Below are 253,379 nucleotides of genomic sequence, written 5' to 3' on the forward strand. Positions count from 1 at the left end.
CTTTAATGGAGTTTGGTTTGACAAAATGTGCCTGTATACTGCATGCTTTTGGTATGCATAAAACTCATTCCTCATTCTACATAGGCATGATAGGCATAAAATATTTTAAAAACACATTCGGTAAATCCCAATCAAATTTCGTATTCATTGCTTCTTCCATTAGTCTAATAATCAAGTGGTTACTGCATTACTGTATTAATGACTAAGCCACGAATCCTCCAAGATAGCCAAAATGAGAACCTTACAATGCATTAATGAGAGCCATGGTGGTGCAGTGGTTAGAGTGCAGTACTGCAGGCTACTTCTGCTGACTGCTGGCTGCCAGCAGTTCGGCAGTTCGAATCTCATCAGCTCAAGGTTGACTCAGCCTTCATCCTTCCGAGGTAGGTAAAATGAGGACCCAGATTGTTGGGGGCAATATGCTAACTCTGTAAACTGCTTAGAGAGGGCTGTAAAGCACTGTGAAGTGGTATATAAGTCCTAAGTGCTATTGCTATTGCTAAAGTAAAGGCCCTTTTTAATTTTGAGAGATATATTGGATAAATGATGCCACCAGTATTACTGTATACCTGAGATTGCCAGCAACAGGCAGAACAGAAATGCTATTTTGATCAGTTTTGAAATTCACTGGTTAAAAAGGCCATTTCCTGCTTATACTCCAGGGAAAGTTAAGTATCATCTCCTTTGTATATATCATGGAGGCAGGAAATAACAAAACATTGATTTGGAATGAGCACACAGAATAAAGATCTAATTCTTGACCTTGTGTTTCTTTGGCCATTTGTTTACATACCTGGTAAAGATTTTCCTAAATAATTAATCTACAGAACTTTAGAAGTTAATGGAAGTCAAGACAGGGGTTTATGTTAAATGTAAATGAGATTTGTTTCACTGTGTACATAACTAACAGTACTAAATTACAGAAACATCTTGACAATGTTTCTGCATTATGGCTAGAGGAAAAAACAGAAAATTACACTAAACCAACAATTTCAGATACTCCCCCAAAACATTTATCCTTCCTCAAAATTGCTATTCCCCCCTTCCATTGAGCAGCTAAAGTTGGACGAGAAGAATGCTTTGCCATTTGTCTTCCTTCTGCTGCTTTTTCGGCAGGAGAAATGTCACAACACAAGTAGAGAAGGAAATGGTTATATTCAATTGCATTGGGAGAAAACCAGTCACCTCCTGAAAGGATTGCTGCCCTGCACTTGGAACTGCAACTGAAGAGCATCTGGAATTTAAGGTGGGTGCAAAATACAGTAAACTTCTTGATTGGTGCATATCTGGTCTGTGAACTGCATTGGTTGTCACTGTATTTCTGGGTTCAATTCAGGGTCCTCATAGTTACCTGCAAAGTGTTTCATGGCAGGAATTGGCTTACTTACTCTTTTTTTTTTTCAATTTTGTCTATTTACCATATCAGATGTGGTAGGTGAAGCATCCTACCATTCTGCCACCTGGCAGAACCTAGAAAGAAAATCTTTTTGTCATGGCACCTGCTGTTTGGAATATAGTTTCTCCAGAGATTAAATTTAGTGACTTTTCATTTGGCTTTGAAGACTTGATTATGCCACTGGGCATGGGGAGGGGAGCATATAACAGAGCTGTATTGATGTTGATCCCATGGTGGTGCAGTGGTTAGAATGTAGTATTACAGGCTAAGTCTGCCCACAGTGACGAGTTTGATCCTAACCGGCTCAGGTTGACTCAGCCTTCCATCTTTCTGAGTCAGTAAAATGAGGACCCAAATTATTGGGAGCAATAAGCTGATATTTGTGTTATATAAGTCTAAGTGCTACTGCTATTTCTATTGCTGTTACCTTTGACCCCAATAAAATATAGTCAATGCAGAGGTGGATTCCTACCAGTTTGGCCAAACCGGTAGTCATAGAACTTGCAGCGACCCAAGCTGGCCACACCCCTGAACTGGTTCCTCGTTGCCGCCACCATCTTTTTTTGGAGTTCTGGAGTTTTGGAGTTCTGCATGTAGATAATAAATATACTTGCCACATGAATACATTTTACAGTCAGAAATGTGAGATCCAATGCAAGTTAAGTGCATAAGACTGCTTTGAAACACTATTAAATTCTCCTTCAGATTTATATTAGGGAACTCATAAAATGAAACAATTATATATATTTTTTGATAAATCTGGTCTGCTTTGAATAAATACTGTAATTCCTTTAGGTTGGAAGAACAAACATTTCATTATGTCCTTTTTTATGAGACAAGTTAAAATGTTGAACTGTATAATTTCCAAAAACTCCTGGGTAATAAATTGATTTAACTGCTGTTTCTTGCTGATTTAATCTTTTATCTTCCTTTTGTTGTTTAACTGTTTCATTTATTTTTATTATTTTTAGTAGTTATAGTTTGATTTCCTAAGCTCTTTTATGGGCCTTTATTTTTTATTATTTTTAGTGGTTATAGTTTGATTTCCTAAGCTCTTTTATGGGCCTTATCGAGATGGAAATGTGGAATATTAAATAAATGAATAAATATAAGCATTTTAAAAACAAAAGAAAACTTCTCATTATCATTAACATTTGCTACTGTTTGGAAGAAAGAGAGGAAATATTTATTTTCACTACTCAAGGTGTTTTAGGAAGACCTTGATAGTAAGTATCACATATGTAAGAAAGAGAGGACGCTCTACTTATTTTAGCTCACTAAAATTATTTCTACATGATAGAGATGGTTGGGAAACACACAGTGCTCACATAAGCATCTGTACTTTTAAAAACAAGCAAATAAACCAATTAATTTTTCAAAGATCTCTCACCGTTACTACTGGTGTCTTTATGTATCAGCTCAAATGAATAAATAAAAACTATTTTTGAAAACATGGGTTAAGGTTGACTATTTTGGAAAGAAAATAAAAATAAAAATCATTTATTAATCAAATTAAGCCAGGAGACAGAGGAATTTGGGAATAGTTTTATAGATTGTACTAAGATGGAGAGAAGAGCGCGACAGAGTTTATTTGTTCCATCAGTCTTCCTTCCTTCCTTCCTTCCTTCCTTCCCTTCCTCTCTCCCTCCCTCCCTTCTCAAATTTAGATATTGCTTATCCTATTTACTGAATGACTTTGGGCAGATGTTGGAAGGAAAAGGAAGGATAATAATAATAATAATATTAAAATATCACATGGCTGTCAAGTAACTGGCTAATCTAATCCAATTTCCAGTTTCAAATGGAGATATAAACATCTGCATATTGGTTAAAATAAAACCCTCTTAACAGGATTTTGAGAGGACAAAGTGATTGGGAGAATTAATGAATCCTGTTATTTTAACAGAACATTTGGGAGAGAGAAAAATATGGGAACTTTTGTATCAAGTTGATGGGAAAACTTAACTCTTTTAATTTGGACTATTGCAAGCCTCCTAGTCAAACCAGATTCACTTTGAAATGAAAAGATTTCCCACTTACAAGTCAGAGAGGAGAGGAACAAATGAGATTAAAAGTGGACCATTCCCAAAGCTTCTCCTAGGGGACACCCAGCATTTAGGAGTGCCCTCCTCCCAGCTGAAATTTGAAAAAAAAATGTGGTAGGTCACCACTTTTAAGGGTGATGATGAAAAGGGACCAGCATGTGCTGCCACTGCCCACTCCAACTCATTTCAGCACTTTTGAGGTGAAGCAGCTGTAGACTGCTATCAGTGATTTGGCATTTTTAGAGCTGAGAAGGCAGCTGCAGTGGAAACACCCCTGGAAAAACACATCAATTTGCCCACTTAACTTCAGCACTTAAGCCATCAGCCATCAGTTGGGTCGGCCTCAAGAGAAATGAATGACATCAGTCAAAACAATAGGATATGCCTATCTCTCTGCAGTGATTATTCCCATGTAGTACAAAAACTTAAAATAATTTGTGCTTTGAAAAAATGTGATGATTGATTGGCCTCCATTAAGCTGGGATTTTTAAAGCATTCCATGAACTCTTAGATAAAATGTCACTAAAATGTTAATGCAATAACCAAATTAATCCAATCTGGCTAGAGTGTGCACAAGTAGTTTAAAACATTAAAAGGAAAAACCACTGTGTATAATAAAAAAGATAATAAAAGAATGTAATCAGTGGACGATGTTTACAGAGGGTAGATCTTACTCCCCCCCCACAAATCTCCATTCTTACTGTAAAATTTCTGAATTTTCTCTTTTACAAAAACATATTTAAAACACAGGTTTTAAAACAATTGTATTTAAAATTTTAAAATACTTATAAACAAAGTGTTGGAAGAAATGTCCTTCTGGGTTCGGCTCCAAGTGGGGAAAAAGACACTGGAGGCATGGAGTCTGCTTAGAAAGATGGTTTAATGTTTTAATGGTGGAAAGGACTGCATGGCTGGAAGTCCTGGGGGAAAAAGGTGATCACATGCTTCCAGATGTTGGATGATGAAGAAGAAGAAGGGTCGAGGGAGGGGCTTATTTCAGGATATTTCATTTTTCTGGGAGAGGACTGGGTGATAACTTCCTACAAAAGTTAAGCTGCTTTAACATATGTATGTTAGGTTACTTAAATTAGAAATATTAGTGTTGTGCAGACAATACTTTTCCTTGTGATTCTCTAAGGAAGCAGAAGTTGGACTTTGAATAAGAAGGATACAAAGAATATTGATACCTTTGAAGTTCTATGTGGGAGAAAATTCTAGAGAACACAATGGACAGCTGAGAACAAAAGCCAATGGGAATAAATCAACCCAAAATTCTCACTTGAGGACAGTGACCACAAATGACCAGACATACGGTAAATTACCCTACTTCAGACCCATTATGGAATGACTCAGCAGTGAGGTGGTGTGGACCCAAAGACCAGGTTAAGAAAGAAACTTTGCTCCTGAAGAAAATCTATCTTTGAGGTTGCTAAGAATTGACAGAAAACTTAATGGCAAATAAACACATTAATAATTTCATTGTGTGACAATCATGCAATAGTTCAGTGGTTTAAGGTTCAATTTAAGGAAGATTCAGGTTCAATCTACATTTATTATGGGCATTCATTGTGTGGCTTTGAGCCAATCACTCTCTCTCCATACACTTCACTCATAAGATTGCGGCTGTGGGATAAAATGAAAGTTATCCCCATGTAAGCTATCATGAACTCTTAGAAGAAAGATGGGATATAAATTTAACAAACATTTCTCTGACTGGATTATTGTCAGTCATGTGAAATTCACAGCTTCCTTAAATGACTCATCCAGGAAGCCTGTTTTTTTTTTCTTCTTCTTATAATGCATTTATATAATGACCCACATTTTTGGAAAGTGTTTCTGTTATTCTTGTAAACCAAAATAAGTGCAAATCCCACTGATTTCAAAAGGCCAAAAGGTCATATCACACTGGATTTTGACAACAGTCTTGTGTATGATTGTTTCAAATCAAAATCAAGTTATGCGTGCATTTATTGAGATTGATTCTTACAGTCTATTTACAATATTTATTTCCTCTGCCCCCTCATTTTTGTGTGTGCATGTACTGTGTGTGTTATGGTTTCTCCCCAATCAGCTTTCCAACTGTACATCATTGGGGAAAAGGATCTTTGGTTTTTGCTTGTAAAACCCAGATGTTCTAAGGAATCTTCCTTATATGTCTGCTTCTTCCATGAACCCACTGCCTTTGGCAAAAGACTCATGGAAAAAAAGAACCAAATACAAGGACTGGCATAGATTGATCCTCTGAGATACCTCAGTGCATGCATGTCATTGGCTCACACGCTTTGGCTTGCCGGCTGTGATGGAACAGGCTAGGTTCTGAATGAGTGACATTGCACTGTTACTGTTGTCTTGCACTAGTAGGAAAAAATGTTTTACTTGTGAAATTATTTCCTTTGGAAAGAAGCAAGCTGTGTTATGTATTACTTGAGAGGTTATTGGTTACAAATTAAGTAGAACACACTGTTTTCTGTTCAGTTTAAATTTGCCATGACTTTACATTTATGGCAGCTATTGGGTTTTTTCAGGGGAAAAAATTGTTGAACATGGAGTTACAAGATATGGACAATTTCATGGGATATTATTCCTATTAATAAAACAAGTCAAATATTCAGACCACACACTCTGTCTTCCTCTCTTTCTCCTGACTCAAGAGAGTAAGAAACTGCAGGCTGTTTGAAAGAAACATCACCATAAAATGAAATGCCACAGTGCAAACCAATATAGACTCATACATACAGGGTTGACATGAACACCAGCTTCTCAGGAATTGCCACAATCCAAGATTCCTGGCTATATCCACACCTGACACATTTAACCTCCTAAGACAGGAGTGTCAAACTTGCAGCCCGCAGCTCAGATGCCTCAGGGCCAGCCCATCTCCGTTTTAGCAGTGAGGGTGAGTTGCGATATGTCACATGGTTACAATGTGCCATTGCGAGTTTGACACCTCTGTCCTAAAAGGTGCATTTCCAATGAGGCATTTCCAATGAGGTATTGCCAAGGAAATAAATAGTGATCTCCAGGAGCTATTAGTGCTATGCAATCCAGCAGAACAGATTCAAGGATGGAGGTGCTAATTGGAGAAAAAGTTATCAAGAGCCTATTTCTGAGGATCTGACCTCTCTGTAGCAATGATCTACAGGAATATAGAAAGTTGCATTTTTGTCTAATGACTAAATGCCCTTATTTACTTTATAAAACAACTAAAATTAATTAATTAATTTGTTTCTGCACTTGTATTAGAAGTGATTGATCTTTCGGATTAACAGATACACATAATGTTTTGTAGAATGTGTTGTGATTACTAAAAATGCCCATAATGGCAGATGGTGATGTTCCATAAAATAGTAACCATCAGTATGAATATAAGCAGTTATAAAACAGTACCGTGCTAAAAGACACAGCGATGTAATTGTTCCTTGCCACCTTTTCTAATTTCTAACTAACTTATTTTATCTTTATCATTTTTCTTTCCTTTTTATCCTAAACATTTGTATAACCAGAACATTTGGCTGCAGCTATTCATCATTCTTATTTTCTAAGGAATATCTAAGAGCTAAATGTAGAAACCAAGACAATTTCTGTAAATATATGGAGGTGAAGACAGGGGACTTGATAGAACTATAGACGCATTTGATGTTCAGACTTAATCTAATTATATGTTCAGAATAACAGCCTTTCTTATTGCTCAATTAAAAATGGGTAGATTCATATAGCAGCATATACTATATAGGATAGTGCAATCTTGTCTTGATAAGGTTTGACTGAAATATTCCCTAGAAACCACTTTGTAACAAGTGTGATTTTGGTGTTTCTAAGAGTGAACTGCACAGCTTCGCTTCACTCTACTTTGCTCTCTTCTGCCATCTCCTGTAGCTCTTGCGATAGCCAGGCCAAACTTCAATTTCTGTAGATTTTGTAAGGATCACAGTAGAGGCTGGGGGTGGGGGTTGTTGTTGACGCAAAGTACTTTTTTCAAAGCAAATTTTGCCTCTACGAAGCATCAAGCAATACATCATCAAGACAAATTATGTTTCCATTTTGCTTTTATAAGATGAATTGCCTTACGTTAGCTGCATGAAAAACCTTGACAAGCCAAATCAAAGTTGCCACATATGGGCCTAATATAAATGTTACCATGGTGGGTCAACAGCCAAAGAATGCTGTTGAATACACACATACCAGGGTATGTACATTAGGTTTCCTTCTGCCCTATAAACAAGCAATTTGTGGATGTTTTGTTGGATATAGTAGTCTAACAAACAACTAATTAGAATATCTAGTTAGCTGTTTGTTCGATGCACAGGATGACTTGCTGGATGTGAAGTCTGCATATTATGTTTTTTTATCTTTGATTTAATCTCCAGAATATTGGAGTTTGGGATCCGCATAATTTTGAATTGTTCTTTCCAACATCTGTTTCAGTTATAAGGATCTATGGCCATTGCAATATTTCCTTGGCTTTTTATTAAATTTTATGCTTTATGCTTATAATCACAAATGTCAATAGAAAATTATTATAATTTACACATTTAATTAATAAAATAATTTTCTATTGGCATATGGGATGATGTACAATAAAAGTACTAATTACAACTTGCCATAAAATGAAAAACAAAAACCAATATAATGAATGAATAAATATAATTGGTCAATAGGTATAAGAGGTCATGTTAAAATTACAATGCAACAAATCCCAATTTTATATAGCCTTATGACCTTGATTGTGCAGAATAATCTTTCACGTTATTTTACAGCATTAAATTGACAATTCGGTACTGGAAAATAATCATTTTGTCAAGATTTTACCATATTTTTTTTAGCAAAACCAATTCAACATTTCTTTTCAATCTCCTTCCTTGAGAGCCTGGATCCAAGCAGCATGTGGCTGTCATCATCCTGTTTCAATTACATATTATACATCTCTTGATGTTTCTTGGTTGTCGCAAGAAAAGATATATTTGATCATGAATTAACAGGTCTTCATTTTAACATGTTATGCTGTACACAAGAGAAACAAACTTGTATGGAAACAAATACATTATAACTATCAACCTTTTAGAACCAGAAGAGCTGCATGGATAATGATGGTGGCACAGTGGATAAATGCAGTATTGCAGGCTAATTCTGCTGATTGCCAGCAGTTAGATCCTGATGGGCTCAAGGTTGACTCAGCTTTCCATCCTTCTGAAATTGGAAAAATGAGGACTCAGATTGTTGGGGACAATATGTTGACTCTGTCTATAAAGCACTGTGAAGTGGTATATTAGTCTATTGCTATTGCAATGTGCTATTGCACTTTTCCCCTTTTGCCATTAAAGTGATAATTTTTGAATCTACAGTTGCCTAGTAACTTAGTCTCACTGTTTGCACACATGATGGCAATGCTAAGCAGTCCTTACACATTCATAGTCCATAGTACTATCTACATAGTACTGTAAAGTTTTATATGTTAAATTAAGTTTTTAACTTAGAGGTTTTTTTCCCAACTGCACAAACTTATTGCAGGGGAAAAAAGAGTCAAACTACTTTTCTATTCTACCTACTAAAATATGTACATACAAGTGTTTCCATGTCCTTGCAGACATGTTACCAATCAACACACCAAACTTACATTTTTCTGATCTAGCAACTAAGTAACACAAACTCCCTGGCATCAAAAATAAATAGTTATGAGTTATGCACGAATACTATAGGTTTGCTATGGAAGATTAAATTAATTTGCCTGTAATTTATATAATTAGTATTCATTTATTAAGTGAATGTGTCTGTTCATCTTAACCAAATAATTCTGGCCACATAACAAAACATGCATATGAAATAAACAGTATAAAAGCTATAGGTAACTCATGACTTATCTTTTAACAAACTATTTTCTTCAGGGTGAGTTTAGGATTCAGGATTTTTCTTCCCCACCATATAGATTTTTTTTTGTCATTTCCAAGCAGAATTTCCTCCCATTCCAAGAAAAGCTATACAGACACACTCGTTTATAGTATAAAGTATAGCAAAAATGAATTTGTTTTTTTTACTAATACTGTTGGAACACCTTAACATCAGATTATGGAGAGATTGTCATGGAGAAAATTTATCTATATGGTTGCCAACAATTAACACAGGCCTGACATAAATAAGTACTATTAATATTTATAATTTACATTTCTGTATGAAGTTAAAGTTAAAAGAAAACACAATAGCTACAACATTCTGTCCAACTAAATCAATTCCTAACCATAACTAACCCATATATATGTATATGTGTATGTGTGTACATGTATATATGTAGGGAGAAATAAGGGCAGACAGATATCCATGTGTGGGGGATTTATTTTATTCATTTATTACAAATACTTTTACATGGCTTTAACAATGAATCAAACCAGCTTAAAAAGCAGCAGTATATAATAAGCTACACAAAATGATCATAAATGACCATCTTAAGAAAATCAGAACAAAATTAGCACTGCCTACATGCAGTGCTACTGCAGAAAGACTTTGCTTCTCCTTGTTAGATACATCATCTCTATCTTCTGTTTGATGGCGCAGAAGAACAGAGGATCAGCTCATGTTGTATTTTCAATATCAAGCCTGCTGCTGCTACATATATAAATAGGTTAAAGCTGGAACACCAAAGGCTCCCCATTTGGGGGCTGCCCATGCTAATTACCCACAGGTTTGTTTCCAGTGCTCAACTACCCTCTTCTTCTTTGGATCCAAACGTTCACCAAGGCCAGGTTGCCTGACTTAATGCAGTGGACTTTGCCACTCATTGTCGACCCCTAAAGAGGTGGGGTGGCTCAGTGGCTTAATGGCATTGGAGAAGGTCTTTGGTTTAGCACCCCAACCTGGTAGAGTAAACTCTCATCACTTGTCTCAGTTTCTGCCCACCCACCCACCCACTCACCCAGAAAGTATCTTATATGCAAGTAGATAAATAGGTACCACTTTTGTGGAAAGACAAGCTAGTGCTTTGTCAGATCCCTGCCAATGCTGGACCTTTCCAAATGCAACACTCATTCCAGAGGTGGTATTCAGCAGGTTCTGACCAGTTCTTGAGAACCGATAGCAGAAATTTTGAGTATTTCAGAGAACCGGTAAATACCACCTCTGACTGGCCCTGTCCCCATCTATTATCTGCCTCCCGAGTCCCAGCTGATCGGAAGGAAATGAGAATTTTCCAGTAACCTTCCCCTGGAGTGGGGGGGGGGAATGGAGATTTTACAGTATCCTTCTCCTGCCACACCCACCAAGCCACAGAACCGGTAGTAAAAAAATTTGAATCCCACCATTGACCATTTGCAAGCTGTTTTTGATGGCACTGCAGGATGCTGTTCATTTTTCTTTCTAGCTCTCCCCCTGTGGTATATCATGGATACCACACAAGTGTGAAGTGAGCGAACTAGCAGTCTTACGGCAGCCAAATAACTATTCTGTATTAGCATTGTAGTCTCCTGGCTAATGTAACACCGCTATACAATAAATAAATAATAAGTGTCAACCCCCAGTAGCTGGCTGCACAATCCTCTCAGCATGCTCTATATTAACACCTTCTCATCCCGCTCACTCAGCAAGTGTAAAGAGAGAACAGATACAATTTGCTCCCAGCAAAAAAGTTGCACGCACAACCCGACTTCAGATTCTTCAGAAAATGAAAGCAATTGCTGGGACCCCTTCTGTAGTGGCAGTAACACACACCCATGACAGCCATGGACTTGACCCAAGTAATTTGGGGTTCAACTCATTCAGCGGGTCACACGCTTGACCTCGTATTCCTTTCGGAGCACTGGAGATCTGATCTAGAGTTGAAGGGCATTAAAACCTTGCCCTTGTCATGGTCTGATCACTTCCTACTGAGGCTTGACTTTCGGAAACCAATCCCCCACTGTAGGGAGGGGGAACCGATTAGGTGGTTCCGCCCCAGGCGCCTGATGGACACTATGGGATTTCAGACGGCGCTTGGAGAAATACCTGACACTATCGTCCACAATCCGGTGGAGTCCTTAGTCGCTGCCTGGAGTACAGCGGCGGTGGGGGCTCTAAATCGGATTGCACCTTTGCGACCTCTCCGAGGCAGTGGATCCAGGAGGGCCCCTTGGTTTACTGAGGAACTCCAGGAGATGAAGTGCCAAAAGAGACACCTAGAGCGCCGCTGGAGGGCCAGTAAATTTGAGTCAGACCGAGCATTGATGAGAGCCTTTATCAGAGCCTATCTCATGGCAATACGGGCGGCGAAATGTTCACATTTTGCCACCCTTATTGCATCTGCTGAATCACGCCCAGCTGCCTTGTTTAGAATAACCCGCTCCCTCTTGAAAGGGAGGGATGCGGATGACCCTTTACAAGGTAGAGCTGAGGAATTTGTCCAGTATTTAATGGATAAAGTCGCTCGGATTCGGACAGAGCTGGACTCCAATTGCACGGTACCAGCCGAGGTACCGGGGGAAGGTCTTGAGCATACTTTATGGATTGAGTTTCAACTTGCTTCTCCTGAGAAAGTGGACAAGGCCATGGGAGCGGTGAGTGCCTCCACTTGTATACTGGACCCGTGCCCCTCCTGGCTGGTCTCGACCAGCAGGGAGGTGACACGCAGCTGGATCCGGACGATAGTTAACACCTCTCTCCGGGAGGGAATTTTCCCGCCTCTCCTAAAGGATGCGGTGGTGAGACCCCTCCTGAAGAAACCATTTCTGGACCCAGCCATTTTGAGCAACTATCGTCCAGTCTCCAACCTGCCCTTTGTTGGGAATGTTGTTGAGAAAGTGGTGGCCTCTCAATTCCGACGGTCCTTGGATGAAACCGATTACCTAGATTCCTTTCAGTCGGGTTTCAGGCCTGGTTACAGCACGAAAACTGCTTTGGTCGCGCTGATCAATGATCTCTGGCGAGCCATGGATAGGGGTCACCCCTCTATCCTTGTGCTCCTTGACCTCTCAGCGGCCTTCGATACCATCGACCATGGTATCCTTCTGCGACGGTTGCGAGAGGTGGGAGTGGGAGGCACCGTCCTTTGGTGGTTCTCCTCCTACCTCTCGGACAGGTCGCAGTCGGTGTTGGTCAGAGGGCAGAAGTCGACCCCAAGGCCCCTCAACTATGGGGTGCCACAGGGTTTGGTCCTGTCCCCCCTCCTATTTAACATCTACATGAAGCCACTGGGTGAGATCATACGCCGGCACGGGATTAAGTACCACCAATACGCGGACGATACGCAGTTGTATCTGTCCGCCCCATGCCAACTCAGCGAAGCAGTAGAAGTGATGTCCCAGTGCCTGGAGGCTGTTAGGGTCTGGATGGGAGCAAACAAGTTGGCACTCAATCCAGACAAGACCGAGTGGCTTCTGATGTTCCCTCCCAAAGATTGGCCAATTATTCCATCTCTCAGGCTGGGGGTAAAATTATACGCCCCTCAGAGAGGGTCCGCAATTTGGGAGTCCTCCTGGATCCCCAGCTGACTTTAGAACACCATTTGTCGGCTGTGACCAGGGGGACCTTTGCCCAGGTTTGCCTGGTGCACCAATTGCGACCCTACCTGGATCGGGAGGCTCTTCAGACAGTCACTCATGCACTTGTGACCTCAAGACTGGATTACTGTAATGCGCTCTACATGGGGCTGCCCTTGAAGAGTGTTCGAAGACTTCAGTTAGTCCAGAACGCAGCCGCGCAAGCGATTGTGGGTGCACCTAGGTACACCCACGTCACACCTATTCTCCGCGAGCTGCACTGGCTACCCATTAGTCTCCAGACCCGCTTCAAGGTGCTGGTCATTACCTATAAAGCCCTACATGGCATCGGACCTGGGTACCTGAGAGACCGCCTCCTGCCGATTACCTCCCATAGACCGATTAGATCACACAGGTTAGGTCTCCTCCAGATTCCATCTGCCAGCCAATGTCGGCTGGCGACTCCCCGGGGGAGAGCCTTCTCTGTTGCAGCTCCAGCCCTCTGGAATGACCTCCCCGTGGAGATCCGGACCCTTACTACCCTCCCAGCCTTCCGCAAAGCCACCAAGTCCTGGCTGCTCAGCATGCCGGGGTCTTGTGAAACATCCAGCCCCATGGAAACTGTGAATGTTGCGTATTTTAAAGTGTTGTTTTTGTCTATTTATCCCCCTTCCCTTGTTTATTGTGAGCCGCCCGGAATCCTTCGGGAGTGGGCGGCACACAAGACAAATAAACTAAACTAAACTAAACTAAACTAATTTTCTTCCTCGTCAGGAATGAGGTTTTTTCTCTGCATGAAGGTTGGCTAACATTTGATCCAGAGAAGAGGAGGGAAGATAATTTGTATTTCCTCATTTCTGGAGAATCCAGGATGGGTTTTCTCTGTAGAATACCATCTCCACACACACACACACACACACACTTTTTCCAAGCCACAATCACCTCAGCCATCTGCATCAACTAAGAGATTTAATACACAGCTCAGTTACATAATTGTTGTGGGAGGAAGAAGCCGAGCCAGCAACTGGCCAGGGTTACAAATAATGGGAATATCATAATTCACGAAATGTAGGTTATTACTGATAGTTAGTGCTATTTCACCATTGTCAGGAATTTCATTCTGGGAGCTAAGTTGTCATTCCTCCCCCTATTACAACCCCAATTCATATGACTAAGCCTTCTTAGCAGACTAAATGTGTGGCCAAAAAAATATTGCCTTCCTGTAAAAAGAATAAAAGCACTTGAACAAACATTTTGTCTCTCTTAATATTCATCCTCTTTGGGATCTGCAAATACTGGATGTTTGCTGCTGCAGGCTAAAACTTACTCCTGCACAATAAACCACTTCTGCTTGGAATTAGCCAAATAGGCCCATAGTTATCCCCAATAGCATTATAGGGAGTGATTATCAACCCCAGTTGTCTGCCAAATGGTATTAGCCTTAACATTTCCATCCACCTCATCATTAAGCACATGTCAAACTCAAAGTAACAACGGTAATTTTTTGCAATTAAGGTCCCCATTATTATTTCCTTTACTTAAAGAGGGATCCAAAATTGCAGGTTTTAAACGTAACCACAAGTTGCTCCCCACACATTAAGTGCCTTATTTTGTAGTAGGAACTTTTTCTGTACACTTAATTGACTATACATTATGTTTGCTACTGAAAGGCTTTTAATATACAAAGAAATAGTTTCTAGAAGTTTTCACTTTTTAGAAAACGTTATGGGGTTGTTGTTTTTTTAGAAAGCTTAGAGATTCTGGAGTGTTTTTTCTTTTTAAATCTTTCTTAAGAGGCTTGGAAAACATAAGCAAAAATCCTTTTAGTTAAACGAACATAATTATTTGGTACTGTATTACAAATTAATATTTGTTTATTCATTATGTGGCAACACCAAGGGCAAAAAAAGTCAAGATGGAAGCTGCAACTACATGATCAAATTTATGCCCCTTTTTTAATATGCAAAACATGCATAGCGCACATTAAAAGGGGTGGGGCTTTGGTCACATCACAAAAGCCATTTTGACTTTTTTGACATCTTAGAATGCCTCTAGGCAACACTTGGTTGGTTTGGGGCTTGAAAACTAAGCAAGCTTGGTAATGTTGTACTGGGATGAAGGGACCATGAGATAATGCAAACATGATAGGTTTGATTGGCAAGCTAAACAATTCCTGGAGGAAGGAAATGGCAAACTATTTCAGTACTGTTGTTATGAAAATGAGTTAGCTTATTGAGGAAGTCACCAGGGATCAAGCTTTAGCTTTCAAGAGCTCTAGCTCTTAAAACTAACTGCCTAGAACAACAATCCAGCATAGGGGAGGGCAATGATGAGCAGAAATGACAAAATGGCATTATAATATTATGGTACCAGATATACCCTTTCCATACTTTTTAATGCAATATGAAAGACATCATGATGCACATTTCCTCATTCCTCATTGCGACTGGGTGTGGACACTTATAGGACTCAGTTTTTCCATATTTCCATAAATACGTCTTCTATAAATGTTCTCTTCTTCTCCCATGAGGAAGAAGATACCCTCAGCCATACAATAGACAGAAAGTACAGCTATTATATTGGAATGCGGAGTAGCAATAACATGTCAGGGGAGACTTACATATGCCATGCTGGCTGCTCTTATTGATGAAATCCCATAAACATCTGAAAGTGGAGGAAAGGAATGACCTCTTCTTCTGTATATCTAGCAATAAAATATTTTGCACTCACCTTCCAGAATATGTAGGACAAACCTGCAGAGGACATCTCTTGCATGTCCTCTCTCCTTTGCAGTTCTGTGCTGAATTTTCCAAAATCGTATTTTTGTACATAAAATTCAGGATGTTTTACTATTATTTGGTTCATGTTTGTATTCGTAGCCAAATTGGTGGCTTAAGACATCAAGTCAGGATGGCATACAAATGAGGACTCACACATTGTGTCATTATCAGGCAAATCTGCCCTCACATAATTGTTTCTCCCTGTGGATGTGTGACAAGGGGAGCAATTACCAAAATGTGCTGCGTTGCAGCCTCTTTGCGTATCTGCCTCTTGAGGTTCTCTTCCTGCGATGAAATGGCAAAGCTTGCCTTCTGCCTTCTAAATTTTCTCCAGTTTGATTAAATTTGGCCTCCTTTGCCTGAAGACTTTCCCGCCAATTTCACCAGCCGGCTGAGGATGTAGGGAGTATCCTCTGTTATCTTAACCTTATCCTAAAATAAGCAAAATTACTCCAATCACATTTTCTGTAATTATCTTGCAGCATGTATCATTTCCCAACTGTTGCACGGAAGTATTTTAACACATAGTTGGCCCTGGTGTAGGCCAGCTAACAACTGTAGCACCACACACCATACATATTTAACTGCTTTGTTTCTCGAATGAGATTTCCTATTCAGAACAATGAAAGCAGATTGATCAACCAGTTTGAATGTGAGCATCAACTAAACAGAAGGCTTCACTCTCCAAAAGTCAAATTATGTAATGCCTTTTGGAACTGCCCAGCATCTTGACTCATCCAATGCAATTGCACAGTTAACTAGAGACTAATAAATGGACTAAGAAAAGTAGGATAGGAGGTCAATACATGAAGGAATCCAAAGCCTGACAAAATGCAGACCTCTCAGGCCCTTGTTACAAGCACATAAATACTTCCTATATCAAGATACAAGGCCAGGTCCTGCTGAAAATGGGCGGCATCAAATGTCCAATGAGGCTGTTATTTATCAATTCCTAATTAAGCTGTTAATTTTCTGACTGGTTTTGGGGTTCAGGCAGGACTCTGATTTATTACAGGTCATAGTGACAGTGTCAAATCTAAAGCATACTCTGGGCAGCACTTTAACCAGACAGTATTGTCATTAAGAATGAAGAATTAAAAAAAAAACATTTTTCTTTGAAAATCTCATTGCTTGTTCAAGCAGGGAGATAACACAAACTTTATGTCAACAAAGAAAACATGGCACTTCAATGTGCTATATGCGGTAACTCCCTCTGAACATCCGGCATTCAAGTTAGTTTTTTGTATTTCTTTCTCCCATCACTCTACATGGGGCAGCCCTTGAAGAGCATTCGGAGACTTCAGCTTGTCCAGAATGCAGCCGCGCCGCGCGAGCGATCGTGGGTGCACCTCAGTTCACCCACGTAACACCTATCCTCCGCAAGCTGCACTGGCTGCCTATTGGTCTTCGGATACGCTTCAAGGCGCTAGTCGTCACTTATAAAGCCCTTCATGGTATTGGACCTGGGTACTTGAGAGACTGCCTGCTGCCAATTACCTCCAATAGACCAATTAGATCCCACAGATTAGGCCTCCTCCGAATTCCATCCGCCGGCCAATGCCGACTGGCGACTACCCGGAGGAGAGCCTTCTCTGTGGCTGCTCCGACTCTCTGGAACGAGCTCCCCGTGGAGATTCGAACCCTCACCACCCTCCAGGCCTTCCGCATAGTCCTTAAAACCTGGCTGTTCCGACAGGCCTGGGGCTAAAGAGCTTTTGCCCCCCCCTCGAATGGTATGGTTGTTGTGTGCTTTTAAATTGTGTATTGTTTTGTTCATCTTTTTTATCCCTTATCTGTACCCCCTTCCCTGGCTTGGATTGTGAGCCGCCCTGAGTCCTCTTCGGGGAAAAGGGCGGCATATAAATGCAATAAATTCAATTCAATTCAATTCAATCACATCAAGCAGTCTGTTCCTGGGTGTTCAGATTCAGGTTTCTTCTAAGTTACATAGTCAAATAAAGCAAAGTGCACAACTAAAATGGTGGAGAATGTTTTATAAAGCCATCTGACCTCCATGGAATGTTGCTCACTAGAAACATGTCCGGTAACAGTGGTGGGTTCCAGATCTCGTTGTGACCAGTACGGTGCAATGGGGCCCAGCATCCATCACATGAATGCGGGCAGCACACACACATGCGCGCAGCATGCACATGCATCCTTACTTCCCGTGATGCTCCGTGACGCCTCCACGATGCTCTAGCTGCTTGGCAGAGTGTCACGCAGGCACCATATGCTCCGTGATGCTCCAGCTGCTCGGCAGAGTGTCACACAGGCGGTGTATGCTCCAGTGCATGTGTGCGGATGCTCAAATACCAGAGCTCAAATACCAGTAAGGAGCACAGGCGAGTAGGCCTTCCGGAGCACTGTACCGGAACAGTACCCATATCGAGGCGTACCAGTCGCAACCCACCACTGTCCGGTAACATTATATGTGTTCCAGTTACCAAGTGAATTCACAGTCTTGCATTAAACCAGAAATACTTAGGCCACAAACATGAGACAAAAACCACATACTTCTAAAAGGCATCATAAATAAGAGGTAAGACTTTGATTTATTTAATTTATTTATTCATTTATTGATATCCCACCTTTATTATTTTCATAAATCTCGGGACTGTGAACATATCCATTGCACTTTGCTCATCCTATTTTCCCATAACACAACCCTGTGAGGTGAACTGGGCTGAGAGAGAGTGACTGGTCCAAGGTCATCCAACCAGCTTTCATGGTTAAGGCAGAACTTGAAGTCAATGCCTTAACCAGTAACCCAAACTGGTTCTTGATTGCATGATTAGGGCCACCATCTTGACTTTTTTTTTACTCCCGCTCTGTAAATAACAAGACTCCCAATGTAAAAGTTTCCATTGGCTGGTCTGTCCCTCATCTTCACAGCATCTTTGCTGCCCATCCAGAACCCCATCTGCCATTTGCCTGCTTTTAACTCCACCAAACCACTTCTGCCCACAACATCTGGGCTTTGGCCTATCAGCCCCATTTTGCTCTGCATATACATTTTCAGTTTTTATCCCTAATTCTGAACCAGTCAACCTATGCATGGAACAGCTCATGCATTAGAACATTCCTAGTGATAAATGTCAGTGTGAGTAGTTTAGTTATATTTCTCATCTTAGGCCTTTAATTACAATGGCTTAGTATTTCTTACTCTTGCTTATTCCAGAAGGAAAGAGCATGACTAAGTAGATAGCTATGTAATTTCTTTCCCTTTAGTAAACAGACAATGTTAGTGTTACTAGAGAATATGTGCATAGATTATTTATTTATTGTTATTATTTATTGGCATGCTTGGCCCTAACCAAATAACCAAACAATAAACACATCCTTGTTGTTTAATTTTTATACAGACATCTAAATAGTTTATTTTCTTACAAAATTAAATCAAAATAGGACTCCAACATTCAATAAAGGTATGAAGTGTATTTGTTATACACCCTACAATTTTTGCATGTAAACTATTATAGGCAAAAAAAAAGTATAGGAATATTCTTTAAAGGGAGACTCATCAAAGTGGAAAATAGTCTTAATGTAATATATTATTATATGTGTTTCCCATCTTATTAATTAAATAATAAACCTATTAATAAAAAGCAACATAATCACCTTGGTCATGATTGGTAAGACTTATTTATGTTTAAATCAGTTTGCACTTCTTGAAAATAATATTTTTTGCGGGGAGCGGAGGATTGTGCATCAAATATTTTTTGTGGAGGATAAGTTTCTCCAAGGCTTTATAAGCTTTAATAACATAAAATCATTTTATTATTTGAATGCCACTGGAATGGCAGCAATTTTTAATTTAAGTCTAGGGACTTTCAAGACCAGGGTATCTGGTTTATGGAGATCATAATCACTCCTTTTTCTCCATTAGTTCAGTAAAATGCTGCAGCTGCTAAGGAACTACCAAATCCAATGTTTACTTTTTCACATATTATTTGGTTTTGCAAGAAATGTGATAAATTCAGTAGTCTGCAGCTGAGTCATATCTTTGTAATGGCTCAGAACTGAATTCAGATACTATCCCTGAGCGGAGATCCTTTCACTTATAGTATAAAATGTAGTGTTAATGTTTTGACTCTGTAAATTAGATAAAATATTATTATTATCCGTTCACGACAATGTGAAGTTACAGCTGTCAGCTCTTTAACTAGTTTTGGCCTTCATACATACCAATTTCTTTCTAGGAACCTAGGATATCATGATGTGTTTTTATTTTATTTTATTTAGTTTGTTAAACATGTACAAGATAACAGATGTAAGTATAAACATAGACATGAACAAAGGAAATGAGTACAAATAAATGGGCACAATAGGACAGGGATGGAAGGCACACTGGTGTGCTTATGCTCACCCCCTTTATGGATCTCTTAGGAATCGGGTGAGGTCCATGGTAGACAGTTTAAGGTTGAAGCTGTGGGGGTTTGAGGATGTAACAACAGAGTCAGGTAGAGCATTCCAGGCATTGACCACTTTGTTGCTGAAGTCATATTTTCTACAATCTAGGTTGGAGAGGTTTACCTTGAGTTTGTATCGATTTTTTGCCCATCTGAAATCTTGCCAAGAAAACTGCAGGGATTATCACAGGAAATCACCAAGATTCAACTCTGTCTTGAAGCACACACCCAAAGAAAACAACCCCACAACAACCATTAGGGTATCTTAAATCAAGTTTATGTGTGTCAGCCACATTTGGAAGTATGACTTCCAAGAAATCATTCCAAGGTATCACGTTGACAAAGTTAATTCATCCCAACATCTACCTAAGATACTAATTTAGGTCTATTTTTTATCCATTTCATATGTGGCACTTAGGTGACACATTCATTGGACCTGCTAGCAAGAAGCTTCACCTGCATGAATATGAGGAAAGACATCACACACACACATACGTTTTGTGAATAGATGATTGTTGTAAAATTTTTCTATGTGAAACATACTATAGCTACATGAATGTAGTTCCTGTCAAGTATATGTGAACGGGAAGGTCCCATTGCCTTCCATACTTTGAGAAAACTATACTCTTGAAAATACTGCAAATAACTGTAAAGAATCATGGCAGAAAAGTGAGGGCACTTTTGAAGGCTAGGTTGAAAATTTGGGTTGTTTTTTTTAATGGAAGATAGATTTATAACTAGAATATGTTAATTTACGGAAAGATTTGAAAGTAATCGTTCATTTAATTGATTTAAATTTAGATGTTTGATGCAACCCATCCTTGTGAGAAGTTTGGCAAAAATGTATCTATGTGTGTATGTGTGTATGTGTCTCTGTGTGAAATATGAGTAATCTGATAGTTAATGAGAGCCATGATAACTAACTGTAAAAAATTATGGAACTCTTGAATCAGTTGCCTCATTTGTCTTTTGTATTTAGCTGATCTTGTTAACAAGTACTGGTGAACTTGTTGCAATCTGTTGAAAAGAATGAATAAATCAGAAATGAAAGAAAAACAGGGATTACAGAATCAAGGAAATGACAGGAAATGGAAGACTGACAAGGAAATCTTAGCAGGGGTGACCTTTTTGTGTCATAAATGATTCTATAAACCTATCCTCAGGGGAGGCAGACTGAAGAAAGGGCATCAGTGCTTTTATTCTTTCATGTTTGTTGAAAATTTTGTTCTCTGCTTTTTATTGACCTTCTGCATAGAACATCCTGTCACATCAGGGAATGTGTAAAGGGAAAGAGAAGCTCTGAGATGAGATTAACTGTTGGGCTGCCTCTAAAATAACTATGAGTCCCACTGTGTGACATTTCATGCCATTTTCTTCTCATTTGTTCATTAAATTGTTTTCTTTTTGGTACATGGTTATGGTTACAAATATAAGAAGATAGAAAGGTTAGTACATGGTCATATTCATTCCTAGAAAATGCATGCCTCAATCATTTGGAACCATTCATCTCTGTGATGCAATTAAATTTAAACTCTGGTCTTACTATATAACATATAATAATTGGAATAATTTTACTTATTTGTGAAATGTAATAAAACAATATGGCTCCATATTTCTTCCCATCATGGCCCATAAGATGCACAGATGGATGGATGGATGGATGGATGGATGGATAGATGATAGATAGATAGATATTTTGTTTCCCCAAAAATAAGACCTCTCCAAATAATAAGCCCAATCAGGCTTTTGAGTGCATGCCCTAAAAAAAGCCCTCCCTTGAAAATATAACCTCTCCAAAAGTATAGCAACACAGCAGCAACCATGAGGTGACCACACTCGGACCTCCTGCACCTCAAAGATAATAAGACCTCCCCAAAAATAAGGCTGTGTTTATTTTAGGGGGCAAAAGAAAATAAGACCCTGTCTTATTTTGGGGAAAACACTGTAGGTAGGTAGGTAGGTAGGTAGGTAGGTAGGTAGGTAGGTAGATGATAGATAGATAGATAGATAGATAGATAGATAGATAGATAGATAGATAGATAGATAGATAGATAGATAGCTCTTACACATGTAAGTTATATATGTTAATATAAGTTATATTATAAAATGTGGGAAAGTTTTGTACTTGATATTTTTGTATTCCATATTGCCCTTATTTTGCTGTTACCTTAAGGCATATATGAAAAATTATTATTGAATAGCTATTAGGTCATATCAGAATATAAAATATAGAAAAATAAGACCACGTGTCACAAAATAGAGAAAAAAATAAGGCATTTACAAATAGAAAAAAAAGGAAATGCAGATCATTTTTTTTTGTTCCACTATTACAATTTAGCCCAATCAGAGCCACATATGACTTTTCAATTTTAGGGGATATTTCTATCCAACTCTTGTCATGGTTGGATCATTTCCTCATCAGGCTTGACTTCCATATTGCTACCCCTCACTGCAGGGAGGCGGAACTGACTAGATGGTAGCGCCCCAGGTGCCTGATGGACCCTGAAAGGTTGCTGATGGAGCTTGGGACTTTTCTTGAATCCCTTGCTCACAACTCGACCGAAGCCCTAGTGGAAGCCTGGGATAGGGCGGCCATGGGGGCCTTGGATTGTGTTGTGCCTTTGTGGCCTCTGACCCAGTGTCAATCCCAGGTGGCTCCCTGGTTTACTGAGGAGCTCCGCGAGATGAAACACCAGAAAAGATGGCTAGAGAGTGTTTGGAGGGCCAGCTGGTCTGAATCTGATCAAACACTAGTAAGAATTCATATTAAATCCTACTTAGTGGCGATAAAAGTGGCAAAATGGCAACATTTTTCCGCTCTTATCACATCCGCAGATAACTGCCCAGCTGCCCTGTTTAGGGTGCCCCGCTCCTTACTCAACCAAGGAACTGGGAAAGACCCCTTGCACGATAGGGCTGAAGAATTTGTTCAGTATCTGCAGGATAAAATCGCTCAGATCCGGACAGGCTTGGACTCTGACTGGGTAGATTCATACGAGTCGACAGGAATGAATCTTGTGGAGACCATCTGGGATGAATTTGACCCTGTGACCCCTGAGGGCATGGACAGGATTATTGGGAGACTCAGTGCTGCCACTTGTGTGCTGGACCCGTGTCCCTCTTGGTTAGTCTCAGCTTCCCGGGAGGTGACACGAGGCTGGCTCCAGGCGATTACCAAAGCTTCGTTGAGAGAGGGGTTCTTTCCCACCGCTTTGAAGGAGGCGGTGGTGAGGCCCATCCTTAAGAAGCCTTCCCTGGACCCAGCTTCTTTAGCCAACTATCGTCCGATCTCCAACCTTTGCTTTGTAGTAAAGGTTGCCGAGAGTGTGGTAGCACATTAGCTTCTCCAGTACCTGGATGAAGCTGTCTACCTGGATCCGTTTCAGTCGGGTTTCAGGCCCAGATACAGCACGGAGACGGCATTGATTGCATTGGTCGATGGTCTCTGGCGGGACAGGGACAGGGGCTGCTCCTTTGTCCTGGTCCTATTAGACCTCCCGGTGGCTTTTGATACCATCGACCATGGTATCCTACTGTGACGACTCGGAGGGTTGGGAGTGTGGGGCACCATTTTACAGTGGTTCTCCTCCTACTTCTCAGATCGGTCACAGATTGTGTTGACTGGAGGGCAGGGATCAACCCTGAGGCACATTACTTGTGGGGTGCCCCAGGGGCCAGTTCTCTTACCCCTCCTGTTGAATATATATATATGAAACCACTGGGTGAGATCATCCGTGGTTTTGGGGTACAGTATCCTCAATATGCTGATGATACCCAACTTTTCATCTCTACCCCAAACCACCCAAATGAGGCCCTCGACATGATGTCCCGATGCCTGGAGGCTGTGCAGATCTGGATGGGGAGGAACAGGCTCAGGCTCAATCCCTCCAAGACTAAGTGGCTGTGGTTTCCATCATCCCGATTTGTGCATCTTGTTTCATCTTTGATGATAGGGGCGAACTTTTAGCCCCCTCAGAGAGGGCCTGCAATCTGGGAGTCCTCCTGGATACGTGGCTTAATTTAGAAGAACACCTGATGGCCGTGGCCTGGTACATCAGTTGCGCCCCTTCCTGGATCGGGATGCTCTGTGCACAGTCACTCATGCCCTCGTCCTTTCTCGCCTGGACTACTGTAATGCTCTCTACATGGGGCTGCCCTTGAAGAGCACCCAGAGGCTTCAACTGGTCCAGAATGCGGCTGTGTGGGTTATCATGGGGGTACCTAGGTGCTCCCATATTGCACCCCTTTTAGGCAGCCTGCACTGGTTGCCGGTTGTCTTCCGGGTGCGATTCAAGGTACTAATTATGACCTTTAAAGCGCTCCATGGCTTAGGCCCAGGATACCTGCAAGACCACCTACAGCCACCGGTAGCCTCCTACTGTCCAGTGCGATCCCACAGCATTGGCTTCCTCAGGGTGCCGTCTGCAAGACAGTGTTGGCTAGCGACCCCCAGGGGGAGAGCCTTCTCTGTGGGAGCACCTTCTCTCTGGAATGAGCTGCCCCCAGAGCTTCGCATAATCCCCGACCTCCGGTCCTTCCGACGCACCTTAAAAAGGTGGCTTTTCCAGCAAGCCGGCCTGGCCCGAACAAAATAAAATAAATGATTGATTATTGTTAATTTTAATCGAATTTTAAATGTTATTGTTAATCTTAATTGGGTTTGGTTTTTGAATACTATCTAATTTTTTTTTACTTTTGTAATATGTTTTTTTTATGTTGTATGCCTCCCTGAGTCCTTGGGAGGCATATAAATCCAACAAACAAACAAACAAACAAACAATTGTAAAGTTCAGTCCAGATAAAGAACTGTGTAATATTCAGGTTGTGGTTGCATATGAAATAAATTGTTTTAATGTAAGAATCCCAACTAACTCATCCATTAGTCTTCTGGCAAATTTGTGTTTTTAGATCAGCCTTACCCATTGTGTCAACTGCCTTTTTAAAGACATACTAACTGATGATTGTGAAAGTCATAGCCAAATGTATCTGGAAAAGGCTGTTCTAGTCAAGGAAGGATATATATATTATCATGTTTGCTCCTACTTTAAATGCTTTTCCACTGCTGAGACACTTGATTTACAATTAAACCCAAAATGACAAGTAATATCCCTTGCAGCAATGACAGAGCTTAATAGCCACAAGTGTACTATTTCCACAGCGTGCTTTCCATTAATGTGCTAGGCTGACAATGAGCTACAGACAGAATGTGAAAGCCAGCTATGTTCAGATAAACTTCTTAGTAACTCATCTGTTGACAGGAGCTGTCACCTTAAGTGGCCCAGCCAAACTAAAATGAAACTGTTGACAGTCATGTACTTATGATCATGGAAAGAACAATGGTCCTCCCTCTCCTGTACCTCTTTTGTTGAGGAAAGCATCACTTACCTGTTTTTCCAGCTTTTCCGTGTTCACTTAACTACTTTCTTCCATATTTCAACAGGGCATACAGGAAAAAGGAACTGATTAATTAGTTATTATGTCTTCTGAGAAATACTGTTGAACCTTCCCTAAATATTCTTAAGATACTTCTGAAAATGATGTAATAAAAGCCACAAACCTTTAATATTTTGGTTCTGAAAAGGTTCCATTCCCTTTGGCTTCTCCATTCAAAGGCAGCTCTATGGATTGCAGGCTGAAAAGTGGCAGAGGGTTTTAAGTGCTGGCCCGGGAACAGGAACACTAGGATTCAGGTCCCAACAGCAAGTAAAATAATTAGATGACTAAGTATTCCCCCCACAGTGCATGGAGACTTTCAAGCAGTTTAGAATCAGCTTCAGACTTGTTTGATTTTACAACCCTACCTGGGAGATGAGATAAGCTGCATGTATGAAAATTTAGGAAAAGTGGTTGAAACTCTGCAGAATTTATAGATGGGCTATTTTCTTATTAGGAAGCATTCCTGCCTCCTTCTGGATCCTGTCCCATTCAGTCTTTTCAATGCAATAGAAGAATTATAGCTTCTCTTCATTGCAATTGCTCAAGCACACACTCACTGTCTCTTGTTGGGAGTTCATAATAACTCCCAAATGTACACAGATGCTTTATAATTTTGTATCCTTTGTGGATGCACACAAGGGGCTTTTGTTTTTATTTTTTACTGCAAGACAGGCAGCAGCTTAGAAGAGGGAACTGATTGAATATCATTCTGTGTGCTCTTTTATTGATCAGCTTTGTGGCGCATTGAAGAGCCCCTGCCTGCTGTTGGCATTATGAGGCTAACAAAGTGAAGATGAATGCAGAGAGGTTTTAAAAAACACCAGGAAGCAGAAATAGTATTAATACAAAAGTTTCTACACTTAATCTACATACATGATTCTGAACTTTCAGAATAAGGATCAGACAAAATTTAACTAAAGTATCTTTTTGAAACTAAAACAAGTGGCATCTTAAAAACGTTTCCCCCCAAATAGCCCAATTATTACATAAGTTTTACTATTTCATAGTAAAATTCATCAAACCTATGGAGTGCTAGTCTGGGAAATGAGTGTCGTATATACCTAACCATAATTACAGAAATGGGAGACAGTAAAAGGAAAGATTGGGAACAGTGAGAATTACATCCATGTAGTGCCATCAACAAAATTGTTGTGGCATTCAAGATGTTCTTGCTCTGTTGACCTAATATGTGTAGTATGAAAAGAAACCATTTGATTCAACATTGTATTAGTTAGGCAATGTAGAGATCTGTGGATATCAATATTTTGAATCTGCCATGTATACTTTCTCCAAGAAATACATTTTCTCCCAAAGTACAAGATACAGATCTATTTCTCTTGCATAATTTTTTTTTAAATTGGAAGTAGAAAAATTGGCTATGCTTATTTACATTGGATTCATAAAATGCATTTAAAAGTATTTTCTCACAAAGACTTTCAACAAGGCAGTGCCTAAGTATTTAATGCTGCTGTCATGAAGATGGTTTGCTAAAGTGAGATGGGTATTAAGTTGAATAGAGTGCACTATTACTAAATCTATGACTAAAGCAACTTTTATAGAATTGTATAAAGGCATACATTCAGCCAACAATGTTGCTGAAAGTAAGCAGCAGAATTCAGGATTAAAGGCAACATTCCATTAGATCCCTTTTCTCAAACACAGATTAAGGTGGAAATTATCTCAAACTAAACAATTATTCCTAGGCAATTTCAAGCAAATCTTCATATAATTTCACTTGTATCTCAATATTTGAGGTATGACATTTCTACAGTGTAGTCTATTTCTGCACATGTTTAAAACATCATTTCTTACAGTTCTGTCTGTAGGAAGTACGTAGGTTTGTAGGGGCAACAGTACCTTATGTCTAGATGCTATCATACCACCAATATTCCAAATAAACACTGTCTTGAGTTCCCATCTCCCAAAGGAAGGTGACTCTCCTTTAATTTCTTTTTCTCTTTTTCTCTTTTTTGCTGTTCCTGTTGTTGTTGAACTTAATCAAAAGTGAATGTAAATAACACTTTGCAATTATGAGTGTTTAAATTCCAAATTTTTCGGACTAATCACTTTCAGAAACAAACAAGAGATTGAATTTATATCGCCTGCAGTTGTTATTGGAAAGGTATGGCCCAAGATTGCTAAATGAAGTCAGTCCCCCTGCAATTATGACCACTCAAGCGTGCTTTCAGCGTATTGTGCCAAATTAGGTAGATTTGAGCAATTTGACTTCCTGTAACAAATCTCCAGGGCACCTTTGAGAAAGTACAGACTGTTTACTAACACTCTCGGATTTCATGAGTAACTCTGGGCAAGAGCTGTTTCAGCAGCACCCGAGCACACACCTGTCAAACTGTGACAGCATGTGCTTTTTATGCCACATATGGTACAGAGAGCACACTACCCCCCTCCCCTTGCTTTTTCCAATGTTAGTTGGATTTAATTCTATTGGACCAAAGCAAAACAAAACAAAAATACAAATAGAAACCTCGAAGAACTGCAATCAACAAAGTATAAATTGCGGAAACTTATAGCATTATACTTTTTAATCATTACATTAATTCTCACTGTTCTGCAATTCCAGCCACTTTTGAAGTTACCCTAAATGAAAGTTTATCCTTTTGGAAAATCCAATGCCATTTAGAATCAAATCTACCCCTACACATATACATTTTTAATGGAAAGAGAAGCACAATTTAAGCTATGGTTCACAAACATCTTCAAGTCTCATTGACAGGACTTAATTTCAGTGGAGGAAAATAAGCACATATTTTTATCTTTAAATTAATGTTCCATTAATTCTGGTGGGGTCATAGCACAGCTGAAACCTGCTGCTTGGATTTTTAGACAGGACTTCTACGATAAAAGTTCTCAGGATTTAATTCTTGGAAGGCAGAAGAAATGCCTGAAACCTGCATTGGATTTGTTGTGGCCCAGCAGGAGCTGTTGGAGCTGCAAACAGACTCCAACAGCGAGGGGCCTTATGAGTCGGCTCTGGAAGATGTGGAGGACCCTGGACAGGGTTCCGACTCCGAGCAGGGATCAGAGAGGCTGGTTGGCCACCAGGAGGCACCTTGCATGGAGCAGCAGTGAAAGCCAAAGGAAGTGTGCTCCTGATGTCAGGCCTTGGAGCAGTGGGGAGGAGACAAGGGAGTTGGTCCTGGACACCCGGCAATGGCGGGCAGAACGACGCAGGTGGTTGTAATTAGGCTCCTCTCAAGATAGTATTTAAGGAGAGGCTCTGGGAGGAGTCTGGTTGCAGGATTCAACTTAATTATCTGTATCTGTCGGAGTCTGGGTTGCTGCCAAGGTTCTTTATCTGTTCGTTGTGTTTGGGCTTTCAGCCACCAAGATTTACATTTCCTGCTAATAAAGTGTTGTGGCATTCCAGCTAAGCTTGTCTCAGCATTCGTTACTGGACGGAGGAGGGGGTCAGAACAGGATTATATGTAGAAATTGAAGAAAATTTGCATTAAATGAGCTGCATACAAATAATTTGCTCCAGGAAGGGCTTGATAGCATCCAATATTGTAACTCAAAATAAGTATAGTATTCTGTATAAAAGAATATGGGAACGTCTGACACAAGCTTAGGGGCAAAAACAATAAAGAATACAATAAGAGCTATACAACTCTTCTGGTTTGAAGGCCAAAAGTGCCCTGGGATGCAAGGGGAACTCAGATAACATCCTGAAAATAGCTGCATCTTTCCCAGTGTTTAATGGAAGTCACTCTATTTAAGGGAGGACTCTGAATATGAGGAAAAATCTGAATCCTCGTGAAAATGCCAAGATTGGTGGAAATGCAAAAAATTATGATAGAAAAAGACACTGAGATGTAACACAGGTGACATTCCAAATTCCAAAATATCATTCCAAAGACGTTATGGTTGAATGTTTGGGCATGTGGGGAACAGAAGCAGGGATACACAAAAAGGGCAATGACATGATATGAAACACTGCTAGCTAGTTGCAATCTGAAAAACATCACTCGATATTGCAGTATTTGTACATTTTAGGTCAAGTTGGCCACTTGTCATTGAACAAAATTGTATGTTACAGAAACAATGCTTTCATAATCATCTGAATTCATCCAAAACAATTGCTTAGTTTTTAGATTTTAGATTACAGTTAGAATTATGGAAATCATCATAATTGAATTTTATCTGATTTTCCTTCTTCCTCTTTACAGAGGAATGGAGTCCATCTGCGAGCAAATCAGTTATCCAGATGAAATGTCTCAACCAGCCTACATAAATAGAGAATGTGAACTCTCTACATTCTACTCTACCAAGAAAAATAACTAAATAAAAGGAAATCATTGATTTCCTAAGAGATTTTCATGGCTTACCATGGTGTGGTATGGAAAAACGAAAATACGCTGAAACACAAAAGGAGCAGGTTGCAGAGCCTTTCATAGTGTTTCTGGCTGGGGAATTCTGGAATTGAAGTCCAAACATCTGCACCCGGAATACTATAGGGAGACAGTGAAGCCCACAAAATACCATCTTTACAGGGGTTTTCATGGTGCACCCATAACTATTCATGCTACTATAGTCTGGACCAATTGCCTTCTTTTATATGGTCTTCCTTTATCACATTTGGAACATTCTGCCTTACGGCAAATTGTAAGTAATCAAGGCATGAATCATCATAAGCAGTTGCTCCCAATCCTGGAAGGGGCACAATTGTTGCACAGGATAGATTTCAGCAAAGTCCCTCTAAATCATGGCTACACCTGCACTTCCACTACAAGCCACAAGAACCCAAATGAAGAAAATGTTCTCTCACCTAGAACTAAAGATGGAAAGTCCTCCAAGCAGGAATCTCTGAAACCTACAGCCTCTTCATCTTGGTAAGCTGAAGTCATTTTCTCCCATTCAGATTCATACAGAATCCAGATACTAGGAAAGAACATGACATATTGATGACACCCAACTCTATACTGATATGTAACCTCACAACGAGTCAGGATACACAAGGATCGAATATATAGGTGACCATATTCATCGCCATGAAGACTCTGTCCAATTCCTCAGGTCCAACAGGCCTGAACTCTCCCCAGAAAACCAGGGACTTCAAGACTTCAAGGAATGTGTACCTCCAGAATCAAATCTAAGAGGATCCAAATGAATTTATCTGAAGATGTCTATAGTAAATGGAACCAGAAGGTAATAGCTTTGGTCTCAGTCATAGAGAACTCAGCTTTGTTTCTTCTTTGTATCTAAACTATTTCTAGGCTTGGCTACCAACACCAGCTTATTATAATTCTTCCTCTGCAATTTCACTTTGGGAGTATAAAGTGTTTTGTATGTCTGCATCAGAGGTCAGTAATTAAGAAAGGATGAAATACTGTCATTCACTAATGGTCATTTCCCATAATGCCCACATTATATTTAAGGTATGCCAAATTCTTTTTTTTCCTAATTTTTTCCCCCTAATTCTCTTACCTGCTACATAACACAATCACATTCCAGCAATCACACACAAATAAATTATTTTGTGGTACTAGCAGCAAATAGCATTACCAGGCAGGGCACCTAGAAGAATGGCTCCACCTAGTTGCCATATCCATAATAATATCTGAAGCTTTAATCCATCTAGGTAACTAGCTCTCCTGTGCTTTAAGCAGTTTCATGAGTAAGAACAGTGGGACATCTCTTTACATTCTTCTTACCACTGAATGCAACTTAATAATTATCATTGGGCAAGTATTAGCATACTGAAAAGACTAATTTTAAACTATTTTTAAAATTACACACATACAGTCAAATCATGGTTTTGTTCAAATTAAATTCACACTGTTTCATGCACCCTTACCAAAAATAGCACTAAACATAAAGGCATGGTGAAGATGAGTCACAACAGAGCTCAATCATCTGCCACCCTCAATGATCATAATGATTAGTTGGTAGAAAGTGTAGTACTAAGATGATTAAAAGTGAAGAAAATGCATTGTTATTATCTGTTCACAACAATGTGAAGTCATAGCTGCCAGTCCTTTAGCTGGTGTTGGCCTTCATACATATCGAGTTCTTACCAAAAAGAACAACGGCACTTAGACTTATATACCGCTTGGTAGTGCTTTATGCAGTCTCTAAGAGGTTTAGAGAGTCAGCATATTGACAATCATCAATATGACAATCAAACCCCAAAAATCTGGGTCCTCATTTTACCTACCTCAGAAGGATGAGTCAACCTTGAAGCCAGTGAGAATCGAACTCCTGGCAATGGGCAGAGTTAGCCTGCAATACTTCATTCTAACCACTGCACCATCCTGGTTAAGGATATACAAGAGCCTAGGATGTCATAATGTATCGGCATAATATGTGTGTGAATTCAAGCAATGTGGGTTACTTGTCAATGCACAGATATTCTAATGCCATCCATTGTTATTATTTTAAAGTAGATGATGTAAATTCTCTACAGAGATGTTCTATATCTCTTTGTTGCCATCTTGTGATTATCTAGATTTTTGCAGTCTAGCCCAAAGGAATATGCATTTTGGCAGACATTTGTGAATACAGGTCAGTAAACAAATCACATCCTTGCAAAATTCCAAATCCCTGACTCCCCATGATTGCCTGCATATTTTGTACCTCCACAGAAAGTGTTACAGTAATCATAGACTCATAATCCTTGAAGTGAGGATTTGAAAATTCATCCAGATGGTGCTCGTCATATGTTTGCAATACAGCTTTGAATCAATATAAATATATCGATACATTTACAGAAGGAGTCCTAGCTTAAAAGCACGGGGCGGGGGGGATAGAATGAACCGATATCCTAATAGATCAGAACAGTACCTACACAATTGGTTAAAAGTTTAAGTGTTGGTAACTTTTTAGTGAAGCTATACATTTTGCCAAGCACCCAAAATACTCCTATCTGTGACATAAGAGGCAAGCTGAAAATATTTTACTGTGAATTAATGAACTAATGTATGGATTAAACTCACAGCTGTTACTGGCGATGCTGGTTTAGGTCATTGTAATATATTCTGATAGACCCTATAGCTAGGGGTAAGGGAACTTCATAAACTACAAAGAGTTCAAAGCTTTTGATTACAAGCAGGTCCTTGAAGCTTCCAATCAACTGTTTTCTTGCATGCATGAACTCAATTGTGAAAGAGCACCCAAATGACAGAAGGCTAACTCCAGACTTGCGAGAAAGGCTGCTCCAACAATTCTTTCAAGATGTCTCTAATCAACTAACAGCAGACGTCGACTCAGCCTCGTGCAGCTATTCTGAACAGGTTTCAGATCTGGTATGTTTTTTTAAAGGAACCATTATAGTTAATCTCAATACTTTGGAATATGAAACCTTCCAAAAAGGAGATCCAGACTTTCTACACATCCTAGTTCTATTTCAAATAATGACTATTTTATTTCAGTTTCTCAGGGGGTATCTTAAATATCTCCTCAGTTTTGAGGGTCCTATGATTTGTTGCCCGTTAACCCTCAGACCTCATTCAAAGCCCCAATATATTTTCTTACCATTTATCCATAACTGACATTGTGAAGGCCTAAAAATGTTCAAGCTTTGCTCTTTCTAACAGAGGATCACCAAGGCAACTTATATCATGCAATGGTCTCTATCAGCCTTGTTCTCCCTCAGTTCCCCCTTTCCTGGTGGTATAATGTAGAAAAATCTGTTGCCAGGTTTATAACATTTTTGTAGTCATACTTTTGAATTTTATTTGATCATTGTTTCTATCTTGCATTTTTAAATGCTCCGGTATGATTTGTGTGTACATTTTCTCGTTCTTTTTTAAATATTTTTTTTAATTTTTAATTTAAAACAAATACAGCATCCTTATTTACATGCTATAGAAAGTGTATCAGTTGGTTACAAAAAAAACCTTCCGTGCATCTCTTCCACAGTCAACAAACATAGTTCATATTAACTTAAGTATTTTAACTCAAATATTTATACATGACATTATATCTCGATTTTCATTTGACTATAATTGTTTAAGCGTCCTTCATCATAAAATATACCAAAATTTAATACATAACCACATACTGGCCTTTCAATTCCTATTTCTAAAATCCTCTACTAACACTAAATCCTTATGACCTGTTCTAGCTAAACATCCATAATATTTAATAACAAGGTTTTCTAATCCTCCTTTCCAAATCACTGTTTAAAGTTTACATCCAGTTTCCTTATGTTATACCCATATCTATATATACATTGTTATTCTTATCCCTCCTTTTTTTGACTATATCCTATATCATAACATTTTCCCTCTAATATTCAAAACTTTGATTGTATCTAACTTAGTTCTATTGTTGTTGTTGTTGTTGTTGTTGTTGTTATCCTTTATGTATAATCCAAAGGGATTGATAATCTTCCTTACATGGGTACCATTCAATATTCATATTCAATTATACTCATCATAACACTACACATTGTATACATTAGTAACATTATCAGTTATTTATTTAAGCTATATCTATTATCAATAAATTTCACTAAATTTAACCAGTTTTAAATTATATTCTTCCATCTATCAACCTGTATCTTTCCAATAACAAAACAGTCGCATATCTTCTGTCATTTGTGGTGCCAATCCTCTAATCATTTTCTTGATCAACTTTGTATAGATTTCTCTTAGCAATTCCTTGCTTGTAAGATCTCTCATATAATCTTGATCCCCTCTTTCTGTTTCCTTATTCAGCTTATCTTTGATTGTCAGAAGTGTTATCAATGCTTTTGCTAATAGAATTTCTTTCTTTAAGTCCATAGTTTCTTTAGTTTTTTTCTTCTTCTGTATCTTGCCCTCTGGAATAGATTTCCTCTCCATTTAATTCCTCTTTCAGTATCCCATTCTTTCCATTTTCAGGAACAAACCAATTACCATAAATATCAGCAGGTTTAATTTTCCATTTTCATTTTCTACTTTGGTTTTTTGAGTTTCAATCACCCCATTTTGCATTTGATAAACATCCTCAGTTTTTTCATTATATTTTATTGTTATATGCTCTAAGTATTCTAGTTTTTTCTCTATTCTTTTATATATATTTGATAATTTCTGTATTTCTGAAAGTATCTTTTGCAAATTTGAAACTTCTATTTTCTTTTGAAGTTGTGCAATTCTAACAAACACAACTGCTATAGCTTGGAAGGTTAATAAAATTAAAGCATAGATTCACAAAGAATTTTTTTTCTACTTTTTTCTGATTAGAAATATACTTCAAAGTGACATATGTGTGCTTCCCTTCTTATCACTCTCTGTAGCTAAGCAGTAAAACCTTGTGGTGCCAAGTCAAAACAATCTGTGAAGAAAAAAAAGTGTTCCATTTTCAATACACAAAGCTCAGATCAAAACCTCCCAGCTCCGAGCACCAGTAACACTGTTGAAGATCGGGTTTCCTTTTGTATCTTTTTTGTATTTCAAGTTAGAAAAAAGAGTCCAATCTTTATTAGAATTAGAAAAATACCCACAGTAATGAAAGTGGAAAACTTTAGTCTATAGGTTACAGAGAATAATAAAGAAAAAGTAGAAAACTTAATCCATCCGTTTCAAAAGGCTTGCATAAATTCCATCCATGAAGATAGCATTTAAAAAGTAAGATAACCACTGTCCAAAACCATTCCAAATTTAATTTTGCCACTTGATTCTTTTATTCTTTAATTTAGATTAATTTTTAAGTTTTTATAGGCAGTCTATTTTTAAAACAGCCATGGGTGGATTTTTGTCGCTGGCCTGAAGAACTTCTCTTGCTTCTTTCAGGGATTTTGTGATATCCCTGAGATCAGCAGGACGTATTCTTCCTGTTCACCATCTCTTTGGGATGGTTTAGGTCCGTTTGGACCACCCAGTGGCAAAAGTATTGGCCGTGGTCTCAGAGCATCAGGACCGCATGACCATATCGTCGTGATATTGGCTCCTCCTCTACATTTTCTCATTCTTTTTTTTTTTGAACAGAACTTTTTTATTTTTCTTTAAAAAAAAAAACAAATATGTCATCATTTGTCAATCATTAAGACATTGAAGTACAATTTTTTTTTGTTGTGTGTACCCCTCCCTCCCTCCACCCCCCCACCCCCCCTCCTCCTTCCCCCCCCCGACTTCCCAGAACCCGTACACGGTATGGATTTTTAACTAACACAGTCTAAAATCTATTGAGAAAAAAGAAATAAAGAAATTAATGACATTCTAGATTGACCTTAGCTTCTTCTTACTGAACTGACTTTTAACAGTTTAAATCATTTCTGATCTTAAGCATAGGCTAACTGGAATTTCTTAGTCCCGTATTTATTTTGTATATAGTCAATCCATTTTTTCCAGTCTCGTTTATATATCTCATTTGAATGATCTTTGAGATATGCCGATATTTTAGCCATTTCAGCTAAGTTTGTTACTTTCAATGTCCATTCTTGGATTGTAGGCAAGTCTTCCTTCTTCCAATATTGCGCCACCAACAGTCTTGCTGCAGTTATCAGGTGCAGAATCAAATTGGTCTCTACCACTGTAAAGTCAGTACATATACCTAGTAAAAATAACTGAGGACTAAACTTTATCCTTCTTTTAAAAACATTTTGCATGACCCACCATATTTTTATCCAAAATGCCTTAACCTTTTGGCAGGTCCACCATATATGATAATATGTAGCATCGAGAGAACCACACCTCCAACATTTAGGCTGTACATTCGGATACATAGAAGCCAGCTTTTTAGGATCTAAATGCCATCTATAGAACATCTTGTAAAAATTTTCTCTCAGATTTTGAGCTTGTGTAAATTTCACATTTCTTACCCAGATTCTTTCCCATGTATCCAACATTATTGGTTCCTCAATATTTTGAGCCCATTTTATCATACAATCTTTAACTAATTCTGTTTCCGAATCCATCTGTATTAATACATTATATATCCTCTTTATATGCATTAAGCTTTGATCTCTTATTTGTTTAAACAGATTATCCTCAACTTGAATAAAACCAATTTTTTGATCTATTTTCCACCTAGCCTGTAATTGCCCATACTGGAACCATGTTTGAACTACCTTCTCCTCTTTTAATACCTCTAAAGATTTTAATTGTAATACCCCCCTTTCCGAGGTAAGAAGCTGTCTGTAAGTAATTCTGTCCTGTTTTTGTGCTGTATTCATATTTTCAATTGCGTGTCTAGGAATTGCCCACATGGGTATCTTGTCATTTAATTTATATTGGTATTTCTTCCAAACCCGCAATAAAGCATTTCTTAAAATATGACTTTTAAAATTCTTATCCAATTTTTTGTTGAATAACAGGTAAGCATGCCAACCAAATACCAGATCGTGTCCCTCAATATTCAATATTCTATCATTGGTTAAATGAATCCAATCACTAATTACAGATAATGCCACTGCATCATAATATAGTTTTAAATTAGGTAATTTCAATCCTCCTCTCTCACGTACATCTTGCATTATTTTCATCTTTACCCTCGGCTTCTTTCCTGCCCACACAAATTTGTTGATACCCTTCTGCCATTCTAAAAGGTTCGCATCTTTTTTAAGTATAGGTAACATTTGGAAAAGAAATAAAATTTTTGGTAAAATGTTCATTTTCACTGCCGCTATCCTACCCAGCAAAGATAAGTGCAATTTCTCCCATTTTTTCATCTCTGTCTGTAAGCTATGCCAAAGTGGTTCATAATTATGCTTATATAATTTCCCATTTGAAGTTAAAATGTTAACTCCAAGATATTTGACTTTTTTAACTACCTCACATCCTAGCATCACTCCTAATTCTTCCTTTTGTTTAATATTCATATTTATAGCTAATATTTTGGTTTTTCCTAAGTTTATTTTAAAGCCCGACACTTGACCATATTGATTAATCGTATTCATTAAAACCATACTGGATTCCTGCGGTTGTTCCAATATTATGACCAAATCATCCGCAAAAGCGCCGACTCTATATTCTTGCTGCCTAATCTTGATCCCTTTTAAACCATCCAAGCCCCGTATTTTATTCAACAATACTTCCAAAGTTATAATAAACAATAATGGGGACAAAGGACAGCCCTGTCTTGTACCTTTTCCAATTTGAAAAGAGTCTGTTAAACTTCCATTGACTATGATTTGTGCTGTTTGCTGTTGGTATATTGCTTTAATTGACTGTAAAAAATTATCTCCTATCTGCATTTTTTGCAGTATCTTCAACATAAATTGCCAGTTAACTCGATCAAAGGCCTTTTCAGCATCCAAAAATATAAACGCAGCAGGGATCTGGTTGTTCTTTCCCAAATATTCTAATGCATTAATAATTAATCTAACATTACTTTTCATCTGTCTCCCTTAGCATTGGCATCATTAAGAACCTCTAGAGTATCTTCCACTCCAGAAATATGTTCAGTTACAGTTACAAGACTCAGCATATCGTCTCTAATTTTATCAACCTTAGCCTCAAATTTCTCATACAGCTCCTGTTTAAGTCCTTTTATTTCACTTTTAATTTCTTCTTTCATTTCTTTTATTTCCTCTTTTCTCTCCTCTCTATTATCTCTAAATTTATCTTCCATTTTAATTGTCTGTGCATTAAGAGCCTCGCTTAGATTACTCATGAAAAATTCTTTCGTTAACACATCCCCAGCAAGGGGCGTAGGAAGCGGAGACTGCAGCTTTGTGCCAGGCACTGAGGATGTGCCCCTGGAAGTAGAGGGTAACGACTTCAAGTTAATATTTGGTTTTGAGGCCATTTCAAAATTTATCTGCCTGCAGTTAATAAAACTCTATTGCCTGAATATGCAGCTTTAAGTAAAGAGGCTTTTATTTTGAAGTTTAAGGCTTGGCAAAACTTTCAGTGAGTAAACATTGTAACAAGACCGTTCAGCAGATTCATTGCCATTTAACTTCCAGATAAGCAAGGTTAATGAAGGAGTAAAATTCTTCTATTGTGAAACCAAAACATATGATAAGCAATCTCTTTTGTTTTGAATTCTTGTGAGGATTAGCAAAAAGTGTTCGTTATTACCGGAGAAACCAGCCTGCTCGGCGCCATTTTAAAAGCCTCTGAGTAAATAATTTTTCGGAGGAGAAAAAGAAAAGAAGCTAAAATGTTGATAAGCAATTATTGTCCACGCAGTAAACGGATTCAGCTCGTGATAAGATTAAATCAAACAAAACTTTGAGCAGAGTGGGGGAGACCTACTTTGTCCTGCACAAGGCAGTTTGAAGTTCCCAGCATGGACAGCTGTTCTGCCTTGGGCTAGCCCCCCTTTCCTTGCAAGCACAAAAGCTGCAAAAATCGAAGAGCATTTGCCAGCAAAACAGTTTCTTCTTTCCTTCTTGCCTGAAGGATAAGAAAACCTGATAAGACGTCAGATGGAAGATCCTCTAAACAGGTACGTAGCCAGGAATTCGGAGGCAGCTGATTTTTTGCTGCCACCACCAGTAGGCTCCTCCCAGGAAGTCACATCTGTGAAGAAAAAAAAGTGTTCCATTTTCAATACACAAAGCTCAGATCAACAAAACCTCCCAGCTCCGAGCACCAGTAACACTGTTGAAGATCGGGTTTCCTTTTGTATCTTTTTTGTATTTCAAGTTAGAAAAAAGAGTCCAATCTTTATTAGAATTAGAAAAATACCCACAGTAATGAAAGTGGAAAACTTTAGTCTATAGGTTACAGAGAATAATAAAGAAAAAGTAGAAAACTTAATCCATCCGTTTCAAAAGGCTTGCATAAATTCCATCCATGAAGATAGCATTTAAAAAGTAAGATAACCACTGTCCAAAACCATTCCAAATTTAATTTTGCCACTTGATTCTTTTATTCTTTAATTTAGATTAATTTTTAAGTTTTTATAGGCAGTCTATTTTTAAAACAGCCATGGGTGGATTTTTGTCGCTGGCCTGAAGAACTTCTCTTGCTTCTTTCGGGGATTTTGTGATATCCCTGAGATCAGCAGGACGTATTCTTCCTGTTCACCATCTCTTTGGGATGGTTTAGGTCCGTTTGGACCACCCAGTGGCAAAAGTATTGGCCGTGGTCTCAGAGCATCAGGACCGCACGACCATATCGTCGTGATATTGGCTCCTCCTCTACATTTTCTCATTCTTGAGTAGTCTCCAGAGAAGAAAAATATATAAATCAAAACAACCATAATAATGTATTTATTTAATTAATGTCACCGCAGTGATGGTGAATCTTTTTGGAACACAAGTGCCCAAACCAGAACATGTGTGCAAGTGAGCGTGCATGCATGCATGCGTGCCAGAAACGCAAAAGATCAGCTGGATGGCCCATGCATGCTTGCTTTTTGGGCAGTTTTTGGCCCATTTTCAAGTCATTTTTCAGGCTGCTTTTGACCTGAAAAATGGCCTGAAAACAGCCTCAAAACAGCCTGAAAACACTCAAAAAATGGCCCAAAAATGGCTTGGAAAATGGTCTGGGTTTTGGCTGTTTTTGGCCATTTTCAAACCATTTTCAGGCAGCTGTGAAGACCAAATGGCCGGCGCGCATGTACCTGCTGGAAACCAGAAGAGCAGCTGGTGATGACACGTTTGGCCCCAGAAAGGGCTCTGCATGCCACTTCTGGCACCTGTGCCATAGGTTCACCATCACACGTATAGGGGAAACACCTTGGGAGACATGGGAAAGGAATGCTGCCTAGAGTCAGGGGGAGAAATGGATTTTCAAACTTGCAAGATTGATATCAGTCTTACTGGGTAGAACAGACAGGAAACAAGACCAGATAAGCTAATAATATTTTACAGCTGGAGAAACTAGGGAGGGAAACTCTTGTTATGCCCACTCTCCAGCTGTGGGCTAAGCTGTCTCTTATCTAGCTGTTCCCTAGTCAATATCTTTTCCCCCCATCTCCCAAAGTTTCCCCCCATCCATACCTTTTTAATGATATGCATGATTCATCATTTCTAAAAAGATTCTAAACAGCATACAAATATGATAAGAGTATAGTAGAAATACTACAAAGAATAGAAAGTATTAAAAAAAAATAAAACGCCACCCTCATCTTGTAAGAATCCATTTCCTAGCCATTAATATTTCAAAGAAGATATTATTAGCAGCCACAGTTGCTTACTATAAGAGGTGATCCGCCACATAATAAGAGCCATGGTGGCGCAGTAGTTACTCATTCTAAGTGCTGCAGGATATTTCTGCTGACTGCCGGCTGACTGCAATTTGGCAGTTCAAATCTCACCAGGCTCAAGGTTGACTCAGCCTTCCATCCTTTCGAGGTGGGTAAAATGAGGACCCAGATTGTTGGGGACATTATGCTGACTGTGTAAACCACTTAGAGAGGGCTGTAGAGCACTATGAAGCACTAAATGCTAAGTGCTATTGCTACTCCTGAGAAATCTTTCAGATTATTATCTGACCTTGAAAGGAATGGTTCCAAAGGAGATGGGCAACTGTAATGTTGAAAAATGGCATGAAATGGCATGAAAAACATTGTGAAAAATGAATGGACTGTTTGAAATATACATGTGAATACATGTCTAACAATTGATATATAATTTCACATACAATAAGAATGGATCCAATCTGAAGTCTTGATTGAAGTATCTGGTTGTAGCTAGCTATGGATGGCCAATTTTGCTTATGAGTTTTATGTAAGTATTATTGTAGTTTGCTAATTATGTTTCTGGTTCAATTTTGATTGATATTTTTCACTGATACATGTTGCTCAGTGTCATAAATTATAAGTTTTGGGTAGTCATATAAATTTCTTTAAAATAAAACAAAAGGTTTGCTAGATGGCAATAAAAGCAATGTGACAGTATCAAAATACTGTCCCAGGAATCCTGCATAGTTTTGATTTAAATATTTATTATACTTCGGAGAAAAAAAGAAGCCAGATGGAACTGATCTTTTAAAAAGAAGCTGATTGAAAAGTCCTACTACTGTTTCCGCAGATGAAGTCCAGAAGAACCCATTGATTCTATTGTCTGGTACATAAATTTAGTCACTCAGAATCATGGACAGGCATAAAAGCTGAATTTATGAATGAAGACATTCATTGATCCTAGCTGTTGAAAATCCAAGTAAGGTCTCTATAAAAATGCAGGTTTTCCCCCTCTGTACAATATTCATGCTCATAACATTTTACAAAGATTGGTAAGTCAGTGGACTGGACAGTGCTCAACATTGTGAACAAGAAACTTTCCAAACAGAAATATCTTACAGACTAATTGAAAATAGTGAACTCTAACCTGATTTTTAGCAGCTTACTGGACAAGATTATTTTCAAAGAATTTTGAAGCAAAATGAAGCCACCTGAACTACACTTTTGCACATATGTGTTAAATCACACATGTGCAGGAGCCACAACAATTAGAAGAAACCCTTGCAGTTTTGAGAATAAAGATGGATCCAAGCAGCCTAGCTCTGATTTAAAACAGACACCCAGGGCATTCAAGTGTAGTGTTTGATTCAAGCTCAGATCTGTTTCATATGCTACCACAGCCTATCGACTTTGGTACTAATTACTGTATGCATTAGAGTTTGTGACTAAATCTTAAGATTTGTCTGCCTTTGATGGTGACTTTCTATTTGCTCTTTTGTTGAAAGCAACATTAATTTTCCCAGTTCTGAAGGATTCTCCTTTCAATCAAAGGTTTTTAGCAAGAGGTTATTTATATCCAATTGGTTCCTTAAATGGAAAACAATGCTGTTGCATTTGGGTAATACATTTATAATTCCTCTCAGCTTGTATGCACTGTGTATGCCTGGGCATACATATGTGTGCCTGTTTAAGCAGCATAAATAGCTGACCATAAGGCTGAAATTTGTGGGTCTTTCCCAATATACACTAATAGCTAATGGTAATTGTATGGTTTGTGTGGTTTTTGGAAATGTGGGGGCCCCAGGTCTGCGTATTACTTCATGACAAACAGACTCAGATAATAGAACCCAGGTAAGTTAAGGTCCACATGCTAATATTTAAACTTAAGATTCATTTATTATAACCATTATTGGATAGTTATACATTGATATGTAATTAAAACAATCACTCTATATTTTTTGAGAAAAAGTCAGCATCAATTTCCAACCCAGAGACAGCAAGCCCATCTAATACTTTTCTTATGTATTGCCCTCTTTTAAAAATCAGCCTCACTAGAGAGGGAAAAGATTAACAATCCCACTACTACCAACACGCACCTTCCACTTCTGCTGCCCAAATTCTTTCCTTCCTGTAAATTTGTTTTAAAATGCTACACATATTTTGGGAAAAAAATATGTCTAATGATAATAGCTAGCTGTTTCCATTTGTTGTTTGCCTTCAACTAGTTAGAAAGATAGACTGAGAAACTGAGGGAGATATCAACTTCCTTTTTTATTTTCTTATTTTCCCAATTTTAAATTTGGTTTATTCTGTTTTCACATCAATCTGAGAAAATTATTTAAAAGAGGGGAGTAGAACTGCATTAAATACATTGTAGAATTAGAGTTCTATGATTCTCTGTGCAATTCTCCTACAATGCCCATTTTGTAAACAAGTTTCAATTAATATGTTCTGTTCTAGAAGCAGCCTTACCTAACACAATGTGTTTTAGTGCATTATTGTTACGAAGAAAAGTAGTTTAATCTCCAATTTCCATAATCCTCATGCTGCTTTTATTGGAGAGTTGAACTGCAAAATGGGAAGAAATGCAAATTTCAAAGGATAATGAGGTTAAGAGAGTGTTCTTTGTAAAAACAACATTTCACAACGGTGGCATAATTATTTAATAGAGTTTTTGTACAAGCATGCTTAGCAACACAATGGTGACATAATTATTTAAAGTCCAGTTTTATTGGTATGGAATTAGAAGTTCCTTTTCATTCCAGTGAAAACCAACAAATTTTTCTTCCTTTTCTAATTCCATGCCAAGAAAACTGGAGTTTAAATAATTATGTCACCATTGTGTTGCTAAGCATGCTTGTACAATTCTATTTTATAACATTCCTTTTAATACCAGTTTAGATCAGAAACAAAGATCAGCAGGTGGACTTGATGTTCTAGCATAGGTATGCAGATTTACACCTTTAATTGTCTTTCTGTGTCTTTCTTCTCTACTAGCAGTTAAATACAATCATGCTTCTTTCTCAAATCAACACATTCAGGCATTGCTCTATATCTGCAACCAATTAGCCCAAAATGGTACCAATTTAAGCTATAATTGTCTTAATCTTCCTATGCTAGTAAATTCCTAAATCTCAGTTCAATATTTTGACAGTTCATTTATTTTATTTGAGAACACTGGCATTCTGTAGAACAGCACAGTGGAGGAGAAAGATAAGCAATGCCTTTTAATAGACTACAGAATAAGTTTGGTATTTTTTTAAAGCAGCAGTGGATGGGAGATGGATGCAGCTTTACATGTAATCAGTTTCAAAAAGGATGTTATTTTTCCCTGTTTTCTATGGCAACATTTAACTTCCACATTGAATTTCACCAGATGTTGTTCAATACAAGGCAGCATGGCCAAGGGTTAGGCATTAAAGGAATTGAAGTTCATCAAAATCTAGAAGTCATCTAGGGCATCTAGAGCAGGAGTGTCAAACCCGCGTCATCACGGCAATGCCTCATGATGTATCACGACTTCCCCCCATTGCTAAACTGGACATGGGTGTGGCCAGTGCATGACATATCCGGCCCGTGGGCAGTGAGTTTGACAGCCCTGATCTAGAAGATCTCTGGTGATCTGCCATTGCCAAAACAGTGGCATCCTCATGTTCATCTGGGGAGTGTCATCCTGTATTTACTCTCATTGTCATTACCTCAAATTTCCTAGCTGTTTATTTATTCTCTTTTTTTATTCTGTACGCTGTGCATCAATATACCTAGAGCAAAGAGAGGAGAGATGCTGTGCTGGATATTTTTAAAGGAGTCATATTATTAATACTTCTTTGCCTAACCTAGGTTGCTGTCAATCCAACTAGAAAGACAGACCAGAAAATCAACTCCAGAGCTAAAGCTACTTTTTTGATATTGGCTATAAAAAAAACCCCTCTGATTATACCATATATTTTCCCCTTCTTATATTCTTGTGAATCAGAAAGTGTTTAATGACAACAACCAAGAGTGCTAGAATTGCAATTGATAAGCGATACACACATCCTTTATAACTACGCTACTTCCGATGGCAATTCCAGTCCCAATTGCCATAGTAAGCTGTTCTACATTGATAACTATCCTCTCTAAACCACAGTCCTCAATATGTCTGAGGTGGTAGACATTAAATTCCCCTTGGAATGTAAAAACCTGTTATGGACTTTCTCACAAAATGGTTGTCCATCACCAAACTTCAATTACCACAAGGCAAGCTCCTCCCATCATTTCCTTCCTTCCTTTCTCTCTTTTTCATATGAAGATGGGACACTTCTAACCAGAGGCTTCCCCACCTGTGTCATTTCTAGGGTATACACAGAGTCAGAGGCTTCCTTAGATATTCTGAGGCTTCTTTATATTCTTGATGGGATTCATGGGATTATTATTGTTGTTGTTATTGTTTTGGTATAAGGGATAAATGACACATTACACAGATCTGTAACTAATTGGAACATCAAACCAAATAATCTGTTCTGCTGATAGCATCATGCCTATTCCTGCAGCCTTGCCATTTTAAAACATTCTTACAAGAGTTACAACTTTCCATCCAATGTTGGTCCTTTCATTCATGAGTCATGGTGGCACAGTGATTAGAGTGCAGTACTGCAGGCTACTTCTGCTGACTGCTGGCTGCCTGTAATTTGGCAGTTCAAATCTCACCAGGCTCAAGGTTGACTCAGCCTTCCATCCTTCTGAGGTGGGTAAAATGAGAACCCAGATTGGTGGGAGCAATATTATGCTGACTCTGTAAACCGCTTAGAGAGGACTGTGAAGCGGTATATAAGTCTTAAGTGCTATTGCTCTTCCATTAATAAATCTATATTTCCACTTACATATCTTTATTTATCAATTCCACAAAGTAGACTATATTCATGCAAATTTATTATATCTTGATCCTCTCTCTTTGTTACACAGATGCACAATATATTTGTGTTTCTTTTTTTTCATTAGTTAATTCATGTGACTTATCATTTATTCTTCATTCCAATTCACAGTTTGCCATATGTCATTGTTATGACTTGGGCCCATAAATATTGATTTCTGCCACCCATCATCATTTTGACTAATAAGAGACTTGCATGTAACACTTTTTAGGAAAGTGAAAATGGTGGTGTATTACCAGCTTTAGCCACATCGTGCCTCAAGTAGTATTTCTTGCTGAAGGACATACTGGGCCATTCAGAGCACATTGTGGTCAGTGTGTACAGCACAGCAAAACCTATTTTTATTCCCAACATATTGTTCTGTACAAGCTAGGATTTCTATTTAGAGATTGCTTGGGAAACGAACATATGCTTGCCTGTATTCCATTAACTAGGAAGTACAAGCAGTGCACTGATATATTCAGAATCACTTTGGTAGAATGTAATTGTAAACAGTCATAGCCCAGCATCCTGTCTTGGAGAAGAACTACAAGCCCTCCATCCATTATAAGGATTGCTAAAGTGTAACAGAAGGCCAGTGTCGTTTCTGATTCTGAGACTTATTTCCATGATCCCTGGTCAACTAATAATGTTTATGTCCCCGTAGATCTCGCTGGAGGTTATTTGGTAGGTGGAGCAACTTTTAGAGAATCTGTTTGGCTCCACATAAAGTATTCATGGTGAGTTTTGAGTCATTTCTGCAAGTGTTGCATGATTCATTTGGAAGTATGTTTCAGATCATTGTCTTTCCAAAATGCCAAACCTTTCCCGAGTTTCCATTTCTTCTCTACCTGCAGGACCTTATGTTGAAGACCAAGAAAAGTCTCTGATAGAACTGCCTGAAAGTTGACCAGCGCTTCAAAACAGTTCAGCTGCCAGACAACACTGGATTCCAAAGAATAGAGATTTACATGAATGAAAGCAAATATATGTGTCCAAGGATAATGTTTTAGGATCCAATCTGGGTCAGTCACCACTAAACCTCTGGTCCTGGTGACTGACCCACATTGGATCCTGCAGAGATTTGTGTCAGTAAGCCAACTAAGAAATATTGTGCATAATACATGGTAAAAATGGGTGAGGCTTCAGTTACAACTGCATGGGTCCCATTTTAGACTTTTTGACCGTCCCCATCCCCCACCCCCATCCCGACACTTGTGCTGTTGTTGAAAAAAGGAGACTTTACATATTGGCTTGAATTCATTGAAATAAAGGCAAGGGTCTCATTCTATAAAGCCATCAGAGTCAACATTTCTCACTACTGCCCTTGTAATGGCTAATGGAAAATCAGGAAACCACAACAGACAGATAAGGTGTTGGAATACATGTTAGAAAGTACATTGTATTGCAACAACAACAGAATTAATTCACCAGTAGATAGCAGTGTTTAGTTTGCATCTATGGTTATAATCTATGGTTCCTTTATGTTCTGAGGAGAGTTTCCTATAACAGTTGAATCTATTAAGCAGCAAGGCTCATGGGAACTGTGCACTTTATTTTGATCTGTATGGCTATGTAACCATCATCTGCTACCAATCTGTATGGCTATATAAAAATCCTCTGCTACCATTTCTATATAATAAATAGAATTTTCTAACAGGTTATGGCCCAGTAACCAGATAAACCCAACATAAGCAAAGTAATACTGCAACTCACACAGTGAATTCTAAGTAAATTATTAACTTTATATGTGAGTAAATTTGGCCACCTCTAAGTTGAGTATGACTGCTGAGATTCTCACCTACCATTTCTGCAAGCTAAGCTGTAATGTTATGAAAAACTAGCTATTTATAAATGGTAAAACAGAACAAATCTGTCAACTGCCTAATGAGTATGTTTGTATGTTTGTATGTTTGTATGTTTGTATGTATGTATGTATGTATGTATGTATGTGTATGTATGTATGTGTATATGTATATATATATATACACAAATACATACATACACACACACACACACATACACACACACACACACACACACACAATATTCTGCTTTTAAAAGACTTTCCATGGTTTAGACAAAACATCAGTCCCGCCAGACAAAACAGTGGGTGAAAACTTAACATTTCATTAGCACAATATCTTTTTTCACCATTGATTCTGAACTGACAACTCTTTCAGTTTGTTGTCTGCAAAGCAAAGATTATTTCTCTCACCACTGCAGCCACAATATGGCACTTCAGTAAATCAGATCGGTTACAACACGCACAGCTATGCTTCACAGTGTGATAACATCGAGCAAATCAATCTTTAAAATACCTGCTAATAAGTCACTAACAGGAAATTGTTCAAGACCAGACTGAAAGATGGATAGAATCACAGTATGCTGTTCATAAAGGGAACTGTAAATTATTCCCTTTTTTAATCTGTCTTTGTCAATGATATTTCACTCACTAAAGAAGATAAACTATCATTTGTTTCAAACAAAGGGCTTAAATCATTTCTAAAGTATAGCCTCAACTGGAAAAGTTTAATTCATAGTATCGTATAAGTTTCCAACAATAAGGAATCTCTTAATTTGCAGGCTGGTGAAACAATTTTTTAAATCATTAATAACGATAAGACACAATACTGTAGTAAAGATTCTTCTGAACTTTTAACCGCTTGATGCTGGATATCCTCTGAGTTATTACCAGTCTTTCTGCAAACATTTAAGTATCTGTTATTTATTGTGCTATGCTTAATTCTGAAAGGGAATTTTGTTTAGACTAACAATAGATTAAATAATGGTTTCACTATGATGTATTTAAAATGTTTATATAATGATGGTGTTTATGAGAAAATGTTTGGTTGTTATTCTTCTAGAATTGTTTCTGAACTCACCTGGAAAGCAATAAAATGAAAGAATGACTTAAGTGGGGCTGGTCTCCAAGATCCAGTGATTCTAACACTGAAAATTAGTTGGGGGGGTTGTAATGATTTTTAAAGTATTTGTGGTTCCAAAACATTTGTTCAATATATTCCTATTTAAGCATGACTGTATCTATTGAACCTACTTTCATTCTGAATGAATACAGTTTTTCTAGATTTTATTTCATTAGATGCTATTCACATTAAAAGACTCTGTAAGCATATGGGTTTTTCCTTTGCAAAAGAGAGTCTTCTGTTTGGGAAGAAGATCAGAAACTAAACCTAAATGCATAACATTGGTTTATAAAGAAGAATAAATGTTCTGCTTTGGCAAAACTCCACTTAGAATTTTCTCCTAGCTACATTAATTTGTGGCATTATTCTTTCTTTTAAAGATTCAGAAATCACTGGTGATTTATAATAAACCCCAGTGTATTTTCTGTTCTACTGGTCCCTGTTCTATTTAATCTCTATCAGAAGAGAATTTACAATTTAAATATATGTATGATAGGAATTGGCACAACTTTACAGACATGCCCCATTATCTAGACACGGACTTCCCTACTCTGTAAGATCTTCAATATTTAAGAAATATGCTACTTTATGCAAATATTTTATCCCTCCCCCTTTTTTTACAATAATGCATTTTCTCCAATTTTACTCTTCCATAACAATAAAGAGGAAATTTAAGGTAGCTTTTGATAAAAGCATAAAAACTAAATTGTTTTTCTACATCAAAACTGTCTGTTTGATGTACTGTAAATAGCCAAATATAGATCGATAAGTGAAAAAGAATGAAACAAGAGGGTTAAAAATGTGAAATGGAATAGAAATGTATTGAGAGGGAAAACAGTGTAAGTAAAGGTGTACTGACTGGTAACTGCTACAAGAAGGAATGTGAATTTCCGGTGTAATGTATAAATGCAGTGTACGTCTTTGTTATTGTGTATATGTGTTCAAAATAAAATAAAAACTGTTGGAAGACTAAGACAGTGCTGAACTAAGACTAGAGAAATTTCATCTTCATATCATGGTCCAATAATGAAGTTCACCTCCAGTCAGTTAATCTGCAATAAACTGAACTGAATTAAGTTCAGTGAATTAAGTCAATCTCTACTACTTTATAGGAAGTTAAATAGAATGAGGAAGAGTCACTATAAGCACAATCATACTGAAGGGAATGATAAAAGATGATTAAATGAAAACAAGAAGGTGCCCCTCGTAACTATTTCTTATGCATGTCCCACGATCAATAATGTGTTTATTTATCTGTTTTATCTATCAAATTTAAATGCCACCTATCTCTCTCTGAAAAGTAATGTTGTTGTTAATCAATCTTAAATCACCCTAAATCAATCCAGTGCAGTCTGAAGTCCTTTTCATTGAATGATGAGGACCTTTATTTACCATATTAGTTCAGTAAAAATGGGTTTTTAACTTCCCAGTCTAGGGCTCAAAAAGTGAGGTACCAACCCAAAACTACCTAGTTAGGTCCCATCATTCCTAAACAATGCACCTTAATCACTATACCTTACTGGCTCTTATGAAATACAAATATAAACGAACACAAAATCTTTGAGTTGTTAATTTAAGTAAAGAAGATGAAAGTTGTATTTAGAGTAAATACCCCAAAACAGGATGTTGTAGCATTTGTGTACAGAGAGATGTGGTATATAAAAAGGGAAAGTCTTAGGAAGAATCTGATTCTCCTTTTTTCAGTAATTTTAATTGCATATGTTAAAAAACACTAGATTTAGAGAAAGATTCAGAGTGGATTTCATAGCTGTCTCCTCATTTCTGAGAATTAGGGAATGACAATAGATGGAATGATGGAAGAAGACCAGTGTGCAAAGTGCTGCATGACACTGACATTATCCCACAGGCAGTCTCTGGCAGGAAGTCTTCTATTGGGTGAACTTAGAGATGATGCTGACTAAGAATGATGGGTTCATGAAAAACAGGCCTTGATGCATCTGGGTGGCATATGAATAGTCCTTGACGTACCACTACAATTGGCACCAGAATGTCCATTATAAATCAGGGCAGTCATAATTTCAGTGATCACATTACTGGACCTGATTTCATTACTGTTTTTACATGATAGTAAAATTAATCACTATGGCCCCGTCCAGTTCATGTCAGAGTCATCAGTTAAGGGGCTTCCAGGTTGAAAGGATTAGCCAGTGACATGTTGCCTGGGGAGATACCTGTGAGGACTTTTTTCATGTTCTTGTCAAAGAGGTAAAGCAAATGATGGGAGCTCACCCCTCCACACAGCAGCACTCAGGTCTCGAAAGCAGGCTCGCTAATCTCCAACCCAACATCCTAACCATGCAAGCCACCACACTCCCTGATTAATGACCGTGGTCATTCATTAAGTCACATGGTTGTTAAGGAAATCCAACCAATTAATGTTTTTTGACATCTTTTGCAAGAAACTGGCAAAAAGATGTCACAAATCACAATCACATGACTGCAGGACACTGCAACTGATTGTAAATGCAAACCTGGTTGCCAAGCACTCAAATTGCAATGACACGACTATGGGAAGTGGTGCAAGGATCATGAATGTGAGTACAGGTCGTAAGCACTTTTGCCCATAGCCACTGTAGTCTGAACATTAAACAGTCATAAATCTAGGACCACCTGTATGTACCATCTCTTCCCATCTCTTACACATTCACCTATGACAGGCTGTTATTTTTAGTTAGTAACATTGTTAATCTTACAACTGTTCCTGAATGCCATTCTGGAGATTCCAGTCAACCCTTCGTTGAAATGGTGAACATGTTGGTTCTTTCTTTCTTTCTTTCTTTCTTTCTTTCTTTCTTTCTTTCTTTCTTTCTTTCTTTCTTTCTTTCTTCTTCTTCTTCTCTTCTTCCTTCTTCTTCTTCTTCTTCTTCTTCTTCTTCTTCTTCTTCTTCTTCTTCTTCTTCTTCTTCTTCTTCTTCTTCTTCTTCTTCTTCTTCTTCTTCCTTCCCCCCCCCTCTCTCTTTCTGCAAGATGTATGGAATCAGAATATATCTCTATTGGGAACCATGTGAGTCAGCCTCTTAACAACAGGTTTCTTTCATTGCCTGACATGTCAGTGATTATTCTAACACTGAAGTTTGATGTGTAGAACTGAATGCTGATAGCAGGTTCTTGCTGAAGGCAATGATTTTCTCTAAACTGGTCCCAATTAATTATGCTCAGTAAGTTCAAAGGTCAAAAGCCCTGGCTCTTCTGATTGGGGCACCTTGCAAAGAGGGCACGACCCTCAAAAGAGCAGTTGACTTTTTTTTATTTTTCCCACACACAAATTGTTGGTGCAAGATACAGTCAAAAATATCACCTAGACAGGGCTTGGTGATCGGATAGCTCCTTCCTGAGGTCTAGGTCTGATACAATGATTACAATGGTATTTGGTATTTGGTATTTATTCGATTTGTAGGCCGCCCTATTCCCCGAAGGGACTCAGGGCGGCTGAACAAAAAACCAAGGGAAGGGGAACAGATACAGAAAAGTAAGACAAACAAGACAGTGATACAATTTAAAAAACACAACAAGCACAACAGTTCGAGTAGGGGGAGGACTCAACCCCAGGCTTGCTGGGACAGCCAGGTCTTAACGGCTGTCCAGAAGGCCTGAAGGATGGCGAGGGTCCAAATCTCCATGGGGAGCTCGTTCCAAAGGGCCGGAGCAGCCACAGAGAAGGCCCTCCTCCCGGTGGTCGACAGCCGGCATTGGCCGGCAGATGGAATTCGGAGGAGGCCTAATCTGTGGGATCTGATGGGTCTATGGGAGGCAATTGGCAGGAGGCGGTCTCTCAAGTACCCAGGTCCAATACCATGTAGGGCTTTATAAGTGATGACTAGCACCTTGAAGCGTATCCGGAGACCAATAGGCAGCCAGTGCAGTCGTGGAGGATAGATGTAACGTGGGTGTACCGAGGCGCACCCACAATCGCTTGCGCGACTGCATTCTGAACCAGCTGAAGTCTCCGAACACTCTTCAAGGGCTGCCCCATGTAGAGCGCATTGCAGTAGTCCAGTCTTGAGGTCACGAGGGCATGAGTGACTGTTGTAAGATCCTCCCGGTTCAGGTAGGGGCGCAATTGGTGCACCAGGCGAACCTGGGCAAATGCCCCCCCTTGGTCACAGCCGACAAATGGTGATCTAAAGTCAGCTGTGGGTCCAGGAGGACTCCCAAATTGCGAACCCTGTCTGAGGGGCGTATAATTTCACCCCCCAGCCTGAGAGATGGAATACCTTGCCAATTCGTGGGAGAAAAGCCACTCGGTCTTGTCAGGATTGAGAGCCAGCTTGTTAACCCCCATCCAGACCCTCACATCCTCCAGGCACTGGCACATCACGTCAACTGCTTCACTGAGCTGGCACGGGGCGGACAGATACAATGTTCCAATGTTTGCTTTCCTGGGTCCTTGGACTACAGAAATGCTAAACTACAAAGAGGTTCATTTAGCAATGGACAGAACTAAGCCACCTTGACTACAAATATATCTCTGCAATAAAGATAATGCAGTGCTGTAGGGACAGTGGGGAGGCACGAAAGGAATGGAATTAGTATTAATCTGTTCCAATGAATAAAGTCAATTGACGGACAATCTCATTGCAATGCTGAAGCCACAGAACAGTGGACATAAGAACTGTGGCAGATTCCACAGAGTTTAGCCAAAACTTTCAGTTTCTGTCTCCAGCTGCATTCCTTCCAGGTAATGCATATTGATACTCTGCATGGATCAGGCCTGGAACTGGATAGTCAGCTTCACCTCTAAAGTGATTCTTAGGCCTCTTCCTCCATGCCTATTGCCTACACACTTCCTTATGTTTCCTTCTGCTCCAAAATCTTTAGAAGCGTCGCCAAATATATTAGGAAAGCAAAGAAAACATGTTCATCTTAAAACAGCCGAGGCAAATCATCTTGGGTTAAAAGAGTCGTGTGACTTAGGGCTTAAAATATTGTATAACAATACTCCCAATTCAGTTATTCTAGCCATTGTCTATCCACTGCAGAGGGAAGGCCTCTTCCGCATGTTTCCAACCATTATGGTCTTGAGTTACCCTTTCCCAGTTGGACCCACAATACTTGCCAATCTTGTCATTCATCTTGTTTTAGGTATCTTTTGTGGGTTTTTTTAATCAACTGGGATCTATTCTATGACTGCATTAATCTACCTGCCATCCGTTCTTCGGCATGTGACCAACCCATTTCCATTATTTTACTCTTTTGGTGGCATTGTATATTTTTGTTTAGTCTTTAATCCATGTACAGGTCTTTCTATCTTGTCTTGTGATGCTGAGCATGTATCTTTTCATGGCTCTTTATACCACTTGTAGCTTTTGTATAGATTGTGAGCTTAGTGTCCATGTTTTGCTGGTAGCACACACTGATTGAAAACTTTTCCCTTCAGGCATAGAGGAAGGTTGTTCTTGAAAATTACTCAACTTGCCAAATGCCTGTCAAACCTCATTTAATACACCAATTTCCATTTTTGGTATCACCTTCCACTGAGAGCCATTGGCCAAGGTATATGTAGTGGTTTACTATGTCTAGTTCTTCTCCAGATATTTTTTCTTTCTTTGGTGAATTTATTAAACATAACCTGGCTATTTATTAGGTTTATTTTTAAGCTAAATGGTTCTCCTGCTTTGTGCAGCTCTAGTATGTGTCTTTGTAGCTCTTCTGGGTCTTGTGAAAACAGAGCAACATCATCTACAAATCTTAAGTGGTTCAAATAGGCACCATTGATTTTTATTCCATCTTTTTACACAATATAGTTTGATAAATACTTCTTCAAGGCGGGCTGAGAAAAGGATAGGTGATGTTGTATCACCTTGTCATACACCTTATTCTATGTATATTGCCAGTTATGCTATATTTAATAAAAGCATTGTTCAATAAATGGCCTGTCCTTCATGTTATTTATTTATAAATATTAAGTTCACAAAATTTAGATCCTTCAAAATTATTTCTGCTGTTAGTTATTTTCAATGTTTTATGAGTAAAAAAATTAACAGGAATGAAATTTGTGAAATACAAAATACAATGCACCACATAGGCAAACAATGTACAATTAAAATATATTCCAAAATCTGTGCCAATTGTGAGCAGCAGAACATGCATATACTGTTTGGATGAATTGTAGTGAGCCACATAGAATTACGTCACTATGCAAGAAATCATTCTGAATCAGGCTGTACTTTTTCCTGTTACTAGATTACTGAGTATCTCATGCATGGCAGTGATTGCCCCACTAAACAAAATCCATCTGTCAGTTTGTTGGACCTTTGTTTCATTTTGGATCTGGGGAGCCTTTTATTTCCAGACAAACACAGCTAAATGGTTGTTTCCCATATGTCCCAAGAAAAAAGCAGTTGCAAATTGCCCTCTATTAGTAATCCATGAATGTTTTCCCAGAACACCATTTTTAGGGAACAGGTGGGACCCAGGCTTTCCCCAGAAGGTTCCTGAGGGGATAAGATTTCTGGGCAGCATCTATTAAGATAAGACACACTGCCATACTAAAGAATTCCATGTGTTCTTACATCCCCTTCCTTTAAAGCTTGCATGAAGAGTGAAATAAGCTTATTGGGGCCTTTCTCTGGACTGTTAAGTATTAACCATAGCTGGAAAGCATAAATGAAGCATTCATCTTGCAGGTAAATGTTGTTGTTTGTTGCAACCAGCATACAATGGTTTTCTAGTGTTATGCAGGTTTCCAGATGTGGTTGACTACAACTCCCAGAATACCCAGCCATCACAATCATTCCCCGTGCTAGCTGGCTTCTGATAGCTGCAACTCCAACACATCTGGACAATATCAGATAGGGAAAGTTGTTCCATTATTTTAACCAATGCTGGTAATTATTATTGTTTTATATTTAGTTATATAATTGCAGGGTCCTGGGTTCCTTTTTCTAGCCTCCATTATCTTTTTTTTTAAAAATAGGGAACTTTTATTTATGCTGCCAGATCAAGAAGCTGAAACCACAATAGTAAGTTGGGAAGGTTTCCTGAGCCTGAGTGTTGGAGGAGTTTTTTTTTATCCACAGGACACATGGGAGCAAATTGTCTAATAAATACGTGGAGATCAAAAGGCTATAAATCTGGTGTGCAGGTGCTATCCATTTAAACCTCAGGAACAACTACCTAAAACTTGTGAGCGCAAAGAAATAACTTTGTAACTGAAGAGGAATACGTGGGTCTGCCTAGAGAGGAATTGTGATGGAAATATAAGGGCTTGGCTTGATATATATCAGAAACTGACAAATATATGAATATAAACTTTTCTGGCATAAAAGTGATGGTGAAATTTGGTCCAGGTTCTATTCTCCCTTTTATTTTGAGCCTGGGGTTAACAGGGTTGCATATTGAGGGGGGTTTGAAAGGGTAGACTCCAGATGTCATCTTTAAAAAACAACAACAATCCAGGTTAATCCCAACTGAGAATGTTCTTAATCAATAACCTACGTATTCCAGGGCCACATGAGCCTTACTTCAACCTTTCAGCTCCATTTAACCATCTAATCTCTGTGCCAGGAGCTGGGCCGCTGTTTTTCCTGACTGTATTTGTATTACAGCTTTATTCATATTCAGAGGAAGTGCCCCAGGTCAGAGAGTGTTCAGCTAGGTAACCCCAAGGTCAGGTTTAATTGCCCTAAAAGGTGACACATGTTAGTGAATGATCTCTAATGATTTAGAGCATGTATCTTTTTCACATCAAGACGTTTGGACTCTGAGGAGACCTCATTGAGAGTAATCTGAAAATTAGTGAAAATAAAAACCATGCCCACAGTTACCTAAAATACCTATTTCCTTTCATTTTATGCCCTGAATGACCTTGTGGCGGGGGAGGGGAGGGGGGAAACGGGACATTACATCTTTTTGTTTGTTTGTTTGTTTCCACTAATATGCAATTACCTGAAAGAAATGAGAGAACTCATTATCAGGCTGTGATACGACAAATATTATTGTTGCAATTAAATGTCACCTAAAAAGGAAAGGGAGAGAGGTTCTCCCAAGATAAACAAAACAAAACAAAAGTTCAACAATTCTGCATTGGATTTTTATGAAGTCTTCTCCTGCAGTAGAACGTGATACAGATTTTTTTGACCTATTTAAAAAGGATGTTGTAAAAATAGATGCCAAAATAATAATAATAATAGCCAATTGGGGAATGATGAAATGTATATAAGGTGACCATATTATCTCTTTTTGCAAATAGGACTAGAACTTATTCTTCTGGTAAAAATGCAAAATAAAAAGTCCTATATCCAACTTACTCTCATTAAATCAGTTTGCTACCCATCTTGTTGCAACAAGATTCCTCTACATTCTCTTTGCTTAAAGGTTTAATGTTTTTATTACAGAACTGAAAGAATTGCAATGTGCTCTCCATGGAACTGCCTTGGAAGACCACATGGAACCTAGTCATCTTGAAAAAGTAAAATTAAATCAGGTACATCCTACTACTATACATCAGTGAGTTTTGTTTTTCCACAAAAGTCACTTGAAGAGGGCAGGGGGAAGGGCAAATAAAAAAGAAGTAAATCTGACTATTTCAAAATATGTAATATATTTGAACAAAAGGACCTTGTCCCTTGAGTGTTTAGAATAGACTTGAGGTAATAACTTGGAGATTCCTTGAAGATATTCCAAGAAATATTGAACATAAGAAAGCAAAAATGCCACACAGTCTCTGTGAAAGAAGAAAAGTAAAGTAAAATGGAATTTGTCATATTTACACAAAAATGGACAGTTCTGTATATACAAATTTGGAAGACTAAATTTGGAGTCTTATTACATTGTTCTAGTAATGCTGAATTGATTTCAGTAATATTTTTAGTCACCTCCATACTGGTAATATTATTAGATTTCCTTTACAAAGTAATTGCCACAATGACAAAAATAATATACAGCTCTCCTTAAAAATGTAATAAAATAATAGAATGTTTTATCTATCTGATAATGACTTGGAGAGGGAAGAATATAAATTATTGTGTAATGACAATAATAGCAATATATTCTTTCTTTTAGGATGGTTTATCAACAGAATTTCCACTATACATCTGTTATAAGCAACTGCTGCATTTAACACATTTTAATTCGGATATCTCCTTCCTTCCTTCTTTCCTTTCCCTCTTTCCCGCCCTCCCTCCTTCCCTCCCTTCCTTCTGTAAAAGATACTCCCAATAAAATCTCTGTGATATGTCCAATATATTTTAGTCAATCTATATGTATTTGAGCATACACATGTTAGCATGTCCATAGACAAATTGTTTTTTTCATTATAGGATACTCAGCAACTGATGTTTATTTTTAGCAGAAAGATATGTAACTGAGGAAAAGGTAAATATTCTCTTGCTATCTATTGATCAGCTGCTACAAATCACTGCCTGCATTTCTACTCTCTCTTTCTTTCTCTGTCTAACTCTCCTTCTCTCTCTCCCTGGGCAAAATATGCGATCAGTGTGAATCTGATTTTGGTCCAAGTCAGTGGTACACAGCTGCATTTTTCCAGTGACTAAAATCTATGCCATGTTAATGAGAAAAGGAATTGGGGGGGGGGGGGAACCATAGCTCTACACATGTTTTGTATCCCCAAAAAAGCAAATTCAAATTTCAGCAATTCTAGACAGAGGTGACCGACATCAAAATGAAATTATGATATGCTGGTGCCAATCAGCACAAGTAATATTAAACTTGATAAATCAACAATCTGCTTGGGAATAAGACAATTTCCTGATGTCTTAATACCAAATCAAATATTTCTGCTCATTGAAAGGAGTACAGGGGTAAAACTGCCAAATGTTTTAGCATACAGCTCCTACAATCTCAGAGCATGGGCCCAACAAGTGTGGGTTTATAAGAATTGCATTCAAAAACAACTGGACGGCAGCAGATTGTTCAGCCATCTTTCTCCACACCCCCACCCCAAGTGAGGCCCAGATCGAAAGCTTCAGAAGGATGGAATAACCAAACTGGGGAACTGAATCATTATCCAGATTAATTTCTTCTGCTTGATGAAATGTACCTGTTATTTTTTCTGTCCCTTTTATGAGGCAGGTATTTTGCTCCAGAGCAAGGACGCTGTAAAATATAATTTGCATTTGTTAAGATATTGATCCCAGTTGCACCACTTAAAGCCCACAAGTTTCCCCAAATTCAATAACTATGTTTACATGCAGTAGTCAAAGAGGAAATTGCATGTGAAAGCACTTTCTAAGGAGATGGTATTTTGTTGCAATTATCCATAAGCTGTATGTTTACATGGGGTTTTTAAGGAGAATTCAAAGCATATCTCCTTTTCGTGATGCATCAACAAGCATATCAAATGAGTGTTCAAATGCTTGTTCATTTCATAAAATAAGAACCAAATGGCTGAGTAATTTCCAACCCCTAAAATTGCTAGACTAATTCTATGGTCTATTTAGAACATATTTATAAAACCTTTTAAATAATAAAAGTCTAAGCTCAGACTTTTAAAAACCTACCAGATCAGTTGGACTCACATTTCCAAACATTGTGCATTGCAGGACCATTTTCCTAAATGCATTTTTTCCACCATGGATATGCCAGACGTTTTCTCCATTACAGCCATAACCTCTCTTGAAAGTAGGATTTATTTATTTATTTGTGGCTTGTGGCTGAAATAAGTTGCTTTGGGGCAGCTGATCTACAAATGCAAATAATTCATTAGGGACACACGGAACAATAACTGCACCTTCCCTTTTGTGTGAATTATATATTTGGACATCATTTGCTGTCATTGAGTAAAGAACTTTCTCTTAATAGTAGAGCCGCTTCAGGTTCAGCCATTACTATTTTCTGGCAAAGTGAGACATTCCCACACAAGATAGAAAATATTAATTAGACCAATCCTCTTAACTTGCTCAAATGTAGGCTACTTCCTATGTTCCTAGGAAAGGCAGCTTCATAGATTACATGCAAGATTTCCAAGTTAGTTTTTTTTATTCCAAATTTGATCTGTTTAAGGTTCCAGGGAAACCTGCACCCCAAACCAAGAAGAATTACAATTTTCTAGACCACAATATATTTGATCTCATTCCACATCCATAGCCAAAATTGTTGCATCTATCCCAGTTGAAGCTTGTATAGAAATAAGAGAAACATAAATTCTCACGACTGTATCAATCGGCAAAAGAGATTAAAAATGATCCCGATTACATTTAGTTTGGAATGTCTCAAATTCAATCCAAGAAAGGAGTTTTTTAATACTAGAAGAAGACTTTTCTTATCTTTTCCTCATAAATGAATTGATCTTCCCAAACCATTGGTCAGGCTGCTAGGGAGCCAATGTGAAAATTGCTTGCTTGCTTGCTAATATCTTCATTTTAGACCATTATTTCTATTAATATATAAAAAGTGTTTTTCTCTTCCTAACATGTAGAATATTTCTGTGCAATCTTTCTATCCATTTCACCACAAATGGTAAAGAATTAAAGATGGTGGTGATTATCCAGAATTGGAGCCTGCTCCCCAAATAATAAGTGATTACAAATATATTATGCTGAATTCCTCTGGAAGAAAAGAAGATACAATCCTATGGCAACAGGATAAGTTCCATCTATATGTTCTCTTGTATATACAGTAACTGATTTTCTGATGAAGATTAATCTTTTCTAAAATCTTCTACTGACAAGAAAGATGGGAGGAGAAGGAGGAGGAGGAGGAAGAGGAGGAGGAGGAGGAGGAAGATACAGATGTAGGTAATCTTAGTATCTCTTTCTATAACTGGAATTTCTTTTTCTTTCCATTTTCTCACATTTATGTTCTCTTTTTCTTCTTCATTATGATTAGATTACTAGCGAAGAATTGGACTGTTTTTCTGGGGAATGGTAGCAATTGTAGACTGAATTGATTGATTGATTGATTGACTGACTGACTGATTGCAGAGCATTTTTTTAAATCAATGAGAAAATTGCAAGCAAAATGGTTAAAGTTACAAATTTTCATTTGCTCCCTACTGAACAGATTTCAATGACTTCCTCACAATTCCTCACACACACCTCATCTTCTCAAAAACCAAATCCCACATATTATAACTCACTGGAGAAGAATGTAATTATCTCAATTTGATATTAAATATTTACATCAATTAATTTAAGGAAATGCTGATATCCTTTGTAATATATCAGCTTAGAAACTATAATTAACAGCCACAAAACAGCAAAAAGGACAAAATATTCCCAAATTTTAAAACATATATTAAAACGTAGTTAAAATTTTGCACATATCCGGATATCTGGAAAAATGAAATGGGATAATTCAAAACTAAAATATCAGGAGGTCCCAATCATTTTTAATTTAGGTTAAATGTATAAATACTCTTTTATAAATATTGTAAGAATTTTGTATTTTAAGTCTTCTAATTTGGGTTCACTTAAGAAAAATTCTTAGGAGTAGATTCAGGACTGACAAAATAAAGTACAGTACTAATTTATGTGTGATTTGCTGTACAGGCTGTTAGCTTTAACTAGTTTTAGACAGATTGATATAATTCTTGGAACAGCTTTAAGCCAGGCTAAAGAAGTGTCTATCTATAAAGGCAGTAAATTAGGGAAGAACAATGGAAAACCTGTATTTTTCCACACATTGGTTTAAAAACCCTGAGTAGCTTTATACTAAGATAACAAATTATCCATAGTAGTTCAACTAGAAGACTTGTAACACCAACTCCAATTGGGATACCAAACTGTATTTCCTGGATATAGCACATCTGTTGTCATGTAAGTTGTGATAAAAGAAAATATATTACAATCTGCAGATTTAAATTTTTTGCTACAACATTTTTATTTGAATATATCACCTCAAATCCTTAATATCCACATTGACATGGACTTGCAGAAGTTGAAGTAAAGATTCTCAAGACTCTCCTGAGAAAATCTGAGGATGTTACAAAAATATCAACCTTTAATGTTTTAGAGCAGGGGTGTCAAACTCAAGGCCCAGGGGTGCTTAGATCTGGCCCGTGGGGCCACACAGGAAACAGCAAAGAACCATCCCATGGTGCCTCTGCCAGCAAAAATGGAGGCTGAGAGGGCTGTGTGTGGTCCTCCTGAGCTCCATTTCCCTTGGCAGAGGGTTTCAGGATGCTGTCACATGGAGCTCCAAAATGGAGCTTATGCGGGCTGTGGGCATCCCTCCCAAGCTCTATTTTTGCTGGCAGAGGGTTGCAGGAGTACATTGCAGCCGAAAATGGAGCTCAGGAGCCTGTTGGCAGAGTGCTCAGGTTACCACAGGCACCCCTGACATCAAGTGACGTCAAGCTGGCCACTCCCACTTTGGCCACACCGACCCCAGTCCCCCAAGGAGTTTGACACCTCTGTTCTAGAGAATAGCTAATGAGACTCTTCCTTCTTCTCACAAATAAATTACTATTGCCAAGTGATTCACTATGGCTGGTTGAATATTTTTCTTTGTTTCCTACAGTGGGACTGGGGGCATAGGGAGAAAGAAAGATAATAAATTATGATGAACTTAGGATTTTTTCATTATTATAATAAATGCTGTGAACAAGACCAAACAGGAAACTTTTAAGAGCTTATGAATTGTCTTGCTTTTAAATGAAAAATAATTGTTTATAGTATAGCAAGGGAGGGAAAAACAGTCAGGATTTAATATCTGACAAGAGGCTTATCTTTCACCCAAGATTTAAATTTCAACTCAAAATAGAAAGTTGTTCTGGATGCATCTGTTGGTAATACATCAGCATTTAAGTCTAGTAAATTGATGTTTTCAGAACGAGGGCTGGGAATGGTCTACTGGTGCCTTGTTTGCTACAACTTCTAGGAATGTGCCAAAGCCAGCATTTTGCATGGTCTGTTGAGCCGAGGTGTGTACTTGTAGGTGTTTTCTAAATCACATTACTTGCTGTGTATTTAATAGTAAAGTTCCTCAAACAGGGTGCAGAGGCACTGGGCACTTGCACTAAATTGCTTGTCATTTCCTCCAACTGTATTTCCACTCTCAGGTAAGGTGAAAAGGTAAAAGCTTTATTATCATCCTTTTTTTCATTTCAGGGATAATAAGCCTTCCCATAAACAGTTTTCAACCGAACGATTTTGGCTTCCAGTCAGAGGTGACATGCCTGAGGATATCCATTTGAACAAACAGGGGGGGAAAGAAAAGACTTGCCATTACTGCAATAATACAGTCCATAAGCTCTTTTTCATTGCTAGTTAACCATGACTTTTAAACAAAAAAAATTGCTTTGCATGCTTTTTTTATGACAGATTTATTACTGCTCTCATCATTGTCATTCAGCAGGTTGAGATGTTGTTAAAAACCATTGGGGAAAAAACCTTTCATGCCTAACTTTGCTTAAGGAATAAAGACCTTGTTGTTACAATAACATTAAAAAAATCATCAGCTAAGGTAAAAAATGCTTTAGTCGGAAGACAGCAGAATGCCAAATGTTTCTTTGGAGTCAAAAGTTTACAGAGAACTAGTTGATAAAAACAAAACTTAGCGTGGTCTGTTGTATCCAAACATTTTTATTATCCTGACACCACACTAATTTATTATGGCAAAATAATATATGTTTATAGTTTCAGTGGGAAATATTTATCTATTATAATTGTGTGCAGACTCTCAGCAGCTTAAAATATAAGAGAGAGAGAGAGAGAGAGAGAGAGGGAGATTAATAATATTTAAAAAGTCTCTATTCCACAGGGGTCAAATTTGCCGCGTCACGTTACTGCCACTTGACATTTCATTATGGTTTTCCTATTTGGGGTGGGCATGGCCCACTGGTCAAAAATACAAGAACATCTATCCCAGATATCTGGCATAATCTTCAAACCTCCTCTGGACAAGCTCTGTTTTCTGCTGATATTATTGTTAAGATTTCGCCATTCTTATTACCAAAATCATGTGCTGTTAAAAGAGTTTGCCCCAATTTGTGATCTCCTTCAGAGACGATATATATTCACTTATTCATTTATCAAATGGCAGTGTTATACATTTCTGTTAGGATTAGAAAAGGGCATTATTTCACAGCCCTCAGACAACTATCACAGCCCATCGCCATCCTATGGATTTAGGGGTTGTAGAATCTGTTGGATTGCCACCTTTGGTCCCACATGGACCAGTAGCTGTGGAAAATAGCATACAGCCAGGGGTGGGTTTCTCGCCCCGTTCCAACCGGATCGGTTGGAACGAGGCCGGCGGCGTCCTCACGCACGCACGCGGCGCGCGTGCGCACGCATGCGGCGTCCGCATGCACGCACGTGACGCGCGTGTCATCGCGTGCACGCGTGCATGCGTACTAGCGTCTGCGCGATGCTCCAGCTGCTCCTGGAGGATCGCGCAGGCGTTCTGCGCATGCGTGGAAGCGCGAAATTCAAAAAAACCGGGTAAGGAGCGGGCGCGGGTGTGCGGGCGCGCGCGGGCGCGGGGGGGGGCTTCGCCGTTCCCGGAAGTTACTTACTTCCGGGTTCGGCGACCAACCGGATCGCAGGGACCGGTGCGATCCGGTCGAAACCCAGCCCTGCATACAGCCCACTACACCTTAAGTAGAGTTTCCTTGTCAGATGGGATTTCTTACTTTGAATTAATGTAAATACTGATGCTGTTTATAATTTGATAGTATTTACGTCCCAATTCTAGTAATTAAAAGTGGCTAGTATTAATACTATTTCAAAAATAAGAAAAGATATCCTTGCAATTAATACCATAAACAGAAAATCTTAAAATGTTTCTGCAGTAGCCATACTCAATTGCTCCACAGCAATGTTAAAAAAACTGTGATTAATTTCTACTTCCTAATTGTCATAAATTGGAAAGAACAATAGGATACAATATAGCAGACTTTTATCTTTTCATATGATAAACATTTTGTTCTGAAAGGATTATTGATTAATAGATGGCAATTGGAATCATATAATAATACAAACTTTATTATTGAGGGTATGCTGTTCATAACCACAGTCTATGAATGTCCTTAATCATTCATGCATTGGGAATGAGCCCTTAAGGTTATAGTTTAACATTATACTTACATCTTTAAGATCTTTATTACAATATATATATTACAGTTATAAATTTTGTAAGTAAAATTGTGGAACAGAAGATCTTTGTAATTATTATCAAGAGCCCATAGTGGCGCAGTGGTTAGAATGCAGTACTGCAGGCTACTTCTGCTGACTGTCAGTTGCCAGCAGTTCAACAGTTCTCACCAGCTCAAGGTTGACTCAACCTTCTATCCTTCCAACATGGATAAAATGAGGACCCAGATTGTTGGGGGCAATATGCTGACTTTGTAAACCACTTAGAGAGAGTTGTAAAGTATTGTGAAATGGTATATAAGTCTAAGTGCTATTGCTATTGCTATTATTGGGAAGTTAATGGCGCCACAGATCCATCTATGCAATGGTGAAATTCTTTTTACTGCTAGTTCTGTGGGTGTGGCCTGGTGGGCGTGGCAGGGGAAGGATACTGCAAAATCTCCATTACCATCCCACTCCAAGGGAATGATACTGCAAAATCCCCATTCCTCCCCATTGAAGACTGGATCGATAGAAGAGACGTGGAATGGCTGAGGTAAATAGAACAGCTTTTATTTCAACAGAACAGCTCACAGAATAATTATATACAGAGTTCAGCACCGCCCTGCTTGACAGCTATTTATACATGAGCTGTTAAGCAGGGCAACCAATGGGAGAGGTGCAAACAGCCCACGTTCAGCTACTCACGCCTTAGCCAATCAGGCACGGCTGAGCAGTTGCTGGCTGTCAATCGTAAATTGAGGACTTAGGACCAGTTGCAAGTCGAGGACCTAACACTCTTCCCCCCCCCCCAGTGAGCACGCATGCGTGATAAGAGCGCACGTGTACTCGCTTAGATAGGTTGGCGGCGCAAGACCCTCCCAGAATGACACAGTTGCAGAGGAACGGTCGGGGAGATAGGTCGTCCCTGTAGTAGCTCCTCCCCAACAGGAGTGGAGCTCCGGGTAATATCATCCAGGCCTACCAATGGAGACAACAACCTTGGAACAGATAGGTGAACTAGCAGCAACAGAACGGCTTGTGGAGATGCCTGGGCAGGCTGCCAGGAGGTGGTGGCTGGGCAGGAGAGGCCTGATTGAGAGGCCTCGGTGGGTACGCAGCACCTTAGTTGATCCACATGGTGCCACCACTCATTGCCATTGGAAAGTCCGACCCTATAAGAACAGAGACTAGTTACTTTGGTGATGGTGGCAGACACCCACCTTGGATCCCCTGAGAAACTCCTGGCAAAGACTAGGTCCCGCTCCCCAAAGAGGCATGGAGGCATCCCCAGGTCACGAGTCTGCATGGCATTATAAAGAGGGTGCAGCCTGTCTAGAGTGGTTCACAAGTGGCAGCCCATCAGCAGCTTTGCGGGGCTCTTGTTGGACAGAGGACATGGGGTGGAGTGTTAGCCGAGGAGATAAGCCACCACCTTGTCCGGCCAATCCCCTCAGTCCATGCACCCCAACACTTTCTTGGCCGAGTGGACAGCCCGTTCTGCTTGGCCATTGCAAGCTGGATGGTAGGGGGCCTTTGGGGCGTGGCGTATCCCCTGCCCAGTCAGTAAATCCTGGAAGACAGCAGCAGTGAATTGAGGCCTGTTGTCAGTCACAACTGTGTCTGGCAACCCATGTGTGACGAACACACACCGCAATGCCCGAATGGAGGACTCCGCAGTAGTAAATGTCATGAGAGGCAGTTCCACCTAACGGGAATAGGCATCTATAACCACCAGGAAATTCTGACTGTGAAAGGGCCCACGAAATCCAAATAGACTCTTGACCAGGGTCCCCTAGGAACCTCTCAGTCTCTAATGGGCACAGCTGAAGGGGCAGGGCAGGAGAGTTGGCAGGGTGAGCAATGGCCAATCCATCTTTGGCCACCAGACATAGCCGCAAGCCAAAGCTTTCATGTGAGCTATGCCTGGGTGGCCCTGATGGAGACGATCTAGCACCTGGTGGCGCAAGGAGGGAGGAATAATCACCCTGTCACCCCAAAGCAAGCACCCACTGTGGAAGGAGAGCGCCAGATGGTGGGTCTTGAAAGGGCTGAAAGGCTTCCCAACCCTGTCCTGAGGCCACCCCCTCAGTACCCAAGTGAACACCTGGAACAGCACGGGGTTAGCAAGGGAATGGGCAACCATGTCGGAAGAAGACAGGGGGAGGTTCAAATCAGCAATGGACAGGATAGAGAAAGAGGGAACAGGGATAGGGTTGGTTACAGAAAGCGGTCATCGGCTGAGGGCATCAGCATGCCCTATATGCTTGCAGCGTATATGTATACGCCACAAGGAACTCCATCCAGTGAGACATGCAAGAATGGGTGGGATAGGACGGTCACCGGCCAGAAGCCCAAGGAGAACAATGTAAAATGGCGTAGTCATGGAACTTTTTAATCCTAGACACAGCAACCAGAGCCTCCTTGTTGATCTGGCTGTAGTTCCTCTAAGCAGAGAAGAGTGTCCAGGAATAAAAAGCTATGGGGGCTTCTGAGCCATTTGGGAGGACATGGCTCAGAACAGCCCCCACACCAAAAGGGGAGGCATCACATGCTAATGTCAGCTGTAGCTGGTCACTATATTGCACTAAGACAGCTGCTGACGTAAGCATGGTTTTGACAGCCACGAACACATGCACTTCGCGACTTCCCCAGACGATGAAGCAGCTCGCCCAATGATGCCTTGTGAGGCACAAAAGGCATGTAGAAATTCAAGAGGCAGAGGAACCTCTGCAGCTCCGCCTTGGAGGTAGGAGTAGGGGTGTTCCTGATGGCTTCAAGTTTGGATGGGGTGGGATAGATGCCCACTCCAGGGGGAAGGATATTGCAAAATCTCCATTCCCTCCCCACTCTGGGGCCAGCCAGAGGTGGTATTTGCCAGTTCTCTGAACTACTCAAAATTTCCGCTGCCTGTTCTCCAGAACCTGTCAGAACCTGCTGAATTTCACTCCTGCATCTATGACTACAAGAAACTGATTATCTGGACATATGTCAGCTCAGGTTTCAACAAATAGAGCACTTATCCCTGAAATTATTTTGGGTGTATGTGTGTAATTTGGAGTTTTGGAATGGATCCCTGCTCAGAATCTTTCACCAAGCTTTTAATGGTTCGAGATCCGAAGACCAGCTGGCCAGTGGAAGGCACGCACACAAGTGCCATCTCGCATGCCCACAGAGAAGGTGTTGCATGCCATCCCTTGTATGCATGCCATAGGTTCACCATCACAGGTCTAGCATGTCAGAGAAGAGCAGGCAGTGCCTAGAGGTGGAATCAGCCTAGAATCATTACATGTCCACAAACGCTCTAAGTTCAGCCCTCCTTGAATTCTGCTGACCCTTACTTAGTGCCAATTTAGTATTGAACTTTAATTGACTACATTCTAACTTTAGTATGATCCTGATTCTTCACTGCTGACATGGAGTTTGTCAATGGGCTGCATCCAGCTTCCACTGAAAAGTGTTCACTTCACTTTGCACCAAACAGTGGCCATGGCCTGAATTCAACTCACCCATTCTAGAGAACCATGGCCTGTTTAGAGTTAGTGTTCCTATTAAGCAGATGAGGGAGGGTGTTCCTGTTGAATTTGGTGAAGAAAAGCACCACAAATAGAGCTGTTTCACGGCTTCAGAAGGCCAGGTATGATGAAAAAAGCCCAAATTTGGTATAGTCTAAGAGAGGCCATACAAACTGGCAAAGATTACATTACATTTTGAACTCCATATTTCATTCCATAGTCAGTTTAAAAAAGACACCTCTTGAGAAAAGTTTGCAGGCATGAAGTAAAAGAAGCTGCCCTGTTAGCCTTGGGGTATTCATATAAATGCTAGAAAATGAAATTATAGCTTTTGCTTTTATGAGGCAAAAAGCTACGCATATAGTATGCAATTCACACATTATCCCATGTCTTGTTTTATGGCTTAGCTGAAATGTTTATCGGCAACTTTGTTGAGAAAACTCCAGCATTTCCTTTTTGCTATCCCACCCACCAATTCCCTCCCTTCTTTCCCAGAGTCAGTCATATTTTGTATTCTGCTGAGGCATTAATTTTCCACCCAAAGCCACTGAGAAGTATTTTACACTTACATTGTCATAAAACAAACTGTGTAGGTGGTCAAGGAGCTGGATTAAAGCTGAAAGTTAAGAAAAGGGCTCTTTAGTAAACTTTTATATTTCTTTTACCATAGATGTCAATAGATGACAGTATCACTACTGTCCAGGTCCAATGTCCATCACACATTTAACATACATACACACACACTACAAGGCAGTGGTGGGTTCCGGATCTCATTCCAACTGGGAGTCTCTGCTAAGCTCCAGCTGCTCAGCATAGTGTCGCACAGGTGCTGTATGTGCCATGCAGAAGCACCAAAGACTTAGAAGACTGGTAAGGAACTCGGGTGGGCGGGCACTCTGGAGCACTGTACCGGAATAGTATCCGGTGCTCTGGGTAGGCTCCGGTACGCCCATACCAGGGCGTACCTCCTGCAACCCACCACTGCTACAAGGTGAGGAAGGAGATGTTTCCATAGAAAGATCTCTCTGTCCATGATTTGTACTTGCATGGTTTTAGATGGTTCATTTGCACATAGATTCACAAATTGGTCTGGCAAATTATATTAAGACAAACCGCGACATACAATTAACCTTGATGTGAGAACCAAGTCATTGCCCCAGAAACTCTGGTTGAAACCAAGCTATGACTTACTACAAAATTTGAACCCAGCTTAAGTCACCTTCAGAATTACCCTAACCCTAACCCTAACCCTAGACACATATGTGAGTTGCATCTAAGTAGAATCAGAGATGTTCATAGGCCTGACAGAGTCCGTTATAGCATGCATGGATTCTCACTATGATTTAATGTTATCTCTCATTATTCATTGATGCCATAATGAAGGAGGATCCCTGCTTCCATAATTCCCATCCATCACTGAAGTGTCTAAGTAATTATCAAATAAGCAAACATTTCGTCACATTAAAAATGCAAATTAATTGGGAATAGCATGATTGTCGGTATATTTTTGGGAAACTATTGCTTATACTATAATCTTAAGTTTATTTGATAAATATTCAGTTGATTTTCAGTAATATTCATCAGTGATCAGTTCTGAGAAATTATTTCAGAAAGTCTTAAAGTATAAAAAAAACCCACTTTGGTGTAGTAGTTAAGACATCAGGCTAAAAGCCAGGAAGCTGAGAGCTGTAGTCCTATATTGGGTGTCCTTGGCTCAGTGGTGGGATTCAAAAACTGTTTGAACCTACTCTGTGGGTGTGGCCTCCTTTGTGGGAGTGGCTTGCTGCCCATGTGACCGGATGGGAGTGACTTGCCGCCCATGTGACCGGATATGAAGATGCCAACGACACTTGTCAGAACCACCTTAAATTACCTCACACATAGCACTGGCATGCATAAGAATATGATGTAAACTTGTTTTTTAAAAGGCATCTTTGGTTTGCATTAAAACAACTTCAACACACACAATGTTCTTTAAAGTTCTCAACCACCTCTTTATTATACAGCAAACAAGCAGCCATATACCAGATCAAACCCTTCAATACTGAGCACTCCATTTCCTGCTAAATTAATCCATTCGCTTAACATTCCATATTAGAGATTTAGTTACCATCATTAGCCCCCTGAAACTTTTTAATAGCCATCTGAATCTCTTGATATTTAACCTTTGGCCTAGCTCCTCCCACTGTTTCTGATGTAACACCTGTATGCTCCTGAATGGTGGCTTGTGTACGTTGCTTTCTTAATTCCTGTTCCATTCGTCTGGTAACCACGCGGTCTTGTCTTTGTTCTTTAGCTTCTTGTACCTCTGAAAGAACACACACAATGTTCTGATTGCACCATAAACGCAGTAGTCATCCTTACCTTTCAAAGAGGCACTGAGTTTTATAAATATGAGCATGATAGTGTAGAATAATCATATCCAAGGACAATTGGTGGGTTTCAAAAAAAATTGGAATCTCTTCTGTAGGTGTGGCCTGCTTTCCGGGTCCACTGGTGGAACCTCTTCTAACCGGTTCGGTAGATTTGACGAACCGGTTCTACCGAATAGGTGCGAACTGGTAGGAACCCACCTCTGCCTTGGCTAGTCACTCTATCTCAGCCCTAGGATGAAAGCAATGGCTAACCATTTCTGAAAATTCCTTGCCAAGAAAACCGCAGGGTCCAGTTCAGGCAGCTGTCAGGAGTCAACACTCATTCAAGGGCACCAAAACTAAGTATAAAGAATCATTTGAAAAAAGGCAAGACATGATTTTGTATTTATAATTTCCAACTAAATTATCTTTCAATTTATAGCAATAGCACTTAGATTTATATACCGCTCCATAGTGCTTTACAGCACTTTCTGGGAGGTTTACAATGTACAACCTTGGAAGGATGGAAGGCTGAATCAACCTTATGCCCATCAGGATCGAACTCCTGGATGTGGACAGAGTTAGCCTATAAGACTGTATTCTAACCATTTGCGCCACCAAGCTTTATCATGTATAATTTTCTTAATTATAAAGAAATAACTAAGCAATCCGTATTCCTGGTGTTTCTGAAAAAAGCAAAGGAACCACCCCAGATCAATTGAATTTGTCTGCAGAACTGTAACTGCAACACTGGCACAATGAGAGATCAAGTGGCAAAATAAATTAGCCATATTTTTGACTCATCCATAAAGAGATCATACAAGTATTCATTTTTCCCTCATTTATGTCCAAACACATAATAATACAGAGGAAAAACAAAGGCCATCTAGCTGTTGCTGTAAATCTCATAGGAGTGATGTATTTGAAAATCTTTTCCATTTACGCCTTCAATTTTCTAGATTTAAAATTGGTTCAGTCATCAATAATTCAATAGCAGTGATTCCTTCACTCCCCACAAGAGAAATCACTAATACATTACAATTCAAAACTCTCATTTATTCATATAATTCTATGAATCATGATTCATGTAATAAGTGAAAAAGCCTCAGGGAGTTAGAGAGCAAGAGAGAAAAGAAAGAAAATTATAAGAAACAAAGAATAGGTAATCCATTCATATACTTTGAATATCTGGTACTTGGACTGCTTTCAATAAAATATCCCCAGTCCATTTTTTTAATCTTCCCAGTATTAATAAGAAACTCAAAATAAAATTCTAATGTGAGCTTGCAAAGGAGATTTCAGCTTTTCACAAAACTTTTTCCAAACATTAAGTTATTTCAAGAGTAAAGTCATTTGGAGAGCAAAGACCTCAAAAATTGGGGTTAGTGGAGCCAGGGGAAAGGGAAATGTGCATTTCTTGCTTTTATTTCTTTTGGCTTCACAAATGGCTATTGCCTGAACTTTCAATGTTTCTGAGAGTGCCCACCTGCTCCAACAGTCCTTCTTCATGAAAGCACTTATTTCAGACTAATCTGAATAAGAGTCGGAAAGGACCTTGGAGATCTTCTAGTCCATGGGTGTCAAAGTCACCACATCTCGTTGCCATCATGTGACATTTCACAATGTTTTTTCCCCTTCGCGGAGCTGGGGTGGACATGGCCTGCGCATGACACATCCAGCCATGGGCCACTAGTTTAACACCCCTGTTCTAGTCCCCCTTCTCAAGCAGGAGATCCTGTACCTTCTCAGACAAAATGGCTATCCAGTCTCTTTTTAGCATAGAACACTTGGTTTTCTTTCAGTGAGATCCTTAATCCAGGGATGGGCAATGTTTTACCTCCAGAGCTGCATCAAAAGCAGAAATAGAAGTTGCATGCTCACACACAAGCCACGATCCATGTACCTACTTTACACATTTATCCACCAACCACTGTGGCTTCTTTCAGCAACTTTGCCGACAGCAGGGCAAACACTAGGCAAGTTCAGTGAAACATGGTTGCTGGAAAGCTTCTTCTCTGGCCCCTTAGTGATCCCAGCTGAAGCTGCTGATCGCCTCCTGTCATTGGCAGTGGAAAGACAGTGATCTTTTCTCAGCAAGTCACTGAACCAGCAAAAAAAATCTGGCTTCCAAACCAGACTTTGTGCTGCCAAAGGTCAAAAAGGAACCCTGATTTTTAGATTTCAGCCACAGTTTTACCTTTTGTAATACACCTTTACAGAACAAATATCAAGTGTTCTATATTATTTAAAGAAAAGGAACAAAAGGGTCCTGTTAACAGGACACAAGCAAACTGAAAGCCATAACCTCCCCTGCCCCCATCAATTTGCTCAGCTTTATCTGCTAGCACTGCACCATCCGGTCAGTGGATTGAAGCTGGTACCACCAGCTAGCTTATTTTATTACATGGAAACTGGCTCAGTAACCAACTATGAAAATTTAAGGTGCCCCTGAGCTCTTTGTCATTCTTACTCTAGGCCAGGATATGGCTCAACTTCAGCAGCTTTAAGATGGGTGGACTTCAATTAACAGAATTCCTCAGCCAGCATGAGAAATTGATGTTGACCCATCTTAAAGATGCTGAGGCTGAGAAACACAGCTCTAGACGAACAGAGATTAGGCATCTCTAGTAATTATTCCTAGTGTTATTTTTATAAATACAAAATGTTTTTTAAATGGCTTGTTATCCACAAATATGTTGGGGAAAATAAATACCCCAAACATTATATAGTGTGGATATTACCTAGAGCAATGATGGTTAACCTTTTCGGTGGCAAGTACGCACACACACACATAATGCACATGTGCCCCCACACGCCCCTCCCCCTGCACATGTGCATGTGCCCCCATGTGTGTCCAGCCCCCATGCATCCATGCATGTCTCACACATGTGCCCCATCCCCTGAGCATGCGTGACAGAGATCCAAAAATCAGCTGGCTGGTGGGAGGTATGTGTACACATGCACAGCAGAGCCGAGCAGGGGCGACAGCTCACATGCCCTCAGAGGGGGCTCTGCATGCCACAGTTTGCCATCACGGACCTATAGGTCATAAATGGAATGCGTATGAATCATTTGCTGTGATTTAGGTAGTGGATTATGGGTAGCCAGAGATTAGAAAAAGGAGCATTAATGTCTGCTTAGAAATCATTGTTAGATCTGTAAGAATCGAAGTAGTTTTTAGCATTTAAAATGAGCAAAATGTGTTAATAAAGCTCAGAATATTATCTTCAGTTGGAGTAAAACCTGCTGTTCAGATGTTGAAGGACAGATGTTGCTCCCTTGGGGAACCTGAAGTGGGTTTGACAGATGTGTTGGTTGCTCTGTGTGTGTGTGTTTACTTTTAATAAGATCTATTTAAATAGCTATAAATGAAAAAAATATTAGCGACATCTCCTAAGTCCCTAAGTCCCGGTACTATCAAATTCATAAATGCCAAGCACTATATCTGGGCTTAGGGAGGTAGAAACATTTTTCAGCATCTACAATTTATCTAATAGTAAGCAACATCTCTGAAAAAGAAATGTTTTAAAACTAGTTGTCCTTTCTTTATCCTCAACCATCATTTCTGTGATTATACATGGTGAGTTTATGATTTCTGATTGCAGCTAGTAGGAAACATTGCTATCTGTATTAAAATTAATGCAACGTTCCATCAATAATACTCTTGGACTAAACAGAGAGAGTTGAATAGTATCTCTGTGAAATTTAGTATGGGAATGGAGTACCCACAATTCCTCTTAAGAAAATATACAAGCCTCCTTTCTAATGTGTATGTTTATGTCACAAACAGAGTGACATAAAGGAAATTATAGCTAATCTTAAACTGCCTTTATTTTTTTTCTGTCTCTAATCAGAAAAAACACCCAATTGAGATAAATATTTAGCAAATGCAGGAGAGTAAGGTCAGAATTATTTCAAGTTTGAAATAACATGAGTTGCAATAGGCCCCAAGCCATCGGATATCTGCAGCATCTGAAAAGCAGGAAAACCTTCTAATTCATTATCATTATTATACATTGAAGAGCAGAGAAGAAGCAGGGTTTCACATCATCTGTGGGGAACAAATTTAAACTGTTTACTGAACTGCTGTGAAATCTGCTGTTTCTGGGTCCAAACTGATGTCAGATGCTAATGGAAATCTCATCCTTTTTATGGGGAGATGGCAAGCTGCCATTGTTTAAAATAACACGCATGCTTTTCTCTAATTTAGCTGGACTGCCAAGATGAATGCAACCTTTGCAAGATTGATGTGGGATGGTGCCAAGTGTCAGTTTCAGAAAGACGCTCATTGGTCTGAGCAGAGAAACAGTAGAAACAAAATTTTTATTAGCGATAATTTATCTGCAGCGACGGACAGCTCCATCACATATAATCCGTGCAGAAATTACCTCTTCGCTAATGGCATCCTTTGTTTGGAAAGTAGTAGATTTATGAAGTGTTTCCAGTTGCTGGTCACCATAAAAGTCAATCATAAAGTATACTTACTTCTTCCTCTCACCAAAAAAGAAGTATACTAATAATTCTTACAGGTTTTCTATATTGGCAAACATTTAATAAATAATTTCGTCCCTGAATGTTTAAAACCAAATTCTTTCCCTGATGTGGGTGTAACCCACTAGTTCAGTTGAACTTCCATGTAAATGAAAGAAAGGATTTTTTTTCTGAAAAAAACTGTTCAACTATTCTTCTGTTTTATTATGCCTTGTTAGTTTTTCACTGCTTAGACTGGGAAAATTTGGTCAACAGACAAAATAAAACCTCAACAACCTTTAGCACTGTCCAACAATTAATCAAACTTATTTGCTTTGTTAATGAAACTCATTGGAGTTAACTACTACAAACAATGAAGGTGGATGAAAATGTTAAGTTGCAATAGACAAAGTCCTGATATTAAATGAAGCTAGAATCATGAAAATCAGTCTATTTTCTCTTTAACATTTTACCACTGGCTTGGTTTCTCTTACACACATGAATATATTAGGAACTAGCATCTTTAATCCAAGATTTGGTCTAGAATGCACTGTATTTATGGATCCTGTGGCCTTTCCGCTCCCCCTCCCCAGAAAAGGATATTCTCACATTTTTTGTGAACACATAGTTGTGGCCTCAACTGAAGCGACCAAGAAAGCACACCTCTTCAGCAATTCCACGGAAGTAGGGAATCCTAAATTTATCAGTCTTTGATAACTTTAGTTGCAATGTAAAATTTAAGATTTTTATTTTATTTTATTAAAAAAAATTTTTTTTTAATTTAAAACAAGTACAACATCTTCCTTTACATGCTATAAAAAATGTGTCAGTCGGTCACAAATATACTTTCGTGTATCTCCTCCCCAGTCAACAAACATAACTCATGTTAACTCAAGCATTTTAACTCAAATATTCATACATATCACCATCATCATATATCCATTTTCATTTGACTGTAATTATTATTTAAAAATATTAATAAAAATAATAATCTTAAACAATACATGCCCACATCAGTGGGGGGGGAAAAAAAGAACAAAAGACAAGGCAGGGAAGAAAAAACAAAACAAAGAACAAAAACAAAAAACAAAAAAAAGAACACAGGTATATATTATATATATAATTTTAAAAAAAGTATATCAGCTGGTTACAACATGTTTTGGTGCATCTCTTCCATTAATTCATATTAATTCAAATATCTTAACTCAAATGTTTACCATATTAACATCATTATACCTCCACTTTTAGTTGACTACAGTTATTTAAACATCCTTCATCCTTAACTATGCCAAAGAATTAATCCATAACACCTGCTGTAAAATTTAAGATAATTTTTTTGCAATAGATAAGGAGAACCAGGAGATGTCTTATAAGCAGAAAACCTTTAGGTCCAAAGTTAGATCGCTCTCTTTGATCAAAGTAGATGCCAGTGTGTTTCATGCTATAGCACCGGGATAGGATGACTAAATCCTCCATCGTCTATGAAGAAATAGACAAATGAAAGCAAGACACACAGGCTAAAAGCATACATCTGAAGGAAAACCACTTGTGGAACAGCTAACTTGAAATAAACACCAAATAACAAATAAACAGCTACATACTTTATTCTTACCCTTAGCTAAAGTAAGATTGAAATAAGGGGATATAAGAAGTGCCCAGGATGAAATGTGCCAAAGCCATTCTCCAGGATTCTCAGGTACCTCTACTGTAACTATATTTCCAGTATACTTAATATAATGCAAACGTAAGGTTTTATATGGCCTTGCACAAGTGATATTCAAAGGAGAGAAAAGCCAGATTTCATCAGATCAGTACAGCTTCTCATATTATTATCTCTCACAATATATATAGTTCTGTAAAAACAAATTGGGGATCTGTAATACCATTATCTTTTGTATGAAACAATTAAGACAAAATTAAAATTAAATAAAAATGTTTAATAATTAAAAGTACTTCTGAATTTTAAGAAGACTGATGATGCCTACAATTTGACTTCAAGTCAAATTCCAAGTCTGAACCCTCAAAAATCCCCAAACCTCTAAACCTTGTCCTGAAAATTACATTCACAAACTGGAATGTGCATCCATGCTCATGTGCCGGAAACCCGAAGACCCACTGGCTGGCATGTGCATGCCTGTTTTTGGGCTGTTTTTCAGGCTGTTTTCAGGAAAAAATGGCCTAAAGATGGCCCCCAAAGCAGACTAGTTTTTTGGCCATTTTTCAGGCTGTTTTCAGGCCGTTTTCCAGTGCTCGGGGACCCACAAAGACCAGCTGGAAACCAGAAGAGCAGCTGGCTATGGTGTGCGTGCCCACAGCGAGGTGTGCGTGCCACCTCTGGAATGCGTGCCATAGGTTTGCCATCTCAGCCCTATATCATTCAAAACTCTAAAAAACGGAGTTCTCACCCACCACATCCCTGTTTAACAGGCTAGCAAAACCCTTTTATACTGTATATTTCTGGTAGATATATTGCCACACTCATTAGGTATATACCAACAACTAAGCCAATCAAAGCACAAAGACCCAGGGCTAAGAGTTTCACTTCTGAAAATAGCTAAGCTTCTTTCAGTATTTTTTTTCAGTATTTTATTTGGATTTATAGGCCACCCTTTTCCCTGAGGAGACTCAGGGCAGCTTACAATCATTAGGGAGGGGGTGCAATTCAAAACAAACAATACGTGAACAAAATAAATAAAGTAATAAAAATACAACTTGCATTCAACATTCAACACTCGGGTGGGGCAAATTAGCGACTTATCCCCAGGCCTGTTGGGATAGCCAGGTCTTAAGGCTGCGCGGAAGGCCTGGACGGTGGTGAGAGTGCGTATCTCGACGGGGAGATCGTTCCACAGGGTCGGAGCTGCAACAGAAAAGGCTCTCCTCCGTGTAGTCGCCAGTCGACATTGACTGGCGGATGGAATTTGGAGGAGGCCCAGTCTGTGCGATCTTATCGGTCGGAGGGAGGTAATCGGCAGAAGGCGGTCTCTCAAGTACTCAGATCCACTACCATGAAGGGCTTTAAAGATGGTCAACAAGACCCTGAAGCGCACCCGGAGATCAACAGGTAGCCAGTGCAGCTCGCGGAGGATGGGTGTTATGTGGGCGAACCGCGGTGCGCCCACTATCACTTGCGCAGCCGCATTCTGAACTAACTGCAGCCGCCGGATGCACTTCAAGGGCAGCCCCATGTAGAGCACATTGCAGTATTCCAGCCTAGAGATCACAAGGGCTCGAGTGACTGTTGTGAGAGCCTCCCGATTCAGGTAGGGTCGTAACTGGTGCACCAGGCGAACCTGGGCAAATGCCCCCCTGGTCACAGCCGACAGATGATGGTCGAGAGTCAGCTGTGGATCCAGGAGGACTCCTAAGTTACGAACCCTATCTGAGGGGTATAAAATTTGACCCCCCAGCCTGATAGATGGAACATTAGCCAAATTGTTGGGAGGGAAACACAACAGCCACTCGGTCTTGTCCGGGTTGAGTACCAGTTTGTTAGCGCTCATCCAGTTCTTAACGGCCTCAAGACCCTGGCTCATCACGTCCACCGCTTCATTGAGTTGGCACGGGGCAGACAGATACAATTGCGTATCATCCGCATATTGATGGTATTTTATCCCGTGCCTCCGAATGATCTCGCCCAGCGGTTTCATGTATATGTTAAATAGTAGGGGGGATAAGACCGAACCCTGCGGCACCCCATATTTTAGGGGCCTCAGGGACGATCTCTGCCCCCTGACCAACACCGACTGCGACCTGTCCGAGAGGTAGGAGGAGAACCACTGCAAAACAGTGCCTCCCACCCCCACCTCCCGCAGTCGTCGCAGAAGGATACCATGGTCGATGGTATCAAAAGCCGCCGAGAGGTCAAGGAGAACCAGGATGGACGCATGGCCTCCATCTCTGGCCCTCCAGAGATCATCGGTCAATGCGACCAAAGCGGTTTCTGTGCTGTAACCGGGTCTGAAGCCGGACTGGAAGGGGTCAAGATAGCTAGCTTCCTCCAAGGCCCGTTGAAGATGGAAGGCCACCACCTTCTCAACAACCTTCCCAACAAAGGGAAGGTTGGAGACAGGACGGTAGTTATTTAAAATGGCTGGATCCAAGGATGGTTTCTTCAGGAGGGGTCTCACCACCGCCGTTTTAAGTGCGGTGGGGAAGTGCCCCTCCCGAAGGGAGGCGGCTACGACTGCCTGGATCCAGACACGTGTCACCTCACTGCTGTTGGCAACCAGCCAGGAGGGACACGGGTCCAGAATACAGGTGGAGGCACTCACAGCTCGAATGGCCTTGTCCACATCCCCAGAGGCAACATCCTGAAACTCAACCCAGAGATGGTTTGCCAAGTGATCCTCTTGTGTCCCGGCTAGATCTGCAGCGGTGGAGTCCAAGTCCGACCGAAACCGAGCAACTTTGTCCGCTAAGAATTGGGCATAATCCTCAGCTCTACCCTGCAAGGGTTCCCCCGTATCCCTCCTATTTAGGAGGGAACGGGTTATCCTAAACAGGGCGGCTGGGCGGGACTCAGCGGACGCAACCAAGGTGGCAATATGAGATCTTTTTGCTGCCCTAAGTGCCCTGATGTAATCCTTGGTGCAAGTTGTTAGGAGTGCTCGGTTCGACTCGGACTTATCAGACCTCCACAAGTGCTCTAGACGTCTCCTCCGGCGCTTCTTCTCCCGGAGCTCCTTGGTGAACCAAGGAGGCCTCCGGGATCCGCTGACCCAGAGGGGCCGTAGTGGCGCAATCCGGTCGAGAGACTCCGATGCCGCCGAGTACCAGGCAGCAGCCAGAGTCTCCGCCGAACTGTGGGCGAGAGTATCAGGAATAACCCCAAGCTCCGTCTGGAACCTCAAAGGGTCCATCAGTCGCCTGGGGCAGAACCACCTGGTCGGTTCCTCCTCCCTACAGTGGGGGTTTGGCCTCCGGAAGTCAAGCCTCAGTAGGCAGTGGTCTGACCACGACAGGGGTATGGTCTCATTACCCCTCAGACCAAGATCACACATCCACTGCTCCGAGAGAAATACGAGGTCGAGCATGTGACCCGCTGAGTGGGTTGGGCCCCGAATTACCTGAGTCAAGCCCATGGCTGTCATGGAAGCCATGAACTCCTGCGCCCCATCAGAGTGTTCACCGAGCGATGGCAAATTGAAGTCCCCCAGAACCATAAGCCTGGGGAACTCAATTGCCAGCTCGGCTACTGACTCGAGGAGCGAGGGGAGGGCTGCTGCAACATAGTTGGGAGGCAGGTACGTTAGCAGCAGACCCACTTGACCCTTGAGGTCCAACTTCACCAGCAGAGTCTCACACCCGACAAGCTCCGGAGCAGGGACCCTACGAGGTACTAGAGACTCCCGGATAACAACAGCCACACCGCCCACCCCTTCCCTGGGCTCTCGGCTGATGAAGCACCTGAAACCCTTCTGGGCACATCTCTACAAGGGGGACTCCTCCTTCTGTGCCCAGCCAGGTTTCAGTAATACATGCCAGGTCTGCCCTCTCGTCTAAAATGAAGTCCCGGACGAGGGGAGCCTTGTGAACAACAGACCTGGCATTTAGGGACAACAGCCTGAGACCAGGGTCCTGATTACCCGCGCCATCTGGCCTCGGAGTGGGACTCATAGGGCCGGAAGGAGGGATCTCTGTGACGTAGCGAACCCTCCTTCCCCGGTAATGGCCAGCCCTAAAGTCCCCGCCATATCTGCCCCTCCCTGTTATGACCGTAATGCTCCGACCCACTCCCGTGGCCATGGTTCCCTCAGCCACCCCTATGGCTCCCGCATTCCCCGGCAGGCCCTCCGAATCAGTCACACTCATGTACTCACTCAGTCAGTCCCCACGTGGTAATTAAAACACAAAAATACAGCAAAATGGAATAATAAAAGTGGAATCATTCATTCTATCACTAGCAATCCCATGCACTCACCATACCAGTGAAAAATTAAAATTAAAAATTCTTCTCCAGCATTTTCCATTTCTCTCCATGAAAGTCAGATAAATGTTTGCCCCCAGAAGTCTGACACAAGGGAAGACTACTTCTCCTGATGGGACAAAAAAAATGGCAAAATCTACTTGGCAGGATATGTCTAATTAAAGAATACAACTGAAAGGTGTCAAGACAGTTAGCTGAAAATTAAAAGAAAACAAAATATACACATTTCTACAATTGGATATATTTATCTAAAATATATTGGTAACATTAATCTATTTAAAAAGTTACAGGAAGATTCTCAGTGACCTCATAGCTGAAAAAGCCATTGGAATTCAAAGCAAACTGATCCAGAGAAGGTTTTTCAGAAGGATGGAAGTATCTTCACTTCAAACATCTTGAAAGATCCAATGAAGTATCTCCTAGTCAATTCCCATTCTACCTGTCCAGCATGAAGCTTAGCTATAGAAAATCAGGCTGTGATGAGGATTCGGGTAGGTGTTTGTTTGTTTTGGGGATGTCTATAACAGCCTTTCTCAACTGGGATTCTGCTAGAGCAGTGGTTCCCAAATTTTTTCAGTCCACTGCCCCCTTGGTGCTACAAACTGATCTTCAGTGCCCCCCCCCCCACCCAGTGGTGGAATTCAATTTTTTTACTACCGGTTCCGTGGGCATGGCTTGGTAGGCGTGGCTGGGGGGGTCATGTGACTGGGCAGTTTGCACATCGGAAGGAAGATAGAAACATTAAAATTCAAAACTGTAACAATTAATTGCACATTTATTCAAAATCCAATTTGAAAAACTTTTTAGTTAATGTTAATTCAACAAAATTGTTGAACATGATCCAGTGATATCAGGTTTTCAAAGTCTGATAGTCATTTATCAAGAACCTTAGTAACTAGTAATTTAGTAAACTCAGTAAAATTTAGTAACTACTTCACTATTCAGTAAATTCTTAATGTGATGGATGGGCTTGATGAAGCGATACCAGTTTCCCAATGTCTGGTTTTAAGTCACTTAGCAGGAGTCTTAAATCACCACGTTCAGTAATCTGGAGTCGATTTCTTTGCTTGGAGAGAAGTTGGATGACCACACTGAAGTCATGTTCCACCAAATATGATGTTGGAAATGCAACAAGGAGCTTCTTAACCACTGTCCATAGTGCAGGATAGCAATCAGATATTTCTTTCTGTAACCAAAACTCTTGGTATGATTTCTTAAACTTTGGCTTCAGCTCAACATCATTTTGCAACTCTATGAGTTGTTCCTCCACTACCCCATCTTCCTCAGTATCTGAAAATGGATTTATCACCCAATCTGGAATTTCCATCAAAAAAAGATCCTGATATCACTCAGACATCTAAGTCTTAGTATGTCAGAGAAACAACTTTAGCTGGATAGTCACATCCTGCAATAACATCATTGTAATTTTCAGTTTCATTAATTTCCACAATATCAACACTAGTTTTGCTACTAACCCCTTCCAAATCATCTGCATAGTCTTTAAGATTTGGTGGTCTAAATATCAAAAACAGTTGACTCACATCACATATCTAAGCAAAACTGAAGTACAATCTATTTTTCCTTTTTAAAAAAAAATCTCAATTTTAAGATTTGTATTACTGTTTTCATCCAAAAATGGCAAGAAGCTCTGGTGTCATTTTTTTAAGCAACAATGGACAGATAATTGCTCATAGTTGACTTAATATTATTGGCCAAATTTCTTATTGGCTATGCTAGCCAAGAGGTGCTCTGGTCGGTTAAGACGCCGGCGACGTTGGGGGGTGGGCGATTGAAGTGGCACGCGCCCTTCTCCTGGGAGGAAGGCGGTGATTGGAGGGAAGAGTGGTGATGTTGCTTAAAGGGAAACCCGCAGCTATTTCCAGGTTTGTTTGGGTAATTTCATCCTTCTGCCTGCGCTGATGGGCTTTAAACAGTCCATCTTCTGTTCGGCAAGTTTCTCCTTTCCATCTGAGAATTAGCTAAGGGGAAGCTACCAAACTAGGGGCGATGCCCTCTGCAGCCAACACAATACACAATCTTTTTTTTCGCCCTCTTAGCGCCTCCCTGCCACTCCCTCTTGCCTCTTAGCACCCACCTGCCACCCCCCTTGCCTCTTAACACCCCCCCCCCAAGTCATCCCACCACTGTGCTAGAGGGTTGCTATGAATTTCCTGAGATGTAGTGATTGCTTTAAAAAAAAGTTAAAAAGTTTCTTGAACTGTTTGTGTGCTGCATTATTTTAGCTCTTGAGCTAATTGGAATGCTGCAGGCCTGTTGCTTTACTACTGCAAATATTAAATGTAGATTGTATAGGTTAGAAATAAATTGTATTGTGAATTTTTCAGTGCGTTTGTGTGTGGGGTAGAAGGAGGGAAAGAGAGAGAGAGAGAGAGAGAGAGAGAGAGAGAGAGAAAGAAAGAAAGAAAGAAAGAAAGAAAGAAAGAAAGTGGGAGGGAGGGAGGGAGGGAGGGAGGGAGAGGTAGAGAGCAAGATGCAACTTCTTCCAAGGTGAAAAGATTGAGAAAAGCTGGTGTAGAAAAATGGTTTATCAAATGGGGAAAGAAAACTTGACTCTAACATATCCCACTTCTTTTGAAAACTTAAAGAATGGTGAACATTATCTGCAGGCAGGACACCAATATATATTGCCTGGCTGTAACAAAGTGCTTTGCAGAGATGTCATTTTTACTAAAGGAAAGGACTGCAGATGAGCACAGTGAAGCCGTGCAGCTAATCCATTTCAGTCCTTTAAAAAGTGGATCACCACTTTGCTTGGGAGAGGTGCTTTGAGAGATGCTTCACTGAAAAATTTGTTAAAGCACAGTGGCTTTTTTCAGGAACTAGAAGAATATTATATTCCTAAGTTTGTCTATATTTCTGACTTTTCTACAAGAGCCATGATTATTTCTCCTTGATACAGTTTAATTACTCAATTTCTTACTCATACATGAAAATTAATGGATGAATGATTCATACATTTAATGAAGATAAAAATGCTTTTTGGTTGATCCCACTAAAACTTAAACAAGAAATGTCTTGCAATCCTATGACATGAGTTTCAATCTGGCATATTTTCGTCTGTCTTCCAGATGTTGGACGCTAAAGGTAGTTAGTGATTAGAGGATGTTGGAAATGTCTTACATCTAAATAAAGATCATAGGGCTGTACATGTAATGTCCACAAATAATTTTGAAGATGTGATGCATGAGTACACCACCTGCATGTTTTCATTTTCATGAGAATCTGAAGAAAAGGTGCTGTTGCTTTAACACATGCAATTACTTGAATTAGCAGTTTCCTCAAGATGTCCCTTAGCTTATGGCAAGAATATTTTACTTATTGCTTAATGTTGGCACTGAATTACTGGTGATTCAATCTTAGATATTGCAATTTTGCACCATGCAAGTATAAGGCAGTGTGAATGTTAACCAGTGGTGAGTTCCGGATTCACCCGCATGCACGCATGCAGCGCACGCATCAAATGACGCTTCTGCAAGCCTCTGGAATGTTGGAATGTTTATTCAACTTGTATGCCACCCTATTCCCGAGGGACTCAGAGCGGCTAACAAAACAGAGGGAAGGGGAATACAAACAGAACACAAGACAAACAAGTTAAAACAAAACAACAGTCATAACAGTTTAAGTGGGGCCGGGAAGTCATCAGCCCCAGGCCTGCTGGAACAGCCAGGTCTTAGTAGCTTTGCGGAAAGCTGGAAGAGTGGTGAGGGTCCGGATCTCCATGGGGAGATCATTCTAGAGGGCCAGAGCAGCCACAGAGAAGGCCCTCCCCCGAGGGGTCGACAGTCGACATTGGCTAGCGGATGGAATTTGGAGGAGGCCTAGTCTGTGGGATCTGATAGGTCATAGGGAGGTAATTGGCAGGAGGCGGTCTCTCAAGTACCCAGGTCCAATACCTGTAGGGCTTTAAAAGTGACGACTAGCACCTTGAAGCGTATCCGGAGACCACCTCAGTGGAGCATCGTGCAGCATCGTACGCATCCTGCATGTGCACAAAAGTGCCAAAAGCTTAAAGCACAGGTAAGGAGCGTGGGTGGGCCGGTGGGCCTTCTGGAGCACCGTACCTGAACAGTACCGGTGTTCTGGGCAGGACCCGCTACGCCCATACCGGGGCATACCACCTGCAACCCACCACTGATGTTGACCCATCTAAAGCAAATAAAAATTACATCAGTTTTCAGAAATCAACCCAGTGGTGGGATACAACTGGTACACCCCAGTACAGGCGTACCGTTGCCTGCTGAGAGCACCAGGTACCATTCCGGCACGGTGCTCCAGAGGGCCCACCCTCCCGCCTGCTCTCCTTACCCCTATTTGAGCCAATTGGGGCTTTCACACATGCACACAGAGCATACAGCATCTGCACCACGCTCCACTGAGCTGCTGGAGCATCGCGGGCAGTAACCATACATGTGCGCACTATGTGCATGCTGCCCACATTCACGTGGTGAACGCCAGGCCCTGTTGCAGCATACCAGTTGCAACGGAATCCGGAACCCACCACTGAATCAACCCCCTGACATTCTGTGGCATTGCCTGAGAGGGTTCAGTGACTGCCTACCAGCTATTATTCCCTTTGAAAAGAATGCTGGGTTTTAGGAGTCTGTAAGTAGAAATCATTAAACTTGAGACTGAAGGCAGCTGGATTGAATCACACCTTTGAATCAAATCCTCAATTTGCTATATCATACTGAGTTGTGTGTCTTTTTTCAATTTTATTTATTTAATTTTTACTCCTTCTTTATCATTTTTACAAATAACTCAAGGTGGTAAATATATTCCACACACCTTTCTCCTCCTATTCTCCCTACGGCAACAGTTTTGTGAGGTGAGTTGGGCTGAGAGAGAGAGAGAGTGAGTGACAGGCCCAAAGTCGCCTAGCTGGCCTTCACAGCTAAGGCAGGACTAGAAGTCACAGTCTCTCGCTTTCTATTTTGGTGCCTTAACCACTAGACCAAACTGGCACTACACTAGCAAGCAACAGCCATAGCACTTAGACTTATATATCACTTCACAGAGCTTTACAGCCTCTCTAAGCGGTTTACAGAGTCAGCATATTGCCCCCAACAATTTGGGTCCTCATTTTATCCACCTCAGAAGGATGAAAGGCTGCGTCAAACTTGAACACTAAGCTGAATTTTGCTGAACAATGAACTTCTTCATTAAAAAAACCTGATTCCATATAACCTTTTCTTTTTTTAAAAAAAATAACACATATGAGAAATGGGGTTCATACATTCCCAGTATAGATTAGATTAATTTTAACTAAACCAAATAACAAAATAACTCTGTATCATATTTAAGTTGCATTGTTTCCAAAAATACACTTTACAAAAAAAAAATCAACTTTACAATGATTTCTCCAACTTTACCTAGTTTAGGACCACACAGAAACAAACATATATGGAAATCTCTACTTCCTAATTGCCCTGTCCAAATGATAGTCAATAAATGGATTGATTTGTACTCTGTTAACTATAGAGTGCCTGCTGTAACTTGGAAAGCATTCACTTCAGTACCCCCAGTGATAAGATGCTTGGTGACATGTTTGCTAGCAGCAGATAAGGTGTCCTTCCGTTGCTCTGTAGAAATCTGGCCAGTGATGCCCTCCTGTCTGACATATGCTGCCCTTTTAGCCTAGTGAATTCTTTAAAGGAACATGTGCTATCACAGTATTTCAGATCACCGATTTTAAAAGTACAGTCTTCAGCTATTTCACACAGTGAGCTGGGATATAGCCAGCAAAAGGATGAAAATGAAGAAACCTCATTTCTAACTTTTTATCTGTGAGCCAGTGGTGGGATATGACCGGTACGCTCTGTTACGGACGTACCAATGCCTGCTGGGAGCACCAGGCACCCTTCCGGTACAGCCCACCGCCCGCCCTCCTTACCTGTATTTGAGCCTATCGGGGGTTATGCGCAAGAAGTGTACGGTGCCTGCGCAAAGTTCCACCGAGCAGCTGGAGCATCACGGAGCATCACAGGTGGTAAGTACGCATAGGCGTACTGCGCTTGTGCATGTGGTGTATGCCCAGCCCCGTTGCACCGTACCAGTTGCAACAGGATCTGGAACCCATCACTGCTGTGAGCTCTTAGATATATTTCTTGGCCAACTTTAGCAAGCATGAACATTGGCACAATCTTCAAATAGATGCTATCCTCCTGAGAAACTTAGTGAAACAACAGAACAGAAATAAAACAATGTTTTATGTTCTCCATATCTTAAAATCAGCTTCCTTTGATTTTGTCCACTAACAGGTGGGTAAGATAAGAATCAGGATAGCTAGTCTAGGATTGGTTGGTATTGCTACCCTAAGCACATCACTTCTAGGACAAGATCAGATAAATGCTGAGTAGTTCACAGGGGGGGACACGCCTGCCTGCACACACGCCCGCACACACACACACACACACACCTTTGTATTACCTCCTGTGTTTTTTTAAATTGCAGGCTTAAGTTCTGTTCTGTTGTCTGAACAGAACAACAATTAATCGATGCCAAACATGGAAGTGTGCAGTTTTTAAAATTTCAAGATTTCACTATGCAGAAGAGTCCTAGAAGAAGACAGTTGGGTATATTTGAGTTGAGTTTTATGCTGTCTCCTACTGATCAAAAGCAATACTACAGCAAACAAGCAAGTCAAACTAGAAGAAAATGTAATTATTCAATTTAACAGAGTCTTCGTATTTGACTAAATTGCAGACCTTGAATGATTTAAATCCAACTAACCCTAAATTCCTTTGGATGTTCATATAAGCTCTTTCCAGTGCAAACAAAGATTAACTGGAATTGGGGGGGATGTGTTACACTGAACTGAAGCTTAAAAAGAGGGAGGAAAATCATAACAAGGGAGAAAAACATGCCACAAATAAATGCCATTGCAAAACATCAAATGTCGTTGAAACATCAACATTTATTATTGGGGTCTCCATTTGTTCCCTACCTTGTAGTTTTAGCAAATAAAATGAACCGGGCCTGTCCATTTGCATACATTCTTGACATCTCTACGTATTCTTACGTAAATGCTTGTATCCCTCAAATTCTTAGTGGACTTGAAAGCTGAATTTTGTTGAACAATGAGCCAGTCCATTAAAAAAGCTGGTTCCTATTAATAGACCAGGAAGGGGAGGAGGTTAATCAAATGATTGTCACAAAGGAGACTTTCTGCAGCCACCTTTTCTTTTAGCGAGATAAATAGATCCTTAGAAAGACTGAAAGGTTTTAGATGAAAGATTTATACAAACACCCGTCATTGCTTTAACAGACAAAGCAGCTTGCCTACTTTAACCAACCATGTCATTGTGTAATTTACCTGACCAAAAGCTTGTAATGGACATTTGTAATGCGGGTGTTGAAAACATAGTTGAAACTGCAGACAACAAAAGATAAGGACACCTTTGAAGGAGACACTTTAGACTGATCTGCTTTGACGGGCAACCAATTAAGGCTCTCCAGGAAACACTATCTATTTAGTAATTAATGTTTATCTTTAATTTGTCGGTTCTACCATATCCGTTATTATGCAAGAAAAATGAGATGGCAGAGCTATTATATTGCAAAATTGATCCAGGTGGGTTTTGTGATATTGTTAAAGGTATTTTACCTTTAACCTTAAACATTGGTGGTCATCATAATTCAGTATGAGTAAAGGCTCAGAATTTAAATCATGAGATTGTTGCATACCACCCAGATGGTCGGCTATATAAATGTGATATAAAATAAAATAAAATAAAATATGAAACATGAAACATAAAATATAAAAAAATATAAAATATAAATTAAAATAATATAATAAGAATTATTGGTTTTAGTATTTTATTACAAATTTACTCATGCAAAATATTCTGCTAACTGAATTCAAAAGGAAAGCCTTTTTTAAAAAATGTACATACTATTTTTTTTAAGAATTTAGGAAAAAACTAAGGAAGCAGATACATACAGTATGTGTTGAGCTAGTCAGTGGAAGGGAGAGATGCTGACTAAGAAAGCAATATAATAGCTTAGATTAAGATTGACATCATGAGCTGTTAATGAGAAATATTTAAGAGTATCATTTCAGTAATTTTAGAACTACTGATAAAATCCTTTGTTATCTTGGCCAAAGTAAATTTGAAATGTGTTTGTAGTTTTATAAGTATGCTGACATGCCATCTTGGTATGGTAACCATTATGGACTTAAACAGAGATGTGCATTTGTATCTGTTGTTATTTTTACTAGCAGTAGTATTAGTTCATAAGTGTATATCTCTTTGGGTGGTTTTATGCAGGGAAGAGAAAGATAATATCCCATTTGTCATGATCTTCATGAGACAATGGGACTTGAATCATTATTCTCAACCCAACCTACTTCACAAAATCATTGTAGAAAGAAGATGTGGTGAATATATGTATGCTGCCCTGAACTTCTTGAAAGACAGTTGAGATATCAAGTAAATGCATGTTGTTTTGTACAAAATAATAATGAACTGCTTTGTCTGGGAATCCAAATATTATACAACATTACAGCTAATGATTAGGGGAAGATCAAAAGAAATGAATTGCTACCCTTGGCAGTGCTTGGGCCTTTATTTCTGTAACAGTGCCAGTTCATAATGAAGGATATAGTGAGCTATCAAATCACATGCAGCAAAGCTTCACATATTTTATCATTTCATTTTCCTCCAGATGAGCTTTTGCCACCCAGATAGGGCAAGCTGAATAATGAGATTTCCCTGAGGCAATTGTTAATTTACCCATCCCGGCACTTTTGGGGTGAGGGTCTAGCAGAGGAAATGGGATGTATATGGGCATGAAGCTATTTAGCCCGTCTGTCATCACTTGGAAGAACCTCCGGTAGAAAACGTGTGCCAAACATGTGTGGGTTTTCTACTTCAAAGTGCTGCCTGACCTGTCAATTACAATAAAACGGCTGAAGACCTTGGAAGGCAAATTGCATACTCAGTTAGCTCTTTCTAGGCTCAACAATGGCAGCTCTATGAGCTCTATTAAACCCAGGGAGTCAATCTTCCTCACACCAAGAAAAGCAAGGCCCTCAGGAATAGATGCCAAGCAAGTCACTGCCTAACAAATGGTCAGGATCTTTGTAATATACACAGCCTGACTTCAAGTATTTGTGTTTACATCCATATTCCTTCTTTTACCCATGTTCAATATATATACACACAATCAAGAGCTTTGGTTTATTTGCTTTAATCACACTGCAAGGGAACGGAGAGCCCTCGTTTAATGAACAAGATGGCACACTGACAGCCCTCGGCTTCACGCCTGGCGTGCTGACAGGCAGGCTTCAAACAGAGCCGTGCCACCTAGTTGCGCCAAGGGACTAAGCCTTCATTTTGAATTGCCTGGTTTGGCCAACACACAAATCATGAGTGTATTGCTGACCATTGCTATGTTCTGAGACTTTCTGGCAGGTCCCTTACGCCAATCAGGTTTTAAAGATTTCTACCTAGACTTGAGATTCAGGATACACTTTTTGACACAAAGATAGTAGTGGTTGAGATGTTAAATTAGGACCAGAGGATCCAGATTCAAGGCCATATTGCCTCTGGAAGCTACCAGGTGACTCGGGGCCATCAGCGGCTTCTTAGCCAGACTATCTACCAAGGAGGACTATCAACAACTCCTTGAGCTGTGGAGAAGGTGAAATAGAAATCCAACAGGGAAATATTTCTGAAAGGAAAAAAGCAAAAAGATGACTCTAATCAAGAGATGGCATTGATCACCTCAAAATAGAAGTGGCTCTTTTTAAAAATAGACACACAAGTGTGTCTGGAATACATATTCAATACATAAATTAAAAAGTGTTAATGTAATCATAGCCAGAATCTGGATTTTTCTTTCCATTCCTGTGGATGAGCCTGCTGCTTTCTCCTATCTTCCTGGCTAAGTAACCCACGCTAAGGGCCAATAGATAGCTTAAGACTTCACATTGCCAATAGATTCAGGAAGAATCTGGTCTGTTCTTTCATCCTTATCCTAATTCCTGCAGCTTTGAAACAGACAGTTCTGAGGAAAACTCTATCTCTGTTCAAGGTGTCTTTCAGTTTCAGGGCATCTGCTAAACAAGTGGGAGTGCTCTTAGGTGCAAACATCTCTACCAAAATGTGAAGACTTCCTACCTCCTTCATTTGAATGTTGCATTGTTGTTGTTTTTTAGTAAAAGAAATATATCCTGGAAAATAATAGTTTTGCTCAAAATTCCACTAAAGCAACGTGACTATGGATGAGCACACAGGGACAAAGCCAGACACCGCCTTTAAAGCAATTGTAGAACTCTCAGTCCTTGTGAAACATCTATCTTGACTCTCTTTACAACCCATAATGATAATTTCTTCTTTCCCAACACACTTGCAATATAGGAAAAGTAGCAAAGGTCACTGTCCATAATGTGTTTTTTATTTATTTATTACATTTGAAAGCCACTATTCTCTGTGTCACATGATGCTGTGCAGTTTACAATATAATAAAAGCAGTAGTATAAAACATTAAATCAATAAATATAACATTAAAATTGGGATCTTTCATTGTTTTGTCTTTCTTTGATTTCTGCCATCAAAATCTTCTAAGGCAAGCACGTCAGTCCAGCTGGAGGCTGAGGAGCAGAGGTGGTATTCAGCAGGTTCTGACCAGTTCTGGAGAATTGGTAGCGAACATTTTGAGTAGTTCAGAGAACTGGTAAATATCACCTCTGACTGGCCCTGCCCCCATCTATTCTCTGCTTCCCGAGTTCCAGCTGATCTGGAGGAAATGGGGATTTTGCAGTAACCTTCCCCTGGAGTGTGGTGGGAATAGAGATTTTACAGTATCTTTCCCCTGCCACGTCCACCAAGCCACACCCACCAAGTCATGCCACGCCCACCAAGCCACACCCACAGAACCAGTAGTAAAAAAATTTGAATCCCTTCACTGCTGAGTAGGTAGGAATACACAAAAAGTTGTGTGGCCTTTTAATCCATCAAAACAGAATAGGGCATGCTGGTCAGAAAACAAATTCAAAAATTGAACAGGGAAATACATTTATTTCCTGCTTCTCTTTTTCTTGCCAAACTGCTGACATCCCCAAGTGCTGGGATGAGTTGAGATGAATGAAAAGATTTCATGAGGGACTATATATCAGAAGTGTAACTTTGGTGCCAAGATTTTAATGTTTATGGTCTTCATTTCTATGCATTATGCTGTGTTATTATTGATAATGTTTTAACTGTGATTGGGAACTGGCCAGAGTTCAATATAAGATGGGCAGCTACATAAATGTTTTAAATAAATAAATATAATAAAGATAGGCATCTCTCTTTGTCTACATGAACTTATTTGGCTCAGCAGTTACCCAGTGTCCGTTTGAAATTCAATTAGAAGCTATTAAAATTTTTGATTTAAAATTTGCTTGCTTGGAAAAATTTATGTAACTCTTGACAAGCTAAGGGTGTTTCTGATTGCATTCTCACACTCATTCCAGTTTGTGCCATCGGAAGTGAAAAGAAAGGATAAAATTGTTTCTGTGTGTAGCTTCTTTGGCCAACTTGTTCCTACTTTGGCAATTGGCAATCTGGGATTTACTTACTTTCACAATACTGGACAATCCTGTCTACTTGAAGGTTTGAAACTGACAGTCCAGGAAATGGAGAAGAGCCAGCAAATTGATACCAGATATTTCTTCACAATTAACTCACCAAGAAGAACTGCTAACTAAAAAGAAATTAAAGGACAAGGTCATGGTATAGAGGTAGCATTTCTTGAAAGACAGACCAAGCTATTTCAGTGGATTGGGGTCATTCCATTTCTTAATGATCTTTCATTAAGTTGACATTGTTTTATTTGTCACTACTTCTTTAGGAAAATCAAAAGGAAAAAAAATGCAAGTATCCACTAAGGATGTTTATAAATGTTCCCTTCATATAAAGGATGTTTTCCAGCAGACCAATCTGGTAGATTAGTTAATCCCCTTTTAAACAAGCTTGCAGATGCAAGTTGTTTTGTCAAGATCTGCTGAGACTAATGATGAAGGGATGGGCCTCCAAAAGCTTAGATTATCCCCAAAGGACACTGTGAAACTGGCATGTTTTAAAGGAAGGAGACCAGAATGAGAAGGAGTTTAGAAAGCAAGTCCAATGAGGAACAGTAAAAAGGGTTTGTGTGTTTAGACAATGAAAAATATGGGAGAAGATTGGAAGGTGTATGTAAATGAGCAGAATGGGGGAGGACAGGGTAAGGAAAAGAGGACAGCTTTGTGTTCAGACTAAACACATCCCATAATACTCAAGTCCTTGGTTTTGGATGGCAATGGGGACTGGGATTTCATTAAGTTACATTTCATTTTCTTTGCAAATGAAATTTCATTTCATTGTAAATCATGAGATTGTGAGACTGCACTGCTTAGCATTGGCAGTTCCTAAGGTCCCAGTTGCAGTTGTTAAGTGCTAAATGCATGAGTCGTTAAGTGAGGACCTCACATGACCATGACTTCTGACTTCTTACCAGGTTCCCCTTTGATTTTGCTTGTGGGAAGCCAGCAGGGGATGTCAGAAATCATGAACGCATGACTGTGGGAATGCTGGAACTCGGAAGACTGATTGTAACTACCACTTGTTCAACACCATTGTAAGTTTGAACATTTTGTGAACAAATATTTGTTAAACAAGTACCACCTGTATGCATTGCCTTAATGTACCAGCACAGTAATCACATCATTTAATTAAGATAAGTCCCTTGAATCTAGCAGAGTAGCACATTAGAGAAGAACAGTACTCATTTATTTAGATACACAAACTTCTGCTTATATTCCCAGAACAGTCTACAATATAGAAATCAGTAGTAAAATGCAAGCAGTGATGTTCATCTGTATATGCATATACTTGTTTCTGCAATCATAGAACAGTAAGATGGAAAGCAATGGCCTGTGTATGGAATGCCCAGTGGCCTGCATATGGAAATGCCACCTAGTTTTACCTCCTTTTCAGCTAATAGGCCATAGGTGTTCTAAAGCTATACATGATCAAAGTTATGAAAGCCAGTGGGTTGAACAGCAGGTGGAGAGGTATTATTCAAGAGTGTTCATATAAGTGGCCTTCAGCCTACTTTGGAAGGTGCTAGACATTCTTTTGAGGATTCTCATGGGATCCCCACAATCCCTGGAGGAGACTTCTTTTATTATTCTAGGTGAGTACACACTTTCTGGGCTGGGAAAGCTATAGGCGGTTTGTACTTTGATAACTTCTCAGCTGGATTGTTGCAATGAGCTGCATAATGCACTACCTTTCGGGACAATACAGAAACTTGAAGTAGTTCAGCTGTAAAATTAGTAATTGGATCTGACTGATGGGATCATGTTCCCTAAGTTTCCATCAGCTGAATTGGAAGCCAGCCCATTTCCAAGCCAAATTCAGGATTTGGGAATTGGTGTTTTTTTTTTAAATAGCTCCAACTGTTTTAAAATCGGTATGCTACAGAATGAATTTCTGTGGATTGGACTGAGAGGTCCTGTACATATAAGGTCAAGAGAGGCACAACTTCTCTGACCCAGTTAATCACTGCAAATGGGCATCGGCTTGAGAATATCTACTACTGGAATAATCTGGAGAGTGAATATTAAACAAGTTTTGTTCCCATTTTAGAACTATCCTTTTTGTTTATTTTATGAAAAATAGCTATAGGGCATGGTATCTCTGACGCAGAAACAGAGCGCCATCTTGTGGGCAGTAAACACATTTCTTTTTAAAAAAATGTCTTCTGGTTGGCACACAGACAATGAATTTAGAAAATGTCTTTCCAGACTAATTGTTATGAGAAATTGAATCAAAGGTGGAGGATGTAAGATAGATTATCATATAATTTAGCATTTTATAAGACACTGCTTTCAGAATTGAAAAAAATCAGGATACAAATGATATACCCTGTGCTTGTAAAATTAGAATAACCCCCATTAGTTTCAATGCATCTCACCTTTGTATTTGTTCTTGTGCTAAGCTATGGTACTCAAATGTTACAGAAAGCTCAAGAATAAACATTTCAATATCCAAGAAAAATATTCTTCCAGTTTTGCAACATGTTCTTTCTTATCTTTCCCACATGCTCCATGTACAGGTTTCACACTCAATCCTTGTGTTTCTGAGTATGCATCCAGCCAGACTCTTAGATCTAAGGTTTATTCTACTATTGGGCACATTGATGAGTGATGTTAGTCTCTGGTTGCAACAAAATACATCATATATCTTAACAGAATCGATCAGAATAATAGAGATGAAAGGCACCTTGGAGGTCTTCTAGTCCAACCCCTTGCTCTGGCAGAAAACCCTATACCATTTCAGACAAATGGTTGTGCAATCTCTTCTTAAAAACCCTCAGTGTTAGAGCACGGACAACTTCTGGAGGGGATGAAATGACCTGCAGCTCTTGAAAGCTGATGCTTTTTAATAAAACTGGTTAGTTGATAAAGGTGACGACAAGAGTAGGAATAGGATTGCAACCAAGGTTAACATCAGATCAACAATCAAGTAAACAATACTCCAGTCAAGACCACCCCCCAAGAACACTGACAGGTAAGCCACCAGAATATAAACTGACAGCAAACAGCACTCCTTACTGGCACTGATGATGTTACCTAGTTTGGGTAATGAAACGTCTGCAAGAAAACAAGCAAACTCAGACAGCACCAAGAACCCCTCATGTCAACCCTGAGCTACAAATATTCTCCTTTATTGTAAATCCCATGTTTTATTTTTACAGCTCTGCTATTTTTATGTTGTCATTTACATTTTCATCCAATGACACTAGAGACACTTCAGACAAATGGTTAGCCAACATCTTCTTAAAAACGTCCAGTGTTGGAGCATTCAAAACTTCTGGAAGCAAGTCGTTACATTGATTAATTGTTCTAACAGTCAGTCAATATCTTTGTTTTTACTGATTTTTTTGTGTGTGTACAGTGTTTATAGTCAAATTACTCTCACATTGGGCAGCCATATAAAAAAGCTGTATAGTAAATAAATCCCCCGCCCCATTTTACAATTTTTCACAAACAGAAAGAACAACTTTGCCTTGATATTGCCAAGGCAAGGAAATGCTCAGGCTAATTGCATGGTCCCTTCTACTCATGGGAGATATAAAGATGTCAGCTCTTAAATATCACTTTTTGTGGTACTGTTTACTCTTACAATTTGAATAAAAATACATACAGTGCATATAGATATTTACATCCCAATTAATAGATAATTGTTAGGGTTGTTATTGTATAGTTTAAACACCCTACACTGTACAGCAGGGCTGTTAATCTCTCAGTGTGTGGGCTAGAAGCATCACGCCCACAGCTGGTTTAGCCAAGGGGGAGGGGTCCTGATACATCACATGATGCCGCCATGAAGACGTGAGTTTGATACCCCTGCTCTACAGGCTGATATGCATCTAGTGATCCCTAAATAAACTTTACATGAGAGAGAGATGCTTGTTTTTTGACTGCTGTATTTATAACACAGCATCATTACCACTGCATTTCTTTTTGCTACTCCACATGGGAGTTTCCTGGCTGTTAATATAAAGGTTGTCCTACCAGTATTAGTTGGGGTGCAGTTTCTGCCTTGATCGTACATAGATTAGGACATTGCTTCTTCTTTGAGGTTTAGCTGGTGCTATCCCCTGCTTATCTGGATGTTGGCTGCTAAGGAAGATGGGTTATTTGTTTCCTTCAATGACTTCTGGTTACATCTTTTCTTAAATGGTACATTGTTTGTTTCTATGTGTCCATTAATGGTCAGTCTGTCTGAATGTCAAGCTTCCAGGAATTCTCAGGATTTGTTCTCAACATGCTAGTTCAGGAATTCTGGGTGTTGAAATCCACACATTTTAAAGTTGCCAAGGTTGAGAAAAACCGCTCTAGAATTTTGATATTTTCCCAGTTAAAGTTGATAGTTCAAGCTATATATTAACTTGGAATATATCAAATAGCCAACAAACCCTACTCTCCATTGCATTGTTGATGTTACCCAGCCAGGTAACAACAGGTGTTCCAGAAAGCAATAAAGCATAGAGAACACCAAGAAGCTAACTGTTCAACTCTTAAGCTGCATATATTCCTTACTGTTGGAACAGAGTAAAAGGGCAGCAGCTAAGGCACGACTGTGCTGAGCTAAGCATAAGGGCAGACTAACATAAGCACAAACAGTGCTTGCAATATGAAATTGAAGTGAATAGTTCATTGGCTAAATAACACACAAACCAGTAAGAATGAAAAGTCACTATGATTATACTTGTTCAGGAAGAAAAATGGCTTTTAAAATACGTGAATTGAAAAACTGGTATATATGTTTCTTTATTGAGGTTGTCTAGGACAGGAACATTTTCATTTTGGGGGACCAAGGATTACCATCCATCTTATTAGGATTTCAATACTGAACTCAACTGATTGAGCTATATTGACTTGAAGCTGAAGATGTGCCTTTAACAACTGGCATACTTTGGCAGGAAATCATTTCTGAAAGCAACAACGCATGAAATTCTCGTCAAACAACGGTGGAGAACAACTTAAATGTAGTATATAAATAAACACACCAACACAAATTCTATACAAAACCTGAAATATTTTACTTTTAAAATTTTGATCTAAGTTTACTTAGATTTCATGGACTTGATACAAGAGCATTTGATATGAATTGGTAAATAAAACACTGTAATAGATAGCCACAATAAACTTTCTTAGAAATGTACATGTTGTGAAAATAATAATCATAAACATAAACATAATAATAATAAAACCAGCATGATGTCTGCGTTATAATATATAAATGCTGACAATAACAGTATACTAGGGAAGCTTTAAAAAACTTGCTTAACTCTGGGGCCCTATTCAACTAACATTTTTGACGCCAAGAATTCAGACCCAGTCCCTCACCATAACTAGAAAGGTCAGTTAATAAGGCCTCAGTTGTTTTCTATAGCTGTTTTATTTTTTCCTCATGGACATCACATCCAGGTAATGTGTATATAAACAAAGCTCATAAGAAATGTACAAATATAAAAAGCTACAAACATTAATAAATTACATCATCACAAAACACAGAAACACTTCACAAGGTGCTAATAAAATAATTGTATCCCCTCATAATACAAGAATTGAGACAAGGAGCTGGTATTATAAAGTCGAAGATTCTTCTTCATATTGTATCTTAAATAGATAATTTTGTACTATTATTTGATTCTGTATAAGGCTGCACAACATTTTACTTGTTTTTCAGGCAATGCCAAAATTAAGAAAGGGAGTAAAAGGAATTAAATTGAGGACAAAAACAGAGTATCTCTTTCAGAGTCAAGAAACCTAAAATACTCGGCAAAATACTCAGCAAAAAATTTGTATAAAGGTTAATGAACTATTCTATAGAAAGAAATGTCTAAAGATACTTCGATCTTATAAAAAAGAAGGTACTTTAAAAAGCTATTTACAGGCTAGATTCTATGAAAAAATATGCTTTCAGACACGTATCTATAAATGAAAATCTGGAATTGCCTGAGAAACAAATGCAACGCCTTAAGGCTACAATCCTGTACACAGTACTCTACACATGAGAGTAAGTTCCATGGAATACAACAGGTTTGATATCTGAGTAAACATGCATAGGATTGTGCTCTAAGTGTTTATATGCAGACAAGCTAGTTTAATGTAAAATATAATGCATTCTACACCAAACACTAAGAGAGTTCAGAAGCAATAAGTATCCAGTTAAACTGTCCATAAGTTCGGCTCTCATCCGGCCTGACGCTTAGGTGAGCACAGCCCTTGTTCCTTCAGACAAGCGTATCTGAAAGGAAGTGCTTGAATGGATATGAATGTCAGAATACCTCTCTTGATAGGGCTGCACATTCTTGCTAACTCATTACAGGTCTTGCAACCGAGGTTTATATATAAACAGCTGATCTATTATATTACTAAATTCATAAGCTCTAAAAAGTTTCTGTGTATTCCTTTATGGAGAGAAAATAATATTGTTTGGGGCACTTTTTCTCCTGATAAGCAGCTCAAGGAAAGGGTTTGGTTGTAAATCAGAAAATAAGTGCTTGGGTGGGGGTGGGAGTGGTTCCAGGACAAGAGCTTTGCTTGATTTGCTTACATGATCCAGGGATTAATCCATGATCCAGGGAAATGGAGGTGAAAAAAGAACCACTGTCTTCATCTGTTTCATCTCAAGATAACGTAAGTGATTTATGAGGTAAATCATCAGTCATGAACTTAAGTGTGAACTGATAGAGGGAGATTAAAAGTCCCTTCAAAGAAATAAGAAAAGAGATATTTGACTAAGGATGCCATTTTGTAAGATACTAATAGCACTTAGACTTATATACCACTTATATACCAGTGCTTTACAGCCCTCTCTCATGATGATGATGATGATATGCCTGCTACCCACTCGGATTGCACAAAGAAAACCGACACTTTGTCACTTTGTAGAACAAAAGTATCTTGGGATGAGCCTGGCATCTCTTTTCCTACGTATTGTCCAATATCACATGTTATCAGTGCCTTATGAGCATCCAAGCAGAAGCTACAATGCTATCATCAAGTTAAATGGTGGATTCCACCCTACCATGAAATTAAATTAATGGGGATATAATTTCAAAACAGCAATGCTGAATAAAAAATATAGGGGCATGGGGAAAGAAATACTTCCAGTTTCCATGGTCATGTAAACAAATATTTAACTGGAACAGGTGAGAGTGAGAGAGAGAGAAAGAGAAAAAAAAATCATCAAATTCAGACTATGTAAACACATTAATCCATTAACTATGGTTTAAAAAAACACGGTGGCTCTATTCACACAACATGAGAAGCCACAGCAAACAATGACAGTTTAAAATGATGTAGTACAATTGATTTGATTTTGCTGTAGCCTCTGTAGGTTGTAAACCATGTTATATAAGTACAGTCAAGAGTCATTGTTCTCAGAGTTTGACTTTGAGGTACCAATTGATTTCTAATGTTTTACTCAATTACACATAATTGTGAGAGCTTAGCAGGGAGCGAAGGGTTGTTTCTGTTTGCTGATCTTTAATTCCTATCACTCATTGATATTCACTTATGAGAACAAAGACATTGAGTGTGGAAAACATACCATGGGACCAAAGTTAAAACAATATATATATATAAGAAACAGTGGTAGTGGCAAAATTTATTAATGAAAAGAGATGCAAACCAACACCAACCAAAGCTAATTAAAAAACCCTTTTGATGTCCAAAGAACTGCACCTATATCCAAATCATTACCCAATTAAATTGGATTTTTAATCCATAATGTTTTTAGAAAATCATCTTGCATTGCACATAAAATAAATTAAGTCATCCATAGTTCTCCAATGTCTGGTTATAGGGAAAGTTTTAGCAGTGCTGAAGTGCAATTTTAACTTATCTTCTGAATAAAACATATTTATCGTGAGCCAGATAAAGAAACCTAGATTATTTCTTTATGCATATTGTTTCATGCATGTGTTGTATCTCAAATAGTCATGGCATAAATTTCTTTCCCTTGTCTACAAGTCAATTTGAGAAACTTTTTAAAAAAAACTCTGCCTTTTAACCAGATACCTCTTTAAAATTGGTTCAGCTTTGATAAAAGAAGCATAATTGAAATGAATGTGCATACTCTTAAAAACAACAGCTTTTTCCTCACTTATAAACAAGTTAAAGGGATACTTTCCTAAAACTGGAATGATCCTCAGTGTCTCGGAGTATTAACTTTTTGCTAACTAGTCACTCTCAGCAATTTGAGAAAGGACGTCTATATTAAAAAATATTTATAGCAGTATCTGTACAGGTTTTAACTGCCGAAAGTTAAAAAGAATTTATTAAAGTGGTGGCAAAAAGTTAACTGGTATTGTCCCTAAGATGTTGCACAATACTACTGGAGTCCTTCAAGAGTTGAAGAGCTAGCGTGACAGCTCAGAATATGCTGAGCTTTGATAGTCCCAATTATGACCGGATTTTAAAGGAGAAGTTTCCCATTCCGATGAATTTTCAAAATCTTCCCAAGCCTTTGTTTAGCTGTAGCCATGCCTTTTTTTGTACGTTTCCCTGGAAGTAACAGAAGAGAGACACTGTAAACCAGAAAACAATAGCAGCAGCAACCAAAAGAAACTAGAAGTTAAAGATCAAAAAGGATGATACAAATGTAAATGAAAATTGATTTATAAAACATTCAGCTGCATTTCTCTTCAACACTAAATCAGTTAATATCCAGTTAAATCAGTAGTGAAATGCATTTTTTTACTACTGGTTTTGTGGGCGTGGCTTGGTGAGCGTGGCAGGGGAAGGATACTGCAAAATCTCAATTCCCTCCAAACTCTGGGGCCAGCCAGAGGTGGTATTTGCCAGTTCTCCGAACTACTTAAAATTTCTGCTTCCAGTTCTCCAGAACCTGTCAGAACCTGCTGAATTTCACACAAGTTAAACGCTTTAAGCATCACTACCTGCCCCATAAGGCTGAGGATGAAGAGAACAGTTGCCTACAGCCACCTAATCAATTCAAAATTGAAGTGATATTTTAATCTGATAATTCACAAATCTTCTATATTACTGCATGACTCTATGCTCTGGATTAAGAAGCACATATATCATTAAATTACTGCAGTTCTAATTTTTGCATGTGCAAATGATCTATCAGAAGTGACACACCACAGAAGGAACTATTATTGTATTGTCTTCTACATTAAGGTGTCTCCATCTGTTGAGAAAAAGCTGCTTAGTTATTCCGTTTTCTCCTAAATTAGTTTATGAAACAGATTTATGAAACTGGTACTTTCAGATTAGTGCTTAGTTATACAATTTGTTATAAAATTCAAATTTTATAACAAGTAGTAAATTGAGTCATCTTCAATTCAATTGAGGTTTTAAAAGTATTCTCTTTATGACGTCTTTTTATGACATCTTCTGCCTCTTCCCTTCATTGCTGCTTCTTGAATAAGTAAAGGCTACAGTTTGATCTATCTTGGGACCCATTTCCTAAGTGTTTCTGTGGATAATTTAATATACACTGTTTTGTCCATTTATGACATCTTCTGCCTCTTCCCTTCATTGCTGCTTCTTGAATAAGTAAAGGCTACAGTTTGATCTATCTTGGGACCCATTTCCTAAGTGTTTCTGTGGATAATTTAATATACACTGTTTTGTCCATTCATGCCTCTCTCATAATAAAACAAATACCCCATATGTGCCAATGTACTGGATTGTCAATGTAGGGTATAAAAACAATTATTTTCAGATAAAAATGAGTGCAAGTTTTTTATCTGAACAGCTACAACAAAATCTCTGTGGGTTTTGTGAATAAACTCTCAATGACTTGTAAAACCAAAGATTTATTTCGCATAGATTTTTCAGGACAAGTAAGAAATACAGAGACTAATTATTCATGTTTTATATTAGTCAAAATCCATATGTATGCAATCATACTATTGAAAATACACTAAAGTCTTCTCCAAACTAATACTGTCAAATATATTTGAACAACAGTTCTCAAAATTCCTAGTCAAAGAAAAAAAACAGAAAAGGAAGCATTTGATCATTAAGAATAAATGTGGAAGGTGGCTTCAAACTAGGCTTTCTCAAGTACTATTGTAGTGTCAGGATGAACCCAGGAGTTCTTCAAAAGCTGCCAGCATAAAGAATTGAATATTAAGAGAAGCCCCATTTCTGAAAAATGTAAAATCCAGTTGTTACTCATCTAGTTCTTCAGTAGTGTCCCACATCTGTTCACCTTTCCAAACATATATGAACAAATATCTGGAATATTTACAGCACCAGGAAAAAAAAGGATCTTGCGAAAGCCTTTTTTTCCAGCTGAAATATCCACATGATTCCAAAGAATTAGATGCGCCTAGTTTATACTACCTGCATGATTTTTTTGGCAAATTTCTTTACTGAGAGTACTGCAAGAAACTGAGATTTGCCAAATAATATATGTATGAAAAGTGTTGGACAGCAGCTAAATGATCAGAAAGCTATATTCAAAGTTTATGTACTTTGATTTTGGTTACACTTTAAAACAGGGGTTCCCAACCCTGGGCCCACGGCCCAGTACCAAACCATGGTCTATTTGGAATTGGGCCACGGGAGTGGCTGGTGCAGCGAGTGCAACTTGCACAAGCAGTGGGCCAACGAGCATTTGTGCACGTGCATGTGCTTGTCGGTCTGCCACCTATGCTAGTCAAGCTGCGTGCTCATGTGCCAGGCCACCACTTGCACAAAGGCTGTGTGCATGTGCACTGACTTGCTACTCATGTGGTCCAGTTCCCTCCTTCCCCAGCTGGGCCACCAAGCCGCAGAAGTTGGAGACTGCTGCCTTGAGAGATCCTCACGTTTTCTTGATATCCACATTTTTTACCCAATTCCACTGGGGGGAGGGGGGTAAATGAAATTTGCTTTGCCACTTCTAAGAATGAAAAATCTTTCAATTAGAAAAGAGTTACAAAATACAAACAGCTAAACTTCTCTTCAAGTATTTTTTAATCTGAGGATGAACTGTGTAAATAATGCAATTATCTTAGCTCTCTTAGTACTTTCTCTGGTACTACATCTTCCTTTATTTTCTCCGTCATTGTGTAGAAGAAGAGCAGGCTAAACTAGAAGACAGAGTTAAACGTGTCATCAGTTTGGAGTCACTGCATTGCCACAAGAGGCTTAAGTCCAGCCTCCCATGAATTCGGTTGAGCCTCATTTAATGCCAATTTAGATTTGACTGTTAGTTGACTGGATTCTTGTATTAAAGGTATCAATAATAAACTCTTCTGTGCTTTGAATTCAATGAATGCTCCTGCAAGAGAATTGCCAATGGGAATGTAGCACTCAGCATGGCATGGAGACATCGCTTAGTGAAGGTGAACCTCAAAATATCTGAAGATAAGTACTAATTTCCAGACAAAGGTGAAGAACATATCACATTATTAAGATTCAAATTACTACTTGGAAGGTATCTGAATTGGAAAAGTAATATTTATAGCAAGTACCAGGGTTTTAATGATTGGGTACATGGAAATTTAATTTTAAAAATTATTGATTAAAAAGTATTGATTGATGAAATTTTAATCAATTTTATGCATCTAAATTATATAAATTTGAGTGAATGAATGTCTAACTAAAGAAAGGTGAAATATTTCAAGATTCTCCCTTAGACTGATCAGAAATGCCTCATTGGTTTTAATATGTTCAGATTAGTAGTGCAATTCAAAACAAATTGCAAAACTAAGGTGGAACATTTAGAAAGTTGAATTTGAAAAGCTTGTAACACAAAATTCAGAACACTTAGTAAATTATTATGGAAATACGACTCAAAAATTAAACATGTCAATGTTTGTATAATTAAATGGATTCATAAGCTAAGCATGACAATATGCAACAATGAGAATATTCATGAAAGATAAACATTATTTACTATAAATATTACAAATGTCTATGGAAATTCTCAGTCATCCAGCTCATGGTTGTCTCAAAGCTGCTTTTTCTATATGAAATTTTATAATAGAGATCTTGGATAAGATAGAAATTCACTGTTAATTATTTATTCTGATGACTCTTATTATATCGCTTGCCTCCGTTAATTACTGAATATGGATTTCATATTAACAATGGTTTTTAAGTGCTTCATTGATAGAAAAACATATTTATATGCAGCATTAATCCAATGCAACTTTGAAAGTTGTTTCATTTGACGTTGCTTGTAAATGTCTTCCATTTTTTTCTTTTTTCTTGATTGTGCTTTCAAGTTAAAGAAAATAAGTAAAATAAAATAGGATAAGAAATGTTGAGATATGTAAGTTACCCTATGTTAAGATGGGTGGCCAATCAATTTTATAAAAAGGTAAATAATAAACAAATAAACAAACAAACACACAAATGAATAAATAAATAATTTTGAGCCTCACCCAAAAAAACTTTGATTGGCTGACCAAATCTTACACCATTCTTGAGACAAATCTATGGAAAGTACCTTTGGCAGCTGCATTATTCTGTGATGATGATGAGGCTCTCCGTTGTGTAAGGAAAACTCCCGGGGCCATGGGCTGAGGGCCTCTGTTCATTTGGGCCACCCCAAGTGTGCTGGCACCAGCTGTGTACTCATGGTCTGCTAAACTACTGCTATGGCACTCCAGCCGAGGTTCAGGAGAGCTGCCTTCCTGAGGGATTTTATTGGCATTGTTGGGAGATAGTTTCTTTTTGGTATTCTTTTTCTTTTTGCCCTTTTGTTCCTCCTTTCGCATGATGAGAGAAGGAGAGGGGGAGAGAAAAATAACAATCATTAGCTTTAAAAAATGATAAATAGTCATTAAGGAAAGTGTCCTGAGATAGGAGAAGAGCAGCTAGAGCTGAGGGTCAGAGTTAAATAAATCATTAGCCTAGAGTCATTACGTTCCCAGAAACTATCCAAGTCCAATCTCTCTTGAATTCTGTTGAAACTTATCTGATGCCAATTTAACTTTGAACTTTAGTTGACTTAGATTCTTGTGTATAGGATTAAACAATAAACCTTCTAAACAAAATAAAGTAAAATATGGCCCTGATTCTTTGTATCTGACACCTACTCAAACAATGTATGCAAGAAAAGTGATGAGCATTGGGGAAAATGCCGACCAAGTGGTATAATTGAGAATTTTTAGATATATATACAAAGAGCTGATCTTTTATAATCTCACACCAAATTATTTGTCAATAATTTGCTTTTCTACAACCATTCATGGGTATTGATCCTAAAAATATTCTTCTGATATTTGTCTGTTGTGTAAATTTTTCTATGAATTGTGTGGGTTGTGTCTCTGTAAGTATTTTAAGGTTTCTGAAAATATATTAATGCTTAGAACAATTTTATACTTCTGAGAAATCATGATATTCCATTGTGAAACAGGAAAATATACTGACAAATATTAAGGAACAAAATGCAGTATTTAGCTTTTAGATGTTATGCATATTATGAAATACCTTGCTAGACAGCCGCTGCACTTTAAAAAAACAAACAAATCAAAGCCAGAAAGCTATAGACTTCATTGAGAAGTGATGTGAAATAATGGTATCACCCCAAAAATAAGTGCAGAACTGGTTTCTGAGAGGACACCACCTTTATTGTCCATAAATGCTCAGTGCAGATCAATTGATACAACTTCAAAAAATGATTCAGCAGGGGAAAAAAACCTAAGATAGTCCAGTTGCCTTTTGGAAAAAAATTACCTTTGGGAACAAAGCTTTTCAGCAATCTGAAGTTTACTTTGCATTCCTATGTGTAGTCCTCTAATAGGTGCCACAAGACAACCCAGAAGGCCATTTCTAGGATAGCCACCTGGAGAATAAGTGTGTGCAGTGAGCTGCCTCATTGGAGAAGCAGTGGGTAGAGGAACTGTGCAAGAAAAGGAGGGCCAAATGGCAACAGAGGCAGAGTGGTAAGGGGAGCAGCAGATCAGGAGCTGTCTTCAGGTATCTGCATTATCCTTTTGGAGGTGAAATCAACATCAATTCCAAAAAGTCCTTCCATTTGAAAGGCTAACATAGCATTCCAGCAGGGGTGGGTTCCTGCCAGTTCTAACCTCTTCTATAGAAGAGGTTCCACAAATCTACAGTGCCGTTTAGAACCAGTTCCAGCTCCGTCAGTCCCCCCCCCCCGCCTGTCCGCACATCATCAAGATGAAGAGCGACAGGAGGAATTCTGGAAGTTGAAGTCCATAAGTCTTAAAGCTGTCAAGTTTGAACACCCCTGGGTTTTTTTTCTAAAGCGTTAGGGGTGCAAGGGTCTTGTAACTTGACAGCTTTAAGACTTGCATGCTTCAAATGCCAGAGTTTCTGAGCCAACATTTTGGTTGCTAAGCAAGAGCGTTGTTAAGTGAATTTCACCACATTTTACAAGTTGACCACGCCCACCCAGTCACATGACTGCCAAGCCACTCCCACTCAGTCACATGGCCTGCAAGCCACTTCCACCCAGTCACAAGGCTGGCAAGCTACTCCCAAAAAGCAGGCCACACCTACAGAAGAGGTTCTAAAAATTTTTTGAAACCCACCACTGCATTCCAGGCACAGTTCTCAAAATGATTTGTAGAGACAACGTTGAGCATTGGCTGGTTTTCCATATAATTCTGAGGACTGTAGAATAGAATAATTATTTAGACCAAAAGCAGGACTTCCTTTGATGAATCTTCTCATTAGTAATTTGTTCACGGAAAACAATGTTCCATAAAATCAACATTTTGGGAAAGCGATGGTTGACCCCTGTTTGAAAGCTCACCTGCTGAGATAATTTGGCAGCGGCTGCTGCCAGTCCAGTTTCAATAGAAGCAACTCTTGTCCCTTCTCGGACTGGTCTGTCCTGCCGTGGTACTGATGGACCAACTCTTGCTAAATGCAGAAGAAAAAATAAACAATAAAGCTAACAGGTAATGGAATGCATATACAATCCAAATATATTGGTAATGACAGGAATATAACTATTTCAGGCACTACAAAGAAACAAATATAAACCCTGTAATATAAAAAAAATAAAGCCCAAATCCTGGTGGCCCAGTGGTTATAATGCAGTATTACAGGCCAACTCTGTCCACAGTCTGGAGTTTGATCTTGATGGGGCTCAAGGTTGACTCAGCCTCCCATCCTTCCAAGGTCAGTAAACAAGGACTCAGATTGTTAAGGGCAATATGCTGACTCTGTAAACCACTTAGAGAGGGTTGTAAAGCACTGTGAAGTGGTGTGTGTGTGTGTGTGTATAGATACATATATACATATGCGTTATATTTGTGCTGATAAATAAATAAAGGGAGACTACCGTATTTTCACCCATATAACCCGCGGGTTATATGCGTTTTTTGCATGCACAGCGCCCCCCTGCGGGTTATATGCGTGGGCGGGGTATACGGAAAATATTTTGCACAATCGGAGGCTTGCACAGGCTTCTTTCTCCGTTTCTTCCCCCACCCCGATCTCAGCTGTTTTCTTCTCCTCCGTTCCTTTCCTCTTCCCCAGCTTGCGCAGGCTTCTTTCTCCGTTTCTTCCCCCACCCCGATCTCAGCTGTTTCCTTCTCCTCCGTTCCTTTCCTCTTCCCCAGCTTGCGCAGGCTTCTTTCTCCGTTTCTTCCCCCCCATCTCAGCTGTTTCCCTTCTCTTTTACTCGTCGCGGGTTATATGCGTGGGCGGGGTATACGGGAAATATTTTACACGATCCGGAAAACCCGCGGGTTATTCGCGTGTGCGGGTTATTTGCGTGGGCGGGTTATATGGGTGAAAATACGGTAGTATAGATCTATTTCAAGCTATTTAGCTCTCATCAGCTAGCCATACCCTTACTGGGATACATATATATATACACACACATGTATATATGTATATATACATATATATATATATATATATGTATGTATGTATGTTTGTATGTATATACATAGACACACAGACACAGAGACAGACAGACAGACAGACAGACACACACACACACACACACACACACACACACACACACACATATATATATAGTCAAAGCACTTGTGCTATTCCCCTAAATGTATAGGCTGGACTCTCATACACTGTTAAACCTATATTAAGTAAACATATTCTATGATCATATTATTAACTTCTTGCAATTAAAGCAAACTTTACCCTGATTCCCACAATGTTTCCCCCAACCCAACCTCTGCCCTCCCCCTCCTGGGAGAGTGAACTATTTGGGTCCCGAGTACAATTTTTATCTTCAGTGTTTCAAAGCATTTTGGAATATTTGGCCCCAAAACTTCTCAGAATATTCAAAAAAAATGTAAAAGCAGTGCCATTGTATGATTCGTTCACAAAATATAAAATTGGCTTGAGATTTCTGGAAGTTGTTCAAGAATACTATGGTTCTGATCTCCAAAGTCCAATCCTTAAAATAACAAAGATGTTCAGTTCTCTGCTACCTTTGTCTTTTGTAATATTAATAATTAAATGAATTAAATTGTAATATTAAATTGTAATAACATGAAAGAAAACATACTGGATACTAACAGGCCAGACAAGCTACTTTGAGCAAGATATTTTCCATATTAAAATTTATTTAATTGTAATTCAATGTATGCCATGTACACATATCACTGAAATCTGTCATGAGTTTTTCTCCGGTATGAGTTTGCATGTAATATCAAAAATATTACCTGTGGGGCTGTACGGTGCATCGTCGGAGCTTTTCCTCTTTTTTGATCGAGATTTGAACACTGGATTATCTTCATCTGATTCAAGGGAGGGATAAACTAAATCATGAAAAAGAAAAAAAAAGAGTCTGGTACGGCATTATAAAATTATCATGCTTGTAGAAAATGGACCAATGTCTCAATTCCCATAAAACAATTTGGCTGCATAACAGACTTTGGCTTTTCCATGCTATGAACCTGAAGCAGCTACAGATTTAGCTACTGGCAGAGTGAAGCTTTTTCCTGCCTCTTCTATGTTTTGCAGCTGGCTGTTCTCCTAGGCTGGGAAAACAGTGGAATAAGACTATGCAGATAATAACCCGGGGTGAGATAAAGTTCAGTAGGAAGGAGATAGAGAGCAATGTCATTTATGTTCCAAAACTTTTTCAGAAATATCTCTTACAAACCGTTATTCACAGTCACAAATATGTAAATGGACCACAATACTACATGCTTAAAAAGAAAACAAACAAAAAGGACCATTTTCCATTACAAAGGCAAAACCTTTTAATTTTACAGCACATTGCCCCAATACATGAGTATGTGTGCGCGCACGCGGAGAGAAAGAGAGAGGGGGGAGAGGGAGAGAGAGAGAGAGAGGTTTCCTCATTGGTTATCATTTACAAAGATTGTAAATGGTGGTCATTGTGACCCTGCGATGCTGCAGCCATCATAAATGTGACCTGGTTGCCAAGCACCCGATCATAAACAAGTGACCATCGCAACATTGAGACAATTGTAAGTGCAAGGATTGGTCATAAGTCACTTTCTTTAGTTGCATCGTAACTTCAAGGGGACCCTAAATGAATGACGTTTAAGACTACCTCTGTATGTGTAGGTGTGTATAAGTGTGTGTGTGTGTGTGTGTGTGTGTGTGTGTTTGTGTGTTTTATAGGTAGCCTTTGCTTACTGACTGCCTTGTTTAGGAACTATCTGAGGTTACAACAGAAAAACCTTTTGCAACCAGTCCTTGTACTTTATGATCATAGCAATAGCAATAGCGGTTAGACTTATATACCGCTTCATAGGGCTTTCAGCCCTCTCTAAGCGGTTTACAGAGTCAGCATATTAACCCCAACAACAATCCGGGTTCTCATTTTACCCACCTCGGAAGGATGGAAGGCTGAGTCAACCCTGAGCCGGTGAGATTTGAACAGCCGAACTGCAGAACTGCAGTCAGCTGAAGTACCCTGCAGTGCTGCATTTAACCACTGCGCCACCTCGGCCCACAGTACCCCATGTGATTTGGGCACTTGTCAACCTGTGTCCATTTATGACCATGTTGATCATTTGATGTGTTTTCCACATCATGATGTGTTTTTGTCACTTGGTGACAAACAGGATTAATGGACAAGGTGGACGTTAAATCCAAGTCAGAGACATGTGTGTTTCACTTTACAAGTGTGGCAACTCACTTAATGACCATATGGGAAGTTATTTTGTAAATCTGTTATGGTGATGTGATAGTTCTATGGTCTACTTTGCAACTGAGGCATTTAGCAACAGAATTGCTGGTTTCAATTATGGTTGCTAAGTAAGGCGCGTGTGTGTGTGTGTGTGTGTGTCAGAAGTGGTTCCTACCAATTCACACCTATTCGGTAGAACTGGTTCGTCAAATCTACCCAACCGGTTAGAAGAGATTCCACCAGTGGACCCAGAAAGCAGACCACACCTACAGAATAGGTTCCAAAAATTTTTGAAACCCACCACTGCCACACACATACACACACACACACAGAGAGAGAGAGAGAGACTGACAGAGAGAGAGAGAGAGAGAGAGAGAAAGGAAGAAATAAATAAAGAAATAAAGAAAAAAGAAAGAAAAAGAGTGAGAGAGAGATGAAAGAAAAAAAGAAAAAAGGGACAGAGAGACAAAAGGAAGGAGAGAGAGAGAGAGAGAGAGAGAAAGAGAGAAAGAAAGAAAGAAAGAAAGAAAGAAAGAAAGAAAGAAAGAAAACACATGGCCAGCAAGCCACTCCCACCAGGTCAGATGGCCGGCAAGCCACTCCCACAAAGGAGGCCACACCTACAGAGTAGGTTCCAAAATTTTTTGAAACCCACCACTGGGGTGTGTGTGTGTGTGTGTGTGTGTGTGTGTGTGTGAGTGAGTGTGTGTGTGTACCGCTTTCTCTACAACAATGCTCCCTAATGCTTCATTTTTACTTTGTAGGGACATTTCTCTTTTCCATTCAGTATTTCCCAGGTTCTAGTCTAAATTGCATTAAAGTTTGAAGGAAATCCAAGTTAACCAAATAACCTATCCAAAATGGAGACTTTGTTTTCATTTCTCCTGTTAGGCCAATAATGTTTATACACCAGAAGTAATTGCATCAGTTTAACCGCTGAATGAAAATGTGCTGACCAGATGTGGCCCTAATGGAATCTTGGTGGACTAACCATCTTACAACAAAGCAAACCTATTAAGTGGTAGCGTAAATACATAATTAGCAAGAATGTTGATCTCCCCAGAACAAACTTCTCTTCTTTCAGGATGTCACATTTAGAGCGTGTCTCTACATTACACTTTTGCCCAGTTTTAAAGTTAATTTAACTTGAGTGATATGTCTTCAGGTAATGTAATTTTAACATCTGTTTATGTTTTGTCAAATCTGTATAATGAAGAGTCACGTTTTCATTTACTTTCAGAGAATTTCAATATGTATATATTCATCACATCAGATGCTGAAAACAGAAATTACATCTTTTTAAGGAGTTGTACTAAGGGCAGCTATTTTCATGCAATGTTGGGCATGTTGTGCAATGTTGGGCATGTCCCTAATATCTATATTTTTATTAGAAGCTAAATATTACTGTCTTTCTGCCTGCCTGCCTGCTATTTTATATATATTCAAAGTTTGTCACTTTTTAAGTTTATTTTCTGTTGCCTTTGAGTCGATCTTGACTCCTGGTGATTGCTGAACTAGTCTGTTTTCTTGTCAATATTTTCAGAAATGACTTGCTATGACCTTCTTCCTAAGACTGAGGGAATGATTGGCCCAAAGTCACCCTACTATCTTTCATATCTAAAGGGAGGCTGAAATTCAGTGCCCTATGTTCTAGACTGGTGCCTTAATCCTTACATTAGACTGGTTCTCCTTCCATTGTTAAAGGTAAAGATAAAGATTTTCCCTGTCTAGTCATTTCTGACCCTATGGGGCGGAGCTCATCTCTGTTGCAGGGGTGGGTTTCTCGCCCCGTTCCAACCAGTTCGGTTGGTACGGGGCCGGTGGCGTCCTCATGCACGCGCGCAGCGCACGCATGCGTACTAGCATCTGTGCGATGCTCCAGCTGCTCCTGGAGGATCGCGCAGGCACTGTATGCGTCCTGCGCATGCGTGGAAGCGCAGAACTCGTCAAAACCAGGTAAGGAACGTGGGCAGGCGGGTGGGCCCTTCGCCGTTCCCGGAAGTTACTTACTTCCGGGTTCACCGACCAACCGGTTTGCAGGGACCACCGCGAACCAATTGAAACCCACCCCTGCTCTGTTGGTTAGCTGAGGCAGCCAGCACTGTTTGAAGATGTTACCATGGTCATGTGGCCAACATGACTATAAGCGGAAACATATATTGGTTACCTTTCCACTAAAGTGTTACCTATTTATCTACTTGTAATTGCATGTTTTCGAACTAATAAGTGGGCAGGAGGTGGAGCAAGTACTATAAGTAATGGGAGTTCACCCTGTTGCATGATGCTTGGTCTTAAACCCGAGCTGTTAGCTTTCCAGTTGACAAGCTCAGTGTCCTTAACCACTGAGCCATCGCTCCCCACCTTCTAATATTACCATTCCATTAAAAATGAAGTTACTCTATCTTTGATGAGGCACTAATAAGTGCCTTCAATCACTCAATCAGTAATTTTAAAAGGTAGTACACAACTTTCCCTGTTTTTCCCCCCTCATCCCAGAATTGAACTGGGATACTACAAATTTGTAGAATTTGACACAGAATGGACTAGAAACAGGAAGACAACATATTAATTGATAGGACAATGAAGAATAACACTGAGGAATCTGTCTACACATTTCTAGACTAGAATTTTATGATAGATAAGGGCAATAACTTTCTTGAATAAAAACTTGGGGAAACAAATTTTATTTTGCATAGCTCAACTAAAGTGACGGTTCTGAACTTACAGATGCCCAATTCTTGGAATTTGATTTAATCAACAGAAAAGGAAAGTTTTTATGCCAAGGCATCAGAAATTATCCTTACACATAGGAACATAAACAAAAATCATTTCAATCTTTACGCAATGCTGTAACAATGTACAATATATGAAGTCCTGGTCCAGCAGCCATTATTACACTATGCAGGGAACAAGCTTTACAGAATTAGCCTGCTACTTAAATAATTCTGCACAATTTTACTACCAAATTAAGGCAGAAGATAAGCCTGAGAACTGTCAATCAGATAATATGCAGATCTTACTTACACCTTGGAGTTAATATTCAGTTTCCTTCAATCAACTCATGCATCATAAGCCTCAACATTCATTCAACATAAGTTTTTGCTAGTCTTACTTTGAAAATTTGAAATCACTCAGCTAAAAAATTTGTAGCAAACTCCCCCTATGTCACAGAGAGAAAGCATTTGAAATTCACTTTGTATCAGCTGTGCAGGTCAGACCACCACCCAACATTTGGGCCTCTGCTTCAGAACTTTGACAAAGAAACAGAGTGCTACTCTTTTCAGCTTCAGAAGTGCTATCTTTGGAAATTTCACTGCCTTTCTATGATTACTATCCAGGGGAGAACTTAAGTAGGGTTTTCATACCATAATCAGAATCTTTAAAACAGGCATCTAAGTGGTCCTGGTCTTCATCATAATCTTCAATATCAATGTTGTTTTTTGCAGTCTTTTTCAACAATCGTTTGCCTGCATTTTTGCTATTGCTGCTTCCAGATTTTTTGGAGTTGGTGGCAGAGATGGAATTATTCTTAGCTTGATTGGTGCCCCATGAAGGCTGTAGGCAAGAGTCTGAAGACTGGAGATTTGCCATTGATAACATTCCTTGGATAGCTTCCTGTGTGCTGGGAGATGCAGGTGGTTGACTAAAAGTGAAGGGAGAGGCACAAGAGAAACCTTTCAAATTAAAACAAGTATAGGAGCTATAGAATAAATATACAATGTTATAAATTGCATCTTATGTCATCCATTGTAATATGTGTGGCTTTTTTACACGAACAGGTCAACATCACATGGGCAAATGTGGCTTTTTTTCTGGTCAAACAGGTCAATCCCACATGGGTTTGCATAAAATTGGACATTATGGGGAGAAACATACATAAACCAGAAGTAGGGAATTTCAGAGGCACATTTGAAACATGAGAGTACTTTCACTTCCCATCTGAAGTTATAATAACTTTCAAGATTTCCTTCTTCTAGGACAAGGTAGAATTATTCCCTGTTGTTCTGCTGAAAGAAACAGTTTTATCAAATGAAATAATTGGATCCATCCGCTATATTTAAATACAAAAGACCAAGGGACGATTGTCATGAAAATTCTAGAATAAATGTTGTGATGTTACATAGCATTGATAAATTAGGAATTGTTGATGGTTCTTTTCAACTTATTCAAATGCTATTGTGTTTTTTCTTATAAGGTAAGTTGTTAAAAGGGATAAAATAGGTGACAAACAATCCCAGAGAGAAGCACATATTTCTCTCCTTCTAATCTTTCTTGTTTTGGTTGGCTGTAATTGTTGTTTTGCTTATTTTTCAACAACAATGGGCTCCATCAATTTACTCTAACAAAGCAGGGGAAATCATTAAAAAAAATCTAATACTTTCAATTAGTTTTTTTTTTCAAGTGAGAAACACTGTAAGGAAATGGAAACTTGCATGTAATACTTGAAAGCAAAACAAGGCAAGAAGTGAGAGTCCAAGAAAAAATATTTTCTGGAACTGCCTGGGACATGATCAAATCTGCAACACAGAATCTATAGATCACTGCCGATGATGGTATAATTCTAGGTGCCAGTGGGGTAGCTGTTTACAGTTTCACACCACAATGTTGCTGATTCCACAATGATCTGCATGAGTGAAGGAAACACCTTCTATAACTTCATCATAAGAGCCATCAACAAAATATGCAACAGAAAACTAGATAAGACTGGAATGTTTTAAAGCAAAGTTCCTTGGACTGACAAAACCATAACTGATTTGGCTACAATTGGGCAAGATACACTTGGGTGGTGGTGGATGAAAATGGCTTTATTATGCTTTGATATTGTGCGGTATTGAGATGTGGTGGCTCAGAAGATCGGCAGTTCAGCGGTTCGAATCCCTAGTGCCATGTAACAGAGTAAGTTCCTGTTACTTGTCCCAGCTTCTGCCAACCTAGCAGTTCGAAAGCATGTAAAAATGCAAGTAGAAAAATAGGGACCACCTTTAGTGGGAAGGTAACAGCATTCCCTGCACCTTTGGCATTTAATTATGCCAGCCACATGACCATGGAGACATCTTCGAACAGCGCTGGCTCTTCGGCTTTGAAACAGAGATGAGCACTGCCCCTAGAGTCAGGAATGACTAGCACATATGTGTGAGGGGAACCTTTACTTTTACCTTATTGTGTGACAGCCATTGCCTTAGAAAATGCTGGGAGGGGGAATCAATTAAATATCAACATACCCTAGAACCTAATGTCCCAGAGTCAGTGAAGAAACTGATCGATAACAAGCTGGCTATTTCAGCAAGAAGGCAAACCAAACAATGGTATATCTCCAAATTGTCCATTGTCAGGAAAGAAAAATAAATGTTTCAGCCTGGCCTACACAGCCTCAGAATATTGTCAAAAATTGGGGTGGGGAAAGATTTCAATGCTCACAGGAGATCTATTTCTGAGCTGGAAGACCTCTGCAGGAAGAAAATTCCAAAGGGCTCAACTGGCTACAAACAATATCGTGAACCTACTATTTCCACCAAAGGTGTTGCAAATTGCTGACTGGAAGGGAGTTTTGCACCTGCCATGATAATTGTTTATTTTGAATGCATAAACAGCATGCATTCATATTTGCAGAAAGATGTGTTGTTGAGCTTTGTATCATGCTAATGTATCAGGGGCCACGCAACTGTATTTATAAATCAATTTTCTTGTGAGGAGCCCTGAAGAAATGAAAACAACAACGGTAGCTCTTTTTAGTACTACAGGATATGGGTGAGCACTTGCTTCCCCTCATTAAGGGTTCAAAAGAGAAATTTGTGAAAAGAGAGCCAATACATCAACCTATTCTAAAATATGTTAAGACTCTGGAAAAACACCGTATGATGTTCAGCAGGTTATGTTTGGATCATTTTGGATGGAGTTGGTGTTTAAAGGAACTTGTCCCTTTTGTAGTGCTATGCCAAACATTAGCAAACCTAATTTTATTACTATCATCAACTCCAAGAGCATTTAAGACATTTGCTTGTTTTCTTCAGGACCTCTCTTAAAACCTTGAACCCTGAATCAAATGTAAATGGACCATCAAAAGTTGCCTGCCAAATGGGAAAATTAGAGGGGAACTGCCTAGAGGAAGGTGAGTGTTAGCAAATAAATTGTGGGATCTGATCAAAAGCAGTGGCTGGGCAGGCAGAAAGAAAGCGAGTTCTTCACAAACTCTTAAAGCGACAGAGCATTCAAGCACAAACTCAAAAGGAAGAGACTCTTAAAGGACTGTGTTTTTTTAAAACTGAATTGCGTGTCACTTTGACTTGGGCTTAAAGATTCTGTTGATCCTACTCTTGAAAAATTTCCTTAATATCAATAAGATCTGTGCAAGAAATGTTTATATTGGATTGCTCCCAATGTGTTTTTCATTAAGAATATTTGCATTTTAGTAATTCTGGATCTGCTCAAAGTGAAATATAAAACAGGAAACAATTATTAAACCCTGGAAAATCATATCCCCTTTTTGTACTTGTAGTGATTATTAGCTATATTTTTCTTTAATGAGAGAAAATACCGAAGAAATATTTTTTTATTCATACGTAGTGAATGGCTGGTCCTGAATTCTACACATCATTAAGATTGATTCTCTGGCTGAATATAATAATAGCATAATCATAGATCTTTGATATTTTTAAAACATATGTATGATAAGTCTTGACTGTCAGCATTTGAGTGAATCTTTTTTTCAACAAAAAGTAAGGAGGAATACTTTTGATCAATTTGTTCTGTTTATAACATGGTTCCCAGGCCTACTCACTCCCTGTCCCTTTTCCTATTTATTCTTATGTTTATCAAAGTAAGGTTATGTTGATTCTTTAATGCTTTTATATATAATGCTGTTGCACTATGTTGTACTAATTAGTTAACACAAACTAAATTTTAAAAGGTGTCTAGAGAGGAAAGTATGCATAATGCAGGTTGTGTAGTAAAAATACTTATATCTTATTTTATCTGTTATGTATCAAAGCTATGATTAGTTCTGTCAGTCTGCCAGTTTTGTTTTGAATAAACAAACTTTAACTGTTCAGTTCATGCCTCATATGCAATTTAAAAAAGTTCTAAATGTAATTACAAAAAAGATTTCTCTGTGAAGATAATATAATTGCAATATAAATTCCAGTGCAGTACGAATAATAATTATTTCTCAAAGTGAAGTATAAAAGATAATTTCAGTCCTTTTATCCAGGCACAGTCCGTTTGTTTTTCCATTTCTGCTATTTCAAGAATCCACTTAATTCAGAATAATTCATAAAGGCGACATTGTGATAAAAAATATTAGAAACCTTATTTGGGGGGCGGGGGGGGATTGATAAACCATTACTCTGTACCTTGATGATTTCTACAGCACAGGTCCAGAAATGTGTGCCTGTTTGGAGATTCTCCAAATACAATTCCAATTTGCAAAGAATAGCTTGATCTCTCTAGCTAGTATCAATACCTGCACCTTTGTGTATGATAATAATTGTGATTACAGAAGGATAACACTGATATAGAAACCTATTTAGACAAATAATTTGCATCTGGTGCAAAGATGAGTATGGGCAGTCAGATCAACTGCTGTATTAGTATTCTAAATTGCTCTACAACAGGACTATTCCCTTACATTGTGAGATACTACAGCTCAGCAAAACTCAGCCACCAGACACTTGTGCAATACAAAGAATTGTTCCAACAATGGAAGGGGTATTACATCAACAAACTTCTCAAATGTAGATTTAATAACATCGGTCCAGATTTGCTTGACCAACTCCAAATTGATTTAGAAGTGCTTCTCAATGAAGTACAGAATGATTTATACCTTGAGTTTTTCTGGGGTTTCATTTATTCCTAATTCTTTGTTTGAAGCAAACTTATAATTATTCTACTTTGAAATTAATTGTGAGATAAATTCAGTATGCAACCTCTAACAAAGTGTCCATTTTGTTAAAAAAATGTTTTAGTCAAATTAATTGGTCCCAACAAATCAGAGATCATCAATCCAATGGATTACTAATGGTTGCATATACCACATATCTATACTAGGGTAATGCCCTAGAATAAATAACTTACACTGGGAAGTAGAGGCAGCTAAGATTTGCATTTGCCATTTGGTGGGATATGGAGGGTGAAAAGGTAGACAGAATCAGATGAGTGGTTAGGGTGCAGTACTGCAGACCACTTCAGCTGACTGTTATCTGCAGTTCAGCGGTTCTAATCTCACCGGCTCAAGATTGACTCAGCCTTCCATCCTTCCGAGGTGGGTGAAATGAGGACTCAGACTGTGGGGGCGATATGCTGACTGCAAACCGCTTAGAGAGGGCTGAAAGCCCTATGAAGCGGTATATAAGTCTAACTGCTATTGCTATTGCTATAAATTATATCAAATAAATATATATAATTACTTTTGCATATTTAATCATTTCCCCCTACAACTACATTAAATCATATAATATTGTGGCAACCTATGATTGGGTTCTGAGGGCCATGGCTTTTAGGGGTCATATATGATGCATAGAACTTTACAAATCTACCAACATTGGTTAAATCTTTATACCATGTTTCCCACAAAATAAGACAGGGTTTTTTTTTTGACCTCTGAAATAAGTGCTTGGCCTTATTTTTGGGGAGGTCTTATTACTTTTGAGGTGTAGGAGGTAGGGAGTGTGGTCACCACATGGCTGCTGATGTGTTGCAATATTTTCGGGAAGGGCATATTTTAGCACATGCGCTCAAAAGCCCAATTGGGCTTATTATCCCACGGAGGTCTTATTTTTGGGGAAACAGGGTATTTGCCCAAAAATACTTTAAAAAGTATTCCTCTACAGAGGAATTATTGAGTCTGTCATCTGCACCTCTATAACTATCTGGTTTGGCTCTGCAACCAAACAAGACAGACATAGACTTCAACGGATAATTAGAACTGCAGAAAAAAACAATTGCTACCAACCTGCCTTCCATTGAGGACCTGTATACTGCATGAGTCAAAAAGAGGGTTGTGAAAATAGCTACAGACCCCTCACATTCTGGACATAAATTATTTCAACTTCTATCCTCAAAATGATGCTATAGGGCACTGCACACCAGAAAACTAAACACAAGGATCGTTTTTCCTCGAATACCATCACTCTGCTAAACAACTAATTCCCACAACATTGTCAAATTATTTACTAAGACTGTATTACTATTATTCTTCTCATCCTTCTTAATACCTATCTTCTCCCACTTATGAATATAACCTTGTTGCTTGTATCTCTATGATTTATATTGTTTTGTTTCCTAGTATGATTTGATTGCTTATTAGTAAGCTATGATTATCACTGTGTTGTATCTTTTTATTCTTGATGAATGTATTTTCTTTTCTTTTATGTACACTGAGAGCATATGCGCCAAAGACAAATTCCTTGTGTGTCCAATCATACTTGACCGATAAAGAATTTTATATTCTATATTCTATTAACCACTTATGTGAAATATAATTAATAAGAAATAGGTTTTAATTCTTCACTGAAGAATTCGGGTTATTTTGCATAACCTTAAATGGGCTAGTAAAATGGAAAGTATCTCAGGAAAGCTTCTGCCTTAATATATTTACTAATCTTTAAGATGCCGCCATATTCTGCATCATTTTTTAATGTAAAGAGTATACACAGACAGAGAAAATGCAGTTTAAACGTGAAGAAATAGGTTGTGCATCTTGATTAGAACAGGAAAAGGAGATTTAGATTACCTGTGGGAATCCATGTGTATCTTTTAGCAACTCTTTAAAAAAAACCAGATTGCTCTAATTTTTCTCCTGAGCTTTTAAAGCCAACTTTATCTAGTGCATCTGTCTGCGCCGGCCAGCCCAGAGGGACATTCCGAAGGGAACCTGACAGCATCCTCTCAATGAACCAATAATTAGGAAAATGAAAAAAATGAAAAATATATAGTGTGCTAGCCAAGTTGATTCTTATATTCTCTTAATTATGTTATTTAAAATAGAACAGGATTTTTGTTACCATAATGTTAGAACAGCATCTCCCTAAAGATTCAATCCCAACCCAATTAGACTTTCACAACGCACTGTAGGCTCGACTGTTTACTAGGCATTTGAGTCTGTTGTGATTGGTATGTTCTTAGTTTATTCTGAGGTGGACTCACCCACATGGGGTGGGTTCTCTGTGTTTTAACCTTTATAAGCTATATAAATCAAATAAATATTATAAATACATAGTATGTAAAGAAAGAGGTTAACCGTCTTTATGCATACCTGTTGCTGTTGTACTCTAAACCTCCAACTTCCTTGCTTGCCTGCAAAAGATCTAGAATGCCAGCTGAACTTGCAGCCTCTTTCTTTGCTTTAGAATTGCGCCCTGGCTTGGCCTCTGTGTCAATGTGAAGAGAATCTTCATCAGAGGAGTCATCACTCTGCAAAAGTCAAAGAAAAAGAGTATAACTCACAGTCGCTCATGCCCTGATCACCTCCAGAGAGGATTACTAGAACATGCTTTAGATAGGGCTGATCTTCAAAAGCATCCATAAGCTGTAGAGTGTGGCTGCATGGTGCCAAATTTTTCAATTTCCAAACATTAGAGGCTCAAATGTTGTGACGTGCTTTTTTTTTTTTTTTTTTTTTTTTTTTTTTTTTTGCTTTGGGGATTGTAAATATATTTTGGTTACTTTATTATAATTTAGATGTCATTGGTAAGTAATTACATAAATATCATAACTTTTAAGTATTTTGTTTGTTTCCAAACAAAATGTTAACCAATTTTGTTGTATACATGATGTACAATGACAATAAAGGCTTTGACTTGTTTGAGCCTTCAGTATAGTGTCATACCTCTGTCCTTGAGCTACGTGGGCTGCCTGCCTGCTTCGGGATGCAATTCAACCTACTGGTTTTGACCTTTAAAGCCATATGTAGCATGAGACCAGGTTATCTGAAGGACTACTTCTTCCCAATTATAACTTCTGTCCCATTAGGTCTAGCAGCTATGGCCACTGTGAAGAGCTGTGTTCTGTATCTCATCAGATGGAACTCCTTACTATAGCAATAGCAATAGCAGTTAGACTTATATACCGCTTTATAGGGCTTTCAGCCCTCTCTAAGCGGTTTACAGAGTCAGCATATTGCCCCCAACAACAATCCGGGTCCTCATTTTACCCACCTCAGAAGGATGGAAGGCTGAGTCAACCCTGAGCCAGTGAGATTTGAACAGCCGAACTGCAGAACTGCAGTCAGCTGAAGTACCCTGCAGTGCTGCATTTAACCACTGCGCCACCTTGGCTCTACTAGATGGGTATACTGTGGTTCCCACCTACTAAGGAATTCCATCTGATGTGATCCAGAAGACAGTGGCCTTCTCCACAGTGGCCTTTGCTATCTGAAGCATCATCCCACCCCCCAACCTGAGATTAGCCCCACCGCTTTTAGCCTTCCAGAAATGCTAAACATGATTTTTCCAATGACTTCTGGAAATCCATGGGGGGGGGGGGGGCTGGTAGATGGTTGCATTATAAAAGTTGATTAGCATTCTCCCACAGTCTTGGTTTTTCTACATTTTTTTTGTACTTTAGTATTTTAATGATTGCTATACTGTTTTGGTTGTCACTATGGTTGTACGTTGCCTGGAATCATGTTCTCTAAGATGGGCAGCTATATAAACCTGCTAAATAAATAAATGAAATTTGTACTAATTGGACTCAGCGGTTATTTGACATTGATATTATTAGAAAAATGATTTTGTACAATAAACACTACTTTTAGCGTAGTAATTTAGAAAGACATATTCTAAATGATTCTATTGGATTCTGCTGATGCATTAAGAAGAAGACAATTCTTGTTTGCCTCTATATCCTCAAATCCAGTTCCTGAAGAATTTTCCAACTCACAGAATTATTAGTTAATTATTATTAAGGAGCAAAGGGTTGGTTGCACCAGAGAGAGGAAAAAAAGAAATCTCCTATGTTAGTTGAAGGCCACTAGAGGGGCACTCTATTCCAGAGGGAAGCTGTTTCTATAAACCAGTCAAATCACTTCTCCAACTAGCATAACATAATTAACAACTGACTTGCAATAGATACCCAGAGTTTCAGCAGAAAACTTCCTCTACTCTTTTTGGAGAAGTTTTCTTCTTCTTCTGTGTAACCAAATGATAAATACAGTATTATGTCAAAATGTATTTATTCGTCACACTTGGTGGAATGGATTCTTCCTAGAGCTCTAAATACATTCCAGAAGATTGGACAACCAATTGAAGAAAATTGCAAGGAATTAAAGAGAAATGAACCGAACTCTCTGTAGCGTGTAGACGGATGTTAAGTTCTTCTGGGAAAGAAATGTGCATCACTGGGAGAAAATATTTTTCTTGTCAGTGTATAAAAAGCAATAAATATGCAATGTATGTCTATGATTTTGGTAAGCAGTCTAAATCCTATTAGGCATGAGAGTAATTACGGTATATACTGACAGAATACCTTGTATAATACTGATTCCACTTTTGGCTTCTTCACTGGAGTATGCTGTGTAGTTTCTTTTTTATCTGATAAAACTAGGAAGAAATTGAAATAGAGTTTTTAGCTTTACTAAATAAAAAAACAGCATGTAGGCAATCCATCTCATTTTTAAAATGTATTTCCAATTACTCTGGTACTATTTCATTTCTGCACATGCCCTCTTAACCAAAAGGCCTTCATGCACATGTACTGAATCATCCCAAAATATAACAAATCTGCAAATAGGTTAAACAAAGCTGGGGGGAAATAATGCTGTCCAAACAATTAGACTCACACCTGCAACAGTCTGTGACTCAACTATCTGCAACTCTAAGGGCCACACAGAGACTTTGCTAGTCATTGCTTTGAACAGAAAGTTATCCTCAGATCAGTTTGTTTTGGTTTTGGTTTGCTGTGATGAATAGCATAATTTATACAAGAGTAGAAACAGTCTTACATGATAAATCTCTCTTTGTGGCGTTTTTCTTCCTTCTAATTGGAAATTCATCTATCTTCAATTCTCCATCATCTGAGACATATTCATATTCATCTTTCACAGGTTTTGCTTTATCTTCTTTGAAATTTTGCTGTGACCCAAATATACCAGGATTCAACTGAGTTTTCATTCCCTTTGATCTATTAAAATAAAGGAAATTAAATCAGGAAGGGAAATACGAAACAAGTTTTAAATAAGAAATGTCATCATATTAGTGCCATTTTGACTTACAATAAATAACAAACATTTAAAATCCACAAATGGGTATATATAGACGAACAGTGCACTACATAAATACATTTTCCAATATTACCAGAAAGTAGCCAGCAAAATATACAATATGACTAAAATCCCTTCTGGGGATTTTTTAATCAACTAGGTATCTAAACCCACCATCATTGCAATCACAATCACCATCATCATCATCAGTATCCCAGATCAACCCAGTGCAGAATGAATCACCACTGTAGATTACAGACAATAATGTACTACCATTGCTCAGTGCTGACTGATAGAAAGTTTTTTACTTCCCAATCTAAGGAGGAAAGACACTGTGTCAGACCTGGAAGCCATCTTTTACATTTGTGCCTTCAGGCCTGACACATTTTCTACTGTGGGAAAATGGAAGAGGGGATTATATAGAGCATGGGTTATATATAGTCAAAATAACATTCTTTCTCAGAAAGTCATGGTCATCTTGCCCGGCACCTGGAGTGGTGTGACTGGGAGACATCTCTAGTTGGGTCGGTGCCTTATTGGACCATGTGGGTGCTGGGCAGGGATTTGAACTTTCACTTGGGTGGGAAAAACCTGGAAATTTTCAGATTCTGGTTTTCCCAGATGTGTCTATATGACATTTCTAATAAAATGGAACTTTGAGGAACCTCAAGCCTCGGAGTCTTCTTTCTTTAGAGGTGTTACTTGGAACTCTGACACACTGACCAGATCAGCCCAAAGACACTCAGTCAGTTTCTATGCTCAAGGGACAAGTAGAATGTTGATCTCATGACTTCTAGTCCAGCATGTTAACTACTACACCACAGTACCTTTAAATATACTAATGGTGTGAATAAGGTTCTACAACAGGGGTATCAAACTGGATTTCAGCATTGTAGTTCTCCATGGCCAGCGGGGGAGGAATGGAACAGGCCGGACACCTCCTGCAGCACTCTGCTAACCAAAACAGGATGTGCGCCCCACACACACATCCCGTTTTCGGCCTGGATGACCTCCTGCAGCACTTTGCCAGCCAAAAGATATGGTATTGTAAAATTAATGTAATAAACAAGTCAACCAATATGTTGAACGTCAACTTTTATAATCCATAGGTGGCCTAGCTGAGAAATTACGTAAGTTGAAGTCCAACATATTTGCAGGGGAAGCCAAACTTCATCCAATTGGAAGGCTGTTAGCACCACATTTGCAGTGGTAGAAAACTCCCAATCAGATCCAGCTCCCCTTGTGACATTGCATAAATCCATTGCATAATGTTAGTAATGAAAGCTTGGGCACAAGAGACCCATTTTGGCTGCCAGAGGAACCGTGGGTCAGTCCTTTGCTATTTCCAGGCCAGCCGCACAGGCTAGATTTAAGCACCCTGTGGGCCAGATTCATCCTGCAAGCCTTGACTTTGATACCCATGTTCTAGAAGAAAGTATTTTCAATATTAAGCAAAAATCAAGAACACGGGGCATAACCTCAAACTGACAGGAGGGAAAGTTCAAAAGTAAAAACAATTACTTCACAAAAAGAGTAGTAGAAGCTTGGAACCAACTTCCAGGAGAGGTAGTGGGTCAATCCTCAGTAACTGAGTTTAAACATACTTGGGATAAACACATGTTCATCTTCTGACAATTTTTTTTTAAAAATCCCTCACAGGGTGCACTTGATGGACCACAAGATCTTTTTCTGCCATCAGTTTTATGTTTCCAAATTTCTACCCCTGGATTTCTCTCTCAATTCTGCACACATACATGTTACATGGTACAGTTCAGAAACATATAACCCTTACTAAGGAAGTGAGATATCACACTCCAATTACAGGAGAAAAAACAGTAGAAATACAGAGGGTTCACATTAGTAAAAAAATACAATTTCACGTTTATTACTAAGAATGAGACATTACTTATTCTGCTTATTTCGTTTTCATTCTTCAATTCATCTGCTAATCTACAAATTTTATCTGTTCCTGCACATGATTGCAATGTGAAATAAATTCATGGATTCCTTCATATACATCCTGTGCCTGGATCAGTGTGACAAATAATGCTCCATTGCCTTCAATAAAGAGGCCTTATCCTATAGTGGATTTATTTGGGATAGGAATAACAACAACAGCAACATGCTATGGAAGTGTATGTTCCATAAACCATGAGAGTGAATTTGCCTAAAAGTAGGTTATATTGATAATAATCATTGAAGCTCTCTGACACTGAGTCATCAGCAGTTATGCTTAGGAAACAATCATTTGAGAAGTTATTCTGCATAGCTCCCCTTAGAATGAATGAGAATTGTCTAAGGCAGTGACAGCGAAGTGCCCAAACCAGGATGCCTGTGTGTACACACGCACTGGAGTGCCAGAAACCAGAAGACCAGCTAGCCAAGTGCGCATGCCTGGTTTTTGGCCATTGTTTTGGCTGTTTTGGGGACATTTTCCGGCAGTTTTTGTGGCCAAAAACAGCCTGAAAAACAGCTTGAAAATGGCCAGAAAAACAGCTTGAAAATGGCCAGAAAAACAGCCTGAAAACTGGTCTGAAAAGCCCACCCCAAAAAGATCTAAAAATAGCTTTTCAGGCTGTTTTCCAATGTTCTGGCATCCTTAAAGACCAGCTGGCTGGTGCACACCGGAAACCAGAGGAGCAGCTGGTGACGGTGTGCGTGCCCATAGAGAGGGATCTGTGCACCACGCATGCCATAGATTCGCCATCATGAGTCTAAGGGCACTTCAAGTGGGCACACATAATGGAGCTTTCCAAGCCAATTTGGTGTAGTGGTTAAGGTGCTGGCCTAGAAACCAGGAGACTGTGAGTTCTAGTCCTGCCCTAAGCATGGAAGCCCATGGATGATCTTGAGCCAATCACTCTCTGTCAACCCAACCCACCTCACAGGGTTGGTGTTGTTGGGAAAATAACAGGAGAAATGGATACATTATAAAGTCACAAAGGTAGCATAAAGGACTAATAAACAAATACTAGAGTTGTGGTACCTATTTTCTCCTTATTTAGAGTTTGTTCAATTTAATAGATATATAACAAAATCAATTATATTTCTGGTTTAAATAGAAGTATCAAAAATAGATTACTAGAGAATCAAACGAATAATTATGAATAAAACTTCCATCTCTTTTATATGGCAGATGGTATTTATCTTTCTGCTAAGAGAATCAACTTAAATACAATTATCAATGCTTGACCAGCATTGGTAGACTAATATTAAGTGGTTTATTTTAAAATTCATCTGATAGACTAGGTATTCATTTGCTAGGAACTGATCAACTTCTATTGATCTTGAAAGTTAGAAAAAAAGTACTGTATTAAATTCAAATGCAGCACCATCTGGTTCACAATATAATCATATATAAAAACTCTGAAATAAATAGTTCATATGCATTCTACAGACGTAGCCATTTATGCAGAAAAAATAATATGAAAAATGAAAGATGCTATCAACCAAATGTTCTATTATTAATATCTACTAGTACTATTGAATTCAGTCTTTGCAAACTGAATCATTAGTATCGCTAAAAAGAGATTTTCTTACTTCTGAAGAAAAATCTGAACAAAGGTAGCAAAAATGAGTTCATTTATCTTAGTTGTCAAGACACAGCATGAAATAATTACTTTCAGGTTAGACTGAATGAAATGAAATATTATTAATGATGGTGATAACATTGATTAAAGCAGTTGCAGATGTTTAAGACTGTTAAAAACTGAGAGGGAGGGTGGTGACATGGGATTGTACCGATATGAAAGTACATGTTTATGGTTACAGATAAGTAGCATCCATTATGACTTCTACATTCCTTTCTATCCTTTCCCCAAATTATAAATTGAAAAGGTGAAGGCATACTGGTCAGGGAAAAAAGGAAAATGAATTTATAATGGCTACCCACCCCACTAGAGTCAAATGACAAGGCAAGAAGGACAGATGGAAGGTCTTCCTAATAGCAAGTCAACACCTATAGCATCATGCAATGGCATATGTAGATTTCCAAATTAAAATATTATTGAAGCCGTTCTTGATCCAACACTACTTCTCACCAGACATTGCTGGGACTATTCCTTTCCCATGTCCTAATGAAGGACCAGGTTCTCCATTATGCAACTAGGAACACACACACCCCTCCTGCAAACCGAACATCTTTATCCTAACTTTGAATCAGTCATGCCTGACTTGATATCATGCCAATTTTCTAGTAAAGGCATGGTATCTGGACCTCCTCATCCTCACCAGCGTGAGAAAAAACATTGGAAACCAGCAGGATCTGAAGACTATACTGTTAAGTCTGATTCTGTAAGCTACCAAGACTATGTCAAAGGTTTATCTTTAAGGGATGGGCCAGTCATCTATCAACTCTTCAGTTTGCCTCCTATGCTTACAATTTTATCCCAAAATGAAATATTTATTGACAGTTTTTTAAAGAGTCAGATTTTAATTACACTATAGCTCTAGCACTTCTATATCTTCACAGAGATGAATCATTTCTGGATACATCACTTTTTTCTAATTAAAATCCAGAAGGCCTACAGTGTTCCTTTGCTTATTTAGTCCTTAATTACACAAGCTTTTATGCTTGCTTTGGTCATTAGGACTCTTATCATCTCATAGTCAACGACGAAGTACAATATAAATAATGCATATTCATAACATAATAGAAATAAATCATTAAAGGTACCTTGCATTATTGGAACAATTCAGCCTATGATCATCATGAAAGATAGCACCAAATGTCATCATGAAAGATAGCACAGTGTCATGCTGGAGGCGCCTCCCATAAATCCTCAGATCCCTAATCCTTTTTAAAAGGGTCAGTTCTTCCCTCCCTTTCTTCTGAGAGAAAGGAGGACCTTATCTTTTGTTTGTTCGTTATTTCCCATGCTATAGGACTATGGGCAAACAAAGCTTCCTTGCCTCCTCACTTCCTTCACCCCTCCCTCCTTCTCTCCCTTAATGAACTGATCACTGAATAAACTTGGGCTACTTCTGAAGTTACTTAGATGGGATCAACTCATTTCTGTAGTTCTAGCTCTAGAGTCCCAATTTGCTGGGAACAAGTAGCTCAATGGAATAAAAGTTTGGAAACCTCACATTTGGATAGAATGTGAGTTCTACTGTTTGTCAGCTGGGTGACTGGTCCAATCCGGGTGATTCTCTCAGCCCAACCAATCACGATAGTTATTATATGTGAGGAAAATGGGAGAGAAAGAAAGAGTATTAGGTATGTTTGCCACCTTGGGTTATTAATATGGTAAAGCAGACAGGATAAAAATCTAACAAATAAATAAAATAAAATGTTAGCAGTGGTACAAATCTATGCTTAAGTCTGCATCATCATGTTTTCATACAAGAGTTCTTCACTGAGTTAAGGACAGCAAAATCAATACTTTACATCCATCCTCATTTTCCTTTCCTTTCATTCTACTACAGCAAATACAAATATGTTTATACATATATACTTATACCTATGTTTAACTGGGAATGATATAGGTCACATCTAGTAAATTATGAAATGTGGAAGGCTTGCAAAAATCAGAGCAAGTATTGTTTTATTAGTCAGTGTTCACCTACCCCAGTATTTTCTTGTTGGAGAAAGAAAACATAAATTTATTGTCTTTATTTCCTGATAATGGTGTCTTCTCCAGTTTGTGCTCCTCTTCCATTTTCAGTAATGAATCAGGTTTACTGTTCTGAAAATTAGAGGGCAACAGTTATTATCTCAGCCGCGAGATTATTTGTTGCTGCATAGAATCAATGGCATATAAATAGCACAGTGTACATCCCAGGTTTCCTCCCATAAGAACTGTTCTGAGTCATATAATCTGTTACAAAGTGAAAATATATATATGTTGACTTAATTAGTAGTAGGGCTGCTCAGGAAAACCCTAAATAGTTCAGTAACACAGCAACAAGGGTACTGAAATGGTCCTCATAGTTGGCTGCTTAAAACAATAATGTTCTTTGGAGCCTTAAAACTGCCATAGAATTTTAACTGCAGACTAAAACATTTTCAATTTTATGTGACAAAACTAAGAGGAAAGCAGAAGGAAATTGAGGGTGATAGAAAACAATTACCATTCCACTGGTTATATATGTAAGGGCACAACATATTGGTTTTTTAAAAATGTATGTTAAATTTCCAGCAACCAAATCCAATGGGCCATGCCATTTCGCAGGCATGTGCAACTGGATCATAGGGAATACCTCACATCTTACTTTATATGGATGTGAAAATGTGAATCAGGCTTCAGTGAGATTTATGATGAGATAGGGCACAAGAGATAGGATGGAATCGCACACTAGCTCTATGCCCCTGAATGCTGTGTTGATGAAAACTATTTCCTAAATTGTGAAATGAATGTGCATCTATAGGATCAATTAAAAATACATCAGTATGAATGGGACTGTACATTTGTCAAGTGATTATACCAATTGCACAGTAAACTGAATCTACAAAATGAAATCCAATGCACAATATAGCTGAAAGAAGAGAGTCAGGGTGGATTGTTCACTTATTTTCCTCCCTCATTGCAGAATCCTATTCAAATCTCCTCTTCACTACTATTGTAGTAGTGAAGAGGAGTAGTATTTCAAAATTATTTGTAGGAAGAGTATCAGCAAAAATTGCTTCTTTTTCCTCACCTTAGCAGACATTTCTCATAAGTAGAACTATGCTAAATAAATATTCTTGCAAATATTGGCAATAATTAGTGTTTCTCATACATACTCTATGATTCTGAACTCCAAATACTGTAATTACTTGGGCTAATTTATTTCATTGTTAATGATTTAATCAATTATTTTTTTACATACTGTGTTTTATTTTTTTACATACTGCAAACTGTCTTTAAATATTGTTTGTTAACAAATGGGCAGCATATATGTCAACAATTAAATAAATAGTTGACTTTAGTTGAATTGAATCAATTCAATTGCACTCGTTTTTGGCAATGCAATCTTACCCTAAAACAGACAAAAAACAATCAATCAATAAGTGAAATAGTTTTCTAGTACTGAGTTGAATCTGCAAAATATCCTTTTTTTTCTGTAACTCTTCCCAAAACCCAAACAGAGAAACAAAAAACCAATTAACTTTCGGGTATTTTTTCAGAGAGTAAGAAGTCAAAGGTTCCAATGATATGCAGGAAATCCTGCCCTCATTCTCAAGTAGTTTTGTGTTATCATTTCTGTATACTTAAAAAAGAAAAAAAGAGCTAGATATTTGAAAATGTTCAATCAAAAAAGTCTTAAAGAAGCAATTTGGTGGAGCAAAAAATATATATGACAGGACAAATTTCAGAGAACATTTCTCCAATCAGTATCCCTCATGAGCACTAAACAGAAGTATGGTCCTTACTAAAATGTTTATTGACGCCTAAGATATGAAAGGCTATACCTTATATTTCCATTTTGCTTCCGTTTTGGATTTATTCTGTTCCCGAACCTCAAACTTTTCCACTTCATTTTGTTTTTCAACAGATTCTTTAGTAGGGGTGTTCAAAGCATTCTTGGCAGCCTAGTTTAAAGTAATAAAGAGATTGGCAGCTAATTTCAAATGAAAAGACAACAGAACACTTTTCTCTTCTACTAGTTCCCATATGTCTAGAAATAATATGATACCAAAAGTTAAAACATTAGAGGTCATTAAAGGAAAAAAAAGTTTTTATTTTAAAAGCACTACAAAGTGCAGATGATAAGGAAAACAGGTTAATCTGCTAATCTAATAATTCTATTTGGCATATTATGAACCAATTCTCACAACTTGTGCAATCCATAGCAATCTTCAACATGTGGACTAATCAAAAACAAAATTTCATTACTTCATTAAGTCCTAGAAATTGTTTATGAATGGAGTTCTGTTTTTGATTACTCCATATGCTGGAGATCTCTATGGACTGCACAAGTTGTGAGAATCGGTTCAAATTCCTCATATTGCCAGTGACACTGGTAAAGGTACTACAATCTTCCATTTTAGGCCCATACTCTAATGCAGTGGTTCCCAAACTTGGCAACTTTAAGACTTGTGGCAGAGCTGGCTGAAGAATTCTGGGAGTTGAAGTCCACAAGTCTTAAAGTTGCCAAGTTTGGGAATCACTGCAAATGTGATCATCCACTGATTTATACAATAAAACGAACCAACAAACTAGTAAAAAGCACAGACAGAAAACTAATTTCATGAAGGGAACCCAGCTGGAAGTCAAATACTAAGCAAGGTATACCAATTTTGGAAATTACATTTATAAATTATGCTTGGGTGAGTTAAAGAGGAGAGCAACTATCAAGAGATCTCTGGCCCCAAATTATTACTGAGTGTTCACTTTGCTCACCTTTCCCTTCTTTGGTGTTTCAATCTTTGTTAGAGCCTCTTTTGTGTGGGCCTCGAGAAGGTCTAAATTTGGAATGGCAGGTGGAGGCGGTTCTTTAACCTTTTTGCCTTTTTTCTTCCCTTCCCCCTTTACTTTTGGGGCTTTGGGGGACTTGGGGGGCTTAGGTGGCTTGGGAGGTTTAGGTGGCTTGGGAGGTTTAGGTAGCTTGGTGGGTTTCGGTGCTTTTATTGCTTTGGGAGTCTTTTTCTTAGGGACTTTTTCAGGTGGTGGCGGCGGCGGAGAAGGTGGTGGAGGAGGCGGCGATGGTGGCGGAGGAGGTGGCGGAGGCGTTTGTGGTGGGGGTGACGGTATTTCTTCTTTCTCCACAGGAGTGATTTCCTCAACATTCACATTAACAGCCACTTCAGGTTTGCTGACTTTCAAAGCATTCTTCAGGAAAAAAAGAAGACGAGCATATTGTCAGATCAACTTTCATATTTTTGTTGCTACAAAATAGTTAACCTTCTACATTATTTTCAGAATTTTCCCAAAGATTTCTAAAGGTGGTTCTACTGAAGACTGAACAGTACTCAAAGAGAAGGCCAGAGTTGCTTCATGGTTTTTTCGTATTTTGCTCTACTTATGACTATAGAAAACTGAAGATATAATCCAATCTATAGTTAATCTCCTATAGTTTATTCTTAAATTTCATGATAGGACTGAGAATAGTGAACCCAAATGGTATGATTCATTGCAAAACAATTTATACCACTTAGTATTTCACTTTGTAATTTGTAAAGTGTTTTTATTTTGTTGCATGTAGTATTGCATGCCATTTTGGTGTGTTTTTCCAGAAAAATGTACCTTATACATAAAATATTAAATACTTTGGTTCTAAGCATTAATGTGGCAGGTTGCCTTTATTTCTTCATATGTGTTGTAGTTTCTATAGAAAAAGAGTCACTCAACAAATAGATGGGCAGTGTATAATTTAATGTAAATAAATAAATCTGAAAAAGTCTCACTTAAATATACCTTACACTAAAAAAGATTTTGTTTTTATTAGGAAAATATCACCACCAATATTTGATAACAGAAAAATGTAATCATTTTAAATACAGAGATTTGTTAAATTGTTTTTTTCTATTATTTATTTGGCTTTTTTAATCCTATTTTTTTTTTCCATTTTTCTTTTTAAAACAATAGAAATAAAAAAGAAATGAAGACAGCCTCTTATTTAAAATGCTAATCAGTTTTAAAGGAATGCAGTTCAAATTAATTTGAAAGCGATACAAGATAGAATTTTATTTTGCTGTCAAGGTAAAATGATCAGGAAAAGACCAATCCAAATCAGACGATTTTATTGAGATCGTGGCTCATATTCTTTACAGTAAAAGTTGCATCTGAAAGCTTCATAGGGAGCTGCAAAGATGACAAAGCATCTCTTCAACCTGGAGTTCCCATGCCTCTTGGCAAACCTCTCCTATTTTATCATTTACTCTTTGTTGCCTTATCAAGTTGCCAAATTAATTAGCATGAAAAATAAATATATATGTTGCTTTTATGTGCAGATAATAGAAATTATATATGGGTAGCCTCAAGACTCACAACTGTTATGGAGCCTGCTATAAGGATGAACAACTATGGGATGCTGTAGCAATCATAACTTTGAGACCAGGTTGTAGGTAGCTTTTCTAAAGTCCATTAAAACTATGAACCACCTCTAAGTGATCAGTCATAAGTCAAGAACTACCTGTAAAGGTATATTATATAAAGCAAACTGTAATGGAATACAGTTGCTACATTTAAACACATACATCATTGATATGTGAAAATGAATACTTCCCCCCCCCACACACACATTAAACTACAAGCCATAGCTGTTGTAATTAAAGGAGAAGGATTTTGACTCGTCGTACAGACATAAGAATAACTTTTTCTGGCATTTTATGAGAAAATGCACAAGGTATTTTATTCAACAAAGGATTCTTACTTCGCTTAATCTTATTTCTTTGGCAAGGTCCTTGATCAGTTGTGCTGGCTTAAAATGTTCTGGGAGTTCATCTTCATGGTCCATTAAAGCCTTGAGTTTAATAAAACAAAATACAAAAGGTTAAAAAATCATCAAGAAATCTTTTCAGCAGGGGTGAAATGCTCTGAAGTCTGCTACCAGTTCGCTTCACTACTGGTTTGTTTCATGCGCGCTCCCAGGGCACTACCGCACAGAGCTGAAAAAGGAGGATAAAGAAGCCTTTTCTGAGTCTGCAAAGATAGAACAGTGGGGGGGGGGACAGCTGTGCTGCATGATTTAGATGCGCTAGAAAGCAGGATTTCCTTTTTTCTAGCGAATATAAATTGCATGGCACAGCTGATTGTTGCACAGCTGATTGTCAGAACTACTGGCTTGCCTGAACTGGTAGTAAAAAAATCCAACTAGTTCAGGCAAGCCTGTAGTTCCGACGATCAGCTGTGCAACAATCATCTGTGCCGTGCGATTTCTAATAAATATAAATCAAGTGGCACAGCTGATTGTTGCACAGCTGATTGTCGGAACTACTGGTTCGAACAAACCAGTAACATTTTTTTAAACTACTTGTTTGAGTGAACCGGTCCAAACTGGTAGCATTTCACCCCTGCTTATAAAGTTATGCTATTTAAAAGCATGCCGTATTAACTTTATGAAGCATTCAAATTAGACAAAAACTATTAGTTTAGAATTATGAAAGGACATTTATGCATCCATGGCAAGATCCTACATATGGAAAGGGTCCAGAGCCACTTATGGAAAGAAAGTGGCATTTTTTAAATCTGTTTCCTTCCCAACCCATATCCTTTCTTGCACTTCATTCTGCCACGTCCCCCTCCTAGAATTTCAAGTGCATTTCCTGAACATTCATTTCAGTGCTATGACACAAGTACATCTAAATGACCGCACAAGTCTGGATGTAAAACTGTTCTGCTCTTACAGAAAGAAAATTCTTTTGTCAAGAAAGTTGTTCACTTCCTCGTTTTCTGAATGGCCATGCAAACGTATACAACAGAAAGATCCCTACCTGCTTTTTAGTCCAAGACCTGAAAGCACCATTTAGAATTTTTGCTCCCTGGACTAAATGGGAAGGAGGCTGCTTTCCAGCTTTGTGCAATCCTTAATAGAGGGAGAAAAAAATAGAAGTCCATTCAATGAATGTGACCAATTGCCTATAGATGTAGCTTTTTAAAATCATACATGTAAGAGATTAAACTGGCTGTTAAAAAGCTTGCGAATTGAGCTTCTATGATCATAAATCAGTAGTTCCAAACCTTGAAGATTAGTTTTGAATCTGAGCTTGAACTTCCTGAATTTCCCCTTTGCATTTTGCTGGGCTAATTTCTGACTTGACAACAAGTGGAATAAGTGATTTAGTGATGATATTCTAACTGATAAAAACTGTGCTGACCCAAATGGGGATTCTGGTATTCAAAGACATAGAATTGAAGCCAAAACTGCTTTGGTGGAGACACCATTCCCACATCCTCTATTCCTCGTTGCCCCTTCTCTAAGTCCCTAGCTAAAAATTGGGCAAATGAAATTTGCATGAGCAACATCTGACTCATGCAAGTTCATCCTCTATCTACTTTATCAATATGAGATTTCATTTCAGTCTCCCCCATCCAACTCACTGTGTTTCCCTGTTAGGAAGTTGTGGATTTTGAGAAATCCATCACTCAAGTAGGCTTCCCATGCTCAATACTGTACTTTCATATTTTTTTAAAGTAAAATGTTTAAGCAAAACATTCATTTCCATTCTGTGAGGCCATATCTGTTGATTCATTATTATATGCTCATATGCAAGCATCTCAAAAGTGTATCAACAGACTAGTTAGACAAAAATTGCCATATAAGTCCAAATTCAGCTTTTCCTACATTCTTTCCCTACTAAAATCCAGTGTTTAGCATTTTGGGCAAATGCAACCAATATCCAAATTGGTTATTTATATTGATACAACAGTTAATAAAAGATGAACATTTTCAATATTGTACTTTTAAAAAATCATAAGAAGATGAAAACCATGTGGTCAAAGTAAACAATAATTTCAAGAATACAAGAACAAAGAATAAAGGAACAAATAGAATGAATTTATGGGCGAGAAGTTAAGATGCTTTGGAAAGTTGATGTTAAAAAGTTATCTTCAGAAGAATATAGACCAAAACTTGGGATTGAGACCAAGTAACAATTTGTCTAGTACAGGAATGGCCACCAAGTATCCTGCAAGCTACTCCAGTACTCCATTTGTAGCTATTGGGTTCACTGGCAAAATAGGACAACAAAATGTTAATTTGGGCAACACAATATATTCTTCCAAAATAAAAGTGTGAACGTGATTTTGAAACCTCTACAAAGCTAATCACTTGCATTTCCTAAGTTCCCTCAAATAATCTTAGTGAAATTTACCCAGTGTATCTCCAAATGTTGGAGACACAATTTTTAATTGTGAAAGTGGATTGGGGATTGAAGGAGAAAAAGGGGGGCAGTTTGCTTCCAAGATGGGTGTCATTATAGTCCTTAAGAAAGCCCTAAAAGAAAAAAAATTGTGCAGGAAAAAATGGTATTGTCATTTCTGATTATCTGAGCATCATTCCAATGACAGAGTCAGAAGCTGTAAAAAACCCCTGCCCCACAACACTTATTTCCCACTCATGATACAATGGGTGGTGAAATTATGGAATTTGTTACCACAAAATACAGTGATAATGTTAAAAGGCAGTTAGGCAAATATACCGAGGATTCACCTGTTAATCTTTGCTTCTAGATTGCTACCATTCCAGTCCTTTCTTCAAACAGCCTCGTATTATACTCAAATCACCTTCAGGATCAAGGGTACTTATTAACATTAAGGTCAGTTTAGAGCTAGTGTATTGTAGTACTGCAATTCAAAGGTTGGCCTTAAGCAAGGGGATACAGATTGAAATTTCTATTCAATCACAAAGATCCACAGGGATATACTATGTGGACCAATTTCAACCTACTTCATATTGTTGCTGAAAGGAAATAAAATTTTGGAACACCTCTATATATGTCACTGAGATCTTAGAGGAAAGTGAGATATGAATACATAAATAAATACATAATTGGGATTGAATCTGAGTGCTTCATTGGTTAAGTTTATCCCCTCCCCTCCAAAAAAAGCATGCAACAAATGGCTATGGTTGCCAGCTTAAATATTAATGGAAATTAACATCATGGTATAGAACAAGAGCAGGAAAGGTACTTTTATTTACCTTTAAATGATTCCAGCAGGTATCTTCCTGTATACCAACATGCTGTTTCATAGTTGGGAAACTGGGTTAAACTGACAATTTTTAATCGTCTTTCAACTTCATATGCTCTAGGAAACACAGCAAAAAAAGTTTCAATTGCAAAGATCACAAAAATTCTTTCCTCCCCATTCAAAAAAACATTTCTACCATCGTTGCCCAGAATACATCCGGTGTAACTTTAATTTCAAGGCAGTTATCTGGAATTGTCAATTGCTACAGAAATACACAAATTCAAAACAAAGAGTCTTACATGATCTTTGCTGATTTTAAATGAACAGCTAGCATTGATATAACTCAGTAATCATCCCCAAGGGAATAATAGACTCCAAACAAATGTACAGCAAAATTATACAACACGTACAGTGTTGGACTTATAACACAGGAGGCACTACAATCCTATATGTAATTCCTCAAAATTCAATCTGACTTAATGTATCATACTCATTTAATTAAGTGTAATGTAGCCAAAAATGTATTCTCCTGAAGCCCAACACAAAATTTATTCATACTTATTCAGAAGACTTGAATATTAAGTGTGAACAAATACAAGAAAATATTCAGAGATTAGAACAGTAGAAATGATCAGTTTCATAATAATATATGACTACAGTTACAGTAATTGAATAATGTTGCAAATAATAGTGTTGTTTCTTTTACAAAAATTTTCTAATAAACCTGGTGCAACACATGAAATAAAAATATGGGAAAATGCGACACACCTTTCAACTGTGCTTTAGAAAATTGTTAAGTGTGATATGATAGCAGCTTGGAAGAACAAGTTGGAAATCTATTTCAATATACATGTTCAGGCATGTGCCTAAAGCTGTAACCAATTTTCATCTTTTTTTTTAAAAAAAAGGAATATAGTTAATTATCCACAATTGCCTTACCTCATCTGCATCTCAACACTTAAACTATGTAGAAAATGTCCTGCAAAGGCCAGGCAATCAACAGGTGTTAAAGTTGCATAAATCCATCCTTTGAAGAAAAAAAACCAAGCAAACATATACAATTTTTTTGTTAAACATTTATTATAATCACCAATTTAACTACATTGTTCATATTTTCAATTCACTGGGAGCTCCTTTCAACTCAGGAGGATTTTGGAAACTAGTTTATCTTTGCTGAATAGGAAACACCTTTTAGACAGTCAAAGCAGGCTTACTTCCAAATCTTCCTAGGTAAGAAAGACCTAGTGCGGGAAGCAGACTTCATTCTCAAAGTTTCCATGATATATCAAATTTTTGGAGCAGAAAGGGGATGGGTGGGAAGAAGGGCAATTTAGCAAGACTGTCCTTAGATACTGATACAGAACCTAGAGGAAATTAATTGAGCATCCTGGGGCAGAGATAAACAACTGTGTATCCTCAGCTTATCAATGTTACTTAACAGGTGTTAAAGAGAAGTCAATATAGAGCCGTGATGGCGAATCTATGGCATGCATGCCCAAAGTGGCACGCAGAGCCATGTCGCCTGGCATGTGCGGCAGCGCCAATTCCTCTTCTGGGTGTCTGGCATGCCACCTTGCGCAACGATCAGCTGGCCTTCATGCATGCTGGAACTGGAACGTTTTCTGGTGTGGGCATGTGTGCTGGTCAACTGATTGTCACAAGTGCTTGCGTGCCAGTAGCCAGAAGAATAGGTGGCTGGTGTGTATGCATGTGCCAGAAATCAGAATTTCATTTCCCGGTGTGTGCATGCACGCGCAACCCCCTTTACAACTCCTCTTTCAAGTTGCAGGCCTGACACATGTGTGTGTGTGTGCATGCAGGTGCTCTCTTTTCAGCACTTGGTGCTGAAAAAAGTCACCATCACTGGTATAGAGTAACACATAGGGACCCCACAATGTAGGTTTAAGTGTTAAGATGGATTTCTCTCTTCCATCAACACCAACTAGAATCAGCCTCAAATGAAGGAGAATAACCTTCATAGGATTATGCCCCCTACACCCAACCCATATACTAATCCAGAAGGATATCATGATCCAGCAAGGTTAGGTTGGAAGCACCACCCTATCCTGAGCCTTTCAAAGGTAATAAACAACTGTAATGAATGCCATCTCAATCTCAGTCTAAAATCCTACATATCATGTGATGTCATCTCCTAGAGTTCCTCTAAAAATCCGGTAAGACTCTAGGATTTGCATACTGTCCAGATTGGTGCAATCTGTTCCAAAGTGCCATTATCTTGTCATTCCAAGCAACAATCAGTCAAATCTTGCAACAAGACCAAACCTTCCAGTAGGGTTCATAATATAACTGGGGCAAACCATTCAAATAGTCCTTCTGCCCTGTGGCAGGGTTCATATTGTATTGCCTAAGACAAAACCCAAAAACTAACATATGACTTCCTCGATATAGGTTGTGATGCATGGATCAAGTCCATGGTTGCTAAGATAGCCATGAATTCCCAACCTGTTCTCAATTCCAAGACCAAGAAAGGCAATTTCATTCAAAGAAACTGCAATGCAATAGCTATCCCATCTGATCCTCAGTGCGTAACTTCACAAATAAGGCTTAGCTCTGATTATCTGTGAGCAGCACTTGTAGTAGGCACCCAAGAATCTCAAATAATAATTGAAAATAAATGATCTGATGAAGAATAACCTAATTTGGGTATAGCTAAAGTGTACAGAGTCAAAAAACTGATACTAAACATACAATAAGAACACTTGCTTCACTTATTCCTGCTTATATTTGTACAATCTTCTGTGAGAACAGCTTTGTGCTCTAGAAACTGGAGTAACATGGGAGGAACTGACAAGAGACAGCTGCTGGGAGAAAAGGAATATGCCATGCCCTTCCCTTGTAATTTATTCTCTCCTATAGACGTTCTTTGTGAACACCTTATTCTTTGCTAGACTTATCTCAGGCTTTCCAATTGAGACATTAATGATGAAAAACATTCAGTGAGGCATTTACAAGGTGACTCAGCAAGAGTTAAATATGGAATTATCCATTCTACTACTCATATATTAGTGTTGTACATATGAATTTATGACCCTTGTAACATCTAGTCCAAGAATCTGTACCCCTACAAATATTGCTCAACTAAAATTCTTAACAGCTGAACAAATATGTCCAATGGTGAAGGATTCTGGGAAATGTAATGTCTGGAAGGTTATTTCTAATTGAGATTCGCCCTTTGAAAATCCAAATCTGGCCTACTAAAAGATGACATGGGGTGCTACTTTGTTGTTTGGAATGTAGACTCTCTACAGATACATAACTGAGTATTGCATGCTGCAGAACCAATGGATTCATATTCTAGGGCAGGGGTATTCAAACTTGAGAACTTTAAGACTTGTGGACTTCAACTCCCAGAATTCCCCAGCCAGCCGGAGTTGAAGACCACAAATCTTAAAGTTGCCAAGTTTGGACACACCTGTTCTAGGGAAATTAACTAGGGAATTATATAACTCTATATCACCTCTCATCATTTCTGATTTGTACTTCCAGGATTCAAACCAACAAACATGTTGAAAGCAAGCCTCTCATTTTTAAGTTTTAACTCCAACCGCTTCCTTACCTGATGGAATGAAGAGTGTTTGTCCTTGTTTAACTGTGCATTTGTAACATTTATCCACTTGATCAGCAAAAAACATCTCACTGTGATTTGCTGCTGACTGCCAACGCTCATAGAGGGAGATATTTGCAGAGGTTGGTTTGATGAGATAAAATATCTTTTCTCCCTGAATCAGAAAAATTGTTTTAGATTGATTCAGATTTAGTTTCTTATCTTCAAACCTTCCCTGGCCTGTCAGCCTTTGAAGAATGGAATCATGAATGGTAAGAATGACTGTGATCTTTGATCACATGAACCCAAACCCTAGAATTGTTTTTTCTCTTAACCCATTTCTCTGTAGTAGAAAAGCAAAGATTAGAGTAATCTGGAGTCCCCAACTTTGAAATATCCCCTTGTCTCCTTTTTTTCAACAACCCATTGAAAGAACAGAAAGCACATTCTTATCAGATATTCATTACACACACACACACACACACACACACACACACACACACACACACACACACACACAGAATATCCATGCTCTGCTATAGAACTATGTGATCAGGCTTGATAAATTAACACTTACAGCTTGAAAATAAATGAGTAGTTATGATTGGCCACTCCTATCCCCTTCTCTCCCTCAGGTTTGCCCCACAGAAGCCTCTCCTCTCCTCTCTCCTCTCCCTCAGGCTTGCCCCATTGATCCTCTCCTATCCCTTTATCTCCCTCAGGTTTGGCCCACAGAAGCCTCTCCTCTCGTATCTGAGGTCCTTTCTCTCCCTCAGGCTAACTCCTTAGCATTAGAGCATTTTTCAGGTGGGGAGAGGGAGTAGAATGTCTAAACTCCCAGGCTGCAGGCTGAGTGAATCATACGCTAGCCATGCACACACCCAAGTGGCAATTGGAACAGAATTCTTTTCAAGTGGGGAGGGGGAGTAGAACGTCTAACTTCTTAGCATCAGAGTGTCTTAATAGCACTTTAATAGTAAGTTTAAATTCCCCAAAAGTAGTCTGTTTTTTATTATTCAACTTCTCTGTCCACAGTCTGGAGTTTGATCCTGACATGATCAAGGTTGACTCAGGCTTCCATCCTTTCAATGTCAGTAAAATGAGGACCCAGATTGTTGGGGGCAATATGCTGACAATGTGTAAACCACACAGAGTGCTGTAAAGCACTATGGAGCAGTATCTAAGACGTTTCTAAGTGCTATTTCTATTACTATTTTATTCAAATGTATTTTTGACCCATCACAAAACATGTATACCTGCACATTAGAATTAGCCACATTTTAGATATGTAAACAATGTAAGTTATTTCTCCATGCTTCCCTCTCCTTATATTGAATAATTTTTTTGATTAGATCACTGCCAGTATTGCATGTCAACATATGCTGTGTTTTATTTTTTCTTATTTCTACCTTCAATAATTGCAAACTCCAAAGTTTAGTGTGAATTTGTTACACTATTGATTAGCTCATGATTAACTGGAATAAAGCATCTTACTTTTAAGATGTGATACCAGGCGGAGGCTCCACCAGAGTCAATATGGAAATCTGTGTAGCTGTCCTTCACACAAATCAGGCAGTATTTGGTCACTTTTGGTTTTCCCAGCAGAGCATCATCAGGCCAATAATTTTCCACCCATGAGAGCTTTTTCACTATTTCAGGAGACTCTACAAAACTGGACATTCTGTTTTAAAACAGGAAAGAAAAATTAAAGCATCTGAACTCAATTAAAGGACATTGAAAGAATTTTCTTTATTCACACTCTTGTTTCTGAGAAAATGGCAAGATCAGGAAGAGGCCTCCCTGCCAGGAATGCATTCTCCATGGAATTGTATTTGTTATTTCTGTTAAGATACTTCTCTTCTACCAGGCATTTAATTGTTGATTACCTTTTTTTAAAAACTTTAAGACACACTCCCATTCCCCGCAAAAATTGGGTGGAAATGTATGTGCGTCTTATACAGTGAATGTTGTGGCGGAGGGAGGAGGGTTGGTGCAGTGGCGGCGAATGCCACCGCCGGGGAACACTGGAGCCTTTAGTGCCAAGCAGCTGATTGGCTATTAGATTGGTCTCCCGTAATCCTGCTGATTAGCTGTTCTAGGTGGTGAGGATCATTGCAGCTACCACCTATTGCTGCCATTCGCTGCCGCTGGCAGCGATTAGCAGTGGTGATCCCAGCTGATTGGCGGTATTCTGGAGGTGAATCCAACTGCCAATCTGCTGTTTGGTAGTGAAGGCTCCAGTGTTCCCCGGCATCAGTGGCAGCTCAGCTCAGTTGATCGGTGGGGGTGCACAATGGAGTGGAGCCCTAACAAGCCACAAGTCAGGGCTGCGATAACGTGCTGAAGCTGACCAGGCTGTTTGCTGGAAGGATGCTAGCCAGATGAATACTGGATGGATGCTGGGAGGCAGAGGCAGATTTTTTTTCTTGTTTTCCTCCCCAAAAGCTAGGTGCATCTTAAGTTCCAGAGCATCTTATAGTGCAAAAAATACCGCAATTTTAACTTTAACATTCATATATATTCATGGGATTCAAAAACACTGTGCATTTGGTATTTGAATTACATTTAGGCATCTTGAGGTGAAAAGCAAGCAAGAAGTCCATTGAGTTCAAATATGGTACCATAACTCTTGAAAGAGCTTATATTGGATCTCTTGATTTACAATAGTCCAGTTATAAGTGCTGTTGATTTATTATCAAAACATTGACATACAAACAGGTTTATTTGAGAAGGTAGAATGGGAATGCGAGAGGGACAGCCCAGAATTACATTCCATTTTCTGAAACACAAAGGGAGATTCAGGAAAGTGGGATAAATGAAAAGGGGTGGATAGAATCTTATTCATTTCTACATACCAATTAGGAATCTAAATTCTGTAAGTGTAGTTGTCCTGTAGACAAACTACTATCACCTGTATAGAAGAAACAGCTAATTGGAAAGCTTGGGAAATTCACAAAGTTGTAGATTTGTAGAATTTATTTATTTTAGAAAAAAAGTTTAGAAGGGGAGTATGGCTCCATTTCACAGACGTACTTAAGAGCTATTAGCTATTAGAAATATAGAGTTACAGGGAAATGTAACAAATCGTGACAAAAAAAGAGCACTCTATAGTGGAAATTTTTATTACAGGTCTCATATTTCTTCTACTTAAATTTATTTATTTATTTTATTTATTTACATATCACATTCATAAAATGCCCATCTCACTCTCAGAGAAAACCTGGATGGCATACACTAAAACATAAAAGAATAAAAACTGTGGATAAATATTATATTAGGCAGTAATTAAATATACAGTTTCATCATCTTTTATACTTTTCAATTTGTTTTCATTTTGCATTTTTGTGCTTTGTAAATCTCCTTGAAGTGTACAATAATGGAAGGCAGTGCACAAATGTATTAAATATAAATAAATAAATAAATCTGGCAACCTTCTTTTAATACGACAATCTTTTCTAAATAAATCAGAACATAAATTAAATGAAGACTGTTTTAGCAAAGGATTTAGTATCCCAGATGCATATATAATTGAAAGAGTGAGCAAATAGCACTTTCTGAATGCTTATTTATTCAAAATGGATAGAAAACAACTTAATTAAACTGAGATGGTGATGTGAATTTACTTTTGAAATGCCTCTTTGTGTGAGGTATTAAGTATAAAATGCTCTCATTGTAAACCTATTTTATTTATTATTCTCCATGTCAAGGCAGAACTTGAGACCTTATTAAAATGCTATACTCTTTGCTGAAGAATATATTTACTAACCAGTTATTAAATCAGTAGTATATGAGGATAATGTAATGTGAGCAATTTTCTGTAATAAAAAATGCCTTTCTTTACAATAGTTTCTGAAGGCTGGGGGGAGGGATTAAATGCCTAAACTGTAATCATGCTGTTTAGGAAAAAAAATATGTTATCTGTGCAGGAAAGGGGATTACATTATTAAGACAATTAATAATAGAAATATGTGGACTTTGCAAAATAAATGATTTTGCCATCAACCTTCAGCCTTTTTGTAATCTACATTAATTATCACTGCAGTCTCTTGACAAATAAAATGAAATTCTTTCCCTAGCAATCTTTTTGTTTGGTTTGTTTGATTTTCTAACTCCTAGTCCACAAAAATTAAATTATATAGTTTGTTAAATTGTGAATACAAAATTCAAGCATGTGGAGATGCAAATTATACTAATTTGTCTGGAAAACATATTCTAATCTATAGAATAAAGTCAAACTCCGGATTCCATCATTCCACAGGCTACGGATGTTACTATTCTTAAAAATAGTCTAAATATGATGGGGAAAAAGAATATCTTTAGAATCTGTGGCTTCACATACTATCTCACCTTGTATCTGAAAACTCCAAGTTAGTTACATTCAGGACTCTTTTTCGATTTGTGCTATAATAGTAATCAACAAATTCTTTTAGTTTCATCTTGCAGTCCTTCTGTTTAGTGACATCTGTAACATCCACACTCCTTTCTGGTCCTAAAAGAAAACAACCAACCCAAGAAAATGGGACTGTAAACTTGGGTGCAAGTTATAAGGCAAAGTATCATAGAGCTTCATCTCATGAGAACATGAAAATAGACCCATGCAAAAAGTTTGCTCTTCGGGATAAAAAGAACTGCATTTGCAAAAGGATATTAAGAAAAAGGAAACCTATTTTGAAAATTGAGAAAGTGAGATGGTTCATCTGGCAACCCAAGCCTATGGTTGCTCTGTCTAACACTTTCAATTTGACGACCCCAAAAGAGTTTGAAGTCACTGGGAGCAAAAATATGTTGCTGTTGTTAGTTGCGAAGTCATGTCTGACCCATCGCAACCATATTGGACAACATTATTCCAGGCCTTCCTATCCTTTACCATCCTCTGGAGTCCATTTAAGCTCACACTGACTGCTTCAGTGACTCCATCCAGCCACCTCATTCTCTGTCGTCCCCTTCTTCTTTTGCCCTCAATCTATCCCAGCGTTAGGCTCTTCTCCAGTGAGTCCTTCCTTCTCATTAGGTGGCCAAAGTATTTGAGTTTCATCTTCAGGATCTGGCCTTCTAAAGACCAGTCAGGGGTTGAGCTCCTCTAGGATTGACTGGTTTGATCACCTTGCAGTCCAAGGGACTCTCAGGAGTCTTCTCCAGCACCATAGCTCAAAGGCGTCCATTCTTGGCGTTCAGCCTATCAGGTCCAACTTTCACAGCCTTATACATTGCAACTGGGAAAACCATAGCCTTGATTATACGCACTTTATATATGCACTACACGCACAAATATGTACCTCTTCTTAAGTCAACTGTCAGTTCCCAGGATTGTATGAGAGCTGCAGAGAGCAGCTAAGGAATCCTGGGGAAATGAACAACTTTTCTATTATGCTGGTTCAGAAATATTTTCCCAATCAATAATCATTTTCAGGACAATTTATTTTTTATTCATTTTTCTAAGTTGATGTGCAAGGGTCATTTAAAAGTGAAATGCATATGACTTTTCAAGTAAAGTATTGGTGGCATCTGCATCCATCCCATCTTCTCAATAAATGTTGTAAAAACATATGTTGATTATAAAATTTGTCTATTTATCTAAATCAATATTTCGCAAACACTCTGGTCAACCTCCCTTAGAAAAGTCCAGATACCATCCAGGGGAAGTCTAAATAATCTTTTAGTCACATTGTTAAAATAAATCCACCAAAGTTTCACTGAGCTGTTTCCATTGTTCATCTGTGTTCATTTTGGTGCTTGGCTTTTTAAGGAAGGTGTATACATCAAGATTACACTAAATGGAGGTGCTATGAGAAAAAGTTTCTAAATCTGGAATCTTTAATCAGCCTCTCATCAATGCTACTAATGATGATGTTGCCTAGTTTGGATAATGAAACATCTGCAAGAGCAGGCTCAGAGAGCACAAAGACCCCCTCAATAATAGAGCCATTGGCTAAAAGCGTTGCTTTGTTCTCTTGTTTATGATGACCCTCTTCCTCATAACAGGATTACTTCAGTCGATAGACAGTGAAGTGGATCCTACATATTGAATGTTGACGTCAACGTCTAAAGCGTTTCCATGACTACTATCAACTTGAGGGGGGGGGGAAATGCCATGCATACTTTTGGCCAGAGTAAAAGTCTCATATTTCTGTACTGGGATGTGAATGCGCATGTCCAGAACCCTGCCATAACATCCTGTTGGAGAATGTGATTAATGACCTCAACCAGAGGGGAGGGGACACAGGGGTAAAATTCTGATGCCACTAAATGGGATTTAGTTTCAGCTCCACAGACGTCCATGCCAAAATGTTAGTCCTAATAAATGAATGGGGTTTTTTTAACCTTGTCTCGAGGCTCGTAAATTAATTAGGCCAACTCTTGGAAACTTCACAGAGAGCCAAAACTGACTTTTAAAAATCTATTAAGATTTCCAGGTTTGCTGAATCCCGGGCTCTCCAAGCACTCCCCCAATATTTGGGGTGCTTGGAGGGAAAAATCAGGCAACAGGAGGCTGGAGAAAAAGACTGATTACAGCTGTAGGTATGCGGCAATGCCAAGCAGCGATGTCTTCCCCAGCAGAAAAAGCAAGTAAAGATAAGTACTTTTGGAAATCAACCCCTAAAGCAGCTGAGCTGGGATTCCCTTGCCCTGGTCCCCAGATACAGGGAAGAGTCTTAAGCAAGCTGGCAAGGATGGACTGGAAGTGGGACTGGAAACATGCCAGGCTCCCAAAGCCCCAGATGGAATCCCTAGGGAGTGCAAAAGAGCAACAGAGGGAGGATCTTGACCAAGCCACCCTTGCTAATGAGGGGCCATCATGCCGCCCAAAAGAGAGGGGAGGGACATCTGATCCTGTTGAGGGGAGGAGATGCAGACTGGAGTGCAGCCCCGCTCTCCCTCCTGATAGAAGGTGAAGGAGCCCAAAATGGCAACCAATGTCTCTCCTATGCAGCAGGCAAGCTGCCAAGAGCAGGCAACTCCCTCCCTCTCTCCAAACTAGGGGTGAAGAAGATGACCAGACATATCAGGCGCAAGCATACAGAGGCCAACAGGAGGTTGGAGGAGTAGGGCTGAATGACCCACCCCAATTCAGGGGAAAGTTTGACGGAGACTCAGATCAGCTAGCCCTATTCCTTGACTCAGCTGATATCCACCTAGAACGCTATGGGCACCTCTACCCATCCCCCAGAACCATGGTGAATGCCATCGCAGAGGGTATAGAGGGAGAAGCAAGGGAATGGCTAGCAACCCTCCACAGAAGTATTCAGCGAGGCCAAGTGCGATGTTCTACCTCCCCACCGGGAGACAGACTGCACCATCGAAATCATCCCCGGGCAAAACTACCCAAGCCCAAACTGTACGCCACACCCTGGGAAATAGCAATAGCAGTTAGACTTATATACCGCTTCATAGGGCTTTTAGCCCTCTCTAAGCGGTTTACAGAGTCAGCATATTGCCCCCACAGTCTGGGTCCTCATTTCACCCACCTCGGAAGGATGGAAGGCTGAGTCAATCTTGAGCCGGTGAGATTAGAACCGCTGAACTGCAGATAACAGTCAGCTGAAATGGCCTGCAGTACTGCACCCTAACTGCAAGAGATGTGCAAATACATAGACAAAAACCTAGCAAGAGGGTTCATTGAGCCAGTCAAGCCATGGGTTGCAGCACCAGTCCTCTTCAAAGGAAAAAAAAAAGATGGAACTATGAGGTTGTATGTGGACTTTCGAGGAATAAATGGGGTGTGCGTACACAACGTATACCCCTTTCCCCCTCATGAAGGAAATGCTATCTCATCTGGCTAAGGGAAAAGTCTTCACCAAACTAGACCTCAGAGAAGCATACTATCAGAGAGGGAGACGAGTGGAAAACAGTGTTCAACTGCCCCCTAGGGAGCTTTCAATTCAAAGTGATGCCTTTTGGACTGCAGGGGGCCCTAGCAGTATTCATGCAGTTAATAAACGAGGTGTTGCACGAGCACCACTACAAGGGGGTCCTCGTCTACCTAGATGACATCCTTATCTACACTGAAACCATGGATGACCATGTACTGGTCCGCCAAGTACTGAAAAAACTTCTGGCAGCCAACCTGTATGTATCAAAATGCGAACTCCACCGTGCACAGTTAGACTACCTAGGTTACCGAGTGTCAAATGAGGGAATAGAGATTGACCCAGCCAAAGTACAAGCCGTCTTAGGCTGGCAACCTCCTCGCTCCCGCAGACAATTACAAAGTTTCCTAGGTTTCGCAAACTTCTACAGGCAATTCATTCCCTCCTTTGTGAAAATTGCCAAACCCCTAACAGATCTCCTGAACACAGGGAGCCTAGGAACGAAACCCCATCTGGGACAACCCCTACCATGGGACCTAACCTGCCAAGAGGCGTTCGAAACACTAAAAGAAATGTTTGCAAAGGAACCAGGGCTGAAGCATCCTGACCCCGAGCAACCTTTCGTGATCCAGGCAGACGCCAGCGACATGGCAGTGGGAGCAGTGCTAGTCCAAAGAAACAACCAAGAAAACTTACAACCCTGCACCTACACCTCCCGCAAGCTCACAGACCTGAGAAACAATGGGCTGTGTGGGAAAAGGAGGCTTTCGCAGTGAGATGGGCACTGATAACCTGGAGACACCTGTTGGAAGGGGGCCAGAAACCATTTGAAGCCTGGACCGACCACAAAAATCTAGAGGCACTTAGGACACCACGGAAGCTATTAGCCAAACAAGTCTGATGGGCTCTATACTTCAACAGTTTTGATTTTGTTTTAAAGCACATTCCAGGGGGGAGGAACTTTCTAGCTGACACCCTCTCCTGCATGCATCAGTACAAATGCGAATGGAAGCACGTAGTGGATGCCATCATTCCCTCTACCCAAACCACTGCTCAAGTGACCACCAGACGGCAACACCGTGACCGGCAAAACCAACTTGCAAGCAACCTAACCACGAGGCTCAAAACTGAACTGCTAGGAGACCCCTGGTTCCAAAACAACCAACACATCTTGACAAAGAGAGATGACCTTGCATAGAAGGGGACAAAACTCTATGTACCAGAATCCCTACATACCCTAATTCTCCAGAAGAGTCATGATGCCAAACCAACAGGCCACTTTGGGTTCCTAAAGACTTTACACTTAGCTCGGAGGCAATTCTGGTGGCCTGGCATGAAGAAAGATGTAGATAGTTACATGAAAAGTTGTTCCATCTGCACCACAATGAAGAGACAACCAGGAAAACCCCTGGACTACTGGAAACAGTAGCAGAGCCAACAAGGCCGGGGGAAGAGATTGCAATGGACTTTATAGTAGAGTTGCCAAAAAGTGGAGGAAACACGTAATAGATCTGTTCTCCAAACAGGCACACTTCATACCCTGTAGCAGACTACCCTCGGCTCACAAGCTGGCTAAACTGTTCGTGTAGCATATCTACCAACTGCATGGAGTACCTAGAAGAATTATCTCAGACAGAGGAGTCCAGTTCACGGCTAAGTTCTGGAGGGAGTTCCTGCGGTCCATTGGATCATCTCAGGGTCTTAGTTCAGCTTTTCATCCGAGCACCAATGGGCATCAGAGAGACTGAACACCATTGTGGAGCAGTACCTGAGGTACTACATGAACTATCAGCAGTCCAATTGGGCAGACCTTTTATCTTTTGCTGAGGTGGCGTAAAATAATGCTGTTCACAGTAGCACAGGACTCACACCATTCAAAATAGTGAGCGGTATGGACTTCGTCCCAATGCCTGAGTATCCAAGGGATCCCCACTTCTCAGTCAGCTTGGCTGACTGGATGTCAATGCTGAAAGTGACCTGGGAAAATGTCAAAAAGGCACTGGCTAAAGCGGCACAAACCTATAAGAAACAGGCAGACAAACACCGAGCTCCGCAACGGTCATTCCGGGTGGGAGAAAAGGTTTACCTCTCCACAAAATATTTGAGATTGAAACTGCCTAGCAAGAAACTGGGGCCAAAGTTTATGGGACCATTCCCCATAGTAAAGATCATCAACCCAGTCACAGTGCAATTCAAACTGCCTCAATTGTTGGGGAAGATACACCCAGCATTTCATAGCAGCCTCTTAAAACCCGTGATTGGATCCACTCTGAGACCACTACCCCGGGAGACCCCGGGCCCTATGGTCATAGGGGGCAAAACCCATTATGAAGTTCAGCGTATCCTTGATTCAAGGTGGCACAGGAGACAACTCCAATACTTAATCAAGTGGAAGGGCTGCCCCTTATCAGAGGCATCTTGGGTAAAAAGTAGAAATATCCAGGCTGATCACTTTATAGCAAAATTCCATGCAGAAAATCCAAGGAAGCCTGGGGGAGGGACACATCCCTAAGTTATACACCTGTACTCAAATTGCTTTGTTTTACACAGGTTGCTTTCAGGAAGTGAGGGGAGCCGGATGTCAATGTCTAAAGTGTTTCCATGACTACTATCAACTTGAGGAGGGGGGGGGGAATGCCATGCATACTTTTGGCCAGAATAAAAGTCTCATATTTCTGTACTGGGATGCGAATACGCATGTCCAGAACCCTGCCATAACGTCCTGTTGGAGAATGACCTCAACCAGAGGAGAGGTGACACAAGGGTAAAGTTCAGATGTCATTAAGTGGGATTTAGTTTCAGCTCCACAGAAGTCCGTGCCAAGATGCTAGTCCTAATAAATGAATGGTTTTTTTGAACCTTCTCTTGAGGCCCGTACATTAATTACACCAACTCTTGGAAACTTCACAGTTAAATTTATTTGATCAGTTATTCTTCTGTTTTTACACTATTTTTTCTCTCTTTTTTTTGTTTCCTAGGGTTGAATGTATGATTTTAGAATAGAATAACATAGGTGGAGGGGACTTTGGAGGTCTTCTAGTCCAACCCCCTGCTTAGGCAGGAAACGCTATACTACTTCAGACAAATGGTTATCCAATCTATTCTTAAAAGCTCCCAGTGTTGGAGCATTTACAACTTTGTTATATTTAATTTTGCTTGTTTCTTCTTCTGTTTTCTATTTTACTTTTTATGATAAAACAATAAAATAACATTATTTAAAAAGAAGTGGACAACAGAGATTAAAAACATTAAAAGTAATGCAGCAAAATCTGCCAAGAACAGGTGATGGATTAGCAAACATGATATTCCAACCAAGGTACAAATGAGATGAGACCTGCTATAAAATTATAGTTGAAATGTTTAAGCATACACTATAATAATAACTTTACAAAGGAGCAATTGGAAATTCGAAACAGTGTAATAATGCAAACCTCCCAATCAGATAGCTTTCAGACTACAGATCCTATGAACCCTGCGAACAGCATGCTACTAACCCTTTGATATAATGGTGGGTTCCGGATCCCGTTGCAATTGGTAAAGTGCAACAGGGCCCAGCGTCCACCACATGAATGTGCGCAGTGTGCACATGCGTCCTTACCTCTTGCGATGCCTCTGCGAGCCTCCGCGATGCTCCAGCTGGTCGGCGGAGGGTCACGCAGGTTCCGTACGCACCATGCGTGTGTGCGGAAGCGCTGAAGAGCTCAAATACAGGGAAGGAGGACAGATGGGGATGGGCCCTCTGGAGGACTGTACTGGAATGCTACGCGGTACTCCCAGCAGGCACCAGTATGCCCGTACCAGGGTGTACCTCCTGCAACCCACCACTGCTTTGATAGGAAATTACTCAAATTGAAAGCTCCAGAGATTATTCATATTCACAGTAAAACACCAACAACAATACATACCAACATAGTTTTCAACATCACTAACATAAAACGTTGGTGCCGGTACTGATAAGCCCAAGCCATCCTTCTTCGGAATAAGAACAGGCTCTGTGAATCCATTTTCTTCCAAATATTCAATTGTTAGCTGGCTTCCAGTCACTTTTATTACCACATCTTCGGCACTACAAATTCAAAACAAAATAAAATTTGCAGTCCAATTATACAATAAATTCACACCAAAGTCAGTGTTTTCTTTTGCTTTAAGACTGAAACTCCTGCTTTCTGTATTGACCCCACTGGCTTTATTTAATCAGACACCCACATAGTTGTGAAGAACCTCAAAATAATATCTTTTCTTTCTTTTATATGCAAGCTAATCCCTGAATTTATTGTTTCCTGATTTGAAATGCAGGCTCTTTCAGGTCATAAGGTTTGATTGTATTTTAAATAATTCATCATTTTCCGAGAAATTGTTTTCTGGTTCAGGATTGTTAATGGAATTTATGAGCAAATGCAAATTAATGGAGCTTTGGAACATATAATTTTCCAAAGTGTTAACTGCCCTGAAATTATATGTTCTAGGAATCCTTAAGCTTAGGATGTCCTCATGGTCCCATTATGTTCCCAATAACGTATTTAAGGACACAACATCCAAAATGTTATCCAAATATCACCATAAACAAAAAGAAAAAGCATACTTTTAAACTTTCATAGAAAATTAGTTGTTTTCTTAAAAAAAAATTGTGCTACTCAGTTGAAATTTTAGTTTAGTTGCAATGTCTTGTAACAGTCAATCTTGTTTGATCTTCAAAAAGCTAACTGGAGTTAAATCTGCTTAGTGCGTGGAGGAACAAACAGGAATTCCCAGGGCTATAGAGTCAAAATCTAAAAAGCATTTAAACAAAAGTTAAAAGAAATTAAATCTAGGAAAATATTAGCAGTCATAGATATTCCAGGTGGATTATTCATATATAATTTGATCCTATATTCAGATTTAGAACTTTTGAACTAACTGAAATCTGTTAATATCAATGAAGCACAAACTTACTTTCTCTATATCAGAGCTTGGCAAGCAGTTTGAAAAATGAATTGTACTACATACAATGGAATATAATATTAATATCTGGATAAGCCTTATCAGTTCTACAATACTTTATTCAAAATAGAGTAAAATAAATTCATCAGTAAATTCCATATCCATAATTTTTGTTATGGCCAAAGTTCTTTAGGCTTGTATCACCGCACTAGGAAAACTAATTAACAGAGGGTAGCCCTGTGTTCAATCAGCCCATGACAGAGTTGGCCTATTATTTGAAGCCTTTAACATTAATACTTATTTTTTAAATAGACTAGCAGAGTTGCAAGGAACCTTGGAGGTCTTCTAGTCTAACCCCCTGCTCAGGTAGGAAGCCCTATACCATTTCGGACAAATGGTTGTTCAATATCTTCTTTAAAACTTCCAATGTTGGTAGATTCACAATTTATGGAGGCACATTATTCCACTAATTAATTGTTTTAACTGTCAGGAAAATTCTTCTTAGTTCTAGTTTTCCTTGATTAGTTCCCATCCATTGCTGAATATTCTCCCTATGCATTTTTTCTTCCTTGAAAATATCTTGGGAGCTAAACATTGGCTTCCTTTTTATTTCCCCTTTCTTGGGGACCCTCAAGAACATCTCAGAGAAAGAAACAGATGTATTATATTCAGATTCCACCATGAGATCACACAAGCAGCACGGTCCTTAGAAAGAAAAAGAAAAAGAAAAGAGGGATGGTAATATACTTTCCCCAAAGCCCAGGGGAACTGCATTTCTGACTGCATTTCTTGACATAGAACATTTTTCAAACTGAATCACATGTTTTATTCTTGATCCATAGCAGGGATGAAATTTAGCAGATTCCGGTAGCGGAAATTTTGAATAGTTCAAAAACCCGACAAATATCACCTCTGGCTGGTACCAGAGTGGGGAGGGAATGGGAATTTTGCAGTATCCTTCCCCTGCCATGCCCACCAAGCAAAAAATGAATTTCATCACTGATCTATAAGCATCCTAAACATTTAGGGACACAATCTCTTGATCATTAAGATCAAGAGATCTTCATGATCTCGTCCTCAGACCACTTCTATAGCACAGTTTGAGTGAGACCCATTTCTACACTTGTGGTTTTTAATCCCTCCAGTCATTCTGCTGTGGTCAATCCAGAAGCCTTTAGATCAAAGGTCCCTCAACTTTTTGCCATCACGCCTCCCTTTAGTGTAATCTTAACGTAACCCAAACACCAAAATGAACACAAGTGAACAATGACAATAATACAATGAAATTTTGGAAAGATGGATTTATTGTAACAATGTACAACTGAAATGTTCTTCACAGCCCTGGGCTCTGTGTGCACCTCCCCAAGGGACCTACATATTGCAGTATGGTAAATTCTGCCCTAGATAATGATGGAAAGGCAAATTTTGAAGATTCATTAACCACAGAATTACAACCTGCTGTAACTCTCAGGAATCTATAGTATCATTCCTTCAAGTGTCTATACATCTTCCTTGGGGGGGTTGAGCTCAAGTATTATTGTTATTCCATGTTTGTAATTTTCCGCCTAGCAATGAAATGTTAAAGGAGGCTGCTACTGAAAACCACCATCAAGTACATCCACATTTGCCTCTGTTCGTGTTATAGATGGCAATGTGTTGATTTAGCCTGATGACATTTCTTTAGATAGAAGAGCAAACTAAAATACTCATATTCTTTTCCATTCATAGAGCTAAGATTTCCAAATGGTTCAAAATAGCAACAGCAATAGCACTTAGACTTATATACCATTTCACAGTGCTCTACAGCCGTCTCTAAGCGGTTTACAGAGTCAGCCAATTGCCCCCAACAAATTATCCTCATTTTACCCATCTCGGAAGGATGGAAGGCTGAGTCAACTTTGAGCCTGGTGAGATTCAAACTGCCGAATTGCAGGCAGCCAGCAGGCAGCAGAAGTAACCTGCAGTACTGCACTCCAACCATTAAGCCACCACGGCTCATCAAAACCGTCCCAATTCTCTTTACAGGAATACTGTCTGCTGCTAGAATTATGAAACTTGACATTAAAGTTATTATGAATTATGCCAGAGCATTGGGTCTACAAGTCACTTTGCTGTATCCTCTTCTTCAGCAAAAATATCATCATCATTTCCTTAATTGCCCTCTCCCCTTCTGGTGCCATGGATTAAAAAAAAAACCAAGATATTTTCTTGGCATTTTTCTGGAACATTCCAGGGTGATAGCAAGTCTCCTAGTCATGCCCTTACTAATTCTTCTTCCTCTTCTACATTTCCAGAATAGTTAATTGAGCCAAATACTGGCCATTAAATTTTTAGGGAGTTGGGACCATGATACCTCCTCATGAAAAAAGTCAGACATCGCTCTTCCTCTACCCCTGCCTAAATCACCCTTAAAGATACCCATGTGAGTAACAGATGCAAGATAAAAGACAAATGAAGAGAGTTAAATACACAAAAGATAAACCTATTAATAGGATCAATATGGGAGATGCTACTGATAAAGCAAAGAAGGCAAACACATTCATATTAATATTCTATAATAATTGTTTATGGAATCAAAAAATCAGAAATGAATTAGTGGTGGGATTCAAATTTTTTTACTATCAGTTCCATGGGTGAGGCTTGGTGGATATACCATGGCTTGGTGGGCGTGGCTTGGTGGGCGTGGCTTGGTGGGCGTGGCTTGGTGGGCATGGCAAGGGAAGGATACTGTAAAATCTCCATTCCCTCCCCACTCCAGGGGAAGGTTACTGCAAAATCCCCATTTCCTCCCAATCAGCTGGGACTTGGGAGGCAGAGAATAGATGGGGGCGGGGCCAGTCAGATGTGGCATTTACTGGTTCTCCAAACTACTCAAAATTTCCACTACCGGTTCTCCAGAACTGGCCAGAACCTGCTGAACACCACCTCTGAAGTGAATATAATAATTTAATGCATGAATGAATGAAGAGGAAGCCTTAATTCAACTAAGAATGAACAATCAAATCAATGTGTTTTTTAAAAAAAACTACATCTTTTTTAAAAATCAAATTATTGTCTTTAAAAACAAAATGAAGACCACAGAAGTCTTTGAAGCTAATACTTTCTCCTTTGTCTGATGTATGATAACTCCGCTGTAGACAAAGATCATATTTCTGGCAAATGACAACATGCAGCCTATGTCTTTCAAGAAAACAACTTTTTTGTCCTGACTCTTCTGTTAATATTTGACTCAAATGACCACCAATTAAGTGTTCTTAAAAATGTCCAGACTTCACATGCTAGAATTATAATTTTAAATAACAACGTTATGAAAATATTCATCTACAACACATCAAACTTTATATAAAGATGTGCAAGCTAGCATGATCACAACTCATTACAGTTTGGCCACTGCTGTTAAATCCTTCAATGGAACCATTTACCCAATGATTGATGATGTCCTTTTGTCCACCAAATTTGTAACCAAATACAAACTACCATCTTAGTTTGACAAATGCTAACTTAAATATCTTGTTTGGATATTTAGAGAAAGGTGAGATGTAATATTCTAATCAGCTACCAGTTTGTGAAGTGATGCAAAACAAGCTTAATAAATATAGTCTCAGAATAGACAATTTTGTCAACAGCATCTCAGCACCAAAGGCATGTCAGAAATATCTGACATATTGTGGTAAAGCTTCTTCTAAGCTGGCATGTTATTTTACTTTAGCAAACTTTACTTTATTAAGTTACTTTATATAGTTACACCTAAAGCACAGAATTTCATTGGGATGATAACATGCATCCATAAAGTACCAAAACCTTTTTAGGGTAAGGCATGAGCGCCCTCTTCTGTGCCTCTTTGAAACTACATCTCTTATTCTAAGTATACAAGTGGCTTTCAAGAGGGATAGCCAATGAAGGTCTAAATTAAACATTAAGAGGTAGAGTTATTCCATTTTCTTTTTTATACAAAGATTTTTATTGAACACAAATTAAAACATTTTTTTAAAAAAATTGGAGTTATTCATTTTCATCTACAACTGGGGGAAAGTAAATTGTTTTTTTTTAACTAGCTTTTTAATATGTCTTATTACTGATCCTGTTTTATGAAAATGGTTTGCTTTGATTAATTCTGCCATTTTTCCCACCATACTGTTAACACTGATTTGTAAAGTTCAAAATAGAAATTCCTTTAGTGCAACTCATCTTAATTACTAAATAGAATAATGTAAGACAATATGACAATGTTTCATTCTGTCTTATCTTTTGGTAGCTACTTTTCTCCAGTTTAAAAATATATTACTCAAGTGAAGTCAGTCCTAGGATTATGGTAAATGGCCCTGTCCTCAGCATAATATGCAAAGAATTCTACCTTTGATGATCACTCACTTTGGACATCCAGAATAAGGAAACCTGTACGAATGGATTTCTAAAACTACTTTAGAAAGTCTAGTATGTGGGTGAATGGATGAATAAATAAATTAGTTGATTAAGGATCAGGTATAAGTTCTTATTAGATCGAAGAAAAATACATGGAAAGGTATTATTTCCCTATCTCTCTTTTCCTCCATTCATTAACAAAAGTACAACAGCTTGTAACTACTTCACTAACAAAGCTATAACAGCTTATTTATTATAGTTAATGAAGGTACAACAGCTTAGAGCAGTGTTTCTCAACCTTGGCGACTTTAAGTCCTGTGGACTTCAACTTCCAGAATTCCCCAGCCAGCAGCTGGCTGGAGAATTCTGGAAGTTGAAGTCCACAGGACTTAGTCACCAAGGTTGAGAAACACTGGCTTAGAGCCTTCTCCTTAATTGAAGAACAAACAGTCATGAGAGAAGGGTCTTTTTTGCTGTATAATGCAAGTAGCAGTTGAACATTAACCTGAGTCTATAAGGACAGATAAATCCTGACTGCTGTTGAAGGAAGCAAAAGCCAAAGTACTCAAACTCCACAGTTCCATTTACAGAAATGTCACACTGTTATCCATACTTCTGATTTTAATTTGGGGTCAAAACTGTAAAAACAAAGAGATCAAAACTTTTACAGCTTGTGATATTTCTATCAAACACTTAGCCTCTATTTGTCACCTTTCACAACAGGGGTCCCCAACCTACTGGGCCACAGCCCATTCCAAACCAGGCCATGGAAGTGATGGGTGAGCATATGCACAACTCCACTTGCAAGAGCAGTGGGCAAATATGCTTGCCCGCTGCTCGTGCATAACTATTCCCTCTCCCTTCCCCTTCTGCACACCAGTTCCCCAAACTGGAAAGGTTGCAGTATGTCCAATGAAGACTTTTGGCCTTTAATTGCTTCTTGTTCAGCTCAACATTTGTAATGAAGAATGAATAACCTTTAGTTTCTGTTCACTACGTGGTGAGGGATTAATTGGAGTTCCATTCCTCTCCCCACCCCCGTATACATACACACACACACACACACACACACACACACATATATGCTGGTCTTGTATTCGGGTCTTTTCCCGTGTAAGATTGAGATTGTCTTGGCAATGTTTCGGCGAGGTCTCACTCGCCATCTTCAGGCTGGTGTTTTCGGCTTAAAGCATGGAAAATGAAAAAGGGAGGAAGTTTTTTCTTTTTTTCTTACTGCGTTCTTACTGCATTCTTCCTCCATTTTCCAGCCCCTTAAAGCTACTGGACATGAAATTAATTTTGAAGGAACCAAATTAATCTCCAAAACTGAACACTTCAACAAGAGAATAATTATGGAAGCTATCAAAATATAGAAACACCCCCACAACATGAATAAACGTGATACCTCCCGCCTACCAGACATCTGGAAACCAGCCCTAGTCAACAAACGAGCCCAACCCACCACCCAGGCCGTTACAACACAAAACAACAACGGACACACAGCCAGCACCAACCTACCAATCATGATACAACCACACAGCCAATCAATTCACTTTCTGAAACAAAACCAGCACTCCACACACACACACACCAAGATTTATAGAAAGACGGCAGCTCTGACCACGCTTTAAGCCAAAAGCACCAGCCTGAAGATGGCGAGTGAGACCTCACCAAAAGTTGCCAAGACAATCTCAGTCTTATATGGAATTAAACTATAGACGTTTGTTTACCATTAGGGTGTTCCATATGAACACAAGACTCAACATAATCTAATTAAAGAGGCAAGAGATTTTATTGAACAATATTTTTGCAAGTATGGAATACAGAAGGATCTTAGCCAGTGATATTTAATATTACAAGATCATTGTATTTTCATTAATCATAGAAGAAACTTGGCAATTGATAGGACACTGTTACATAATTACATAAAATGAAATATCTTTGAAGAACATATGAATTTTAATAAAGTGACAGAATCACCATGTTAATTTTATTTCTTACCTACTATGGAGAAGCAATGTCTCAGGAGTGATAAATGTCCAATAAGTTGTTTTCACAACTTATAACACTTATTTCTTTTAGTTGTACTATATACCATATGCTGTTTCCACCCACCATTGTGGAGCTGTTCCAGGTTTTCTAAGGATCAAATACGGCCTACTGTTTGTCAATAAGCAGAGCAAGGGATTTGTTTGCATCGGGAAATTATGTGGAAAGCTATGAGGCCAAGATCTGTAAGCTTAGCAACTACATAGTTATTGGCTACATACACTTTACCAAGGAAAACCTACCTGCCCCCAAACCTTCCTTCTAATATCAATGACACAGGAATAGGGTTAGCAACTTACCTGGGGAATGTACGACTTCGAAGTTCTTTGATAAACACTTGACTGCCATTCTGGACAGGCTTGACTTCTGTTGCTTGACCAGTGTCATGTTTGTGCCAATTTCTTTTCTTTTTTACTAAAGGAGAACAAATTTAAGGGGATTAGATATCATGGGAGTGGGAGGATGAACCAATGAAGAAAATTGACATTTTGGCTTGCCTGTAAGGTTGACAGGACTTCTTGGGTGACATAATGATAATAATGCTAACTCTAACATAATAGTATAAAGTTAACTTTTGTTCTGAAGAGACATTTGACATTTTTTCCATCTGTTTATAAATGTTAATACTATGACCTATATGAAGTATGCTGAACTGTGATGATTTAGCAACCCTGAGAACAAGCCAGCCATATAATTAAGTAGTGAGCTATACAGTTTTTATAAAGCGAAATGTAAATCCTGGATAGAGTTCAGATTTACTAACCTACACTTTTAATCCCCACTGTTAAGAGCAGCACTTCAAATTGCAGTGCAGAACATATCATACATGTCAAGGGCTGATACAAGATAACATTAAATCATGGTACAATATATTATTTACTTAGGCTTTGAATCATGTATGAAGGAAGAAAGTCAGCCCAGGCAGATAACAAAGGCATAATCTGTCTCTTTTCATAATGTTTATTTTATTGATTAAAATGTGCAATTGAAAAATTGATGAATTAAATCCTAATGCCATGGTGAAGACTGACTGTTTAGCTGTTATTCAATAAGAAACAAAGGATATGTCAGATCAGATTAAGTGAAGACATGAAAACTGAACTCTACATTTGTAAGTCCTCCTGATGCAACCCCTTCAGTCATTTATCATTCATGATTATGATGCTTAGATGGTAATGCAAGTTTAATTATATCAGCATTCATGGCCTATGAAAAATTACAATTTAGATATAATGGTTCTACTGTGTAAACTGGATAGGGGCCGAAAGTCCATATCAGAAAAGGATTTCTGTATGTAATTCCTGTTGAGGTATCTTCTCATCCTCAATGGATTCTGATTCTCATTTTATCTAATTTTCCTAAAGTAAGTACCAAACTTCTCTGCTTCGGGTCAGCAAAAAAAATGAGCTAATAGAATATGAAGAAGTTTTAAAACAAGAGGAAAGCATCCCTAATTTTCTATACAGAGAATATTTAAGAGATTCCTTTAGTAGTGCAGTTCCCAAAGTCCAGTTTCTTATCAACTCATTAAACGTACACGTTTCCTTCAAGATAAACTCTGATGCAATGGCTCGTGTGTTCCATTTAACTAGAACTAAAATGGGGACTAATTGTAAAGATTTTAACTTTACAAAAACGGCGAGGAAAGTTTTGCTGAAGGGTAATGAGTGGCCTAAAGTCATAAGTTTTCTTTGTAGCAGAGCGTGGGACTCTCTGACACTACACTTTAACCACTTTGTCACATTGATTTTCTCTGCATCTACCTGTATATCTGTCCCTGGGTCTACATATCTGCCTATTCATCAAGCCATTTCCTTTTGAGAGAATGAGCATTATACAAAGCGAAGAAAAAAGTACCAAGTAAAAGAAATGAAATCCAGGAAATAAGAGAAAAACAAATTAAATATAATTTACATTAATATCATTTCCTATACATCTTTATACCTTTCTAGTCTTTCAAATCATTCTTGTCAACCTCTTGTCCATACATCTTTAATATATTGCATTTTGTTTTTACCACTCTTCTTGATATAATTGAATAAATAAACAAATTACAATTATATAGCAGTGCCTACCCTACGAAACAGCCCCTTTCCCAAGATCCAGAGGGCTTCTGTGCTCCTGGCCTCCTAGAAGGCTATTAAGAACTACCGGTTTTCCCTGAAAATACGACATGTCTTGAAAATAAGGCCATTCCATATTTTCCAGGTGGGCAAAATATAAGCCCTCCCCTGAAAATAAGCCGCCTGGACACCCCCCCTCCAGCCAGGCAGAGTGCCATTCACCAACCTAGCAGTATCCCGAAGGCGCCAAGCCAGGGGAGCCTGGGGGACAAAGGCGCTCACGTTGCTTGGTGCCTTTGGGATACTGCTAGGTTGATGAGTGGAACTGTGCCCAGCTGGAGAGGGGGGGTTGCCAGGCAGTTGCTCTCCCAAAGAGCAGGCACAGTCTCAAGGAAGAACGGCTGTGTTGCACTGTCACAACAGCGCAACACAGCAGCCATGAGGTGACCACACTCACAAGCAGCCACCCAGAAACCCCCCTCTCCATCCGGGCAGAGCACTATTCACTGACCTAGGGGTATTCCAAAGGCACCAAAGGCTCTGCCTGTCCCACAGCTCCCACAGCTTGGCACATTCAGGATACTCCCTAGGTCAGTGCATGGAACTCTGCCTGGCTGGAGAGGCGGGATGCGCGAGCGCCTGTTCTGCCCCCAACTCGCATGCCTCCCAGCTCACCATGCCCTGGCCCACCTCTCCCGCAAAGTGCACTCCCAGAGCAGTCGTTGCCAGAAGACTCAGCAGCCAATCTCCGGAGTTTGGAAGCTGAAGAAGAAATTATGCTCAGAGTGCGGCAGCGGTGCCCTAGCCCTGCAAGGAGATATGGGCCAGGGCATGATGAGGCTTGGAGGCATGCAAGCTGGGGACAGAACAGGCACTCGTGCAGCCCTCCTCTCCAGCCAGGCAGAGCACCATGCACTGACCTAGGGGGTATCCTGAATGTGCCAAGCCACGGAAGCTGGGGATCGGGTAGAGGGACACGCGGCTTGGTGCCTTCAGGATATCCTTAGGTCAGTGAATGGTGCTCTGCCCAGATGGAGAGGGGAATTGCCAGGCAGCTGCTCGTGAGCATGGTCACCTCATGGCTGCTGTGTTGCATTGCTGCAACAGTGCAACACAGCCGTTTGCCCCTGAGGCTGGGCCCGGCTCTTCAGGAGCCTGCTCACAAGAGAACAGTCACCTGGCAATCCCAAAACAATAAGCCCCTCCCCCTGATAATAAGACCCAATCCATATTTTGGGAGTCAAAAGAAAATAAGACCCTGTCTTATCTTTGGGGAAACATGGTAGTGTTTTCCCCAGACATTGGCGCAGGATAGGAACTAAACTCAAAATATGTGTTTTAGGGATACAAATGTTATGATGCCTTGGTTGTGTGAAATAGTTTTGTGAATGTTGGATTTGGAGGAGGGAGTTGTTGGAAGCCATCCTGGGTTATGATGAATAAGATGGACAAATACATCTTTAAAATAAATAAACACGCAATAAATTTTCATACTCAACTTTTGTGAAGAAACTTCATTGAAATCACCATTTGATATAATAATTTGCTAAAAGTTTTGTCAAATAATTTACTATATAGAAAATTATCTCTTGCATATTTACTAAACCCAATTTGCTTTTCTTCATAAAGCAATTCTCCTGCATAGAAAACATACAGAGTCAAACGAAAGACCCATGAGGGATACAGTGTTTTTTCTCATCTGTTAGCACATGTAGGAATATTAAAAGAGGAAAACCTTTAAATAAAAAAGAACACATATTTTGGAAATGTGGAAGTATGTTAGCTGGCAAAACATGAAATTTCGCATCTATCAGATATTAGATTTTTATTAGATTTTAATCCCACTTTTTGTTCCTGAAGCTCAAAGTAGAACTTCATACTTTCAGTTTTTCTGATAATAACTCTGGTAGTGAGAGACTGGCCCATAGTCAGCCTATGAGATTCCATAGCTACCAGTAGACCAGTACCTGGATTTTCCTGATAACTACACAATGCCTTAACCATTATTCTAGTGTCCTCGCTATTAAAAAAATGTGGAAACTTGTGATAACCATCTTGCTATGGCTGCCAAGAAAGGTTGCTAAGATGTAGAGTATTATCCCAACATGCTTGTCATGTAGCTGTAGTCCAGTGGTGGGTTCCTCTTCCTGTCGCTACTGGTACACTGTGCATGGGGCCAGGTGTCCTGTTCATGCAAGCGCACTGCGCACCCATGCACACTCCACTGCCCCTCTGACACCCAGCTGCTCGTCGAAGATCGCGCAGGCGCCGCACGCTGTGCGCATGCACAATTGGCCAGTTGCTTTAAAAACAGGTATAGAACACAGGTGGGAGGGTGGGCCAAATGAGCCACGGATGGGAGGGTGGGCCAAATGAGCCACCATACCAGTACAGTGACAGCTGCTCCCGGCTGCTTCTGGTACGGCCGTACCAGCCGGAACCCACCGCTGCTGTAGTCTCTTTTTCTAATGGGAGAACAGTCCCATAATTTTGTTCAAGCATTAAACCACTAGCAATCCAGGTCTAAAAATGTTTGCCAGAGGTCTCATGAATTAAGACCTCCTTCAGGAGAAAACTTAGATCATGTTTTCTATCACAACAAAATTCAGATGCAATTCTGGCTTCCATGGGGCATTTTGTTTTTCCCAAGTTATTCAAGAAGTGCGTGTTTAACAAATGCATATTTCTTCTACATAGTAGCCTTCCAAAACACCATTAAATCAAAACTACTGTTAATGTATAAGGAAAACATTTTTCTAAAGTAGCAAGCCAGCAGGCTACAGTGGCAAAGTAGAAAGCACAAGAATTTATTTTTATATTGACATTTGGAACGCATCCATCACTGAAAGTGTGTGCCAGACATTCTTTAATTTAAAAAAAAATCCTTTAAGTTGCATAATAAGAACAATTAGCCCTTATCTTTTGTACCTAAAATTCTGCAATAAATAACAGTGAGATGACAAATATGAGAATACAGAACATTTTTCTGACTTGTCCCAAAATAAATTAATTTCCTAATTAATTTACCTCCACATTCTAATAGCAATGCACTTGGACTTATATACAGCTTCACATTGCTTTACAGCCCTCTCTAAGTGGTTTACAGAGTCAGCATATGGCCCCCAACAATCTGGGTCCTAATTTTACCCACCTCAGAAGGATGGAAGGCAGAGGTGGGTTTCTACCAGTCTGGAACCGGCAGTGACACAGGCTTCCCACACTCCTGAACTGGTTCTCCTACAGGGCCGCAATCTTGATTTTCAGTTCTGCTCATGCGTAGAACAATTGTAATTGCATTTTTTTTTCTTTTTTAATATTTTACGCATGTGCAGACCTATTTTTGTACAAATGTGTATGGAATGCACATCTGGCATGCGCGTGAGCAAAGCGCGCACCAAATCAGCAGTAATGCCAGGAGCAACCCACTCCTGATGAAAGGCTAAGTCAACCTTGAGCCTGGTGAGATTCGAACTGCCAAATTGCAGGCAGCTAGCAGTCAGCATAAGTAGCCTGCAATACTGCATTCTAACCACTGTACCACCACAGCTCTTGTTAAGTAAATCCATTTAGTATAGCCTTTATTGTCATTGTACATCATATATACAATGAAATTGGTTTATATACACCAGCCAAAATGTCATGGAAGAGGGAACATCATTTGAAGCCCTTCACGGCCTTCCTCAAGCCAATCAAGTACAAAATATACTATAGGCATAGATGGACAATCAATTTAATATGCTTTTCTACAGTCTGAGAGGTAGCACAAAAGTAATGTACCATTATCTTTTCTAAGTAGATACTGTCTTCTTTCTGGAATGAAGATGAAGAGTAGTGCTATCCTCACAATTTTCTGTGGGGCATTTAAGGCATAGAAAGGGGTCATTAGCTGTGGGGAAAAACATTCACCAATTGTTCCCCGTGAGACTGAGATGTGAATCAACTTCTTGGCTGCCCACCTTCATAAAAAGCCAGATCCTTCAGAATTACTTTTCATTCATTTAATGAAAGAGGCTAGGTTGAGATGTAATTACAGAAATCATAGCGACGAGATTGTCCTCCCTGTTTAGAATTCAGTTTATGTTCAAGATTCCTACGGTAGGGATTCTCATCTCTTATTCAGCTCCTGTGTCTCTTGAAAATGCTAAGTTTAGAATGTGAATTGATTTTAAATGTGCCATCACAGGAGTTGTAGCCATTTGTCAGGACGTTTTTTTAAAAAAATGTAAGTGCTTCAGTAGCAATCTCAGTGCAAAGTGCCTGTCAAACAAAGGAAGCGGAAAAAGTCTTGGCTGGCAAGTTGGCCATTTTAGAGAAATCATGGTTTACAGGACAGTCTAGTGATCTTGGAGTATTGTAGTCAACAGAGAGGCTAAAACTATTAACTATTAACAAAGTAGTACAAGATCTCTATAGAAAGAAGGTTCCCTCTGATAGGTAAATCTCTTTAAACAGGTGGGGGTCTCCTGTAGCAATAATGATAATGACTGATGAGATGATGATGATCTTCCAGTATCATCCCAATCCATCAGCATTAACCAAAACGCCAGGAAAGGCAGTGATTGCACAGAAAGGGACATGGCTGGCAGCTGAAAAGAAACAGCAAGTCATTACAGCAGCTGCAGGGACACAACCATTTATATAGGATGCTTTGTTAGAAGACAGAAAACACTGCTTCCATATTGGATCAGAAAAAATAATATTTGGTTAAACTAGCTATGGATTGGAAATGAGAAGAAGGCTGTGACATGTTTTTAAAGAATGACCAAAGCATTGTTGTGCCAAAGTTAGATGTGAGAATTTTTTCCTATGTAGATTCTCAGAGCAAATTCAGATTAAGGTTTGGGTTTAGCACTATGACTCTTATAATCTTAGACTAGACTAGAATATTCTTTCTTGGTCAAGTGCGATTGGACACTCAAAGGAATTTATCTCCAGTGCATAAATCGTTCACAGTGTACATAAAACCATAAAGTAATATAATCATAAGATACAAATAGCAGAGGTTACTAGGAAAAAGAGAAGAATAAAAGTAATACAGCCGTATCACAGCCCTATCCTTAGACATATTATTTAAAGTTATTGTATTTTATAGTACGACAATTTATCTCAAATGTTTCCTGGCGAAATAAAATGGAAATAAAAGGGTTGTGCAAAATTGTAATATGTTAACATTGCTTTCAGCTTTGATTTATAACCTAGAAAACTTATTTTTACTGACATGAAATGCTTCTGCAAACCTGCCACGTTGTTGTCCAATGTTCTTTCAATCTCATCAAAGCAATGTTATAGCCAAATTCAGTTATAATATTGTTCAGATCATGACACCAAATGGCCTCCAGTCTCCCTGAAAGTAGTCAAAATAATTCTAAATGTCTCAACTCAGGAAGTTCCAAGATTGTAGCATACTGTGTGTCTAGCCAGGATTCGTTTAGTCCTTGAACTGCATATTTGGCTTCAGTTTACAGAGATTCAATTGCTTTTGCAACCATGAAGAAGTTATGACAAAGTTATAACAAAATTATAATTATTGCCCAGTTCTAATTATATTTTTTGCAGTGTAATATTGGAAGATGTGGAGATACTTGGCCCATAGAATAGTCAATAATCCTGACTGATTATGAATGGATAGTATCATGTTATATTTTAGCCATATTTCAAATTAGAGTGCTTCTTAGTGCACAACGATTAACTTCTGAGGTGCCAAGCAATTAATGGTTAAATAGTTTTAAACAGATGTATATCATATTTAGATTTTCTATATAATGTATTTGCATAAAACAATTTACAAAAAGAAGCCATATGTTGTGAATCATATATTCAAATGCTGGAACACTAGTTTATTTTTGTATGTATGTATTAAGTTTCTAGATTGTTCTAATCCCCAATATTGGAAGATGCAATGGCTCAGAGGCTTAATGATGCTGGAGATGATCTCAGCTCCAGTGGTTTGAGCCCTAGTACAACCTGTCAGTTGTCGCAGCTTCTGTTCACCTAATAGCTTGAAAGCATGTTCTGTGCAAGTAGGCCGATAAGTACCATTTGAGCTGGTGCTTTGTGTGGGCAGTCTGATTCCTGAACCTTCCTGATTGTGGCACCAGTTTGCAAGGCAATTCCAGCAAGGGAGGAGACCTTGAGTGATACTGTGGGAAGAGCCACTCATCTTTCTCTCTGGTGTAAAGGCAACTCCCCTTTCTGCAATGCACCTTGGGAAGTGCACAAGCGTTTCCTGTAACAGGACTGGTACTTTGGTAAGGCAAACTACTACTCCACAATAGCATTGTGATCTCCTGGCTACTGTAAAAATGCCATTAACTAAGAGTTATAATAATAATCCCCAATATGCTTGTTATAAATATTGAAATATAGTTGGTCATCTTTTCAAAAAAGTTTAGGACTTTTTATTTTGAACATCAAAAGTATAGAGGATGTTTTTCAAAATAACAAGGTAGGTGGAATTTGTTATTTCTGAAAATATGCTGCAATCAATAACAGTAAAACATATCTGAGCTTCACAGCTAATAGAACTGTACCAGCAAACCACATACCATTTTGACAAAGAAAAACAGAAAAAAGGCACCCAAATGTTAACATATTATTCCCTCTTTATTTATCGTATCACTAGGTTTTTCATAGATGTAATCTTAAATTGTACAATGTAATCCAAGGAAAGTATTTTATATAATAGTATCTACCTGTTTTTTTCATTTTTGTAGCATACCGTATATACTCGAGTATAGGCCGACCCGAATATAAGCCGAGGCACCTAATTTTACCACAAAAAACTGGAAAAGTTATTGACTCGAGTATAAGCCTAGGGTGGGAAATGCAGCAGCTACCGATAAATTTCAAAAATAAAAATAGATACCAATAATGCCATTGCCCATTGAATAACATATACAGCCTGCCTGTGCCCATTAAATATACAGTAGCCATTGTAAAAATTTGCTCTGCATAACAAATTATTATCACACAATACCGGTGTATTCAATGAAATACTTCACTCACCTCATGATGCTGATGTCCCGCTGTGATGATGATGTCCCGCCTCCTATGACACACGGCACAGTGATTCCTATCATTGGATCACTGTACCAGAGGAGGTGGGACATCGCTATGTGGCTGCTTGCCATAACAAGGAGGAGGTGGGACATCGTTGCAGAGCGGCAGGAGGGGGAATCGTACATTAGAACGTGAGGAGGGGGGATGGTGCGGTGCACGCTGCGCGGCAAACTGACACAGAGGGAGGGGAAACTCAGGGGTGCTGGGCCATTCACGAGCGTCACCCAGCGGCATGGCCCCGCCCCTTTTTCTCCTCCATTTCAGGCAAATTTTTCACTGACTCGAGTATAAGCCGAGGCGGCTTTTTTCAGCTCAAAAAGTGGGTTGAAAAACTAGGCTTATACTTGAGTATATACAGTACTTATCTTTCAAGTGCTGATTCACATTCATTCATTCATTCATTCAATAACTGAAGTTTATTTTTCAGTCATAATTTTAAAAATCACATGTATTTCTCTGTTATTAGGGAAGAAAATCATCCAACGAGCCAAAAAAGAAAATTAGCATTTTGTTCCTTATAAGGAGGTCATTATTGACAAGGGAGATTTTCTGCCACAATGCTTCTTTCCCAGATAACTTATTCAATTTGGAAATTATTCCCTTGACATGAATCCTTTTAGATGTTCACATTCTGAAAGACCATTTACAATTTCAATCCTATTTTAAAGAAGATGCAAATGTTAAGAGTTTATAATATATTCCTACTGCTTGCCCAAAACAGTTTGCTACATTATGTCAAACACAAAATTATTATTAATATAATCTTAACCATATTGAGTCACTTTAAATTCTCTTATGAGCAGCCCAATCCTATTTGTATTTATTTGGAAGTATGTTGAATTGATTGTGGTGGTTCCTAGTTAAGGCAAACAGATACAGTAGATAAGATTTTTCATGTTGTCCCAAAGGTTCTTCTCCAAAAGGCAACTGGACTTTCTAATTTTTTTTATTTGAAAATGTTTGGCTTCTAATCCAAGAAATCTCTTCAGTTCTATTCAAGTTAATACTCTTTCTCTCCCCTCTCCCTCTCTCTCTCTCTACCTCCCTCTCTCCCCTCTCCTCTCTCTCCCTCTTCTCCACACAAACATCCCTATGAACCACATTTGCACTGAAATATTAAAATGCCCGATTAGCTTCTCTTTTTTAATATTGATAAGTAATACCATGAATTCTAGTAAAATTTATATATTCAGAATAGCAAATATCATGAAGTCAGTTTTTCAAAGAGGAGAATGATGTCAGAAAGGAATATACTTACAAGTAGATTTTCCATGGGTTTTCTCACAATTTGGACAGTGGTAGATATCAATGTCTGGTGCCTCATCTTCCTCTACACCAACACAGCTGAAATTTATAAAAGAACAAGTCATTGTTAACCAACAATGTTAAACAAATAAAATAATCAGATATTTCAAGACATAACAACTCTTGTGAGCAAGGTCCAATCTTCTTAAATTCTATAACAGGACCTTGGCTGACTCTTTATGACCTTTGCCAGTTTTGTGTGGTACTGAGAAATGAATGTACCTCAGTCTCCCTACAAAGATAATTTGTCAGATTGCAAGTGGATCTCGGTTACATGAACAGAGTGCATCAGCATAACATAAAGTCTATTTCTTTGGTATAGCTAAATTAAGTGTCAAAAGTCAATGCCAAAGACATAGATATTTTTCATCCGAGTAAAGCTAGGCAATTGGGGCCACTAATTCTTAGTCTACATTTGTATTTTTTTTAATTTAAAGAAGTAAACAACGCTCCCCCACTTTCCAAAAATTATACAGTGAGTGCCATTGGATGTGAATTAATTGTAAATGGTTCTATCTTGTATTCTTCACTTGTTTTACAAATGCCATTTTAATTCATGCTGTGCTCCATATGGATTATGCTTATGGGCTATAGGAAGCTGTCATCTATGACTTGGCTACAAATACAGAATTATGATGATGTTCTAAAATTATGGTGGTTACTCCTGTTTTCTTTTCTTTTAATAGACTGTAGCTGCAAAGGAAAACTTGAAAATCAAAAGATATTTCTGCTGAATAGTTAAAAATTTCTAAATCAACCACATTCATAACAAATAAACTCTTAACATACTCCAAGAATTACTACTGCAGTTATTGTTCCAAATGCTTACAAACACACCCCCATATAGTTACACTATTTCTCTGACTACATCTCTCTCTCTCTCCCTCCCTCCCTCCCTCTCTCTCTCTCTCACACACACACACAGAGACGTAAATCTAGCAATACCCAAATAATTTGAGCAACCAATTTTAAGTATGAAACTTCATGCACATACACCTATTCTATATGATTTACCAAAAGTGAAGTTTTATAGAGCAGAATTCTATCAGAGCAGAGTAGAATTGTATCCTTAATAACTTTGGAGAAACAGCATGAAATAGTGCACTGACTTTATCAATTCACCCCTTTTCTGACACCTAATCATATATAATTTGGGATATCCGACTTGTACAAGGAATTTTGCTACCAAAATCAATTTCTGCTGCAGAAGAGATGGACATAAATACATTTTGAATGCCAGAAACATATCACACGTATTCAGAACACCCACGGAAGTTAGTAGCATGCAGTATGACACTACACTGTGCTGTCATCTGAGTGTAGGCCAGTAAAGAAACAAGACTGCAAAGAAACCATCTATCCAATGCTAAGCCCTTCTCACAGGGTATTGGGTTAAAAATCATCTTGAGGAGAAAGAAAGAGTGCAGCTGACTAAACAGGTGAAGGAACTGATAGCTTCCAGATATTATTGTGCATCGAACAGCCATGGTCAACATGCCCAGAAGTAGGAAATATTGGAATTTGTGATTCAGTGATATTTGGAGAGTTCAGCCATGTAGCTAGTCATCAACTTACAACAGTTTGTTTAATGACCATTTGGAGTTACAATGGACCATTGCAGAATCCCCAGAATCCCCACATGATCAAAATTCAGGCAATTGGCAACTAATTCTTATTTACGAGTTGCAGTGTCATGATCACCTTTTGTGATCTTCTCACAAGCAACTTTCAATTAGGGGTGCTCAACAGTTGTGACATGCCTTGAGGATTGTAAAGATATTTTGGTTACTTTAATATAAGTAAGTATATTATGTATACTTGCATAATCATAAATATCATAACTTTTTAACATTGTGTTTGTTTCATTTGAGAAGCCAAATTCACTTAACAAGAATATTATTAACTTAACAGTGGTGGTGATTCACTTAACATCTCTGGCAAGATAGGTCATTAAAATGGAGCAAAACTCACTTAACAATCATATCACTTAGCAACAGAAATGTTGGGCTGAATTATAATTGTAAATTGAGGACTACCTATATTTATTTTAACAGTACAGATATATTGCTGCTCCTGATAAAGCAACTAAGCAAAGCATCTAAATCTTCCTGTACAAACACCTAAAGAATAGAAGCATCTATCTTCCATTCTTTTAGCTTTGTAAATTGTTGATGCTGCACAAATTGTGGGATTCTGTTGTCTTCTTCCATTATCGCCAAAAAGAAAGAGCAACAGAGCTGAAACTACTACAGGCTCCATACATTTTAGGGAGTGGTCTCTTATTTCTGCCTCCACTGCATTGTATCGAAGCACTTTCACAAAGCTTAATCTCAAATGATAATGTGTCTTTAAACTAAAAATACTGAGACTAAAATCTTCCACAGAATTAATATTACTTTTAAGAGATACTATCTTCAAAACACTTCTCTTAATTATTAAATTATTGTTATTTGATCACAACTACAGTACTGCAGGCTACTTCTGCTGATCACCGACTGCCAGCAGTTTGGCAGTTCGAATCTCACCGGCTCAAGGTTGACTCAGCCTTCCATCCCTCCAAGATGGGTAAAATGAAGACCCAGATTGTTGTGGGCAATAGGCTGACTCTGTAAACTGCTTAGAGAGGGTCGTAAAGCATTGTGAAGTGGTAGATAAGCATAGCTATTGCTACAGCTTCCAACAGACATATAATTCTATTAAAAATTAAAATTTTCAAAGTGAGTTCTTGACACTTTGAAGATGACAACTTGTTGTCAGTTTTGGATGTATTTGTGTATGAATATGTACACATGTAGCTGCAAATACCTCTCTCTTATAGTAATATTCACATTATCCTAGACTAGTTATTATGGAAGCAAAATGGATCCATGAACAATCGATGGATCTAATCTACAAACATGTTTGAATACTTAAGAGAATTCCAACTTACACAGAAAAATATTCACTCAAATAGTTATCCATAAGATTTTCTCCAAATAGTTATCCATGGGATTTTCCCCATGATGATTAGGTTCCACATGCTCTGTCCTTCCACATGCAAAATGAGGACAATGCATATGTTGGTCTCTTACTTTGGATGGAAAATGTTCATTCAATTTCTAGGATAAAAAAATGAAGATTAATTTCCTGCTATATAATGTGACAGCTACAGTTCTTCCTTCTTTGTCCAGAATTCCTGAATTAAGTTTACCATCATAAAACACCATCTTCTTTGGTGATTAGGCAGGATGCAAATAAATAGATAAATATCTTAGTTGTGACATTATTTGATTATTCAATAGCCTTGAGATGAGATCAAAACCTGTCCAAATTCTTCCCACTATTATTGTTATCTGTGGTCCATAGTATTTGTAACTATAACAGAATAACAGAGTTGGAAGGGACCTTAGAGGTCTTCTTGGCTAACACCCTGCTCATGCAAGAAACCCTAAGCCATTTCAAACAAATGGCTGCCCAATCTCCTTAAAAATGTGCAATGTTGGAGCACCCCAACTTCTGGAGACAAGTCATTTCATTTATTAATTATTCTGTCAGGAAAATTTTCCTTAGTTCTAAGTTGCTTCTCTCCTTGATTAGTTTACACCCATTGCTTCTTGTCCTGCCCTCAGGTGTTTTGGAGAATAACTTGATTTCCTCTTTTTTGTGGCAGACCCTGAGATATTGGAACACTGCTATCATGTCACCCCAATCCCTCTTTTTGTTAAGTCATACCCAATTCTAGCAACAGTCCTTCATATGTTTTAGTCTCCAGTCCCCTAATCATAATCATCTTTGTTATACTAAACAAAGTATACTATACAAACATCCTTGTTATACTAAAAATCCCACTTCAAAACCAAAAAGATAGCAAGGTAATTCAGGCAAGGTAATCCAGACAAAAAGCACAACCAGATGCACTAATTCTACTTTATTATAAGATTCCATTAGCAGAAGCTTACAAGTCTAAAAGTATACTTCTCCCCTGTTGCCTTTAAAGACCAAGAAACTGGAGAATGTCCCTTCAGAGACATTTGCCGTGCCCAGATTTCTTTTACGGGCAAAGCTGCCTGTCTCCCAAGATCATTCTCACATACCATTACGCCTAATGAATATGATACCCATTACAACAATGAGGGCTTCAAGGAAAAGAAACATTACTTTTATACTGAATATCATACTTAGGAAAAACTGATATAGGAACTTTTACTGCTGGAACATCACTCCATTATTGATTGATAAAATGGACAACTCATTTTTAAAAATTGCTGGAAATATAACAATCAGGTTGGATCTCTTTTCCTATTCAGTGGCTATGTTGTAAGGCTCAGCAATTTTGGAAAAAAGATTTATAACAGAAGGAAACAAATTTCAAAAGCTGAATTTCCTTTCCAACCTATTTTTAAAACTCCTACTAAATCTTACATGCCCAGAAATTAGCTTTATACACAGTAACTGCTGCAAGGACATTTTATGGGTTGTATTGAAAAACACCAATAATTCCTTAGAAGAATATCTTATGGGAGTTTGCTTTGATATCCAAAATAACTTCATGTTTGAAAAACAAATCTGACACAGAATCAGATTTTTGGAGATTTATAATTCTCCCTCCCTCCCTCTCTCTCATCTCTCTCTCCCGCCCTCTCTCCCTCTCTCTCTATCTCTCTCTCACACACACACACATTCACACACACTTTCTCTCTCTTTCTCACACACACACACACACATAAACATCGAAAATTTGTGTTCCCTTAACATAAATTATCTTACCGTCAATGATTTGTTAAATAAGGACAAATCTGTTGCTTGTACAGAAATGTGTGATTTCCAGCCCTAGATTTTATACAATTATTCTGTTGATATTTATATACTATTAGGATTTTAACAATGATGTGTTTTTAAAATATGTTCAATTATGTAAAATTAATTCGTGCAATATTGAACATTCTTATCTAATTCTATCATGCCTATAAAAGTGCAATTTATTAACTTTGTGCTTTCTTTTTTTACCTGTTTTTGTCTTCTGCCCCCATCCCCTTTAAAGAATTCTTAATGAAAATATAACATTTCTTTTAAAAAGATGGTGGTGGCATTGATCAAGAGACTGCAGCTGCTGGGATTATTGCAATTAACCACCAAATATTTGCGTCAACAATCTGTGAAGGGATGCAGATTCACTCTAAAAGGAACTCCTGTGTAACTGCAAGCCAGCCAATAGGTTCAAGGTCCGCACTGCTGACTAGATAGTAGGTCAAGATTGCAAGACTGTGCTTATTGAGAGAAGGCTGGATAATAAGAAGTCAGCATTATCTTAACATCATTCCTGACAGCACAACAATGCAATCAATGGAGATTTTCTTAGCAAGTTAGTTCTATTGTTTCACATCTATTTTGCAAGTACAGTGCAGAAATATTTCTTACAGAAAATAAAACAAGAGGTTTAATCTTTTGAATTTTGTGGAAAACTAATCCAACATATTACATTTTATTTACTGCAAGGACAATAAATAAGTAGTATTACTTAATGAATTCCTTAAATTCCTTTTTGTATAGGTGCTGGGAGACACACTGTTTTCTTCTGTAAGGTCAACTAGAGTTGAAGCGCTTCATCTATTTTCATTTTTCTCTCACACAAGAAATTAATTAATTAATTAATTAATTAATTCAATCATTTTTATAGCTATCCATATCCCATACATAATTCTAAGTAGCTTACAATAAAATAAAAAAGACGTAAATATAGAATATAAAATTAAAACTAAAGCACATGGCACCTAAGCCTCAATTATCCACAGAGCCACAAAAAAAAACCCTCTTAATATTTGCCAGTGACCAATTTTTTGTCATTCTCACTCTTTTTGCCATGCTATAATAGCAATAGCAATAGCACTTAGACTTATATACCGCTTCACAGTGCTTTACAGCCTTCTCTCAGCAGTTTACAGCATATTGCCCCCAACACTCTGGGTCCTCATTTTACCCACCTTGGAAAGGTGGAAGCTGAGTCAACCTTGAGCCGGTGAGCCTCGAACTGCCAAACTGCTGGCAGCCAGCAGTCAACAGAAGTAGCCTGCAAGACTGGATTCTAACCACTGCACCACCATAGTTCATTGAGAGTTGAAAAACAGATAGTTGAGAAAGAGAAATGAACAGAGCTAGAAAGGGAAGTTCATAATCTTGAACATATAGTACTTTGCAAAAGTTTTAGGCAGGCGTGAAAAAATGCTGCAAACAAAGAATGCTTTCAGACATATAAATAATGATTGTTTATTTTTGTCAATTTTCAAAATGCAAAGTGAGCGAACAAAAGAAAAAACTAAATCAAATCATTATTTGGTGTGACCACCCTTTGCCTCCAAACCAGCATCAATTCTCATAGGTACACTTCAGGGGTGGTTCCTGCCAGTTCTAACCACTTCTATAGAAGAGGTTCCACAAATCTACTATGCCGTTTAGAACCGGTTCCAGCTCCCTCCCCCCGCCCATTCGCACCATGCTTATCCCACCTGCCATTCACTGATTGGCTGGCTCACCAATCATTCCGCCCATTTCTAAGAGTCCTATCTAAACCTTAAATCTTAAAGCTGTCAAGTTTGAACATCCCTGGGGTTTTTTTCTAAAGGGTTAGGGGTGCAAGGTTCTTGTAACTTGACAGCTTTAAGACTTGCGTGCTTCAAATGCCAGAGTTTCTGAGCCAACATTTTAGTTGTTAAGTAAGACATTGTTAAGTGAGTTTCACCACATTTTACAAGTTTGTCACGGCCATCCAGTCACATGACTGCCAAGCCACTCCCACTCAGTCACATGGCTGCAAACCACTCCCACCTGGTCACATGGCTGGCAAGCCACTCCTACAAAGCAGGCCACACCTACAGAAGAGGTTCTAAAAAAATTGAAACCCACCACTGGTACACTTGCACAAAGTCAGGGATTTTGCAGGATTATACTCAGGTATATGATCAACCAATTATACCAAACAGGTACAATGTCACACATAGGTTGAAACCCAGTCATGAACTGAAACAGAAACAGCTGTGTAGGAAGCTTAAAACTGGGTGAGGAACAGCCAAACTCTGCTACCAAGGTGAGGTTGTGAAAGACAGTTTCATGTCATGGCAAGATTGAGCACAGCAACAAGACACAAGGTAATTATACTGCATCAACAAGGTCACTCCCAGACAAAGATTTCAAAGCAGACTGGGGTTTCAAGATGTGCTGTTCAAGCTCTTTTGAAGAAGCATAAAGAAATGGGCAACACTGAGGATCGTAGACGCAGTGGTTGGCCAAGGAAACTTAGTGCAGTAGATGAAAGGCACATTAAGCTTATTACCCTTCAAAATCAGAAGATGTCCAGCAGTGCCATCAGCTCAGAACTGGCAAAAACCAGTGGGACCCAAGTACACCCATCTACTGTCCAGAGAAGTCTGGCCAGAATTGGTCTTCATGGAAGCCAAAAAGCATACCTCCAACGTGGGAACAAGGCCAAGCGACTAAAGTATGCGCAAAAGCATAGGAACTGGAGTGCAGAAAAATGGCAGCAGGTGCTCTGGACTGATGAGTCAAAATTTGAAATATTTGGCTGTAGCAGAAGGCAGTTTGTTCATCAAAGGGCTGGAGAGCAGTTCAATAATGAGTGTCTGCAGGCAACAGTGAAGCATGGTTCAAGGTTCCTTGAACGTTTGGGGATGCATTTCTGCAAATGGAGTTGGAGATTTGGTTAGGATTAATGGTGTTCTCAATGCTGAGAAATACAGGCAGATACTTATCCATCATGCAATACCATCAAGGAGGCATATGATTGGCCCCAAATTTATTCTGAAAAAGGACAACGACCCCAAGCATACAGCCAAAGTCATCAGGAACTATCTTCAGCGTAAAGAACAAGAAGTACTGGAAGTGACGGCATGGCCCCCACAGAGCCATGATCTCAACATCATCGAGTGTGTCTGAGATTACATGAAGAGACAGAAGGATGTGAGAAAGCCTACATCCACAGAAGATCTGTGGTTAGTTCTCCAAGATGTTTGGAACAACCTACCAGCTGAGTTCCTTCAAAAACTGTGTGCAAGTGTACCTAGAAGAATTGCTGCTGTTTTGAAGGCAAAGGATGGTCACACCAAATATTGATTTGATTTAAATGTTTCTTTTGTTCGCTCACTTTGCATTTTGAAAAAAATAAACAATCGTTTATATTTCTGAAAGCATTCTTTGTTTACAGCATTTTTTTCACACCTGCCTACAACTTTTGCACAGTACTGTATCATGGCAGTAAATTTAACTATCTCGTGGTTTTCAAAGTTCTATGCTCTTAATCAAGTCTCTCAAAATCAATCTGCTTGCCTCTCGTTCTTCAAATTGCACAAACAGAACCAAAGGAACAGGGACGCTTCCCTATTCTCACTTCCTCATCCCTCAAAAGCTGTATGAAACCCACGGTCACCTCTATTGCCACCATTCAAACCTCTGAGAATATCAGTTATTTCCCCCAGTTGTCCAACAAGGAATGCTGTGCCATCCTGTGCATGCTTTTAATTAAACTTTTTGCATTTACCTAGTACCTAAAAGCAGTGACTATTATGGTGCAGGGGTGGGAGGGGCTGCAAAGCCAACAACACATTCATTTTCTCCCCTGTATAGTAAGTGAACATCTCCAGGGAGGGGAAAGTGGCTGGCTCAGCCCAGGAGCCCAGAAGTGGCTTAGGGTGATTTCTGCCTGTAAACAAATGATCAACCCATAAGATATGCCTAAGGCCTACACTGCAAATGGAAAGATATTTTTTTTCAAATAATTCATGACATGGAACTGTAATGATCAAAAGAGAGTTAGTCAAGAGAAAAAGTCCACATAATTAAGTAAGCAGGGACACACGAATTATTAATGGTTTACCACAATTAGTGCAAGCATTTTTTTTTGATGCTAATACTCCATGGCTAGACATTAAAGGTCATGAGTGTGCCTACCTTCATTTAATAGAATGAAAGAGAAAACCAGTCAATGATTCTTAACCTCAAAATAACCTCCTATACTGCAATTCTAAAACAATTCCTCACCTGAAACAATTGCTCTGGTGCAGAAATTTGGTTCAGAAAGAAGCTCTCCCTTTGGAATAGTTAGAAAGTGTTTTGTTCTCCTTATTTACTGGGAAAGGCCTCTGAGACAACAAGAAGGGGGGAATAGATGGGTGGAATGTTTGTAAATGAGCAAATAAATGGGGTGGTAAAAAGGGATATTTATTTATTCTTAGCTCTTTGCCTTATCTGCTGGCCTGCCTGCTTACTTGCTTACTTACTTACTTATCCAATTTATATTTTGCCACAGAAAATATAAGATACACAGAAGCATTCAACAATGCAATACAATTTCAGTACAATGCAGTACAAGCATTGAAATCTCTATAATAGTAGTCCCAATTGGACTATTGCTAGATGCTCTTTGTGAGGCTGCCCTGAAGAACACCAGGAAGCTAAAACTGGTCCAGAATGTAGCATTATGCATAGTGTTGGGTACCAATGTTCAGTGAAGTTATACCCCTGTTGTGCAACCTGATCATCACCTTTAAAACTCTATTTGTCATGAGTTCAGATTATTTGTTGGGTTCCCTCTCCCTGAGATTAGGTAGATTATACATGCTCCACCAGGCTCCTTCCCTTGGATGCTGCTGTCTTGCAGGAAACAGCAAGGAAGTGTCCCTTTTCTGTCACAGTCCTGCCCTGTGGAACACTCTTCCCCTTGTGATCAAACAGTTCTACATGTTTTTAATCTTTCAGAAAGCCTTAAAAAGATCTGGCTTACTCCCCAAGGTCATCAAAGCTGGAAGAGAGATTTGTGGGCTACATTGGGGAAACTTGATTGTGGTGCCAGGTTTTTCTGGTTTTGGTTTCATTGTTTCCTGTTGTTGCTGTTCATATATCTTGTTTTTATCCTTTGGTTGTGAGCAACCCAGAGTTAAGAGAGGCAGCCATAGAAATATTTTAAATGAGTAATTAAATAATCCATACAAAAATAATTTGAGAGCAAGAGAAGAGCACATAACAATCATCATGATATCGGCAAAAGCTCTACAGACTTTAACCTCTTCAAAAAGGTCATTACAGAAAGCAGAAAGCTTGATATCTAGTAAGACTCTAGCAATATCTAGAAGGTATAATTGAAAACCACCATCTCCACCACAGTAGGGTATCATCAACAATTTCTCTCAGGATGTTAGCTGTGATTGTGGAGTTTCTGGTTAAAAATGGCAATCTAGTAAATACCCGGCTTTGATGCAATATTGATATGAGGGATCCCAACAACAGGAGGGGGGAAGCATCCCATAATAATAATCAGACATACCATAGTTTAAAAAAATCACAGCAAAATCACAAGAATATAATAAAACAGCATTAATTTTAAAAACACTGTACTTCAGCACTAAATATAGTGACACTTAAAATATTAGTACCCATCAGTTGTCATAAAAACATACAAATTTATTCCTATTGCTGGAAACATAGGTGCTAGGAAGGCCTCTACAAGGAGAATTTTTTTAAAAAAAAAACCATCCTATATCTAAATAGTGATGGAAAGTCACTGTTGTCTCACTGTATTTGAAAGAACTCACACTGCAGAGTACATTGCCTGCACTACACAAAACAAAGCTATGAGACAGAAAGTGCCAACTCTGAACACCCCCAAGGAGCAATGGGAAGCACCGGTAGCCTGATATCTGCGAGAAATCAATAATAAAAATAGCCTATCCAATGAACTGTTGATTTGTCTTGCTGCTTAATTCATTTCTTAGAAGAAGGAGGAGAAAAAAGACATTGCTATGTTTGTATCTAATCTTAATTAATAGAACTGGCACACACTGGCATCTGACAAGTGCATTGGAGAAGAGCAACAAAGATAGGAACTGGAGGCTAAAACATATAAAGAACAGTTGCTGGAATTGGGTATATCCAGTTTAATGAAAAGAAGGACTAGGGGTGACATGATAGCAGTATTCCAATATCTCAGGGGCTGCCACAAAGAGGAGGAAGCGAAGCTATTCTTCAAAGCACCTAAGGGCAGGACAAGAAGCAGTGGATGGAGACTGACTAATCAAGGAGAGAAGCAACTTACAACTAAGGAGAAATTTCCTGACAGGACAATTAATCAGTCGAAACTTAATTATTAATTGTTAAAAATTTTAAATGTTATTCTAAAAAAAGAATTAGCAATTCTAAAAGAAAAGTGAACATGTTATCTTGGAAATTTAAAATCTACTGTGAAATCATGGATAAGAGTTTGGATTCAAGGCTTGGATGAATTTTAGACAATCATTATCTCTAATACAGATACAATTGAAGATGGTTGCTATAAAGAAAAAAAATATAGAAAAAAAGGTTATTGTACATTTCTTGATCTCCTAAGGAAAAGAAGAATATAATTGCAATGAATAAATAAATAATATCCAGATATGATCTACCAGCTTAACTGGATATTTACTACTTATATTAATCAAGCATATTTCAAGAAGTTCCCCAGAAAAAAATGGGGTGGATACCATGCTAGAAATTCTGAAAGAAAAAGTTTTTTCTGGACAGTATTTTTCTCCCATATTTACTAAGACTCTATCTAAAATGCCCTGAATAAATCAATGTTTTTCCATTACTTCATGATGCTATGTGCAATTACACAAGCATCTGCTCATCTGTTCTGGTCTCAGGAGTCTACCTAGTACTTTCACTAATGTAGGTCTTACCCCTACTTCAGAGCTGACAGAAGTAAGACATATAACCCAGAACACAACCGTAGCAATTTTACTCCAACCAACAACCACACTGGACATTTATCGCAACTCCTACTCCTTGGTTCTTAACAATGAAACAAAGTCACCAAGTCACCAAGGTATGATCACAGTTCCAAAAGATCTTTGTGATACAAACTAAATGCCTGTAGAGCAGGGGGATCAAACTTGTGGCCTGTGGACCACATGCGTCACATGCTGCTCACGCCCACCCGTTTTAGCTAAAGAGAAAAAAGTTGCAGTACATCATGTGACAACAAAGTGGTATTGCAAGTTCGACACACCTGCTGTAGAACGTTAACTACTTGTTTTATACAGCATCCAACACAGTCATGTGGAAAAGAAAGTCCACTCTCTTTGAGTTCTCTGGTTTTACATCTCAGGCCATAGTAAAAATTGTCTGCTCCTTAGCAGTTCTTAAAAGTAAATAAATATAACCTCAGTTGAACAACAATATGATATTACACCATGCCATCATCTATTTTACAAAAGGAAAGCCAAAATGAGATGCCATGTGAGGAAAAAATACTGTACATACATCTTATAATTCAATAGCTTGTAGAATAATTTGAAGTAATAATTTTCTATATGACACTCTCATATCATGGTGGAAGAATTTTGGCCTACTCCTCTTTACAACATTGCTTCAGTGCAATTGAGGCATGTGGCCATTTGTTTATGCACAGCTCGCTTGAGGTGTGCATAAGTCCAGCAATTCAATTTGGACTTTGACTGGGCCATTGCAACACCTTGATTCTTTTCTTTTGCAACCATTCTGTTGTAGATTTGCTGGTGTGCTTGGAATCTCTGTCATTTTGCATGATCCAATGTCAGTCAAACTTTAGCTGTAAGACAGATGGCTTCACATTTGACTCTAGAATACTTTGGTGTGCAGAGAAGTTCCTGGTCGACTGAATGACTGTGAAGTGCCTAGGTCCTGTGGCTGCAAAACAAGCCCAAATCATCACCTCTCCATCACTGTGCTAGATGGTTGGTACAAGATATTTGTGCTGATATGCTGTGTTTGATTTTCACCAAATGTGGCACTGTGCATTATGGCCAGAAACCTCCCCTTTGGTCTCATCTGTCCAAAGGACACTGTTCCAGAAGTCTTGTGATTTGTTCAGATGCAACTTTTCAAACCTAAGATACAGTAAATTTTTAGAGAGAAAAGGCTTTCTCCTGACAACCCTTCCAACAAACCATACTTGTTTAGTTTTTTTCTAATTGTACTGCCATGAACTTTAACATTTAACGTGATAACTGAGGCCTGTAGAGTCTGGGATGTAACTCTTGGATGTTTTGCAATTTCTCTGACCTTGATATGAATTTGCTGGAATGTCCACTCCTGGAAAGATTTGAAACTATATTGAATATTTTCCAATTGTGAATAATCTTCCTCACTATATAATGATGAATTTTAAATTGTTTGGAAATGCCCTTATAAACTTCAGCTTGCTGAGCAGCAATAATTGTTCATTGCTGATGTCTTTCCTCTTTGGTATTGTGTTAAGACACACCTAAACTGCTGGCGATCAACAAATTCCTAAAACATCAGCTTTTATAGAGAAAGTCATATTTGGTGATGATCAATTGATCAAGGGCACTTGATTAGCAGCACCTGACTGCTACTTAGCCTCTTCATACATATGGAAGCAGTGATGGTGTACTTAGTTTTTCATATATGGTTTCTCCATTTTGGCTTTTTGTAAAGAAAGTGTAATATGTCATGTGTTGTTGTTCATCTGCGGTTGTATTTACCTACTTTTAAGAATTATTAATTTTTATTTTTACTATGTCCTAATATGTAAAACCATAGAATTCAAATAGGGTGCCACATGACTGTAGATTCTTGGCAAGAAAGGCTCTTTTTTTCTTTGTTGTACATTGTACATTGAACAATGAATTTCTTAGCAAGTAAGCCTTTAATGTCTGGATTGCTCATACTGCCATTCTGTCTCAAATGACTCCATTTGAGGATGTCCTCGATTAACAATTAGAACTTTTGATGGCATTGAAAGAGTGATTATAACCTGTCCTTGTAATCATGGCCATTGGAATATTTCTGTGGTTATGTGATCACAATTTGCAACCTTCCTGGATCTGATGGCTTCTGACTAGAATTTCATAAGCCAATGGGGAAGCTGGCAGTAAGTTGCAAGACATAGCCGTGTGAGGTCCTCTCTTTAACAACCTCTTCAAGTAGCAATGATGGCATCAGGGACTCACAAAACTGTAGTGGCTAAGTGATATGGTCAGGTGGTTTTGCAATTTATGACCACGTTGCTTAACTACAGTTTCCAGTCATCAGAGTTGTTAAGCAAAGACTTCCTGTATTCATATAGTCTAAAACAATTCAACAGATTCTGGGGTCCATGGTCAAGGTTTTGGTATATCTATATTTTGTTGTTGTTGCTGCTATTTTATACATGCAGAAAAGCCTCCCCTCCCCCCAAGACCTCAGATTATTGATAGTTTTATCCACTGTGGTACCTAGGCTAGAACATAACACTAGCCACCAGTATAATGCATAAGATGAATCATTAATTATATCATAAGATACAGAGCCAAACAGATATTCTTTACAGATCAGTCACCTGCATGGAACTCATCCTAAATCTGACCATTTTATATGGTTACAGTTGTACCTCTTTCCACTACAGTGCATAATAGGTACTGATATTGCAATTCAGGGGTGGGTTTCTCGCCCCGTTCCAACCGGTTCGGTTGGAACGGGGCCGGCGGCGTCCTCGTGCACGCGTGCAGTGCATGCATGCGTACTAGCGTCTGTGCGATGCTCCAGCTGCTCCTGGAGGATCGCGCAGGCGCTGTATGCATCATGCGCATGCGTGGAAGCGCAGAACTCATCAAAACCGGGTAAGGAGCGCGGGCGGGCGGGCCCTTCGCCGTTCCCGGAAGTTACTTACTTCCGGGTTCGCCGATCAACCGGTTCGCGGGGACCGCCGCGAACTGGTTGAAACCCACCCCTGTTGCAATTCCAAAAATATTGAGAGGAGTATTTTGGCATGGCTTAGATTATGATGGCAGCTATTTTTATAAAGGCTATACAAAACAGAAAAGTGAAGCAGTTAATTGTATTTCTTCTTCCATCCCAAGGCTCCTGTTAAAAGCTATTGTATGAAATACTTTAATACTAATAATAATCCTCTAATTACATGCTTTAATAGCTGGTTCATTATGGAAATATGTTCCTGATCTGTTTATTTTCCTTTATACACTGAAGCTTGATTAAAAGCCTAATAAAGATGATGATAATGCTCTCTTCTATTCCCAGTTCTTGCTGGAGCAAGCAATTCTTACATGTAAACTCTGAAGGAGCAAAGAATACAGTGCCAAACGTGGAATTTTCTGTTGCTGAATAGAATGTGTTGTTTCAAACATCTTCAAATTATGTAGGTCAGGGATGTCAAAGTCAAGGCCCGTGGGCCAGATCTTGGCCAGAAGATGCTTAGAACTGGCCCGTGGGCCCAGCCTGGAAACAGCAAAGACCGGCTCATGGTGCCTCTGCCAGCAAAAATGGTGCTTGGGAGGGTTACATGCAGCCCTCTTGAGCTCTGTTTTCGCTGACAGAGGATTGCAGGAAGCTATCACAGCCGAAAATGGAGCTCGGGAGCCTGTTTTCACTGGCAGAGCACTCGAGCGATCACAGGCACCCCCGACATGAGTGATGTCAAGATGGCCACGCCCACCCTGATCATGCCCATCCAGTCCCTCCAAGGTCAAACACAACCCTGATGCGGCCCTCAATGAAATCGAGTTTGACACCCCAATGTAGGTGATTTAAATCTCCCTTATTTCAAACCAAGTTGAAACCATTACAAGGAAACAAGGTACCAAACTCACCATCTGTTAACTGCCCTGGTTAAAAAAACCACAACCAATTTTATCCTTGTTGAATGCTCTTTGGGTGTAAGGCTGGGCTTCTACTTCTAGAAGAGTTTTTTTCAGAATACTGCTGATAATTGCCATTATCCCTCAAAGGATGCACCTTATTGGATTCTTCACAGTTCTGATGTTACTATCTAACTAAAACCATGCTAAAAGAAATGACTAAGAATATTTTTTGTTGTATTTATTCATTCCAGGTGAGAACAGGAAGTCCCTGAAGAAGTAGCTGTGATCCATATGCGTCTGAGTAAGGAGGGGGGAATCTAAATGAGGGGAAATTGACTACACTTCAGTAGGAAAAGAGTTCAGCCATTTGGGTAGGATGATATTCTCCTCTAAGGACACAATTTACAATATGTGGGTATTAGTGTATCTAATCTTGCTATTGAATTTCCAGGCTGTTTTAGAAACCCAGACTACTCTCTATGATTTGCAAACTAATCTGTTGGCTGTCTGCTGAGCTTCACACTTCAATTACTTTGAAGTTGAATTATCGTAATGCACTCCACATAGGGCTGCTTCTGAAAACTCTTTGGTGTTTAAATGTGTTTCTTAATGTTGTGTTTTATTTTGCTGCATAAGTTCATTTTAACTGAAAATAATCGTTATGTCAAGTTTTCAAACTTAAAGATATTGCTTCATCTAACTCAACCGTCAGACAGTTGGTTCAGAAATGCATGCCATTTCATGTAAAACAAATAAATCACAGTAGCTTATTTATGTATTATAGGTAGTCCTCGACTTACCACAGTTCATTTAGTGACCAAAGTTACAACAGCACTGAAAAATGTGACTTATGCCCATTTTTCACACCATTGCAGCACCCCCATGGTCACATGATCAGCATTCGGACACTTGGCAACTGGTTGATATTTATGACCATTGCAGGGATCATTTGCGACCTTCTGACAAGCAAAATCAATGGGGAATCCAGATTCACTTAACAACCATGGGACTAACTTAACAAATGCAAATATTCACTTAACAATTCTGGCAAGAAAAGTCATAAAATGGGGCTTAACAAATGTTTCACTTAGCAATATACATTTTGGGCTCAACTGTGGTCGTAACTTGAGGACTACCTGAATATCTTTCCTGCACAGCCAATTCAGCTTATAGAGGAGATCCTCAGTTTACAATAGTTCACAGTGACCGTTCAAAGTTACAATAGCACTGAAAAAAGTGACTTATGACTGTTTTTCATATTTTCAACCTTTGCAGCATCCCCATGGTCACATGAGAAAAAATTCAATTTCTTGGGAACTGACTCACATTTATGACAGTTGCAGTGTCCCAGAGTCATGCGATCACTTTCTGACAAGCAAAGTCAATGTGAAAGCCAGATTCACTTAACAACCGTGTTACTAATTTAACAACTGCATTGATTCATTTAACAACTGTGGTAAGAAAGGTCGTATGGATCTCAATTGTGGTCGTAAGTCGACGACTACCTGTATTGGGATTTTCCTATATTATCCCTTTGGGACAAGTCAGGATGAAAAACAATGAGTGGCTCAAAGTTGCTGGGGATAAGCTACTGTAAAAACTGGATCTTCAGAATTCTAGACCAAAACTCTATAACCATTATAAAAGAATGAAAAATTAGCAAATGCTTTAACTGATCCAAGTTAAATACCGTATTGCTAATTATTTTTTTAGAATAACATTTTAAATTTTTAACAATTAATAATTAAGTATAAGACACACCTTTTGCCTCAAAAAAGAGGCTGAAAATCTGGGTGCATCTTATAAATCGAATACAGCATTTTTTGCCTCCCGAAGCCTCGCCCTTCACCAAAATGGCCATGCATACTGGGGACTGGGGAGGGCAGAAATGCACAAAAAATGGGCCACTTTTTGCCCCCCAGCCGCCAGCAGCACTCTATAAGCCTCCATAAGGCTATGCATGCAATTGTTTTGACAAAAAATGGGCCCATTTTTGCGAAAAACAGGCCATTTTTTGCTTGTTTCCCCCCCCCAAGCACTCTGCAAGCCCCCCCAAGGCTATTCATGCCTTTTATTTGAAAAAAAGGGCCAGTTTTTGTTAAAAACGGGCCAATTTGGGGAGGTTTGCAGAGTGCAAAAAGTTTTTTCCCCCTTTTGAAAAGCTCTTTAACTGATTGATGAGAATTACATTGATCAAGTGCTGTGCCAGCAGAAATAAAGTCTTAGGTGCTGCAGATTGTCAGCGATTTCCTTCTCCAGCACATGAATAAATACACCTGGAAACATCTACCTACCTACCTATTCTCTCTCTCCCTACCTATCTACTGTATTTCTCTCTCTCTTTCTCCCTCTACCTACCAACCTACCTACTCTCTCTCTCCCTACCTATCTACTGTATTTCTCTATCTATTTCTATTTCTCTCTCTATCCCTCTACATACCTACCTACACTCTTTCTCTCCCCCTACCTACTGTATTTCTCTATATCGTTATCTCTCTCTATTTCTTTCTGTCTCTCTATTCCTTTATCTATCTATCTACTTTTTTAAAATTTGCCTCTTCAAAACCTTGGTGCGTCTTATACTCCGGCACGTCTTATACTCTGAAAAATATGGTGTATTATACTATTTGTGCTTTTTATCCTAATGAAATAGCACTGTAGTTTGCAATGTTTATCTACCAGCAAACTTTCCTAAGAACTGAGCTGTATAGATGGAATGTTTGGAGCTCTAGTTGATTGCTACAAGGCCATAAAATTGAGAATTCTGTGTCCTTTTACATCCAGCATGCCTGTAAAAAGAAGTCTGGAAGCTTCCATTTTTAGATTGATCACAGCAAGTTGTGGCAATTGCATATTTCTAACTAAAGATCAGTATACAATACAGGATAAGATTTAGCAAAGATATTAAACTGAATTAATATAAAGGGAAGTTTTGAAATCTTACTTGAACTATGTTGGAAGAGAGGACAGAATAAATTTAGGCAAAAGGTCACACATTCATTTCCAATACTTCAGATTTGAATCACATTCAAATACAACCTATATAATCTCATAAACAAATGCAGGTCTATTTATATAATAAACAGAACAATATAGAACAAAAAATAGAACAATATATAACAATCAACCAATGGAACAGGTTGCCTTCAGAAGTTGTGGGAGTTTCATCACTGGAAGCTTTCAAGAAGAGTTTGGACTGTCATTTGTCAGAAATGGCACTGGGTCTCCTGCTTGGGTGGGTGGTTGGACTAGATGACCTAGAAGGTCCCTTCCAACTCTGTTAATCTAATCTTATATACCTGTTCTGACCCCCTCCTCCGTCCAGTAACGAATGCCGAGACAAGCTTAACTGGAATGTACTTTAATTAGCAAAACACCAAAACCTCGGTGGCTGAAAGCCAAGCAAACAAACAGATAAGGACTTTGGCAGCAATCCAGTTTGCCAACCTCACAGAACTGTCCTCCGACATTCAATCCTGTGTTGACTTCTACAAAGAGGGCCGTGTACACAAGTAGCTTTTATAGTCTGGAGAGGAGCCTTATGACCATCAGCTAAGTACAATCACCTCCTGTAATTGCGTAATTGTTCCTGATGCCTAGTAGCTCTTCGATGGCATGCATCCAGGAACAACTCACTGCTGGCTTCTGGATCACGCTCCCTTGTCTCCTCCTCACTGGTCCAAGGCTCAGGTGCCACTTGGTGGCCAAGCAGTCTCTCTGTGCCCTGCTCGGAGTTGGAACCCTGTCCAGGGTCCTCCACATCCTCCAGAGCCGACTCATAGGGCCCCTCGCTGTCGGAGTCTGGTGGCAGCTCCAACGGCTCCTGCTGGGCCACAACATATACCATTATGGCTAGGTAAAAAGCTACAGAGGACATGGATATATTCTGTATATTTCAGTATACTGTATATCATAATTTCAGAATTCAGAAAAGATTATAGCTAGATTGTCTTTGAACCAGAAATGTCCATCCAGAATTAAAATGTTCTCAAATTTAAAAAAGTTTATGTTCAAACATTCAATCAAATGGTTGGTCTTCTGAATTGCTCCTACTTGATCCTTAATTGTAATCCTTATGTTACTGTTAAACTTGTCAACTAGAATAAAAAAGGATCTTCATGCTTTAATGCAGATTATAAAATAAAATATGGTCACTGAGACATTTAATCCATCACAAATGCAGTTATTTCATGGGCAATTTCATAGACTGTGAATTCAACAGTGAAAAGGGAAATATGAGTGAATATATGGTTTGCCATGGTAGCATTCAATTACAGATTTTACTTTTAATCTACCTGTTTTATCCTACTCACTGCTGTCTCTGCTGGTTTGGAGATTTGTAGTTTTAATGGCAATACATACTCTCTGGCAAGCTTTTCTTAACAAATGAGGATGTTCATTAAATTAATGTTCAGTTATGACTGCTATAATTAGGATACTTATTTCAAAGATTGTACTCTCAGATGTTCCTCTTCTTATAAAGATGTAATGTGAAGACTTACAGTTTAATATTCATATCTCCATAACATGTACTTCAATGATATAATGAGTGGGCCAAAGGCTAGCTCCTGCTAATATTTTATCCACAGATTTGTTGTGAGGAATATTTCTTCTCCTTTCTCTCCCTCTTCTTTGTTCTCCTTCTCCACCCACTTCCCCTGTTAAACTTATAAGCATTTCCAGGGCTATCAGAGTATTGAAGGTGCATTGTAATTCTTGTTGAAAAGACAAGGTAAATTAACATACTACTAATTCCTCAAGAATGACATTAAGAAGACTGAATGAAATATCTGTATGCAAAATAAGCATGAGAGTTTTATTTGAATCAGGTCACAGCATGCATCTGCACAGTGTTGGCCAAAGTTGCCACTTGCCGTATCTGCCACTTCAACTTCTGCTACCTTGTTTTCCCTAAAATAAGACCTTCCCGGATAATAAGCCCAATTGGGCTTTTGAGCACATGCACTAAAATAATCCCTCCCCAGAAAATAAGCCCTCGCCAAAAATATTGCAACATAGTAGCAGCCATGAGGTGACCACCTCCTGTACTTCAGAAATAATGAGACCTCCTCAAAAATAAGGCCAAGCGCTTATTTCTGGGGTCAAAAGAAAATAAGACCCTGTCTTATTTTCTGGAAAACACAGTATCTACCTCACTCTTGGAGACTTTTCCACTGTAGGTCTTAATGGCCATGTCAACATTTTGAAAGTAAAAATGGTTATGAGCTTATGTACAATTTGATCTTCCATCAATAGCATTTTTGAAAATAGCAATATATTTGTGAAATAAATTCATGTCTGATCACAGTTCTGAGCATGCTGTGGTCCTGTGCAGTTCAATTATGTGCATGAAATATATGAAATTCCAGCAATTCAACAAAATTGTATCTTTATGGTGTCATGTCTTAGAATTTAGAGTAAGAAGAAAAGTGGGCTAAAATTCCTTTCCTATGAAATCATAGTATTTCTTGGGCTTCAATCACTAATAAACTGCCTGCCTGACAGAATGCCCATTTTAAACTTATCACAATATATTCTGATGTAAAATTAAGTCTTGCCTGCCCAATAACAAAACAGAAGGATTTATCAGTATACATTGTCAGCCTAAATTCTAACCATTATCAAAATTTAAAGCTCAATTCCTTTCAGAGTTCTATATTTTTTTTAAATAAACCTAAAATATCTTACTAGAATGAAAACCACAATTTGGTAAACCTTGATGCAATGAGCACTTCAAATAACAATACTCTTGTTGTATTTATTTTAGTTGTTAGTTTATTTAGTTATTTACATATACTGTACCTCCATTTTTCAGATTGTGTCATTTGCATCTTACATAATTTGCATAATGATCTTCTTACAGAAATGACACAAATGGAGGCAAGCATAATTTGAGGAATAAAGTTGCCATAGATGACGGAGTCTATGAATAATGGACATTCAGGGATAAAAGGCTTTGATACTGCCCTTCTCCCTGACTAAAATTGTGTCTTAGAGATTTGACAGTTATTTAATAATATCTAATTTTTAACTAGTTGATTAACTAAGCATGTGATGAGATCCTGCCTCTTATCCAGATTGTTAAATATTTTTTTAAAAAAACCACAGCACTTCAAGCTATTATTTATTCTCAAGATTAACCCCTTTGATGCTATCTATTTCCAAATGGGTGTACCGAGGTATAGACAACATTCCAAAGATGCATTCCTTTAAATTGACTGTACATTCCAGCTATACTTGCCAAACAAGCTCATCAGCCTTGTTTAGTCCTCCATATACTACTTCTCTCTTTTGATATTCTCTATCAAATAAATAAATATGCATAGAAAGAATGTGTGAAATAAAAATAATTCCAAAGCTATCTTATCTGGAATAAACTCAGTGAAATCCATTGAATTTAAGCATGTTATAAATAACTTAATTCTTATTTAGCCAGAAGATTTAATCTATGTATGGTGGGGTCTAGAACCAAACCATTTTTTAAATAAAAAGCTATCTTTTAACTTAGAGTTATGTATTTAGGAAGATCCTGCAAAGCACTTTCCATTGCTGAGCACCACCTTACTGTATTTTTCACTCCATAAGAAGCACTTTCCGCCTCCCCCCAAAAGTGGGTAGAAATGTCTGTGCATCTTATGGAGCAAATATTGCAGCTGGACTGCCACCATGGGGTCCTTTTACAGTGCTGAAGCCTGCCAGAGTACAGGAGTCAATAGGCAGAGCTGGCACATGAGAGGACACCTATCTGTGGTTTTCTCAGGCTCTGCCTCCTGCCCTCACTTCACTGCTGCTTCATATTCAGTGCTCCATATTCACAGTGAGACAGCGTTCCATATTCATATTTTTTCCTTGCTTTCCTTGCTTTCCTTCTCTAAACCTAGGTGTTTCTTATGGTTAAGTGCGCACAGTGCAAAAAATAAGATAATTATTAGCAATAGGAGGGTGTCTTAAGATAGATGATAGATAGATAGATAGATAGATAGATAGATAGATAGATAGATAGATAGATAGATAGATAAGATAAGATAAGATAAGATATCAGGTTAAGTACAGATTAATACACTACTATTAGGATGAACATCTACTTCTAAATTATGTGCTAGTCTTAAGAAAATATGATCAAGGACATGCTTTTTGCATATCGTAATTGCCAGATTTAATTCCTGATAGCTTAAAAAAATCATATATTATTTGTTCTCAGAATATTCTCAGAAGAAATATTATTGAATTGGAAATGCCAAATGACTGATTCAATCTAAGTTGTCTTAGACTGTCAAATTAGAAAATTGTCTTAATTCCAATGCAAAAACAATTTAAAGAGATTTAAACAATGCTAAATGGAAATACAGTTTTAATCCATTTCCATTCAAGTAAATTACTTATCAATAAATAAGTGCACTTACATACAAACATAATGAGTTATGAGAGTGGAGGTCCATTCTCCGAGCTTGGGTTGGTTTCCAACGTTTTGTTACCAAGCTAGGTAACATCTACAGCAGAATTTAGAGAATGTCAGTGTTGGTGTTCTTCTGCTTATAAGGGTTTTGTGTTGTCAGTAAGTCTTGTGATGATAGGGTCACGTCAGGTGAATGTCCTGTGCTGGGTCTTGTGAGGGGTCAGGTGTGGGTCACTTCTGGTGAGGGTCATTGGGAGGCAAAATGCTGGTTGGGAAGGTTAGGGGCGGGTTGAAGATTGGTGCTGTTTGGTTGTACGGTTTATTTGAATTTTCAGGGGTTCATAGGCTAGTTGGAGGTCGATGTGTCTGTTGATGGAATTGTTTGTGAAGTGCCAAGCTTCAATAATCCTGAAACTCCCTCCAATCAGATTGATGGGGTATAGTATTATCAGAACAAAAGTATTTCTGTTCTTATTCTATAGTCATGTATTTTCATATACAGTATGGTATTGGAAGTTTTATTTTAGATCCCTTGCCTAGTGAGTATGAGTTTGGCTTTTCCACAGCTTCTCCAACCTGATCTGACAGGTTCAGGAAATGACAGAGACAAAACAGTAAAATCCGATGACATTGGACAGCTCTTGACAACTCCAATAGCAAATAATTCCACTGACTTGGAGTTAGTTTGCACTCATATTGCTCCTATTTCAATAGAGTCTTATCATTCATGCCTGCCTTTTTAATCCCTGTCATGGCCATTGGATTTTATCTGGAATTATCTTCTGAATGTTTACAAAAGAATTAAGTTCTCTTATCCCAAAAGAAACTATGACAGCAAAAAAAAAAGAAGAAGAAGACAACGCTCAGCTTTCTAGGTCAATGATATGTTAGTATTCATGGCCAGAAGCTGGAGGAGAAATAGTTTGAGTGTAAAGCAATCATAGAACACCAGCTTCCAAAATGTAATCACTCTGACATCGTTATTTTTCAACTTCACTGAAGCACGTTTTTCATTCTTATGAACAACAAGGATATCTATACATAGCACATATGTGTCCTTTATAGCTCACATTTTTTAATCTCTAAAATAAAAGATAACATTTTTTACAACAGAAACAATGGATCATGTTACAGTCCAAATATATATACATATACACAAACACTACTTAAAATGCCATAGGTGGAAAAGATTAACACAGTCCATTGTAGTTGAGTGGCCAATAAATTTAACTAAATACATATTGGTCATGTCAAAAAAAAAAGCCAGATATATATGTATAATTACAGTTCTTTAATTTGTGTCTATTGCTGAAATGAGAGATCATTAACATTTTGCTAACGTCATAGATAGATAGATAGATAGATAGATAGATAGATAGATAGATGATAGATAGATAGATAGATAGATAGATAGATAGATAGATAGATAGATAGATAGATAGATAGATAGATAGATAGTTAATTTTATTATCTTCATTTTCTGGAAATGCTCTCATTTGTTTCTCTGTTATGCATTCTTCTATATGTTTATAAGGCTTTCCAAATTTCCAGCTCCACTTTTATTTGCAACTGTACAGTCGTTGGCCAAATTCTTGGCCTTGCAAAAGTAACACATATTTAGTGGAAGAGGGACATATTTTTTTATTTCCATCATTCCATATGTATCTCTACTAATAATTTTGTTCTTTATTGTTCTTGTTCTTTAATGCTTTCCCTTTTATGTATTGATCAACATTTTGAAGTTTTCAATAACCAATTGTTCTGTTGTTGAATATCCTATTTTGCTATTCAATTCAATATTAATTAGTTTTTTATAACACTGAGTTCTTACTTGTGCATGAGAGACCACAGACCTTTGTGTGTGTTTTGAAAATAGGCCAAAAAACTATACATATGTATACATATGTAGAAGCTAAGTACGTATATATGATATTACTTCACTTTTTTGTTATTAAAACACCATGCACATATTTATTTTATGATTTATCCTCACAAAAAATATCAAAATGTTAATTTTGACATCTTCAATCTTTTGACAGTTACATTCATACTTTTCCTGGCTTTAGTAGGGCCTGAATATGTTTAATGGGAGAATGATGGCATCTTATCTTCACACACCTAAATATTATTTCAAAAAGGCATTTTTCAAAAGCCCTCTCCTCTACACTATTCTCAGGGAGATACCCCAATATTCCTCTAGCTTGCTGCCTCTGTCCATATGGGGAAACAGTAACATACTGTTTCATTTGGATATTGTGTCTAAATTTCATTTTTCCTTTTCTAGCAATAATACCCGTCAGTTGATTACTTCGTAACTTTCCTACAGATCACCTAAAATGAACTAGATTTTGCTATTTAGCTTCCAGTCAGCTTCATATTCTTGCTGAATACAAAGTTCCACTCACATGACCTTATTTGTTTCTTTATTTTCTGTATGTTTGTTTTGCTGCTTCTGGCCATAATAAAGAGGGCCAATGCATAATACATTGGCTGTGTTATCAAGCCTGGGGCACTGAATGTGTTAAGGACCCCATTTCTTGGTTTTGCTGTTAACTGGTTAACTATCTTGGCTGCTGTGTATATTTATTTTGGATGTTTTTATTGTTTTCAATGTTTTTATAGTTTTGGAATTGTAAGCCACCCAGAATCATGGGCTGAGATGGGGGAAGGGGTGTTCTATAAAAATTGAATCAATAAATGAACATACAGTACAAACAAATCTAAACCAGCAGGAAAACAATGTTCCCATCTAAATGTACTTTTATACATATTAATAAAATCCAGAACTCCTGCTGAGACCTGAAAACATGAAGAGTAAAGGAAGTGGGATAGACTGTACCCATAATCCTGTTTTCTCCCCACTTTAAGCCATTTGGTAAATGTCTCCATGCTAATATGTAAAAGAAAAAATGTGCATGTAAAACAAAAATAAAGCCATGTACACCTATGCACATATGTTGTGAATGAATTTACAGCAGACAATGAGGAAGCACCATTAGAACAGTAGAAGTGACAGTAAAGGTTCTAAAAAATAACAATAGTGAATCCTAATGATTTTTTATTTATTTAAAAGGATAAAGGGAGGGAGATGGACAGTCAACAAGTATAAAAAAACAAGCATATTATTTTCATGAATGTCCTGTGAATCACAGACCAAACTTTTTTGGCCAGTGCACAAGTCCACCATATGTGGAGAATACACACACACACAGAGACAGACAAATCCAAGCTAATGTTGAAGAATTTAACATTAATTGGATGCTGAATTTGATGCACTGTATTGGTATAAAATATTTGGGGGAAATGTGGACTAAAAATAATTAAATTATTCTGGGCATTAATTTAAGAGAAAAAATAAAATAATACTTTGAAGGCATCAGACACCTGTAAAATCCATAAGAATATTTCAAGGAAAAGTTAGAAATGTAGAAAACAGGATGGAACTTAAATATGGTGGACTTGTACACTGGCCAAAAATGTTTGGTCTGTGATTCACAGGACATTCATGAAAATAACAGGATCCCTTTTCAGATGAAACCAGAACTGGACATTAGGACTTATGCAACAATAACTGAGTAAAAGCATGCTATCTTAATATTGTATAAGATCACTGCAGAATATTATATGCAGAAAAATGGCAGATTTGTTTCAAATGTTGAAGATTAGATAGTTAAATTTAAAGACTTGGTGGGGATAGCAAAACTGACAAATCTATAGAGACTTTTATTAAAGACTTGAGTCTATGTCAGGGGTATGTTATAAAAGAAGAGAAAAATAGCTGGATGATAAAAGAGTTTTATAGATAACAGAAAGATAACCAAAAAAAAAATAAACCAAAAAGAAATAGTTAATGTATCCATTAGGAAGTGAAGGGCAGAAGCAGACTATATGTTTTTTAAGTATTTTAGATGTTTAGTTGTCCATTAGGAGGTTTATATTTTTATATATGTTTATGTCTTGTGTTTCTATGTTTACTTACTGTATGTGTACAATTTTAGTAAATATTATTTTTAAAAATTTCACATAAGTAGATGCAAGTATGACATATATATCTATATAAATACTGGGCAAACATAATGATTTAATTAGAAGCAGCCCAGAGTTCATTGTAAGAATGGTAACTATAGAAATGTTTGAATTTTTTTTTTAAATTAAACTATTTCTGAAAAAAAATATCAGATTTTGGATACAGTATTAGAGAAGGCCTGATCTTGGTCACCATCTCTCTTCATAAGCCAGGGCACCAAAAAAAGTTTAAAATTACTTTGAAACAATATACTTTGATTAAAGTAAACAAAATTTACTTTGAAACAAAGTAAAGTTCCACCCCCAACACCAAGAAGGCATTAAATTGGGGAAGGCTGTTTTCAAAATCGGGCAAGCTAATATAAAAACACACAATTGTGGAAACAATTTGCAAAGCCCATCACAACTTGGCCCTGGTTAACAATCCTTTGAATTGAACACAATAATGTGCAGGAAGCACAAACAATTGTTTCAAAATGTTTATGCTTTGTTTTGAATGATCTCTGACAGCTTGTAGCCTGTTCCACTGTGCTTTAAACCATTTGAAGTTTTCTAATATATTTAAAGTAAGTTAGACAATCTTGTGACCCACTGGGTCATGTTTTGACAGAAAGATAATGCAGACTGATATGATAGAATGAATATGAAATTTTAGATTAACCACATTTTTACCTCAATATGAATGGTTCCAGGGGTGGCTTCCTGAACAGGTTAATACCAGTTCACTTCGTGCATGCACCCGTCGTGCATTGCTTGCACATACGTAGTTGATTGTAAATGGTTCTGCGCATGCAATGGCAGAAGAGACCGGGGAACTGGTTCAGGGGTGTGGCCAGCCTGGGTTGCTGCTGGTTCTGCTAGGCAAAATCACCACTACTGGTTCATCGAACCAGGAGCAACCCCTTTGGATGATTCCATGATAATCTAAGACAGTGGCCACCAAACCTTTGGGCACAGAGGATCAGTTCCATGGAAAGTGGTTTTTCCATGGACTGGGGAGGTGTGGTTTTATGTGCTACCTGCATCCTGCAAATGTGCAGTTGTGGTTTTGCTCATTTTTGCAGCCTAGTTCTGGGTGGCAGTGGACTAGGCTGGTCCATGGACCAAGGGTTGGGGTCCCCTGATCTAAGAAGCGTATATAACATACAGTAAATAGAAAAAATAATTGTAGTGGCTTTCTTAAATTGGCAGATTTTTGGTTCCAGATTTAAAAATTGTTGCAGTATAATGCATTGTTTGTGCTAACTTGAGGGTACTGTCAGATAAACACAGCAAGATATATACATTCCCATTATATCAATTATATTACCAAACCACAGCTAACTATAGGCAATCATACCCAAGTTCCTGATCACATTACATAATGTATATTATAATTGGCTTTTTGCTTTCTGTAGATGAAGGATATGTAGTTGGATACATACATACATACATATGTACACACAGAGAGTAAGCACATACACACATAGTACCATGTTGAGAAACGTTTTCTATGCAAAGCAGTACTAAACCTAATGTTAATGTATTATGTTCGTGAGCAATTGCTTTTAAGCTGTCGTCCCAAACTGCATTCTGTTATGATGCGCAGATAATAACATAAAGTCTCTCTTAAGTATCTGAGATCATGAAACTCCCATTTTGATAGAAAAATTGAAGCCATTCATTTTAGTTTCACATTGAACAATGAAGTATATGTCAGGTTTTAGCCTGAAAGTGGTATCATGCACAACCACATACCACCTTATTTTCTTCCTCCCTTCAATGATGTGCAATTTTGATGTGCATTAGGCAAGATCATCTTAGCTGCACTACTTGTCAGAATTAGGTAGAAAAATACTGTTTGCTGTATGGCTAATAGCATTTATGTCTTTTGAAGACATAAGATGATGCTGTTTTCTAAATGAAATACCTACATAGCTGCTAAATCATAGCAATTTAAACCAAACAAAATAGACACAAAATATTTTTCTTGAACATACAATAACTAGAATTCCCAAATCAGCCTTAGTAAGACCATTCTATTTGTTCAGTGGGCTTAGTTTGGTCTTAGTTATGGGTAAGCAGTAGTATTACTCAAGGCAGTAGCTGGGAAAGATTTTTTTATTTTAAATATGTCAAATTCATGAAAACCATTTTCATTCTTTCTACTAATAAAGGAAAACCTATGAGAACTTCACTCACTGATTCCATTTGCAATACTGTTGATTCAAATGGTACCATTTTAAGAACAGAAGCCGGTCATGACTGGGAGGGGCAGATATGGTGGGAGCTGCAGGGCTAGCCATTATCGGGAAACAAGGACTCGCTACATTACAGCGATTGCTTTTTCAGGCCCCTCAGGCTCAACTCAAGGATCTGGTGTCAGAGGAGTACAGGGCCCCGGTCTCAGGTTGTTGTTGCTAAATGCCAGGTCGGTTGTGAACAAAGCTCCCCTCGTCCGAGATTTATTGGACGAGGAGACAGACCTGGCATGTATAACCAAAACCTGGCTGGGCCACGAGGGTGGTGTTCCCCTCTCAGAAATGTGCCCAGATGGGTTTCAGGTGCTCCACCAACCACGACACCAGGAAGGGGTGGGGGAGTAGCAGTTATTGTCTGAATGTCGTTAGTTCCTTGCAGGATCCAGAGATTGTGGGGTGTGAGTCTCTCCTCTTGAAGTTGGACCTAAGGGTTCAATTGGGCTTGCTGTTGATGTACTTGCCTCCTAGCTGCATCACAACAGCCCTGCCTGTGCTACGAGAGGCAGTAGACGGGTTGGTGGTGGAGTTCCCCAGACTTATGGTATTGGGGGACTTTAATCTGCCATCTCTCGGTGAATGCTCAGATGAGGCACAGGAGTTCATGGCTTCCATGACAACCATGGACCTGACCCAAGTAGTTCAGGGTCCGACTCATAGGGTGGGACACACACTTGACCTTGTATTTCTCTCGGGGCAGTGGAGACGTGATCTTGATTTAAGGGGAATAGAGACCTTGCCCTTGTCATGGTCAGATCACTCCTTGCTGAGGCTTGACTTCAGGACACTACCCCCCCCACTGCAGGGAGGCGGAGCCAATTAAGTGGTTCCGCCCCAGGCGCCTGATGGGCCCTGAGGGGTTTCAGAGGGAGCTTGGAGAGATACCCGACTCCCTTGTCCGCAATCCGGCCGAGTCTTTGGTTGCTGCCTGGAATAGTGCGGCGGCTGCAGCACTGGATCAGATTGGGCCTTTGAGGCCTCTCCGCGGCAGCAGCTCCAGGAGGGCACCTTGGTTTACCGAGGAACTCCGGGAGATGAAGCGCCAAAAGAGACCCGTAGAGCGATGTTGGAGGGCTAGTAACTCTGAGTCTGATCGATCACTACTAAGAGCCTTTATTAGGACTTATCTAGTGGCGATACGGGGGGCAAAATGTGCGCATTTTTCCGCTCTTATTGTGTCCGTGGAATCTCGCTCAGCTGCTCTGCTTAGGGTGACCTGCTCTCTCCTGAAAGGTGAGGAGGTGGGGGAACCCTTGCAGGGAAGAGCTGAGGAGTTTGTTCAGTTTCTGTTGGATAAAATCACTCAGATTCGGACAGACCTGGACTCTGTTTGGGCAATGCCAGCCGAGATGCCGAGGGCTAGTCTTAATCAGATTTTTTGAGATGAGTTTGAATTTGTCACCCCAGAGGAAGTGGACAAGGCCATGGGAGCGATGAGTGCCTCCACCTGTTTATTAGACCCGTGCCCTTCCTGGCTGGTTTCGACCAGCAGAGAGGTGACACGAGGCTGGCTCCAGACGATTATCAACGCATCTTTGCAGGAGGAGTTTTTCCCGCAACCATTAAAGGAAGCAGTGGTGAGACCCCTCCTCAAGAAGCCTTCCCTGGACCCAGCTGTTTTGAAAAACTATCGTCCCATCTCCAACCTTCCTTTTTTAGGGAAGGTTCTTGAGAAGGTGGTGGCGCTTCAACTCCGACAGACCTTGAAAGAAACGGATTATCTAGATTATCTAGACTCCTGTCAGTCCGGTTTCAGGCCCGCTTAAAGCATGGAAACTGCTTTGGTCGTCCTGACCGATGATCTCTGGCGGGCTAGGGATAGAGGACATTCCTCTACCCTGGTGCTTCTTGACCTCTCAGTGGCTTTCGATATCATCGACCATGGTATCCTTCTGCGATGCCTGGGGGAGGTGGAAGTGAGAGGCACTGTACTACGGTGGTTCTCCTCTTACCTCTCTGACAGGTCACAGTCGGTGTTGGTCGGGGACTGCAGTTAGTTCAGAATGCGGCTGCGCAGCTGATAGTGGATGTGCCGAGGTACACCCACGTTACACCTATCCTCCGTGAGCTGCACTGGCTGCCTATGGGTCTCCAGACTCAATTCAAGGTGTTGGTTATCACCTTTAAAGCCCTACATGGCTTAGGGCCAGGATACCTTCGAGACCGCCTGCTGACACATACCTCCCAGCAACCAGTAAGATCCCATAGATTGGGCCTCCTTCGGGTGCCGTCGGCCATACAATGTTGGCTGGTGGGCCCTCGGAGGAGAGCCTTCTCGGTGGCTGCTCCAACTCTTTGGAACCAGCTCCCCCTGGAAATCCGAACCATACCCACTCTGATGGCCTTCAGGGAAGCCGTAAAAACCTGGCTGTTCCAGCAGACCTGGCGCTGTTGACCTCACTATTGAGGTCCAGCCCTGACTAGAATGAATTTATGATGGATGATTGTTGTTTTAAATTGTATTGTTTTTATGTTTTTTATATTCTGTTTGTAAGCCGCCCGGAGTCCTTTGGGATTGGGCGGCATATAAAAGTTTTAAATAAATAAATAAATTAAATAAATAAACAAGCAACTGCAATATAAAAGGCCTTCTGTTTAATTAAAAAAAAAAACTACAGAAGCTAGCAAGATTAGGTGTGCACTATGCATATCATAATGATGCCAGGACCTGATTGATGGTTTTCCAAGAAACTGAACTATTGGCCATCAGTAAACTAGAAGCAAAAGTTTGTGAGGCAAATTGGGCAAAAAGAATGTAGCATGCAAGGAGAAAAGGCACATAGCCCTAAACTGTTCGTTATGTTGAAAACCCATCACATTCACATTAAATGCAAACTGATTTGGAACTGGCATATCTCACCATGAGAAACAGGAGAAATTTTCAAAGTTTCCAAAAGAAAAGAAATAAAGTGCTTCTTTCTCAGTCCAACTCAAATATTAATAGTTTACATTGTTCAGCTCATCCCTATTTAAAGTTTGCCCAGCCCAATGCTAAAGCTAGCCAAGGCTAGGGTTCATACTGTCTGAAATTGGAAGGATCAGGACTATATACTCTATGAAACAGCAGTGGCTTTAGATTGGGTGGTGGTGGGATGGGGTAATGTCCTCTGAACACATTCACACCATTGTAGGTTTTGTAAAAAGCTTTGTTTCTTTGAACTCAACACAAGCCCATATAGTTTTCATTAGCAATTTACAAGGTTTTAACAGCCACTTTTTTCTTCTGGAATGTTTCTTGAAAGTTGCATTGTTTTCTCTGGAAAATTCATTTCACTTTCAATAATTGAAGATGCAATTTTCTACCATTACAGGATCCCATTTGAGAGTTATTTAAATATTTGGAAAAATTCACTACTTTCTATGCATAATTTCCCCCCATTTTTCCTAAGGTTAACTGACTCGTATGTGAACAATTGAAGGAATATGGGATGTATATTTTTGCAGATTCTCCCTCCCCTGTCACCTCTCCCTTCCCCAAATTACCAGTAACTGTTCCTGTCTTTGCCAGATAGTCAGTTGGATCTATGCAGTGAGGGAACATATGCAGACACTTCCATATTGCAACTTGAGAAGGTGGCAGATAAACTGAACTTTTTTGAATTTCAGATTGGAAGAAAACCATCAACCTGATGTTACCAATTTTTTTATTTCTGAGAAAAGGCAGCCCAAAGAACATTTATAATCTATTTGAATATTTTTCCACATAGTTTAGGTAGAGGCTCACAAAGAGACCATTCTGTCCACCCTGAGTTAGTAGATTCCTTTCTAGCCATTATCTCTCTTGAAGAACATGAAGATTGTAGTATAGTTCTAATAATAGCAATAGTACTTAGACTTATATACCGCTTCATAATGCTTCACAGCCCTCTCTAAGCGGTTTACACAGTCAGCCTATTGTCCCCAACAATCTGGGTCCTAATTTTACCCACCTTGGAAGGATGGAAGGCTGAGTCAACCTTCAGTGAGATTTGAATTGCCGAACTGCAGCTAGCAGACAGCTGAAGTAGCCTGCAGTGCTGCACTCTAATCACTGTACCACCTCAGCTCAATATTTTAACTCTGTATTGTTTTCATCTTTTAACTGTTTTTTAAGTTGCTTTATAACCTGTAAGTTGTCCAGAGCTATCTTGTAAGGAGCTGGTTGCATAAAAATTAAATAAAAGAATAAATAATCTCCTCTCTCCCCAGACTTTTGAATATAGCATGTTATTTCCATAGAATTTTCTTTTCAGTCTAGTTGTTGTGTTTTATAAATTTATTTTAGTTTGTTTTAGATGTGTAAAGATTTTATGATATTATCTCTGACTGTAAAATCATCTGGGGCCTATGACTGGGATAATAACAAACAAACAAAATAAAAATAAATTATTGTACTAACTGGCAAAATTAGTGTAATTTTTCTCCCTGGAGTATTTCTCCTATATATATTTTTAAAAAACCCTATCATCACACCAACTTTCTGAGGAAAATCTGCAGACTAATTCATAAAACCTATCTTCCTTGACTTACCATCTTCCAAACATGTCAGGGCTGCAATTCCAGGCCAGCTGGCTTCCTGAAAATTCTCAAAGTTGCAATCCCAGAACATGTGGAAGAGATCAGGTTGGAAAGGCTGATATAAAACAAAACCACCGCCCCCATTTTTAATGCATATGGCATTTTTTCAAGAGAAGTTCATAATATAAGAAGAGCAGACAAGAGAATATCACTGGATTATATCATTTTATTTTAAAATGCAATACAACAGACTACTCATTTTAAAAAAACTTAGCATCATAGCCTTTTTAAATTCATTCACCTAATAGACAATATCAATCACCACCATACAGATCCAAAGGCACTTGTTTATGAATAATACAGAACCAATAATCAAATATGCTCAAACATTCCAGTGCTGTGAGATATTAGTAAGTAATACAAACAACAGTTAGTTCCTCTACAGTGCCAGGTGCAGGAACTAACATCCAAGTTTCATGCAGCACATAACATTGGCCCGTATTCCCTCATTAGCAAAGATGTTTAAAGATAAATCAGCGAAATATTGGAAGTGTCAACAAGCAATAGGTTCCTATTATCATATGTGGTGGACATGTACAGAAGCAAGGAAATATTGGACTAAGATAAGAGTATGGTTAAAGAAAATGTTACAACAAGAAATTGAATTTAGACCAGAGATATTTTTACTAGGCATTATCCCAGAGAAATTTAAGAAAGTGGATACCTATTTGATTATACTTGTAACTACGGCAGCAAGAATTGTATTTGCCCCAAATTGGAAACTAAATAAGCTACCAACAGATGAAGAGATAAGAAAAAAGATATTAGATTGTGCAGAGATGGATAGGTTGACAATGAAAATAAAGAACAAAGAGGAATCGGAGTACTTCAAGACATGAGGAAAATTTTATGATTGGCTAGAGAAAAGAAACTAGAAAAGAAAGTAGGGAGAAGATATACAACCCAAACGATGCACTGTTAAATGGAAAAGTGGGGGAGGAAGGGGAAAACAGAAAAGAAAATATTAAATATATAAGTACAGGGCGGGGCATAACCTTTTCCTAGGGGGTCACAGCAAGATCGACAGCAGTTTACAACTTCCGCGACACCTCATTTTAAAGCCCATAAAAAACTGAATTGAATGAGCTATTAAATGTTAAATTTGCTTTAAGAATGGCTGGAAAATTCGATTCGGAAGAACAAAGGATCATTGACAGAATAAAATGCATTGCCTTTCGAGAGGCTCGCGATGCTGGAGCGACATTTATCAATCGAAAATGGATTGCAAACAAATTGAAACGTCATCCGGATTGGGTTACTGATAATTGGAACAAAACAGCCCAAGAATGTTTCACAAAATTTGGAGAAGGGCGTCCTCTGCAACTGTCCCAAGAAAGCAAAGCCATCATTGCAACTGGCAGTCGCAAACAACGAAAAGGAAACCGAAAAGTGGCCCAAGAAATCCTTCAAATTCGTGGAAAACGAGTTGATCAAAGGACAATCGGCCGATATCGAGAACGAGAAGGTTTGAAGCCATTCCACGTCATTTGCAAACCATTGAAAACTCAAACACACGTTCAAGATCGGCTTTGGTTGTGCGATTGGTTGTCTGAATGGACCGAGGAAGATTTCTTCATTTGGCGCCATCTGACGAATTCTTCGTTTATGCCATTCGAAACCGAATTTCCAGAACGATCGAATTTGGGCTAAAGACGTCGACGACATCGCCAAACATGAACGATATCGACAAATTGTTCGCAATCTGACTTGCATCGGGATTTTCGTCATTTTCACAGCCAAGAAACTGCATTGGGTTTTGAAGGATAAAGGGGAATCCTGGGATGGCAGTTATTTCCGTGAGAAAATTTTATTGGAGAATGTCATTCCATTTCTCAGTGATCCAGACAATGTCTTGGTGGTTGGTGAGGCTGTCTTTCTTCATGACAAAGCTCCTTGCATGCGTGCAAATGCGACTCAGCAATTGTTAAAGGAAAACAATGTCGAATTTTGGGGCAATGACGTCTGGCCGGGAAATTAGCCAGATCTCAATCCGGCAGAGAACATTGGGGCCATAATTAAGGATGAAGTGGAAGCTCTGATGATTCAGGAGCAAGGTCAAAATCGATATTCGGTTGAAACTTTGAGAATGAATTTGGAAACTGTGTTGAAAAATCTGGAAATCGAACGGAACTGTTTGAAGATTTGTTGTGTTCTTATCCACCTCGTTTGAATGCTGTTCGAAGGGCTAATGGTGGTCATACTGACTATTAAATCGTGTCAATAAACTCAGTTTTTGATGGGCTTTCGAATGGTGTATGAATTATTTGTGTTGTTATTACAAGTGTTGCTGTGACCCCCTAGGAAAAGGTTATGCCCCGCCCTGTATATATACAAGAGCGAGACACAAAATGTGGGAATATAGTTAGGATAGATCAGCGAAGGTAAGGGAATAAGAAATGATATTAAATTATATTTGGGTTTGTGGAAATATCATCCCATGGAAACATAAACTGAGACCTGAAAGAGACACCTACAATAATAGAAAAGAAAGGGAGAGAGGAGGAGAGAATTAAAGGCAGATGGGAGAAAGAAGAAAGAGGTAAGGAGAGGAGGATGGAAGGGAGAGGAAGAGAAGGAGAAAGGGTAGGGAGGAAGAGTAGGAGTAGGAGAAATGGAAGGGAAGAAGGGAAGAAGGAAGGGGAAGGAGAGGAGGAAGGAAAAAGTAGACAAGGGAGGGAGAAAAGAAAGGGAAAATAAGGTGGTGCTACAACAGGAGAAAGGGATAGTAAGCAAAGCAACCCAAACTGTTTATTATAACCTATTAAATGAAATAATAAATGTATAAGAATGATAAATGTAAAGAAGAATAACCATTATGTGACTGTACACTTAAAATGGTATGTAAGAGAATAAAAAATAAAAAATTTCCCCCCAAAAAACCCATTGGCCCATATTCCCTCATTTTATTTTAATTCTTCAAATAAAGGAACCAAAGGGAACTGAGCTGGAAGTTAATCTATTCCCTCTTGGCATGAAGTATTCCTGCTTTAATTGTTACTACTACTATGCATAAAATTTCTTTATTTGCAAGTTTGGCTCCCCTGTTCCAATAACCTCCAATGTGTAGAATAACATCAGAGAAATCCACTTCCACTAACAAGGAAACAAACAAAACCTGGGTTAGATAACACTGTAAATTACCCATTTGATCAAGACAAATTTATATGGACTGTCTTTGACTCTTTAGGAAGACAATGAGAATAGTAAAAATAGCAGCAGCAGCAACAGCTTCAAAAATTTTGTGGGAAGGGAGACCGTTAGGATTGAAAATAAGAAATATGCCCCTCCAGATGTTTCTAAACCCCAATTCTCAGGATCTGTATCCAACAAGGCTGTGCTGTGAGCTGTAGTTTAGCTAGTTTTTCTCAGTTTGGTCTAGGCATCAGGCTAGGAACCAGGAAAAGTATGAGTTCTAGTCTTCCCTTGATATAAAAGCCTGGCTTTGGATCAGTCATTGTCTCTCAGCCCAACCCACCTCACAGAGTTGTTGTTGTAGGAAAAATAGGAAGAGGAAGGAATATTATATGTTTGTCATCTTGAATTACTTATAAAATGTAATAAAGGCGGAGGGGGAAAACAAACTAACAAATGCCTGGAAGCTCATATGTGTAATTAATTATTATGCAATTAATCAATTAATTGCAAAATAATTATGCAATTATTTTTGCATAATTGCTAAATTGAAAATATGAAACTTACATAATATAATACCATCTACTGATTAAATGGTATTATTATCCACTGGTGTAATTTCTAAATGCTGATCAGTGATTTTTTCATCTCAGAACTCACATATGAATGGTAACATGGTCTAAAGTTGCTACCCTTATTATGGCATGATGAGACTTAATCATGTGAATAACTCTGTCATGGTCCAACAATGTAACGATAGCAAGCATACTGGCCTTTGCACCCTTGAAAATGCAGGTTCCACTAATCAAGTTATTAACAGTTTCTTGCCTTCCTCAGCAAGCACATTGCTAACACTTCAGGATTCATAAACTCATAAATTCCTCCCGGCAAACTATGGAAATTACTGCATTTAACATCTCTTTCCATAGGTTGAAAAGACCCCAGTCTGCTCCATTTGCAGTGTTTGAAGGGTAGACAAGCCTACAGCAGATAAATTTTGCTGAGACTTTAAAAGACTGGCAAGAACTTAAAGAATATACAAGGGAACATTTAGAGGACAAGAAGCATACTTATTAGGATGTATTTAATTCCAAACTGATGCAGTTGGGTGTATAAACACGTGCATGCGGCACACACACACACACACACACACACACACACAACATTAGTTGGGAAAGCATACTTAAATTATTCACAAGGAATACTGTTCTTTGCATGACAATCATATTATTTATTTTTATAATATTTTATTCTCCAAAAAGAATTCCTTATTTGCAAGCAAACCATATTCAGTTCAATGGCAGTGGTAGGCAGGTGAATGTCAGTTGATGAATCAGGGAGGAGTGCCTTTATCTGGTGATTATAAATATTGATTAATTAAATGGTGGAGCTAGAGGTAATTAATTGAATATTTTAGCTATCACTGCCTCACAATAGCTTACAAACAGGTGATTTAACCCTACTGCTTCTCTCTTTTCACCAAAGTAATTTCCAAATACAATATGCTATTCAAATAAGTTTCCATGTCTAGGGTCCAAATATCCAGCTATCCACCATGTGGTAGCAAAGAGTTAGATATTTCTTTTTTGCTTTATTTCTGTATTATTTTTATTCTTCAATTTTTATAGCCGCCCACCTCAAATAAGTGACTCTGATTTGCAAGCAATCATAAAACCATACTTTCCTGCTATCAAATGGTCATCAAAATAAGAAATGAAAAACTAAATAACATATTTTTCAGAATATAAGACGCACCTTTTTTCCTCAAAAAAAAAGGCTGAAAATACAGCTTTTTATGTCTCACACCCCTTCACCAAAATGGCTCTGGAGAGTCTTATGGAGGCTTTCAGAGAGCGCCTGGGGGCTGGGGAGGGCAGAAATGAGCAAACATCGGGCCATTCCCCCCCCCAGCTCCCCAGGACAACTCTATAAGCCTCCATAAAGCTATGCATGCAATTTTTTTTCAGAAAAAAATGGGCCAGTTTTCATGAAAAACTGACCATTTTTTGCTCGTTTTGGCCCCCACTCCCCAGGAGCACTCTGCAAGCCCCCCCCTAAAGCTATTCATGCCTTTTTTTTTAAAAAAATGGGCCCCGTTTCACGAAAAATGGGTCATTTTGGGGAGGTTTGCAGAGTGCAAAAACTTTTTTTTCCTTTCGGAAAGCTCTTTAACTGATTGCTGAGAATTAGATTGATCAAGTGCTGTGTCAGCAGAAACAAAGTCTTAGGTGCTGCAGATTGTCAGCAATTTCCTTCTCCAGAACATGAAATAAATATACCTGGAAACATCTACCTACCTGCTTATTTCTCTCTCTCTCTTCCTCTATCTATATACCTACCTATCTACACTCTCTGTCCCTACCTATCTACTGTATTTCTCCCTCTCCCACTCTATCTATCTACGTACCTACCTACCTACCTATCTCTCTCTACCTAGCTACTGTATTTCTCTCTCTATCTCTCTTTCTCTCCCTCTCTTTCTCCTTATCTACCTACTACTTTTTTAATTTGCCTCTTCAGAATCTTGGTGCGTCTATACTCTGGTGCAAAGTATTTAAGATAGCAGAGAAAAGCTATTACACAGTCTAAATGAATTTTTAATACATTGTCCCCCATGAAAAGCATTGTCCCCCATGAAGAACAGAACAGGTAGAGAACTGAACTCAACAGATTGAAGTCTGCTGACACCAGTGCCCTTCTCATGTAAGACGCCAATTACATTTCAACCTCTATGTCATTCAGTATGTCTAATAGATAATAATACTGATTCAGCATGGTTTAAGTTGAATCAGTAATTAGACAGTAAAAGATCAGACTATTAATTCAGATAAGCCTAGCTTCTCAGGAACAGAATTAGCAATAGCACTTAGACCTATATACACTCCACAGTGCTTTTCACACTTTCTGAGTAGTGTACAATGTCTGCATATTGCCCCCAACAATCTAGGTCCTCATTTTACCAATCTCAGAAGGATGGAAGGCTGAGTCAACCTTCAGCCAATTAGGATCAAACTCCTGGAAGCCAGCAGAATTAGCCTGCAATACTGTGTGTGTGTGTGTGTGTGTGTGTGTATGTGTGTATGTGTGTGTGTATGTATGTATGTATATATGTATGTATGTATGTATAATATTAGTATCATGTTTTAATCTATTGTATTTTGTACACAATATTCTAATATTTCATTATATTTGCACATTCAAAATCTACATCTACAGGCAATCTGCTCATAAGTGAAAGTGTAATCAGGTTCTCAATCCATTGAGTGAAAGGAGCCATTCATGTATGTTTCCAATACTGCATCATTGGTCTTTTGATCACAATAAGGGCATGGCGAATTCACTTATGTTGTCCAATAGCCAAATTCCAAAACCTAGATATGTAGTTCCAAAAAAAATTAACATCTGAAAAATGGAATACAATTGTATATATAAATCCAGTACTTTTTACCAAAACTTCTAAGTGCAACATAGTATAAAAAACATGTTTTAGATTAGCATATTATTATATATCTCCAACAAATGCTGATTATAGCAGTCATTTTCTATGCAAGCAAAACAGAATCCCAATATACGTATTTTAAATCTTTTCATTGTTTGAGTCAATTGATACTCTTCTTCTGGAGGTTAAAACAGTCTATCATTGTGTAAGCAATACAGGAACCTCTGATTCTTTATTCATCTTATTTCTTAATATCAGCACAGTAAATTTATTTATTAATAATTAATATATATAATACAGAAAACTAATACTAGGCTTTTAGTATTACAGGATACAACAGTTGTTGATATATATACCCGTATTTTTCAGAGTATAAGGCACACCAAGGTTTTGAAGAGGCAATTTTTTAAAAAAAGTAGGTAGGTAGACAGAGGCATAGAGAGGGAGAGAAAGAGAGGGAACTACAGTAAGTAGGTAGGGAGGGAGGGAGAGACAGTAGTTAGTTAGTTAGGTAGGTAAGTAAGTATGTAGGTAGGTAGATAGATACAGGGATAGAGAGAGAAACAGAGAGAGATAAATACAGTAGGTAGGTAGGGATAGAGAGGGGGTGTAGGTAGATAGGTAGGTAGGTAGAGGGATACAGAGAGAAATAGAAAGAGAGAGAAAGAGAAATACAGTAGATAGGTAGGGGAGAGAGAATAGATAGGTTGGTAGGTAGAGGGATAGAGAGATAGAAATGGAGAGGGAGAGAAATACAGTAGATAGGTAGGGAGAGAGAGAGTAGGTAGGTTGGTAGGGAGAGAGAGAGAGAGAGAGAGAGAGAGAGAGAGAAATACAGTAGATAGGTAGGGAGAGAGAGAGTAGGTAGGTACATAGGTAGATAGTGGGGAGAGAGAGAAATACAGTAGGTAGGGAGAGAGAAAGTGTGTGTGTAGGTAGGTAGCAGGGGTGGGTTTCTGCCAGTTCTAACCTCTTCTATAGAAGAGGTTCCACAAATCTACAGTGCCGTTTAGAACTGGTTCCAATTCCCTCCTCCTGTCCGTCCGCACATCAGCAAGATGAAGAGTGAGAGGAGGAATTCTGGGAGTTGAAGTCCACAAGTCTTAAAGCTGTCAGGTTTGAACACCCCTGGGGTTTTTTTTCTAAAGGGTTAGGCGTGAAAGGGTCTTGTAACTTGACAGCTTTAAGACTTGCGTGTTTCAAATGCCAAAGTTTCTGAGCCAACATTTTGGTTGCTAAGCAAGAGCGTTGTTAAGTGAGTTTCATCACATTTTACAAGTTGGCCATACCCACCCAGTCACATGACTGCCAAGCCACTCCCACTTGGTCACATGGCCGGCAAGCCACTCCCACAAAGCAGGCCACACGTATACAAGAGGTTATAAAAAAAATTGAAACCCACCACTGGTAGGTAGGTAAATAGAGGGATAAAGAGAGACAAATACAGTAGGTAGGTAGGGAGAGTGAGAGAGTAAGTAGATAGATCTTTCCAGGTGTATTTATCCATGTGCTGGAGAAGGAAATTGCTGACAATTTGCAGCACCTAAGACAATCTCAATCTTACATGGGAAAAGACCCAAATACAACAAGGCCAGTATACCTACACCCGTGAATATCTTTGTAAGCAAACAAATATATAGTTTTTCGAATACTTTCTATGTGTGTGCACTGTATGCATATTTATATTTAAAGGTTTTTTTGTGATTATTTTAAAATAATAAAATAATGAGTTTTAAGAAATGATCTAGCAGTGAATGTTGTTGGCCATAAGATAATCAAAGCAAAGATGAAGTAGCTAAATAATCTTGTTTTGGAAAAACAAATTTAAAAACTCATCCAAATTTGAGATGAGTCAGTTCCATACTAATCAAATTTCTCCCTCCTCCCTCCTTCTCTCTTGCCATGATTTTCTAAAACCACAGATTTATCTGAATGCAAAATTGGAAAATATGTCTACAATCTAAAAAGGGTCTTTTTTCTTAAAACAATTTAATAATATTCTTCATAGTGGTTTCAAGATTAGGTTGTGATGAGAACAAAAACACTGTTTCCTCCCTCTTTGACAGCAATTTCTTTTTTTAAAAAGTGGCTTTAGGTCAGCCTTGACTTCTGGCAACTGCTTGGAGAAGTCTCTGGAAGCAAGTTTTTGAGAAGTGGTTTACCCCTTGCCTCCTTCCTAGGCTGAGAGAGGGTGGATGGGCCATTTCTAAATCTGGTGCCTTAACCACTATACAAACTTTCATCCCAATGGTAGCCCTAAGAGCAAACCAACCAAATTCAAAGCTTCTTGTGAAATCAGTCCCAATTATTTTACCGTAGCTCCCAGCAGCATTCAATTCACGGTATGAATTATCTTGTAACACTATACAGTATATTAAAACAATTTGGTGTGTTAAAAGCATTTGGGTATACATTTAAATCATTTTTAAAAAAACAATTTAAAAACCAGAAATTCCTCAGTATGTTTTCTTTTCTCTTTTTTTGTACTCTGTAGGAGAACTACACCATTTCATTGGCAAGTACGGTACGCCAACAGCTGAAGCTAACAAAAATACTATCTCTTGGTAGGCATTTAGCTGTGCTCCTCTGTAAAGGAAACAGCTGTTTTCTCAAACCAGACAACAACATCAGTTGCACTTTTTTTTTAAAGGGAGCAGTTAGAGCAGTGTGATACTTATGTATTGTTTTTCGCCCTGTGAATTTTCAGTACTTACACAAGGCTAAAAACCTATCCAGAGAGCAAACCAGCATAAAACCATAGACTTTATTTTAATACTAAATTAATTTATTTAAAACTAAGTTGGGTACTATCTGTATTATTTCAGAATCTGCTTGGAATGAAATATTTACAAATGTAAATTTAAAAACATTTTAGAACTCTAGATATAGAACATAAATGGGTTTGCATATTATGTATTTTCAACATAAGACCATTTCTGCTTATATCTGACGAGACCTTCTAAACTATGACAATTATACATATACTTCAACATTCATCAAGGAAGAAATGTTCAGGAAAAATCTTAACAACCATAGGCTTTTCTTCATAGCTACATTAATGTACACATTAATTTTCCCATCCTTCAGTGAAAGGAAAGTATATTAATATATATTGCATTGCCACCACATCCTAATCTCAATAATAACTAGTGGTGCTGCCTTTACACAATTTAACTTTGTGTAACTTGCACAATGCTGAAGATGCTACTTGTAATCAAAACAAAGATCTGCAAGCTTACTAATAAAAGTCAAGGAGATTAAAATTTAAAAAAAGAACACTATAATGAAGAAAGTATGACAACCAGCCTTACACTGACAATGAAAAACAAAGGATTTAGGAACAGCTGTCAACAGAAGAAATAAGCAATGCTAATAAAATACCTAGTCTCTTAAGCACACCCAAATAATAGAGCAATGCCCAGGAACTGTTCAGATCCCATAACAGATTTGCTGGATTGATTCTACAGCTAAACAGGTTTCTCTGCCAGACCAAAACTCATTCAAGGATTTTGTATAGGTACCCTTTATTCCTGGCCTAGATGAATCAGCATAAAGTAACATAAAATATACTTTAATATGGAAATCAGCTTCACAATAAGGAACATCTTCATTTCACAACAAAGCACAATGAGCCCTATTTGTATTAGATGTAAGAATAAATCTAAGGCATAATGTTTAGTTCTTTCCTCCCAGTTACGATCTTCTGAAACCAGATCCTTAAGGTTTTTCCATCCTATTTGGAATGATTCCATATCTCTACCAACAAAAAGAAGTCTTGGAGACAATAATCTTATCAAGAAATCTGTACATTGTGTATTTACAAGCAGCACTCAAATATGAAGTGTGCTTTCAAATGGATGTCCCTTCTTTAACATTATCTTTTGTGTTACTCCTAAAGATCCTCGGCTTAAACTTTTTTTTGTGAGATACTTTCAGATTAACATTCTGATGCAAGTCATTTAAAACAAAGAACCAAAATAAATAAATAAACTTTTCCTGGGCACATCATATATTTACAGGTATACTATAAATGAAAAAATGAGAATATCAATTATAGTCAAGCCAGCATATTTCTCACTAATTAACATGAGTTTCCTACATGAACTTCAATACATGCTATATCCAAACCGAGATCAGCAACAATTACTTTTAAACGTATTTTGCACAGGCCCCTGTCAAATAATTTTTATGGTTTCTCTGACACAAAAGCTTCTCTGAGCTGCTTATACTAAGGAACAAAAACATTAAAATAGAATAATCATTTAAATTCCAATAAGTAAAAATTTTAAGTAAAGTGAAATAACAGTATATGCTCCTCAATTAAAGATGTCAGCTACAAATCTAAATAATAACTGGAATAGGCAAATAAAAATAAATACTCTGGTTATCTTTCAACATTTCTAATAATCAGATATAAGATTGTTTTATATCTGGAATTCAGATCAGGTAACTGGGGATACCGGAAAGAAATTATCATTATTTGCTAAACAATTATATAATACAAGCACTAGCAACAACAAAATGTACTAAACTAAAATATTCAATCATTTCAAGTTATTTCTGGCAGGGTGAGCCACTAAAATTTGCACTCCTTACTCCTTACTATGAGGTTACCTGGTCTGGGTAATGAGATGTATTAAGAAACAAGCAAGCTCAGAGAGCACCAAGGATCCTCTTGTCAACCCTACATGAGCTACAAATATTCTTCTTTAAAGTTTTCAATTTTCAATAACACAAGTAATTTCTTTCAAAAGCAATCCATATGTATATCACAGAAACCCTGGTTTAAAATAAAATTATTTCTGCTTATAAATGTCTATGAAATTTATTAGTCATTGAGGTCCCAAAGGTGCTTTTTCCAAGAAGCAACTGGACTTTCTTGTTTTTCTTTGAAGATGTTTTACTTCTCAACCAAAAACTTCTTTAGCTCTGGCTGAATGGCAGGGAACGGAAGGATTTATACTCCTTGCAGACAGCTGGTCATTTGCATTCTTTTAGAGAGTCGTTGAGGCCACTTGGAGGTTTATCTACTTATAAAATGAATACCTTCCTAATCATTGCTCATTTTTACCTGAGATTGAAAACAATAATCAAATGGAAGGAAGATGGCCTCCCTGCAGGATCGAGCACATAATTTTAGCTGAGCAAACATAAAAGAGAAAATAGAAGAGGCGGGTTTTGTAATGTATAAATTACCAAGAAACAAAGCCAATTCCACAAATAATTTTAATACTAATAAATATCTCCATCACATATTTTACTCTTATGAACCTCATTTCATTGGGCTGTTCTAGTCTCCTGATTTCAGTTTTGTAATACACTGTTTTATTTACAAATGGAGAGGTGGAACAGAGTTAATCTAAATTACAGAATCACTTTCCCAAAATAACCAGCATACCACTGCAGGCAGAACTAAGTCATTTAAAAATCCATAAATTATGCTCAGATGTGCATTTGGACTAGTTCTGGTATAACAGATGTTCTTATTTTTTCACCAAACTCCTCATATCCTGTCACAGACAGGTGGATTAGAATTTACATTTAGAAAAATACATTGTGCCATTTCAAAGAGAAGTGCCACTTAAAAACTAAAACACCACAATACCACTGACTTCCTGCTACACCATTCAGGGAGAAACCTTACATGCCAAACATCTCCCTCCTGTGCTACGTTTCACTTGCAAAGAAGTTTTCCCACAATAAAACATAGATATGTGACATTGCAGGTGTGTATAGGAAGCCCAGGAAGAATATCAGCTGTGGTGGTGGGGCCTTTTTAGAACTGCTCATTCATCTTTGTTCCCCACCTAGTGCTGAGTTCTCACTTGTGGCTCCAAGTAGCTGTAGCATGTGCAGCGGCCACACCCCAATATACTATCTCAGCAAGCCCAAATCATGTCAGGGAAGCTGGAGATCTTCTATCCCAGGCTGTGAAATCAGGTCCTGGCACACTAAGAGAAGACTGACAATCCAACAGTCAAGAAGGCAGAGCCAATCAACCGGGTACATACAATATGTATTGCATCATGTCAAGATTATGCTACCTCATTCCCATCTCATTTGGGAGGGCAGAGATGTTGCACTACACAAGGATTTGTGTCCGGAATGAGTTTGGTAGGACATACCAATATGCAGGAAGGCTACATCAGGTGGAATGGAAACAAATGCATTTTAAAGACAAGAAGCTAAGAAACACAGTTTGTGTCTCAATTGTTACTCTGTTTCTTGAATTGAAAGGAAACGCTGTACCCTATTCTGTACCTAAACTTCTCTCTTAAAAAAAAAATTAAAAATAAAGACAAAGAGAAAAAAGGAACTATCTTAATGAAATGTTTATAAGGGACACGGTGGCTCAGTGGCTAAGGCGCTGAGCTTGTGATCAGAAGGTTGGCGGTTCAGCGGTTCAAATCCCTAGCGTTGCATAACGGAGTGAGCTTCCATTACTTGTCCCAGCTTCTTCCAACCCAGTAGTTTGAAAGCATGTAAAATGCAAGTAAAAAAATAGGGACCACCTTTGGTGTGAAGGTAACAGCGCTCCGTGTACCTTCGGCGTTACTTATGTTGGCCATATGGCCATGGAAACGTCTTCAGACAGTACTGGCTTTTCAGCTTTTAAATGGAGATGAGCACCGCCCCCTAGAGTCAGGAACGACTAGCATATATGTATGGGGGAACCTTAACTTTTAATGAAATGTTTCATCCTTAATATATTGCCTCCTATCTTTTCTTTTTGTCAAACCAAACTAATATTTTAAAACACATAGGTCTTCCTGTTACACTCTAGAATTAAAGTCCATAGAAAAGAGAACAAAGAGCAACGAATTCAAATTCTGTTGAGCACATTATGATCATTCCAACATGAAGGGGGGAAGTGAGGAAGAAAACACAGTTCTCCCTTCCATGATTGTCTTCTAATCCTCAGCTAGCAATCTGCTACAATTTTAAAAGGTATATGGTAACAAAGAACATTTTCTATAAGTACTGTCCATTGCTAGACCTTGTCACTTTTGTTCTGTTCATCAGGCAAAAAAAAAATGTGTAAGAAAGACACTCTACTAAGAACAATACAGGATCAAAATTCCCAGCAGCAGGGCTACTGTACATATGGTATTACCACTTGGGTTGGCCCATGTGATCACTTTTCTAAGTTTTGTAGGGTGTTTTTTTAAGAGTGTGTGAAGTAAAAGGGAAAAAAGTCCCTTAGATTACTCAATGATAAACCAGAACTGACTGGGATACAGCCATGAAAACATTTTATTATTACCACTGAACTATATTATTATTTTGACAATGCAATAGGTGCATTTCTGGTGCATTTCTGTAATGAGTGTGTGATATCACTTTGAGATTTTTCAAGCCTAGAGGCATCAACTTTCTCTTGTTAGAAAACTATGTTTGACAAATAAAGATAAAATCAGGGCATGTGGATGTTCTCACCCATGAACACATTACATTCTTAGTATTTTGTACAGAATGAATTCTAATATAAAAAGAACAGCAACTATTGAAAAGTGACACGGTTATTATTACTGAAAATTACTGAGTCTAAAATTACTATTACAAAGAGAAAACAAATACAATAGATTATGTTTAATGTACTAGTATATATTAAACCACTATGAAGTGCTGGTGGTGGGAGGAGAACTATTGTTTTGTTCTGAAATCTGGAAAGTGGACATCACTAAAAGATATTAAGTTAAAAAGCTGTGAAATTTACACCTTCATTTAAAGTTATTTGACTGTTGGCATAATAGAAATACGGGTAGTCTTCAACTTACAACCACAATTGGGTCCAAACATTTCTATTGCTAAGAAGACAGTTGTTAAATGAGTAACACACGATTTTATGACTTTATTACCATGGTTGTTAAGTGAAAACTAAAGTTATGAAGTGAATCACACTGTTGTTGAGCTATTCTGGCTTCCTCCATTGACTTTGCTTGTCAGATATCAGCTGGAAAGGTTACCAATGGTGATTACATCACCCAGGGACACTATAACCATCGTAAACACATGCCAGTTGTCAAGTGCCTGAATTTTGATCATGTGATCATGGTCTTATGATGGCTGTTAAGTGTGGGGACTGATCATAATAACTTTTTCAGTGACTTTATAACTTTGAATAGTCGACCATGGTATCCTTCTGCGGCGGTTGCGAGAGGTGGGGGTGGGAGGCACCGTCCTTCGGTGGGTCTCCTCCTACCTCTCGGACAGGTCGCAGTCGGTGTTGGTTGGAGGGCAGAGGTCGACCCCCAGGCCCCTTAATTATGGGGTGCCGCAGGGGTCGGTCCTGTCCCCCCTCCTGTTTAACATCTACATGAAGCCGCTGGGAGAGATCATCCGACGGCATGGGATAAAATACCACCAGTATGCGGATGATACTCAATTGTATCTGTCCGCCCTGTGCCAGCTCAGTGAAGCGGTTGAAGTGATGTGTCAGTGCCTGGAAGATGGTAGGGTCTGGATGGGGGTGAACAAGCTGGCTCTCAATCCTGACAAGACTGAGTGGCTGGTGTTTTTCCCTCCCACAAATTGGCCAGGTATTCCATCTCTCAGGCTGGGGGGTGAAATTATACGCCCCTCAGACAGGGTTCGCAATTTGGGAGTCCTCCTGGATCCACAGCTGACTTTAGATCACCATCTGTCGGCTGTGACCAGGGGGGCATTTGCCCAGGTTCGCCTGGTGCACCAATTGCGTCCCTACCTGAACCGGGAGGCTCTTACAACAGTCACTCATGCCCTTGTGACCTCAAGACTGGACTACTGCAATGCGCTCTACATGGGGCAGCCCTTGAAGAGTGTTCGGAGACTTCAGCTTGTCCAGAATGCAGCCGCGCGAGCGATTGTGGGTGCACCTCGGTACACCCACGTTACACCTATCCTCCGTGAGCTGCACTGGCTGCCTATTGGTCTCCGGATATGCTTCAAGGTGCTAGTTGTCACTTATAAAGCCCTGCATGGTATTGGACCTGGGTACTTGAGAGACCGCCTTCTGCCAATTACCTCCCATAGACCCACTAGATCCCACAGATTAGGCCTCCTCCGAATTCCATCTACTGGCCAATGCCAGCTGTCGACCACCCGGAGGAGGGCCTTCTCTGTGGCTGCTCCGGCCCTCTGGAATGATCTCCCCATGGAGATTCGGACCCTCGCCAGGTTTCAGGCCTTCCGTATAGCCGTTAAGGCCTGGCTGTCCCAGCAGGCCTGGGGTTGTTGACTTCCACCCCTACTCGAATTGGTTGTGCTTGTTGTGTTTTTAAAATTGTCTGTATTGTTGTCTTATTTTTGTCTTACTTTTTGTATTTGTTCCCCTCCCCTTGGCTTTTGTTCAGCCGCCCTGAGTCCCTTTGGGAATAGGGCGGCATACTAGTCGAATAAATCCAATCCAATCCACTAACTGAATTGTTGTAAGTCAAGGCCTACTTGTACCAATCTGACCAGCTGATAATTCTACTAACATTTTTGTAACATTTCAAGTCACAGAAATACATTACAGGTAGCATCAAGTGTTAACTTCCAAACCTCTGTACACACCTAGCACAATGTTGTCCTGAAGAAAAAACCTGAGTCATACAATATTTAAAAGATTAGCTTATAAATCTCTTAATTATCAGTGTGGAACCTTTTTTCTATTTCAAAAAATAGTCAGCATTCATATATACTATTTTTAGAAATAGAAAAAAGGTTCCACACAGATAGATGAGAAGGGGGAGGGGAGAGGGAGAGAGGGAGAGAGAGAGGGAGAGAATGGCAAAGGCAGAGCAAAATGGGCCTTGAATGGGTATCTGGGCTACATGTCATAATGCATTATTTCATTTTACATCTAAACACAACACACACTTTCAGAATTTGTGTTTTCAGTTGAGAGTAGTTTTAAATTATTGAAGTATACGGCACCTAAAAGGAATTTCTGATATGAGCTTAATCAAAAACTCATTTAACAGAAATAATGAAGTTCATGCAATTTATAGATTTCATTTTAGCATTACAAATATCACAGTACTATTATCACTCTATAGTTTTTGGGAGAGAGAATTTCCCGGTCCACTAATTTGCAAATATTAAGTAAGAGATATAGAAACTCTACCCAAGGCTGATCCACAAAAAATTTCCACTCTCTATGTCATAATACTTTAACTTAGTAAAAAAAAAAAGTTCTAAAATTACATACTAATTATACCTAACCTTGCAATGTTTAGCTATATCAACAAAATCTTATATCCTAAATATTGTGCAAATGTAATAAAACTAAATCTTATATCCATTTGAGATTATAATATACAGTGCTGGATAAATTCTGAACAAGATAAATTCAAGAAAAATACCTTTTAAAATACTGTACATTTTAAAAGAAATACCAAAGTAATGAAAAAATAGTTTTGATAATGCATACAAAACAAAATCTCCAATAACAAATTAGCTATTTGTAACAGTTAACAAATGATACTAGAGGGGAAATGAGACAAACTTTTCAAAAGCTTTTTTAATCACAATTATGAATCATTGATATTGGAGAAACATTGGACAAAGAAAAATAAGAAAACACGGTTTCGTGAAATATAATAATGTGGAAGGAATATGATCACTACAGCTTTACAAGTTATAATGGCTCAACCTAACTACCTAACATATTATGGAAAGTGATGTTCCAATGACTTTGCATTTATTTGCAGTGTTTTAACAGACTTTAATATAATTTTTCAGTTAATATATGAAATTCCAATTAAAATATTTAAACATTTTCTACTTTAGAAGAATATATTTATATTGTTTAATAAAAAGGAAAGTTGTGCAGAAAGGAATTTTATGGATACCTTGCAACACAGAACTGGAGGTCCAATTATAGCTAAAGAAAATATTTTAAAAACCCTGTAGAGATTTCACAGAAAGCCATAGGCCTTTAGACTGAGAATGAGCAGTCTGATGCATATAGCTAAAGTGCATCAGAATGACAGTTATCAGCATGAGCAGATAGAAAAATTCTAGAAGTACTTTCTATGACTTATTTATTATGATCTATATGACAAGAACTCTGGCTTGTGTCTTCCTAACAAACCAAAATCAGGTATCACGGTATGCTATTATCCTGCATATCCTGATTAGTCTACTTGGAGGATGATTCCATCCCCATAACTTCCATGGAAAGATGCTGGGTCAATGCAACTGAGTTATATTCATCAGGATGTTATATATTTCCATAGAATTCTGAAAATTATGATGAACTGTGCTACTTGAAAGCAACCATACCCAACTGTATAAAATTAAGAAAACTGCTTGTGCAAAGATGCATGTATATATACATACATACATACATACATACATACCCAGGGTAAGAATGAATTCTGTTCCCAAGGTCTGACTTGGGATACATACTTGAATTTGTATGTAATAAACTTAAACCATTGTATATTTAACTTGAATTGTTGTCTATGTTACTCAAATTTTGCTAAAATATGGCCTATTTTTAACTATAGATTGTCTTTAAACCTGGGATCTTGCTGTATTAATTATTCGGCTTTTCAATGGAAGTGGTGCAAAATATTGTTTCATTTAGAAAAATGATGAGGTCAGTACAGGAACAACCATTCATACTAATCCAATTCTGAAGTAAAAGTTTTAACTTTTTGCAATTGTGAGAATAGGTATGTGTGCACTATAATTGACAGAGTTGTTTGTTACACATACAATTCTGTTTACAGCTATATTAGTTATGTGTTCTTGACTTCATGCAATAATGGTGGCGTTATAATCTACATCCTGCATAGCAATCTAACATAATAATCAAAAACAGACTAATGCTATGATACTACTAGTTTGTTATCTTTTCATTCCTAGGAAATAAACACCTTATTTTTGGAGAAGCAAGAAACTTGTGTGATTATCAATTGTTACTTCAGGAAAAGAGCCCTCAAATGGGGGGGGGGATAGATCTGCTTATATTGTGAACATACAGTACTATAACATCTTTTACCAACTTTAAAGGATTTCTGCTCAATTTCCATTCTAAAAAATCAATTAGGTGGCAGTCTGTCATTTTTTCCTTCTATTATTAAAAGTTAGTAGATATCCAGCAATGTCCACCACAATTCTTGCAATATTCTGGAGCTGGAATTCTAGCTCAAAGAAAAGGCCAAAATGCTACCAGATATGGAAGAATTCTGGAAATTATCCAGTTCAACTTCCTACTCATGATATTGTTCCATTATCTTTTTTCCAAATAAAGCCAAGCTTATTTCATTCTCTCATTTATCATAGCTTTTATAATGATAAGTTAAAATCTGCTCTTTCCAAGTATGAGTTATTAAAATTTTGCTTAGAGAAGTAGTACAGAATTGTTTTGCTGTATCTTTTACATAAAAGCCTTTTGCATATTTAAAAAACACTGTCATGAATCTCTTATCATGTATATACTCTCCCATGAAGGCTAAATCCACTTGTTCAAATTATGGAAATTGTGGTGTTATTTATATTCTACCTTTCTGCTCAGGGGATGGTCTAATAATAAATATACTTTAGGGAATGGACTAGAACCTTGGTCTCTCCACTCCAAGTCTAAGACATGAACCCTTATATCACATCTGATTTTTTAAATCAAAATTATGCATGACTAATTGAACTTTCTCCTTTGTCCAAATGGACCTCAGAAAGTAAGAGCATCTCCTGATGATCTTATGAGAACTGGGTAGGTTTATACTGAATTTGTGAGTCCTTCAGGCCTCAAGTGTTTTAGACCTCTGAAGGTCAATGTCAATACTTTCATTCATACATAAAAAACATTTATAGATAGTCTTTGACTTATGACAAGTGATCTTAAAATTTCAGCTGGTAAGTGAGGCAGTTGTTAAGTGAATCTGGCTTTTGCCATTTTACAACATTTCTTGCCACAATTGTTAAGCAAATCTGGATTCCTCACTGATTGAATTTAATGTAATGTTCATCTTTATCCAATCCACTATGGACTTAGGTACCAGAAAAAGAAATAAACTACTTCTTTAGAATTAGATGACCAACAGAACTGGGTGTCATCAGAATACTGATAGTACCTTACTCCAAGACTCTAGAAATCTTCTCTCAGTGGTTTCATATAGATATTGGGCAGCACAGAGGACAAGATGGAATTCTAGGTGATATCCCAGGTCAAAAAAAAAATTGCTAAATAATGGTCCCCAGTATTACTTATTACCGCAAAATGCAGCTTCACCAGACAGTCAAAATAAAGGAAGATAATCTGGTTGATAATATTTAAAACCACTAAAGATGCAGAAAAACTAACAAGGTTGCCATTCGCTCAAGTTCCTCAAGTTCACTAAAGTAGCCTCAATCTTTTATGCCAGCAAATGCTCAAATCAAATGAATCAGCCTAATTAATATTATACAAATACATTTGGAGATGTAAAATCTCATTATTCCTAGGCAAAAATTGGACATCTGAGACCAGTCAATGGATTATTTGGACTTTTTGATAAGGACATATCATTCCTAAACTTAATTACTTCTCTTAGTAATGAAACAGGTTCTGAAGTAGATGATTTAACAGAGCAAATGTCCAGGTACCATGTCGGCATCCTTAAGATGAACAAGCTGAAAAGCTTGTCAAGAACACAAGAAATAATTTTTGTTGTTACAAATTTGTAATGTGCCCCGATGTTGCATGCCAAGCATATTATTCATTGAGAACTTTGCAAAATGCTCATGGTGAACCACCAACTAATCTGACTCTGCTTTACCAGCTTCCTGGTGTATGAGGCAAATCAGAGATGGAATAAATAATCTTTATTTTCTTAGAAAATAAAATTAACCTTTAAAGAGACATGCATCAAAATTTACTACCACAAAGAAAAAAACTGGTTTTTAAAACTATTAACATATGCAAGTTATTTTGCATTTTAAAAAATATGAATATAAATATGAATTAATCAGAATCCAGTCCAAAATAGCATTCGATTAAAATGAAAGCTGCAATTAAGTGTGCTGCACAGCAACTACTATAATCAAAACAGAACCCCAAAACTATATAAATAGAAGCATTCAAACAGCTATTCATATAATTTGCTGCACTAAAAACAGATTCCTTGGCCAATTTGTTTATGCTTCAAATTTAAATAATTGACTTTTGGAAAGTATGAAACTCTGTTTATTATATTATGATGATGTTTCTTGTCAAAATGATAAATAAGTTGCATTTATAGCGTCAAACATAAATCCTGAATTACTGAAATCCTGAATATTTGGTTACTGATGTTATATAGTACAAAGCAAGCAGGAGGATGTCAGACCTGTTTTGCTAGATGTTTTAATATTCAAATGATAAGACCTCATATTCTTTGCTGGATTAATATATTATTTGGTTCATGGTTTGCCTATATTATTTTTGGATCAGACAATTATGGTTTGTTCAGTAAACCATGGCTAAAATAAAGGCAATTGCAACTGAAAACGTGTTTTATTTTTATCCAGAAATGCTATTATAGTTTATTGGATTGATATTCGCCCAGTACTAAAAGAAGAAAAATGTGGTTGCCTCAGCTACCACTGGTGTAATTTTACAGATACAGTGTATTTTGACTCAATTGTTGCTTAGCATGCTGAAAGCACAGGAGTAACTGTCACTGATGATGTTACCTAGTTTGGGTAATGAAATGTCTGCAAGAAAACAACTAAGTTCAGAGAGCACCAAGGACCCCTAATTTCAACACTGAGATACTAATACACTCCTTTATTGATAGTCTCCAGTATAATGCCTTACCAGTCTTTTCCAAAGTGTTAGTCTTGGCATTATATATGCAGATGTTCCTACAAAATCCAGGGATCCTCATAGACCAGAGGGAAGGAAACAACAATGCATGTGGAGCTGGACAGATCTCAGGCCCTGGTTGTATTATCAACAATATCATCAAAGGAGACCCATAGCCTGTGGCTGCTGAAAAAATTGGCTTAAAAACTTTACTTTAAAAAAATGGAACTATGCAGATATAAATTGCTGCCTCCACAGTAATTTAAGAATGCAACAAATGCAACTTCATAAGACTATGCCCTTTAAAATGGTTGTGGGACCTGTTGGTGAGTCCTCAAAGATAAACAATAAATTTCAGAGAGAAATCTCTATAGTAAAATAGCAATAGCCAAGAGTGGGCTGCTACAGATTTGCCCGGGTTCAGGAAAACCTATAGCTAACATTATGGCCAGTTGAGAGAATCTCCAAATCCTACCTCTGGCTGGCCTCACCCACCCCACCCCTCCCAGGAATCTCCACACAGCCCTTATTGGATGCGAGGTAAGTGAAGGGCCCGTGCAAAAGCTATGGGAGGGGAAAAATGGGCCTTCTGGAAACTCCGGAAATCTGGAAATGAGCCCACTTTTGGCCTCTGGAGGGCCTCCACAGTGCTTCCAGAGCCCGGGGGAGGAAATTTTTGCCCTCCCGGGGGCTCGATAACAGCCTCCAGAGCCTGGGCAAGGTGAAAACAACCCCCCCTCCTGCTACAGGAGACTGACTAGGCCACATGCACCATGGCCACGCCCACCCTGCCACAGGGCAGAGAATTTCAGAGTAGACTGAGAAAAAGGACAGTCATCCAGATGACTTCTACACTGAAGAGAAGATAGCATTTATAGTCTCCTAATTTGTAGTCCGGAATCTTAATTGTTACATCAAACCTGCTCTACATAAAAGGAACTGGATCAAATTATTAAAGTGCATTTAATTAGTATTGTATACAAAATCCACATAAAATAATGGTAAATGAAAAATGTATGTATATATAAATTGTATTTAATTCTCTAGTTTATTATTTTTTATTTATTTAATTCATGCTTGTCTATTCTGACAAGTATTCAAGAAACCTAACCAACTTTTTAAAAGCAGAATGTAAAAGCTCAAAAATATACATTACATTTAATACTAAAATTAATACTAAAATCAATTAGTTCAAAGTTGTACATTTAATATACTGCATTAAATAATAATGCATTGATATTATACTCTAATAAAAGTATTGTGCTATTAGCACATTATAATTGCTATAATTTCACATGAATTCCAGAAGAATGTGAACAATATTATCAGTTCTAATACATTTTTATTTTTAAAAATAAGTAGAGTCAATAATTTATTTTAAATTTATAGGCCCATAAATGTTGCAGGGAAACAGATTGTAGAAAAATATACTTTAACTATTTTATCGCAAACACTCGGAAGACACACAAGATATGAGGAATATTCTACATTTGAGACATCCCTAATACCTACACACTGTATGAATTATCATTCTTCTACAATTCATATAATTGTGTTGAATACTCCGTCAGTCATTTTACATGCACTTTGTTATGTTGTAAATAATAATGGATAATGGAACAAGAGTGTCACATAATATTTGTCTATTTTAGTTGTGTCCAATATTATAAATGCATTATCATTTTAACCAGTGTGTGGAATGTCTAAATGCAGCTGAAGTGTGTTTCCATTGTTGTACAATATGTTGTTCTAACATAATTGAGAGTTGAATGTGAACCAGAATTCGCCTCTGAAAAGTATTTGTATCAGAAATAAAATAACTTCCTAACACTTGTTATCCTTTATACTTTTTCAATTCTAAGTTTTTAATCATAGTTACACAATTACTTTTACAAGTATCATACTTTATAAAAAGTCACTTGTTTGAGATAGGCAGTTATGGAAATTGAAGAAATAAATAGATTATATAACAGCAATTAGCAACAAGTGAGAAAGGAACAGTATGTATTCCCAAGTCAATTTTTTTCTACTAAAAGTGGTTAATATATTAGGATTTCAGAGATCCTCATTCTTTTTTGACACGAGCCTAATGTCACTCTTGTTAGCAGACAGACCAATAGGTCTAGATTTAAATACCAATACTTTAATCTGTTTTTCTTGTACACATTATATTTGCAATTTATTATGGATTTATTATGTCTTTGTTTTAATTTTCCAAATGATCCACTTTTATATGAATCAGTCCTTAAAGTGATAGTGTGGAGTTGGGGGGGGGGTTGTCACTTGTTTATCAAGAAGGGAAGAAAAGAAGGAATTGGTTAGATATTTTTGTTCCTGTTAATTATGATTCAATTAAACATTTTTTCTTCAACTAAAGTCACAGATATAGTGTTGGGATTTTTGTAATCTACATCTACAATAATACAGTTCAGGAAGCATCTCTAACTTGTAATCTTGTTCCCAATTCTTCCCATCTATCCATTAGTGTCAGTTAACAGGATAATTTTGCCCCCTTATATTACATTCAAAATGTTTACTTGTTTGAGTTTTTTAATGCACTTATTGGGGCTTTTATACTATAACACACAAAGCAGCTTACAGAAGGCTAATCACAGAATTAAAAATATCACATTGCCTCAATCAACATTCAATGACCATCCCTATAAGTAGGCAAAATTTCTGTATCTCCAAATGTCCTCCCAAAACTCATGTCTGATCCTTCCATTATCATGATTCACTGGAGTTCCAACATACCATTATCATCAGCCTATGAATTCCTACTTTCATCAGCATCCACAATAATTTAGATGTCGATAGAGGAGAATATTTGTAGCTCAGGTTTGAAATAAGGGTCCTTGAGAGCTTGGTGTTCTCGGAGATATTCCATTACCAAACTAGATAATATATCAGTCACAATTATGATGTTACCTAGTTTGGAAAATGTAATGTCTTCAAGACAACAAACAAGCTCAAGAACACCAACAACCTTTCAATTTAGATGTCACCCATTCAAGTTTGCTGACATACTGTACATTTCAACCTTTGGGAACATCATAATCTACTGTACATCTTTACTTCCCTATTTCACAAGACCAGACCACTGAATTACATACTTCCCCTTTTTCTCAGTTTCATGAGCACATTATATATCTATTTTTTCTTTCCTTCTTTTCGCCTATTAATGCTTGTTGTTGTTTACTCCTCTTCCATTCCAATCAATCTGAGTGAGCTCAAATCTTTGGTAAAGTCAGAAGTCAAACTAAAAATAAAACAAATATAAATAGAGATGTTTAAAACTAAAAAGAAAAAACATTAATAACCATTTGCCAAATCTGAAAAAAATAGCAGATAGTATGTATGGAAACACAGAATTGGGCAACGCCAAAGCAATGGTCATCCAGGAAAAAGGTCAAATAGAAGTCATAATTTTTGCCAGGCAATTTCTTTAAGATGGGATAAATAAAAGTTTTCCAAGATTTACGTCCTAAATCCCAATTTTCTATGTCCCAGAAGAGTCCAAAGGTGAGGACCTCTGCTGCTCATGACAGCTTTGGTAATCAGGCTTTCATATAATGCTTTTTAGTAAGACAGAAAATAGATTAAGTTACTCGCATAACTTAGCCATGCCACAAGCATCATTCCATGTTAACAGTAAGGGCAGTTAGCTCACACACATTTTGGCAAGCACATCATAAGCAGAGTCAAAGGCTAATTTTGCCCTTATTCACACGCTAAGAGCTTTAATCTAGATACTACTTTTCAAACCATAATACTGTTACCTAAAACTTATAAAGTACATGGCTAATGGAAAAATCATCAGCATTTTTCATTTACCTCTAAGTATGCTTTAATTTTTAACATTTTGGTTTTAATAACATTCATCATTAGACTGATGTTTTCAGAAGTATTTCTATACTTGGATTTGATTCTTAGACTTAAAAATGGTCCTCCACTTCAGTAGTGCACAGATACCTTTCTGAAGGTGTGATGTTTCCATGCATCATTGCCTGACTGTCTGTCTGCCTATCTAATCTATTTTATCTGTATCCCGCCTTTATTATTTTTACAAACAGCTCAAGGCAACTAATATCCAACACACCTTCCTCCTCCTTTTTTTGCCACAAACACCTTGTTGAAGTAAGTTGGGTTGAGAGAGAGTGACAGGCCCAAGGTTGCCCAGTTGGTCCTCATGGCCAAAGAGGCCTAGACCTGAACCTCTTGGTTTCTAGGCCAATATCATAATTGCTACACAGAATTAGAGTAGTCTTAGTACTTTTTTGAATGCTTAAATTTAATTATTAATTAATTATAAAGTATTTTTTTTTACTTTTTAATATTTAAAACAAAATTAAAAGCAGTATGGAAGTAGCCTCAACTTAGGACCACAAATGAGACCAAAACTTCCATTGCTAAGCAATGCTGTGATTAGAGTCATGCCCAATTTTAAGACTATTTTTACTGCAGTCTTTAAGTGAATCAAGGCTCCCCCCCTTGATTTTGCCTGTCAGAAGCCCGCTGAGAAGGTTATAAATGACAATCATGCAATCCCAAGATGCTGCAACTGTATAAACACACGCTGGTTGCCAGGAATCTGAATTTTGATCACATGATTCTGGGGACATTACATTGATTGTTAATGTGAGGACTGTCAGCGTTCCAAATATCATGCAAAATTAAATCAGAGTCCAAACCAGAGCTATCCTTAAAGTTCCAATTTAATAAGGCAGACATGTTGGCACAAACTGTGGAAATCCCGAATCTGAAACTTCCTGGATTCCCACCTAGTTGAAAGTTCAATGTCTTGCCCCCACACCCACAAGTTCATCATGTGGTCCAATCTTCCTCTGCCACGCTGGCATTTTCACCCATCTAGTTCCTGTCAGGTGCAGATGTGCAGAGACAAATAATGACCTTGGGCTTCTAGAAAGGAATGACAATAACACATTCTACAATTCTACTCCTTACTAGTCCCCCTCCCAATTACTACACTAATGAAACAGCATAGAAAAATAATAGAGAGTGTGGTAGGCCAAATATCCCAAAAAGAATATAACTGCAGGCCTGACAGGCGGCCTCTCCTCAGAAGAAAAATGTTTCCTGAAAAGAGAATAACATAAAAGTTAACATAACAAAATTAACCACCTCTCCCCCCACCCGCCCCAGGGGGACCCTTTGGCTTATCAGGAAACTTCTCATGGAATTGTTTTACTAACTTCTCCGCTTTTAGGTTCCAGCTTTTCACCCAAGTAGCTTCAGACAAAAGGTAGTCCTTCCAATGCACTAAATACTGTAAGCGACCCCTATTCAGCCTGGAGTCTACGATATTTTCCACCTCAGATTGTCTTTCCCCTTCTATCACTACAGGAGGAGAGAAAGCTTGGGTGGGTGGTCTTATGATGGACCCAATTATTGGCTTCAACAAGCTACAATGAAATTCTGGTCAATTTTCCCCAGACTTCTGGGTAGACTGATTTGAACTGTAACTGGGTTAACTATCTTCACTATTGGGAATGGACCTAGAAATTTTGGACCAAATTTCTGGTGAGGCATTCTTCCAGACACTATAATTCTTCAAATAGAGACTCCTTCGCACTTTGATGCTTTGCAAAGAAGCTTCAAACATAAAATCTTCTGCTCTTTGAGGTTTTGTAGATAAGCGTCTTGTCCAGCTCATTTTTCTTCGATGATATTTTACGCTGACCGGGTGAGTCAGAGTTGGAAAATCAGCACCCCTTGCCAGCCCCTGTGGGGGGGTTTGCTGATGATTTATTTTAATGGTAGATTTGGGATATCCAGTTTGTGCCAACAAGTCTGTCTTATAAAATTGGAACTTTAAGGGTAGTTCTACCTTGAACTCTGATTTAATTCTGCATGATATTTGGAACGTTGACATGGACTTGGTTTTAGGTCACTTTTTTCAATGCCATCTAACTTCAAATAGTCATTAAATCAGTGATCATAAGTAAATGACTACCTGTAACAATTATAAGTTTTTATACCTAAAGTAATAATATAAAATAAGAAAGCTTTCCCCTCCATAAGAGTTCAGCAACAGCATTCAGAAGTTTTCAGAACTCCTCTGAAAATATGGAAAATATACTACTTAGTCACATTCATTATGTCCTAAAATCTTCAAAATGAATATTGCAATGGGATAATTCTTTATCCCTTCATTTTTAACAAGGTTTGATTGATAAAATTAGCAATGTTTCTATATATTGTATCATGAAATAGTTACTCATTAGTGTATTTTTTCATTCTTGTCTATGTCCATTAACTTGTCAAAACATCATTTCTTTTATAAATTACCATTACATTCCATAACAAAAATGCTTTTTACACTTCTGTTTGTTACAGTTATTTAAATCATATTGTATGTTTTGAATGCTGTACAAAATAGAATGTAAAATTATAGAAAACTGGTCCTTTTCTTGTTGAACATTCTCATTCAACACAAGGAGAGAATGTTATTACATTGAACAAAGTATGAGTAAAAACTACATAAATCTTACCAAAATGGCTCAAGATATTTTATTTCTTTTGAAAGTCTGAATATTAATTACTCTACAATTATGCTGATTAGAATTTGTAAAAGACTGTTGCTAAAAAAAAAATACATTGTTGGATTCTTTCTCCCATTCTTATTATATGAAATATTTCTCATAAATAATACACAGTTTTTAAGACCGGGGCATATTCAGTCTAAAATGCTAATAAGTGAACATAAATATAAATATAGCACTAACAAACTAAGAAAAATACAATTGAAATAAAAATAAAAATATAGCATGCAAAATGAGAAAGTATAAGCACTTTTAAAAATTAAGTAATTGTCAAAAGAAAACATATTTAACAAGCAGAAAAAAACCCACCACCAAGCAATTTCTCTGATGTGATCATTTTATAGTGAGGGTACAATAGTCAGGGTACAGTCTTTAGAAGCTGTAGTAAGAGTAAAGGTTTCCCTCACACATATGTGCTAGTCATTCCCAACTGTAGAGGGGAATGCTCATCTCCGTTTCAAAGCCGAAGAGCCAGCACTATCCGAAGACATCTCCATGGTCATGTGGCCGGCATGACTAAATGTCAAAGGCACATGGAACCCTGTTACCTTCCCACCAAGGTGGTCCCTATTTTTCTACTTGCATTTTTACATGCTTTTGAACTGCTAAGTTGGCAGAAGCTGGGACAATGGGAGATCACTCTGTTACGTGACACTAGGAATTCGAACCGCCAAACTCCCGACCTTTCTGATCGACAAGCTCAGCATCTTAGCCACTGAGCCACCGCGTCCCTCACTTAGAAGCTATACTGGTATCAAAATGTCATGGTACAAATGAAGCAGATTATGTAATTCAGAATTAATTCACTGTGAAGCAAGTGACATCACATGTATCATGACACTGAACAAATGATCTGAATTACATAATTCTGTATATAATCTGCTTCATTTGTACCATGACATTTTGATACCAGTATAGCTTTTCCGGAGCGAGGGACAGGAGGCTCCAGTGGATGGTATTAACACTCCTGATTGGCCATGAGACCTGGATAAAGCTGAAGCCACGCCTCTGTGCTTCACTGTGCTTTCCTTCCAGTTTCATCTCAGTCCAGCCAAAAAACGAGACCTATTTAATTTTTCTCCTGCAAATTTTATCTCTACTGGACCCTCCTTGCCTCTGCAGCCTCTGGAAAATATCTCCCTGCTAGGGCCAGTAAGTTTCCTTCCTAGCCACCAGGGAGGTTGATTTGAATTGCTGGGGGCTGGGAAGGCTCAATCGGCATTGCGATAGCCATTTTGGACTCCGCTGAGCACATGGCACTGGTCCCCAGCCCCTGGCGATCGGGAGGATTGCGGGTTCGGGATTTCCAGCCCCATGGCCTCCTGTCACTCAGTTATGCTGGCTGAAGTCTTCGGCAGCTGGATTCAAGCCATGGTGGCTCCGGAGCGCTGGAAATGGCGCAAAGAGTTTTTTTGGAGGTTTTTGTAGCTATGGAGCTGCGGGAAGGCACGTGGGTGTCCAGAGCCAAGGCAAGCCTCAGCAGCTGTCCCTAAAGAACACCATACTCGGTGTTAACATAGGAGGCTGCCTGGATGGAAAGGAAACAGCCTTCTATTTGCCCTGGCTTATTCTCTCCATTTCCTGTGCAGCTGAAGAGGGAGATTTGGAGGCTTTGCAAGGAGGGTGAGTACTATAAATAGGTCAGTCCCGACCCCACTCATTGGTAGTCGCCTGGCTTTCTTCTCCGAGAACTGGGTGGAAATTTCAACAGATGCCTGGGTACTCAGTACAGTCATCCATGGCCTTCCTTTAGAGTTCCTTTCCATTCCTCCTAATTTCTTCCATTCGTTTTCCCCGGCCCAATGCATAGAAAAACGCAGATTGATGCATCACGCTATTAAACATCTGCTTGACATCGCTGCAGTGGAATCGGTCACTACGGACCAGGTGGGTCGGGGGTTCTATTCAAATCTGTTTCTTGTACTCAATTGTTCAAGGGGTTGGAGAGCTATCCTCGACTTGAAGCTGCTGAACCAGTATTTGATTTACCGCAAGTTCAAGATGGCCTCCCTTAAGTCCATTCTGGCAGGTATTCGGGAGGGGGATTACATGACTTCTACAAATCTTACAGAGGCTTATCTCCATATCCCCATTCTCCCGGATCACAGGCGTTTCCTCCGGTTCTCCTTCCTGGGGCGCCATTACCAATATAGGGCCCTGCCATTTGAGTTGTTTTCTGCACCCAGGTCTTTCACCAAGGTGCTGGAGGTAGTGGCGGCATACTTGAGGGGGTTTCCCATTCAGGTTTCCCTGCGGTCAATCCGAACAGAGCACCTCACGGGAGTCGACAACCATCAGGCTGACTGGTTGAGTTGAGAGACAGTGGACAATGGAGAATGGAGCCTATCCCAGGAGCTGTTTCAGAGCATCTGCCGGAGGTTCGGACGACCGGTGGTGGACCTCTTTACCACTCCAGACAATGCTCAGCTTCCCTGGTTCTTTTCTCGGTTCCCAACTTGGGGGACGGAGGGAGTCAACACCCTTCGCACGAGGTGGCCAGATGGGCTGTTGTACGCTTTTCCTCCCTTTCCCCTCATTCCCGGGGTAATTCGGAAGATAGTCAGGGAACAGGCAGAGCTGATCCTGGTGGCACCGCATTGGCCGCGGAGGGCCTGGTTTGCAGATCTCATGCTTTGTCAGTCAGGCCTCCATGGCGGATTCCAGAGGGGGAGATAGAGCTGTGCCAGGGGAGGTTAGTTCACACAGAGCCACATTAGCTACAGCTAGCCGTGTGGAGATTGAGCGGCAGCATCTGAGGGAAGCTCACTTGTCATTACGAGTGATCAGGACCATAGAGGCCTCACACAGACAATCCACTAGGAGGATCTATGACTCCACCTGGAGCTTCCTTCGTGGACTGGTGCCAGGCTGCCCAAGTAGTGCCCACCAGGGCCTCTGTTCCACAGGTCCTGGACTTTGTTCAGGACAGGTTGGATAAGGGGCTCTCCCTGGGCACCGTGCGTAGGTAGCTTGCTGTGCTTGCTACAGTTCTTCCAGGCGAGGCCCCATTTCCCTCACCCAATTACCCATTGTTAAAAGGTTTCTTAAGGGGGTCTCCAACTTGCAACCTCCAGTGGTCCATAGCTTCCCCACATGGAACCTCCCTACTGTGTTGCGGGCCCTCATGGCTGAACCCTTTGAGCCATTGAGGATGATTAGCTTGAATCTCCTAACCCTTAAGGTAGTGTTTTTAGTGGCCATCACGTCGACTAGATGAGTGTCAGAGTTGGGGGCGCTTTCCTCCAGGGAGGATTTGTGCATGTTTCACAGCAACAGGGTTGTGTTGTGGTTAGATTTGGTTTTTATGCCAAAGGTAAATTCTATTTTCCATCGTTCCCAGGAGGTTGTACTGCCGGACTTCCGTCCGGATCCAGTTAGGGAAGGTGAACAGCAGTGGCACCGGTTGGATGTTTGGCGGGCCCTGCATATATATTTGAAGTGGACGGCTTCCTTCCGGAGGTCAGAGGCACTGTTTTTGTCTTTCCAACCTTCATCACTAGGTAAAAGGGTTATGTCTTCCACCAATAGTCGGTGGATCCATTTAGCCATTGCCCTGGCATACAAGGACCAAAAGTTGCCTGTATTATGGCACATTCAATGAGGAGTGCTGTCACCTCGGCAGCTTGGACCTCACAGGCTCCGATAGATGACATTTGCAGAGCAGCAATGTGGGCTTCACCATTGCCGTTTATTCGTCATTACAGGTTGGATGCGTTCACATCGGCTGATGCGGCTAACGGGCGTAGAGTGCTACAGCAGGTCATTGCAGATCAGTTTTCCCGCCCATGGGACTTAGCTTTGCTAAGTCCCATCCACTGGAGCCTCCTGTCCCTCGCTCCGAAAAATGGCAGTTGGTTTTACCTGAACTTCTATTTTCGGGGCTGGGACAGGAGGCACAAGTTCCCGCCCTAAGGTAATTAGTTTAGCTGGGTTGGAGGGAGTTCTCCTTTGTGCCTTGTTTTCAGGTCTCAGGCGACCTCGCTTTGATGAAACTGGAAGTCAAGGGTGGAGCACAGAGACATGGCTTCAGCTTCATCCCAGTCTCGTGGCCAATTGGGCGTGTTAATACCATCCACTGGAGCCTCCTGTCCCAGCCCCGAAAATAGCAGTTCAGGTAAGACCAACTGCCATTCTAAAGACGGCTGTGTCATCAGTGCAAAAGCCTTCGCTTTAGCAATAATCCATGTCATTTGGCAGAATCTTTTAAGTTGTGAAGGATCATCATGGGGATTTCAGGTGCTTTTTACATAGCACATGAGCCACAATTTACAATGACTTCACATTCCTCATGATCTCATTGTATAAATAACACAAATTATTTAAGTTGTATGGGTATTGTCGTGATGCAACTGATGCAAATTATATAATGTGTACCATTTTCACAATGAGATTATGACACAAATTACATCACTTGGTTGTCTTACACCAGGCGACATGTGTTCAGCTATGGAACATAGGTTCTGCTTGATGTTAACTGTGATCTCAACATGCATTGGAAGCTAAACAACCTCCATAGTTTTAACAATTAAAACAGTAAAGACTATAAAAGGTTTGCGTAATATAACTGAATAATTTATCTAAATCTGAAAGCAATAATCTCACTATCCTAACTTGGGCTGATTTATTCAGGGCCAAAGGCCGCCACATAGTTAATAGGTTGCAATAATCCAGACAAAGGATGCTTAAATATCAGCAGTTATAATTAGGCATATGCCAAAATAAGCTCACAATTGCAATGTGAGCTAAAGCTGAAAAAAGTGCCCAAACCACAATTTACAATGACACCTGTAACTTCAAAGTAATTCCTTAATGGGATTGCCTATTCCTATTTTGTATAGTTGAACTACCTGCCATCTAGAATATCAAGACACTAGGTAACAAATAATGAGCCGAGGTGGCACAGTGGTTAAATGCAGCACTGCAGGCTACTGCTAGATCAGCAGTTCAGCGGTTCAAATCTCACCGGCTCAGGGTTGACTCAGCCTTCCATCCTTCCGAGGTGGGTAAAATGAGGACCCGGATTGTTGGGGGCAATATGCTGACTCTCTGTAAACCGCTTAGAGAGGGCTGAAAGCCCTATGAAGCGGTATATAAGTCTACTGCTATTGCTATTGCTATTATATAAAGAATATAATTAATGATTGCATCATTTTGACAAATATTGTCTTATTTTTGAAACCAGATTCACACCTGATGTGATAACATTGATTTATGCTTAAAGATATAATCCTATACACTTCAACTGAAAAGTATATTCTATTGAGTATGAATACACAAAGATAGAATCAAGCTATATGTAAACAACAGCTAAATCAATACACATCTTGCTAAACCAAAACTTAAGAAACCATTGGTGTGAGGTAAGAAAACAACCATAATTAATTTAAAATATAGCTTAGTCGTCTCCAGATATGTTGAGAACTGATCAGTTCCCAAAATGGCATGATTATTGGTCTAGTATTCTGATGAAATCCATTAAAACTTAATGGTCTAAAAATATATCTGCATTTATTTTAAAACTGAAGGTATCACACTTCAAATCTTTAAAAAAATTATCTTATGCCAGAGTACCATAGTCATCAAAACTGAAAAATTAGATACAATGCAAGAAGTAAATCAGTCTCCTCCAACATGTAGCTCGCAGATGAATTGGATTTAAACTTCCAGTGCATATTTCTTGGGAACATCAATCCTCCCCCCAAAATTCATAAATACATACAAAAAACAATACTTTCAGAATTAATATAAACATAATGCTGGATTTACCTGTAGCACATTTTAAAAATGTATCATTAAGAGACCTTCCAAATAAGTTTTTTATTTTTCAGTTAAATTGGTCATACATCAAGTAGCTACTGTGATTTTGTATATAATGAAATTTCTGCTAATGAAAATCATCCTATTTTCCGGAAGAAAACTTTATTGCAGTACTTTTTTTATTCTCTCTTTTGAACTTTCCCCTTCCTGTGTATATGAGTATCCTTTTGAGAGGCTCTTCTTTTAAATGATAATGGCAACACAATGTTGTCATTACACAATATTATGTATGTGTTTTTGTACATTTGTTCTGAATGCTACCCAGTTTTCAATTACTCAGCAAAGTTATTTCACAAAAGTCTTGTTTAGATGCATTCTTCACATCTTTTTGTTTAATAGCTGTTTTTATTGCAAAAGGTAGCTAATAGGTAATGAGACTTCCAATACAATGAATCTACTCTCTCTTCTCTACCCTAAAATCAAATATAAGTAATGTAAATAAATATGGATGCTTAAATTTTCTAGGTGAATTATTCAACTTTTAATCCTTTGAACTGAAAAAATATACAGCATTCACATATTGCATCATGTACATAGTAAGGAGTGAACATAAGCCTTGCTTCATTGTTTAAGGCTTTCAATTTACAACTGTGTGTGTATTCCTAAATAGCCACTCATCTTTATTATATTCCTGTATAGAGCTCAGTTGTAACTAAATAGAGGCAAAAAGTTCATGAGTATTAAATACAGAACTATTTTCTTTAAAATGTTATTGTATTTTTAATAGTCAGTTGTCAATTTGAATTCATGGATGGCATAAAGGGAAATTATAGTGAAATCAATTTAATTTTTTAAAGGGGGAAAATATATGCTAGGCTAACAATACCCTATTTTTAATCACAGCATACACTTTGAATTATAGATAGTTGTGCAGATACTTACATATGTGGCACTAAAGATTTCAAGACAAGATCTGCTTGTACTCTCTCCTTTGTAAACTAATTTTAAGAAGTTTGGTTCAAAGCAGAAATAATACTGTCTTAGCCTACTGAAATTAATGGATTGGACTGAGTAATTACCAATCTTATTTGAAGAAAGTTTTTTATAGTATACAAAATTATTTACTATTTCAGCATTAAGTACTGAAATGTCCTTTAGTCTTTTGGGAGATTTTTTTAAAACTATTATTCCTTAGCAACCCATGGTGTGTGTAAGAGAGAGTACCATTCTCTTCCCTAAAGAGTTCAAGACAGTATTATGGATTGTATACAAGTACTTATTGCCACAACTCTTTAAAGCTGGATGATTTTGAAGGGATAAGTACAACTTTATTCTGTGCATCAAACACAATGAATTATAACCACCAATCAGATTATACCCAATTTTCCCAGTTTTAGGGTGACAGAGACTGTGAAGTTTCCGCTGTTCGCCCATGAAGCCAATGTTGAGAAAAGACAGGAGACAAATTCGTTATTTTTATGTTTTTTTTTCACAATTCATAATGTCCAGTTCAATGGGCAAACCCCAAAGTAAATAAAGTACAGAAAAAGCACCCAGCATAACCAAAGCGACCCTATCATCCTCATTACTTAATTAAAGCTACCTTGTCTATTCCTCCGAGGGGAGGAAATCATTCTTGCCCTCGAAATTAAGTTTCCCGAAGGTCAACCTGCTTTTGATCCCTTGCCCGCTGCTGTCAAGAAAGGCGAGAGACCCTGTGCAAGTTGTAATGAAGTTCAGCGGCGAATCATATGAAGATTATGCATCGGAGACACCCGCCTTAAACACACTCAAAACAAAACACCGAAGTCCTTTAAACTCCTGCCGACTGGCATCAGGACAGAAGCCCGCGAGAGCCGACCAAGAGCCTCAGACGGGAGCTTAAATTTCGGCAGCCAGGAGCTAAAGACAGCAGAACCGAGTCGTTTCAGTGTGACCAGCTTCCATCAGAGGTGCCTTAGTTTCCACAAGACCTATCTATTGCAAACGAGCTAAGACCGAACTCCTAGGAAATCCAGCTGAATGAAGTCCCTTCCCCTTCTTCCTGCAGATCCATATTTATTTATTTATTTTAAAATGAGCGACGCGTCTGCCTTCCGCATGCAACACAACCCCGCCACCGCGAGGCACAAAGATCAGGTTGATCAGTCAGATCATATCCAGAGAGTCCCTGCAAACAAGGCAGAGACGCGGGCGAGGTGAAGTGATAATTAAAGCACCAAGGAAGCCTGACAAAGACCGCGGGCGGAGAGGGGGGAGGCGGGGACCCCTCCTGCACAAATAAAATACTAATCAAGAGCAAGGAGACGAGCGGGTGGCCGAGGGAGTTTCCAAGCTCCTGCCGCGTACATTGTCTCGGATTCCACTGCTGACGGTGGACAAGGCGAATTAAAACAGCCTGCCGCCCAGGAGACGGCAGCCCAAGCTTTGACCGGGGAGCGTCAGGGAATTAAGCTGCCCCAGCTGTCTCCTCGGACTGGGTCAAAGAATCCACACCATCCCTTGCATCTCATTTCGGGAACAGAAACAAAAAAAGGGGGCACGTAGAAAGTGTCAGAGGTGGACGTGGCAACCGTGGGGGGTGCGGGGCTGGCTTCCACAAAACAGCGCTACCTCAGGAAGACCAAAAAGGGGTCTCGCCTTTCTTGCGCTCTCCTCCGCCCACCTTTCGGGGGGACTCTGGCCGGGGACTCTGGTTCCTCTATTTGGAGGAGTGGACTGGCTCACTCCATACCAGAGTCCAGCCGAGGCGAAAGAGCGTTAGCGACCGGGCTTCAGCAGCCTGCGAAGCGAGGAATGCCCTCCGTGGCCGCAATTCTAGGGAAAACCCTGGCTCTCCGCTCCCTCGCTCCGAGCTGCCATTCGGGGCCCGTGCGCTGCTCGGCCAAATCGCGGCGTCCAGCAGGCGAGGAACACCCCCCCCACACACACACACACACAGACACACTCAGTCGTCCCCTTCCCTCAGGAGGCAGAAGCAAGTGACCGCCCGGAGCGCGGGCTCCCCAAGAGCCGCCTCGGCTGACCAGGTCCTTGCGATTCCCGCTTGCTCCGTAGGGATCCTTCCCGGGACTGGCTCGCTGGCTTTTCTCTCTTAGTCAGACATTGTGGAACCGCTTTGCTCAACCTTCCCCCACTCCCCCCCCCCGCCTCCGGTTCTGCTCTCTCCATGCCTTCTCTGGAGAAAGTGAAGGGGGGGGGAAGCATCTAACCTTAAATCCTTAACCCTCCCTCCCCATAGGATCCACCCAATAAGATCCTGATCGGGGGAGGGGCGGAGAGGCAGCGAGCCAGAAACCGGGAGCTAATAAAATAATAATTTCCAAAAATTTAAAAAGGGAGAAACACCCTTTAGCACAAGCAAGTCAGTCAGCCAGTCCACCCGCCCGCCCGCCGTCCCTCCCCGAGTAAAGGACAATAGCTCTCTCCGCCGCCACCGCTACCCGCAGCCCCTTGACACCAGAGCCCCGGGAGTGGGGGGGGGAGTCCATTGTGTATGCCCGGGCTCGACAATTTACGAAACAAAAACAAAACCACACACGCACACAAAAAAATACAAGAGAGGGAAACGAGAGAGTGGCTCCTCCTCCTCCTCCTCTTCTCCAAAAAGGCCTGTTGGAAAACTGCACAGAGCAGAAGCAGCAGCCAGTAGCCCACCATCGCTCTCTCTCTCGCTCTCTCTCGCTCTCCCGCTCGCTCTCGCCGCTGCTGCCCTGGCGAGCCAAAGAGACGAAAAGGCCCCGAGCGATAGGAAGGGGGGATCTCTGCCCTAGAGCGGAGGGGGGGGGAGGAAGGCCCGATCGCTTTGTGTTACCTGCCGTGAAACCAGTCCTTGCAGGCGTCGCACTCGATCATGAAGCGGGTTACGTCGTAGGGCAGCCTACAGATGCAATAGACGGGCACCGTCGCCATGTTAGCTCCCTTCAAAACAACACTGGATCCCAAGGCAAGCGAGCCGTGCGGGAGAGTCAGCCAGCCAGCCAGCCAGCGGAGAGAGGCAGGCAAGCAGGCAAGGCAGGGCGTTTTGCTGCGGCTTCCTCGCTGTTGGGGAGCTCGCTCGATTCTCTCCTCCTTTGCCGCCACGGGCAAAGCGAATCAACCGGGCCTGGAGACGGCGGGAGAGGTGGAGGGAGGAGGGAGGGGAAAAAAAGAAGCAAAACAAAATCCGGAGAATTCAGTAAGCGATCCTCAAGGGCGAGCTGCAATGTCAGAAAAAATATCCAAGGCTTCCCGAAAGTTTGACTGCATGGCTCCTCTGCCTGGCGCCGGTTCCAAAGCTCGCTGGAAGCTCACTCGCTCTTTTTTCCCCCCGTTTTCTTGCTTTTCTTTTTGTTTTGGTCGTAGTGCTTTCTAAATGATCATTATCCCAAATGTTGGACGAAATGCATTCTATTGCATGCCCCCTGGTGACAGTACAGTACCGAAGCTTTTCATAAACATTCCGAAATGTAGCCCTTTCCTTGTAATGTCCTTACGTCAGCTTGCAACATTGTAATATTTCCTCTGATGGGGCTGGGGAGGGAGGCTGCAGAAAAGGGGAGGCGAATATGCGAAAACTCCCAAGCTTGGCACCGTGCAAAATATTAAAAAGGGTGGCGGTGGTGGGGAACAGGAAGACAACCACTCTCAAAGCTGGAAAATAAACAGGGAGGCGTGCTAAAGCGAAGCGGCTGAAAGAGGGAAAAATTTAAAAAAATTACAAACGATTTAGCCAAGCATTCTTGGGAGACGAGCGGGTGGGGGGGAGGAAGGAGGGAGGGAAGAAGCTTCATTGAAAGGAAGAGAAATATTGCCGCGACTTCAAAAGTGGTGTCTGCAGTTGAGAGCCTGGTCCTTAAAACTCTTCCCCGCTAAGAGGGACGGGTGGAAATTATGTAGATGGCGAAGAAATCGATGCATCAGCTGATGTAATAAAGCGGAAGATCGAAAGGTTGGACAACGCGCTCTGTTTTAAAACATTTAAGCCCTTGAGATACCTTTATTTAAAAGCCCGCTTCCTCTTCATTCTTCCAGCTTACCCACGTTGGATAAAGAAATTTGAGAGAATACTCTCCATCCTTACCTCCCCTCCCTTCTCCTCCCACCCTCGTGATTTTGAAACAGAATTGAATTAAAAAGAGGGAGCGAGTCACTTTTGCGGGGGGGGGGGAATAAACTTCTAGGGCAAAGTTTGGAGGTTTCTCTCCCTACAAACGAAAGTGCGACTCCGCCTCCTTTTTTTTTCTAATTGTTAATGAAAGTAGAAGCGAGTCTGAGAGTTGATCCGAGGAAGTAGCAGTTCCGGTCTTAGGCGTTCCGGTATTTGGCGTTCTGCGATTTCTCCTGAACCCATAAAAATATTTTTTTTTAACGAAGCCCCCTGTAGCTTTGTCAAAAACCGCTACTTTCAGCATAGCCCCTCCCCTCCCGCCATCCCTGCTCAAAAGTTTTTGAAAGTACCACGTGTCACTTTGCTGCTTTGCTTTAATTCACAGTTGTGGCCATACGTTAACTCTCGCGGTAGTACAGACCCCCGCCCCTGTCGTCGTCCCCCTCCGCTTCCGATTGTTAGCTTTCCTTAATTTTTCGGGAGGGTAACGTTAGCAATGCAGCCAAGGACTCGTGCAGGGCCAAAGCTGTGAGTTCACCATTCTTGCCTTTCACAGGAACGCTTTAAAAAATTGCCAGCAAGGCGTGATGGCCACCTCCTGTTCTACCCCAGGCACATTATGACTCTTCTATATATAGGTGTATTATATCGGATCAAGGTGGCTTTATTTGTAATTACCACCATTCATATTCATTCCTTGTGTGATAGGGTGGTTGCCTTGTTCAGAGTTACTATGCTGCTTTAAAATGCAGATCCTTTGAGTTTATTCCTGCCTTAGATCTGTAAGTATGTTGCCATATTAATAGATTTTCCAATAACTCTTAACAGGGGGGGGTCTGCAGAGGGGGAGGGTCCAAGGGTCCTCAGCAATGGTGACAACTACATAATGACACCATCACACACATGTTGACTTTTAAATCCTTGACAGCAATACAAGAACATAATCATGGCATTTGCTTGCAGACATTACTGCTGTTGGTATCATCAAGATTATGGACATTACTGTTTCTGGTGCTGTTAAATGGAATCTCTGCATTTTATTTGAATATGAATACAGTTGTCAAGCTGAATTGCTCATATTAATGTCCTCCTAACTTCAGCACAAACATGTCTTAGTCCAGGGGTATCAAACTAGCAGCCCAAGGGACAGATGTGTCACACCCAGGCTATGGCCGGCCCAGCTCTGCAAAGGTGGGAAATGTCACAATATGTCACATGATAACAATGTGACAGCACGAGTTTGACACCTGTGCAGTAGACCTTCCAAAGGACGTGACCTCATTGTTTTGGCTTTAGCACATCCCCAAATTACCCAGGTATATGAAGTTAAAAATCTTCTTTAGCAGATGCAGTTTTAAAGTTTGTCCTCACTTAATTTCTGTTCTGGATTAGGCCTAGAATGCTTTGTCAATGATTAAGTTAATAATGACTGAGTGGCTAGGCCCACTACTCACTCTCTTGGTCCAACCCGCTTCACAGGATTGTTTTGAGGAAAATATGAAGCAGGAGTACTGTTTGCAGTATGTTTGCTACCTTGAGATATATATTTTAAAAAAGAGATTAAAAATATAGTTCTACTACTACTAAGAAAGACGAAATGCCCGGAAAAGAGACATGGAAAGGCAAAATATTACATGGTCAGTACATAAAAAAAAATTACCGGCAAAGCAGATAACAACAAAGACCTGGAAATGACTAAGAACAGAAAGTTAAAAAAAGGGACAGGAGGGCTAATTGAAACTAAGCCTTAAGAACAAATGCATGTAATAACAACAGATGGAAAATGCTGTATCTGCAAAGAAGCTGAAGTCAGTGGTTAGCTGCTGCAAGAAGATTACAACTGCATATCCAACTAGCAATGATGGTGCAGTGGAATATCTGCAACAAATACTATTTGCCTACAAGCAAGAACTGGTGGGACCAAAAAATAGACAAAGTAATAGAAAATGAAGAAGTATTATGGAACCTTAAAATTCAAACAGGCAAGCACCTGCCACATAGCACCCCAGATTTAGCAATTGTTAATAAGAAAAACAAGTCTGATTAGTACCTGAAGTGGCAGTACCTGAAGACAGCAGAAGAGAGAGAGAGAGAAAAATCATAAAATACAACGACCTGCAAGTAGAAGTAAAATGACTGTTGCAAATGAAGGCAAAGATAGTTCCAATAATAATATATGCCTTGGGTGCAATCCCAAAATTTCTGGACCAACCAATTGCACACCACTGGCATTAACAAAATCCCCACCAGTCAGTTGCAAAAGGCAGCTTTTTGAAACAGCTTAGATCCTGTGACAATACCTTTAATAGTATTAAACAACAACGTTTGCCTATCCTATGTCTTTGGGAAAGACCTGGTAGGTGAATAAAATGCCAAATCCAGTCTAAACCCCCAGATGACTGTGTGACCGATCATAATGATGATGGTGATGATAATAACACAGGGCCTAAATTTAGGCTATTGCAGACACATCCCTAAGTAATATCCCACATAATGATTTTGGCTTTGGCTGAAGGATAGACTGATTATGTAACTTTTATATCTTTAAATTATTAGTGGGTCAATGTGACAGATGGCTAAACCCAACTTTCCAAGCATTCACCTCTACCTGCCAGATCCAGGCCACCCCAGTTCACATAAGGGAGGGTGACTGGGGATTGTTCTTCCTGCGCAGGTTATGCTCCTTAGAAAGGGAAACTAATCCAAGAAGAACCATAGTTGCTTTCCTTATCTTGTCAGAGACAAGGTCATTTTTTTTTTGGCCTTGTTACTGAAGCCAAAAAGAACTCAACAATAAGAGCAATAAAATTTGTGCCAGCATTTTTTTTACCAGTTTACAGACAAATCACTTTTCTACTGCTGTCAATGAAGTCTGCAGTCCTGAAGTCACCAAGAATCACTTGGTGTCAAGCCTGCAAACATCCTTATATACTTAGAGAATATGGTGGTTAGATATTATATGTATATTACATATCTGGTTGGAAAAAATGACAAAGATGCATATTGAACTGAGACCAGAGACATTCCTGCTTGGCATTCTATCAAAAAGTATGAGAAAAGGACTATATATTTGATTTTACATGTACTGACTGCGGCTAGCATTTTATTTATGCAACAGTGGAAGAGTGAGGAGATCCCGTCAGACGAGGGTGATTCAGAAAATAATGGAATGCACAGAAATGGATAGATTAAGACTTATTATCAAGGACAGAGAAGAAGCTGAATATTTTTTGACCTGGGATGCATTTTATCAATGGCTAGAGAATAGAAACAGAAGTTAGGAAGGAGGACATATAAGAAGAGAAAATGTTTTCCTGGAGAGAGGTTTATGATGATATTATGTATTATTGTAATTACCTTGATATATAGTTGTATTATAAATGTTATTGTAATGAATATAACAACAAATATGGGGACTATGAATTCTTAAATAATTGTACCGTTCACACACTGTTTGATGGAGATGAAAAGTATTATAAATAAAATAAATAAAACATTAAAAAATTATATGTATACTAATATCCAAGTAAGTAAAAATGGCTGATCTTGAAATCTAAGTTCTAATATGGTTTCACAAAAGTAATGTAATTTTTTTCTAGCTGTGGCAACAAGCTGTCTAGATCATATAATAGGACTCATCCTATTCAGATGATTGTTACATACACACATGTGTGTATGTGTGTAATCCAGAGAAAATTGTATAGTCCTATTCAGATGATTGTTAGGTGTGTGTGTGTATGTGTGTAAACAATCATCTAAATAGGACTATACAGATCACTAAACAGCTACTTTTAAGGGCTACAGTTTTGTTAAAATATTATCTAACGCAGGGCTGTCAAACTCCTGGATACATCATGCACTGGTTACAGTCACACCCAGTTTAGTGAAAGGGAAAAAAGTCCCAATACGTCATGTGACACCACCATGACAATGTAAGTTTGACACCCCTGATCTAACCAGTTTGTTGGCACAACTAGAAATGAATCACATAGCTCTTCTGAAACCATATTAGAACCTAGATTTCATGTTGACCCATCTATACTTACTTAGGTGTTAATATATATATAATATCTAACCACTGTGGTATTCTCTAAAAAGGATCCAGAAATTCTAGTAAAGAAAAGTTGATTGTAAGCTTGAGAATCATTCAGCAAGCAGTAAAGCATCCCATAAATAACCAATCCTGTCTCATGTCACTATACTCTTGCAAATGGTAACAGTGCTGCTAGAAGACAGAACAGGATCAATATAGTCCAACTGCTTCCATCAATTCCTATGAGGAGATAATTGATCAGAGCAACAAATGCACTCTTAGTTGCATACATAACATACCTGGTTGTCAACTATGCTGGCAAAGGTCCAAGAAACTGATAGAATCTAAGCAAGCCCTGAAAGTTTGGGAAGAAAGCTTAGGTTCTAATTGTCATTGAACTGAGAGTTAATCATAGCAGTTATTCATAATTGTACACACTGAATGAATTATATATATATTTTTTAAATCAGGGTTTAAGGTATCTCCTCTGAAAGAATCACTGTAAGCCAGGGATGTCAAACTTGATTTCTTCAAGGGCCAGATAAGTATTGTAGTTCTCCGTTGGGTGGCTGGGGGTTGGGGAGAAGAGACGGACACTTCTTGCAACACCTGGCTGGCCAAAACATGCACGCTCCTGGCCCTGTGCCCCATTTTGGCTGGCAGAGTGCTGCAGGAGGCCATCCAGGCCATCAATGGGATGAGGGGGCCAAGCATGGACACAGAGGGCACCGTGGGCTGGTTCTTTGCTATTTTTAGGCCGTCCTCACGGGCCAGATTTAAGCACCCCATGGACTGGATCCGGCCCGCAGGCCTTGAATTTGACATTCCTGCTCTAAGCTATATATTGCAACATCTCATTTATAGCTGGGCCTATCTGTAAATCATATGAATGGTCCATCTTCACTCAATGGTCAATCAAGGCTAAGAATATCCAGATGCATTTTAGGAAAAGGGGTTCAGTGCTGGATTTGTAGGAAATATGGAAACTGTGACAATTATATTCCAGTTCTTTCACAATTACAGAGATACAAATTTATTAGCATCCCACCAATAATTAAGAGTGGTAAATTCTTTAGCCCTCTAGGATCTATTCTGAACCCATTTGTAGTTAAATAAGAACATATTTATGTGCACTCATGTCAAACAAAAAAAGATTTCTTTTCTGAAAAGTTGCTTACTTCACCTGAAAAACAAGCGAATTCTGTGATCCAAAAGAAATGAGACAAAAAAACCACTCCAGCAATATTTTTCCCTCCCATAAAAATGCTATGGAAAAGTAATAGATATTTCATAATGATTGATATATTCATTTGTTTTCCAATTTAAAATGTATGTTGAGATATTTTCTCTGTGTGTAAAACCTGGGGCAATTGAAAGGTTGATCAAGAGGAGGAATAAGTATTCCATAGCATTTTCCCCCTTTTCCTTCAAAGGAAAATTATGGATCCAAAAATCTCAGATGGAGTGAAGACAATTTCACATCTAAACTATAATAATCTCCTCCCAGTAATTTTGCAGTCACATCATTACAGAGAAATATTACTTTGAACTATAAGATGCTATAACAACTGACGGAGACCGAGTGTGCATGGGCGATTTGGGAGAAGGAGGCCTTTGCTGTCAAGTAGGCGCTGATAACATGGAGACATGACCTAGAGGGGACCAGGTATCCATTTGAGATCTGGATGGACCATAAGAATCTTGAGGCCCTGCAGACTCCATGACACTTGCACCCGAAGCATGTCCAGTGGGGACAGTTTTTCCACTGGTTCCAATTTACCATCAAATACATCCCGGTGGGGAGGAACTTCTTGGCAGATGCCCTCTCGCGGATGCCCCATATAATAGCCACAGAGAGGAGGTGGTTCAGGCCATACTGCCTCCTGACCTACAACCAGTAGCTTGGGTACAGACTGTCACAGACGAGCTGACACAGGAGATGCAAATTTCATTGCAGAGTGACTCATGGTGACTCCCTTAAAAAACATGGCAAGAAAAGTCGTAAAATGGGGCAAAATTCACTTAACAAATTTCTTACTTAGTTATGGTTTACTTGGACTTCACTAAGGCATTTGATAAGGTAGACCATAACCTACTACTAGATAAAGTAGAAGAATGTGGGTTAGACAGCATCACCACCAGATGGATTTGTAACTGGCTGACCAACTGCACTCAACATGTAGTCCTCAATGGAACTGCATCATCATGGAGGGAGGTATGCAGTGGAATACCCCAAGGCTCTGTTTTGGGCCCAGTACTCTTCAACATCTTCATCAATGATTTGGATGAGGGAATAAGTGGGGAATTCATCAAATTTGCAGATGACACCAAGCTGGCAGGAATAGCCAACACTCCAGAAGATAGACTAAAGATACAGAAGGATCTTGACAAACTTGAACATTGGGCACTATCTAATAAAATGAAATTCAATGGTGAAGAGAGTAAGGTTCTACATTTAGGCAACAAAAATGAAATGCACCGGTACAGTATATGTGGTACCTTGCTCAACAGTAGTAACTGTGAAAGGGATCTTGGAGTCCTAGTGGACAGCCATTTAAATATGAGCCAGCAGTGTGCAGCAGCTGCCAAAAAAGCCAACACAGTTCTAGGCTACATAAACAGAGGGGTAGAATCAAGATTGTGAAGTGTTAATACTACTTTATAATGCCTTGGTAAGGCCACACTTGGAATTCTGCATTCAGTTTTGATTGCCACGATGTAGAAAAGGTGTGGAGACTCTAGAAAGAGTTCAGAGAAGAGCAACAAAGATGATTAGGGGACTGGAGGCGAAAACATATGAAGAACGGTTGCAGGAACTGGGTATGTCTAGTTTAATGAAAAGAAGGACTAGGGGAGACATGATAGCAGTGTTCCAATATCTCAGGGGTTGCCACAAAGAAGAGGGAGTCAAACTATTGTCCAAGGCACCTGAGGGTACAACAAGAAGCAATGGGTGGACACTAATCAAGGAGAGAAGCAACTAGAACAGAGGAGAAATTTCCTGACAGTTAGAACAATGAATCAGTGGAACAGCTTGCCTCCAGAAGTTGTGAATGCCCCAACACTGGAAATCTTTAAGATGTTTGATAGCCATTTGTCTGAAATGGTAGAGGGTTTCCTGCCTAGGCAAGGGGTTGGACTAGAAGACCTCCAAGGTCCCTTCCAACTCTGCTATTGTATTGTATTGTATTGCATTGCATTGTATGGTCATAAGTTGAGGCCTACCTATAGTCTTCCCTTGTAGTGCTCGTACTTTTACAAGTCTGCAGGATCCTTTTTTTCAGTTGCTGTTGCCAGAACCATGCGCAGTATTCCAAATATGATTGCAACAAAATTTATAAGGTCGTTACTACATTGGAAGTTTTATTTTCAATATATCTCCTAGCATTATTTTTTACAACAGAGGCACACACTATTGACCTTTTCATTCAGCTCTTCACCATGACTCCAAGATTCTCTTCCTGACCACTCACTGTCAACTCAAAGCTCCATTAACACCTATGTGAGATTTGGACTTTATATGCCAATGTGCATCACTGCACCTGAATACATTGGGTTACATTTGGCATTTTGAAGCCCATTCATTCAGCCAATTTGAAAAGATGCTCTTAAAGACTCTTGCTATCTTTTTTTTCCCTTCTGCATTACCATCCCCAATCACGTAATGTAATGTAATTAGCAATATATTCTTAACTCCAGGTCATTCATAAACAAGTAAGAAGTCACAGTGGTCCTTGTGAAACTCTGTATTTATGCATTTTTCCTACTGTCTGCTTGCAGTTTCTTAAGGAAGTTGCTAGTCTACAACAGTATCTTTTAATACAATACAATGCAATGCAATGCAATACAATACAATACAACACAATACAATACAATACAATACAATACAATAGCAGAGTTAGAAGGCACCTTGGAGGTTTTCTAGTCTAACCTCCTGCCTAGGCAGGAAATCCTATACCATTCCAGACAAATGGCTATCCAACATATTCTTAAAGACTTCCAGTGTTGGGGCATTCACAACTTCTGGAGGCAAGCTGTTCCACTGATTCATTATTCTAACTGTCAGGAAATTTCTCCTCAGATCTAGGTTGCTTCTCTCCTTGATTAGTGTCCACCAATTGCTTCTTGTTCTACCCTCAGGTGCCTTGGACAATAGTTTGACTCCCTCTTCTTCTTTGTGGCAACCCCTGAGATATTGGAACACTGCTATCATGTGTTCTATGACTGCTAGTACTAGCAACACTGCTAGTCCTTCTTTTCATTAAACTAGACATACCCAGTTCCTGCAACCGTTCTTCATGTGTTTTAGTCTCCAGTCCCCTAATCATCTTTGTTGCTCTTCTCTGCACTCTTTCTAGAGTCTCCACATATTTTCTACATCGTGGCAACCAAAACTGAATGCAGTATTCCAAGTGTGGCCTTACCAAGGCCACATAAAGTGGTATTAACACTTCACATGATCTTGATTCTATTCCTCTGTTTATATAGGCTAGAACTGTGTTGGCTTTTTTGGCAGCTGCTGCACACTACTGGCTCATATCTAAATGGTTGTCCACTAGGACTCCCAAGATCCCTATCACAGTTACTACTATTGAGGTACTACTATTGAGGAAGGTGCTACCTATACTGTACCTGTGCATTTCGTTTTTCTTGCCTAAATGTAGAACCTTACTCTATTCACCATTGAATTTCATGTTATTAGATGTTCAAGTTTGTCAAGATCCTTCTGTTTCTTAAGCCTGTCTTCTGGAGTGTTGGCTATTCCTGCCAGCTTGGTGTCATATGCAAATTTGATGAGTTCCCCATTTATTCCCTCATCCAAATCATTGATGAAGATGTTGAAGAGTACTGGGCCTAAAACAGAGCCTTGGGGTACTCCACTGCATGCTACCCTCCATGTAGATGCAGTTCCATTGAGGACTACAGGTTGATTGCGGTTGATCAGCCAGTTACGAATCCATCTGGTGCTGATGCTGTCCAACCCACATTCTTCTTCTTTATCTAGTAGTAGGTTATGGTCTACCTTATCAAATGCCTTACTGAAGTCCAAGTAAACTATATCGAGGGCATTCCTGTGGTCAACTAATTTTGTCACTTTGTCAAAGAATGCAATAAGATTAATCTGCATGATCTGTTTCTGACAAACCCATGTTGGCTTTTGCCTATTACTTTGTTTACTTCTAGGTGTTCGCTAATTTGTTGTTTGGTTATCTTTTCCAGAATCTTTTCTTTTATTGAGGTCAGGCTGATAGGTCTATAGTTTCCTGGATTTTTTATTTTTTATTTTTTGAAGATGGGAACCACATCAGCTCTTTTCCAGTCCTTGGGCAGTTCCCCAGTGCTCCAGGATCTCTGAAAGATATAGTTTAGTGGTTCTGAGATCTCATCTGCCAGTTCCTTCAGAACCCTGGGGTGTAATCCATCCGGTCCTGGTGATTTGAACTTGTCTAGGGTAGACAGGTGCTCACTTACCATTTTCTTCCCTATTTCAATTTGTGTTCCTAATCTGATTTTTGTGGTGCTGTTTTTGATAGGTTGGACTGTTTTATCCCTTTGTGTAAAGACAGATGCAAAAAATGAGTTAAATAGTTCTGCTTTCTCCCTGTTGCTTGTCACCTTCTTGCCACTTTCTCCCAGCAATGGACCAATTGTTTCCTTAACCTTTTTCTTGTTTTTAACATGTTTTTGTTATTTTTTACTTTTGTAGCAAGCCTTTCTTCCTGGTGAGCCTTAGCTTTCCTTACTTCATCTTTACAGACTCAGGCTATTTGCTGGTATTCTGCCTTAGTTATTTCCCCCTCTTTCCACTTTTTATACTTAACTTTTTTGTCTCAATTTGTCAGAGAGTTCTTTATGCAGCCATGCTGGTTTCTTTTGGGATCTGTTATTTTTCTTATTTATTGGTATTGTGATAGACTGAGTTTTTGTAATCTCGTTTTTCAAAATTTCCTAAGCTTCTTGAGTTGTTTTCCCCTTGAGGATTCTCATCCATGGAATTCTTCCCAAGCATTCTCTAAGTTTATTGAAATTAGCTCTCTTAAAATCCAAGACTCTAGTTTGATTTTGTTCTACTACTTGTGTTTGCATAATGTTGAATTTCAATATTGCATGGTCACTTACCCCCAGGGTTCCTATGGTTTCAACACCTTCTATCATTTCCTCTCTGTTAGTTAGAATTAAGTCTAATATGGCTGATCCCCTTGTTCCCTTCTCTACTTTTTGGGAAACAAAGTTGTCTGCTAGGTTCGTTAGGAACCTGTTGGATCTTCCACTTGGTGCAGAGTTTGTTTTCCAGTTGATGTCAGGGTAGTTAAAAATCCACCACTACTATGTGGTGTGCTTCCTACATACCTTAGTTAGCTGACTAGCAAAAAGTTCATCTACTTCCTCTGCTTGGTTGGGTGGCCTGTAGTATAGACCTATGGCAATGTCGTTTCCCCCCCCAACCTTTAATATTGACCCAAATGTATTCAAAATAGTTATCATTGTTGTGCTCTATTTCTGTAGAGATGTAGTTATTTCTTATATATAGTGCAACTCCCCCTCCTCTTTTATTTGGTCTATTTCTTTTAAATAATTTAAATCCTTCTAGCTGTATGTTCCATTTGTGGGTTTCATCCCACCAAGTTTCTGTAATGGCAGCAATATCGTATCTGCCCTCTTTTATTTGAATTTCTAATCATCCTGTTTATTCCTCATAATCTGTGCATATAGACATTTGAATCCATTTTGATTGACCCTGCGTTTACT

The 253,379-nt window shown here is 38.9% G+C and overlaps 1 protein-coding gene across 1 annotated transcript; it reads right to left on the reverse strand.

Annotated features, from left to right (window-relative positions):
• Positions 1-97,178: 97,178 nt before the first annotated feature.
• On the reverse strand, positions 97,179-242,364 carry PHF2 (PHD finger protein 2). Its single transcript, XM_032209585.1, has 22 exons — positions 241,322-242,364; positions 170,021-170,106; positions 159,940-160,054; positions 152,215-152,375; positions 144,849-144,990; positions 141,996-142,182; positions 140,514-140,676; positions 137,876-137,963; positions 136,947-137,053; positions 134,740-134,831; positions 133,680-133,769; positions 131,708-132,136; positions 130,777-130,896; positions 128,952-129,070; positions 123,126-123,304; positions 122,651-122,724; positions 120,441-120,598; positions 113,557-113,834; positions 108,750-108,845; positions 106,862-106,971; positions 104,582-104,843; positions 97,179-100,674 (listed from the first exon to the last, which is right to left on the reverse strand). Exons 1-22 carry the CDS (start codon positions 241,417-241,419, stop codon positions 100,586-100,588), a joined length of 3,243 nt encoding a protein of 1,080 aa, XP_032065476.1. The 5' UTR covers positions 241,420-242,364; the 3' UTR covers positions 97,179-100,585.
• Between the last annotated feature and the right edge of the window lie 11,015 nt (positions 242,365-253,379).

This window comes from Thamnophis elegans, chromosome 2 (assembly GCF_009769535.1).
Source record: "Thamnophis elegans isolate rThaEle1 chromosome 2, rThaEle1.pri, whole genome shotgun sequence".
Lineage (NCBI taxonomy): Eukaryota > Metazoa > Chordata > Lepidosauria > Squamata > Colubridae > Thamnophis > Thamnophis elegans.

Coding starts and splice junctions, on each gene's coding strand:
- PHF2 (XM_032209585.1), bottom strand. CDS start 241,419: ATGGCGACGGTGCCCGTCTATTGCATCTGTAGGCTGCCCTACGACGTA. Junction 152,376..159,939: donor CGAAGTCGTACATTCCCCAG/GTAAGTTGCTAA, acceptor TTGAATTTGTAG/TGCCGAAGATGTGGTAATAA. Junction 123,305..128,951: donor TCCAACAAGAAAATACTGGG/GTAGGTGAACAC, acceptor TTATTTTAATAG/ATCAAAGGGAATGAAAACTC.